Source organism: Pelmatolapia mariae, linkage group LG15, assembly GCF_036321145.2.
Source record: "Pelmatolapia mariae isolate MD_Pm_ZW linkage group LG15, Pm_UMD_F_2, whole genome shotgun sequence".
Classification (NCBI taxonomy): domain Eukaryota; kingdom Metazoa; phylum Chordata; class Actinopteri; order Cichliformes; family Cichlidae; genus Pelmatolapia; species Pelmatolapia mariae.
This window is the reverse complement of record NC_086240.1, coordinates 30,011,587-30,240,211: the sequence shown is the minus strand read 5'-3', so window position 1 is coordinate 30,240,211 and position 228,625 is coordinate 30,011,587. Positions and strand designations below refer to the sequence as shown.

Genomic DNA, 228,625 nt, shown 5'->3' with positions numbered 1-228,625 from the left:
AGTGTGTTTGAGTTGCCTTCAAACACACAATCTGTGCTGATTTCTGCTATTTGTTGTCTGTTATGGGATTATGAGGAAGTAAGTCTACTGTCTGGCCTGGAGTTCAGTTGCTTAACATGTTTGTCTGAAACTGCAGGATGGTCACTGAGTGTAGAGTCAAAATTTGCCTGCAATATTTTTCATGTTGTGGCAAAAACAATGGTAGTATGTGTTAATCGTTGTGTTTGAAGTAACATGGCTGTCTGATGTGGGCAACGGCCTAAAAAGGAGAGAAAGAAAACTAATGTGGAGTTTCAAAGGTGAGTCAGTCTTGTGAAACAACTGCTGGTGAAAAATGAAGCCAGTGTGGAAGAAACCTGCAGTTCTTCTAATGGCCACTTGAGGCTTACTCGAAAAGCGTGTCTCCTATAAATTCCCAAGTTAAAATTCCCAACTTCAGCTCTGAAAAACACATGCTTACAGCCTGTTACAGAAACAGTTTGGTCTCACTAAATAATCCCCCACTTTATAACAACTGTACTCCAACTGAAGAAACATAAACCATGATGTGCTCCAATGACAGGGCGAAGGTTGAAATACATGTTTGTCAGATATCCAGCTGACATAACAACATTAGTCCTTGTATAAATGTTAATCTACAGGGCATACAGTAGGCTAAGTGACTTTAGCAATGCCAGCTGCCTCAAACAGAATGCTAACAGAACTCTTACTGCCTGTCTGAAGGGGCGGAGCTACTAGAGTAGTAAAGTACTTGTCTCTCTGCCCTAAGAGATAATGATGCGGTACTGTTGTCACCTCACCGGGCAAGTGGGCAGGCAAGCAGGTGGCATATGCACACAAGTTTGCAAGCACGATAACTCGAGAATGAGGCGATGTAGGTGTAACTCAGGGGTCAACTTTACTAAAAATCTTGAACATAATAACTCAAGAAGGACTTTCAAACTAATACCATATGTGCGAGGAGGCTGAGGGCTAGCACTGTTGGCCACCAGTATTTTTGCTGATCTTTTGGCCATGCTTGGTCTTCTGTAGGATGTAAGGATAGACTAGAACACCCACAGCCATATGTTGCATCTGTCACTCTTGGAAAACTTGTAACCTTGGTGCGTATGTGCCTGTGTTTCCCATGATACTGGAAAAAAACCCAAATGAACCAAAACAAATATCATCATTTTTTTCAATATTATGAAATTTTGAAATCATTACCTTTCATACACAGCCAGTGAAAGTAAGCAGATACTCGCTGGCGATGTCACAATACCAGAAAAGTAGTATACTACTTTTCTGGTATTGTGACATCGCCAGCTACTGACTATAGTCAGTACCAACAGTATGATTCTCAGTGCTCAGTTTGATACCACGTGGGGTTATGTACTGTATGTACTTAAACACAAACCATGAACTCCTTTCACATGATCTTTCACATGGTGGTGACAGCGTGTATTTAAAATATTAAAATTATATTTTGATGACAGGACGGAGATTAAACTGGTTGCAGAGTAGTCTACTAACATTACTACAGGTATAATATTATATAACATAAAAAAAATGTTAATTCACATATTGAGTGATGCCAATACCCAGCATGTTCTTTTGTTACTGAAGTTGGATGCTCTAGTTGCTGTTTACAGACAAAAATGCAAAAAAAAAAACAACCCCTTTCACTGATTTAGAAGCGTGTATGTCTGCTAACGTGTTTGTGGTGTAGTACTGAGCGGACAAATCAAATATACACAAGCGATATTCCACTTTGTCAACATGAAACCCAAGGGGAGAAAATATCGCCCAATTATGATGCTGACAAAACCACAAGGTGACATCCAATCTGACCTGAGTGACACACTTTAATCTTCACAGCATCAAAACAACAATGAGAGTGACATCTGATCCTTGCACAGAGAATCTGTGTGCGCCGCTGCCCGTCAAATAAACAAAAAGGACTTTTATTCAGAGACACTGCCGTCTTCAATCAGGCACATGAGTGATCAGAAAACTGGGTCTAAACACACAGATGAGATTTTATAAGCTGTACTATTTCCACAAATAGAAACTGAGTGTCATTCACGCATGCGCTGATGAAACTGTGGCATGTTTATAATACAATTATTTCTTCATTCTTTCTTTCTGTTTTTTTAAGTAGGTAACCTGACACCACAGCTGACATAGCAGTATATAGTTCATCTGAATTGCTTTTAGTTCTAAGACCTGCTCTGGTCAAAGTGCGCACACTGTGGCGTTGCTATTTGTGCTCACACAAAGCCTACAGTCTGCTTTTCTAGCTTTACATAAAAACAGATATGTTTTCAAAGATAAGCAACAGAACGATGACTTCACGATGATGTGATGATGACAACATTAAAAGTAGGGCAGGGAAAATCGAGAACAATATGAATACAGAAGAATAATTCAGGCAATGAGGAACAGGAAAAGTCACAGTCACAATGAAACAGCATTAATGCCGCCCATGGTTTTTTTTTGGTTTTTGTTTTTTTTGTGTGCATTATCTAACCAGGATGTTGGACATGGGAAAAAAAAGAAAAGAAAAAAAAGATGAGGAAATAATAAATATAAATGTGGACTAATGTGTGTGTGTGGGAGTGAGTGAGAGATCAGAATGGAGGGGCAAGGCTACAACTACTGACTGGAATTTCTTACTCATACTTGAGTACATGTTGAAAATGAAAATTACAAGACAATCACAGTTTTCGGTCAGGAAAGTTCATGGAAAAGGTGACATGAAAGAAAAGTTGTAGTAATGGAAATGTAGCACGACACACCGCTGCCAGAAAATCTGCTTTAACGAGAATACGTTCATGCTTAGAGCTCATGATTTGGGCAAACACACAAATAAGAGTAAATAATCCATAACAATGGTGCTCATTAAACATGTGAGGAAAGTAAACAGTCATTTCTTGAAGATTATGTGTTAGAAAGAAAACAATATAATAAGGCTCTGACAGAGTCTGACCGGTTCTTTTGCTGTAAGGTGAGGATGGAGTTGACCAATACATTTTGTTTGTTTCCTCAAAAGTTTAACTCTTATCAGTTTCTACTTTTCAGGTTAGATTTCAAACTTTCCTTTTTGACTGCTGATCCTGAAGTATTCCTTAGTTATACCGCAATACGTTCAGTCTGCTAGCAGGCTTCCCATGATACCCTGAGCACTTCTCTTCCATTCTTTTCTCTCTTCGTGTGTTTATACCTTTTGTTAGCTTCTTCCTGCAATAGTTATAATATAAGTTATAATGCTGAGCTCTCACTGAGCCTGGTTCTGCCAGAGGGTGTTTTTCCCCTGTTAAAAGAGAGTTTTTCCTTCTCACGGTTACCAAGTGCTGCTCAAAGGGGTCGTCTGATTGTTGGGGATTCACTCCAGCGTTGTAAGGTCTTTACCTTTCAATATTAAGCAATTTAAGGTGGTGTTGTGAATTTGTGTTATATAAAAACAGAATTGAACTCAACTGAATTGATAGTGGGGATTTTTTTAGACAGCCGGAATCTCCAGAAATGAACGAGAAGCAATGGGAAGAGACAATGACCATACTTTATTATAAGTTTGGTTACATGACCTGTGATCACCCTTAAACACAATGTGCTACACCTTTCTTCAAACTCTGGCTTCATCTTGACCTGAGAATCAACTTTATTTCATCATTTTATGACTGTATATTTCCTGTCACAGGTTTCCTTCTCACATAACATTAAATAATTAATGCATAATTAAGTACCTCAAAGATTTTTTTGGCACAGCTTAAAAGTTTTTATGTGTCCTAATAGTCCAGTATGTTGCCACGGAGACACCCAGTGGTTACTGTTCTTTTCTGTCAAAGAAAACTCGGAAAAGGCAAAATCACAAACACAAGATGGAAAACAGAAAATAGTGTTAAGCACAGATGTGTTTTCTGTGAACAACTGAATAATTTTAAAGGTATGTTAGAACACTTTGCGTGCCTTTAGCACGTAAATCCTTTCCCAAAGAGTTAGCTGTTGCTCAACTTATTCAGCTATTTTGTTTTTAAAATGTAAAGCTTAAAGCATGCTTCATTTCTATTTTCAGCATTCCGTTTATAGTGTCACACCCACACACTCCACTGCAAAAAACTTTACCAGCACAACCAGCAGAACACCTGAGGCGTTGCTTCATCAGCACTGACAGCAGGGCAAAGAAAATTCATTAGAGAAAGTGATTAAGTACTATATTTATGTATACATTTATATCTGAGGTCCATGTACTACACGAACACACACAGATGAGATCAGGCAATTGAGGGGTCATTGATGTCACTGAAAACTCAATCCCACTTATCAATCACACAATAAAGCCCACTTGTTTGGCTCAAATAGGTAATTTAATCAAATGAATGCAATGTTGTTTTTAATAAGCTTAAAACCAGTAATTGAAATAATAGAGGGTTGAACCACTACTGCACTGCCTTCACGTTTCAGATCCTTAGGATATTTCAGTCTTTTATTTACAGTCTACAGGACTGTTAGAGGAAGCCAGAGCAGCTGGAGAGAACATGGGCAGGCACAGGAAGAACATGCCACCTCTACCAAGGCCTCAGCCAGTCAGCACATGCTAACTACAGTGGCTTGCAAAAGTATTTCCACATTTTGTCACATTACAGCCACAAACACGAATCAATTTTATTGGAATTCCACGTGAAAGACCAATACAAAGTGGTGTACACGTGAGAAGTGGAACGAAAATCATACATGATTCCAAACATTTTTTACAAATAAATAACTGAAAAGTGGGGTGTGCGTAATTATTCAGCCCCCTGAGTCAATACTTTGTAGAACCACCTTTTGCTGCAATTACAGCTGCCAGTCTTTTAGGGTATGTCTCTACCAGCTTTGCACATCTAGAGACTGAAATCCTTGCCCATTCTTCTTTGTAAAACAGCTCCAGCTCAGTCAGATTAGATGGACAGCGTTTGTGAACAGCAGTTTTCAGATCTTGCCACAGATTCTCGATTGGATTTAGATCTGGACTTTGACTGGGCCATTCTAACACATGGATATGTTTTGTTTTAAACCATTCCATTGTTGCCCTGGCTTTATGTTTAGGGTCGTGGTCCTGCTGGAAGGTGAACCTCCGCCCCAGTCTCAAGTCTTTTGCAAACCCCAAGAGGTTTTCTTCCAAGCTTGCCCTGTTTTTGTCTCCATCCATCTTCCCATCAACTCTGACCAGCTTCCCTGTCCCTGCTGAAGAGAAGCACCCCCAGAGCATGATGCTGCCACCACCATATTTGACAGTGGGGATGGTGTGTTCAGAGTGATGTGCAGTGTTAATTTTCCACCACACATAGCGTTTTGTATTTTGGTCAAAAAGCTCCATTTTGGTCTCATCTGACCAGAGCACCTTCTTCCACATGTTTGCTGTGTCCCCCACATGGCTTGTGGCAAACTGCAAACGGGACTTCTTATGGTTTTCTGTTAACAATGGCTTTCTGCTTGCCACTCTTCCATAAAGGCCAACTTTGTGCAGTGCACGACTAATAGTTGTCCTATGGACAGATTCCCCCACCTGAGCTGTAGATCTCTGCAGCTCGTCCAGAGTCACCATGGGCCTCTTGGCTGCATTTCTGATCAGCGCTCTCCTTGTTCGGCCTGTGAGTTTAGGTGGACGGCCTTGTCTTGGTAGGTTTACAGTTGTGCCATACTCCTTCCATTTCTGAATGATGGCTTGAACAGTGCTCCGTGGGATGTTCAAGGCTTGGGAAATCTTTTTGTAGCCTAAGCCTGCTTTAAATTTCTCAATAACTTTATCCCTGACCTGTCTGGTGTGTTCTTTGGACTTCATGGTGTTGTTGCTCCCCATATCCTCTTAGACAACCTCTGAGGCCGTCACAGAGCAGCTGTATTTGTACTGACATTAGATTACACACAGGTGCACTCTATTTAGTCATTAGCACTCATCAGGCAATGTCTATGGGCAACTGACTGCACTCAGACCAAAGGTTGCTGAATAATTACGCACACCCCACTTTGCAGTTATTTATTTGTAAAAAATGTTTGGAATCATGTATGATTTTCATTTCACTTCTCAAGTGTACACCACTTTGTATTGGTCTTTCACGTGGAATTCCAATAAAATTGATTCATGTTTGTGGCTGTAATGTGACAAAATGTGGGAAAGTTCAAGGGGGCCGAATACTTTTGCAAGCCACTGTATTGCACCACCTTGTTGGCTGCATAATGATCATTTAAACTTGACTTAATTAAGTTGACTTTAGTCAGCATTATGAGTGCATTGACATGTAACACAGCTAATCTGGAGTGCAGAAAATTCTGACTTAAATGCAGCATTTGAACAGCATTTTTACTAAATACTGACCACTTAAGCATCCCACAGTAGAGGTCAAAAGTCTATACGACATTTTAAAAAAGCAAGATATGCCAGAACACAAGTATGGAACAGGTTTTTTCCCCTATCACCACCACTCAATGAGCATGTGCATTTATTTCTGAAATAACATATGATGCTTTTGGTTCCCTAAAATAACATCTGAGTTTCCCCCTGTGTAGTCACACTGTATAAAATGAGGAACAAATACAGGTAACAGTGATGGATGACTTCTTCTGTGAGCAAGACTTTCCTAAAAGGGCTTGTTCTGTTTTATAGCTGCCTTGTGATCACCTTTAGTTGGCTCTGTTTCCAAGAGACGCTTGATTAATTCCTTGAAAGGCACGTGGTTGAATGTGAATGAGGGTGGCAGTGCAAACAAGGACACAGGTTTGATTATTTATTACTGTTTCTAATTTGCAATCTTAATTACTTCTTATGTGAATACAACTTATTATGACAGTAATTGTAGGTCTGTCATCCAGGGTTATTAATGTAAATGAAATAAGATATCAAAATATGCAGGGTTGAAAGGAAATTGCAGAAATATAAAAAGTGTAACATAAGAAGTTAATTAATTATAAGTGTAATTGTTAAATTATAGTATATATTATGAAACGCTCTGTGAATCACTACCTTATCATGGTGGAGGAGTTGGTGTGTCCCAGGGATCCCGGGGGCTATGTTGTTGTTGGCTTTTAGGGTCACCCATGGCAAACTGGTCCAGACAAAGAGCGATTTAAATGACCTCTATGAGTAGAACATTGAGGGAACAGTTCAGCCTGGGATAGGGTTACTGGGGCCCCTCCTGGAGCCAGGCCCGGGGAGGGTGCCCGAGGGCAAGCATCTTAGTCCATGGGGCCCATCCGGGCACAGCCTGAAAAAGGATCATAAGCCCAACCTCCTGTAGGCCCACCACCCACAATAGGCACCGTAGGGGTCGGGTGCATTGTGTGTTGGGCAGTGGCCAGGAGCAGAGGCCCTGGTGAACTGATGCCATCAACAGGAGCCAGTTGAGGTGGTTCGGGCATCTGAACCACCTCCTGGCGGAGGGCGGAGGGCATGTTCCACTGGGAGGAGGCCCCGGGGCAGACCCGGGACACGCTGGAGGGATTATGTCTCTTGGCTGGCCTGGGAATGCCTTGGTGTTCTCCTAGACAAGATGGAGGGTGGTGGCCGGGTAGAAGGAGATCAGGGCTTCTCTGCTTGGGCTGCTGCCCCTGTGACCCCGGATAAGCGGAGAAGATGGATGGATGGTTGCATATATATTATGTAATATTCACAGTACTATATTATAATTTTCCCTTTACATTAACAAGAGATGGTACATATAGGTATAGTACAAACACATTGCATGTCTCTGCTACACAGCAATATGTCAATTTCATCTTTATTGTTATTCCCTTCATCCCCTGGCCCTTTTTGGAGAATTTAATATCCACCGTCCTCTATGGGGTCTTATATGAAAAGGTGTGTGCCTTTCCACATTCTGTCCAATCAGTTGGATTCACCACAGGTGCACACTAATCAAGTTATAGAATCATCTAACAGATGATCAGGGAAAACAGGATGCATACATTTTTATTTCAAGCAAACCTTTTTTTATTTAATTTTTCTCATTTTTCTCATTTAGCACCTGTTATGTCGATCTCCACCCCATCTCGGCCCTTCATTTTGGATACTTTCTCTCCTGTTTCACTACCTGAGCTGGTAAAACTAGTGAATTCAGTGAAAGCATCCTCTTGTTCTCTTGACATTGTACCTGCATCATTATTCAAAAAATGTCTTCCAGGTTATCGGTCCATCTGTGCTCACTCTAATCAACTCTTCACTGGCGTCTGGTATAGTTCCGGTTTATTTAAAAAACGCTGCTATTTTCCCACTTTTAAAAGAACCTCAGCTAAACCCCTCTCTTTGGAGCAGCTACAGACCAATCTCCAAATTACCATTAATTGCTAAGCTGCTAGAAAAGGTTGTGGCTAAGCAACTTATAGCGGCTCTGGAAAAACATAGCATTTGCGATAAGTTTCAGTCCGGCTTTCGCAGCGCTCACTCCACGGAGACAGCCCTTCTTAGGGTCTCAAATGACATTTTCATGAGTAATGATGCAGGAAAATGCTCTGTCCTACTTATGTTGGACCTCACATTGGCTTTTGACATTGTTGACCACCACATCCTCCTTGAAAGGCTTAAACATTGGGTTGGTGTATCTGGAACTGCCTTACAGTGGTTCTCCTCATATCTACATCACCGATCCTTTTCTGTGGTGGTCTCCTATTTTAGGTCATCCTCTACCGCCCTTACTTGTGGTGTCCCTCAGGGGCCTTTATTGTTTTTAATATATCTTCTCCCCCTCCAGCATATAATGGGCTCTTTTGAGGACATTTCTTATCACTGTTATGCTGATGATATTCAGTTGTACATCTCTTTTAAGCCCCATGATTTATCTAAGCTTCAGCTTCTGAATGACTGCTTAGATTCAATCAAACGTTGGATGGCTGCAAATTTCCTCCAACTCAATGAGGGGAAAACCGAAGTCCTCATATGCGCTCCGGACAGATTTTTATCCCAGATAGTGAAAGCCCTTGGTCCTCTCTCAGTGTATGTTAAATCCTCTATCAGGAATTTAGGTGTCACTTTTGACTCGACTCTTACATTGGCTTGGCATGTGAATTCTCTGGTTTGGTCTTGTTTTTATCATTTAAGAAATGTGGCTAAGTTAAGCCCTATTTTATCTTGTTCTGAACTGGAGATTGCTATACTTGCATTTATTTCCTCACGCTTGGACTATTGTAACTCACTGTTTATGTGTCTAAGCAAAGGTTCTCTGGATCGTCTGCAGGTTGTGCAAAACGCTGCAGCAAGGCTTTTGACAAAATCTTCTAAGTATTCACATGTGACACCATTGTTATTTCAGCTACACTGGCTTCCTGTGGAATTTAGAGTCCATTTCAAGATCCTGGTCTTGACATTTAGAGCCTTGCATGGACTACCACCAGTCTACATCTCTGAACTGCTACAGCCCTATGTCCCTAGCAGGTCCCTGAGGTCATCTGATCAAGGCTTACTTGCTATATAAAAGACTAAGATGAGAACTAAAGGTGATAGAGCTTTTGCCACTGTGGCCCCTAGGTTGTGGAACTCTCTCCCCCAAACCTTAAGAACTGTGGACTCAGCAGTTGTTTTTAAAAAACAACTCAAAACTCACCTTTGTAAAACCGCTTTTGATAAATTTTTGCCTGTTTTATATTGTCTGTTTTACCTTTTATTATTTGTTATCTTATGTGCAGCACTTTGTGACTCTGTCTAGAAAGGTGCTATATAAATAAAATTGTATTATTATTATTATTATTTATTTATTTATTTATTTCATCCATATGGGCTTGTTGTGTGCACAGTTTTGAGGTGAAAAATGAATTTGATCCATTTTGGAAAAAAGCTGAAACATGTGGAGCAAGTGCTGGGAATTCTTTCTGGATGTATGCATATTTTTAACTGGCATTTTTGTGGGCCAGGCTGAGGAGTAACCAAAAATAATGTAACGATTTACTTTCTACAGGGAGTAAACAAGTAAAAAAAAATGCCCCAAATAATTATTTTTTATGAGTAAGAACACCAGTACTGAAGACAAGAAAAACTGATATCTTCTAAAACATTCTAAAAGAGGACAGGACCTCTCAGCAGTCTAATGGTCTTATCCGATCCACCTACAGCATAATACATTTTCTTGAGGCGACATATGAAGCCACTGAGAATGTGTAGGAGGAGCAGCTTCCTTTCACTGTACTTGCATTGCCTTTAGCTGCATTTAGCTGTGCATCTGCAACCCCAAACAGAGCCTGAAATAGTTTCAAATACTGAAGTACCCTTCAGTTCCCATGCCTTCTGTGTGAAATCAGAGCTGCACACAGTTAAAGTAAAACCCACAGTTTGACTTGTTTATTGCTGTAATGACCAATTACAGCAATAAGCTGAAATAATCACCTTTTCGGTTTCATACTTTACTTGAGCTCAGTTTTTAAACTAATTCAAAATGAATGCCCACATACACATACAACAGTAAACCAAACAAATTTGGACTGGCAGGACTGAATGACAGCTTCTCATTCAGCATTCACAACAGTTCATTTCTCACAGTTTTGTATCTTTTTTTAAGATGCTGCTAAAACGTGTAAGAGAGCTAAACATCAGGGAACAACGCTCAAGCCACAGGTGGAAATCTTAGGGTTGAACACCGTCATGAATCACTTCAGCGATATTTCTGCAGTAGCTGTGTTTAATTCAGTCGCAGCCTGTCCCCGTCAGGGTGTGCAGCATTATTGCTGTGATGTTTACAGGATAAAGGTGATAAGGGGGTGAGTACACAGCGTAGGCAGCTGGGGAAGTCTACCAGTGGTTCCACTCGGGGGTGTGAAGTGGTGCAACCCTTTTTTTCCACTCTCTTCTTTCAGTTCCTACGGGTTCACCCTTTAGTTCCATTACTGCTCACCGCACATCTCCTCACCACCTACAAATCAACATGTGTATTCGGGGAATTCAAAACATTGTGTGGTAACTCTTTCTTAAGAGTTACATGTCTTGATCAAGAGATTACTAATGTTGTGTTTGTGGTTAGCTTTACTTAGAATAGTCATTTCTCAGTAATTCTAGAGAAGTATAATACCCTACAAAGACGTCCCGCATAAGACTTTAAATACTTTTGTTGTCTAATTACTCATTTTATTTGATTATTACCTGTGGATCTGATGGTGATCTGATAAAAAAAAAAAGACCACTAAGAAACACAATTAATTTACCAACATTTTAAAAGGTTTACAGCTGCACTTTCATTTTGACATAAGACACATTCTTGGGTTATAATTGACACAAAATCTGTCCTTCAGATTTCTGTAACATTTCCCAAACACACAAGGGTTTACTTTGAGAACTGGTATTCTGGCATAGCTGAATCATTTTTGTGTTCATCTTTTTCATGTCATACTTTAATTGCGCTCTGTAATTATCATTAATTATATTTATCACTTTTTCACAGGCGAATCCAAACTTTGCCTCAGCTGGATTCCTGTAATATTCTCACCATCAAGCTATGGCTTGCAGCTCCATCATAACAATCGGCTCAGTCAATGTCATTTGAGAAGCAACTTTTTACCTGTAATTTAATAACACCTGAAACCTTATGGTTAGAACAGGGGACAAGAGGTTTAATTGCCTGCCTATCAACTTTGAATTACTGTCAGAGTTTGTTTTTTCAATTCTCAAGTGATACTTGGAAACATGACACGAGAAGACAAGTCTAGCAGCAGAGATACTCAGAATACATTTATCTGTCCAGGGTTTTAACCTCTTACTCATACATCCACACAAATACAAAACTGTACTAAGTGTGGTTCAGCCCACCCTCTGGATATTACAGCTTGTTTTCAGGCTGATTATGGTTAATCTGTCTAGCTGATGAAAGGTGGTTCTCCAACTGCCTCATATTGGCAACGGTTGCCTTTTTCTAGTTACGTAGTCTCCATCTCTAAGATAACCAAATCCCAGTTCTTTTGGATTTTGTGCAGCAGGGCCTGTATCCACATACCCACGTGACCAAATGTGGGTACCTCCTAACTTAGCCTAAAAAATTCCAGCATAGTTCTCTTGCACAAGTGAAAAGACTCTGAGCAGGGAAGGGGCTAAAACCCTAACCTCAGCGGCAAGGCACAATAGCCCAATCACATGCTAATAGTTATAGTTTGTTCTCTTTACTGACCTCGCCTGTACCTCACCTCTCACACTGTTGTAGATGGGATAGGCTCCGGCGCACCCTCAACCCTGATAAGGATAAGCGGACCCAGATGGATGGATGGATGACTTACCATCTTATATTAACGGGGGAATGGTTTAGTTTTTATCGATATTGGCAACACTAAGAAGATTATGTCTATACTTCACAAGGAGCAACTCGCTTTTTGGGGAAGCTTCAAGAATATAGGCCCAAATTTTTTGAGCTTATTGGAATGAAATGAATTTGAATGCTGTGAGAAAGGTAATCATTTTGAATTAAAAAAGGCAAACTTTCATATATTATATATGAATTACATCAAAAGTTAAACATTTCAAACATTTTGTTTAAATTTTACTTATAGTGGGTTCCAGGGCAACAAAATCTGCGATCTGGTAGAATATGTCTACCAGATAAGATCAATCACACACACGCAACACACTCCTTTACTACTGAATCTCTGCAGCATGACATGGCTTTAAAAATATCCTTCAGCTTATCTGTATTTTGGTGCCGTGTGTTTCTCATTTTCCACTTGACAATGTCTCATCTGTGGAGTTGGGCGGTCAACCAACAATTTGGTAGCAGCTTTGGGCAGGTCCCTAGTCCTGCTAGATTATGTGCATCTGCACTCTTTACTTTCTGAACTTTTTCACTCTATGAAAAGAGGACTTTGAACCACTGAGTAACAGTGCAGTACCTTTTCTGACACTTCTGACATCACATGTGCTTCATATCAGGAATGTGACAGTTTTCCTGAAGACACCTGTGTGTAGTTACTCGTGATGCACTGGCACCAGCCTCAGTCCATTCCTTGTAAAGTTCACCAAATTTCTTGAATCAACTTTTAACGATCTTCTCAAAGCTGCGGTCATCCGTGTTGCTTGGGCAACTTTTCCTACCACATTTTTCCCTTTCAGTCAACTTTCCGTTAAAATCCTTTGACCTTCTGTGACTTAAACTTCTTATGGAGGGTGTCAGTGATCACCAGGTAGAAATCTTCCCCATGACAGTTAACTAGACTGAGAGCACTCAGTACTCATCTCGTTTGAAGATTTTTTACTCAAACACCGTTAGCACTGTTGTCTCTGAGGTTTGAATCAACCGTCTGGCCGGGACCTTCCTGTGTGGAGCTTGCATGTTTTCCCTGTGTCTGCGTGGGTTCTCTCTGGGTTCCTCCCACAGACTTGCACTTGGATTAATTAGTGATCATCATCAAAGTAAAAACAAGAAAATATTTGAAAGATTTCATGTGTAATGAATGTAGAACATATGAATGTTTACCTTTTAAAAAATTAAATTACAATAATAATTGTACTATTCTAACTTTGTGAGATGTACTAGTAGAATGTTTTAGAATTTTATAGCCTACTTAAAGCCCCATAAAACAGATCATACATAAACCGGAGTTATAGTTTTGTATTTTTTACATTCATTTTGACTTTTAAACTTTCCTATTCAGTTTAGTTTCAGTTTTCAGAGTGGGTTTGCTTGTTTCAGTTTAGTTCTGATTGTTTGAAAATGTTTAGTTTTGGTTCAATTGTGTTAGTTTTAGTCTTTTTATTATTATACATAGGGTATATGTGGGAGCAAAAGATTCACTCACAGTCATCACAAACATCCCAAGTCTCAATAAACATGTGCATAAAAGCCTCATCAGGAAGTCATCAGTCTTTTTAAAAGTCTGGCTTTTATTGCGAACTCAAACATTTTTTCACACTAATTTTAGTTTTAGTTAACTATAATAAGCTTGCCCTACATTTTCGTGCCTTTTTGCAGGAAACCCAAACACACGTAAAAGGCTGCAGCCAGGGTTAGAAGCAGGAACCTTCTTGTGGTGCAGCGCTAACCACAGCAACGCCATGCAGCTTTGTGTGGGGTCAAATTTTAGTCTGTGGTAGCCACCTGCCACCTGTCCACAGTTACAAACAAACCTCGTGGCACATCAACAGGTCTAAAATCAGCTTACAGTCATGACGTTTTTATTTCAGCATTTGCTTTTATCCTTTCATCTTCTTTTCATTAGTAACCTATATTAACCTAAGACCACAATGATAATACCTAAAATATTCCCCTTGCGGGCTTTTAATTGATGGCAACTGAGTGGCATTTTGAGCTACGGTATGACTCCAGATCTAGGAGGTGGGTGGAGGGAGACACCAGTGAATTCCCTCAGCAGTCTGATTACACCACCCAGCAATTTTCCATGTTGACATTTTCTAAATGTAAAAGACCGCGCAGTCAGAAAGTTGAAGGTTGGATATTAATCATCTACCACTTTTGTTCTAAAAAATGTGTGGGGTTCAAGGAAAGGAAGTAAACAACACTTATTCGGTGACATCTGTCACGGCATTCAAATGAAGTGAAAGAAGTGATCAAATAAAAACCTCGTTACAGTGAACTTTTAATGCACATATAAAAAACATTTCTTAGTGCCGATCTAGACGACGTGACAAAAACCTGATAATCACCCGACTAGTTCTCTAAAAGTCAAGATAAAGTGATTTAAGAGGAAGTTTAAGATGATGAATATTCAGACATTTCATGATGACCACAGTTCAGTGGCTGTGGTCCAAATACATATCTCATTCGTCCTCTGTCCTCCCTCATCTGTATCTACTCCTCTCCTTGTCCTTGGACCTCTTGGGAGAGCGACTGCGGCTCCTGTCCCTGTGGCCTTTATCGTGCCCGTCTTTCCCATGTTTGACCCGGGACTTGCTGTGTTTGTGGTCCCTGTCTCTGGAGCGAGATCGCGAGCGTGAACGCTGGCGGCCTCCCTTTCTGTCCCGCCTGCCCTCCTCACTGTCCTGGAAAAGAAGGAGAGGCAGAGTATGTTCAGTAAAGCAGCTTGTCTTTAAGTCCATAAAGAGAAAGCTACAAAAAAATTTTCTCTTCTGTCTTTTGGTTACTAGTATTTAATATATTTTCATCAGTACACAATTGTAGGATTTGCATACGTATGGAACAATAATTATTAGCTCTATTATTACCCGGTTTCCAGTGTGTTGAACAAAGCATCCTGAGGGTGGTTTGCAGCCTTAATGCTGCTAGGCTAGCAATCAGCTCATAAACTGTTTCAGTTTCAGGAGATTCTGAAGGCGTGTGTCATGCAGGAAATAAATTTGCAGTAACTGAAAATGACGTCTGTCAACCAAGAGTTATGTTCAACTTGTAAGCCTGAGAACAAGGATCAGTCAAAAGGAATGACACAAGATGAGACCTGACAGATAACGCACAGGAACAAATTTCATGTTTCGCTTTTACAAGGTAAAAGTTGTTACGTTCCCCTCGGACCCAATGCATCTCTGGGAAATGAGTGTTTCTCAGGCACTCGGGAAAATATTTTCCAAGAATCTTATTTTGTCTTTGTTTTTCAGGTAGGGCTGGATTTATTCATGCACGAGCTGTTTTTGTTTATCCAAAGTTCAGACATAACAGGAAAATGCAGAGGCTCCTCTCAAATAAAGTAAACGACTAATTATTTACTGTCGGTGGGCAGGAAGTCCTGCAAGGACTCCTGCTGATCCAGAAAAATCCCTTTAATATGACCTTTAAGTTAACCTTTTACATACACTGAGGCTATTTATGACATGACTGAAAGATCCACATATTGTCTGACACTATTATACATTAGACACAAGTTCAAGAGCCAAAAAAATTGCAAGTCATGCTGTAAAAATGTATATTTACAACATGACTGATCAATGTCACATTACAAAAACAACAGTGTATTTCTTTTCTTTTAAAAATGACCATAAATGTTTGAGTGTTAGTATTTACTGCTATACTTAAACATGAGTAGAGCAGTTACACAAATACAATGATATAAATGATATAAATATTGCAATGAATTCTGTCCCGACTGGTTTCACTCCACATCCAAAGTTGTAAAAAATAAAAACAACCAATCTATTCCATTCTTTTCCCTGTGGAGGTGGTGATACACTAGGCTCTTTTCTAGGCAAAAGAGCCTAGAAATGAAGATCTTAGCAGAATAATTAAAGTAAATACTGACTGGGCAAATGTATAATTAACCAAAGAAACAAGGAAACACATCACATGATAAGCTGGGGCTATCTTGACATCTGATACCATCTGTGAAAAACATGCTGACTATTAAATTCCATATGATGCAGCTGAACATGTGACACATATGTTTTTGTGGAGTCATTGCAGAAATGAGAACAAACGGTTTTTAACACAATTAACAGACTGTCCACAATGTGCTGGGCTACACACTGACAGATGGTTTTAATGGAAACGAGGAAACTCCAGATATCAAAGGTCAGTGTGTAAACAATGGAGTCGATCACTTCATAACCTAATTAGGCAGCCAGCCAGGTAACTCCTCGCCTGTAAACACAGACGCTGTAAAACACACTCAGGGACGGTTCTAACTGACAGTAGCCCATCACCTAACGAGGAAGATTGAACATTTCTGTCAAATATTTATATACGACTGTGTGTGTTGTGTGTATAGACCTAGATTAAATAGGGCTCAGTGATGCACTGCGATTGCAGCTCTGTATAACAAAGGAAATAACTCAATGAACACAGTATAATTTCAGACCCTAAATCAGGGATGTCCAACTCCAGGCCTCAAGGGTTGGTGTCCTGCAGGTGTGTTGTCCCTGGGTCAACACACCTGAATCAAATGATTAGTTCATTATCAGGCCTCTGGAGAACGTCAAGACATGTTGAGGAGGTAAATTAGCCATTTAAATCAACTGTATTGGTTCAAGGACGCATTTAAAACCTACAGGACCTTGAGGCCTGGAGTTGGACACCCCTGATGTAAATAATCCATACTGGTTCAGTCTTTTGCCAAGTGAACTGTAATGATCTTTGACCTTTAACATGTTATCTGAGGCTCGTATAATGAGATGTACCTCTTGTGTTTTTTACAGTTTCTCAGAGCATTGCTGGGAGGTCTAATCTCTGAATCACTGGCAACTGTCTTTTCCACTTGTGAATAATCCATCTTATTGTCCATGGTGGAAATCAAATTGTTGGGAATGACCTTATAACCTTTCCCAGACTTGCTTCTCTAAAACCTTTACCGATATCTTTCCTCTGTGGTGCGGTGATAACACTCTCTTGAACACTTCAGCCCCACACACAACCAAAACCTCTGCTGTTACAGAGGTGCTCGAATCGTCTGATCATCAGTTAAACAAGTGCATCACATTTTCAGGACCTGACTGCTGCTTACTCTCTTACACATCTCCTGCATTGTTATTATGTTAGCTGGATGTGACATGGGCAGTAGAGCCTGTGATTACAAGCTTCTAAACTCCTTTAGAAGACTTTTCTAAATATTAATATATTTACTGTGTATAACAATATAGACTGACTATTTATAATCCATGTAGCCCACCCTTTCTATAAGTAGAAATCAACTTATTGGAGGTACTTTGGTTGAGTGAGTGGGAGATGTGCAACTATTTTCTTGAGCAATTACTTTCATCACTGATATATCAGAGTGTCTGTTTTCTTTTTGAAAAAGTCAGAACCCATACCAGGTTAAAGCAGTTATATGTGCACAAGAAATAACATGATAATAACTGTATGTTAATTAAAACGATCCAGTTAGTCTTTAATAAAGGTGAAGTGTCACCTCATGTAGAGGCACGCATCTGCCTCTGCCTCCGTTTCATGGTAATATTCTTTTACTACTCCAAGTGTTATCAGCACAAGTACTGATGATAACACTTGGAACACGTAATACCTTCATCTGCTGTGTGAAATTTATATTTCTATAATGATACAAAATACAGCAGCTAGTATGACTAACTCTCTTTACCACTGGGTTAAGATGGTTTAATCCCTAGCTAAAGAAGATATGCTTTACTTTAACATGAACCGCTCTGCTACTCTTTAAAACAAAGGAAAACAAAAAAAAGAAAAGAAACTATGACCGGGACTGTGTAGGACCGTGATCCTTCACAGATGATGATCAAAGATGCCAAAACCAGAGTTATGTAGGTTGCCACAGGACAGCATCCTGTCCCCACCCCGCAGAAAGTCAAATATTCAAAATTCAGGACTAGTGACTCACAGTTACCTCGGTTTGATTCTGAAATGAGCACCTGCCTGACTGGAAGTGATACTTTGATACTAGCATATTTTTCTCAAACAGCACGACACCTATAAGGGCACTGCACGTGGACAAACTGTGCTGTCAGTAAAGGGAACTAAATATTAGAATAGTTTAACAGTGGCAATAAAGGAGCACTCCACATACTGTTAAAAGCTTATCCTAAACACTGGCAAACCACATCTGTGACCACTTTTAACTCATTTGTCTATTCATGCTTTTTGTTTTTGCCATATATCTCTATGGTTTTTTGTTTATTATAAAGTTTAATGCAACCTGCTCCAAGACTGCAGTTGTAAATGAGCAGTTTTCCGATGATCTGACATGATTACACTTTATGTGTTTGGTATACCGATGTTCATTACCATGTGTTACCCTGTTAAATAAGTGGAAAAATGGAGTGTTGCCATTGTCTTCTGACCTTTGACACCAACAAGGCATTTTTACACAGACAACTGCATATCAGTGTATATGTCTCGATGCATGCTCAGTCATCCAGATAAGTAAATCCCAAAAGGTTACTTCTGTGATCAATGTATACTCTCTGTTTTTTGGAACATTCTCAGTAAACCCTAGAGACTATTTTGTGGAAACATCCCAGTAGACCAGCAGTTTCTGAAATATTCAGACAAGCCCATTTGCCACATTCAAAGTCACTTTAACAATTCCCATTCTAATGCTCAGTTTGAACTTCAGTAGGTCATCTTGTTAATGTCTAAATGCATTAAGTTGCTGTTGTGTGATTAGAACATAATTAAATAACACAAAGATAAATATTTGTGTTACTGGACAGTTAAAAGGCGTACCTAATGAAGTGGCTCGCATGTCTTTAGGTGCATCACTAACAGAATTAAAAACATTTCTAAAACAATTCTTACTGAACAATCAGCGAGCAAAGAAAAAAGATGTTATGTCATGTCATGGACTGACTATTACCTTGCGCTTTTTGGACTTCCTGCTGTCCTCATCATCTGAATGATGATGGTGCCTCTTCTCTTTATGTTTCTTCTCAGAGTGCCGATGACTCGGAGCCTCCTCTTCTTCCTCGATTATCAGGTTGTACTTGGAACTTTTACCTGAGTTATGGAAATCTCCAGGAAGTTGAGACAGTTCTGAAAGCTCTGCCAACTCAAACCGGGAAAAGAAAAGGAAAAAAAAAAAAAAAAAGCACACAGCAGCTGGCATGTACTGCAGAATGATATGTTGTGGCACGAAGTGGAAAAACTGGAAAACTCAATCCCAGCCTATTGACGCAAAAGGATACTCTTGTTTTGGCTTCACCTGATCCTTGAGAGCCAGTTTGGATCGATTCTCTACATCCTTCTCATAAGCTTTGAAGTCGTCTTTAGTGTATTTCCCCCCTAGGAAACGGAGAAAGCAGTGAAGGTCACAGCTAATGAAAAGGTGTGGTAACACAAAGGGAGAACAACACCACTAATGACAAAAACTTTGGTGTAACTGGTGCACTTTAAACAACATAAACTAACATGCAAACCACAAAGCCTTCAGCTTCATTACCTTTCCCTTTCCATTTGATCTTTGCAACTGATTGACTGAAGTCTACATGAATGCGTCTGTCATCAATGAGCACGTTGTCCATTTTGAAGTAAGCTTTCTCACAGTCTTCTTGCTGTGGAGAAAAAAACCCCACAGTAAATCTAAGGAGCTTGGAAAGAAAAGCGTCTGGACTTCTTTAAGTTGCTTGAAGACATTTCACCTCTCATCCGAGAAGCTTCTTCAGTTAAAAACAAAAAAAAAAACTGGTAGAAAAGCTGCTCGATAATGGTAAAAGTTGTAGTCCTGATTACTTTGCTCAACATTATAATCTAGGTTATATAACACACATTAAACTGAAGACCCCCTCCCACCAGGATGTTTGCATGTGCAGACCAAACGGCAACGTCCACCAGCACCGAAGTGACAAAAACTGTAGTTCTTCTTATGGCCTCTTGAGGCTGACTTCAAAAGCAAGTTATTCTCCACAGACTGCAGTAATGCTATTTGGTACAAAAATCATCTTGGCCTCTATAGACAGTTTTCAGTTTCATAACAGCTTTGCAGTGGGCGTTTCTGTAGAAATTAAGCCACCTCTGCTAATTCTGAACTCGTCTTCTCCAGTGTGTTTGTGCTGTTGTAGCATTATCAATGAATTTATCTGACAAAGCATCTCATTGGGTGATTCAAGTGGTATAAAAGGTTTGTGGTTCAGTTTTGGTGACTGAACTTTTAGTATTTTATATTGTGTGCACTGAATGTAAACAGACACCCTAATATATAGATGCAACTTGATAACCAAGCTAGCTAGCGTAAGCTGTTAATACGTTTTGGCCTAAATACGGACACGTCTGGCTCCAAAATACATGCAAGAGCAAACCACTAATGCTAAAGCTTCAATATGCATAGTCCAAAAACATCTGTGCATGTCGTTGACAGTCATGCAGGAATTAATGCGTCATCAATCATGTGAAACAAGAATCAAGATGGAGTTTTGATAAAACGTTAAGTTACTGGAAACTGAAACCAAAAGACAGCAGTAATCTGTAGATATTTGACTAAAAATGATAAATAATCTATTATTCTTTACAATATTTGTGATCATTTTCAGCTTTTAAAAAGCAAAAATCTGCTTTTCCAAAAATAAGAAAAGAAAAAACAGATGTTCTGAACATTAATGAACTAAGCAAACAGTAAGAAACCCTCTAAACAACAGCAAGGTTTTCCAATAAGAACCATTATCAGTGCCTACTATCAGATATCCGAGAAGAAGAAAAGACCTTGAGGAGAATTTGACATTAAGTGCCAAACTCCTTAAATAAGAATGATAGGCAAAGGTATCCTCCCTACTGACAGAGATTACATGGCACGAAACCTCTCTGCTAATCATAAGGGAAAAACCCTTGGCTGGGACTCGTATTCCATTGTCCTATACAAGAACAGCTTTTCATATTTCCTCATATTTTTTAAATCATGTTACTGCCAATGGTAAAAAGTGTGACACATTTAATCTGTAACAAACTAACCATCACCCTCTAATGGTTTAATTATTCACTGCACCTGCTTTTTTGTCCCATTTCAACACCATGTAGCACTACCAATGAATATTTAAACTTCCATTAATCAGAAATCAAGAATTAGGGAACATATAAATGGACATCAGCTGAACAACTGAAGTAAACAACACAGACCTGCATTTGTTTTTTGCTTTTATAAAAACACTTTTTGGTTCTAACCTTTAAGCCATTTTATATTTGTATAAATTAATGGTAACAGTACAGTATAAGTACATACATTAGCAATAACAGCTGGGGTGTCAAATTGAATTACAGATCACAACAGGGCCCAGATGTAGTACTGTATGTAATTTGCTAACATGCTTGAATCAAGAAGCATCCTGGATTTCTATTGCTGCATGTCCCATTATGTCTTCTTACATATAAGCTGATCCACATAAAGGTCTCAACAGCTGGTGATAAACTTCCCAGTAAATTATAAATAAAATACAATACAATTAAAGATTTGTTACTTATTAATTTTAATAATGAAGGCAAAAGAGTTTGGTGTACGTAGTGTACCTATACTATACAAACTAGCCTTCTAGCATGAAATTTGATAGTTAATGTAAATTAACCTGACCCGTGTCATTTCCTCTGCTACAATGAAACGGTTTTAAAAACCTCATCACTTTCAAATTTAGCACACAGAAAGGTATCTATGTTGTGCTGCAGCACACCTTTCATCTGTTTGGTGACTTCCTGCTCATGTCTCCAAAATCTGATTGTGTGGTATCAAAATTACATGAATTCATTTCATAGCAAAGACTCCAGATCTAATCTGACTCGTCCACGTTCAGCAGCAACCTTCCTTTGTGCCAGCTTTGTTCCTACTATGTAGGTGTAGTGCAGGTGTCCCTGTCTGTTTAATTTGGTGTTTCCCGCCTATTAAGATCCGCATACTTTTGCACGTGCCTTGAGTTTTACAGATGAGCCAAATATTTCCCTGCTGCTTAAACCTAGCAGAGGATAGATTTAGGCCTGGAATAGTTCATTAACCAGAGAAGCGGTATTAACGGCAGAGCTCACAATTCAACTCTGCTCCAGTGAGTGCAGACCTGAAGACCTGTTTGGAAATATTTTGTTGTAATGAATTTACTGGTGATAAAAAACAGGATAAAACGGTAAAAGTAAAAAAATATATATTCTACCCAAGTAGTGTGGGCTCAAGTCTCTTAATATAGTTAGATAAAGACCTAACAATATTAGAAAGAAACCTCAATAATCACACAAGCAAGCACTTGTGTGATTATCCCACTGGTGACAGTGGGAAGAAAAATATCCCTTTTAACAGGAAGAAACCATCCCACTGAGTGAACGTCAGAGGAACCCTACTGATCGCTTGATCATTATTTACACTGAGGAAGATAACTGCTGTTCCATATTTTTATAGCAGTAAGTTTTTTATAAGTTTCAAATATACATTTGATGTAATTTAACATAATTCTTTTGATTGTTTCATTTGCAATCCATATGCTTGTAGATCTTTTTAAAGACACGCTTATGTTGCAATATATGTGACTCTACAATTAGCTATGCACTGCCTTGCATTGTTTTGCCTTCTTGTGGACGAATGCTAACCCAAATAATTTGAACCTGTTTTGTTTTTTTTGTTTTTTTAAATGAAACATGATTGAAACGCCTCTGAAAGCTCCAGCGGTGTACATGCAGGTGTTGGGATGTTCTGAGGCCAAGTGCACTCAATCAATAATTCACCATAGTCAGTGAAAAAACTAATAGTCCATGATTGTGTTCCTCGTTATCTTGTGATGGTGTAGATTTACGAGTTTACCACAGGGAAGTTGCCCTTTTAATAGCTATAAGTCATTACCAGTCATAACCTGGGGCAAATTCCACAAAATCAAAGTTCTATGGTTTTTATTTTCACAATGTACAGCAGGCTGACAGCACCTTCATGATAAACACAGTATTATATCATGTGTTTAGTTCTCACTTCTCTATGATGCCGACTCCACTGAGGCACAGCATGATAACAACATGTCACTATAAGAACATGACTGATTTCCATTACTCCTGACCAGGGTTTTCCCATCTATCACTTTCACTAAATTTATTGTATTTACTCTATTGATACTGATAGATATCCTTCCCCATTCTGCACATATGTATCACACAAAGGACAGTGAAACATGGGAGACTGTTAAAGATATACTGGTTTTGTCATGCAAACTGAAATGCCAAATGTGTACACACAAACATGTCACTAGGGACATGTTAATTACTAAGCTAACCAGGCTAACCGTGCCCTGGCTCAAGCTCATGACACCAAAACAGATCATCACGATATCTCTAAAAACTATAAATACAGTAAACATAATGCACTGATTATGTAATTATTATAGAGGAAAAAAGTGTTTCCTTAAATCCTGAACTTTTTCTTTAAACTGTCATCACTGCAGTATACACACACTTACCTTTTCAAACTCTATAAAAGCATAACAGAGGGAATCTCCAGTTTTCCAGTCTCTGATGATCTCACAGCTACACAGAACAAAGGATTATTTGAAGAAGACAATATAGAACCAAGGCAAAATGTAATAAATAGAAATAACTGGAAAACAAGATACTTTGTAGTACTTGGAGTGAAGCGTCACCTTTTTATGCATCCAAAGCGAGAAAAAATGATTTCCAGGTCCTCATCTGTGGTCACTGGGTTCAGCTTGCACACAAACAGCACGTTTTCTGGAGGCTTCACATCTGCATCAGGGAGGTCGCCCACCTGGATGGATTTACAATAGAAGAGCTTGAGTATTTATTTTTTGCATCTTCTTACACGTAAACTCTCTCACACACACACTTCAACATAAAGCTGAGAGCAGGTTTCCTTATCTTACCATCTCCAACAGGATAGCCTGAGTCTTGGCCTCTTTCTCCTTCAGCTTCTCCTCCAGTTCCTCGGCTCCTTTCCCATCTGTATCATCGACCACTTCATCTGCACCAATACGGCCACTCTGCACAGCCATGGCAGAAACATTTACTTACGGTACTGTACAGAAGTCATGCTAATTTCTTTAGATTTTGCTTCCAAGGTGCCAGACCTAATTTTTAAAGTGGTTTTGAGCAATAGTTCTCCTGGCTTTCTGACGATTGTTCAAAGTGTTTTTTGCATATTGGCTGCTTCTTTTACTGCAGTGTGTACAAGTACTACTTCTACACAATTCAGAAAGCATGTGCTTACAGCCATCTGTAAAACATGGCAAAGGCTCTGTCGTGGTTTGGGGTTACGTTTCAGCCAGTGGTGATGGGGATCTTGTCAAAACTGATCGAATTATGAACGCAACAAAGTATCGTTCGATTCTGAAAAACCATCTGGAAAGGATCTGACTGGCAACAGCTTAATTTTTCAGCATTACAATGATGTCAAACTCACTGCCATTGCAGTCGAAGCATACCTAGATAGAAAAACACACAACAGAACACTATCAGTCATGGATTGGACTCCGCAGGGCAGTGTGGGGTCATCTTGACAGAGAAGGCAGCCAACATCCAAAACAGAGCACTGAATGTCCATCAAGATCAATATTCTTTTAAACAACTTTAACAAGCAAGCTGCCTAAGAGAGTTCAGGATGTGTTAAAGAAGGTGTTTGACTTTTAAGCTTGTTAAAATTAGAATCGCAAATATGAGATAGATATCTTTTTTATCTTAGCTTTATGATCTTGCTATGAACATCTATCTAATTGAAGCTGCGGCCCTATACTCACATCCAGCTGCTCCTTGGTGGGCTCAGGCGATCGGTCAGGCACCGGTAGGTCAGGAGGATCATCGAACGGGTCGTCCAGGATCACTGTGTGGTTTATCCTACAGCAAAATGTAATAATAATAATAATAATAATAATAATAATAATAATAATAATAATAATATGCCCTGAGGTTTTTTTATTAAAGTGATAATGAACGCAGCATTAACATTATTCCTCAAGTTGATAAAACAAGTGCAATACAGTTTGTCTTGACTCGCCTGATATCTTGGAATGGGACAAAATCCTTGTCAACAAAGGCCTCATTGATTTTGTTCAGGACGTCCATGCCCTCAGTCACTTCCCCAAACACTGTATGAACTCCATCCAGATAGTCTAGGTTCTCGCCAGTGGTAATTAGAAACTAGGAAGAAACATACCTCTAGATACAGCATCTCATGTTAAACAATCTTCCAAAATATTATTTAAAATGTATTTATAATATATATTACATACAGATCTATGATTTCTGTATGAATGTTGAATATGTTTATAGATCATCTAATCTGGCCTAACCAACAGGGGATGAATAATAATGTATTTTTTCTGTGGTTACTGGTTTGAAAGCGCTCAACACTGGGTGCTCATCTCATTCACCTGAGAGCCGTGCTGATCATTTCCATTGTTCACCATGGACACCGTCCCCTTCTTCTTGTGTTTAATGCGTGGCATTTTCTCCAGATCAAAAAAGCGTGCCTGGTCCCCATACAGTTTGCTAATAAGACACAATGGAGAGCATCTTCATTTTTTGGCCAACATCCTCAATCTGCTACTCTCCTAAAAGACGGATAAAACTCACCTATACACAGATTCTCCTCCACGACCTGTGCCAGTAGGATCTCCAGCCTGCATGATGAAGTCTCTCTGGAAAGAAGATGAAGAGTTATGACATGTTACACATATAACGTGAAGAAAAAGACAGAAAAAGTGCAGAATCTTCATTAGAGTCTGAAAAAATATGGAGAAGATTTCAGTAGAAACTTTTGACATCTGTAAAGTCTACATAGGATTAAATATATGAATAAAAATTGGCAGGCGACATCCAAAGGCAAACGCCCAGTGGTCCAGCAGCATTAAAACCCTGACAATGGGTTTGCTTTACGCAGTGGCAGCACAACTAAATCAAGAAGAAGATAAAATAACGGCTGTCTGAATGAAATAATCTAACTGACAAACTGCTGCATGTGTCTCTTTATAGCGGCAATACCTGGAGTACGCACAGGTGACTCTCAACGGAATGAGAAATGAAATTACTCCAGTTATTTTAAAACTTTAGCTACTACATTTTTCTCATTTAATTTTACAATATCAAATACAAATCTAATATGAAATTATATTCTGACGTTCAGGCTTCCAGTGATCCATCCATCCATCTACTGCTTATTGGGGTTGCATGGGCAGCAGAGAAACCCAGACCTCCCACTCCTCGGCCACTAACTCCAGCTCATCCAAGGGAACACTGAGGTTTTCTCAAACCTGCCAAGATATGATCTCTCTAGTGCAGGGGTGTCAAATATACGATCTGGCTTTGGAAAATGTGAAGGGGGGCATAAATTGTGGACTTTTAACTGTATTTATCCTGCTTACAAAGACCTTCCCCATGGCCATTCATGCTACACCAAAGTAACTAACTGGCAGTTAGACATTTAAATGACAGAAAAGTTCCTGTTTTATTCATTATCTGCTATAGAAAGTAATTACAGGATAGCCTCGTTAATGAGCTACCAGAACCTTGTTTTCTGTAATTTCACAGAAAAAAAAAATTCTTCAATTTACAAGAACAACATTTGCTTATCATGTAGAAAAACTGAGACGTACTTGCATGCACGACCATCCAGGTGCTAGACAAGTGTAACTAGTAAACTGTTTGGGAGTATTTAGAGACTTGTCCTGCTGATAAAGGTGAGCCAGGGAACATGGATAAAGTTCTGAGGACTATCTGTCTCAAGAAAGTTGTGGCTAACAAGCAAGGAAGTACTAAAAGGAAATTAAAATCTAGGTTAATCAACTAGTCTGAACGCATGGGAACAAACTTAGCAGTAGAAACACCAGCCTTCCTTTCTTGCACGGTAACGTCTACATGCTGGTTTGCCATTATGGCAACAGTGCAGTTTCAATTGAATTTAAATTCTGCTATATTAACTTGTTACTGGGTCCAAATGCAACACCACTTACACCAAACTTCCGCTATTACTACATACTGTACTCTGGGTCGCTTGAGGTTTCCCAAAGAAAACCAAATTTGAACCATTCACTACCACATAAAGTTTATTCAGGACATTTCGCTTTACCTGCACATTGTGGATGAGGCAGTAGTTGTAGTATTTTATCTTGCATAACTTCAGAAAGTTTAAGCAAGCTGGAAAAAGAACACAGAGTCCAAGTTAAGCCACAGTAATTATAATTAACTAAGTCTTTATTAACAGAGTAATTATAGCAACACGATGTATGGGTAACTTTGACAACACCGGCTAATGTTAACTAAAACGAATATGAAGCAAACATGCTAACGACGGTAGCTAGCAACCATCAATTTTGTAGTTTAACGTCCCAGTGAGTGACTCAACCAGCAGCCGCTTACAGAAATTAGCTACCACCAAGAGTAAGAATTTTTGTATTCTTACTTTTAGGCCTTTCGTCTGTAAACAAATCGATCACAATATCGCCCAGAGTCGTTTCAAGGAGCACCGCCATGCTGACGTTCCTCTTCTCGCGAGAAGAAAATCTGCGCCTGCGCAGTACATTTGCGTGCTTAATGTTTTCGTTTTAGCTGTCCTGCTGCTGGGAAGTAAACTCAAAATGGAAATGACGTGGTCGACAGTTTGTGTTCTATTACTTCTTTTTGTCTCAGCAACTCGCACAGAGTCGTCGAATAGACAACTGAATACGGTAAGAGTCACGGAGACAGCAAATATATGGAGCTAACTTGATCATCATAGCATTAGCTTACTAAGAGTCCAGGGCCCTATTCCGGAAATCGAGGTTTAGCCAACAACTGAGGCTAAACCTGATGAGTGGAAATTCCCAATTTTTTTTCTCCCAGAAAGAGAGTTAACGTAATCTCAGCCTCGGATACCTTGGTAACACTTTGTGAACTTACCCTGCTCACTAGCAAGTTTTAGTCAACCAAGTCGTTCTTCCACAGACTCCTCCCTTCCTGCAGCACCTGAACACATTTTTCAATTTCCTCATCCAAATAGCACATAGCAGAGCGAATTAATTTACAGAATTTTACATTTTACAAACACAGAAATCCTATTTAGATGTTAGTTTACTGTTTTATGTACCCAGCATGAGTGCTTTTATAATCAGTCGTCATTGTAACAACTGATACAGCGATTACGCGGATTTATTATCAACTCAGAATAAACTCTAAAGGCTAGTCTCCATCTTTCTAACTCTTGACTATTTCCCTGTAATAAAAAGGTTGACTTTGCGTAAGAGTCACTGTTTTAATCAAATCTTTAGACACAGAACACGCTGATCAGTCATCAACCATATTTGTGTAATCGTTCACACTGATGGAAAAATGCCTGTCATAGTTGAGATCTTGGTGATGTGAATATGTGAGTGAAGAGGAGGCTGAAATGGTTTTAGTATTTTAAGAACTAAACCGATTTTAAAGTGACTTTTTAAAACGAGGCTGTAGAAAGTCTAACTGTAATCTGATTACACATCATGTTGAAATGTGTTCACGGACTGAGATTCAGTAATTAAATGATATTAAAAAACATCCCACTGTCAACATCAGCAAACCAGGTCTGCCTTGGAGTCAACTCGCACAGTGCATAAAGATCACAGATTCAGACTGGATCAAATCTGTATCCAGTTCAGATCCAGCCATTTCCCATCTCATTCTGTCTGGCCCTGCTTTGGAGCAGTTCATAGTGGCGTATTTTGTCCCAAATCCCACAATGCAAGTAAAATGTCTAATTCAGAATACAAAGAGCTCTTTAAAAACTTTGGCATATCTTATAACATGTTTGTCTTTAATGGTTAAAGTTTACATTCATAACAGATTTGAAAATTTGTCCTGCATTTTTCAAGTTGCATTCGAAACAGGTGCAACATGAACCCTATTAACAGTAACATCTCTGCTATGGCTGCAAGAGAACCGTCACTTGTTAGTGAAGCAAATATTAGTTCACATTATAAAGGGTTAAACTGGGGAACACTAAAAGGTTTTTTTGCAAATCTCATTAAGAAATGTTTTTTCATGGGAGAAATGATAAAATCCTCCATTCAATTTTTTAAGGTGGTTACAGCCATTAAGTACATTCAAATATAAAACAGTGATTAACTCTCTGTAACTCTTTATTTACTTGTTGCCATAGTGAACCTGCTTCCTGGAATAGAGCACAGCTACATGTACTGTAAATTACAAGCATTGCAGTGTTAAACCTAATCCTTTTGTTTTTAATTACTGACCACCGTAGGAAAACATCCTAATCAATGTGACAGCGGGGACACTGGCAGACACACAGCTGCAAGACTCTAACAACTTACAGGTACTCGGTGTAAACTGCTCAGTAACCGAAGGTTCGTTTTCTGTAAGTATGAACTGCGACAATTAGTTGCCTTTTTGTTTTGTCTTTCTTTTTTTTTTTTTCAGATAAATTTAAACATATCAGTGAATGAAGAGCAGGTGCTGGTCAATGACGTCCCAGTGGAGCTGTCGGGGGTCACTAGGTTCAACTGCCAAGCGCTTCTCTGTGAGTTTTCCACACATTTATTCAAACAACTGTGGTTTTAATCAGGGGAAAGCACTTATCTCAGCTGGAAGAAAATATACTGTTCAAATGTTAGAAATGTAAATATTATCGTCAGTGTAAATTCAGTAGAGTTATATTGTTTAATCAATCATGATTTCAAATGTATATCAAATTAGAGTAGTTTTTTCTTATGCTTTTCCTTATTGTTTTTGTTAGAAAAAAGAAAAGAAAAACCACATGGTGGTTAATCACATTAAAGAAAAGTGGTCTGAAACACTTTGAGAATGAACCAAGGGGCAAGCTCTATATAAGACAAGTACAGATTATTTTAGTATTTGGTTAACTGTGAGTCATGCTGTGATAGTCTAGTTTAGTTCAATAAGAAAAATATGGATCTGGAAATGAACACAAGTCCACTTAAAAGTCAAGTAACATTACAGTGATTGGAAAAGTCAGTGATAATGGACTTTTAGACAATCATAAATCACTAATGGTTTTTTAATGGACTACCCAACAGACAAACAGGTGCCTGGGTTCCACATTATGTTTCCTAATGTGAGTTTATCATTTTAAAAACGCCAAGTGATCAATAGGAAGACATTTTCCCATTAAGTAAGCAAAGCTGAAAACCCTACTGCTAATTAAAGAAGCAATACATTTGAGCAGTTGAAGCAACAACTGAAAAAGCCTAAGTCTTCAGCTGGCAGCTTCATTAAAGTGTAACCATAAAACAGGAGATATCAGAGACTGGCCAATAAAAGATGAAGATTCAGACATACAAATGAGCACAGACAGTGGGAAATATGGCCTGTTCTGTTGAAGCTGCCACTTGGAGCCCATGAAGTAAAAATTCTTATATTCTTGCTGAGTTGTGCACAAGGTCCTCCCACCAGTCTTTTAGAGACTGGTTAGACCCAGCTCCAGTTCTTGTTTTCAAGGGAAGTCTGTGTTGTTTAGCACATTGTGCTCCACTATCCATATATTTCAGGTATTTGTTTTGTTTGGTGCCTCATTGACCCTTAGGTCAGAAATAATGGTAAAAACAGATTTTGAGGTTAAGGCATGTACATACGTGCGTGTATGTGTGTGTGTGTGTATGTATATGTATATGTATATATATATATATATATATATATATATATATATATAAATATAATTCTTTATTTTTTTTTATATATATATATTTTTTTTAAATGCATTTCTTGACAGTGACATTTCAACCTGTAATTCTGCTACATTTTGTTTGTTTTTCTTAGTGGACAGTGTCAATGGGAGCAGTGAGTTTGAGTCTGGGGACATAGTGTCCACTGTTACCCGGGTGATGGTGAGCCAGAACAGGCTGTACAGTGACTCAGAGGAGGTGGTGGCTCTTCAGGTCTTCAGTGAAGTGATAGAGATGGATGGCAAAGAGGTAAACACTAATTGTACAGCTCTCTGACAGAATCTCACAGTTTGGTTTTTTTTAATATTAAGAATAACTCTGAAGTAAATATAACTGAAATTATCATGTGGGGACAAGCCTCTGTGGCTTTAAAGAGGTGGTGATTGCTTATACTAAACATGGCCAGAGTTTAAAGCTGGTGCTCTAAAAACTTGCTTTCACATTCAAAAATCCAAAGTGAAACAGTTTATGTTCATGTAGCAACAGGAAATAGTTTTTCCTCATTTCTCCAGTACAGCCAAATTGGATGGACATAGCTTCCAGGTCTGAAATGTGAACCATATGTGGAAATCCCAAAAGTTGATTCTGTTCATGTGGCTGTAGCGTTTTCAGTGGGAGAAATGTTTCGTCACTCATCCAAGTGACTCCTTCAGTCTCAGCTGACTGCAGGTTTCCCCGACCTTATAAACAGTACATTTGCACAGTGACTGAAAGTAGCACCACTGAATGAACAATGGGCCTTGATATGGTTCTTTCTAACGGCCAGCAGGGGGCTGCAATTGTGGTGGCTAAAAGAAGTTTATAAAAGTCTCTCGAAAAATGTCCCTTGCTCTATGACCTCATTAAACACTTTGCTGACGATTATGATGCCAGTCATTAGTTTTGAGTCTTAGAGGATGCAACTTAGTGTTTATGTTGTAAATTATGGTCCCCTTTAGCATGTCATTCAAGTCAAATTCCAAATGCATTGTGGGATGCCCCTTTTGAGTCTGATGACTCATGCGTAAAATATGCATCAAAGAGGCAGCTTAAGTGTGTTTATTTTAAAAAGTTGTTGCATTTCTCTTTTTGTTTTTTGTTTTTTTTTGTGTGTGTTATTCAGGTCCAGCAGCCTGACATGTGTGAGGTGAAAATACTGATGAGCCCAGACTTCCAGAAGCTGGCCCAGTTTACCAACATCTACCCCATTGGACACAGTGATATCTTTAGGGTTCCCAGAGAAAATGATGTGGTTGTCACAGATCCACCAAATTCTAGAAAAGGTTTGCCTTTTGTGTCCTAATTGTCAGTAAACTACTCATTAGCTGTCCAGTTTAGAATATTGGCTATTAATTAATATTTAATATTTTTCCTCCTGCACTTTTCAAATCAGATGAAGAGCAGCTGATCTCTCAGACCACAAGCCAGTATCCTCTGAAGCACACAGAGACCACCCGGGAAGAGATTGCATCCCCCGGAAAACTCCCAGAGACCCCCCTGCGTATGGACCCTGACCTCCTGTATGATGTCAGATACGATGATGAACTTGATTACACTTACCCGAGCCAGCCTGATCAGAATCAAATGGAAACTCCGCCCAAGGAACTTATATCTTCTTACTCTGTAAGTGCAAGTCTGCAGTAAGATCACACTCATTCCAAACAATACAGTCTGCTCCACAAGGAGTTTCATAGGGTCGGACTGAGGATGAACCAAGGCCAGTATAAAATACTGTAAATCACACAAAGCTACTCTTTGGAGTCACAGAGTAAACACAGGGAGCCAGAGTCTCTACTATTAGGAAGCTTAAAGTGAAAGTGATCTGAAAAAATGTCAAAGTTTTTAGTTATTTCATGTTGTCAGGAGAAAATATTGAGTAATATTTCCATCACAAACTACACAAAGTCAGCTATACAAAAAGAAATCCTGCAATCCGCAGTTAAAAGCACATCATCTCCTCAATTTTGACATTTCTAGTCTTCACAAAGTGAGCACATTGTTTGAAAATTTCTTCCATAATAATTAACAATGTCTCCCCAGGCCATGTGTCAGTGGGTAGAGCAAGCCAGGGAGCGTCTGCGGCGCTTCTGTTCCGAATCCCTGCCTCTCTTCTTCCTGGTCATGTGGGTGGTCGTGATCGGCGTGGTCGGATCAGCCGTCATCGTCAAGATCTTAGATGTGTTTTTCCCAATTTGTGAACATAAGTGAGTTTGTTGCATAGATACAAGATGAATGTAGCTGTTGTCACCTATTGGTTTCTTTACTCTTTGGCTGCCGCCATATTTGTTTTCTGGAGGTGGGAGTCACCATATTTAGATGAAAGGGTGGCGTGCTGAGTTGCTAATGAAATCAAGCTTGGTTAGGAAGCATTCATATTCATGTGCAGACATGCATATTGCTAACAGGTTAATGTAATGCTAGAATTTCACTCACCAGAAGAGAATAGCAAACTTCTTGAACTGCCTCCTAACTTTAAACTTTCAAATCCAAATTATTGAGTTGCAGAAAAATTCCTGGCAGATGAGGCTGGTTCTGCTGAGTGTTTCGCGCTTGTTCATAGGGGTCATATGATTTTTGGGGTTTTCTGTTGTAGGATCTTTACCTTATAATACAAAGCGCCTTGAGGCAACTGTGATTGTGCACGCTATATAAATAAAATTCAACTGAATTTTTGGTGCTGACCTCAAGTGGTCATTAGAGGAACTACAGTTTTTTTGCATCGGCTTCATTTTTGGGACCCAGAGGTTGGGTCCCAAAAATTTTGACCCCCTCTGTGATTACTTCCAACAAACTTTTTATTTTCTGTTTTACAGGCGCATTTTTAATGTAAACTCTGTCCCTGTGATGCCAGAGGATGAGAAGCACAATCTCCTGGAGAACATAGAAGTAGAAGCAGAGGAAGAAGAGAAGAAGCCTTGAATGAGGATCATCTTGACCGGCTCCTCCAGTTTGTTCCTATTTGTTGTTTAACCTGCGGTTTGGCATGGCCCGGTTTTGTTCTGATCTGTGAATCACCACAGCTTTTCCTGTCACTTTACTCTTTCATGGTCTTCATGAATCTTTTCATCAGCCAACATAAGCTCATTTAATGTTAGCTTATGCGAGTCCCTCAGAATGGAGAGTAAAGTGAGAGATTTATGGTGCTGAATGTCATGATGCAATGAGATTAAAGTATGGAAGGCTTACGGTTACCTTACCAGCATCTGCTTTCAGCACATCATGCAGAGAATCTGCAACAGTGACCACTTTTGCTTTACCCACACCCAAAACATGTTTAGCTGTAATGCAGTTAACAAAAACAATGTCCAAGATTCAAGGGATTATCAGATGAGCTGAAGCTCTGCTTTTTGAGAAACACTTTGTATTTTTATTTATTTTTTAAAAAAAGTCATTTTAGCTGAAGGTCAAAGGAAAAGACTGATACCGCTCTCCAGCTGCTGGTCTTGTTTAGGTTTCCTTGAAGACTGAAAACGAGGGCAAATGAGCTTTCATGCTGCCAAAATCCTTCTAGAAGCAACCCTTCCTAACTGGCACCCATGTTGGCAGTGCTTTAGGAAGGTGTTTTGAAGCTCCCATCTAAATGAATGGTAAGACCCTCCCAATATTACTTATAATGTCCATCAGGACAAAAACTGGAAAAGGCCTTTTTGGTAATAACATGACATAACAGCTCTTATATAAACTCAAACCGTTCAAAGTTTACTCTCTTTCCTTTGTTTCAGTAAAACTAACTGTTAGCTGCAAGGCTAACATGATCAACCCAGTTTCCTGATGGCAGAGCTGTGCAGACACAGTGTATATGGGCATAAATACAAATGATTACATTAACATAAGTCATTGAAATTTCACCACCAGGGAGCAGTGTTTTATCAGTGGGTGTTTAGAAATGTTTTTGAATGTAAGCTTCTTTACTTTTGGTAATTCTATTTCTGCCATATCCCTGTTTCCGCAAGTAGCTTTGCTTTTCCCGGTATGATATTGTTGATAAGAATGTGCTCCTAATGACTTGCCTGGTTGGCTCACTGCACCATCTTGTGGTACAAATTGGTATTACACAAAAGTATAACCTTTAGCCTTTGTATGAGATCTGCTCCAAAGCTCAAGACCAAAGCAGTTTGATATGGTCTACATCCTCAGAACTGTTACTAAATGGACCATTTATCCTGTTTAGTTCAAGTTTACGTATCACTAAAAGTTTGCAGCGCAGAATAAAAAGCTAGATGCTGTGGGGTTAACCTATAAATATGGACAAACCTGAGAATTTTAGAACCAGATCCAAACACTTCAGAGTTCCCTTAAAAAAAACTTTGTGTACGTAGCAGTTCTTTACAGGTCACACATTTGTTTGCTTTGTGTATATATATATATTTTTTTCTCCAAAATCATTCACCTACAGCTGGAAAAAATGAAGACAGCTCTAAATGCATTAAATGTATTTAAAAGTAAACAGAGGCAAAGACACTTGCTTAAATCTGTTGAAATGTCTAAAAAGACAAAGCTAAGCAGATTACTGCGTCAGAGTTTCTGTTCTGTCTCTGTCGCTACTAAAAAACTCCTTCCTTTGACTCGATATTACTGACGTTCATCTGTTAATTGTCTTTTTTTTCACTGTGCCTCAGTTTGTTTGTTTTTTATAAGGATTCTATCATGAGAAGGATTACTATGTGGTCTACTTTAATCAGTATTGTTTGTGGCTTCCTGTTACCAATATTGTAGAATGTCAGTGAAGCTGTTCAGAATGTCTATGCACCTTCTCTATATATAAACTACGAGTGGACTGATACAGTCCAAGACTGAAACACAATTCTTGTTCAAAGAACGAATCTGCATGTCCTCACTATCACTTCAGTGGCCTGTGCTACAAAGTAGCTGTTCTTTTCTGAACTTGGGCTAAGCGACGCCACAATCTGGCTAAGCAGTCACACAAAGGTGGTTATCAACTGCAGAAGTTACCCCCAGTTTCCCATCTATCCATGTGTGCGTTCACATAACAGAGGAAGTGCTGATCTCAAACATTACCTGCTCCAGAGCAGGTTAAGTGTTCAGCATGTTACCTTATCTGATAAAAAGTCATCCAGCTTTACCAAGGTTTAGTTGACCTTGAGTAGCTTTAATCATGCTTTGCAGTACAGCCCTCTCTGATGTTTGGCAGTTCTAGCTGTGAAGGATCAAACGGCTCAACGGGCTGTCGGTGAAAAACCTGCGTTTTCATTCATCATAAATTCACAAACCACATTTTCTCTTTTTGTTGGGTTTTTTTGTTTGTTTTTTTATGTGCGAGGGTGTTATTTTACTACTGGTCATGCTTTTTCAAAGACATCCCAGAAGATCAGCTTGTGATGTCATGATTTTCTCTCCCTAGGGCTCAGTTAAACTGCAGTATGCATGATATACTGCGTACAACGAAAAGGTGCATGCATAGTGTAGCTAGTGAGTAGAGTTTGCTGCTCCATCAACAAGTTTTCCATTAAAAATAGGAAAGTGCATGATGACTTAACAGTGTTGGAATCTGCCTCAAGTTGTGCAACAGAATGCTGTACGCAACACCTAGTTGGTTCAGAGTTAAACAACAAATGTTTTAATTTGGTCTTTGATACATCAGCGTGATATCTTTTTTTGGCATCTGTGTGCATACATTGTATGAATTACAGCTGGACTGTGTATTTGGGTCAGAAATCATGCTAATTAAAAGCTTTCCTTACAGCCATCACATGGATATATTGTCTGATAATTGTCTTTGTATGTTGGGTGATCGTACTGTGTTACTGTACAGACTAATGATCAAGTGTTACACTGGCACGTAATGTCTACCTTGCGGAGTGACCATGCACCCCTATACACCAAGCATCATGGAAGAGCTCAGAGTACAACCATAAAACTAAAAGCAAACTCAGTGTAGCTCCGTTTTACAGGTGGAGGACACTGACATTTTCCCCTCATATTTTCTGACCGTTTTCCCTAATTTTGCATTAAGCTGTGGTCATTGACACTACTGGTGGTATGATGTGATACATGCACCCTACAGAGGATGCATAGGTAGTCCAGTTCCTCCAGGATGGCACATCAAGACATGCCAGTGCCAGAAGATTTGCTGTGTGATTCCAGGAGATGGGCAGTTAGTCTATGAGAGCTGGATAGGGCTGTAAAGGGTCCTGCATCCCTCAGCAGGACCGGTATCGGCTCATTTGTGCGAGGAACAGGATGAGCACTACCAGAGCTAAAAAAAACAAAACAAAAAAACCTTCAGCAGCACACTGGTGTGAAATGTGTCTGACCAAACAATCAGAAACAGACTTCATGAGGGTGGCCTGACATCCTTCAGTGGGCCCTGTGCTCACTGCCTAGCACATTGAAGCCTGTATGGCATTTACTATAGAATACCAAAAATGGCAGGTTGACCAGTGGCATGTTGTGCTTTCACAGATTAGAGCAGGCGAGCACATGTGACAGACATGAAAGGGTGTCAAAAAGCTACGGAGAACGTTATACGTCCTGTAACATCATGCAGCATGACTGTATATATATGGAATATATGGTATATGGACTATACACACACACCTCTAAAGGTTAAGCAACGGCACCCTGACTGCCATTAGGTATTAGGACGACCCAACACTAGTGCAGTGGGTCCTGGGTTCCTCCTGGTTTACAACAATGCTTCATGTGGTGAGAGTATGCAGGCAGGTCCTGGAGGATAAATTAACTGTTACTACTGAATGGCCCCCCCACACTCGTCTGACCTAAATCCAATAAAATACCCTAGGACATTGGTTTCAGTCTCTCCAACACCACCAGGCTGTACCTCAGACTGTGGAAGAGCTCAGTTCAGCAATCTGAAACACGCTGTCTTATATTAGTCTCCCTCCCCACTCCCTTTAACCCAGCTACAGCTCATGGAGGTTTGAACAGCAGGTGGAGCCATAGCTGTGTGTGAGTGACAGACTCATAGTCCAGATCAAAAGTTTAAGACAACTTGTAAAATGGCAAAAAAACAAACAAACAAACAAACAAACAACAACAACAAAAAAATCATTTTTTTTTGCCATGTTGTCCTAAACTTTTGATCAGCTGTAAAACAGCCTGTTTCAGTTTAAGCATTTTTTTCAATAAATTCCATGCTCCATGTTTTGTCTCACTCTCATTTCTTCTTGTTGGAGGGTGAAGCTCTACCTGGAACCTTGTTAAGATCCAACCATGCAAAATATGATTTTTTTATTTATTTATTTTTTTAACCATTTTTCAAGTGGTCTTAAACTTTTGATCGGGACTCTATTAAGGACACCCCCTCTCAGTAACATACAGATCCAAGCATAGAAAAACTGAAACAGAGCTTGCAGGTTACAGGGGGAACTTGGACAGGTTTGTTTTGGTTGCAATTAAATGTGTGAACTTATCTGTGTGTAGATTTTTTTAAGCAGATATAGTGAGCAATAAATAAACTTGCACGTATCGCAATATAGAAATGGCTTCTTAGTTTAATGTTTATAAGAAAAAGTGTTATAGATCCATACGGTTTAAAATAAAATCAAGTGCAAAGTGAAAAGAACAACAATAAAGGGAACAACATTTGATTGGCTGGTTCTGTATCCGACAGATACATCAGCACAAAGACAATAAAACGACACTGAGAATAAACTAATAATATAACAGGTTTGGCCTTTTACTATTAGTGTATTTCAGGAAATGCCGACTCAGTTTTGTCAGTTTTTCTAATAGCTATATCCGATTTGTCAAACATTTTGGCAACATGTTCAGGACCAGTCAACTAAAATGATTAAGTCCAAAAATGAATTGTATCAACAATCAGCTCCGAGTTACTCGTGTTCTTCTTTCGACACTCACTGAGATGAAAAGGTTTGCATAGCAACAACATGTACAAAAGGAAGAGTTACCACTTTTCAAGTGCAATTACTTTTGTAATAAACCTGCCCGCTGATTCAGAAATGTACTTGCAGCTCGATACATCAGAGCTGACACATTTCTCAGATCCAAGAAAACATTTCAGTTAGCAGGAACACAAAGCCTTACACTAAGCTGCGCACTTAAAGTTTCATCAGCAGGAGCCAAACTCTTCGATCCACTTTTCATACTTTTCCAGGTCAGCTGCAGAAACTGATTTGGACACTTTCCTCAGAGCGGACTCAAAGTCCTCCATGGTGGTGGGCATGTGCATCTCATCCCGGGAAATGTTGCGGATCTCCTCTGGAGTGAGGCCTTCGATCCTTCGCCTCATGGCCATCAGAGATGCGTCCCTACGCAACACACAACAACGGTTTGTCAGATTTCACTTAATACTGTTCATCACATACAAACCTTTAGGTGGAAAGGTTAGGTTAAATTGAAACCAAACTCGTGAATGTTTTCAGCGTGCTGAAGATCATTTTAAAACACTATGATACTGCAAAATTGCACCTAGCTGTGGAGATTATTCTTGTTGCAGAGTCCCTTGCATCAGCGTCTCTCTTAGTCCCCAAGAAAGTGTTATAAAGCAAGCAACACAGCCAAAGAGTACCGTAACAGTCCACTAATAACTAACATCAAACACATATGGCTACCAGCACAGCAGACTTTAACACAAACTCACAAAACGATGTGGTTTCACATAGGAATGTGCTAGCCAGTCTAGAACACAAGAAACCTAGAATTAGCGAGCAAGCAACAATTTGTCCACGTTAGCCGCTAATTTATTATTAGCTAACAAACAGGAGCTTCGCAAGCATCAGCAGAGTGATCACGATTCATTCTCTCTCATCTGGTTAGTGTTAGCAAATACTAGTTTTACTGCTAACACGGACAAATTGCAAGACATCTTATGTAGCAAAGTACCATATTTTTCGGACCATAAGGCGCACCGGATTATAAGGCGCACTGTCGATGAACGGGTCTGTTTTCATACATAAGGCGCACTGGATTATAAGGCACACCTCGTATCTTGGATTGATTATCTCAGTTGTTCTCCTGACTGAAGTTTAGTCCGTTTACAGAATCCTGCCATGCTATTGCATTTGTTAACTTTTATCGAGTGGAAAAAAAATAGCGTTCATCCTCCAGCTTCACTGTGTTTATGTTATGCTAACATACAGTGGCTTGCAAAAGTATTCGGCCCCCTTGAACTTTTCCACATTTTGTCACATTACAGCCACAAACATGAATCAATTTTATTGGAATTCCACGTGAAAGACCAATACAAAGTGGTGTACACGTGAGAAGTGGAACGAAAATCATACATGATTCCAAACATTTTTTACAATTAAATAACTGAAAAGTGGGGTGTGCGTAATTATTCAGCCCCCTGAGTCAATACTTTGTAGAACCACCTTTTGCTGCAATTACAGCTGCCAGTCTTTTAGGGTATGTCTCTACCAGCTTTGCACATCTGGAGACTGAAATCCTTGCCCATTCTTCTTTGCAAAACAGCTCCAGCTCAGTCAGATTAGATGGACAGCGTTTTTGAACAGCAGTTTTCAGATCTTGCCACAGATTCTCGATTGGATTTAGATCTGGACTTTGACTGGGCCATTCTAACACATGGATATGTTTTGTTTTAAACCATTCCATTGTTGCCCTGGCTTTATGTTTAGGGTTGTTGTCCTGCTGGAAGGTGAACCTCCGCCCCAGTCTCAAGTCTTTTGCAGACTCCAAGAGGTTTTCTTCCAAGATTGCCCTGTATTTGGCTCCATCCATCTTCCCATCAACTCTGACCAGCTTCCCTGTCCCTGCTGAAGAGAAGCACCCCCAGAGCATGATGCTGCCACCACCATATTTGACAGTGGGGATGGTGTGTTCAGAGTGATGTGCAGTGTTAGTTTTCCGCCACACATAGCGTTTTGCATTTTGGTCTCATCTGACCAGAGCACCTTCTTCCACATGTTTGCTGTGTCCCCCACATGGCTTGTGGCAAACTGCAAACGGGACTTCTTATGGTTTTCTGTTAACAATGGCTTTCTTCTTGCCACTCTTCCATAAAGGCCAACTTTGTGCAGTGCACCACTAATAGTTGTCCTATGGACAGATTCCCCCACCTGAGCTGTAGATCTCTGCAGCTCGTCCAGAGTCACCATGGGCCTCTTGGCTGCATTTCTGATCAGCGCTCTCCTTGTTCGGCCTGTGAGTTTAGGTGGACGGCCTTGTCTTGGTAGGTTTACAGTTGTGCCATACTCCTTCCATTTCTGAATGATCGCTTGAACAGTGCTCCGTGGGATGTTCAAGGCTTGGGAAATCTTTTTGTAGCCTAAGCCTGCTTTAAATTTCTCAATAACTTTATCCCTGACCTGTCTGGTGTGTTCTTTGGACTTCATGGTGTTGTTGCTCCCAATATTCTCTTAGACAACCTCTGAGGCCGTCACAGGGCAGTTGTGGAGCTGTTTTGCAAAGAAGAATGGGCAAGGATTTCAGTCTCTAGATGTGCAAAGCTGGTAGAGACATACCCTAAAAGGCTGGCAGCTGTAATTGCAGCAAAAGGTGGTTCTACAAAGTATTGACTCAGGGGGCTGAATAATTACGCACACCCCACTTTGCAGTTATTTATTTGTAAAAAATGTTTGGAATCATGTATGATTTTCATTCCACTTCTCACGTGTACACCACTTTGTATTGGTCTTTCACGTGGAATTCCAATAAAATTGATTCATGTTTGTGGCTGTAATGTGACAAAATGTGGAAAAGTTCAAGGGGGCCGAATACTTTTGCAAGCCACTGTAGCTGTGTCGCTAGGGATCACGTAGCACATCATTATATACCAGATAGTCCAACTTCAGTAACCCTACAAAAGTCAGTGCTGTTTAGTTTTCTGTCTTCATTTATGTTGGAAGTGATAGCAGAGCTGTACTTTTTAATTTTTTCAGAAATCTCTCAGTCATGGTATATCACGTTTAGGTGGAAACTAGCGAGCTAACTTCCTGCTAACTCCATTAAATTGACTAAATTCTATTTTCATGGATGCCTGGATGTTAAACTTAATTGTTACACCTGGTAAAGCAGCAACGCTGATCCTTTTATTAAAGATGAAAGAATTTAGACAGTTTTTAACTCTCAGTGATGCTGCAGTGTTCGTTTGACTCTGGGACCTGAAACAGACGGAGTTTAAGACCCTGGATTACTCCGCGAGGCTCCTGACTACGGTAGCCGTAATGCTCCAACAATCCATCAAGGCTTCGTAACCATCAAGGCTTCGTAACCATCAAGGCTTCGTAACTTACCAAAGTCGTACTAAAATGTTTTTTTGACAGATTTTTGAGCGCAGTGCACCACATAAAATCGGTTCAAGGTCAGTAAGCACAACCAGAATTCATACATAAGCAAACCGGATTATTAGGCGCACTGTCGATTTTTCAGAAAATTCAAGGATTTTAAGTGCACCTTACACTGCAGAAAATATGGTACTGCAAATACCAAGACTACAGTTCATTTAACCACCAGGGCCATCAGTAAATATCAGCAGTTATCTGGAAGTTATGCTTAGTGTATTCTTTAAACTTCATTTTGAAATATGCCCTGACCTGCACACGTTAGTGATGTCAGCTCCTGAGTAACCCTCCATCTGCTCAGCAATCTTGTCCAAGTCCACGTCGCTGGCCAGCTCCAGCTCCCTCAGGTTAATCTTGAGCAGCTCCACTCGCCCCTTAGCTGCAAACAGAGGGTCAACAGCAACTAGAGCATGCTTTCTGCTTGAGTAAATGGTCATTTCATCAGCAATATTTACACAAAGAAAGAAGGTCATCATTTACTCAGCATCGTTAGCAATTTAGCCCTCCTTGAGAATATTTTTGTTGGGACTGTAATTCCATGTTGTACATTTATAAATCAACATTTGTCAAGTTTAATTAACACAAAGCAGACACTGAACCAGGCAGCCTTCTGGCATGGTTATAAATGTTTCCATAGAACAGAAAGTAGCTTTAAAAAAAGCTGCATGTGCTGTCAGCTGTGTGCACTGTGCTTCAAATCAGTGGAATGTGAGGAATGTGGAGGCTGAGCAGCTGATGCTTGTCACCAAGTCAAACAGGTAAATCTGTTATGATCCCTTATTAGTTATTGAAACATGCAACACTTCAGAGTCGTTGGCAGTTTTCACTTTCAATAATTGCATTTCATTGCCTACAATGTGGAAATCAGTAAAACAACAATTGTACTTGAAGGAAGAGGAATGTAGATCCGCTTCTCCAGGCGCCTCCTCAGAGCCTCGTCAATGTCCCATGGAAAGTTGGTTGCAGCCAGGACCATCACCATCTTTGATGGGTCGTCGTTCTCTGATGCTCCACCAACACCTGCGTAAAAACAACAACAAGAGGAAAAAAAAAAACTGCCTCCATCAAAAGGTAAATATATCTAGCATGAATGGAAATAGACAAAAGTTCTATACCATCCATTTGCACAAGTAGCTCTGCCTTTACTCTCCTGCTAGCTTCATGCTCCTCTGAGGTTCCTCTGCGGCTGCACATTGAGTCAATTTCATCAATGAAAATCGTGGTGGGAGCATAAAAACGTGCCTGTACGGGGACACATGCAATGACTCAGTTCAAGGAAAAAAAAAAAAAAGTGTATTATTTTTAATACTAAGAGAAATTGTTTAACTTTAAACACAAAGATTGTTATAACTGGTTTACAAAAATGGCTTAACTTAATATGAAAGCACGTTTTATTCAGTTAATGATTATTTATTAATGAGTGATAAATTCACTCTCAGAAATAAAGGTGCGTTAGGTGATTTCCAACCACTAGAGGGCTCCAAAACTAACTTACAGTCCTGAAAAATTAAAGGAAATACTACTACAGACAACAGAAACTAAGTTCAGAACATTCAAGCACACCAACAAACACAAAACTGACAAAAACTGAACTAACCATTTCAAAGAGAAGGCGAACTAGTTTCTCAGACTCTCCTCTGTACTTAGAGGTCAGAGTTGATGAGGAGACATTGAAGAATGTGGTTCTACATTCAGTAGCGACTGCTTTAGCCAGAAGTGTTTTCCCCGTGCCAGGAGGTCCCACCATAAGCACACCCTAAAGAAGAAAATAACGTCTATGTAACAGGACGCATGTGATACAAGTGATGACACAAACTTGTGCTTGCACACTACCTTCCAGGGTCGTCTTATTCCTTTAAAAAACGCTGGCATCCACATCGGCAACACAACTGCTTCTTTCAGCAGTTTTTTTGCATCTTCCAAGTCTGCGATGTCATCCCTATAAAAACAGTTTAGACTGATGTCAGATGTGAAAACTGTCAGGGAGGCTGGTGTTCATGCCAAGAAAGATAGATAAACCTCTACAGGACAAAAAGGCTATTAAGTGAAGCCAAAGCAGACATGCCAAAGACTACAGCTTAGTCATTCAAGGCATCTGAAACGTTCACCTACCATTTAATATTTGGATTTTGAGATATAATATCCCTCTCCAGAGCTTCCACGAGGTCTTTATCATATCCTGCCCCATCAAACCTCTTTGCTTCTTTCTCCTGGACATCTGATTTATTCTGAGAGGCAGACCATAAATAAGTAAATAAAAATAAAATAACCCTTCCCACTTCCTTGAACGAAACCCTCAGGGGAAAAAAACCAAAACAAAAAAAACTGGAATGACAGGCTAGGTAGTGAGTAAACAGACCGCATGTGATACTGTTTGATCAGCAATACTTTGTGACTTTTTATTATGTGGTATTATAATAGAGAAGGCTGTGACTATGTGTGCTGCAACTTGAAACCGTCAACATATCGTTCACCTTATCGTCCTTTGTTTTGCCAGCAGCCTCCTTTGGTTCCTTCTTTTCTTTGCCCTTGGAAGGTCTGCTTCTGTCGCCGTTGGCCCCTCGGGGCAGGTGCCTCTGCTGGGCCTTCACAGCCACACTCAGGCGGTTGTTTGCAGGTTTGCTGTCTTTGTAGGGGTTGGTAGGACGTCTGACAGGACAGGGAGAATGTCTGTGAAGAAAACAGGGATAAGACTATCAACTGCAACCCCTTAATGTCAACAGGTGTTAAATCATTGAAACATTTACATTCTTTTTGAATCAGCTGTTGCCTTAGTGCTTAGACCACAAACCAGACAGAACCGTATGATTGATTGTTTTTTTTCCCCCTTGAATATTGTGCTAATATTACTGATCTGACACCACTCCGATTAGACTATCGGCCAATAGCCAACTAAAGAGCTTAATATCATAATCTTTCATTTAAAACTAGCAAGACCAGACCAAACTGCCACAGCACACAGTCAAAAAGCCAAAGGAAAAAACAGACTGAGACACTGTCCTGCATTTGAAGTTAATGCTACTCTTTTTTTTTTTTTCTCTAAACAAAAACAAACACTTATTTAACCAGGAAGTAAAACTCTTGAGATCAAGCATCTCTTGTGAGAGTGTCCTCGGTGATGATGATAATAAGCTAGCATGTTTTTTTAAGCATCATCATTTGCACTAGCAGCCTAAATTTTCCAGACTCTCAGTCCAATCTGCTTCTCGTTTTGATTCAAGGCAACCTCTGGGAATGAAAAATGAGACAAGCCCCTAAATGCCAAAAACAGTCCCATTAAACAGCCAACGTTACAGTTTTTTTGTTGTTTTTTTTTTTTTTTGACACAGACATGTTTACAGACTGTACAAAAATAGATTTGGTCTCTTTGCATAATTTTCCTCTTAAAAACTAAAATCTGTATAGTGGGTGAAATGGTTACAGGCAGCTGTAGCCAAATAAGATGAATAACACGGCGACCTTTGTGGTATCTGCTATCAAAGAAGTTTGTGCTTCAGTTTTGCTGAGTGAAATTCCAGTATTTTATAAGACAGCACTGATGTGCAGATATCTGTTACAAACATACAGTCTGCTAATTACCAGATAACTTAAAACTCACTTGAACTGGGTGGGTGGAGTGCTATTTATTCTGTATAGCATCAGTATAAATAAAATTATACAATATTAGAGAAAGAACCACAAGAATCGGTAAAGGTTCTCAGTCATCTAGGTCATGGCAATCTAAGGAGCTTGGAAAGAAAGAGTCTGGACTTCTTTAAGCTTCTTAACCAAGAAGCTGATGAGATGAGAGGTGAAACATCTTCAAGAAACTTAAAGAAGTCCAGACGCTTTTCTTTCCAAGCTTCTTAGACAACCACAAAAATCACATGATCCTCTGTGAGTAGTAGTCAGAGATGGTGTGGTAGAATAACTTCCTTTTAACAGGAAGAGACCTCTGGCAGAACCAAGCTTAAGGTGGAGTAGCTATCTGCCACAATTTGTTTGTGGCAGATAGCTGCTCTCATCCCAAAACGGAAATTTCTGGCCTTGATAAAATAAATAAATAAATATATACATTTTTTAAAAATCACTAATGTTGTTCAAAATAGAGCATGTGGCCAAAAAAAAAAATATGTTACAAGCATACAAGCAACATAATATAAACTATGTTGGGAAAGTTAAAAAAAAAAAATGAAAAGGTAAATTTTTAAAGAAGCGCATCTCTGACAGTTAAAAATACACAGTTTGAGGTTTACCAGCCATCTTTCTGGAGGGCAGAGCAGGAACAAATCAAGCTCACAGAGGCCTACAGAGGTTCACTGATCTCAATCATATGACTACATCAGGACTATTGTTCTTGGCTTATTCAACAATTGCAGTTCAGAAAACTGCAGAATTAAACCAGAAGCAGATATGTGTTCACGAAGCATCGGAATTTGTAGCATATGAAATTTCCTAAGCAACGAATAAGCAGAAAATAATACGTGTATGTAAATAGCCAGTGCAGTACCTCTGTTCCACATGCAAAGGTCTCATTTCAAAATCATCATGGTTACTGGGTTTAACAGGAGCTGTGTCCAACTGAAAGTTCCCCAGAGTTGACATTATGTCCTGAACTTGTTGATTCTCTTCGATGATTTCCTGCCACAGCTGAGAAACAACCACAGGTGCATGAATAAGAAAAATTGGGACCGGCTCCTCATATGATCAGATAAAAGATCAGCACTACATTTACCTGCTGCCACCTCTGCTGGAAACTGCTGTCTCGCAACGTGTACACATATTTTTTGATTTGTTCAAGCAGCCCATGATAGAGAACACTGGCTGAGCTGTAGTTTCCCAGCAAGGCATATTCACGGGCCAGTTTCAGATTCTCACTAATTTCCCGTAGACTCATACCGCTGTGGAAACAGACAGACAACAGGTTCACAAAAACTTATAAAGCTGACTGGTCAAAGTGGGCATGCTGCTGACAGTGAAAGAAGGAGTGTTGAATAACTACAGCGCAGACAGAGATTGAAATTTTTAAAATCTTACCAAAAAACAAAAAGCTTGCATTCACCTGGTGTAATCAGTAGAACATTTTCTCAGGACCATTTGAGGAACTAACCGTGTTCCTACCGGAAATGCAGGCAGTGTCTACATCAAGTACCATTTTTCTAACAAGGTCTAGTTTCCTGCCATTGTAATTTTTTTTTGAATATTCAATTCAATTTTGTTTATATAGTGTCAAGTCCTAACAGCAGTCACCTCAAGGTAAAGACCCTAACAAAAATACAGAGAAACCTCAAAATTCAGAGGACCACCTTAGGAGCAAGCACTTGGTGACAATGGGAGGTAAAACCTCCCTTTTAACAGGAAGAAACCTCCTGTAGGCCCAAGCAGGGGCAGTAATCTATTGAAAGTAGTTGGGGGTGATGGATAAGGAGGTAAGACAAAAGACAGTGTGAAAACGAGCCAGAGCTTAATTAAATGCAAACTAATGTATAAACAGACAGTGAAAAGAGGAGATAGGTGCCCTGTTGTGCTTCGACACAAAAACATGAAGCTACTGTAAAACTAACAAATTGTAAAGATCCACTGGTTTTAGTATTACTGCGTTCTTCTTTACTTTTTGCCTTAAATTCTTTTTTTCTGGTTATTCTTTGTTCTGATACAGATTGAGGTTTGATTTACTCCCTGACAAATACAATTTTTGTTTTTCCCAAAGGGCCAGAAATAGCAGGACACAGAATGGAATAATGTCACACAGACTTATTACCCGAACCACTGTTCATGCGGACTAAAGTGCTCATTTTGAGCCTGGAGAACACTACAGTGACCTTTTTGAAGTGGCATATTACAAGTCATAAGGTCTCTATTACGTACTAGAATCATTACACTTGTTAAACAGATATTTTATATGCATTTGCATTTTTTACTATCCAGATTATCTGGACATAGATACCTAAACTTTAATAGCTGGCCTTAAATTACCATCTTGGTGCTAGTTCCATTGTCAGATGGCCCGGGCACAACACCTCTGTTGTATACAATCTATGAAAAATACCCAAGAACATATGTAGTGCCATCTGGACACTGCTTTATATAAGAGTGATACTATATTTACAACACGTGCACAGTTTAAGACATGTTGTCACATTCAGCGAAACATACGTAGTTGACAAGTGTGACTAGCACCTCTCAGCTGAACTTGTTTCTCCACAGATTAGACGGAGCCTCGCCCAACTATAATCTGTTAAAGGCAAAATGCGACACTCAAGTCCACACGTACAAGATGCTAACGTTTCAAAGATGGGAAGAACAGCTCCTTTGTTCGTAGGAACCTAAATGTTAGGCAAGATAACTAAACTAGTTAACGCTAGTGTACGTTTGTACGCGGTAGTGGTGACGTTAACGACAACCGACGCATCCTTAAGTTTGAATTTCAAGCCGGCTGGCTGGTTTCTCTCACTCTGGTTCAAACTGTAAACGCATCGTCTTCGCAAAACTTGATGAACACAGTTGTTGAAACGACACTGAAACAGCTTTTGACACAAACCTGGTGTAAGTCGCATTTATGCTCAACTTTTCCTAAATGTGGCCGTGGTTCAGAGAAAGGCTGCTCACAGAATCCATCCAACTGGGAAAACAACTACACGATCTGGGGACATTTGTAGTCCAATTCATGACGGAAGTTTGTCACAGCGCACGTTGCGTATGCAAACCAGCTAGGGGCGAAAAGTTTTGAACTTCCGTTTTCGACCTTCAAAATAAAAATGTCAAACGTTATATGGACGTAAAAGCACAAAAAACAAAACTTAGAGCTTCCTAAAAAAACCAATAACTTCACTACGACTACTACCCACAGTGAATTACTCGCCCTAACGCGGTCATCTTAAGTAAGGCAAGGTTTGCATAATTTTTTAAAAAGTTCTTTCTGACGAAAGGCAGCCATCAGTTATCTATTAACATAAAACATTTCTGAATATTCCTGCTGTATTTTTTAAGTTCACTTTTTAGGGGAGCATGTGGTGCAGTGGTTGGCACTGTTGCCTCAGAGCAAGAAGGTCCTGGATTTGAATCTGCTTACCTGGAGTCTATCTGTGCAGATGTGAGTACCTGGGCTCTCTCTGTGCGTTCCTCTTCTTCCCAAAGGAATGTGATTCTAATTTGTGAATATGAGTGTGTATAGTTGTCTTTCTCTATGTGTCAACCTGGTGACAGACGTGCAACCTGTGCCCTGTTGTTGCCCAATGACACCTGGGTTGGACTCTTACCACCTTGAATTGAATACGCAGAAGAAAAATGGACGGACCTTTAATAAAGATCTTCATATTTTTGGCGAGCACGTGTGCTTATACTATGATAAACTTAACTTTCAGCATTTGTATTACTGATGAAAATGTTGACAGGGAAGACCCAAATACACATGTTTGTAGTTAGTTAGAAAAAAAGGCACTTTGACTACAACTGAAAATGAATGAATATTCCTGAATATTTACAAGAAGACAAATGGGATCAGCTCAAAACAGCAGGGAGCCAGCAAAGAAAAGAAAAATAGGTACAGAGATACTGAAAAATAAATTACAATCAATTCACGATTTACAGATCAAATTTGCTCTATGAAGGAACAAAACACATCAATCACATGCAGTTTGTTTTTTATGTGGAGAACGTCATCCCGCATGACTGATTTATTGGTGGCTTAGGCTGTTGGACATTTGCACCTTAGAGAGCTCAAGGAGCTCAGTGACACCCTAATCCAGATCTGGAAAAAGATCCCCAGGACACCATCCATTGTTACATTAGGAGCATTCTCCAACAACCTCATCCCCAGTGCCACTCATGGGGGAGAGCACATCATGTTTGGGACCGTTCTGCAGCTGCCATCCTACCTCAGATCCGGGGTCTGTACAAGGAAGAAGGTTCAGCATATCCATGACATCTTTCCAGCTGCTCATTTCACAAAACTATAATTTTAGAAACCAACATATTATCATATATCATTGTCTCTATTTTGTCTTTCAACAAGAGGTTAGTATATTCCTGTTTTTCTTCATGTGCAGCTTTGCTTATTCTCTTTGGACTTGCCCCCAGGCTCCTTATTTCTATTGTTTGGAAATGTACTGGTAATTTCAGCAATTAAAGGCTCACTTTGAAGTCATCCTTGCGTTTGTGTGCCTGCATTAAACACTCACTCCAGCTTTAAATATGACACAAATAGAAATTTTTATTTTTGCTTCTGTAATGCCTTTTTCATATTGATCACTATGAATGAAAAAGTAAAAACAAGAACTTGAAAAATAATTGGACCAAGAATAAAAAAGTTACATAATTCACGAAGGGTTTTTTTTCCTGGGAAAAACTTGGTTAATTAAAGCAAACATAACTTTTTCAGCTTTACTGAAATACACAGAAGGCCGCTAAATGATCCATGTCCATCTGAGGACAGGATGTTGTTGTGGTGCAGGAGTAAGAGTACCTGAGTACATGAACAACAGGAAGACCGACACACAGGTGATCGTTTAAATTAGTAAGCCCTTTTTAATTCCGTTTGCTTTGCTAGATAATATTGCTTAAATTTGTTTTGTTTTTCTAAATCAGCATTTATATTATATGTTTATTTACTTTGACTGAGATTTGTTTGGTCATGTATTATTTGACTGAGCTACATAAAACTGTACTTTTTGATTTTGTTGTATTTGAGTTATTTTAACTGCTTGGGCTAAATAAAGGACGTGTTATCTCATTAATTCAAACCCAATGTCATATAAGCTGTCTGGCATAATAACGTTGATGTATGACTGTTGAACACAATATAATCCATAACGAGATGAATAAAAGAGATATATTGCTGACTGGGGTAAACAACCATTTATTGAACATGTCAGTGTGGAAACACTGGGTTTTCTCCACACCCTTGCTGGGAAATCAGAAAGCTCTGCTTCATTCATGTGGCACAATGAGGGGGGAGAAAAATCAAAGTAAACTGGGCTTAAACTGAATCTGACATAGCTAGAAAGATGAAAAAAAAAAGACAAGTTATCTTCATTGCCCATCTTTTTCTTCCCCTTCAAAACTAAAAATTTATGGAAATGTCTTTAAAGAATTCAAGGTGCCAAAGCTGCTTACACAGCAGCTAATGTTGTCCCACCCCTACACGGATCTTACATTTAACTTACACCATTAGGGATGTGATAATGCCTGTAAAGGAAAGGTGGACAGTGAAACTTAAAAAAAAAAAAAAATCCTGAAAATATATACAGTATATATCTATAGATATAGCTTCTCTGGCAGCATTAAACCAGCGTAGGCAGCCAGATCCAGCTCCCCACATTCCCGTTTTACAGACTCGTCCCACTCTGATGTTTCTATTCTCTCAGCAGCACCACCATGTCCTCTGAACTCAGTCCGAGAGCTCCAAAACTTTAGCTCTTCAAGAGCATTTTAGTCCGTCTCCATGGCACCACTGTGCGTCTCCTTGGACACCATGAGTCTCATCAGCTTCCCATGGAGCTTTTCAATCTTCTTCACGTCCTGGGCCTGGTCTGTCTTGTATTGTAAACACTGTAAAGATGGAGAAGACACCAAATGAAGGCAGTTACAGCATGAAAACTACAGGTTTTTACTGTTTTATAGTAGTGATTAAGGAGTCACCTAAATGATAGAGTTACATTGTTGCTTTCTTTTGGTGGTGCACACCTTTTTGTAAATCAATAATTGCTTGATGCAGAGTTACATTATTTTGGCATGTGTACACGGTTCTACACTCAATGCCTTTTTAAAATAAATCTTACTATAATTATGTGACAAGAACACAATCAGCATCTTCTTATCTCATGGATGAAATCCAAACTTCACTTTCTTAGACTGTAACTGGTCACAGAAGTCATTGTTATGCTTTGTAGCCTTGTGTAGCAGCACCACAGCTCTCCACTTGAGCAAGATCCACCATCAACAACAATATTCCAACACATTGGAGCTGGGGTTGGGTTTACAACCATGAGATGTGAACCTTAAGAGAGCTCAGCAACATCCAGGAACACCACACCACCACAACTAATTAAGCCAGCACCAAGTACCCAGGGAAGACCCACACAGACACAGGGAGAACATACAATCTCCACAGAGAATGAACCTAGCCAAGATTCAAACCAGGGACCTTTTTGCTGTAAAGTTACAGTGAAAACAACCAATTCAGGTCCCTGGCTGGTCAACCGGTGCATCTCTAGAAAACATCATCAACCAAACAACACGCACTATGACACAGCTGTACTTGATGTGTTGGTTACCACACAGCCCCACTTATATTCTCATATGAATAATATATCCTTCATTTTTCAAGACCCACGTAAGCAGCATTGTCAAGAAGCAGTCTCATATTTCAGATTATGCTATCTATCTATCTATCTATCTATCTATCTATCTATCTATGCGCACACACAGAAACTTTTGCAGCGTTCATTCATACAGTCAGTATATCGAATGCCTGTGGCAGTTGTGGCAGTTGTGGCATTAAGATTAGGGCTGGGTTATACTTATACATCAGACTGCAAGTCATGCCATGTGGACATGGCAACTTGGCTTTGCAAGACTACTTATGTGGAATAACTTACTAAGCCATTTTTCGTAACTTTTAATTGTTTTGCTATATTTACTTTTCAAGATCAATTCTACCTACCTACCACTTTGAGACTTATCGCCCTGAAGAAGTCTTGTAATTAAGATTACATTTAAAACTCCTACCGGCAAGCAGGGATCAGGAAACTACAAGTTACAAAGTATTCTACGTGTTTTATTTTGTATTATTGTGAAATACAGCTAGACACCACTCACAAGCTGTTGCTCAGTGGCTTTTGCCATGTGATATTTGTATTATTAGCGCGTGCTAAAATATGGCACTTTAAGTGCTTAATTTATTCATTTTTTATATTTTTATAACCAATACACTTAAAAATAAATAAATATGTGTGTCCTAAAGTACAGAGTCTGTACTAAAAAATATCAAAATGAAAATTTCCAGCTTTTATCTTTAATAGTTTTAATAGTTTGAGATGTTCATGCTCAAACATTGCCTCAAATTTCAAAGTGCACAAACATGCTAGATGGAGATGTTGAGCAGAAGGCTCACAATGATTTGAGACTGAATAAATCATATGCCATTACCTCACTTAAAGAAAAAGTGGGCAAAGTGGCATGATAATCTACATACTGTCATTTTCTCCTGTGCCTAAGAACCATTTAAGCCTTTTTACCCTGATTTTATATGAATTTATGGATAAATGATTATAAAACGAAATTAAATCTAAGAACTTTCTTAGCATTTTGACAATGGGATCTACTCTAAGTATTAGGAAAGTTAGTGAATATAGGGCTAGATGTCAAATATTATAGACCTGTAGTCTTCTCTAAAGATGAGTTTACCCGCCAACCTTCCAAAAAAAATCATAGAAGTGAAGAATTTGGGATATCTAGAATATAATGCAGCCAGGCCATTAGACACTGGGTATCACTGTCAAGTAAGCCGAATATTTCTACCATAAAATGAACACGGAAAAAGTACAAAGTACACAAAAATCCAGCACAACACAGGAAGAAGAAAAACAGCTAAAATGGTGTATCCCCTTCCCACTGCTCACACTTTATTACACAACAAAACGTAAAATATTACAGGGGCTTTATTTAAAAAAAAAAACCCAAAAAACTCGCAGCTGCTAGCTTGCTTGTGTTACTCCGCTACACGTTACGATTTAGCCTCACACAAACTAGTACCAGCAGACTCAGAAAACAAAGAAAGAAATTTCTGGCTGCTCGTCCAAAAAACAAGTTTTAAGAGGTTTCTCAAGATAACCTCTCATATTTCACTGGCTGGTACAAACAATTCCACGTTTTTTCCTCGGTGTACTTACCACAGCATTGTCAGTCACTTTAATACACAGGTTTCCGTCGCAGTGTCTGTATTTTAGAACCACTCTGACCTGAAAATAAATAAATAACATAACAAAAATGTTCAGAATTTAACATGAAAAAATATCGAACCAACAGTCAGCACAGTCACGTCGCTAACGTGCCATCTAGCTAACAGGCTATCCAGTATGGTACTTATTAAATAAAGCGTTATTACCTTCATTGGGTCTGTCAGATACAGTTTTTCTGCTGCACGGGCGAACTCCTCCCACGTCTGATAGTAAGGCATTGTTTTCACAAAGCTACGATACTAATAAAAGCAGAAAACAAGTTTGAATCGGATGTTCGCGTTTGCTAACTTCGGAACACCACATCAGCAGCAACGTGAGTACACCCAATCAGACCGAAGAGACCACGGCGCCGAACCCATATCCGGTGTGCACATTCAAAATAAAAGCACAAGACTTGAACTTACTGAAAAATCACAAAAAACGTTAAATGAGTACCGTAAATCGAGCAGTGCTCCCTTACAAGCTATTAAAAGAGACAACGAACTGAAACACTGACTTGATAAAAATCCTAGACCTGATTAGACCTTTGATCTTTTAGGCCTGAAACTCTGGCATTTATGTTTGTTTGTTTGTTTATTTTCTTTTTTTTTTTGGGGGGGGGGGGGGGGGGGGGTCTCTGTATGTTTGTTTGAGTGTGTCATTTCATTCATCTGAAGGTGGCAAAATTCCCTCTGAATAAATAAGGGCCTTCAAAAAAAATTATCTGCTGTGAACACAGGCCATAGAAAAGAAAAATCCAACACTGAGGGAAATCAATGTCACTAATGGAGCAGAGAGAAAATAAAATAATGTAGACTAATAGAAATCATCTAACTCTTGTGTCTTGGGGTGAGTTTAGTCAGAAAGATATGATTATATATTTAAAAACAGCACCAGCAATGAAATATTACAAAGTTTTAAAACATTTACATTTAATTTAAGCTTTCAAAATTAATGTTTCATCAAGATACGACCACATGATATAGGCTGACCTGAAATGCAAGAAGAATAAATTGATATAACATACTTCCTTAATGGTGTGAAGAACCTTTTTTAAACAGTGGTTTAAAAAGATTAAGTTAAAAGCAAACACATAACAAATAGCTTAAATAAGCAGAATGGTATAAAAGGCAATAAGAGGCAAACACGTTTGTTGATAAGGCACAAACCTGAAATTTCATTAAATGCAATCAAATAAAATCAGCATACACTTAAATTTTTGAAAACTTTAGTAATAACATAACACATGACAAAGTAAATAGATATTTCGAATTCAACAAAGCAAAAGTAAGCAGTTACACAGAGTCATATAGAACAGTTTTTAATTTGTTTATTTATTTGTCTATTTATTTAAGACACTGTACACTTTATGGAATGTCATACACTAGTTCAGTAACGTAAATATTGCCTCTCGTTTTTCTGAGCAGTCGGGATGGTTTGCTTTGCTTTTGTTTTGAAATTGTACACAGGCCCAGACCCGGAAATGTTACTGTGCTGTAAAGCGTGGGAATGCCTTTATGTCGCCTCCAAGTGGTTGTGGTTAAAGACGACTAAAATAACAAAATAAGTATATCAAAATTTAAGTATTTAGAATATTGAACGGCAGCAAAGTAAAGTACTTAAGTAATAATAATACAAATAACAATAATAGTAAGAAATGAAAAAAATGAGGACATGCTATAACATGTAAATTTAAAGTAAAAAATATTATATGTTGAAAATGAGAAATTATTATTATATTTGAAACATATGTGATCATTTTAAATGTGGCTGTTAAATTAAAAGAGAACATCACAATCACAACACAAAGTTTTAAAGAAGTGAGCAATTTCATCCAGAGTGATACATATTAACTAAGAACACAAAGGACAGGAACGAGAAACGAGTACTAATGTAACACTACTCCTTTTTATCAGTTAAGTAGAGTTTCTAAATTATTTACACATGACTGCACTTTGTTCTGATTTACACATTACACATAACACATAAAAAGAGGGTTACACCTTCACACTATTATCACGTAAATGTCAAAGAGTTGGGGTGTGAAGTGAACCCAACTACATGAAATAGAATCTCTGGGTCTTTGCCACTAATTTGTTAAGATGAGTGGCAAAGAACCAGTTAGGTTTTTTTCTTAACCTAACTGGTTAAGAAAAAAAAGCATAGCAGCAGGAAAAATATCTTGTAATTGAAGCAGATCAACAAAAAAACAAAACAAAACAAAAAAACCCAAAACAAAATAAAAAACAAAACTCAGGAAACTAAACTGATGCCCAGAGAAACAAACAGGAAAAAAGAGACAACTCCACTGAGACAAAGACTGACAAGATGACAGATAAAAGAAAACAGAGGAGGGCAAAGGATATAGGAAGCAACATATATGGAAACCCCGAAGGAACTAAACACACAAGAAATAAAGTCAAAGTAGCAAATGGACCAAGAATTACAAAATAATGGTTTGCAAATTAACACAAAAAAAACAACCTTAACAGTCACTGTGAATCCTCTGAGGTCGAAGAAACCCCAGTTCTTACCCAGGGCTATCACAGTGTGTAATTTTTGTTTTTATGAAATTGTTCTCTTAAGTCTTCACAACCAGGGAGCAAAGAAAATAATCATTTTAACTGAAACACATCTAAATCTTCTCACGTTTTTTCCTAAAAACTTAGGGTTCCATTTATGACTTAATGTCTTAAAGCAGGGATGGGGAACTCCAGGCCTCAAGGGCCGGTGTCCTGGAGGTTTTAGATATCACCGTGGGTCAACACGCCTGATTTAAATGATTAGTTTATTATGAGGCCTCTGGAGAACTTCAAGACATGTTGAAGAGGTAATTTGGGCATTTAAATCAGCTATGTTGGATAAAGGACACATCTAAAAGGACTAATAAGTGCCAATGCACCTAAGGTACTAGAAAAATATTTTATTTCCACACTTACTTCAGTGTGGAAAAGAATTACAGTACCCAAAAGAATTACAGTACCCAAATACAAAGATGTTTTTTAACACTGGCAGAATGTTGGTAATGTTGTGGAGATCATTTCATGGTCTCCACACTAGATGGCAGACAGAGTTCACTGGCATATTAGTCTGGGGTGAACTTTAGAGACCTAATGAGCGCAGAAGAAAACTGATGCAACAAAACTGAGTTCAGATCAGGCTGCTTGCATCAGGATTTGGATGGTGCCCTTTTGCCTTTGAGCAGTTTGCAGTGAGAGTACGCTTCATTTGCCTCAGATCTAATGACATTCACTGCTTCATTGTGTTAGATGTCACAATAACAGAGCTGGTGAGGAGTGGGCGTTGTGCTGACGGTTCATTCATCATCGGTGAGTCAGTCACAGCTCAGTCACTCGAGTGGATGACTTGTATTGATTCCGGATTTTAGGATGGATGGTGCTAGTGTTTCAACACGTACGCACCCACGGGGACTCCATCCTCACAGAAGAACACAGCGACAGGCCCCTTCATGAACAGACTGACAAAACACAGGCTTTTAGCATGAAGAACCTGCATCTCAAAGGCAACATTGCAAACTATAGCTGCCTCTAATGTTGTGGTAAAAGTCTGTTTGTCCTTTCCACTACATACAGTTTGATAATGATATTTCTAGGAAGCTGTTAGATGTCCTAGAAGAGGATAATAGAATGTGTAATCTGTTATGTTTTGGGATTTGCCACCTTCCACTTCCAGTCTACAAGAACTATAGAGTCAGGTCTTTCCCTTCGGCTAGTTTAAAACCACAACGACACACAGGAGTGGTTTGTGCACTTATACAATTCAGGGAGGAGGAGGATCTCCTTCAGCTACATAAAGAAATAGTCCTTTCAGTTTTGTGGACTAACTGATTCAGCCTCACCTCTGATAAGCTTCTTTCAGCCTTTTTGTGTGTCAGTAGCTTACAGGACTTCACTTGATGATGGACATGTGATATATCCCACACACATATGGCTGAAATTCAAGCAACCAGTTAAAATAGAAACACTCGCTGTGGCTGCGGATCTGTAATGGTGACAACAGGATGACAATTTTGCGTCTCGCTGACTTGCACATTAATAATCGGCAGGGATCAGCAGTCAGCGTTTTTACCACACAAGCATGAACTCTCACATCAGTCCACTCACACATAAACACACACCCGCAGTAGAGAGAGTGACCAGCAGTAAATCACACAGCTTGTGTCAGGCACCACCTGTGGCAGAACATCAGCTGTCTGTGTTTCTGACACCCGTTTGTCTTTGTGGGGAGGGCTACAAGTTGTTTTTGTGTGTGTGTGTACTTGAAAGTAAAATCCTCAAATGTATTTTCTCAGTCAAAGACATTAATAAAAATTCCCATCAGAGTAGGGAGGGATTCTTTATGAGACAAAGCCTGTTAAAAGCTTGAGAACCACTGAATCACACCAAAGTCTGAATGTTTCCAGCTTTCATTTTACAGTGTGTTCAGAAAGCATTCAGATTCCCCCCACCCCCGAAATATCACATTTACATAGCCTTTGGCAAAAACACTTGTTAATTAGATCATGTGCGACACATTTCTCTTGATCATTGCTGAGATGTTTCTACACCTTGATTAGAGTCCACCCGTGCTAAACTCAATATATATATATATATGAGAGCAAAAAACAAGCCCAACAAGCACCCTTCCGAGAGCTGGTCACCCTGCCAAACTGACACTGACCTAAATTACTGGATCGGATATCGGAGAGAAATAAAAAATTAAATATCAAGAAAGCACTTCACAAAACTTGCGACATGGCGTAACTCAGCTCATAACCTTAGCACATCGGAGCAGTATGCGTCACGTGATAGAGCGGCTGTGGCGTGCCAGACCTCTGTCTGGTTGAGCATTTGGAGCCTTGCTGCCAAACCGGCATTTCATCTCCGAGAAATTTATCCCAGAGAGAAGTAAAGCAAGTGTGTAAGTTCAGCTCGGAATGTTTGTAAAGCATTCCCACATTAAGCATAACAACGGATATATGTAGCGACTGCCCCTCATTCTCTCTCTCCCTCTCCTGTTGCTACTTCAATCATGAAACTGATCAATGATCAGCTGATCGGCTTTTCTGTCGTGACTCCCGTCTCTCTCGTTTGTTTTTGGCCCACTTTGCACCAGAAAGAGGAAACCAGCGGCTGAACAACAGCAGCACGTTTAAGCTTGATAAGCTGTTGTTAGAATTTATTTAATATTAGTTTCTACACCAGGATCCTTTTCTACGTAGCTGACGGCTGGTAACTGTGCAGGGGCGGGTCTAGCAAAGTTTTGCCAGGGGGGCAGGTAGGGCATTAACAGGGAAAAGGGGGGTACTAAGAAATACTTATCTTTCTTATTCTCATTTAAAATGTCTAGCTTTTAATAAATAATTATCTGAATCTTACACCCAAAGTTTTAATCTGATGTAAAATGTATAGAAGTCCATTGCTGTATATAGTAACTATTAAGTCTAATATATACCCTAGTAAGCAATAGTACTTTTTCCTTTGGGAAGGTACCATCTGTGCAGTCTGCAATTCTGTTGAAGAAAGATGTTGAATCTATTTAATTATTGTAGAAAAAGAATTGATTTCTGTGCATTTTATTTTCCTTACACATGCATTAAATTAAAGTTTTTTTTTTTGTTTTGTTTTTTGTTTTTTGTCTGTCCCATTTGGTTCTTTAGCCGTCAGAATTGTTGTCTGAAGACCAACAAGGATACCAAATGGATTTATTTTGCCAAATGGATCATCATGGCATTGCCGTATTGGTCCATTTGATCAACCTTTGTTGTTATTATTTATTTTATTTTCAGTTGTTACAGATGGGACAGACATGACTGGGGGATAGGAAAGAGAGGAAGGAAAAGAAAAACAGAAAGGAAGAGGGACAGTGAGAAAGGGCACTTACAAAGACAAAGAGAAAAAGAAAAAAAAATCTCCTGGATCAGCTGTTGAGAGAAAAAGAAGAGAAAACAAGCAAAAAAAAAAAACAAAGCAACATACTAAACACAACACCATCCCGTTAATCTAGCTAAACTAATCTAGCTAAACTAATAAAGGTTATCTTAAGTGTGAACAGCAGTAAATACTAAATATTGAATGTTGTTGTGCAGCACACAGGACAGACAGCGCACAATGTGCTTTGAAGTAGCAGCTAAGAAAGGTGTAGTTTATGTCTACGAACAGTGAACACCCGTGTGCACACCTGTGTGGATCAGCGCGCTTGTATACAAAAGGTTTCTCCATGTAACGGTCTGCTAGAGGGTGTGGGGGGCCATAGCCCCGTCCCCCAGGGCATGAAGCAGGCATGGAGAAGATCCAGGCTTCAGACATCCAGAGGCCCCAGAGTGCGAGAGCCCAAGGTGGACCACCGGAAGGGCATCCGTGCCACCCTCCTGGGAAGGGCTGAGGAGATCCCCAGACGAGGGGTCACCCAGTAGCCACGGAGCAGAAGCCAGAGGGGGCTGCACTGGCGTGCCCGCCGGCTCTGCCGGCAGCCAGCTGTGCCAGAGTGAACCGAGCCGCAGACCCCGAGGCCGGAGGCCCGGGGGGTCCCCTTTGCCCCGGAAGAGGCCTGACCGAGCGACAGGCACCAGGCCCCGCCAAGTAGCCACCGAGAGTGAGCTGGTGCATACCTGAGCGCCCAGCCCCGGACACCAAGAACCACCAATGCACCGACCCCTGAGGGCATCAGTCACTGGCAGGGAGTGTGGTGAGGGGAGATAGACCTCCACACTTTGGAGGGCCTGGGTGTTCCCAGAGAGGTGGAGTCTAAGACCCGACCTGACATATAGACACAGACAAACAGGCACACACAGTCTTAAACATGCATTCCCACCCTCATGCACACATATACAAACACTCAGCACTCACCCAACGTAGTAATAGACATACATGGACATGTACACACAATCACACTCCCCAAACATACTCTATACCCCGGGTCCAGGTACCCTCACCCCCAGAGGGGGAAACGGCACCCAGACCCAAGAGATGTGACCCTTTCCCCCGGGGTGGAGGCAAGCAGACCGCCCCAGGCTCCGCGGCAGCAGGGAGGCCCATCGGACAGCCAACACCTCCTCCCAGCCCCTTGCCCCGATGGCTAGTAGAGAACGGGGGTGTGTGAAGACCCCATACCTTTCAAATTAAAGTTGATTACGTTGATTACGCATCACGAGGCGGAGGGTGGGGGGTGGTTCCCTATTTTTTTTTTTTTTTGCTGGGAGTTGGCAGCCCTATTAGTTAGGTTGTTTAATATTTCTGCTAAGTACTCTTTAAAATACCAGAATAGGGAGGATGGTGTAGGTTTAAGTTTATTAGATTGATCAGTACTGTTGAACAATTAAATATTTTGGGTGCAGTGTATTTTTTGCATACAGGTATAACAGAATAGCTTTAGTTTAAAAAAAAAAAACTTGACTATGAACTTATACAAAATGCAGCAAGATATTAAAAAAACTGTTTTATTGATTAAAAAATACACTATATCGGATTCATATCGGTATCGGCAGATATCCAAATTTATGATATTGGTATTGGTATTGGACATAAAAAAAGTGGTATCGTGCCATCTGTAGCTTAAACCACTCAGACTGTGACCAAACATGATTCTGTGGTTTGATTAAACTTTGTGGCCTCAGTTCTAAATATTATGTCTGAAGGAAACCAGGCAGAGCTTATGACCTACTCAATATCATCCCTACAATGAAGCATGGTGGCATCATGGTGTCTGGCTATTTTTCAGCAGAAGGGACTGGAGACTAGTTAGGGTTTAGGGAAAGCTGAAAGTAGAAAAGTACAGAGACATCCTCAGTGAAAACCTGTTCCACAGCATTCAGTACCTTACAATTACTTGAAGGTTCACTTTCCAACATGACAATGACAACACAGGAGTAGCTTAGGGACAACTCTACGGATGTCCTAGAGTAGCCCAGTTACTGACCTGAACTCTATTGAACATCTCTGTAGAAACCTGACAATGCCGACTTTCATCATCCAACCTGACTGTGGGGAACGAGAGTGCCACAGTGACTCTGTGTTTGGAAAAATCTCAGAGTCATTACATGATCTATAAAGCAGCTGTGGGAGTGGGGGGTGATTGCCAGCTGGGAGTTTTTTAGTTTTTCCCCAGGAGAGAGTTGCTCTACCTCCACCTGAGAGTAAAGACTGACAAAGCAAAACACAACAAAACAAACAATAAGAAGACAAAGAGTTGGGAAATAAATGTATAATGGTTGTTGCTTGCTTGCTTTCCTACTGGTTTCTGTTAGACTGACTAACATAATTACATAATTAAGACTTACATGTTAGTTATCAAGGGTATGAGTAAAATGTTGTGAATGTGTGTAAATCATAATGAAATCCATTTGAACTATTGTCTATAAGTCCAGAAGTGTGTAAATTAAGATAAAGAACAAGGGAGTATTATTAAAGACATAACCAACTCCTTACAGGAACCAGTCAACGCAGACACACTGAAAAAGTTATCCACCTCAGTTGTCAAGGGCAACCTGTACGTGCGACGTCTGACAAGCTGCGTAAATTGCTGCATTCAGGTACAGTGCGACATAACAAACTTATGCCGGCTCGCATGAAAAAGAAGAAGAAGCAGCAAGCCGGGTGCTGTTGCCTGAGTTATGTTTCGAACTAAATTAGCCTTCTGTTGTGTTTTCCAAAATAAGCTTCATTTTATAAAAGGTACAATACATGAAGAAACCTGGACCAGTCCTAGATTGAAATGCATTAGAGGTTTCGACGACAGCAAAGTTGGTGGTAGAACACATAACTTGCAAGTGAAGAAAGGTTATTAAAACGTTATTTTGGGGCAAACCTTTTAAACAGTTTTATTACATACGTGCTGATGCTAGACATGCCGATTTTTTGTCCATGATGTAACCATTTAAGTCAAAGTTCGTTTAGAAAAACTGCCCCAACAAGTGCCTGAAGGAGTTTCAAGACGAAAGGCAGTTAGCGAAAGGCAATACTTTTCTGTAGAAACACCTGGCGCTGGTAAAATTCATTTTTTGTTTGTTTGTTTTAGGGAAGGGGGCATATTTATTCCCGCGAAAATTCAGAGTAGGAACTTACAGCGGGTCCTTAAACGCAGCACATGTTGCGGCCAGCAGCCAGCGGCAGCAGACCGGTATCCGAGCGGCACAGCGCCGCATCACACAGAGCTGAGTGCGTCAGAAACAGCCGAGAAACGCTGCGATTCTCCGCTTTAGTTCCCAGTGACTCAGTGCCAGCAGCGGAGCGGCGATGCTCTAGAACATGTAGAAGTCGACTGTTTCTTTTTAAGCCACCATTTTCTTTTTTATTTTCCTTTTTTGTACTTTTATCGGATAGCCCGCAAACTGTGAAACCTCTTGTCACGCCGTCGTCGGGAGTCCCCATTCATCTTAGGTCGCTTGTATCGTTGAACCGAGCGGCGAACTTTGGTGAAAACTACACAGCAACTCAGCCGTCGTCGTTATTCAAAAGACTCTGTGACATATTTGGCCTGACACCACTTTCACCATGAGGTAAGAAGCCCCTGTCTTCATTCTGAAATAATGTGAGAGGAGTGAGTGGTTTGGTTTTTTTGGGAGATGAAACAATGAAAACTACAAAATAACGCCAACTTTGCTTCCATAACGGCTTGTATCGAGTCACCGGTACGCGCCTGCTTGCAGTGCCGTGTTCGCCTTATTAGAGGGTGTTTGTGGTCAGGTTTTATTAATGCCAGCAGGCGCGTTCAGCTGAATCTGAATTTGTGCTGCATTTGTGGACGTGCATGGGTTTGGAATGGCGCTCGCTTATTCCTCCTGCTGCTGCTACTCCCACTCTGCATGAGAGAGGATTATCTTTCAGCGGTGCTGCTGATGGGGTAGCATTTATTTGATGCCAGATCATGATTGTCACACACGCGCAGAGAAGCACACAGAATAGCTGGTAAATAAACGCTAGCTCCATAGACACCCAGTCTGAGCGAGTCTGGTGGCAAATGGCGAAGACATATGATAGCTGCTTAAACACATAGTGCAGTTCTGACATGTGTCATGAACTCGGGAGGACACGGGTTTGACAGTGTTCGTGCAGCAGGTTGGATGTACCACCTGACAAAACCATCATAGCTTACCATGTGTGGCTGTTATGTAGCGTGGATGAAGTCTCTGTTTTCCATTAAAACATGATATCTTCTGAAGGGAAAGCCTGTTCTTGCAGATACTTTGAACGGCTGCTTATTCTATGGAGGTCTATTTGTGTCCAAATTCTTTTCAGATATCTATTGTGCAAATTGTATTTACATCCTTTCAACTTTACTTCACTTATGGCAAAACACTTTTTGACAAGCAGGTTGTGCTTGATGGTGTCTCTTTTGACACAAACATGTGTCAGTGCTTGTTTAATGTGGAGGTAAGACCCATCCTACACTGTGGTGTTTGGTGGTGACATAACAACGTGGGCTTTTGTGTAAGGAAAAAAAGGGGAATGTTGAATGATGTGCAACATGGAAACAGATGGTAAGAAATCTTTTAACCCCATAGAGGAAAAAGGTGAATGAATTCTGTTAGTAATGCTGTGATGTGGTGACCACAGGAAGTCAGTGATATTCAGTGACAGCAAAATAATCGCTGATGAGTCTCAAGTTAAATGTTTCTCAACTCCAAGGTGAGCATCTGAAGTGACTAGAAATTACTATTACTAATGGTAGAAAATGGGCTCTAGTTTTGTCTCATTCATTTGGCAATAAAAACACTGCTTATGTTTGGAGAAGTGAGTAACTTACAACCCAACTATACCATCCCCACAGTAAAACACGGTGGTGGGACTATTATGCTGTGGGGACGCTTCAGTGCGTTTGGAACTGGGAATCTCATCTAGAAGGAAATATGAATAAAGAAGGATATGTGAAGATTTTAAAAGAGAACCTCAAGCAGTCAGGAGCAAAAGTGGGTCTAGATTATCGCTTTAGTCAGAGAAATGACCCAAAACATACGCCACTTCTTGTGAAGAACTACATCCAGAAGAGCAAAGTGAATGCTACTGACTTGAATTCCTTTGAAAAATCTGTAGAATGAACTGAAGACCACGGTCCATGCCTGAACACCATCAAAGACCAATCGCTAAAGAAGAACGGGCTGAGATCTCCGTAAACGTGTGTGAGACTTGTTGAAAACTACAACAAACAACTGCAGGCTGTTATCCAGGATAAAAGGATACACAATTGACCATTAGCATCAGAGGGACTCAGAAAAAAATAACAATAAAAAGTAATTAAAAGTAAAATAATGTAATACAAGTCATCAAAACTTTGATGTTTGGCAAAGCTGTTAAAATTCCTTACAGTTTAACAGGTTAATAATTGTGTCATCATCCGTAGTGAGTGTCCACATGAACAAAATTTCAGCCTCATATAGAGCTGAGTGTGGGAGTGAAAATGAATGCTGTGTTACTTTACTCTCTCTGGGGGTCATGATGTACAATGCATTTCTTGTGGCCTTATTTTCCACGATTCGGTGTAACATTGTTGCACAAGCCTTGAGGTTCCTGAAATGCCTCCTGCATGAGCAGCCACACTGTAATGTTACCACCAAAGTGTCAAGGTTTAGCACTGGCCTTGTTTAGATACATCATGCATGAAAGCTGTATTTTTTTGTATTTTTTAAATTTTTTTCTTCAGTTCATGTAGAGCTGCCATCTCCACAGGAATGTGTCCTGAAGAAGTGTTGGATTTACTTGATTCTGTTTGACATGGCTAACATAGCACGGCAATGTTTGTCAGACATTTCCTGTTGCATGTTTCATTTGTGATGCTCACATTCATCCAGACAAAGCTCAGTGTCAAAACTGCTTCTGTGGACATTTGAGATCTTGATTTTAGTGTGTGTGTGTGTGTGTGTTAAGAAGTGAGACATGCAGTGTGCAGGAGGCCTGCCTCCTTAAAGAAAGCCCTTAATTGAAGCCAGCTGTTGGAATCTCTCTGTAGGCCAAACTGTGGTTAACAATAGTTTTGGTTGTTTCAAAGAGCCGCATGTTGTGTCCATGTCCCAGAATGGAAACCGCTAACTTCTCATGTCTCTCATTTTCCCATCCTCTTGCTCATATTTCTTAACAACTCCCTCATTAGTTGTTTTTAGTCTCTTATGAGCCCCTGAGCATGTCTTTTAAAGTACAAGGAGGAGCGCTGAAAATGAACATCACCAAACTGCAGATAGCAACAGAGAAAAATAAAGGCTGATGTAATTTTTAACACAAGTTGTTTTCAGAGGCAGAAATCTTGTTTAGAAGGAATGTATTTGTGTGTCTGTATCATAGAACAGGTGTGTGGACGAGTGGCTGCCCCAGCTGCTCGGAGCTGACTCATGCAGGACACTTGTGTTTGGATTTGTTGTTGGGTTTTCTTTTGTTTGTCCTTTCCTTTCCTTCTCCCCCATGTGCCACATGGCTGTGACCACATGAACACCCCAAAGTTATTATCCCATTGAGTATTCAGTACATGCTCCTGGAGGTGAGTATTAGCGAGCCATTTTCAAAATTCTCCCCAGCAAAGCTCTGTTCAATTTGTGCACACAACTTGGTCATATTGCCATATTGGGGGGGGGGGAGTTTGTTCCAATCATCACAGCAAAGAAAGCAGTTTGATTATTTAACTCACAGCTGGGAGAAGGTGACGGTGGGTGGATGAGTTGACATTTATTTTTGTGCCAGCCACGTTGAAGGGTTCTCCCCCCCAATATATTTAAATTTACAATAAGATATAAACCTTTACAATATATTTTTTTAGATGACTAATTAAACTTTTTTTTTCTTTCTTTCATAAAACATTTTGGCTTTTAAAATGGTAACTGCTACTTTGCAGAGGCCAAGGAGACTTACTGAAAAACCCAAACTACTGACTGTTACTAAAGAAGTGAACACAGCCAAGTCTGGAAATGCAGTAGTGCCTTAAACCTGCATTCTTTCCAACAGCCATCCAGGGGCTGCTCTTGTGGTTGCAAAATGTAGTGAGATTGTGTAAAAGTATGAGTGTGCAGTGTTCTTGGTTTCTCAGTCACATTCATCCTTTGCTTTTGATACCAAGGTTTAAAAACGGCGAAACTCAAGTCTTCAGAACATCAGTCCACAAACTGATTATATGGCTTTAGCAGTCTTTTATGTAATGTCAATAACTCAGACATAAAAAAAAGAAGCTAATATTCTTTTTTGTTTTTTTTAAAAAAAATTACAATACAATACAATTTTATTTATATAGCACGTTTAAAACCAGTGGGTACACCAAAGTGCTTCACAGTAAAAATAACAGTAAATGATTACACTGAACAGTAAGTCATTAAAACAAGGTAAAATAGAGAAAGTAGAGAAAACAAACAAAAAGCGTTAGTAAGTAGAGATAGGGAGAGATCATGATTATCCAGAGAAATGAGTAGCGATACAGCAATTAATGAGCGGTGAGAATTAGCGAATCGGAAAAGCCAGGTTGAATAGGTATGTTTTCAAGTGTGCTTTAAAGGATTGAATGGAGTCAGAAGCACGAATGGTAGCAGGGAGACTATTCCAGAGGTTTGGTGCTACAGAGGCAAAAGCACGATCACCCCTAGTCTTCAAACGGTGCCTGGGCTGGGCCAGAAGTAACTGACCGGAAGATCGTAAAGAACGGCTGGGAGTATAGAGACTGAGGAGGTCGGTGAGATAGTCAGGGGCAAGGTTGTTTAGGCATTTGAAAGTAAGCAGCAGAACTTTAAAATCAATACGAAATTTAATAGGCAGGCAATGTAAGTCAGAGAGCACTGGAGTAATAGAGGCAAACTTTCTAAATTTGCAATAAAAAAAATTAAATACAATGAAGAGGTTATGTGAGTGGTTTGGTTTGTCTGTTTGTTAGTAGAACTTCTCAGAAAGGTAGGGAAATACAATTCCAGTTTAACCATAGGTGAGGTTAGGCCCAGTTTACAAGTGATAAACTTCAGCTGAACGGATTTCGGATTTGGATTTCGGAATTATTTGAAGGATTCTTTACTGTTGCAAAATTGGGCATTTTGTGTCAGAACTTAACAAATTGATATCAAACTGGGTAAAAAAATAAACAAAACAAAAGGATTGAGAGATGGTATTGATGACGTTAAAACGCCTATTGATTGTTTTACATCTGTGTCTTGCTAGATCCAAGAACTTAGTTTATGAGTTCTTAATGAGGTGCATGTGTGAATGCTGGAAGATGTTTAGCAACATGGCCTCGTCCTGACTCTTAAGGTAAAAGGTACCTGGTGAATGGTCATTCTTAAACCATTAGGAGGAGATTTTTTATATAATGCTCGTCAGCTTATTCTTCCATGTTCTGTCAGGGCACACATACCACCGATGCCAGCTTATCTCTGGCTGTTTGATAAGCAGCACTGTAAAGGCGATGGGGGGCTGTGAGGCGTCACAGTAATAGTTCTTGACAACTGCTGAAAGGCCACGTGCCTCTGAGGCACTACAGGTTCACGCCACAGATGAATGGCAGGAGCTGAGGTCAGACTCCATGCAGCTTGGAACATTTTAATGTAAGTGTTGCACTGGAGGAACTGTTTATGAAGAGAAAAACACCCCCAGTCCCTCATGAGTTGAAGCTGGACTGCAGCCAGCTATGGTATCTAGTCCAAATGAGATATTAATGAAGTCATCCTAAGGCTAATTTGAAATTGGAATAAATGGAATACACTTTACGTTGACTTAAAGACTGAAGACACAGTCACTGATTCTGGTCTCTTCTTTGGGTTTATCGTATCTCAGAGAGTGACATAGAGTCAGGGATCCTTTCTTCATCTTTACAGGTCAGATTAATAGATTTTCTGACAATAATATTACAAGAAGTCTAAGGAGCTTGGAAAGAAAAGCATCTGGACTTTTTTAAGTTGTCATCAGTTGTCTTAAAGAAGTCCAGACGCTTTTCTTTCCAAGCTCCTTAGACTACGATGACCTGGATGATTGAGAACCTTCACAGACAATATTACAAGAACTGTGATTTGATTACTGGGACACATAATGGCATCGCTCTCTGTTAATTTGATTGTAGCAGTCTTTGTCCACAAATCCCAGGGATTCAGCCCCCCCTGTCTGTGCCCTATTGTAGAAATAAATGTGACCTCTAAAGGAAAGTGAGGAATTGGTAGCAAGCTCTGGAGGCACATTTGGCCTTCTTCCCCTCTAATACACAAGCTGATCGCAACCTGGTTTTCAAAGTTTGAATTTTTCAAAGGCCTTGTCCAGACTGGAAGTACAATGGTGTGTCTGTGTCCTTTTTTTTTAATTTTTTATTTTTTTTATGAACTTTTTGAACAGGCCATTAACTTTATAAATCTTTGGGATTGCTATTTTTGTATTATGGTTTCCATGTAAATGCAAGGACTGGTCCAAGTCTCCCTCCAGATGCAGAGTGAGGGCTGCAGAGCTGCTGATGTGACCTTGTGTTATTGTGATACCTGAATTGTCATATAACCTTAAACATTTCCTATAAAATGTTAGAATTTATTATAAGCAGACCAATCAGCTGGAAGAGTGTCAGCTGACTATAAAGCCAAATGCATAATGTTGTCTGTTTATTGATGGGGGTGAATTGAACTATAAAATGTGAAATGGGACAGGAGAATAAAGGTATTGTGCCAGAACAATTTCCTTTTGAAGTTTTTGGGGAAGATTTTGATCTCCTGGCGGCTTGCCATCATCTGCCCCTCATGCTTTCTCTCTCCCCAATTTATTTTTTTCCCCCCTTCTCCTCTTTCTGCAGTTGCTGTCAGCCAGTCCATCCTTAATCTCACATTCTCATTTCTCTTCCAATCTGCTCCAAAAAGGCCCGCTTTGCAGTCTTCTCTGACCCAGGACCCCCCCCCCCCCCCCCCCCCCCCCCCCCCAAAGTTTCCATCCATTTGATGTTCCAGATGAGTTTCATCCCTCATGACTGAGGTCTTATGCTTCGGCCGTTTGCTGGATGGCTGTTTACTGAGGTAAAGTCAACCAGAGGAGCAAAGTAATCATACCGTGGATTTGTGGCTGACACAGGGCCAGCTCTCCCAGGATTACTGCTGATTCACTACAGTAAAAGATGTGACATGGAGCTCTTAGTATTAAGTCACCATAGGTAACATATTGCTTTACTTGGATGTATATTAGGGTATTTTTAAGGTCGCGACAGATAAAAAGACCAATTAATGTCTTTACCATAACCATGGCCTGGTGCTGCTTCTGAAAGTTAAGTGCCTTGCTCAAGGGTGTCTCAACAGTAATTTATAAAGAGAGCATTACTCATTCATTTTATACTTCGTCCTTGCTGACCTTGTGATTCACATCACTGGCCTCCTGCTTAGAAGCTCCCTTCTCTAATCTGTAAGCTACCACCAGCCATCACGTCCTTGGTGTTTTTCTTCCTGCTGAATGATACTTGTGTTTAACTCTGTGCCTTTTCCCTGTATTTTTCTGATGAGTCACTCCATGGACAGTCAGGATATTACAGACCAGACTGAGAAATGATCTCCTTTTTCTCTTCAGTGGTAGTTTGCTGCTTTTATGATTAGTATTTTCAGGGATATTTTGTTCCTTTGAGAAGTGGCAGTAGACAAATAAAGCACTTAAAATGCATTCCTACTGATAAACATTTTAGCAACGGAGACAAAAATAGCAGTCACATACTACCCAGAGCTGAGCAGGTAAGAGATCTGGAAACAAAGGCTGCTGCAGGCAACTATTAATAATTCTTCAACAGGTTCACCTACAGAGACCTTGTGACTTCTCCTACCTTTAGATTAGAGCAGTGGTTGGGGAACTCCAGGCCTCGAGGGCCAGTTTCCTGCAGGTTTTAGATGTGTCCTTGATCCAACACAGCTGATTCAAATAGCTAAATTACCTTCTCAACATGTCTTGAAGTTCTCTAGACGCTTCGTAATGAACTAATCATTTGATTCAGTCGTGTTGACCTGGGGTGATATCTAAAACCTGCAGGACACCGGCCCTTGAGTTCACCACCCCCGGATTAGAGCCTAACCGATATAGTTTTTGTAAAGACTGATGTGGATATTTGGTGATTTACAAACCCAATGTTCTACTGCATCCATCTCTCTATAGCTTAAATTTGTTATGTTTAGTTATTTATTTACTCATTTACAATGGTCTCGGATCCAGCTGGTTATTTATGATATTCCAAATGTGTTTTGCCAACAGAAGTTTTAGAGTGTCCACCGGTTGATAAACTTTGCAACATAACACTTATAACTTATAGCTTTTAGCTAATATCGGCTGATAATATACATCCTAAGGAAAGGGCAAAAGCACAGTGCTGCAAAGCAAGAGCATATGTGTTGTAAGCGGATCAAAAAATGAGAGCTATATAAGGAAAAAAAAAAAAAAGTAGGACTAGAGCTCAGTCAGCATGTTGAATGTCCAATTGATGAATTTTAAGCTAACTGATACTTGATATTATGGGGGATGGCAAAAATAAGATGCATAAAAATATATTTTTTAATTAAGGTTGACACAATACAAACAACAACATCAATGAAATAAAAAGGAAGAAGTCTAGCTCCTATATTAATGTTAATGTTTTATTCGCCATAGCTGCTCGCTGCTAGCTTATTGATAACTTTACACACAGCTATTGTTCCTAGCGGGTAATTGCTAATAGTTAAGCAGTTAACATTAAAGTGTGGGCTGGCCAGATTAACACTTTTAACTGCTTAATACGTCACTGCTGTTGAAATGTGAAGCTTTACTATGGTCTCTAGTTGCCAAGAAGCATTGAATTGGTTTTGGCATCCCATGGGGCCTCAACACTTTAGTATGATACCTGTCTGCTGCTTATCTGCTAATGTCTATCTCTCGAGGTCACTAGGTTGAAAACTATACTGGCTGGAAAAAATTGGTGAAATTGAGATTTATTAACGCTTTCCTGAAATATTATGCAAATGCTAAGTTTCTAGCTTTTGAGTGTGAAACACTGGAATTATTTGACACTTTTTTTTTTTTTTTTGTTTTTTTTTGTACAATGAGTGATACCAGCTTAGTCATAATTAAACCCTGTTTTGACATTTACCAAGAAGCGGCGTTACCCAAAGATAAATGCTGTTTGACATTTAACTGTGAAATGAGTAATGATTTGGTATAAAATACTTTTCTTCTGGTTAAATATGGAACATTTTACATCCAGAAAGTGTATTTCTTTATCTTAAATATAGCTTTTGTAGTGTTCATGTTAAACTCCATCATGTTAAACTCTGATGTCATTGCTCCTGCTGCTGTTGTGTTTTTTTGTTGTTGTTGTGTTTTTTGGGTGAAAAACAAGGGGCTGCTTGGGCCTAATGCATGCATCCATGCACCTTAACGTGTTTCTGTTGCTGGTTTATTTTTAGTTACAAATGTGAGTGCGCTTACATGGTGACAACTGAGTGCTGCAGAGTTGGAGACTAAACAAAGTGTTGATGATTCTTTTTAAAATCTTTTTTTATTTATTTAGGGTTTTTTTTTAGCGTGGAGTTATTTGAGTTGCTCGGTGAATTGTTACAGCCCGTTTGTGTTTAAATGTGCTAGTGTATGACTGTGTATGCATGTCTGTAAGCATTTAAAGGAGTAACAATGAAGAAATGCGAGCATGTCATGTAATTAGCCACCTGTAATTACTGTTGATGATGATTTGGTGTCCTGCTCAGTGGCTCAGTGATATTGGTCCAGGAATTTTTTTTTTAATGGCCTGTGGAGGAAGGACCCCCCCAAGCCTTTAGTTTTATATATTTTTTTAATATTATCATTGTATATTATTATATTATTTTTAATATTATTACACTACAATTAAGCAATATAGTTTATTGATTTATATTGATCTAAATCTGTAAAATGTTATTACAGTCTTGATCTGGTCTTGTACACCCCATACCCCCCTTTAGACTGACCCCTGCTTGCTAGAAAGCGAGATGATATCCACCAGCCTTCAGCAAGTGGACTAATTTGAACACTGAGTTTTATTTTAAATTCTGTAGCTTTACTGTAGTACTTCCTGTGTAAAACAGCGGGGGGGTGGAAGCAGATACAACGTTCTTTCTTTCTTCACGTTGGAGTTTGTTGATCAGGCGCCTTGATGAAGGACTCATTGGTAGCGTTTTTCCCAGTAAATTTCAGGTTTGCTTTTAGTTACATGACTAGTGTTGAAGTTGATTAAAGGTAGAAAACAATATTAATGCCTACTTGAAGTTATAGACCGTCAGTACTTTCCTCATGTTGTGCATTTTCCATGGTTATACCTCTCTGACCTGTCTTCCCCGTGATGTTTGTGTAATGTATGTATGGTCTGAAGGGTAAGATGGCGCTGGCAGCCTTAACCCAATTTCCCTCGGGATGAATAAAGTATTATCAATCAATCAATCAATCAATCAAAAGTGTTTGCTGAGCTCTGAAAGCTTCACTTGGGGTGTGTGTGTGTGTGTGTGTGTCAGACAAGTTGTGTGTTTACTTTACCATCCTGTGAAATTTGTGAGCTTCTGCCATGGACATCGTTGTCTGAGGGGGAAAAAGTACTGAGGAGACTTGTAAAATAGGAGTTTTGTATGATCTGTCCAAAATTCTTCAACGGTGGCATATAGTTCGATCATAGTGCAAAGGAGTATCTGGTATAAACATAGCTTTGGATCCATTACAAGGAGTCGGTGTCAAAACATCATGTTGGTAACATAGCTAATTTTTTGCAATTTATAGAACAAAGTATATTTACTAAAGAAACACTCAGGTAGCCAGAAATAATTGTTAAAATATGGACACCTGTGCACATACTTTTGGCATATGTTTCATCAGAGCATGTGAAAAGTCTTGACTGTGCAGGAGTGTTTGAGACAGTGCTAGTCAACAGTACGTGTCATTGCTCTGGCCAGCTGCATGCCCACGGTGTGCTCAACTGTGTGATTTGCCAGCAGGAGGCCACGCTAGCCTGATGATCCACGACAGCTCTTGAATGTGCTTTTCTCCGCTCTGCACTGCCGACCTTTCACTTGTCCTCTCCCTCTCCTTCTTCTGAGATTATGCTTATGCCATTTCAGCTCTGCTGGTCAGCATGCAATGAGGAGTGACAGTGATGATGGTAGATGAGGTGAAACAAATGTGATGCAGAAGCATTTTTGCCCCTGTTGGTTGCTAAGTTTAATTGCTTCACAGTGCAGGATCAGTTGGATGTTTCTGATCATTGTTTGGAGGATTAAAGGTCTTTTTGGACCTTGGAAATAAGTTATACAGGTTAAGCATAGCTGTCACTGAGATGTGATGTGTTTATTCTTTAACTATGTTGTTGCATCTATTCAAATGATGTTAATATACAGTGTTGTCAATATGATCAATCAGTCCAGTGGTCTTGAAGGTCGGAGTTATGGTGAAAACGGGACAGGACAATTTAACTTAAAGTTAACGGCTGGCCTGTTGCCTTTATTTGTAGGAACAGGTTTTCCAGCAAGCTGTGCCAGTGAGCCAACATGCACTGTCTGAGGACCTTGTGATCTGCTGATTGAAATCCAACGATCAGTCAGATTTGTACATGTGGTTATAAGCAGCACTGAGGTATAATTTGTCCTGCAGCCAACCTAACAGCTACAACAAAATGAAGTGTTATATGAGATCAAACAGTATGTCCTTAAATGGACTGATTCTTATATAGCACTTTTCTACTCTCCCGGAGTACTCAAAGCGCTCTATACAACATGCCGCATTCACCCAATCACACCCATTCACACAAGCACTTTTTCTAAGCTTGTAAGTGCTCCCTATCTAACATTCATACACATTCACACTCCGATGGATGCATCGGAGAGCAACTTGGGGTTAGTATGTTGCCCAAGGATACTTGACATGTAGACTGGAGGAGCCAGTCTGCATGTCAGCAGAGTCGAAGTGATGTAATCAGACTGTTGGTGTCTTCCAATTCCCTTCAATTGATCTTATCGCTTCTCACATCTCACACATATTTAACCCTGTTGGTTCAGTTTTGTTGTCTTTGAAGTCTTTCTGTATATCTCTCTCTCATCCATCCATCCATTATGGTTTTTCTTTTTCTTTTTCAAATGTGGGCAGGTTTTTAATCAGATATGCACAGATCTGTACAACTCTCATTCTCTCCATTTGTGTTCTTCAGAGAAATAATTTTTCCACTGTGTTCTAGTTCTGGCATGGGATCTCATCCCAGTAGGACATGCCATAAACACTTCTCCTAGGAGGTGCCCAGGAGGCACACTAGTCAGATTCCCCAACCACCTTCGTGGGCTTCTTTTGCTGCAGATCTAGTGAAATGAACAATGTTGTGTGATGTTTTTGAAATTAGTAATACAAAATGATAAAGCTTTGATTAGCAAGTAAGGATCAATCAGGTTGGAGTTGGATAGCGTTGCTTTATTTATGTGGAGTTTTTTAGGAGCGTGCAGAGACTGTGAAGAAAATAAAGTTGTGTTAGCATGTTGAATTAGTCCAGGTTCAGGACTGATGGATTTATTGTAAAGAACCAAGTGAAACCCCTACTTGCAGGGCTGATGCTGCACCCATCCCTCCAGCACAACTGTAAAGGAGCTGTGGACGTGGCTTGAGGCACCAAGCAGCAAGCTAGCTAGAAATCGATAATAAAACAGCAGTAGTGAATTTCCCTCTTCTCACATTTTCTCTCTGTGTAATTTGGCTGTCCTGACACCACGGAAATCCAGCAGAGTCAGACTGGAAAGAGATTAGAAATGAACGGATGGGTAAACTTGTAATTTTGTTCATTCTTCAGTAAGGAATAAACAAACCAAGGCACACATACTGATCATGGCTGAAGGGATTATTATTACTCCCCTGTGGTTGCTAACTCTTTGAACCCTCTGCTAGGACAGTGTATGGATTTATCTCACACACACATCTTTTGTGTGATGCTCTGGGGACCTCCTAATGCGGGAGGGAGGTGTGTGTGTGTGTGTGGGGGGGGGGGGGGGGTTCTCCTGTTTTGTGTAACCTGTCTGTGTGTTAATCCTTTTCCTACAGGCAGATTGACTATTTTCAGCAGATAATAGCATGACCTACATGCATAAAAGAACCCATACTCATTGTAGTTATGGTATTGCTTTATATTAAAGTATTAACTCCTCATCAGTCTGTCAGAATTTTTACGGAATTAAAGTTGCTGACAGACTGTTTGTCAGTAAGTCAACTTAAATACTACTCCATGAACTAAGAGCCTCTTCAGCTCCTTTTTAAAGCCAATCGCATACAGAAAAACAGGCCTGGCTTAAAGCTCAGAAAAAGCTCATCTATTGCTTTTAATTTTGAGTACTGTTGAAGTGGTTGCTCAATAAAAGTAATGAATTACTTTCCTTATTTACTTTTGTAGTTAGCACTGACACTAATAGTCTCTTGGATTAGCACACACTCAGCTTGAACATCACTGTGTGCCTGTGCACTGTGTGTGTATCATTACGTATAAAGATGTTAGCATGATGTTTTCATAGGTTTTTTTTGGCAAGGTTTGATGTGGTGGATCATTGCACAGTTTGACCTTACTGCTACTTTTTTTTTTTTATAGTAGTAATCAGCACTCTTAAAATTTGAAGATCACACTGATTGCTGTCCTGTCTCCCACATAAAATGATGTCAAGCATGTGTTGTACATAAAAAGATAAAAAATGCACACTGGAATGTGCATCCCTTTAAAATTGACTGCTGGTCACATGCAGACACTCCCGGCTCCGGTTGCCTAGGTAACCCTCTAATGTATTTACTACTACTTGGCATGCAGCTACAATCAATGATATCGCACACTCTGACTGGTGGTTTCATCAATCACTTTGGTGGCAGCGGTTATTTCACCCATCGTTTCATGGAGTCGTAGAATTCCTTTCACTTTATATCACAACTTTAATATGCTCTGTCACTGCAAATCACTTCCACTGTGGACACAGCTTTTGCTATCCGCAAATCATGCAGATAATTGAAACACTGGAGATCAATTAACTTCAAATTTATGGAGTGCAATTAGTCACTAATAACAATCCTTCCACTGGGATGATTATTAGTAACTAATGCTTTATAGCACAGTTGGAGACAAATGTAATATGATAGTAGTTCTTTACTTTGTAATTTAGTGATGCACTGGTCCAAAATTTGGACTTGATATGAGATAATCCTGACCAAAAAGCCTGACTGGTGACAGTGGACTGATTTGTTCAGTTAAACTAAATGTTATTTATATTGTGCAATCTTTGTTGATTGGTTGACACGAAGGGGAAAAAGAAGGGGAAAGAGAGACAAGACATCTCCTTATGCTCTCTCTCTTGATGAAGTGCAAGTGGTGAATTGTTGCAAAACTTTGGAATTCATTACATACTTTAGTTTTTATAAAGTTTTAGATTTTAACTCAAGTTTTAGCTCACTTGTAATTTTCTTATTGCACAATTAATTATTAACAGTAATATTTGTCAATACTTCTGTGTTAAATGTTTGTTGCCTATTATATTAGCTTTTTCAAAATATATAAACTCGCATTCCCAAGTCTTGGATTACTGCCCCCTAGCCCAAATGGTTCTGTCATTAGAAGTGGTCGTCCAGGCAACACAAGAATACCGCCAAATTGACGCTCTTTGTTTGGCCAGTTGTGGCCTCACTACATCTTGAATGAACAGAGAGGGGAAATAATAGTCACAGTTCCGCGAAGATGGAGAGAAGGCAAAAGACAGGCGAGGGAGGAGCATAAGAACGTGACTTCTGAAACAGGTCATCCACATCTCAGCTAGGCCTCATTTGGCTTCCATAATGAAACGACCCCAGACAAACCTCTCCATCTTTGTTCCCCTGCACAATGCCTGTGCAGCGGGAGAGAATCATCTGACACATGAACTCCCAGCAGTCAGCTGTGTTCAACAGGCTGTACTGACACACACACAGGGATAGTTTATCTGTCTACTGTGCTTCCAAGCAGTGCAATATTAGCCAGCATTATGACCTAATGGAGATTTATTTGATCTATTTGGCTAGACGTCTGTTGCACCTTCCAGAAAGTCTTAGTGCTACTTTTAAGGACACGTTCTTGGACATGGTCAGGGCTACACTTCTTAGAAAGCAAAGAGATACAAACAGCATGTACAAAGGAACTTTTGGAGAGTAATGGGGCTTTATTACATGTGTACAACACGCATGCATATTTCAAGTAAATAAATGTCCTCAAAGATGAGCATATTAAATTTTGGGCATTTGGGTTGCAGATTGTTCCTCATGAATTCTTTTCTTTTGTTTTGAAAATCACTACAAAGATGACACAACCTGACTGATTTCATGTACGTCCTGCCACATGACCCACTAAACGTATTAGTAGCTTATGGTTGAACTGACTGGCTCAGGTATAAGTGCGTAGCGTTGTATATGTACTTTAATTCACTTTGGGTCCTTTTTGTGTGGTTGTGGTGACAAGCTAATAAAGCTTCTGAATCAGGCTGGGCGATTAATTCAAAATTAATCAAAACTGCCACTCAGAATCTCTAACTGACCTAATCTTGTTCATGTAGGTTATTTTATTATTCGTTTTAAAAGGCTGTTAACACTCCCTGAAGTTTGTGTTTAAATGGGAGACGGTACAATGTACTGAGGGGATTGTCATTTTACTCTGCGCCTTCCACTCTGACATGGAAGCATCATGGAGGAAAAACATAACACTAAGCCGACTGCACAAGTGAGAAGCACATTGACTGTGGCTTTGGCAGATTTATGTGCCATCTGCTGGCAGATTGAACAAAGTCAACATTAGTATAATAAGTGAAAATTATTATGAATAACCATGGTCGCGTGCCTTATATTAAATGGAGTTTTTTGCTTGCAATCTTTAAAAGTCATTAATCTGTCAAAGGGTGTTCATTCTTCCACCAATCAGCTGGTGTTGCTCTCAAAGGAGACCCATGTGGTTATAGAGAACATTGTGTGCAGCACAGAGCAATCAACCTGCTGAGATCTTCAAATTCTCCTCCTTGTAGCAGCTACACCTCATCTCTTAAATGAAGCTCTTATTAAAATTTCAGAGGCCTCTGATGTAACTCATTTTCTGCTCGCTGACAGCTCAGTCGCACAGCTGCTGTTTGAAAGCAGCCTGCTTATCACCTGTTGACATTTGAGAACACACACACAAAGAGTTGGGGTTGTACTTTAACTATTCTAATTACTTTGCATAGTTCAAGACCTTGAGGTTCTATTTTTTTTCTTCCTTTTTTGTATAGCTGCTTTTTGGGAGGAAGCTGGAACTGGTTATTTTCCTGCACGCTGGTCAGTGTGTCTGGGGCAATGGCTCGAGGATTTCGGATAATGATCTTCACGGTTGACATTAGTCAGATGATACCAGATTACTGCTTTCTCCACTGTTAGAAGTAAGAATTCAGTCACAGGATTTGGTTGGAATGATTTGTTTTGCTGACTTATGGCTGGATTTTATGCTCCAGTTTCTGCATTTTAATACGTGCATGCTCTTAGTATCAGTGTGTTTGTTGTTTCTACACACCTTGGCTATTGGCCTATTATGTGACAAATCAGCAGGAGGCATGGCTAAGATGACAGTCAGGGGGGATTAGAGGCGTGACACTTGGACTAGACCTCAGTCTGTTTTACCACAGCCGTGTCAGGGGCTCTCTGGCCTGTTCTTCTCTGCAAATCCTGACCTGTGCTGTATTTCAAGAAAAACTGTCATTTGATGTCCAACTATCACATGTTTTTTACATTTTCACCCTCAAGTGAACGCAGTGGTCCCTGCATGTGTGGGTTTTTTTGTTTTCTGGGTGACTGCGTGGACTTGTCCATGGACCATCGATGCACCAACTACGCATGTTCCTCGGGCAGTGGACTTGAAGTGGACTGCAAAGTATTATAACAGGAACAGCTACTCTACCGTCAACACCTGATACTTCTGTTGAGCTCAGAGTTAGCTACAGGGTGTTCAGTTTCAGGGGCACTTCAGTGGGCATGGCCCATCATTTCTTCTTTTGTAAGAATTCAGCATCAGCTGAAGGTTGATCTCACCCAAGTTCTCCTCCAGCGGCACTGTACACACTGAAATTAGTGAGGTAAATCCAATTTAAATAAGATATGCTCAGCAGTTAAATACCATTAACAAAGTACAACTTGAATGACAGCTTTCCTTTAACAGTACACTCTGCTAATTGCACATGTCAAAGTGGATTTATTAGCCAGACAGTACTGTTGAGACTGAAACAGTTTATTAATGTCAGGCGGTAGAGGATCTTAGTACAAAAAAAGACCTCTTAAGTGACATCACCAGCATTTTGAGAGTACAAATGTGTAAGACACAGAGTGAAATACAAACAGTGGAACGTAAATATGGGTGTTTACAGGCAAGGCAGTGATCTAGTGAAAGTACATTAGAGTAACATTCTGAGCTGCTGAGGGACTTTTCTTTTGCCTGGCACAGCCAATGGTATTTTTACATAGGCTCTTATCACAGAAAATGTGATAAGAGCATGTTGGAAATAAGATTATGATCCTGACACAGACGGCTATATGCTCGGCCTTACCTTCATTAACTGGAATCATTGAAGTAAACCTCTTCACCATGTTTGTGCAGTTTGGAGTATTTTTATTGGAATTTTCTGACAAAATGGAGCTTGCTCTGTGGTTTTTTGTTTTTTTTTTCTTTTAGGGTTACTTGGCGCCACCACCACCACCACCATCACTGCTGCTACTACTAATACTGCAGTAACACGGAAACACTAATGTTGAGGCTTTGAAAGAGTCCAGAACATAAGTACATAAAATAATTGGAAAACAAATGAAATAAAATGCTGCATCGTGCTGATGGCTGCCAGCATTTTTACATACATGTGGAAGAGCTGCCAGAGCCCCACCTATAGTAATAGTCGAGTATCTCTAGGAGCAGACGGCTCCTCTACTGGTCACAAATTATTTTGGAGCATGTCGTTTTTTTGTTTGTTTTTTATTTTTGTTTTTTTTTTAAATTTCATTTATCCTTCCTAGCTGTTAAGGCACTGCTATGCTGGTTAACATTTAGAGTTAGCATTCTTGGTATTACCCAGTATGTCATTAGGTTCTGTATTTTTATAAAAATTGAAGTAATTAGTGCAACAATTGTCTGTTTCTGTGTCATGTTTGCCCCCTTAAATAGATGAGAAAAATACCAAAACAGCTGGAACTGCACAGAATCCTAGTTCCATGTATTGTTTTCCTCTTGTCTGTGATGACATTAACAGATAAATTGCTGCTAAGCTGCTGGTTAATAATGCTTTTTAAAACATCTCAAATGTTTACTTTTATTACTGGATTTTATACCCAAGGAACCAAATGACCTTAATTAGATGAATGCAGTGGAGTTTTTTTTCAGCTTGTTTGCTGGGTCATGCCTGTGCAGATCACATTTCCGCTGCTGCTGTATTATCAGTGTAAGTACTATATCCACACATGTAACCTCAGGCAGCAGATGTCACTGGTAGTAAAAACTGGAAGAGGCTTATGTGGCAGCCTGTAATGCCCCAGCCGTTCTAATGCCCAATACCATACCCTGCCAGCCATCATGTGGGCGTGTGTGTGTTTCTGACTCTGTGTGTATTAGGTGTGGAGGCTGTTTGCTGACCCAGTCCAGGCTAGATGCTCTGTTTCCTCTCACACTCACTGTGGGCCCTTTCTGTGTGTGAAAGTCCGCCAACTGTTAAAACATGTTGCCTTTGTGTGTGGACAACAGCACACGCAAAAAGCTGAAGCACTCGGAGACATCGGGGGAGCCTGTATGGTGGGATGCTGTGGGTGAAGAAAGCTGAGCGTCTTGATAGAAATGTGTGTGAGATGAGTAAAAACAGGTGGCTGCTCTGTTTGTCCATCTGCACCCTCTTCCATAGCAGCTGTCTGTCCTTCCTCACCCACTCTGTGTGCATGTGATTTCTACTAGGGTCAGGGGTCACAAACTACAGTCTGTACAAGTCAGCCAGTCTACACTAGTAACACTAATAAATATACTTTATCTTTGTTTGCGAGGCTGCTTGTATGAAGTGATGTGGTTTTGTGTTTTAGTGTATATGTGGGGATTTTGAAATGGAGAACATATTTGACGTAGAGCTGTAGGATTGTAGGGTTTTCATCTTGGTATGTTAGTCAGTTGAAATAAAAAGTTCTAGAGAAATGCTAGAGTCTGAAGAAGATGATCTTCTGTGTGAAGTTAGACAGGGTAACAGAGTTCAAAGTCCAAAAGATGTGGGGAACAAGTGCCGGAAGGAATCGGGTCCGGCAGAAGTGTGATTTCACATAAACACAAAGCGCAGTCAAATGGGTTAAAGATTATGTTGAACCCCTGTTAATATGATTGAAAAAGGGCCCCAGATTTGGACAAATTTAAAGTGAGTGTCAGCCAGACGAAAACGAACCTCTTCAACATACGAACATGCAATCACCTCACATAGCCAAACCCTAAACAAGGGATGGTGATTTCCAGGCTCTAAGAAGAAGTCTTAGCCACAATCATGCCAAACTTTAAGGCTTTCTGAAGATGATGTCGAAGTGCCAGTGAGTTTAGGGAGCAGCTTATCACTGCAAGTATACTATGTGGCTTTAATTTTAAGTCATAAATATAGATAGATAGATATAGATCGCTCGCTCTCTTGCTTCCCAGAAACTCCTGAGTGTTGGGCATGATCAAAAAAGGTGGCCAAGGGTTCCTTCCACCTCTTTGCATTTATCACACAATGAGGAAATGGATGGAAAAATACTGGCTCCATTTCAGAGAAATGCAAACGATGAAGGACTTTGAACTGGCATTAACAGAGCACTCTTTAATCTTCTTCAACACATTGGCCCATAAAGCATCTGATATCTCTACTTCTATGTCAGGTTAATGGAGATGCACAACTTTTTTTTTTTTTTTTTTTTTTTTTTTAAACAAGCTGATTGACGTAAACCTTTTCACTGGGTAAACCGTTGTTGTTCAGTGTAGGGATAGTTCAGTGTTTGGGTCAGGACACAAGGACAACAAATATGTTGTCCTTGTGTCCTGACAACAATAATAAATAAATAATAATAATTTCTTGTTAAATCAATTAAAATACTTTGGGAATACTACCAATGAGTGCTCGTCTAATCTCAGATATAATGATTAAATGTGACTTTATGTATGTAAACAGCAACATAGGAGATTGTCTATGATTTATCACAATTAATATTTGTGTTATGAGAAACAGGTTTTCATGTAATTGCCAGTTTGACCCATCTGTGACCGTGGCAGACTTTAGCAGCAGGTTTTAGTAGCAGTGTTGATACTAAATTCTTGACGATCTCCTTTTGCAGTAATAAAGAAATGACAGAAGTAAGATAATTTTAACTTTATTGGAATAAAATGGATGTGTACAAAGTGTAATTCAACTTGCAGTTGAGAAGGTGATAGGTCACATCCCGTGTTACTGGAATACTCAATATTCATTAATCACAACACTGTTGTATTCTGTATTTTTTATTTTTTTTTTAATTTGAATGTCATCTCACTAATGGAGTTATTCTCAAGAGTAAAACGGTATTTATTGTTTAAAAACCACATTTACTCTTTAAATAAATCTGTTTACATGTTTGTGAATGTCCTTAAACTTCCACAAAGTCAGTCTGATAATCTGTGTGTGCATATGAGAGAGAGAGAGGGAGACCTAAAGCAGTGTCTGTCCTACATCCTACACTGTGTGAGCCAAGTCTGCTCTTATCAGCTCAAGATAAAGAGACGCTTCATTCTGACCGCTCATCTTAGCCAGCCTCTATTCTCTTTTCTCCTTCCGTCTTTTCCCTTTGGAAGCATTCTTTCCCTCCTTAACCTCTTGATTTTTATCATTTCATTTCATGTTCTTTCTGTTTGTTTGTTTGTTTGTTTTTGTTCAAATGTGAAGGACTTCTCAGAAACTCAGTTTTTTGGGTGTACAAATTCACACAATTTCTATGTTTCTGGTGTTACAGGGGCACAGAGTGATGCAAAGCTTCCATCTAGCTTTCTGTTTGACGCTTTTTGTGGTTTAAGTATGCTACGTCTGCTTTTTACATGGTGAAAATCATCGTTATCAGAGTTCTTAAATCTGATAAATGTTTTTCTTTCCTACTGTTATTTCTTTCTCATTGTAACTGTTGGAGTGCATGTTACAGAGTGGAATGTGTGTGTGGGTTTTTTGGGCTACAATTTTACAGAGATCCCTTAAAGTGTCATGGCCCAGCCTTCTTGTAATATGGCAGTAAGACATGGTATTTACGTCCACAGCTGTCTTTATAAGCATTGCAGTCCACCTTTTGTAAAAGTTATAACATGTTAGCTAGGTGGAATTGTTATCATGCTTCTTGAAAACCCTGTTTTAGGGTTACTCCTTGCTTTTAGGATTAGGTCTGTTTGGCCTTGATGCTTGTTGGTGGTTTATGGGAACTCGATGCCTGTCTACCTTCAGCGTTTTGCGTTTGTGTTTTTGGTTTTGCACTTCATCCACTCTGAGTGAACTCCCTTCACATTTCTGGCCCACTTGAAAAACAATCAGCGTTTGACCGAGTTTGGGGTGAGTGAAAGCTTCTCTCCGTCTGCTCTCTGTGTATTTATGCCCCTCCCCCTGCACGCACTGAACTAACACAGCAACTTTTAACCAAAATCTGAGAACTACGTGGCACCAGGGTCCCCTGCAATCCAGCCACCAAGTTTGAAGTGAATCAAATGAATGGTGAAGAACAGACAGTGACGTACATCCAGGGTTTTCAGATGAGTAACGTGCACACACTCTGAGCACCAACAGGAGGAAGCATTATCAGCGCTTTAGCAGATCTTTGACAAATAAACAGTTTCCAGCTTGTAAAACGCATCAGCTGTTCTGTCTCTCACTTTTTTCCCTCTCTCATTCTTATTTTCCTCTTCATTTCTGTGTTGTTCCTCTACCACGTCTTCTTGCTCTTGATCACTTTTCTCAGTTTTCTCTTCATTTCTCACGCCCACACTAACAGATGGGTTGCAGCCATTGTTTCACACGGCAAACATGGCCAATTTTTCAGGGTTTTGACAGCAGTTACAGTGCGCTCAAATCTGTGAGTTTAGCTGAAAGAAGTTTACAACTTCCTCGGCCTGGTGTTGGGAGTTATCACAGTGCAGTTCCAACAAACATACAGTCTGCATTGGAGAATTGGGCCTCTCTGGTATTGAGTGAAATCGCTGCAGAGTAAAGAGCACACACTCAGAGACAGACGCGTAGCAGTGCTGTCTGAATATTAACACGGTTGTCTCACTGTCTTGTCTTTGCATACATTTTGAAAATGATAAACCCAACTGTACAGTTTTCACTGTTTGCGTAGAGAAAGCAGCGAGTCTGGGTCCAGTAGAACCAGTGTGCTGAATAGCTGTGGTGGGGAGGACTGACTATAACAAGTGTAGTCACAGACCTGTGTCATATGCTGGTTTTAAAATAAGCAGTTCACAGGAGGCTGCGATCGGGACTTCCATAAATATTTTCACTAACTGAGAAAATGCAGAGCAAAGGGAAAGTCAGGTGAGAGGAGGGGAGCTGGCAGCTTCATAAGAGCTTGTTTCTTTTGCTGACGTATTGGTGGCGCTCCTGTTGTCTTTGTCAAATTCCTTGCTGAGAGTAAAAACCTCCTGTGCAAACAGCCAGTGGTATGCTCAAAGGCACTCTTATCTGCTTTTTGCAAAGACTTCCAAGCATAAGCTGTGAAGTTTGAATATTAATCACTTTAATGAAGCACCATAACACCGTGCGATGTACAGATCGAGCCTTTTACTCGGGGCAAGGGTTTGTGCAAAAAATAGTGTCTGCCACTGCTGCCGCTGTAATATGTAATGGTGCACGGCAGAGATTACCAATTTGTTTTCACTGTTTGCCGTTACCTAACACAGAGGATTCGGCCTATAAAAGGGCTTTTATTTTGTCCACCAAGTACTTATGTAACCTGCTATTCACTCTAATCCCATCCTGTAAAAAAGCAAACAAAAAAACAGTTTCTATACGTTTTCTCTCATCATTCATTCAACAGGAGAAGGTGGCAACTAAATGATTTAATATATTGACTTTCTTTTCCATCTTGCACTGATGTTACCACAGGCCGAGACTTGGCCAGCATGTCTTCCTTTGTACAGCCACACACACTGAAAAATACTATGATACCTTTACTTCACTCCGTTTGTCAGATTTGGTGGTGATCTGGTTTTCAGTTTTGGTTCAGCTTGTTGTTTGTAACTTCACCTGGGGAATACTCTGTGTAGGGGTGGGCGGTAGAAACAATATGAATTTGGCCAATGGTAGAGATTTTGACTCTACCGCAATAGCGCATATTGATGGTGTCATCTGCGCTTGTTTTGGTCGAAAGCATCGCAGTGGCTGCAAGCAATATCCTCTGCAAATTGTGCCGGTAATAGCGAAGAGACCAAGCACGTTTTGCAATATGAGGACAGCCAAAAACTGCACTTCCTCCACTTCCGTACCATTGATTCATTAATGTTGAATTTTTTCGCAGCTGCTCTTTTCCCATGCTGTTGCAGTATATTAGTGACTAACCTCGTATCGTGGATGGAATATCTCAGTTGTTCTCCTGACTGAAGTTTAGTCCATTTACAGCATCCTGCCATGCGATTGCATTTGATCCTAACCATCGGGAAACCTCCTGTTAACTTTTATCGAGTGGAAAAAAGTTAGCGTTCATCCTCTAGCGTCACTGTTTATGTTATGCTAACATAGCTGTGTCGCTAGCGATCACGTAGCACATCATTATATACCAGCTAGTCCAACTTCAGTAACCCTAAAAAAGTCAGTGCTGTTTAGTTTTCTGTCTTCATTTATGTTGAAAGTGATAGCAGAGCTGTACTTTTTAATTTTTTCAGAAATCTCGCAGTCAGAACATGGTATATCATGTTTAGGTGGAAACTAGCGAGCTAACTTCCTGCTAACTCCATTAAATTTACTAAATTCTGTTTTCATGCATGCCTGGATGTTAAACTTAATTGTTACACCTGGTAAAGCAGCAATGCTGATCATTTTATTAAAGATGAAATAATTTAGACAGTTTTTAACTCTCAGTGATGCTGCAGTGTTCGTTTGACTTTGGAACCTGAAGCGGACTGAGTTTTGGACCCAGATTACTCCGCGAGGCTCCTGACTACGATAGCCGTAATGCTCCAACAATCCATCAAGCGGTGCAGCTTCGTAGCATTTTTGGACAGGTTTTTGAGTGCTGTGTACCACATAAAATTGGTTAGAGGTCAGTAAACACAACCAGAATTCATACATAAGGTGCACTGGACTATAAGGCGCACTGTCGATATATTTAATTTTCTCAAAAAAAAAAAAAAAAAAAAAGGATTTTAAGTGTGCCTTACAGTGCGGAAAATGCGGTATACAGAAGAAAAGAATATATTGCGATATATATCGTTACTGCAAATGCTTCAAATTATACCACAATATGGATTTTAGGCTATATCGCCCAGCCCTAACTGTGTTGTTTCTGGCTCTGATGTAGCTGCTGGAGCTGATTGTGATTCCACCCGACATATCATCATGTTGTTGTTGTTGTTGGGGTTTTTTTTGTTTTGTTTTGTTTTGTTTTTTGTTGTGTTTTTTTTTTATTTCTTTTATAGCACTCCAGAAGTGATAAGAAGAGCACAGGGCATCCAGCCAATAAGGGGGGTAAATTTGCCATTTTCCATAAGGCTTTAGTTGATTTTTTTTCTTTCTTATATTATTATAATATCTGCATCTTAGTGCTTCATAACGATGTCTTGCTCCCCTGGTTGATGAACAGTGCTTTCTGAATCCTGTATTCACTGGATGGACGGGCAGTGATCTCTCAGAGCACAGCCGTGCATTGTGTGTGCTGAACTCATAGCACAAGACTGAAAAATGTGTATGGTGATTGTTTGAGTCTGTGATTACTACCAAAGCCCCAAAACCAAATAAGTGGCACTTGGAGCAGCACTGAAAGCTTGTGGTCCAGTTGATTAGGATTCTTGTGGTGGACTGCATCTGAGACTTCTGCCAAAAGAAGGTACTGAGGTTTCCTTCATTTTCTTTCACAGCAAGTCCTTACTGACTGTTCTGTTATTTATTACTGCTTCCTTCAATAAGGATTATGTGACAGTGAGTCATGGGATTTGCCCAAGTTTTTTTTTTTTTTTTTTTTTTGGTGTAATCTGTGGCTAGGTGCTATATCACGTTGCACTTAGTCACCATTGTGCTTTTGCATCCTGGGATTCACTGGCTCTCTAAAGGGTAGCAGAGGGAAATATAATGTGTGTCTCATGAATCTTTAGATGAGCTGCTTAAGGCTTCATGAAGGAACATGGAAGTTTTTTTTTTTCTTGTTTTTATTTTTTCCTGATTTCCAGAGCTGATAAAATTGCTTATCAGCTCTGGAAAACCTGCCCAGAGAGAAGTGTGGCATTGAGCTAGGCTGCAGAAATGGTTTAATTTAAAGAATTATTTCTATAGAATTATGGCTATTTCCCTGAGGGCTTTTCACAGCAGCCAAGCACCTTGTTAATAAAACCAAGAACACATCGACCCCCTGTTAAAAGTGCACAGTGTAATTCTTTTGAACTGTTGCATTAATTAATAATTGCTGTTGCTGTAGTTTTTAAAGTTGCAAAGTGAGGATGAAATGAAAGCCAACTCTAATAAAAGGACGAACACAATAATTAATGGAAGCCTGCATTGCAGTCTTAAACACTGCTAGCAGCTAAAAGCATTAATGTGTAAGTGGTGACACAGCTTCTCTTCCTCTCTGCAGGATGGATTCCTCTTTGCCTCTCCACCATCATTCAGCTTATTAAAAACCTCTCTGCTTTCCATATCAGTCTCTCCATCTTTGTCCCTATATTTCAGCACAAGTCTGGATCCAAAGTTCTGGACTGTGATCAGCATTGGTTCTTTCATAACATATAGTTGGTGACCTGTGAAGGCCCTGATTGGGATGGATCTTTATGCAGTCCTTTTCACATCAGTAGAGCTTTAACAGTTCTGCTTTGTCTCGTAATCCTCAGGAAATTGTAAGTAATGATGTGACTACATTGGTACCCATTTTTTGTGGATCTTCACTAGGAATGGGGAAATTCAACCAATGAGGATACTTTGGAGATGTACTAAGAATGATGGTAGAATGCTTAGTAGTAGTTGGACAGTTTAAAAAAAAAAATGAAGTTAATGTAAATAACTCTCTTACTTCAGCAAAATTCTTTGTATATTAGTACATTATGACTACTTCTTTGTCTTCTTCAGGGCATCAAATAACCTAAAGAACCCACAACAGAGCAAGCATGAATAAGATGGGGTTTCCCCACAGATTCTGTTTATTGTGGAGACTGAAGTCACTGTAGGCTTGGCTTGTTGGCACGTGAACCAGTTTTTGCTGCAAGTTCTGGCTAAAGTGGCCCACCAGTTCAGAAGGACCGCAGCCACCAGCTGCAGTTAGAAATGGTGGACTTTGAGTATATTTGAGTACACTGGGTACAAGATCATTGAGAAGCAGCTGAATGATATAAAGAATCGCCACAACAGCAACGTGACGGAGCCAGACGCTAGTGAAAGAACTCGACAGAAGGATGATGAGCAGTAACTGAACTTTCAAAGTAAGAGCATGAAATGAAAAGATTAAAGTTGGTGTGAGGGGGGGAATGAAAAACTAAAGAGAAACAGTCTACCACTTTGCTCCAAACTACTATATCGGTAACTGTGAGGTGAAATTTAGCAGAGACATCAGCAATAGATTGTATATGTAAAAACATACATGGCCTCTGAGAATACACCTACTGCTTTATGACATGAAGGCTTGAGGTTGTCACATTCATCCTCCATTGAGGTAATGTTTTCAAGAAGTGGATCTGACCCAGAAGCTGTGACAAAGCTAGCATGGCCTATAGCATACCATGCTTTGTCTGTTGTACTATAAGCGAAACTGTAATTAATTAAATGAGCACCATGCTGTATTAAACAAGACGTGAAACTTGCAGTAGAGTTTGTTGACATTGAACTTATAAACCAAGATTGGTTTGGCTATTTTTCTCCTCCATTTTCATACAGCTGGACTCCACCTCTGCCACCAGCAGACTAGCCCATTGTTGACCATTAGAAAGAATACAGGTTTGAAGAAAATGTGGCTTTTTTTCCCTTTTATGTTCAGTTTTAGTGCTCACAACATTATGTTGTTAGAATCTGACCATCGAGTTGCTGCAAACCCATCAAAGATGTCTCCACTTCCATGTTTAGGAGCTTACAATTGTATGTTTAGAATTTCTGTTTCTCATTATCCTACATGTCTGCAGATGCCATCTGCCTGTCACGGGCTTGTAATGCCAGCAGGCTGTGTAACAAAACACAGACGGCACGCACACTGGCACAGCAAGGAAACGCTCCATGAAAGTCCTAAATACACCAGTAGGGCTCACAAACAGACTCCTGTGCAAGTGGAATTCCACAGGCTCGGCACAAACTGGAGGCTGAGTTTGAACAAAAACTTTTTCTCTGCTTTTTAACTGGCGAAGAAGAAAGCTTTGAACACTGGACACTTATTTAGGTAAAGGATGCTTGAGGGGAGATTTCAGAGAGTGTGTGTGTGTGTGTGTGTGTGTGTGTGTGTGTGTGTGTGTGTGTGTCTGTGGGTGCATCCCTGCAGTACATCCCCCTCCTTCGGTGAAGCTGAAACTCAGGCTGTGGTGTATCTATTTTTTGAGCAATGTGACATAAGTGTCTGTTCTTACTGTGTGGTGTTGAATTTGCTCTGAGAGGATAAAGAGGTCATTCCTGAATGCAAATAAGATAAAGACAGAATGCTTCTGTGCAGCCTGTCATATGCATACTGCCCTCAGCTGATGAATTCAGCACCCCTGAGCCACGGGGTGGCTGAGGTAAAACAGGTTGACTACTGGAAGGTTGCTGGTTTGAATCCCTGCCTGCTCCAGTCTGCATGCTGACATTGTGTTAACATTTTTCGTTTTCTCGGCTCTTGTGAAATGGGAGAGTTCATGCTGTGGATTACTTCAGGTAGAAAATAACAAAGGCTCGTTTTATCTTGAAGTTTATTTGTGAGTGCAGCCTGAGATGACTTTGTTTCAGACTCTAATGAGCATGACTGAGAAGAGGAAGATGGTGCGTGTAATATGCAAATAATGGTTTTTTTTAGAAGCACTAATGCAGTTTGATTAGTAAAACTGCTTAATGTCATCAGCACAACAAGATTTAAGCATGCAGTTAGTTTACCTTTTACTGTAGGTGCAAAATTCACTCCCTCCAACTATTTTCTTGTTCTCCACCAGCTCCTGAGGGAGATATCTCGCTCTGTAGCTGCTAAGAGCTTCACTGTGTTCGGCAGCCTGCTTCCTAACTATGCTGGGTTGGCAGAATCCAGTGGTCTGTTTAAAATGTCTTACTGAAACAGTTTGCTGCGAATGGGGGGCAAAAGAGTTGAAACCCGCAGAAAGAGCTGAAAGAGGCTAAAATGCACATTTTGCATTCACTTTTTTTTTGATTCACTGTTAAATACAAAAATCGAAACAGCTTAAAATTGATATTATGAATGGATTTGGTAATTTTTCTTCCCCCCCTTTTTTTTTTTTTTTTTTTTTTATTTTATTTTTTTTTTAAGTCTTAAACTTTACTGCCTAAAACCTTGGTGAGCAAAACATTAACTTACTAACTGACTGTATATTAATGCAATTACAACATTACCACTTTTCCTCTGGTTAAAATCTGTAGCTTGATGGTTGTGAGTGAACAAAGCACACGTGCTCAAAAAAGTGGTAAAGGATGATCATAGAAGGCTGAGGAAATGAAGGCTGGCTTTCTGCACATTTCTTACTCCTTGCCAGACTAACGCAGCCTTTTCCTTTGTCTCTACACCAGTTCTATCATTGAGTGTTGTTGTGTCAACAGCTGTGGACCCGTTGGGTCAGACTCGGGTTTCTGCAGCTCTGTCTGCAAGGATCCACTTTGGGTCATAAAGTTTGTGCCAAACCCTCTAAGTAATATGATTTAGCATTTCTTTCATGTTTAGCTTCCAGATGGAATCGGAGTCCTTTCACATCATGGAAAAATTAATTATTGCCCCTGTTGTGGAGAGGAAATGTTTGTCTCTTACCATTAGTCTTTTACCCACTCTGTGTTCTTTTGTGTCCACATGTAAGCACACTTACAGTTTGATAGATGGGACTCATGGTGCTTACAGTAGCAACAGAGTGTTGCTACCAAACACAGCAAACATTTGCTGCTTTGCCAAGTCAGCAGTGTGATGCTGTGATGATCAAGATTTTTGCTTTTTCATGTACACACTCACCCACATGCATGCTTACACTTTGGTTGTCAGTGTGCTCACACCTTATTATTCTGAATTGGGTGTAATAACTACTGTGTGTGTGTGTGTGTGTGTGTGTGTGTGTTGTACTTCATAGTAGTTGTAACAATTATATCTATACCAAAAGTTAAACGGTGACAAATGTTTAATAACCAGATTTTTTTTTTTTTTTAAACTAGCTTGATCAATCGGCATTAACAAAGTTTAATAATGCTGTTGCTTTCTTATTGCTTTTACAAGCCTTAGTTTCCAACAAGCTAACCCAGCTAAACTGAACAGTCGTTTAGCTTCTTTAGTTCTTGAGTATTGCACAAATTTCAACACAGTGTCCAGTCGATCATGGCAAGTTTTACCCTTATTTGAAATGTGTTGATGTATGCTTAATCATCCAGATAAGGAAATCCCAAAATTTCTAGCGTTACATCCAGATGAAGGAAATCAACTTTTTTGGACTTATTCGAAAGGGTGACTGCAAAATTTGTCTGTGATTGTTAGCTACCTCATTTTGTGCTCATTTTGTGAAAGCACAAACACTGAACAAAGCCAAAACACAAGTAGCATTGATTTGAAAAAATGTCGCAATGTCTAGGCAGTTTGTAAACGCAGAAAGGCTAGGACTATGTATCCATCTGCTACTAGCTGAAAATTTGTTGGGGGCCACCGATGTACTCACAAAACAGTTCATTAATGATGTGAAGGCACTTGTGCACAAAAAGTGTCGAAATATGCAATTTTGAGATGTATCATTACTCTTCAGTTTGGATGACTGAACATCTTATCCTCATCCTGTCTGTAAGGCTGAACCCAGGCATGCTCATTTCCGCTAATTGTAGCTGTATCCTTATTCTCTGATCACTACGCAAGCTTAGCTTTCTGTTCAGCACAACAGACTGCTACATCATTCACAGCAGATGCTGCACCGATCCATATGTCAATCTCTTGCTCTACTCTCCCCTCTTTGTTGATCTAAGACCCCGAGATACTTACTGCCTTAAGTAGAGGAGTTTAACTCCTCCTTAACCTGGAACTATGTTCTTAAAAGCTAAAAACAAAATGACTTGCAAAGGGCAGCCACTGTAATCAATGATCTTGTGGCTGGGGGACAGTAAAAATTAATTAGCCAGCTGCTGATGGATTGGACTGGTGATGATGGAACCATCAAACGCAGTTGGTGTCTATTTTCAACAAAAGCGATAAAGATGCTGTTGTAGTTAAAATGTAGCCACAGCAAAGAGGGGTCCCATTACAGAGTTGTAGAGCTCAGGTGAAGTGAAAGAAACTTTTTCTTTAGCATTCACAACAACAGTTTACATTATTGTAACCATGATTTAAAACCTTTACTAGTAAAAATCCTGGTCTTTGTCTTCTCACATCCACCACCATTTGATACAATACAGCTTAGTTTGCTGCAATCCTCACAGTTGCATAGGCTGACAGCAGGACTCCTTGGGGTGTACACAACCAGATGTATTTCAAAGCAAAATGTACAAAGGGCTAGTAAAACTGATTCACTGGCATAAGTGGGCAGTGAGAGAAATGTGTTGGACACTTGATTGCCCCATGCTATCCCTCTGGCTGTATAGGTACCAAATTGCCCTAGCAACAGGCCTGATACCCAATACTAAAGCACCCCCACCACCTAACCCCAGGAGGATGTGGTCAAATGATCTGTCAAAGTCCACAAACATGTAAACTAGTTGGGCAAACCCCATGCACCCTATAGTATTCATAGTGTGCCCCATACCCCTTCCTCTTTTGGGATAGATGGTGATAGTATAATTATTTTTGTTGTGTCCCGAGTTAATAGAATTTTATTAAATTCATACCTAAAGAGCAAGCAGTTTGGGATTAGTTCCTGTTGTCAAGCCAGCAAGTCAAATAAATGCTCTGAAGTTTCAGCATAACGCTACCTCTGACCAGTGTAACCATTTGAGCTATATTTAATTGAGGTTTGCTTGTGTTTAAGATGATGACCAAAGCATTGCGTGCTATTGATTGTTAAAAATAGCCAGTATTTATAAAAAATGAGTCAAAGGGATGTAAGACTTCAATTATATACACTTGCATTTAGATAAACATAAGTGGAAATGAAAGGTGTCTCTTGTACACGCAGCTTTAAATGGAAACAGCTGTAATTTCTCCTACACGACCTTGTGCTCACACACTCAGACGCTGACCGGTTGCTTAGTTGGCTCTAATCCTCTAGTTCATCGGCCCTTTCCTCTCCAAGGGAATGAAAAGTACATCACCATAGAGACCACATCAATGGCCCATTAGCATGAGAGGTGAAGAGAGGAGAGACTGAATGGAGAGGGGAGCGAGAGAGTTTAGACTGGGAAAAGAGATACTGAAGGAGAAATGGAGCAAAGGAATGAACAAAAGGAGAGTGTGTTTAAAAGAGAGGATGGGAAAATGTGGCAGTGGGAAACTTTAAAAGAAATAATACATTGGCTCTGTTCAGTCAAGGAGGTTTATTGCTATGGCTAATTCTATGGATAATTCTGCTTTCCTAACTATGTCTGCTCTGTCTTTGCTTTGTTTAACTATGTTTTTTTTAAATATTCAAAAGTTACTGGCAGTTTGGATCTCTACTCATAAAATGCGCTTCTAAGTAAACTTCATTTGGAGTACCTTTGCATCTGATTGCCAAAACACTATTAAAGGTACCTGTTGTTGTTGGTGGTGGTGGTTTGTTTGTTTGTTTTTTTGTTTTTTTGTTTTGACTAGACATGAATTAGTCTTATAATATAGCTACATACATTTCATGTGTCACTACTCTAAAGTGATACTTTATCACAGCAGTTTATATTATAACTGCCTGGGAAATATTTTTCAAGGTTTTTACAATGAACAGCCCAGGTATTGTATACAAACTTCAAAGTTTTTTTCGACTGAACATGTATGCGCTTTTTATGCACTTGAGACCCTTTTGTGTTGAGATGAGCGAGGCATCTTTACACACACATTGGTTTGGATTGAGTTGCTGCTACTGACGCTGGAACTGGTGAAACTGTGGCCGGTGAGTGTGCTTTTTATAAAACCTAGTATTAGACAAAACACATTTATAGATAAAAACTGAAAGTATCACACTTCTAACACACATTAGCTTACTATTTTTACATGTTAATTCATGTTAGATTGTAGGGCTGCAAACTGCTGCAGTTTTACAGTTGACTTTTTGGCAGATTGCATTTGACATATTGCTAATTAGTTTGAAGCCAAATCTCAGTAAAAGCAGTCACAGTTGGGACTGAGTCTGCAGGGTACAAAAGTGTAATGTTTTTACAGGTAGTCTGTACCTCCTGCTCCCAGAAATAACATTACAGATGACTTACAACATCATACGGACCAAACAATGGACCAGTGGATCCTGAGACTACTGCTCTAGAAAACAATAGGGAAAGCTGTTAACGACACTGATGACTAAAGATTTAAACACTGGAATTCCATAAAATGACACTTTCTTTTGGAGGCCAAACTATTACATTTATTTTACGATTTTGTGTATCAGTTGACAAAAGCAGCACTGGCAGTGATTAAGAAGGATTATTTCTTTTAAACTTTCGTTCAACTACATCACAATGAAAAGATATGCTATTTCTATTTGGGTTGTGTGAGATGGACCCCCACCCACCCCTCCTCCTCCTCCTCCTCTTAGCAGACAGCTAAGCTATTTAACAGCTGTCTTAAAGTACTGTATCAGGGGGTCGCAGCAGCAAATATAACTGACTTGCAAGAGCATGGAAGAGACACTGGATTTAATTGATTTTTGAAGTGTGCGTGTTCTCCATAAGTTTTCTGACCTACATAGCCCCATTAGGGTCATGGCCATCAGTCACTGATAGACTGATCTCACTCATCCTTGTGTTTGTCTTCCTAAGGTTAGTATATCCACTATACGTTGATGATAAACAGAATGTTACTGGAGACGAACACAAAGACTCACAGCTCCTGCATGCTCCCTCTCCCTATTACATCCATGCTATGTACTTGTGATTCACTTAAATTTGCTCTGTGCTCTATATTAGATGCCATTTGCCAGAACAGATTGTAACAATTCAATACACCGTATTTTTCGGACCATAAGGCTCACTGGATTATAAGGCACACTGTCGATGAATGGGTCTGTTTTCATACATAAGGTGCACCGGATTATAAGGCGCATTAAGCAAAACAAAACAGGCAGATAAGTCAAACTTTACTCAACTCATTCTTCTTGCTTCCTCCACTTCCGTACCATTGATTCATTAATGTTGAATTCTCTCGTAGCTGCTCTATTCCCATGTTGTTGCAGTATATTAATGACTAACTAGAGCTATGATATGACCAAAATCTCATATCCCGATATAAGACATTTATCGTCCCGACAACGATATGTATCACAATAATTTTACATTTTCTGTAAATTCTGTGAATCTTGGGCAACTCAACTTGCGTGAAGTTTTCAGCTGGGCGTCGTGTACCTGGAGTCGAGTGTTTTGACCAATGCGTGAAACTATACATATTTAGACATAAGTTGTAACGACCGCCATTTTCTTTGAGTGTTTATTACACTGCCTGCTGCAGGGGAAAGCCTGTTCTAACGTTTGAGTCTAAGGTTTATTTTGAGCACCTGATGGCTTTATTTATTTTATTTATTTATTTTTTTTTTGCGCTTCTCATCCGTAAACTCTCTCCATACTCTTTTAAGTGATTCTTGCCTAGGTGGTAGAAGAGGTTTGTCATGTTCGAGTCTGAGGTGGGGACCGGTTTCCTGCATAATTTGCATAGTACAGTTTTCTGGTCCGTGTCAGACTTTTCATAACCACACCATGTCCATGCTACAGAGGTAGCCCCTCGTTTCGAAATAAGGTCCTCGATTTCTTTTGACTGGTCCTTCTGTTTGTCATCATTTCAGTTTATTTTGAAAATCTCAACAGGATCTTCAGCTTTATTGTGAAAGGTTTATGTGGAAAATAAACAAGCAGACGGAGGAGCCACACACTGGGTTTACCGTCGTTGTTGCTAACGACAATGCATAAAAACAGTCGCTTGTCCATCTGTAGTGTGGTTATTTTAAATAAAAGAGAAAGAGAACTTTAAGAAATTAATATAGCCACTACAGTGACCATCAAAATGATGAAAAACTATTGCCATAAACAGTTTATTTTGCGACACCACGAATCAAATGAGAGTGTAATATGAAACGATAGACATTTTCATATCGTCATCTGATATATATGGTTATATTGAACAGCCCTATGACTAACCTCGTATTGTGGATGGATTATCTCAGTTGTTCTCCTGACTGAAGTTTGGTCCATTTACAGCATCCTGCCATGCGATTGCATTTGTCAATAACCATCGGGAAACCTTCCGTTAACTTTCATCCAGTGAAAAAAGTTAGCGTTCATGCCCCAGCTTCACTGTGTTTATGTTATGCTAACATAGCTGTGTCGCTAGCGATCATGCAGCACATCATTATATACCAGCTAGTCCAACTACAGTAACCCTAAAAAATTCAGTGCTGTTTAGTTTTCTGTCTTCATTTATGTTGGAAGTGATGGCAGAGCTATACTTTTAAATTTTTTCAGAGATCTCTCAGTCGAAACATGCTATATCATGTTTAGGTGGAAACTAGTGAGCTAACTTCCTGGATGGAACTGGATGTTAAACTTAATTTTTACACCTGGTAAAGCAGCAACGCTGATCATTTTATTAAAGATAAAAGAATTTAGACAGTTTTTAACTTTCACTGATGCCGCAGTGTTCGTTTGGCTTTGGGATCTGAGGCAGACCGAGTTTTGGACCCAGATTACTCCACGAGGCTCTTGACTACGGTAGCCGTAATGCTCCGACAATCCATTAAGCGGTGCAACTTCGTAGCTCACCAAAGTCGTACTAAAACATTTTTTGACAGATTTTTGAGCGCCTATACCACATAAAATTGGTTCGAGGTCAGTAAGCACAACCAGAATTCATACATAAGGCGCACTCCCAACTTTTGTAAAAATTAAAGGATTTTAAGTGCACCTTATAGTGCGGAAAATACGGTATCATAAAAACATAATCTTTGTCAACTCTTACTTCAGCTCGTAGTGTCAACAATAATGAACGCTATCTGACGATAGCAGAGTGGTAGGAGTTCACAAATGTCAGCAAATGACAAAAAGCGGGGTTTCAGATTGAATCCGAAACAGCCTAAGGTTATCTGCCTAGCTGCACTGTTGGATATTAAGCCTCTTGTCCTTAGCAAGCCATTTTAAAAGACTCGTTTAGCTAATTTTACAAAACAATAATTGCCAGCCAACAATAACTACATGATCTGTTGTTGTCTTAAACCAGTATAGTGTGACATTATACACAGGTTAATATAATGGGTCATGCTAGCTTGAATTTGGGAAGCTAGATGACTAATTTCCACTCATGTGTTTATGGTTGCTGTGTCACATCCAAGTCAAATTATACTGTCATTTTGATATTCCGATATACAACATGTAGCTGGTCTCTAAGTTGTTGCACAAAATAGATGCAATGTAGTACACAGTGCAGAATCCAGTTGTCGATGCTAGCTCCAAAATAGTACAAAAATGATCTGCGTGCTAAAACTAACAATTGAATGCCAACTGCAGCTCACTTGGTATCTGTGGGTGTCACTAATATCAATAGTTTTGCAAAACTCTTTGAAAAATGGGTTCAATATTGACCTGATGCACCTTTGAGAATTGTCCATAGAACCTTTCCTTTGAGGACTATAGAGTGAAACATTCTGACTGTATGCTTTGTCAGGCAGTGGGAGGTCAAACACAGGACTTCTATTCCTGCAGTTTCATTGATCTAGTAGCTTTCAGATCATTCCTGTACTTAAGTGCAATCAGGCCCCCTACATAGCAGAGTACAGTAATTCAAGGCTGAGAATGTTCACATACTTTCATGCAAATGGCCTTTGAAGGCCTTTACTTTTTAATTTAGGCAACTCTGAGATTTTCGCATTGAGTTTCAAATGTGTATTGTTGAATCGATGAAAGGTTCCAATTCAATCCTTCAGACTTCCTTCAAACGATCTAGGTTATACAACAATGTCAAATCCTATTGATCTGCCCCTCTGATCCCTGTACAAGAACTCTCTTTGTACATAGAAAAGTTTGAAATATGGGAAAAGTGAAACTTCTGTATACTTTCACATTTGTGCACTTGAGGCAAGTCACAGTCTTTAGTGGTCTGATTGTTAGAGGGGGCTTTAGATGCTCTAGAGATGATCTAAGATGTATGATCTAAGGCATTAAATCTACTGTGTGATGACTGCTGCAGTGTTTACTTGTGAGTTTACCTGGGGAAAAGACAGTTGACTGTTTTTAATTTAGAAATGCTTTATGAGCGTATTGCCCCGAGTTCAGTGTTGTGCCAGTGAAAAATGATTAAGGGGGGGGGGAGGGGAGGGAAAAAAACCCTTTAGTTTCAGCAACCTGAGTAGGAACCTGAGCATGCTGGCTCTGTCATGGCTTAATGAAACGCAGGAAGGGGAGAAAACTACTATTAACAGTCGCAGCTGTGCTTTCCCTAATGTGCAATGTCAGTGTGCTGAATGGAGACATAACTGCTGCATTGTTTCACTCTGAGGGGAAGGAAGAACTAGTTTCTTGTCGTGTGTTTCTGTGATGCAGCAGAGGCAGAATGTCAGCAGCACCTCTGTAGACCTGAAGTGTGATTTTTGTGATTTTGTGTAATTATAAAGCCGTTAAAACATAAGCTGCTCTGTGACTGGAATGTCCTTTTTCATAGCAGATGGTTTAACTTGTTGAGAGATGTAGAAGGGCATAAATGTCTCTGTTTTGTTTTCACTTTCCCGTCAGACTGTTTAAACTGTAAGCAGAGTGGGAAAACTCCCAAAGACTCAGATATCGGCACATAATTGTGGATTGTGTCCTTCTGTTTGCAGAACGTCTACCTGACTGGATATCCTAAGAATATAAATAAAAAGTCTAATCCAATGGATTAATTTCTTTTGACATTTAAAAAACATTTTATTTTCTTTTGTCTGGGTTTTTAAAAACCTATATAAGGATTTTAACGCTCGTTTTCAGGCTCCTTCTTTGGTAATAGATGGTAAAACATGTCTTGGAGTTGAACCTTGAATTGGGAGACCATTGACAGTCCCCCACATGAGCTAAGCTGATGTGTGCAGGTCACAGTATCTATTTTTGGACTGTAGAAAAAGATTCTTTAACCCCTGACTCATTACACTCCCTACATGCCCCCACCCAGCTGCTCCACTTTTAGCCCAGGCTCCAGTGAGGTGAGTGAGTCCGGGTGGGTGTATGGGCTGAAATGGGGAGGGGGTTGCTTCCAGCAGGCCTTGTGGTTGGGTGGATGCCCGTACACTCTCACTTTCTCCCTTGTGGACTCAAGTCAGTCGTGCAGCCAGGCCAAAGCAGCTGCTCAGTCAGCTAGCCTGTGGAGAAAGTGGACACTAGACCAAACTTTCCCAGCGACCGATTTTCTTGTACAGTTGGTGGAAGTGCCAGATTGAGCGGTTACCAACGCCAGGATGACTCGTGATTCGTAAGTTTCAGCCGGCCATAGCAATGGAGCCGATGTAGGATTTCGGGGTTAACCATATTAACCATTTTCTATGTCTTTACCTACAGTATTATCACCTCCAAAGCAGGGTTGGCAAGTATTTGTAGGTTTGTATTCAGTATAGGCTCAGGGATCTTAAAGTGTGATTATTGTGGAGCTCAGTCTCTCTGCCCGTCTACCTGTCTGTCTGAACCATTGCCATTTACCATGGACACTCAAAGTTCAGCTGAAACGCTCACTTCAGCTGTTATGAGCATCCACAAATTCATTCATTATTCGCAGTCCCCCCCATCTAAGAAAGCTGCTCTCACCAGTTGAGGAGCTTTCCTTTTTATAGAACTGCAGTGGCTGCTAAACTCGGAGTCCAATCAGAGGGAGTTTGGAGCTCTGTTACAGGATAGGATTCATCTCTTCGTGTGGTGACAGGGTACTTTTCTCCTTTGCTGCTTCTAGAGCTGCCGTTGTATTTCCTAAAGGACTCTAAAAACCTCTTTGCAGGCTTGTCCTTCTTGGGTTGTTGTTAAAAATGTATGGATGTGATGGTGACTCGGGGTATTTTATCTCTGTGATCATAGTTCACCTCCTGTTGGCAAATATCTGCTGTCTCATTAGTGTGAGGACTGCTGATTTGTGCCCTGTGAATCTGCTCACCACATCGTTTTATACCCTTTGTTCCACTGAGCACGTCTCCCTTCATTTTCATTTGGATGCTTGGCAGCATCAAAGTGATTTCCAAAATGTGTTTCACTGTAATAAGTGGAGGTAATGTAACTAAATGAGTGATTTTAAACTGGTATTTTGTTCAATGTCCCCACATTCATAACCCTGCAAATTTGACTTGGCATCCATCTGCAGATCACCTGCTGCCCCATTTTTTTCCAGAATGGTTCACCCAGCAACAATGACATCATTGTCCAGGCTGGACATCAGAAGCATTGCAGGTCAAATGACAGCAACACAGAGTTATGCTCCCACCCCACACAGCACCGTGCTGTCCTGTTATGTCTGTACTTCAAACATCAGACCTAAATCACCACTGAAGGCAACAAAAGCAAACTGCTTTATCTTGGAATTTTCACAGACCATTAACAGTTTTGCTGTTAAACTCCAGATATTCATGTTGAATATATTTGCTACTTGATTATAGCCAAAAAATCATAGTCATTATAATTTTGTTCAGTAGTGTAACCTTGATTATTCAGTAACTTGACAAATGGCATTTATTTATCTTAAAAATGTCTTTTGATATTTACTTTTTCCTTTGATGTTGATACCTTTTAACTCTTATGCCTAAAATCCGACGTGTGTGCCTGGTGCATTCTTACTTATGCGTCTAAGTTTGCAGTGACTCTCTTTATCCTTTGCTATTGCTAAACAGCTTGTAATATGCTTGAATGTCATATAGCCATTAGCTGGAGAAGGCTTGGGTCCAATATGTCAGAGTAGATGACAGCAGAATTCAAACAGAGGACTTTTACATGATACAAAACTGCTGAATGCTGAATCTCTCGAGTAAAACACTCAGTCGAGTAGTGTTTTCTTTGTGAGGCACTTTGATCCTTTTTTTTTCTAAAACTGGGGTTTGTGCCACAGGTTGGTGCAGAAGGTCAAGGTGCAGATGAGAATACCAAAATAATGAAAAAGAAAGTCCCCATCCAGCACACTGTCGGTTTCAGGTTTTTCTCCTCGGTCCACTCTCATGTAAAATGATCCATGTGCCTTTCAGTGTACCTGAAAACATCCTGGGAGAGGTATGCAAGGACAAAGGCTGGTTTTTCTTCAGCTGTATTCCACTCGGTTTTGCCGTTTGTGCAGTAATGCGAAGCTATCTGTGTACTGCAGGCAGTGTTCTCACACCCTGTGTGCTGTGAGAACAGTGACTATACTCGTATATTGTCTGGGATTAAATGGACCACTGATATCACTAGTTTGTCTTGTGGACAGACCTCCTTAGTAGTCTTAGCGTACCTGCCTGCCACTTGATCTGCAGCTTATTAGCCATTCATATCCCCTGAGAGACATGAATGTCTGTGTTTCAGCAGCAGGGTGTGTGGGTTTTTTTTTTTTTTTTTTTGTTTGTTTGCTTGTTTTTGTTTTGGGTCCTTTTCCCAAATTACACAAAACTGCTTGATTGGGAGGCACTTGCTTTGGCTCGGCACAAAAGGTTTCCACCATGATCCAGCTTTCTTGTCTTTTCTCTTGCTATATTTCTGCCCCTCTCGTCTGTCATCCTCCCTGATGTTCCTGGGAAACTGTTTGGTACCACAATAATTCATCTTCCTCTTTACTAATCACTAGTCTTTACAAAGCTGACTCAGTCACACATGGCAATATTGTTTGTAACTTTTTGTTTCTGTATTATGACAGACAGACTGTTGGCCAAGCAGAGAGTAGCAGCCATGTAATTTTTAATTTTCTTTGACAGTGTGTACTCAGAGTTACCGTGACACTTTGATTGTCCCACACACCAAGTCAACTATACTTACTAGTTCATGTTAGAGATTTTCTTGGAAAAACAACAGTAGTAAAATATTTGATCAACTTCATGTAATCGTCAAAGTTTAAAGTTTGTTGCTTTCAGCTAAAGTTCTTAACGTCAGTGGTTTGTTTCCAAGCCATACCAAATGCTCCTTTTATTTAAACTTTTTCATGAAGTATAACGGGGATGTCTGTCCCTCAAGCCATCCCTGCCTCTCTCACTTTGTTTCCAAAGCGTTCAGCCTTAGCTGTCACTATGATACACTCATTTCAAATCTATTTTCTAATTTTCCATCCTGCTCTCTCTTAAAGAAAATCTTCCACTCTGTCACCTTCAGCTTCTCTTGTCTTTTTGTTAGTGCCATCTTTTCCACATAATACGAGGTCTCACTACCATAAACTAACTCTACTTCTGTTTTGTCGCTGTTGCACCGGTCTCCCTCTCATTTACATATATGTATTCTGTCGTGCTTCCACTGACTTTCATTCCTCTTCTCTCCAGAGCATACCTCCACCTCTCCAGGCTCTCTTCCACCTGCTCCCTACTCTGTCTACAGATCAGCGTTGTCGTGAACATAATATTCCATGTAGACTCCTGTCTGACTTTATCTGTTTTGCTGTCCATCACCATTGTAAGAAGAAGCTGTTGATTCCTGATGTAATCTCACCCCCACCTTGAAACCATCTGCCACTCCTGCTGTAGACATCGTCTTCTGTCATCATACATGCCCTGCACCACCTGCACATAGTTTTCTGCCACTTCTGACTCATCCACAGTTCCTCTCTTTACTCCCTTTCATTGTGTAGTAAATCACTTTTATCCATCTGTAATTACTACAGCTCTGCTGATACAACACACTATAGAGAAGGCCATGCATCTTCCCACTCTCCAGGACTGTGTTAAACAATCTATTGCCCTCTCTCATACACACCTCTGTACCTCCACAGGTATGTTGTCTGTACCACCTGCTTCCACTCATCATCCTCATCACCACTTCTTTTTTTTTTTTCGCCGACTTTCCTTTTCTTATGTGCTTCTCAGCACCCTGTCTTCACTTGTTAGTACATTTCCATCACTAACCTTAATCTGCTGTACATCCTTTCTAGCTCGATCTCTCTCCCTATCCCCTTACTCCAAATCCTTTTCTCCTTAGTGTTCAGCCTCACATACAACTCACTGTAAGCCTTGTCCTGTGCACTATAACAAGTCCCATTCAGACTACACATACAGCGAATCATACAAATGTGGGTATTAGGCTCAGAAGGCCAGTCATACCTCACTAAAAGCATTTGGAGTATTCCTTTAGGTGCGACTCCATTAAGTTAAAGCAAGTGTTCATGACTTCATAAGAAAATTCCTGATGTGAACTGGGAGACTGGGACTGTAGAATGATCCATAAAATATTGTTGTGTTATGGTTAATTTGAAGCTTTGAGACTGAAAATTTTGGACAGTAAATGTCCTGCCTTGATCCCTCTGTAATCCCAAAACCGACTTCTTCTAGGAGCTTTAGTCACCAATTGAACTATTCTGACCTTGGCAGTCTGCTATGAATGAAATCTCTCCAATACTCCTATAATACTCCCACATATGACAGTTTCAGAAAATTCAATTCAATTTTATTTATACAGCACCAAATCCCAACAACGGTCGCCTCAAGGTGCTTTATCTTGTAAGGACCCTACAATAATACATACAGAGAAAAACCCAACAATCATATGACGCCCCTTTGGCGACAGTGGGAAGGAAAAACTCCCTTTTAACAGGAAGAAACCTCTAGCAGAACCAGGATCAGTGAGGGGCAGTCATCTGCAGCAACCGACTGGGGAGAGAAAACGAAGATGGGACAAAAGACATCCTGTGGAAGAGAGCCGGAGATTAATAACAAAATATGTTTCAGTGCAGAGGTCTATTAACACGTAGTGAGCGAAGAAGAAACACTTAGTGCATCATGGGAATCCCCCATCAGCCTATACCTATTGCAGTATAACTAAGGGAGGATTTTTTTTTTATAAAATAAAAGCTCCCTTTCTTCCTCACTCTCCTCTCCTCTTAGTCAGCTATAGTTTTTTTCCCTCTCTTGCCTGCTGAGGCAAAAAGTACTGCTGACCAGCCTGATGATGTCATCCTTGTCCCTCAGTAACACACGGACACACACCCACATTAGGAAGAGGAGGCTGTTTGTTGAGTGTAATTAAAGAGGAGGGCTGTTTCAGCACCAACAGGAGAACTGCTACGATTGATACTTTACTTTTGATCATGTAATCTCCAGATTGGATTCATTTAAATTACAAGTAGAAAGTAAATACTCATATTTGATTAAAACCCTGCTTTATTTGTCCATATTGAAGAATCGGGCTTAATTCATGTTACTTTCAACAAATACATTTTCTGGAATGATTGCTGGATCATGTCACAACTTCTAAATATTAATTACTAACATCAAAGGGAGGAGGACTTCCCTCCAGAGTATAGCTAATGGTTAGAAATAAGTACAAGTACCATCTAATTCTGTGATTTGACTGATTTTATACTTTTTTTTTTCTTTTTTTTTTTTTTTTGTAAAAGCAAAGGTGAATCATGCAGCTTTGGGGGATTTAATACTGGACATTAGCAAACAATAGAGGTCTTAATTCTTAATTTCATTTTCTACTGCCATTTATCCACCCCTGACTCTTTGTTACTCTGCTCTGAGGAAACACTAGCACTAGCTGCTCTGTTAAAATGTGTCACTGTGACCTGTGCCTCGACTCACAGGTGTCTCTACAATGTGTAAAGCTGGTGTGACTGAAACTTGACTTGTACTCTGTTGTGGACACAGACAGCTTAGTAGTCATTCTGGTTATACTGCTTGTGCATGAATTACGTTGCCTTGCACACATATAGTTGATGCATTGTAATGTAAGCTCTCCAGGAACAAACCCGCACGGTCATAAAAAAACACCCTGGTATTAATGCTTATGACGGAAAATTTAAAAAGCAAAATGAGACGGGGCAAAAGCAGTTCAACGATCTTGTCGTAGTTAATGTTGAATAGTTTATCCACTAGAGGGCATTCGGTGGTATTTCAAACATCGCTACAACAACCAGCTGATCCGAGCAGTAAATGAGTAATCCACGACTTGTTGTATCAGTAACACAAGTTTATTTTTAAACATTGAAATTCTCATATTATCCCGGACGAACTACAGCTAACAAATGTTGGGCAAATCTCTTTGTGTTGTGTGCCTGGTACATCAGCTGGTATAACTGGTATTTTGATATCTCCAAATACTGGTATCTCTATCAGCCTTAGAAATCCTGCATCAGCTGGGCTCTGTTGATGACTGCTAAATATTTGTCTTCATTACTCACTCTTTTTGTATTAAATGTAAGACTTTGTGAAACTGACACTGTAGAAGCCGTTGTGGTGTAGCTATATTTTGGGAGTTTTGTGGTATACAATCTGTTAACGTTGTACTGTATACACTGAGAAGAACAATGTGTGCACGTCGCTGTTTTATTTAGCTTTTGAAATAACTGTGTGGGACGTAGCTTGCGGTTTATGAGCTGTGTGTATGTTTGTCTGTGGCATTTGAGCCACCTGTACTCGGCAGCCTCCTGCGGTGACACAACCTGAAATGGCATCAGGCCTCAGGGGAGACGAGACGTGCTGCTCACTTCCATCTCTTTCTTCTCCTTCTCTCTTTCTATTAGTAGAGCTATTTGCAGCGTTTCTTTCTTTTTCAGAGCTTACACTGCTCCTCTTTTCACCTTTTCCCGTTTCCCTGGATCCCAGTATTACTAAAGGTTCTATACAAATAAAGTCTTAAAAGGCACATTATGCTTTTCCATAATTTCTGTCCATTGTTGGCATGGTGGATGCTCATATTAAGATGGCCAAAGTTTCAGCATGTGTACAGGTTATCCATGTGAGTCAAAAGCTCGGGCTTCAGAGTTGTTGTTTTTAAAAAAAAAATTTATTTATGTCTTCTCTACTTCTGGCTGTGATATTATAGAGAGGGATGTCCCTACTATGGTCATCTCAGGCATGTAGCCACAGCTTTGAGAACAGCAGTCCCACCCACCTGCTGCTTAATCTTTCAATTTGTGAAACAGTGAATCAGAATCGGGTAATGTAAAGGCAGAGGTACTGCACCAAGACACAGTTTAAGATAAATACACTGGAAAAAGCTAATTAACTGGAGTCCAAATATAAAACTGCGGCGATGGAAATGAACAGAACAGGTGCCCTAAACAAGGTTTCCACATTTGCTGCACATCTATAAGCCTCTTGGCAACCCACCTCCACCCCTCCTCCTCCTTTATGCTGATATGACTGTTGTTTAAAGACGTATCTGTTGTTGTTGCCTACGCTGTTCAGTGCTGGGTTTTGCTGCTGTTTTCTGTTCTCTGGAAGTTTTTGTAAACACACAGTTTGGAGTGTTTCTGAACAAAATAACCTGGCCTCTTTTGTAATTCTGAGGGTGTTGTTAATTGCCAAATTACAACCCTGGATGTTTTTCAAAGTCACTACTGGCTGTAGTGATCAGCCAAAGTCACTTAAGCATTTCTAACAGGTGTTCAGATAGAAATAACTGATAGCTTATTACAGGTGCCTCACACTGCCCTCTTCCTCCACCTCACCCCTCCCAAATTGATTGTAATAGCTTGTGATGTGTGAGCGTTGTTTCGGCAGCTTTTGACTCTGTGCTTAAGTGGAGTGTGACAAACTGCTCTCTTTCATTCGTCAAGCCCCGTTTTCCAGGGCACATGCTACCTCTCCCTTTAATAGTTCTGTCTTACACTGGCAGCTGTACTTTATGGACGAACCAGAAATTTTATGTAATTATATACATCTTCATATTTTTTTTTTTAAATCTAAAGCTGTATATCGGACTTTATAAATGAGACAATGACAGCGTATGTTTGTATGCCTGTGTTGTGTTGAAGTGCTCAGTTTTTCAGTGTTGCCTCAGTGTCTGATTTCATGTGCTGAACCAAAGCACATATATGCATCTCCTCCAGCTCTTGTTGTTCCGACCTCCAAAAGTACATTCTGCCCTTGGAACCCTGTGTATTTTGTGTTTGTGTGTCTGTCTCAGTGTATTTTCTATGCATTCTGTGTCCTGCCCTGAAAGCACATGTCAGCCCTTCTGCGCTGATAGAAATTCGCTGCTTTATTGAGGCTGATTTAGTGCCTGTCAATCCAGCTGTCCAATGGGAAATAATTTTAAAAAAGTCCTTTATTTTCAGCTCTTGTAGTATTTACATCCACTTTTGAATTAGTTTGCAGCCTTCAGGGTGAAGCACGACTCTAATTTTAACCCTGAAAAAAAGGAAAATGTGTTAAAGTCGATCGTTTATCACGACGGCTGCACAGGAAGCCACATCTTCAGGACTGGAAAAGGCACTGTCAATCATGTATAGTAGAAATACATTGATACATTTGTTTAAAATGGAAAAAAGGCAGTGGTTGTTTTTTTTTGTTTATATTCATTTACAGTCTGTTCCTAGGGAAAATAAAGAATTTTTCCAAAAAAGATATGTGTGATGACAGGCACATAACTATCTTTAAATGAGCATGAAATCGGCCCTGCAAATTTATGAAACTCAATTCTAGACATAAATGCCCCAAACTGATTGGACACTGAAGGTGGTGAAAGGTTCAGTTTCCAGCTGTAAACTACTTGATAAGTTAATTTGGTTGGCATGTTTGTCCGATGGTTAGCACTGTCACTTCACTGCAAAATGATTCCTAGTTCAAAGCTGGGGCTTTTCTGGCAGGAGGTTGCGTGCTGTCTGTGTCCCTAATTTGTTTCCTCCGGGTACTTTGTAATCCCCCCACAGTCCAAAGATGTGTACGTTAGGCTAGTAGGGGTGTCTAAAATTGGTCGTGGATGTGAAGTAGATAAAATGCTAAAGGTGCTGTGTGAATGTGTGGTTATAATGTGGCTCGTAGTTTAAAGCACTTTGACTATATGCTAAGAATAGAAAATCATTATATAAATGAGTACATTGAATTATGGTTTAGTGATGGGTGCACTTCTGTAAAGATAAAAATGAGCTATAGCATAAGGCAAAACAATAGCTTCAGAACAAAAATGAATGTAAACAAGTAATTATTTTATCCCAGTCATTCTGTTTTTCTTAATTGCTGAAAGTCGGAAACATAACTGAAATGAAAATCTAGCCTGATGTTTAATTTGGAGGAGGTGGGGCATGGTGATCTGCAAGTTTTCCTCTATGTATGTCTCAGGTGATCAGGGGGCATCTATCCAGAGGGCAGTGCCATCTCTCTTAGTCACATCAGTAATTAATACGGCTCACCTTCATGTCAGCTGGGCGCCACGTGACCACAGAAGGACACCAGTTTCCAGACAGATACACTGTCCCCTGTTAGTTCTGTTTTATCAGACATAAAACTGATAAGAAAAGCTTTAAAATGTGAATCTCCTCTTCTACTCCTTTTCATACTCGTAACAAAACGGGGGAAAAAAAGACTCCCAAATTCCCAATTTAACATAAAAGTTGGCATAGCAACCAATACAACCTAGTACAGGCTGCAGAACAGCGAATCGCAGCGCAGCAGGAAAGCCCAAATGTTGGCCGAACCCCCCCCCCCCCCCCCCAGTATATACAGATTCTACTTCACATGAGCCTTTATAGAAAGCTGTCGCATGTTCCATCCAATATTAGGTTTGATTAGGAGCGCCAATGCGGGCCATTTTGACTTGTTAGGTAGATTGATAATGTATGTATGTTGATGTTACATTGTTCGGCACAATGCCAGCTGATGATAGCTTAAAGTGAAAGAAAGGATTTTAGCTGTGCCGAAGCAGGCCAGGACACTGAATAAAGAAATGAAGAGCTTTGCGTGGTCGCTGCGAATGTCTGCCTCCTGTGACAACAGAGATGGAAATATTCGACTAATCCTTATTCCACTTCCACCATACATCACTACATCTGGCTGCTCACTCTCTTTAGCCTATTTATTTAGGAGAGAGTGAGAGAGCAGAGTTGGGTGGGTGGGTATATGGTAAGAGAGGGAATGTGTGGATGGTCACAGCGATATAGTAGAGAGGGAGGGGAGGGGTAGATGAAAGAAGGGGTGATCAAGTGAGAGACAAAAGGTATGAGATAGATGTAGCAGAAGCGGCGAGGGGAAGGAGAGCGACAGATGTAAAGGATACCTCCCTTCATGCCCCAGCCCCCGCTTGCAACCTCCTGAGTTGAGCTGCTGTGAACTGCTGGATCCCGCCGTGTGGATTTCTCCACAGCAGCCTCTTCCACAGGAGCGCAGGAGTGGGCTGTGCAGGAGCAGGAGCCTGTTGCCTGGATACCCCTGCTGTCGCCACGGCGGCGAAAAGCCAAGACCGAAGCGTGCGCATATTTGCTGGCTGGTGCCGCTGCCATGGGAAAAACACAGCTGGCTGACTGTTTAGACGGTTCCCTCGCTTGCCGACTTGCTGGCTGACTTGCTGTCGTCGCATGTACGCATAAGGAAAGAATCGCCCTGAGAAGGGGGCTTTAAAGAGAAGGTGGAGGGGGGTGGCTGGCACCCTGCTTTGCATGATGAAGAGAGCTGTTTGGTAGCAGGGATATTACTTTGGCAAAATTGAAGCAACTGCAACAAGAGCCGGAAAGGGCTGGTAGGGGAGAAGTCACGCGTGGGGCTGGCTGAGTTACTTAAGCAGGAAGGCTGTGTGCAGCTATGCAGATCCAGTCTTCTGGTCCACAGTCCAAAGCCTCCAGCTTCATCCTCAGTCAGAGATGTGTACTGGCCTCCAGAATGGAAATCCACCGGTACGTATCTGTTGTCACAGACTTAGTCCTGCTGCTTTTGTGCTCTTTCTATAGGAACCTTAAACGGAAACTGCTGCTCACTTTTGATCGATGGGAAGAGAAGGCCTCATGCTTCACCATCGACAATTGTTGTTGATTTGGAGTGCTCTTATCAAGTTATCTAGTCAATTTCAGAATTAGGATCATGAACCAAAATCTGACATACTGAACACTTCAGCATGATTACAAATGATCAAATGAAACTTTTAACCCAGATTTATGTCTGTTGTAAAACTAGGTGTAGGTAAAGGGGGGCAGTAGTGCTCATTTCCAACTCTATATTTCTGACTCTACTCTCTTTGCATGATTCACAGTACAGCGTAGAGCTGGGCGATATAAGATTTTTTCATATCACGATATGTTTTTTTCATTTCAGGCGATAACGATATATATCACGATATAAGCCAAATAACTATATTTGTAAGATTTAAATGTGCCGTTGCTCACAAGTAAAATGTGAAATAATCTGCAGCTTGTTTTGATTTAAATATTTATTTCCCATAATAAGTTCAACAGGGTAGATGTACTTAAAGAACATGAGACTTTTTCAGATAAATAAAGGCAAATATTTCAAACTACACAAAACGCAGCCGCTAAAGCGTTTAAGTTTCAAAATAAAACAAACAAAACAGACTACTAAATTGTCAATTCCACTTAGAAACAAAATTTTAATTCTAAAAATAAATCTTAGTTTGTTTTACAGAAGAACAGACAAAATTGACTAACTTTTGTCAATATCAAATAAACTGAGAACTAAAAGGAAATTCTCAATCTCTCCTTGTTGTATAGCTTAGCTTTTCAAACAGCTTTAACAGTTACTTTAGTCTGACAAAAGCCGAATGACGAATTAGCGCTTTCAGTCAGAGATTGAGCATGCACCGGTTTATTGTATTTCCAGACTTGCTTTCGGCACAATTTACAGTGCGCTACTCTGTTTTTTGTCAGACTTGAAATAGCCGAAATACCTTCACACTACGGAACTTCTATGGCCCTTCCGTTCGATAAGCTCTCCGGCATTGGAACCATCATCTGTTTTTTCTTCGGTAACCTTCGCTCACGCTCTCGGTTGATTTTTCTCTAGTCGGCAAACTCATTTCCTTCATTACCCGGGCAGCCCGGCTGCAAAAACAACTGCACATGTGCGCCTTGGCACTTGTGCTGTACGTAACAAGTCACGTGACGTGACGCTGCGGCTGTGATTGGTTCGCCTCTGCGCTACTTAATTTGGATTGGCTGTTCTTTTTTTTTTTTAAGAGGACAAGAGAGATGAGGTCTATCGCAATAGTTTAATTTTTCTATCGAGAAAAAGTTATTTCGCAATACATATCGTTATCGTTCTATCGCCCAGCTCTAGTACAGCGTAATCATTTTTAACTTACACTGGCCCTTGCAGCCTCTCACTTCATCCATAAGCCGCCATCTGTTATTGTGTGCCCCTCACTTCCACAAACAGAAACTGAAACTGTTCAGGAATTGATCCTTTGTGCAGACTTCTTTAAAGTTTTAAGAAATGGTTGGCACAGACTGAAGGCATGACAAGGACTTTAATTTACATGTCATGTAGAGCATAAAGCTACGGTTCTGGTTTTCTGTAACTATCAAGAGAAGATAATTGATTAGTATTAGCTTCATTGTGGATGTATTGTACTAATGGATGCTAGTGTTGCACGTGCTTGTCCCCCTAAATAATCGTGATCATTTGTTTTTGCTGCATTCATAATAAATGTGATGCATAGAGTTTTAAACCCTGAATTGGTGAATAATGGCGACCTGTGTAAAGTCTGATGCCCTTCTTTTTTAAAACCAGCTGTTTAAATCCACATGCAGAAGGTCTGGTTTTGTTTTTTTGGGCAGTTTGTTTTCGAATCTGTTTGTCGGAGTATGTTCGAGTCAACTCTGAGTTGACTGAAGGATTTTCTGTTCTCATGCCTGTGTGCCTTCCTCCCCAAGGGCTTGGTTGGATCCAAGTAGCTACATTGGTGATTTAGCAGTTGTAACGTGATGTTAAACATGAAGACTCTGTTTATTTATTGATGATGGTTTGCTAAAATGTCAGACAACATTTGAGTTTGGCTCAGTAGCACGAATGTTATGTTCACTTGGAGTTGTTTTTGTTTGTTTGTTTGTTTTCAAGGAATGAAATTAAGATTTATTTATTTTAAAGTTGGGAAAACAAAATGAATGAATTAAACCGAATGTATCCAAATCACCTAATGGACCAAGGGATCCAGATGTGGACCATATAACTCAACAAACAGGGCTGGGATAATAACCTATAGTTGACTTTTGACTTTACAAGCCTTCAAATCAGAACAAAGGTCATTTTGACCAGCCATAGTGAGCTTGTGAGTAGCTGATTGGGAGGAGAGCTGATTGAAACCTGGCTCTGTATGTTAATGTTAAAACTAAGCCTGTTTAGAGAGCTTAGCATGATTACTGCAGATGCTGAATTTCTTTAAGTTTCTGTGTTATTTCATGGTCCTCATGAGCATCTTCTGCATTCACATGCCATGTTATTAAGAAATTAATAGTGATCTTTTAGTCAGGATCATTTTGCAAAAAATAAGATTATTACATTTGAAATAATTTACACTCTGAACTATGGCTCTGTTCTGGGACTTCCAAGTACATGCAGAATATGCATGAACAGCAGGAGCCTGTGTAGAGGTGACCTGCAGAGTTGCTTTGTAATTTTGGAACCTGCTGAGATTTGCCAATAGGTTTTCTGGAAAGGGATCATATGAGGCACTAAGTCTTGGCAGTGAGATCGGATAATCTGCTGGGATTGAGTTTGACCCTAACTCTGAATTAGACAGATTATACTTGGTTTTGTTTGCTTTGTCACTTCAAAGGAGTCAGACTTTCTTGTATGTTTTCAAGTTGTCTTGAGCATTAGATCTCCAGACTCTGTCAGTCTTTCAAAGTTTCCAAGGCATAGTGCATAACTGCCTTATGTCCAGCTTCACCTAAACAAAGGGTGCTCTGTGGCTTTTAAACCAGTCCTGTGGGAGTATTTAGCAAAGAAACAGAAGTTTGGAGGTATTTTATGAACTTTGTGGACATTAAACCAGAATTGTGATGTGACTGTTGCTGAACCAGACCTTTGCAGTTTTGCACCTGAAGGCTGCAGTTGTTTATTTCAGTGGTTTAAGAGGAGTTAAAGCTGAGTTCAGTGCAGACCTGCTCTGCCATCAATGTGTCCCCTGTCCGTGTGTGAATAGAACTGTGATTGGACCCTTGTAAAATGTGCCAGGCACCCAGTTAGGCCGCAGTCTGAACCCTGGAAACTACCTGTAAAAACCACTAGATATAAGTGATATACAGCGACTTGAACAAACACCTTGGAGAACTCGATATCTGGATTGGGTTATGTTCAATAGTGCATGCTTGAAACAGCCTGTTTTCTGCCAAGTGTAAAATTTCTGTCTCTGTCTCTTTGCTGTGTCCTTACTAATAGGTCAGCCAAATGTATCTGAGCGTTGTTCTTTGACTGTAATGTAGCCCATTTGAAAAAGTGTGCGGTTTAATTTAAGGAAAGGTCAAAATGGGCTTGTTGAGGGGATGACACTGAAAAGGATGAGCCACTAATAAAAGATGTGCGTGTTTGTGTGGTGGGATGAGGATTGGTGCCACCTGTGGCTGAAGCCTCTGAGGATCGCGCTCTTCAGTCAGCTAATGGTTTCTGTGAGTGACTTACACAAAGCCTAATTGAATCCAAAAGGATTCAGTGGACCTGACCCTAGAACTCATTAAACAAGACTGGAACTTGAATAGTCCAGTCAGGGGTTCAGGTAATTAGCAGACGATAATGTTTTACATCTTTAGGTGACTTTGAAATAATGAAGGTAGTGACGACACTAGTTCTATTGTAACATAGCTTTAAAATGGAATAAAAGAAGCATGAAGGTTTTGTTTTAACAGTCATTAACGGTAATAACATTTTCTGTGATTAGCTGTGTAATGACCATGAGATAAAATGCGTAGGCCTGGTTCTGGCAGCCAGTGCGGGGTGGAACATCTGATAGGTCTTGTGACTTTAAACTGTGTTGGCTAGAAATAAATTTGGATGTTGGAGTTGGATTACTGACATGTTTTGTTATTTAGCCTAGTTGGACATCTTAAACTACTTAAAACAAAGTGTAGCTGCATCAACCTTTTCGAGTCTTCTTTGAGCGTGTTTAGGTGAATTGTTATGAGTTGAAACTGTTGGAAAAGTTTGTACAAGATACTGAACCCTGCATCGAAGTGTGTGTCTGCAAATGTTAAAAAGCACTTAGGCATAGATAAAAGCACTGTTTGATTAGATGACTGAGACATACTCAAAATAGAAAAGTAGTAGCAGAAAGCACTTTATATGTTGCAGTCCATTTACCATTATACCAAGAAAGCTAAAAATGGAGTTCTAAGAACTACAATAGTACCCAGATGCTGCAGTTTACTCCCAGAAAGGGGCTGGCGCTTGTAACAGCTACTAGAACTATGGAAATATTCTCGTGGCCCAAAACCACCTTGCATTAACCATGGGATATTAAAGCTCTGGCTCATTTGTAGATATTTAAAAATAAGGGTTATGTTGCCTTCCTGGGGTATTTTTCAGTCTTGTTGTTCCTTGAGGAGCTTTTTCTCCAGTTTCTCATTGCTAATTTAGAGTAGTAAGCCTGTCATTTTAGTCAGTTTTTCAGCAGTGGGTTTATAAACCCTTTCCAGGATTTACAACATCTATAAATGACGAGTGTAACTCTTTATTGATTCCTGCTTAAATTACTGGCCAGACGCTGACCTTTGCTTGCTCATGCTGTGGTTGTTCATATCTGGCTGCAGGGCTAGTGCAGTCTAGCTGACACACACACACACACACACACACACACACACACACACACACACACACACACACACCATCATTGTGGGCTGTACTGGGTTATATATAGCCAATAGTAGTGATGGCTCCTTTGTCACACACCAGGTGTTTTTACAGCTATCATGCCACATGGTGGTCCTCTCCTAATCCATCTCTTTCTTTCCTCATCTGGTAGAGTGGATGACTCACACTTAAGAGCAGAGGGTATTTTCTCATTGCTCTATGATACTCTGTGTGTGTGTGTGTGTGTGTGTGTGTGTGTGTGTGTGTGTGTGTGTGTGTGGACCCATGCTTACTTTACAAATATCAAATCTGTGGGTATTGATTATTCTAATTGATTAACAAGGTTTCACCAGTCGATTTTGGTTTTTCCTCTGAACGCTGACTGATATGATAAAGATAAGATAATTCTTTATTGTCATTGCACAGTCATACATAGTACAATAGTACAATGAAATTGGAAAACTGTCCTACGTCGGCACTACATATAACAACACGACACGATACGACACATCACAACGCAACACAAACAACACAACACAGTATAATAACTTAGTAATAAAAAAGAAGAATAAGTGTATTTGTATTGCACACTGTTATTATTGCACATTAATTATTATTGTACCTTGTTATAAATATAAATATTATTGTTACTGTTTTTACCGTTGTTACCTCCCCTCCCAAAAAGTCCAGGTAGGTAGCCAGTCAGGTCAGCTATTTGCATTGATTAGGGCTATTGCCCTGTTGTAAAAGCTGTCCTTGAGTCTATTTGTTCGGGACCTCAGCAGCCTGAACCTCCTGCCAGACGGCAGCAGCTTAAACACCCAGTGTCCTGGGTGTGTACCGTCCCGTAGGATGCTGCGTGCCCTCTTGAGACAGCGAGTGCTGTACAGGTCCTTCAGGGAGGGAAGAGGATGTCCAATGATTTTTTTGGGCCATATTGATGACCCTCTGGAGTGCCTTTCTCTGTGCTGTGGTGCAGCTGGAGAACCACACACTGATGCAATATGACAGCACGCTTTCAATGGAGCAGCGGTAGAAGACGGTCAGTAGCTCCTTCTTCAGGTCCATTTTTCTGAGGATTCTCAGAAAGTGGAGACGCTGTTGGGCCTTCTTTAAAACCGCAGAGGTGTTAGAGCTCCATTGGAGGTCTGTGTCTATGTGCACACCCAGAAACTTGAAACTGGAGACCCTCTCCACGCACTCCCCGTTGATGCTGATAGGCTGCAGCTCAGACTTCCTCCTTCTGAAATCAAGGGGGCTTCCATGTTGCCATTAAATTTGATGTATTGATTCAAGTTTCAATCTCATTTATGAAACATGCTGAATGGTTTCAGATCACAAGAAAAATGTCATGACGTCATAATATCAGGTAGCTGACGTTCTCCTGTTTGGTGTTTCCTGTTTAAAAGGTCGGTGTAATACAAAGTACATCTGATGGATCACCTTTATTGTCTGATATAAGGACAGTTGTTTAGGAGAAGTGAGGTGGACTGAATGTGTGTGAACATCGTCAGTTCCTGCTCTTGTTTGTTTGCAGCTTCATGTCAAATTCCATAATTTTAAGTCTTTGGTGCAAATATGATGTGGAGCAAATCCATTCTGAAAATTATTTGACTTCTTGTCTAGATCAAGTGATTTAGGTTTTTGGACATATTCATATACCCCCGAGAGTCTAGAGTCCACTGGAATCTCTTAATTTTCTCTTCCTCTAAACACTGGTACTGTAACTGCGCCCAGTGGTTGAACAGGATCTTTCTCTTGTCTGCGGGCCTCCGTCTTCCCTCCCTGTCTGCTCCTGATCACTTCCATATGAGCTAGGAGCTCTCTGCTCCACACTGTAGTCGATGGCTGACTAATAAAATAGAAAAGAGAATGAGAGGGAGAGAGATGGATGAGGAAAGAGGGTTTAGAGGAGGGCAGCGAGAGATTGAGTTAGTGGGAGAGAAAGAAAGCGAGTTTAAAAAGAGAGAGAAAAAAAAAAAAAAACACGGAGTGAGCTAAAAGTTAGTCCAGGCTGCTGAGTGAAAAGGAAGGATGCAGATGTGGCTGGGATGCTCCCTAGAGCCCCTCTATACTGAACTCCTTCCTTCTGTCTATAGCCAGCTGCACTTCTGCCTTAACAAACCTTCATGGCTTTCCCAATCCCAGTATACCTCTGTCTTTTATTCTTCCCCTCATGTGCATTTTCACAGCGGGGACTCCCGCTAGATTCCACACCCGAGCTTGGAAAAGCTTTCCCTAACATTCATTTTGGTTCAGCTTGCAAGTTTTGTTTCAGCTTCACAGGATTTATCATCCTCCCCCAGCTTGGAAACGGCTGACTCTGGCTTTTCAGAGCAGAGCCTCAGTTTATTGTCAGCCAAATGGGGCAAACTGTAGACAGCAAGTCAGTTTAAAGAGAGAGGAGGAGGCAGAATGAAGAAATGCCTCTGTTGTGAGTCATGTTAATGAATCTATTCTGAGAAGTGTGTGTGTGTGTGTGTGTGTGTGTGTGTGTTTGTGTTTGTCAAGGGCACCCTTTTGTTAATTTGTCTCTTGAAGGCTGATTGAGTCTGAGCAGCTAAGTGTAGTCTCAATGATTATACATCTGTTCAGGCCAAAAAATACCACTGAGAGTTTAATGAAATTAACCTCACTGGTGTAACTCGGAAATTAATGAACACTGCAAACAAACAGTCATTGTATATCAGCAAGGTATCATTAATGAGGAAATCTGAATTTTATATCAGACCAGTGAAGTGGAATGTTCGATAAGAGCAGCTGTATAAAAACTGCAGCCACTGCAAACTTCCACTCTCCATCTCTCACACTGATCAACCATAACACTATGAACATTGATAGGATAGGTGAAGTGAATAACACTAATCGTCTCTTCATCATGGGACCTGTTAGTGGGTGGGATGTATCAGGGAGCATTTTGTTCTCAAAGTTGATGTGTTAAGTGGAGGAAACATGGACAAACGTAAGGATTGAGTGAATCTGACAACGGCCAGAATGTGATCGGTTGTTGTCTCCTAAACTGCAGCTCTTCTGGGGTGTTCCTAGTCTGCAGGAAACGGTACTCCTGGATGGCTGTGGCCTCTTTCAGCAAGACATTGGCTTTGAGGTGTTGACTTGGCCTACAGATTTCCCGGCTCTCAATCCAATCGAGCATCTGTGGGATGATGAACTACAGCTCCACTGTGTTGGACTTGGTGATAGTGATAGTTGCTGTTCTTTGGTGAGCCTGGTGTGGCACTACATAATTAGTTCTCCACTTACTGCTGGGAGATGACCAGAACAAGAGTCCCTGTGGACAGCTGCAGTCCAGTATGAAAGAATTCTGCATGATGAAAGATTCTATGGAGGCAATTGAACTTTTGAAAATATGATGTTAATATTTACATTCCATCACACTGTAACTAGGATGTACCCATCATTACAAGAGAGATGCATACAGCATTTAGCACTTCCATGAAGTAATCTGGTTTAAATGTTATCAGAGAGGAAACCCCTGTAGTGGCTTATGATATGTACTGTGACGTAGAGCAGGGCTATATGACCAAAAATATTTATCACGATATACATTTGAAAATTTGCGATAACGATATAACTGACGATATAATTGACACTAGACAAAATACTTTACAACTCCACAACTTTATTAGTGCAAAAAACAAACCCCACCCCATCAATGTGTTTACACTTAAACAAGCAGCTGTTTTTTATGTGCATTAAAGTTGTATAAAAATTTAACAGTGCAAATGCAAATTCCTTGCTGACAGTTTAACCAAAAGGCATTTCCAGTGAAAATTGGCCGACATATCCTCAGCATAACCATGTATAATAGCCGCAAAACTTAAAAAGAGGTTATACACACACAATACGGTAATATTATGTTGAAGCACAGTACGTATCACTCCGCGAGGCTCCTGCCTACGATAGCCGTAATGCTCCGACAATCCATCAAGCGGTGCGGCTTCGTAGCTTAGCAAAGTCGTACTAAAACATTTGACAGATTTTCGAGCGCCGTGTGCCACATAAAATTGTTTCGAGGTCAGTAAACACAACCAGAATTCATACATAAGCCCCACGGGATTATAAGGGGCACTGTCGATTTTCAGAAAAATCAAAGGATTGATTTTAAGTGTTCCGTATTTTCCAAAACACACGGTAATAATGACGGCCCGCTAGCATGCTCTACCAAAAATAGTGCTTTGTTGTGTATCTGACAGACGAAAGCTAAACCAGTTCCACACCACTGAAGTTGCAGCATTTTTACAAACCAATTCTGGTTCATCCGTTTCATTCAACGATCCGCTTTCACCCTTCTAATTCTCCGTCGCCGCCATGCTTTTTCCGCCATGTGCGTATGAAAACAAGGCACTGCGCATGCGCATTTTACCCATATTCTATCGCGATATTTCATTTTCTTATCATTGCCCAACATTATACCGGTATTAACGTGAACGGTATGATACGGCCCAGCCCTACTGTGAAGAGATCACCACACTGATACCACAGTAATACTCCACATATGGTGAATCAGAAGGCTCTGTATAGCTGGCACAATGACACAAATGAATTCATCACTCAGCTCCTGGCTTTGTCAGACTGGCAGACGCACTAAATGAGATTTTTAGTTTGGCCATTTTTGGTTTTTTTCTATATTTAGATTAGTCACTCGGCTGCTTACATAACGCTGGCCCATCAGCTGTGGAAAAAGTCGCAGTTTCCAGCCATAGTAGTGATGGACTGAGTCAGTAATTTTCAGGTAATCAGAAATTTGACTTGCTCCAGTCTTCAGTATCTTAGTTCAACAAGCATGGGTTAGAAGAAGCCAAATCAGTGATTCCCTTTTGCTTTTGTCTTCTACTTCTCTCCTCTGCACTCCTTTGCTCTCTGTAAACCCACAGTACCTCACCCACCCCAATCCTGGCAGGATGTGACATCATGGCAGTGAATACCCTGGAGCTGTTCTGTTCCTCTTTGAAGTCAGAACTGCTCCAAACTCAGAGCTTCATTAACATTAATGAAGGAGATGAAAATATTCTCATTTCATTTCCCATTCTCTCCATTTCTATTTTTGTCAGATCTGCACATTTGTCCTCGGTGTGTGTGTGTGTGTGTGTGTGTGTGTGTGTGTGTGTGTGTGTGTGTGTGTGTGTGTGTGTGACCATTCGCTTTTCCTTTTAACAGGGAAATGGTATCCACATATATGTAAAACTGTTGTTTGTCTGTAAAAGCACCCCAAACACCCCACCCCACACACCTTACACCACCCCTGCCCACACATCTTACCAATCTGAGCCATGGTCTGAGTAACCCCCATCACTGAGGCCACTCACAGATGCTATTCAGACAAGTGCTTTTCTTTGCACTACTTCCAAGCACTTTGCAACTACTTTGCTCTCCAATGTGTGCCTTTCCCTTATTTATTTATTTTTTAATTTATCCCTCTTGTGTATATATTTTTCCCGTTTGCTATTTATTCTTGCTGTCTACTATTTATATTTTATTCTGGCACAGTTGGTGTTTAGCACCCATAATTTCATTGTACATGTACAATGACAGTACACGGCTATTCTATTTTATTCTATTCTAGTGTGACGTCTGGGGCTTCTTTGCTGCTTCAGGACCTGGACGACTTCCTGTAATTGAATCATGAGCTCTGCTCTCTATCCTGAAGTGGTCAGCACTCCTGGAGGCTAGACATCATGAATGTCCAGCCGTCAGTAAACTGTTGATTTTAGCCAGTCGGTAGGTGGCTGCTGGGTAGCAAGGTGACATTATAATATGCGATATAGATGGGAACCAGTGGATCCAACCATTGGACTTAAATGTATCCATGTGCCAAAGTTTGGTTGCTATTCAGACAAGAAGAAAATTTTGTAAAGCACATTTAACTTAATATAAATCTCAGAAATCTAATCTGTAGCTGCATTTAAGAATTCCTTTTTAGGAAAAAGCATGGCTCTTTCTGCAGTTATGTTGACACAGAGGCACAGAGTGTAGCAGTGTTGTCTCAGTAGAGAGGCAGGCAGAGGGTAGCTGATACATTTAGTGGAAGGGTTAACAAGGAGACAAGGAGGGTCAACAGGACTAGATTACAACGGTCAAGTACTTAACCATCAAAGCTTACATTTCACTGTGACTGTCTGAGACATATCACTGAATTGGCTGCAAAGACAAAAGACAATTCACCACTACATAATGTACATACTCATGTACAATCTCAGTTAGGATTGCTATTAATGTAAATAAGGGTGCATTTTACAGGTTCTTCCTCTGATGACTGTCTGCTTTAAAAGAACCATAACTGTCAAAGTAATTATCCTACGGAGATTGGACCAATTAGGAAAAAGCAACTGTGTCATGTCTGCTCATCTGTTCTCCACATTTTCTTTCTTTTGGTTCCACATATTCCTTGTCTTTGCTCACATTGGTTGAAAAGAGCACTTGGACCTTCAACACAAAATCTCTTCTAATCGCACACATGCAAGCTGTACTACATTCACCACACAAAAATGTAATGTCGAGAAATTGCATAGACATGCGCACCCAGTGTGGTTGGAGTTTATGACTTAAAGCGCTGCAGGCTGTGGTCTGCAGTGGTCCTGAGCTTGAATTTATTCCATGCTATGATAATATGTGACATCCTATCTGGCCAAACAAAGTGACCACAGTAACCAAAATATGCACCAGTGCTCTCATTATTTTTTTACTGCTCAGATGTGAGGTTCAGAGTGCCTCTTTTGAATGGCTGCATTCAGTCACTCTCCCAATTCCAAATCCATTGGTACAATTCCAGGAGGTCCTGGGATATGAAGTCATAGCATTTGGGGGGACCTAATCACTCCTAACTTCCCGTATATGAGTGAGTCTGAAATGGTTTTATATGTAAAGATGATGAAATGCTATAATCATAAGGTAAATTAAAGCTAAAGCCAAACAGTAAGGCTGACTAAAACTTGCCTGTTAAATAAAAGCAAGAAGAAAACTGACACAAAATAACAAAATCTCACTTTGTCACTTGCTGGTACTAGATTGGACCCCCTTTGCCTTCCGAACTGCCTTAATTTTTCATGGCAAAGATTCAACAAGCTGCTGGACACATACCTCAGAGTTTTTGGTCCATGCTGACACAATACCGTCAAAAGGCTGTGGACTGCACATCTGTGAATTTCCCATTCCACTGCATCCCAAAGTGGCTCTATTGGATTGCGATCTGGTGACTGTGGAGGCAATTAGAGTCCAGTGCACTCATTGTCATGTTCAAGAAACCAGTCTGAGATGATTTGAGCTTTGTGACATGGTGCATTATCCTGCTTGAAGCAGCCATGAGAAGATGGGTACACAGTGATCATTGGACATGGTTGGCTAAAACGCTCAGGTAGGCCGTGGTGTTTAAACGATGTTTGTTTGGTACTAAGGTGTGCCAAGAAAATCGCCTCCACACCAGCAGCATCCTCAACCATTGATACACGTCAGGATGCATCCATGCTTTCATATTATTTACTCAAACTTCTGACTCTACTATCTAAATGTCACAACTTTTTTTTTTGACTAGTCTGACCCAGCTACCAGAACAACACAACTATGCTATCTGTTAGCATAAAGGACTGAAGGTCTAAAGGAAAACTGTTAATTTATCATCTGAACAATTACAATACTGAATACTTGGTAACAGTACAGTGCTGCTTCTTTAAAACAAATCTTTGTTTTTAAGAGGAAGTAAATTAGCACATGAGACTGAAAACTTGGTGTTTTCAGAAATGTATCATCCCTCTTTATACATCAGTTTTGCAGTTTTTAGTATGCAACTTGAAATTTAAAGGCGTGTGTGCGGTCTGAATACTTGTATGCACATAAACCAGTGACTAGGGGTGGGTTTATCTTCCAATCCCAGCTAAAATCACTGTAGCTGCTGCTGCTCTGAGCCTCAGAGTTAATCGTTCTTACTCCATTTGGCCAGTATAATAGAGATGTAAGGTTGGAGTAATTTGCCCGTAGAATATTGAAAAATCTGCAGTGATCGTGAATGAATGGTTCTGTCTTTATTTCCAGCTCCAGTGTGTTTGAGCTCAGAGCTTTTACCAGTTTGATGTAAGGTGAGGGCTGAGGTGTGAAGTCTCGGTGCATCTTCAGAGAGGTTTGACATTAAATCATATTGTAAGTTCATCAGCTGCTGTGGGGTGTTACCACAGCTCGACCATAATGAAGCACATTTGAGCAGAGGCGTGAAAGTGTTTGTTTGTGAGAGCTGGAAATGCGGGGAGCTGTGCATATGGATGCCTGAACCTCGTGCATGTGTCTTTGTGTGTACTCTGGAGAGGCATGGGTGTATGAACAAGCCCACAATACACACTGGCGATAAATGCTTTGCAGCAGTCTCAGGAAGTTTCTTTTTTTAAAATTTCACAGAATATTCTTTGAAACCTGGAGTGAGATGCATGTTAAGTAGCTCTGGCATATGCAGGAGACTGCTTGGACTCCTGTGTGTCTGTGTGTGAACCTCGTTCATGTTCTACATTCCGAGATGTGTTTTTCTTCTCACTGTAAAGCCTCTATTTTCATGCATTTCTAACACTGACGCAGACTCTCTGAGGATGTGTATATGGCCTGTTCTCATCACTTCCTCCCTGACTCTTTTCACTCCTCTTTCACCCTTCCCCAAGCAATTTATGTCATTTTTACACTTCCTGTCTCTCAAGCTCTCCCTCTGTTTCCTGTCTTAACCTCTGTGTTTTTGTCTGCTTGTATTCAAAGTGTAAATTGTCACACAGGTTCATGATATCATAGGCCACCATATTTGGCTGTAGGTGAGAAAACAATGATGATGTCATTATGAGTGTCAGATTGGGTTTGAGACTACAGATATATATAACAAACCACTGAGATGGTGTTTTATAGACATAGACATTTATAAGGCAGGGTAGTTAACGTGAAGGCTGCAGGCTTGTGCTGCTTTTAAATTTGACCTTTAAAAGAAAAAAGCATGATATAACAGCTTGTGTGTTTCCGAACTGCATGGATGCAAAATAATCTATAGCAAACCTTGAAAAATAGCAGATACAAAACTACGTCCTAGGTTATTAATTACCAGGACATGTCACCACGCTATATGGAAGCTTGTATAACAGATTTCTTTTTGATGTGCTAAAGGAAAATCATTTTTCCATCTCACTCCAGCATGTGTGTTTTGCAAGCAGCCAAGTTTCAGCTGATGTTAGCAAGCCTGGTTGGCAAGTTGCATTTAAAATCTGTCCAATCGCAATGCACCTACACTTAGCAGTGCTGAGGCCTGAATGACCGCTGTCTCTACATCTGACTGTGCTGACACACTTGTCAGTAGAAGCCTCCACAGCTCTTAACTTTAAGCCTCAAGTAAAACCAGATTGATGAGATGTAAAACAAAACCACAGTACCATTATTATGTAGGTGGAAACTGTCCATAGAGGCAAAAACAGGTTTTTATATCAGGCTGAAAAAAGGCACATTTCATAGCCGAATTTGGGCATTTTAACATGATGGCCTCTGGAGTGATTTTGGAGGCAGGTTCATGTGTCCACTACAGGAAGTGCAATTCCAAAGCTGCATAGCTACAATGAAAAGTGAAAAGTGAGTACAGCAGAGTTTCCAGGCCTTAAATCAGCTGTGTGGCAGCAGATGTAGCCATCGCAGCAGAAAATACTGGAGGCAGTCTTTTCAATGTGCAGTCTTCCCTCGCTGTCAGTCTTTAACTCTTTCCCCTGTAAAGAGGACATTTGATCTCCTCCCCTGTACCCTTAATGACGAGTTTTGACACCTCAGTATATAATAAAGACATAGTTTGACAACCAGTAGGATACTGTCTGGGTTTGCTGTTTGCTGGTTTAAGAGAATCTCTAGATGGATGATTACTAATGTGTCACTGAGGAGCTTGGAGGCATCTGAAGGGCTGTGGATTTTTAGTCTGTGCACTGCAGACCAAGTTCATGGGAATTAGTTAATACTGATCAGAAACACTAATGAAGGCATTTGCTTGCTGCCTTTGAGAATTGGTATGTTTGATTAAACTGATATTAGACTGCTATGTTTGATTACGGAGGAGTATGAACCATGTTAAACACCGATTTAAAAAAATAAGGATACGGATAAGCTTTATTTGTCGGTTGCAGTTGTCTGCAGCTGAAATGACAGACCTAGTCGACCATACATACAATACATACAATATACAAACTTACATTGGGGAGACAAGTCAGGCTAGGCAGCAAAAAAGGGATAGACGGTGAGATATGTAACACATAGGGGCAATTAAGGAGAAAATGATTACTGAGAAGACACATGCACAAACACACACCCCCACACACCAAACTATTAATACAACAAAGTTAGTTTAGTTAGGACTGCAAGCAACAATGACAGCAGATATGACACTGATTAGGTCCATCACCCTATAAAAGTCAGAGCTGAGGTGGGAGCGGGTTGCCAGGCAGCTTGCAGAGGCAGAATCAGTTGTGCACAGACTAAAACTGAAATGACATTCACAATATGAGATGTTGTGTGGAAGTGTACTAGCTGAGCCATCAGCTGATCTGCTGGGATTGCAGCTAGGCTTGAAGTTGTGGCCTGCCTTAGGGATGTTGTTTTTGGAATGATGCATGTATGAGATCAATAATATGTTTAAAAATTAAATTTAAAAAAAAATAATTTATTGGTGGGCTGTGGAGCCAATGAAACATTCACTAGTTAATTTCATTTTACAGTCTGTTTTTGGTGTTGTGTGCTCTGCTCTCAGTTTCTTGCTGTTATACCTGTGGGGTCATCTTTGTATTTGCAGTCCCAAGCACTTGGTCACTTCACAAAGCTTGCTTTAAAGAAGAAAGGAAGATTGAAAAAGATTGGATTTCTAAAATGGTAGAATAAACTTTTCTATGTCTCTTGTCTCTGCAGTGAACAGAGCATCTGCCAGGCGCGAGCTGCTGTCATGGTGTATGACGATGCCAATAAGAAGTGGGTCCCAGCCGGTGGCTCTACAGGCTTCAGCAGAGTCCACATTTACCACCACACGGGCAACAATGCCTTCCGTGTAGTGGGACGCAAGATCCAAGATCATCAGGTCAGTGGATGAGACGGGGCTGTTACTATCACAGTGTATATATAGATTTGAAAAGGAGAAATGGTCTGTGACCATAAGCATACAAAAACAATGACACAATTGTCACATTTGCGTTAGTGATACAGTGCTGATATTACATTTTTTGACCTCTGACTGTGTACTCTGGCAGCAGATCCTTATCAAGACAGAACTGTCCATCCGCTGGACCTGTCCTGCCCTGGGACATTCCGGCGTTAGTAGTATTCATGTTGATTTGTGTGCCAGTAGTTGTTCGCAGCCCTTTTACAAATATACCTTTTAGTTTTGAAGATTGTAGTGCTGTATCGTATCATCTGCAATGATACTAGTATAAATATTTATATATATTAAAAAAGAATCACGTTGTGATGTAATTTCTGCAGCAGACTACCAAAAAACAAGATCCTAGCAGGGAAGGTGTGACGTACAATGTGCAAATGAATGACTCCATCAAGTGTCACTAGAACACTTGATAGTTTGAATCAGTGTGTCACAAAGAGCAAACAATGGTAGAAGAATGGTACAGGGGGCCGGGTTGGCAAGATGGCGCCTGTGTTTGGCTGTGCCGCTGCCTTCGTCCGTGTGTTTGTTTACTTTATATGTTATGCAAGTGTTCTTGCTACAGTTTTGTCCGGTGTCATCTCCCTTCGGATTTATGATCGCCATGCGTTACTGGCGATCAAATCTGCTATGGATAACTTTCAGAGTCAACGATACGACGTTGTTTTCCCACCGCCGCTTGAGCGCGACGCAGCACCCGGTTTACCTCCACTCTTGCCGGTCAGCTCAATTTTGCTTCAGAGGCCTCGTCGGAGGAAGCGGGGGAAGAGAGTCGGCTTTCTTGTCCTGCTCCGTCGTCTTCGGAAAGAGGCAGATCTTCGGGGGCTTCATTCCTGGGCTGCTAGCGGGAAGATCCGCCTGAGACTTGTCGGAGCTGGATTAATCCCCACAACCCACTGTGTTTACCACCCAGGCTTCCACCTAAAAGCATGGAAAGCAATGCCTCATCGCGGCAGAAACCCTGTTTTGCTGCGCAGCTTACCGCATAGTACGAACTCTGTTTCTGGAAACTCTACCCCTGTCCCGGTGAGTCGCAGCTTTAAATGGATGTTAATTAATGCTCGCTCAATTGCCAACAAGTCTTATATCTTAAATGACTTGTTCTGTACGGAGAAGCTTGATTTTATGTTTATCTCTGAGACGTGGCAGCGTGAGAATGATTTCTCACATCTTTTAGAGCTGTGTCCCGCTGACTGTTCATTTCTCTGTGCACCTCGGATATCTGGACAAGGAGGTGGAACAGCGGTAATTTTTAAAAAGACATTTTTATGCCAGATGATCTCCTCAAGCTGTTACAACTCTTTTGAGATGATTATGATAAAAATTGGACGAGAACAGCCCATAATACGGCATTTTAATTTATCGTCCACCTGGGTCTGCTGCATCTTTTCTGTCAGACCTACAAGAATTTTTAACTTCCACGATTAAACTGGGCAAGGTTATCATTGTTGGTGACTTCAACATTCATGCAGAGGACTCATCAAATAGTACCACTAAGGAGTTCCTGAGCATTATGGACTCTTTCAATTTTGTTCAACATGTATCAGGTCCTACTCACACAGCTGGGCATACTCTGGACTTGGTCTTCACCTGTGGTGTTTCCCTTGACCACATGAACTTAAATGATGTTTCTTTTAGCGACGATAAGTCAGTCTCTTTTAATGTATCGTTCAATTCAGAGTCTCTTCCCCAAAGTTTTATTAGGCACAGGCGCTTTATTGATGACTCTGTCATTTTTAAGTTTTCTTCTCTTTTTAATTTTAAACCTTCTTCTGACGATGTAGACATCCTTATTAATTCTTTTAATGAACACTGTCTTGCCATTCTTAATCAGGTGGCTCCTTTCAAAACTAGTCATTGCACTGTTAGTTCCCGCACACCATGGTTAAATAATCAAACCCGTGGTCTTCGACGCTCCTGTCGAAAAGCAGAGCGTCTCTGGAAGTCCACTGGGCTGTCTGTCCATTGGGAACACTTCAAAGAACTTCTTCACTTATATAATGAGTCAGTTAAAGAGGCCAGAGCCTCTTACTTCAATAATCTCATTAATCGTCATAAAAATAACCCAAGAATTCTATTTGATACTATCAACAGTATTGTTCCTCCTCCAACTCAGCATGCTGTGTTACTTTCTGACGAAGACTGTAGCACTTTCCTCAATTACTTTGTAAATAAGGTGATGGACTTGAGATCCAAAATCTCCTCAAGTGCCTCCCCTTATGTAGATGCCCCTTGTTGTCCCGGGTCATTTACTTCTCTTTCTCCAATCACACTCAATGACTTAATTGCAGTAATAGGTAAAATGAAATCCTCATCATGCTCCTTAGATATATTACCTCCCTCCGTCCTGTCTGGGACTCTCACCAGCATTGGTCCCACACTACTATCCATCATCAACAATTCACTGAGGCAAGGCTGTGTTCCGTCCTATTTTAAACATGCTGAGGTAACTCCTCTGTTAAAAAAACAGAATCTAGATCCTACCTCCCCTAGTAGTTATCGTCCTATTTCAAGATTGCCATTTATAAGTAAATTACTAGAAAAAATTGTAGAAAATCAGTTCAGGTCCTTACTATGCCGATTGCAGATTTTTGACCCTTTTCAGTCTGGCTTTCAAAAGCAGCACTCTACGGAGACCGCTCTCTTAAGGGTCTATAATGATCTACTAATGGCATCCGATGCAGGAAATTGTTCCGTGATCATTTTGCTTGATCTTAGCGCAGCCTTCGATACCATCGACCACAAAATCCTACTCAACAGGCTGAAGGTTGTGGCTGGTATATCTGGCACCGCCTTAGACTGGTTTTCTTCCTACTTATCAGACAGGACCTTTTCTGTTAGGACTGATAGGTTCTCCTCTAACACTGCTGCCCTAACCTGTGGGGCTCCACAGGGTTCAGTTTTGGGTCCATTATTATTTTCTTTTTATATGCTTCCTTTAGCTGGCATTATTCAGTCTTTTAGTGACCTGTCTTATCATTTCTATGCCGATGACATTCAGCTGTATATGTCCTTTAAGCCTCATCAGCTGGATAGGCTGTCCACCCTAGTCCAGGCTTTAACTCAAATCTCTGATTGGCTTTCTAACAATTACCTTGTTTTAAACATGAACAAGACAGAGACCATGATCGTAGCTCCTCCTGATCTATATTCTAAAATCAGTCAGGTTCTTGCCCCTTTCTGTTCTTCTGCTAAGCCAAATATTCGAAATCTTGGAGTAATATTTGACTCTTCTTTGGGCCTTGACTCACACGTAAAATCTCTGTCTCGTTCCTGTTTCTTTCATTTAAGGAATATTTCTAAACTGCGACATATGGTCTCCTTAGCTGAACTGGAAAAAATTGTCCATGCATTTGTGTCATCGCGTTTAGATTATTGTAATTCCCTGTTTATCAGCTTGGATAAATCATCTCTTTCTCACCTCCAAGCTATACAAAACGCAGCAGCCAGACTACTAACTCGCTCTAGCAAGCGAGCTCACATCACTCCTATTTTATGTTCTTTACATTGGCTCCCAATAGATTTTAGAATTCGTTTTAAAATTATTGTTTTAACGTACAGAGCACTACATGGCCAAGCCCCAGATTATTTATCCAAGCTTCTCACAAAATACACTACTGCTCGCCATCTCGGCTCACAGAGTCAGAGTTTGTTGGTTGCTCCCCGAACACGTCTGAAGACGAAAGGGGACAGAGCCTTTCAGTCTGTGGCACCAAGGCTGTGGAACAGTCTACCTCTACAACTACGTTTGGTTGACTCTGTGGAATCCTTTAAAAAGCAGTTAAAAACTTTACTGTTTAAACAAGCTTTCTGTTGACCATTGCTTTTTTTTTTTTTTTTTTTTTTTTTTTTTTTTTTTTTTACATTTTTATATTTTTAATTTACATTTAAACTCTATATTGTGTATATTGTGCATTTTGCTATTTATTGTACTGTTTATTTTAATCTCTGTGTGCAGCGCTTTGTGACTACCTGTCTATGAAAAGCGCTTAATAAATAAACTTTACTAACTTTACTTACTATATGAATTACTGATGTGCTTACATGGTGGAAAAATGTGGCTGGTTTAAAAATCTCAACTCAAGATGCAACGCCACATGTAGAAATAATTTAAGTTTTATTATGTGATAGTATTTTACAATTACTTATTATTAATCAAAAGTGTTAAGCAGTTATTTTGTAGTTTTACTTAAATTTTCTCAGTGGAAAAAACTGCATCAGTTACTTGTGTGCTCAAATTTGAGTTATACTTTATAATGCTGTCTTTACTGGTCTGTTCAGTTTAATTTTATTTATACAGTGCCAAATCTCAACAACTGCTGCCTGAAGTTGCCTTTTATTTTATTGTATGTTGTAGGTAAAGACTAAATAATACAGAGAAAATCCCAACAATTACATGAGCCGTATGAATAAGCACATGGGGACAGTAGGAAGGAAAAACTGTCTTTTAACAGGAAGAAACCTCCTGCAGAACCAGGTTCTGAAACACCCCGTAACCCACTGGGTGTTTCAGTAGATTCACACTTGAATGACATGGTTTCTTTATTCAGTGACAACAACAGAAAAGGATGGAAATGACCTTGAGTTACTTGCACTTTGCCATAATATTTTTCGACTTTCCACTGAACCTGTATTCTGAGTCTTCAACTGTTTTCTTCTTGACCCTCTTGTTCCTCTTTTTTTCTGTGCATGTCAGCACATCGTGCTGCCTGGTAAGCTTTTATTTGTAAGAATAAGTAACCATCATATATTTATTACAGCAAGCCATGCATGTATGAACACATAATGATTTAGTCCTACACAGAGTCCTGGTGAGGACATTTGAGCAGAAAGAAGCTCAGATTAGCTCAAATGGCTCATAGCTTCAGAGCAATAATCCCGAAGCTGACAATAATCCTCAGTTTAGATGAAAGCATCCCAATCAGAGCTGAGGCACCATGGGTACAGTTATATGCAAAAGTTGGGGCAAATCTGTGGAATTGTGAAAAGGCAAACATTCCTGCAGGAAATGCAATGTGTGAGATGGATGAGCTGAATTTATGAGTTCAGACTTCTGTTTATTGCGCAAACCTTTGCAAACAGCTGTCCGAGTGTGCTCTGCATGTGCATTCATTGCACATTCGCACTAAATTGCACTAAACCTTTGGTGTTGGTTATCTTTCTTCTGGAATGCCACAAAATCTGTGTATAAAAACTCGGGCTAGTGAAGAATGCTTATGGCAGCTTCCCATTCCTCCATCCTCCGATATGGTAATCATTTGGAATTTTAACATATCTAATAAAGCAAATTGGAGCGTTTAGACAGTGGATTTTCATTAATATCATGGAACACATGTTTCATATTCATAATACAGACGTACTAAAAATGACTGGCTGGAGTGTGCGCATCCTCAATTATAGGTCTGTAAAAACATGGACGAGTCAGAGGCTGGACTGGCTGTGTTTGTGTTGGCGCTTCACACTTGGGCTTCAGCCTGATTTCTCACTGTGTGGCACTGCCTATCTTACCATTTCCTCTATTTGTTTCACTGCCATCCACAACAAAAAATTTGCAGTTACACAGTTCCTCCTCACATTTGCTGCTTGTCATCTTACCCAGTCCATCAACAATACAAAGCAAATATGGGAATCCTTTCCTGCCTACCAGAGACACATTAGCAAAAACTCAGAAATCAACAACAGACCATTTCCATAGTCAAATAAACGTCTGCTCTGGTGCTACACCTTGTTTCTTTATAAATGAGCAGATTGGTTACAGGTATTAGCACTCATAGAGCTGTTTTTTGACCAGAGCAGTATTGTCTTCTGAAGTATTTTGCAATATTACCTTTAAGCCTAGTGTCAGTACAGTAATCCTTGATTTAAATCAGGAAGCCGCAGAAATCAAAACACACCACCAAACCTTGTGTGATAAGCTGCTGGGTCCCTGTTGGGAAATGTTTTGAATTTATTCTCCTTATTAGTTTGGACGAGAGATGGCACAGCGATTATGAGATTAAACCGCATTACACATCTTTTCAGGGTATATCCGCTATATCAGATGAACTGTAACAAAATGAAGCGTGTGTGCGTGAATTCACTGATAATGCTGATTATGATGCTTAAAATATGAATGCTTTCATTGTTGGGGAAAAAGAGGTTGGACTTTAACAGCAGAGAAGGCAAGTTAGCATGCTAACAATCCAATAAATCTACTGCTCCTCATGGTGGCAAGACGGGGAGAGGGGACAGAGAGAGAAAGCAAAGAAGAAGATCTGAGACACCGAGATGGGATGGTGATCTGAACCAGATCAGAGAGATATGGAGGGGAGAGATGATGAATAGCCTTAAATGTGTACAAGAGTATTTTGAAATTGATGCGATATTTGACCGGGAGCCAGTGAAGCTGCTGCAGGACAGGAGTGATGTGATGGATAGGAGTCCTGGTGATAATACGGGCAGCAGAGTTCTGGATGCGTTGGAGCTTGTGGATGGCCACAGAAGCATAGCTGTTAGGGGGAAAACAGTATTGTAATGTTATTTTAGGATGAAGTTGGAATCGTATTGGACTCATGACTCTTTCTCCTCGTGATGACTGAAATTAAAGGTAACTTGGAGAATGCTGCCACCCATTGTGACATCACCACTTGTTTCTCAACTGTGCAAACTGAAGCCATGATATTAAAGTTTTGGCTGCTTTTGAGCCACAAAAGGTCATATTTGGACACTGTTGTATCTATAGACCATATGGTTTATGGTTCATTTATCTGAAAGAATGATCAGTCACCATATGTGGTTTTTAAAATTGCCAAGTGTCTGTCTTAATGCCAGTATCTGATGGTCAGGCTCCAGTGAATGAAATATTGCTAAAATAATGATAAATAATATTAATAATGATAAATAATATTTTTTTTTAAAAAAACTTAACGAATAAAATAGAATCACTCACTGAAGTCATATCCCTGACTTCAAGCCTAAACAGAATCCTAACTAGAATGTTTTAAAAATACACACACTATCCATATGGACCACATGGATACTTTAGGTTTCAGCTGTATAGGCACTCTGATGATGGAACTGAATATGTTTGTACTGTGATATGAGCCAATAAACAAGTCAAATGTGAGTAATTTGCCCTTGTTGCTTCAAAAGTTTGTGATTTTTCAAAAAATACTTTTTGACTTTGCATGTGAGTAGAAAAAGGAAAATGTTCAGACAGTTCCTTTAGGTTCTAGGGAAAATGGTTTGGGACCCCTCCCTATTGGTCTTATTTAACTGGGAGTACCTTGAGGCATCCCTGTTTGGCTGTGTGCCCCAAACAGTAAAAACCTCAGATGTGAACACTTAAAGTGCCTTAAATTAGACACAGAGTGAGGGGATCATAAAGTCTACTTACGAGGAAGTAAAAGTGACCTTAAACAACATAACAGGCGACAGTGTTACAAGGTTGACATATTGTGTTTTAATTAGAGATATTTTATTTTATTATTATTATTATGATCCTTCAGACTTGAAGTCATAAACATCTCCTGTCTTGTCTCTGTTTCCTCTCTCTTCTGATTCACGGATGTCTGCAGGTGGTGATAAACTGTGCCATTCCCAAGGGGCTGAAGTACAACCAGGCCACACAGACCTTCCACCAGTGGCGTGATGCCCGACAAGTGTACGGCCTCAACTTTGGCAGCAAGGAGGATGCAAACGTATTTGCCAGTGCCATGATGCACGCACTGGAGGTGCTTAATTCGCAGGACACAGGTGAGACCTCCTGAGCATGCATGCTTTCTAGCTCCACCACATAACTGAATATCTAAATTATGCATGCACAAACTATATAGTTTATTCTGATACAGGATTCACCTATAGCTTTTATTTAGATCAGATCTGCATTTACACTTGCTGCTGTTATTCCTGAAGATGGGCAAACATGAAGATATATTGGCGTCTGCATGCTGTCGCGATTTGGAGAAATGGCTAAGTCATATTTCTTGTCGTGTTCTCTCTGTACTGAGAGCTATGCTTCTGTAGATTTTTTTATATTGCATTTCACATTGTGGATTTCCCTTTCTTAAAGAAATCAAAACAAAGAATAGTAACAGATGTGATGGCATCAGAGCGTCACATGGTCATTAGCAGTCTGCTAAATTAGCTGCTAGCATACCTTTTCTCTTTTGCAGGCTGCATAGGTTTAGCCACCATGATCCTTTTTTTTTTTTTTTTTTCATGATTTCAAAATAACACCAGTGATTTGAAATGTTCTGAATATCAGCCCCTCTAATCAGGCTGACCAATAACTGACCTGTCTCTATACTGTATATAAAAGATGGACATTTCCAATTTAGCATTTTGACTGTCGTCCTTAGAGGATATAGGCAGACACTTGTTTTTGAATTACTGTTTTGAAGCCTCAGATGACTTTTTACTTCATCTTATTGTTTTGAATCCATGTGTAAAGAAGGAATGATGATCTAACTGGAACTGCACATTCTATTGACTTTCAGTTAATAATTATTACCCAAAGGCCCATAAACCCATTAAAATTTTGACTGAGCTCGTGGCCCAGTAGAGGACTCACAGACTGCTATCGGACTGAAACCACAGATTTTGTGTCTTGGTGGCCATTAAAAACAATGCAGATTTAAGGCACATTGACTTGGCTTCACCTTTTAGACCGGGAAACTATACCCATACATTATACAGCCTGTGCATGTCTGTGTCAGCCAACATGAGCAAGCAGCTTTCAACTCCCCACACTGGGGTTCAATATTTCTGTAACATAACAAACATAACAAATATAACATGTCAAGAGCCCACTCATTTACACTGCCAGTAGTTTCTGTTCATATTAATTCAGTTTCAGAGGTAGCATCCTCTGATTGTATTCATAACATATGTTGAGCCTCCACTAAAACCGAGGCCGCTGATGAATTTTATTTCTTTTAAGCGTCCCTGTACAGAGCACTGAGAGATTTCCACATATCTAATAATGTAGCATTAAACTCCAGCTCCTGCTGCATTTTTGGACCTGTGTTTACTGGAAGTAGAACCACTAACTTGTGCTTCTGCTCAACTCTGCAGGCGAGAGCAATTTGTGGATATGAAATGCTAAGAGACACGAAGGTGTAGCACATGGGATTAATGCTTTTAGGGGTAAAAAAAAAAAAGAGAGATTAAAAAACGTGTCAACAATAAAAATGTTTTTTGAGTTAACAAAACATTTTTTTCCAGAAGCAATGATTAGAGTAAAACATCTTAATTTGTTGCGGGAAGTCAACATTTGAAACGTGATTTTCATTTCGAGTTGAAAGCACAGCCAGGAGGTAATGCTAATGAGGTGGTTTATTTATTTATTTTTTAGCATCGCTGAGCTTGGTTAGCAGTTACTTCTCACAAGAAATTCATTTATCAAACATTTAATATCGACCTCAGATCTGATCAAAACACAGACGGCCTCGTTCACTTCAAGAAACGCCCCATATTCACAGCACGCACATTCACACTGAATCCAATTTCCAGCAAATAGTTGCAGGCTCAAACTTCCATGACCTTGGCTTTCTAAACACACACTCGCTCCATTGACTTCCTGCGTGTCTACATTCGCCCATATGTAGGAAGGGATGGATGTTTCCCTACTTTAGAAACATCCGTTGTATTAAAACACCTCATTTTAAGACAAAAAAGATGGTTTTAATTGCAGCTTGTTTGTATTTTTGCAATCCCAGCATCCAGATGCTACTCCATGCTCCCTCCCCTCTCCCTAAGCCATGCCTCTCATCACACTCTAATCCCATCCACTAATTAACCTGATAGAGATGCGCCTCATCAAGCTAATGGGGCTAAGACATGTGTGGTGTGTTTGCGTGAGAGAGACAGAACAGACTTTAGAGTGAGAGTGGAGTGACATGAGGACACATTTTAACAGAGCTGAAGGGAATTGCCAGGATTTTGTCATCCCAAATACGACCAGAGAAAGGCTAAATGTAACACTGTGGACAGTTGTGTAGAACTGTGAGGGTCGTGTTTTGTTTTTCCTACAATATGTGCTGGCATCCAAGCGTTTTAGGATAATAAAGTAGTGGATGTTTCTTGATGTCTTTTTTTTTGTTTTGTTTTTTTTGTTTGTTTTTTTTTTTTAGCTCTTCAATTTTACATTAACTGTTACATTAAAAAAGTACTAACGCAGTGTCTCTGAGAATTTAACCATGTTTTTTTTAATCTGTAGTTTGCAGTCATATAGTGATTGTGTATATTCAGTGTGGTTGCTGCTTCCTTGAGAAATGCTCATTCAAACTATGAGTGACAGAAGTCATTTATCACAAGAAAGAAAATTAAAGACAAACACAGCTGGACGAGTATATACTATAGTTATCTTGGGGATTACCATTTTGAGTTTTAGAGTGAAACGACTACAGAGGTGCAGAAATGTTGCTGTGATTTGTTTGTATAAGAAGCAGCTGGTGATGGTGTATAACGGTGATACTATTGAGAGGCTTCTGCTAGAATTTTCTGCTCCTGCTCGCTTCAAATACTGGCATTTTTGATCCCCTAAAGTGTCTTATGGTGCTGTAGTATGTCTAAAGCTTATAGAGATCTGTTTCAATGCAGTTTAGAAAAAAAAACTGTGATTAAAATCATAATACTGTGTTACACCGGATCAAAAAGCTTTAAGTTGGATGTGCAAGCATGCTAATTTACAGTATCACCATAATGAAGCTCAGACCAAACTGTGGACTATAAAAATATAATCTTTGTTTTCTTGTCAGGTTGTATCCACATTAGTTTTAAATGCACTTGAATTACCTTAAATCGTATCACAAAGCTGGAATGTTAGCCGGACCATTTAAGTGAAGCAAGATGGCTGAAATTAACTAGACTTCTCTGCTGTGTATTTTACCCCCACAAGAGCCTTACGAGAAAACGGCACAGCCAAAGACTTCAGCCTCCAGCGTTTTCCTTTGCTGCTTGCTTTATTCTCTAACATTTTCATTTTCCTTCCCTCGCCTGACTTCCTCTCTGCTCCCTCTCTCTTTCTCATTCTTCTCACATTGCCCCCCCCCCCTCTGTGGTGCAGTCAGCTCCGTACAGAAGCCAGAGGGTTTCCTCTTTCACCCCACTGTTTTGCTACTGTATTTCTGTCGTGACAGCTGCAGTCAGTGGCGCCTATTCCAGCCACATTTGCCCGTGGACCTGACAGCCCCCTGCGACACATGGGGTTTGCCCTCCGTCACTCACTCAGTGGGTGGATGGGCCCTGCCCTCAGAGTGGGATCACTGATATTACCATGTGCATGGGAGTCATACAGTGGAAGCTTTTAATAATTTTTAATAATTGTTCTAAATTGCTTTTCTTTGATGTGGCGTACAGTATGTGACATACCATGACCACTTTAATAAACAAAGACAAAAAGAACATTTAAAGAATTTAAACTTTTGACTTGCTTTGCAGCCCAAATATAAAGTTGAGATTTACCGTTCAGCAGAATTATAACTAGCTGTCTAAGCTTTTACCTGAAGTGCTTCACAGTATGGTGGAAACAAGTGACCTGATCCTCTACAGGAACTGCTGAGTAATCAGTGGAGACGTAAATCGTATGGCGCGGCCTTGGCCAGTGAGCACACTTAATTGGAACAAGACAACAGCAGGATGAGCATAGTCACTGAAGCTAGCTTTTCCTGTCAGACTAATTTGCGCAGCTGCTTTTGCACTCGTGGTTTAGTCAGGACCCGTTCAGTCAAAAGAAGGCTGTTATTTCCATCTGCAGTAGTGACGCTGCAGCAGAGATGTCTCTGGTTTAGTTAGGTTGCAAAGTGGCTTGCAGAAGCTGTAACTGCGGGCAGGCTGTGTGGGGTTAAAGAACCTAACACTCTATTTGAGGTGTAGAAGGGTATCAGCTGAGTCGCCAGGTAAACTCTGGTGATCTCAACTGCCGTTTAGCCAAACAAATTATCGCTGTGCTAGTTTGGATACTTTTTTTTTTTTTTAGATGTACTGAATAAAAGATGGGTTCATAACCTGAGAGTACTTCTAAAGAAAATGTATCTAAGTGTACAAAAATTTTAGCAAGAAGCCAGACATATAGAACAAATGAATTGATGATGGGAAAACATCATATTACAAGTGCCTCGATTTAGCTATAGCAAGGATTCATGCATTAAACCCTAGATAAATCAGCCCTGACAGCGGATTAAAGTATCTTGGCACATGTGGAAACCATGTGAGGATGACCTCTGCCCTCCATGACTTCACTGATTTATTTCCTTTCCCCTGAGAACCCTCCACAGTGTTTCTAATGTAGAGATGCTCTACAATTGCAGCCCATGCTCAATATTATCAGAGATAAAACTGATTTCCTCCTCCCATAAATGCTTCTCGGGATCAGGACACGCTTTGATGTATGTCTTTGAAGTCGAGCTTGACCCGCATAGCCAGAGAAGATTATGATTTCAGCTGTTTCAGAGGATTAAGAGAGAGGAAAGAAATCAGTTTATACGTTGTTGCTGTTTGCCCAACAAAGCTGCCCAATAGCATCACACTTTTAGTTATTTAAGGATTCCCACACATGCAGGTGAGTGAATTATGTGATGTGTGTTTTTATCTGAGGCTAGGAATGTGTGAGTGAGCGATTGAACAAAGCACAGAATAGTTTCCGAGTGAGGGAAGAGAATGGATATGGTTCACTGCTGCCATGTGGAAAATGTGCGTGTGTCTACAAGCACTTAAAATAAAGGCAAACACTCATCACTTTGATGATGGGTTGTATACAGTAGGCGTGTGCATTTACTGCGGGTGACCTCTGCAAACACCGCACACTCGACTCTGTCGCCGTCTTACGTCACTGAAACCAGCTCGTCACCTCACTGCTGGATGTTGACTTGGACCAGCTTCTGTTCTAAAAGTGAGCTCACATGTGGATAAGTGAGGGCGCAGACAGCCCACACATAGTTTATCTGTTATTCCTTTTCTCCTAAAAAGGCCAAAGCAGAGTGGAAAGGAAGGCCAGGATCAGGAGAGGGAGGGATGGGTCACAGACTTGCCAGCCGTGTGTTGTGGTCTGGCTGGTAATCCGTTTCTGTCAGGTCTGAGCAGAGAATTGCAGACTTAAAGGTGGACCTGAGGTCATAGGTTGATGCATGCATACATTTTTTTTTCTTTTTTAAATATAGCCTTGTTGAATAAAGGGTCAGAAAAACAGCATTGTCACGTCCTGACCTGTGTGTCACCAACTCACTGCTTCGAAAAGTGACCAGCATTAGACCTGTCTGCTAGGATTTTCCTGCACAAACGGATGTTGATGCCAGAGGTCAGAGGAGAATGGCCAGACTGTTTTGAGCTGATAGGAGGGCAACAACAACTCAAATAGCCATTGTTAAACCCCAAAATAGTATCTCTGAATGCCCAGCATGTTGAACCTGATGGGTGACAGCAGCAGAAGACCACACTGCATGCCATGCTTGTCAGCTAACAGGGAGGGAGGCGACTATTCGCCCAAATCACTTGCCATAATCCACCTTTGGGGTGTGATGGATCAGGAGATGATGACATAGATGTGCAGCTGACAAACAATTGTAAGAACCTTGGAGTCATTTTTGACCAGGATATGTCCTTCAAGGCACATATTAAACAAATATGTAAGACTGCTTTCTTCCATTTGCGCAACATCTCTAAAATTAGAAATATCCTGTCTCAGAGTGATGCTGAAAAACTAGTTCATGCCTTCATTACTTCCAGGCTGGACTACTGTAATTCTTTATTATCAGAATGTCCTAAAAATTCGCTGAAAAATCTTCAGCTAATCCAAAATGCTGCAGCAAGAGTACTGACAGGGACTAGGAAGAGAGAGCATATTTCTCCTGTTTTGGCTTCCCTTCATTGGCTTCCTGTTAAATCCAGAATTGAATTCAAAATCCTGCTCCTCACATACAAGGTCTTAAATAATCAGGCCCCATCTTATCTTAATGACCTTGTAGTACCATATCACCCTATTAGAGCACTTCGCTCTCGCTCTGCAGGCCTACTTGTTGTCCCTAGGGTATTTAAAAGTAGAATGGGAGGGAGAGCCTTCAGTTTTCAGGCCCCTCTTCTGTGGAACCAGCTTCCAGTTTGGATTCGGGAGACAGACACTATCTCTACTTTCAAGATTAGGCTTAAAACTTTCCTTTTTGCTAAAGCATATAGTTAGGGCTGGACCAGGTGACCCTGAATCCTCCCTTAGTTATGCTGCAATAGACGTAGACTGCCGGGGATTCCCATGATGCATCGAGTTTTTCCTTTCCAGTCACCTTCTCACTCAGTATGTGTTAATAGACCTCTCTGCATCGAATCATATCTGTTATTAATCTCTGTCTCTCTTCCACAGCATGTCTTTATCCTGTTTTCCTTCTTTCACCCCAACCGGTCGCAGCAGATGGCCGCCCCTCCCTGAGCCTGGTTCTGCCGGAGGTTTCTTCCTGTTAAAAGGGAGTTTTTCCTTCCCACTGTCGCCGAAGTGCTTGCTCATAGGGGGTCATATGATATGATAGTTGGGTTTTTCTCTGTATTTAATATTGTGCTATCTACTGTACAATATAAAGCGCCTTGAGGCGACTTTTGTTGTGATTTGGCGCTATATAAATAAAATTGAATTGAATTGTGACTCTGTCATGTCAGTATGGACCAGTCTGACACTCCAAGCCAGGTTTTTACAGTTGTAATATTTTTAGTTGGTCAGTCATATCTCCTGAAAATACCAACATGTATAAAAACCCCATCTATATCTGTATAAGTGTCTCAGGGTCTTGTTCACGAGTGACGGGAGAAGGGAGCAGGAGATCAACAGACTGATCGGTGCTGTGGCTGCAGTGATGCAGACGTTGTACCGGTCCGTCGTAGTGAAGAGAGGGGTGAGTGTAAAAGCGAAGCTCTCAATTTACTGGGCAATCTACGTCCCTACCATCACTACCGTCACCTATGGTCACGAGCTGTGGGTAGTGACCAAAAGAACGAGATCATACAAGTGGTGGAAATGGGTGGCTGGCCTGTCCCTTAGACATAGGGTGAAGAGTTCAGCTATCTGGGAGGGGCTCAGGGTAGAGCCGCTGCTCCTCTACATTGACAGTAGTCATTTGAGGTGGTTCGGGCATCTGACAAGGATGCCTCCTCGGCACCTCCAGGTCAGGTGTTCCGTGCATGTCTCACCAGGAGGAGGCCACAAGGCAGACCCAGGAATGCCTTGGTGTTCCCCTGGACAAGCTGGAGGAGGTGGCTGGGGAGAGGGAGGTGTGGGTTTCTCTGCTTAGGCCTCCACAACCTGGCCCCGGATAAGCTGAAGGAGATGGATGGACGGATCAAATATAAATCCTTTCTTTTGAAGGTCTTCTCTGTGTCGCTAGTTTCACCTGTGGTGTTTCTCAGGTTAATCTGTGTGTGTACTTCGTCTTCCTGTCAGTCATCAGTTCATTTGCATTTTTCTTTCTTCCCAAAGCCTGGTGTTGCCTTCTTCTGTGGATCCTGGAAATCTGTACGATAAAGCACTACTTACTGGTTTGAATTTCAATTTTGTAGTTGTTCTGTTTGCTGTCAGTCCATTCAATACTGACTGGTATGCAGCTGATTAAATATGACAGAAACTGACACATCATTTTTCAGCTGTCCTTCCTGCCTTCAAAAGGACTTGTTTTTAATTCTTTTATTTAGGATTATTGACCACTCAAAGCACTTGGCACACAGACATTATTACAACACTCTGTTGTCATTTATATATATTTTTGACTCTTTGACTCTTTGTCAGCTGCCAGTTGACCTCTGACCTTGTGACTAGTTATATGCTTCCAACATTGCCTCTTTTAATGGAAGCATGTTTACACCTTAAGTGGGGAAAACCCTAAGTTGACACATCCAGTTGCTAACACCTCTGTGTGACTTTGCAGCTTGATTGCTGATGTTAGTTTAGTTTAGTGTCAGGTTTAGTGAAGCCAGATAAAGAAAACATATCTTGGATATGTTCATGGTACAGACGCTGTTCTTCCCCTTTTTGTTTATCCTCTGACTTCTTTTCCTCTATTTTCTAAGCTTAAGGCTTAACTTTGAACTCTGTGCATATCTTCTTTTTGTATTAAAGCATGGATTTTACTTCTACCTTCCTAAAGCTTCTGCCCCTGGCTTGTTCTTTTAATGAAGCATTACCTAAATGTACGTTCACCAAATGGAGGAGAGAAAAGCTAGCAGTTGGGCAATGAAAGCATTCATGCAGGCTCGCCAGTAGAGTTGTCTAATTCTTTGCTCTTTTTGTCTGGGTAGCCACAGTTGGAGTTGGCAAAAGCTTGTCTCCACAGAGATGTGTGAAAAGTTGCTAAGTGCGGCTCATCAATTTATTTTGAGTCCTCACTGTTCCTGCCAGCAGTATAGAGCATGTGGCTCTGGATGTTGTGAAACCTTTGTTGCAGAGGAGGGGGTGAAACCTGAGAGCTGGAGGTGAAAAGAGAGGCACATTTCATCCCTCATCCCATAGAAACAGCCTGTATGTCTCTGGACCACCAGGAGTAGTGGGGGGGGGGGGGGGTGTTTTTGCAGGTCACGGATGAGAGCAATGTGTAAACATTTTGGGGTCCGGCACTCCCCCCAGCAACTGTCCACCACACCAGTCTGGCATGTGTTTTTCTTGTTTTAACATGACAGCGTGTGATCACGCTTGCATCAGAAGCCCCCCCCCCCCTTTCTATTTCTCAATGAGCTTATGGTCTCTGGCATCAAACACGAGTTTGCAGACGACTGCACAGCTGGACTAGAGAGACCGAGGCAAGAGGCAAAAGGAAAGTTGTGTGCAACAGGACAGAGTAAGCGACAGAGTTTAAAAAGAGAAATACATTGCAGAAGTATCCGCAGACATGCCGGCCGCAGCAAGAGTTCACAGATTCCCCCAGGAGCAGCAGAAGATCAGCCGCGCTCAAATCATCCTCAGGAGTGAGTAGTCAGCCTGGCAGGAGTGTTGAACCGGAGCACCGATCTGCTTGGCTGTTTTATGTTGTCTTGCGTGCCTCTGTTTTGTCTTTAGATTATGCATGATGGAGCATAAAAATACAAACGATTTTTTTTTTTATTAATAAAAGAAATTTAAGAAATAAATTTTGAGCTGTTTATCAAGATTAAAAAACAACAACAGACAAACACTGTTTGCTGTTGTTTTAAAGAAGCTGCAAATACTGCTTATATTTCATATGCTTTTTAATAGAACACCTGTTATGGGCACAAAGATTTATCCATCAGTAAACCATCATGTCATTACTGTCGTCTAGTTAAATGAGCAATCATACGAATATATTCCACTACCGCCTTCTCAGCGTGTCTAAGCATTTTGTCCCACGAGTCTCAGACACATGTCAGTCGGAAGTGAGGACTCTGCAGAAACCTGATTGGCTGCAGAGCTCTCCTGTAATTTCATTGGTTAAGCTGTGCTCTAGTTGTCGTGTAGCAACAGTGTCAAAAGGCTGGAGGGAAGATTGACCATAGTTGCCATGGTCTCATGATCTTTGAAAGAGAAACAAGTTTAATTGTACATGTGAGCCACAGCACAAGTCCTCCTTTGTGTTTGCCAGCTGGGTGTGATATATGTAATGATTTGTTTGACAGGCCGTCCAAGCATAAAAACGCAGCTATGAGTACGGAAATACCAAAAAGCCAGTCCACTGACCGGCTTCCAGAGTACAGAGTGGGAAGCCAACTAACCTAAGACGACTCTGAACAAATGTTACACAGGATATTTCATGCTCCTCTTCAGCTCCATATTTTCATTTTTTTCACTTTGTTATAGCAGCTTCGCATTTGCAACCCCCTTAATCATCCACTGTCTGAAATGAGCTATTTTAGTTCCCTTCCTGTTCCCTCACTCAAGTTGGTGGTACTTGAGTGCTCACAGCCCTTTTCCCCATTTTTCCTAGTTTTCTATAAAACTGGACTTCTTTTTTCAACAGTACTTGCGTCTTCATTTTTCACTTTTAGAAGCTACAGCCATTTTTTTTTTAATTCTAAGTTTGGGAAATCTGGTAAAAAAAATTACCATAAACGGAGGCATCCTAATATGGAATCCTTACAATTTTACCATACTGAGATAGGCTGAATATTACTGTGTAAAACTTTGTAATAGTTTCTAATTATCACTACAATCAATATTATGATAGTTTGGGAAACCAGTTAGTATTGGCCTTTAAACAAGAAGAAACATTGCTTACTTTATCTAGAATATAGACCAGTACTTAGAATATGCAGCTTTAAGGCATGTATTCTTTGGGGTACAGGCCCAACTCAGTGGAAACATCATAATGAATCTAGAAAACCCTCACCGAAACCAAACCTTGCTCAACTTTGCCAAAACTCACGAGGAAGTAAACAAAACACTTGAGTTAAAAAGCCAAACAACCACGCTGTAATTATGGATGTCATCATCTTTCAGCTCAGATGGTCAAAACATCCTCAGACACCACAAGACTTGAGTCACACTAATAAGTTTCCATCTTTTGGTCTCTGGTTAATGGCCAGTTATATGGTGTGTGCCAAATCTCCTGCTCATCATTGCATTCCCACAAAGTCATATGTGCTTTAATCTTATAGCATGGAATGTAAAGATTCCTTGCGTCAAGCGAATCTGTGTCATTCAACTGTTACTCATTAATCATGTGCTAAATAAAATTTGTGTGAATCTGTAGGAGCTGGGAGGGTATCAGCAGAGTGGCAGTATAATTAAAGCATCTCCACTGCTGTCTTGTCTTTAAACCTTTCTTAGATTCAAATAGCAAAAATTAGACCAAAAAATGCAAACTTTGTTGCGGTGTCCCAACTCCAAGTCATGGAAAACAAACCCAACGCTCCTGCACACATAAGATGTCGCAGACTGGAAGAATGCTCTGACATGATGAAATATCGAATTAAAAAAAGAAAAGAGATAGATAATAGGTCTGATTTTGAATTATTTACCCACAGAATGCTCTCTTCTCTCAGTCTAAAATAATCTGCTGCCATTTCTCGTCATTTAATGCTGACAAAATGAGCCTTTCGGCACTTTTTGAGCACTCACTGCCAGTTCTGAATGATCGGAGACTCATTTCACCGGAGAAGCTGATGAAGCAGTTTTATGTACAGCTGCCCCCTCTTGTGCTGCATTCCTCATCCCCACTTAGGCTTATCTCTAATTTCTGTTTGTTTGTTTTTTTTCTTCGTTCTCTAATTCAGGTTTTCACAGTGAAGACTGTAGGGGGGAAAAAAGGTGACTGAACACTCCATGTGACTACAGCTACTACTACTTTGTTGCTGTCTGGTAGTGTTTTCCTCTCACATTCTTGTCCAAACTCATCCATCCTTATTGTTGTTGCTGCTGCTGCTACCATTAGCCTGTCGAGCTATAATGAGTCATTCAGTAATATATAATTCATGGCAGTATTGGTTTTGTGTGTGTGAAAGATTCTCGTGGGTAAGGCAGAGGTAGCAGCTTTACAGGAACACCCAAGCCAGCCCTGTTTTCTGCCTTTATCTGTGTGTGTGGAACTCATTCTGTCCTTGGATCAGGACCATTGGGTTCCATCCTGCTGTAGATGGGCCATTGCTTTACATCCAAACAGGTTGGCACAAACAGTTTGCCTCTACATGCGAGTCTGCAACCAACAAATTAGTTGCATTTAATTAACATTTAGAGGGCAGTGATTGACCAGTTAATAATTTCCTATGTGATCCAGTTGTTGTTGAATTCATCATCTGGTCCCCTCTAAGTCAAACCCCCTGCTTTCCCCTAGTTCCAAGTGTTTACCATAACCCTTCATTCTGCAGGTTGCTGGGCAGATCTGAAACTATATTAAGTACATGTTTGTAGGTTGTGTCACACTGACAGATGATCCCTGTCGTTTGACATGGATTCAGAATCATCCCTGCCCTGTCACTCAGATATTCTGACAGGGCACTGGGTTGGAATTGGATTTCCAGCAGTCATTCAAGGGGTGGTGATGGAAATGTGTAGCTGAGCAGAGGTATAGATATCATTACCCTACTGCCCCTCTAGACATCGTGACTCCCACGAGCCCCAAAATAATCCTTTGACACACTGAGTGAGTCGGAGATACAGAAACAGATGGAGACGGCTCAGCTCAGCCTGGACCCGCAGCTACTTAAATCTCCTGCACGTCTGTCTGTAACAGGATTTGTCGCTAATTAACATAATAATTAATGTACTCTCTCTGATTGAGTCAGAGGTCCTGTAATGATGCAAATTCTGTGTGAATCTAAATCTGGGTAGTTGGGCTAACACCTGTCTTTTTAAGTTGTTTTTCTGATTTAAAGAGTAACAGCTTTTAAGCTTGACCTTGAACAGCATGGTAAAAAATGAAATCAAGAAGAAATTCACAAATTCAGTTTTTAATTTGTCAATGATTTAACAGGGGTTACCAGAGGCCCAAGTTCTTTCAAATTTGGACACATAAAAAGAACACATGTTAAGTCTTTAAAATCTTTTAAAACAGCAGCAACGGAACATCTCGATCAGCCACTTTCAAAAGAGAAGGCTTTTGAATCCCAGTAACCAATAGCTTGAAAGTCACTGCTTTTGATGGTGGAGTGCACCTATGAGCTTTTAAGTTCCTGCTTAGTGTAATGTCAGCCATCCAATCAGGTTAATCATGGCAAGGTTGCTTTAAAGTAATGAAGTAATGGATGAGGTTAACAGAGGTAAGGGGTTGGACAGGCAGCGGCAGAGCAATTGATGGCGAGAGCTGGAAGCCACGCAGAGAATTTAAGGGGTTATGTGCCAGATGACCCATTTACTTGGCTATCTAATATAAAGGTTATTGATGGAGAACCATTTCACCTTCCTTTCCCGAAGACACAGACTTCAGCAGGAAGCATGAGATCGAGGCGGACGGCACATTCCCGGCTCTGTCACAAATACTTAGTGATTTTTCTAGTAACTCTCTCAATCCTGCCTGCATTTGGCCAGTAGGAGAACTGCAGACACCCGCAGAACAAACTGGAGATAAAAAAAAAATGGATGTAATGACTCTGAAGATATTGTTGAAGCACCTTACACCTGCATCCTTTCATGATGGCCAGAAGTTGGTGAATTGGGGCTCCAGCAGACACAATGCTTCACTCAGCATACGTATTTGGCTACACAGTTGGACTCAAACGCAGTTCAGTGAACTGTTATTGTCCTATGGGTGGTAAACAGAATTAAGCAAATACAATGGAAGCGATTTTATGAAGGAGTTAGTTCAATGCTCTGAGCTTGACTGGTAAATATGACCAAAATCTGATTTGATTAGAATAATGTACTTCTGTAGATCGGCTGTGTTCTCTCTTACTGCATGGGCTATAGATGCGGCCACTTTACCCGACAACAGACCTTGGAGGATGACATCATGATCTATATGACGCTGTGAGCTTTCGGTGTGTAAAAAGTTGTCCCTGTAATCCTGCTGTCTGAGCTTTGTGCCAGATGGTCTAAATCAAGCTGGCTGTGGACATTTGTCTTACGTGTTACCTTTGACTGTGTGAAGGCAGTTTCAATTTCAAATTTCATTCGGTTTTCCAGGGCAGCGTGTCTCTGACTGTATCTTAACACGCTGTTGGCTTTGGTTCTCCCTGTAGCCATGTGTGCTAAAAAATGTAGGGCCTCGTGACACCGTAAGGCTCTGTGGATCAAAGTGTGTACCAAAGCAGAAACTCGGAGCTTCATAGATTATTTATAACCCCCGTGTGCTTTTTAGCACGTTGGTGCCTAAGGGTTTGACGGATGGACATGTTTATAGAGAAATGAAGTGAATAAATGCTCCTCCACTGCAGACACATACACTACAGAAATACCTTGACCTGTTGGCAGTTGACAGTGTCAGCTCCTCACTTGTATAAACGGGATGGTTGCGAGGTTTGATGACGGCTTGTTTTTCTGCCAGTTTAAAAAAAAAAAAAAATGGCTCAGAGGGTAAAACAAAGTAGAATGAGGCCGTCTACTCATTTCATTCATCCTGACAGACAATCTGCCTCTTTTGTTTCATGTCACCTTTTTTTTTCCCCCTTTACTTTTGTGTTTTGTGTCCAGATCATATTAGATAGCTCCGATAACTAATGCTAAGGTTTTTTGTTTTTTTTTTAAAGGTAATCACCATAGTCATTTTTGATGAGACGTGGAGGATAGAACCAAAAAAGTTTAAGCTTGCTCAACCTGACTTTTTTAAAAAAAACATTATTATACATCACCTTGGTTTAGTACCAGCTTAATTGTAGACTTGTAGTCCATGCTGCACCCCCGTCCTGTGCAGACCCTGACATCCTCAGGTCAGACTTGGTCAGACTAGAGTTGCATTTCCAGCAAGCAAAAAAGCTGTTTTAATCTTGTTTGCACAATTTCTCATCCATCATTCTGAGACTTCTGCCTCCAACACAATGGAAGAAAATAGCGGACTTACCTGTCTTTCAGTTACCTTGGTTCATAGCAGGGATGCAGCCGTACTGATGCTTGGCTGATACTGTCGTTGGTAAATGATCATTAAATGGCATTCACCAATAGAACTGAAAACAGTATCTTTATTTTCCTCAGACACAAAGTGTGTGAATAAATAGCAACAAAACATCATAAACAAGTGCTTGGGGGGGAAATATTAATATCACTACTGACTACAAGCCAAACTACTTTTAAACAGCGATGTTTCTGTCTGCCCAGAACTTCAATATGTACATTTCTAATTATTATTTTTATTTTTATTATGGGCTAACAAAAAATCTTCTAGTATATTGAAAGTTGTGTTTGGACTGTATTCAGACTGATGTCTGGGAGAACTGAGACTGATGTTTATTCTACTCCAGGCTCAGACAACAGGCTATAAATACTGTTGTTTATCAATTATAAATATTATTTGGATGGTTTTTAGGGCTTGAGTGTGAGCTCAGTGTGCAGGAATTACATGGAGTCACCCTCCCTAAACAGTCGCGGCAGATGGCTGCCCTTCCCTGAGCCTGGTTTCTTCCTGTTAAAAGGGAGTTTTTCCTTCCCACTGTCGCCAGGTGCTTGCTCAAAGGGGGCTTTCTAATTGTTACGCTTTTTTCTGTGGCGAGTCCGTTTGAGAATTTCACAGAAGAATAACACAGTAAGTCTCAGGATAATAAAACCCACTCTGTCTGTAGGTCTAAACATTATGTGGTGTTCTAACTTGGGTGAACTAAGCCTTTCTGTTTGATGCCATTTCTTGTCATCTGAATGAATAATTTAGGTATTCTACATTTATGTGAAACAACAAACCATGGAGTTTCAGTCCCTCTATCTCCCCATGCACATGCTGGTAATGATATTGAGAGCAGCAGCATGTGTCCTTCTCTGTATCCAGTGCATAAATAATAGATTAGATCCAGGAAGTACCAACCGGTGGACCAACCCATCAGGTAGGGAATCCATCCTACCACATTACGTACACAACGCCCGGTCTATTTCTTTTCCTTTGGCCTCTTTATCTTCCTTTTATGTCCCATCAGTTTCTTTCTACTCACTCTGAATCTCCAGCAGTTTTGCTCTCTCTCACTCCCTCTTATGCTCATCCCTCCCTCCTACTTTCTATCCCTCCCTCCCCTCTTCCTTTTGTTTCCATCAATTCTAATCTGTTGGAGAACTGGCACAAAGAGAAACCACACCCAGCATTCCAGCATCATTTTTAAAGGTGCACCGTCCAGATATTGGGATATCAGGACATCAGACTGCAGAGAATAAAGAACTTGTGCCACTGCTATTTTATTAAAAGGAGTCTTCTTTTGATGGAACTTTTGCTCGTAAGCATCAGTCTGCGTTAGAAACCTCCCGCACTGTGGGCACTGCACAGCTAAGGCACAAGGATTTGACAGAGGAAACTCTGGAGAGCCCGAGCTATGGTTTTATATGTGACGTCCCAGGACTGTACAAGAGGAGCTGGCAGCAGGGTGGTAGTGACTCTGAGGCCTGGCAACGGTTCAGACAGGGCCTCACACGGACTGTGGCGCTACGTTTGCTGCCAGAGGAGGCCCACACTGACGCTGCCCTCATGTAGGTATACAGGAGTGATGGCCGTCAGTGGCTACTGTACTTGTTGTGTGTATCTGCGGGACATTTCAAGGTTGCTCAAGAAAAGTTACTTATCAGATGTGTGAGTGGATGGCAATTATAGATTTTCTGTTATCTCCTATAAACTATTATCACCCTTGTAATCCTGCTGAGATGACACATTGCAAACACTCTCGTTTCCAAAAAAGTGTTTTAGGCCTTGATGGTGATGGTGATCTGATGATATACTGCTTTTTTTTTCTTTTTCTTTTTTTTTTTGTTAAACCTCCTACTTGTCTTTGGCTTTACTCTTTGCTCTGCCTGTTTTCCCAACCTTGTGTCAGATAGTGTTTTTGGAAGCAGGCCAAGTCTAAGTGCTGTTGTCTGGGGTCATTGGATCACTTCAGCTCTCTGGAGACGATTCATTTGACAAGAAGGGAGGCTGGCTGTGTTTTGAGAAAGCATTCCGAGCACCGGCAGGTTTGGCGTTGTGATCCTTCCTTGTGCTAAATAGTTAAATACTAAGATACAGTAATAAAAAGCTTGGTCTAATGAGAAAACGAGGCCTAAATGAGCGTCTGACCCGGTGATTTGATTTAAAGTCATCCCTCCTGAGCAGCTTTCGGGGCTGGTGCCCTGCTAGGCTGCTGTCTGAGTCTTGTCATTAGCACATAAGCTCTATTAGAGCAGACAGTAACACAATTACACCCACAGGCACTGGAAGATGGAGACAAGGGACCATGTCAGCAGTTGCAGTTGCAGATATAGACTGCCTTAATTTGATAATATTTCAAGACTGGACTAGAAGGAAATCATCAAGATGGTAATAAGATGAGATGATTTGGATGATCACAGTAGATGGATAGCTACATGCAGAGGTGGTTACAAAAAAGTGCTTTGTATCAGTCTTGTTCAGATTTACTTTGTGCTGGGGATAATCAGAACACAATGTTGACTTTCAGGGATTAAAGTGTCTCTGAAGTGTTGTCTTTTTTCTTTTTCTTTTTTTAAGGCACTGTAGCTTTAAGAGCAGTGTGTTTGTTATTTAAGTGCTAAGCTGCATCTATTTTCTGTGTTAGTTTTTGATATTCAGTTTTGGGATTCTGATGGTAACACACACAAACCATGTTAGCTTGTGCTAATCCTTTCCCCCCTCTGTGATATTTATCAACAATCTAAGGACGCTCTCTGCTTTGTGCTTTTTACATAAATCAGTATCTGAAGTCACAGCTTAGACACTCTTTCTAACTCCTGTAGTTATTTTCTCAATTGTAAAATCAGGTGTCTTCTAGTTTTAGAATCAACATTAGGTATTTATTATCATGCCAGTTTTCAGCTGAGCCTATCCAGGCATGTTACCTCTGAACAAATGACTTCCTGTAGTAACCTCTTTCATTCAGTACACGGCTGCCAGCTCTCAGACTATTGCATTTATTACACATATAAACAGGAGGAAAAGTAAAAATTGCCTGCTTTGTTTTCCAACTGAAGCGCTCAAGTTCCCACAGTAGCCCCGATGTATCTTGTTACCTGGAGAGGGGCATATTCTTGCTTCTTTTTTCTTTTTCTTCTTTTTACTACAGCATCCACCATCAAAGAGTGGATTACAGTTTTTAGCTAGTTTATGGTAAATGGATGTATAAAGCTTGGTTAAAAAGTCCTTGTGTTTGCAGGTTTGCTAGCAGTCCTTCAGCTGTCTGTCTCTGCTCTGCATCTGTAAGGTTCTTGTATTTCTGTGTGTTTAGTCTTGTAATGGCGATTCTAAGTAATCCTCACAGCAACCTGCTCTCGAAAAAATAAGCACATGTTTTCGTTTTCATGTGTGACTTCAACAAATAAATATTTAGGAGTTGATCTGCATTTCTTGCTCAGGACTAGCAAACTCACATCTCTCATAAATATAGTGGTCCCTCTCTTTGATGCGGTTCACCTTTCGCGGCCTTGCTGTTTTGTGGATTTTTGTTTTGTGCAATTTTCCATGGTTTGTTTTTGTTTGTTTGTTTTTTACAGCACATTGTGTTCTGCGTCCTGATTGGCTGTAGACCATTGCCAATCAATCTCGAGCCGTGTCTCCTGTATAGTACAGATTGCATTCAGCTTTACACAAATTTACATAAATCTTCGATCGCTAGCAGTGTGACTGAAGTGCTGTGCTGTACTGTATGTTTGTAAGTTTTCTCCCCAACAAACACAACAATGTCGACGAAACGTTTTGCACCGTCAAAGGCACCTCTGGGTGCCTTTGATTTCATTCTATTTTTCTATTTCTATTTTTCTATTCTATTTTTGCTTTGGTTTCATTCTATAATGCTGGACTACGAAGGTTTGAGCTTTGAGAGTGTTTAAACAAGTGTGAAAATGTTCATGCCTGTCTGAGAAAAGTGTATAAAGTGTGTAGTGAGGGGTTTTACAGCCTTAAAACATCTATAATAATTGTAAAAAAATAAAGTTGGTTACTTCGTGGATTTCACCTATCGCGAGTTATTATTGGAACGTAAACGAGGGACCACTGTATAACACTAGGATCCGATGCATTTACAGTGAAGTTGCATGCACTTACAGAATAAAAGCACAAAGTTGTACTGTAGTTTCATACAAAAAAACATGAAGCCATCCTTGTGAGGCGTTAGAAAAGATAAGATCCAGTCCTTAAACGTCTTTATCTAGGGATTATTTTTACGTTTACAGGTATGCGTTTAGCTGTTTAAAAAAAGAGGGTTTTTTTTATTGTTAATAATTGTATTTATTTTTGGGTGCTCTGTTAATGTCCCTGGAAAATATAAATATTTGATAAAAAGTGTATTTTGTAGACCTGATATGTGCTGTCAGTGAGTAACTCCCTCATCTGTGGTTTACAGTCAGCACACATCACAGATGTGTGCTGACAGAGGGACCGCACCTTTTTTTTTTTAACAGTCCGCTGATTCACAGCTTCCCTCTGAGGGTTTTTGCTACCCCAGGGTTTCAAAAAAGTAGCTTATATAAATATTGAAACCACGTCTACACATCTAGTTCACCAAAAACACCGACAGACATGCTCTGTTCAGCTGCAAAACTAAGAAGATGTTCAGAGAACTTGAAATTTTAAAGCCAAAACCTTTGTCACTTTGAATTCTGCATTTAAACTTTATTCCTCAAAGACTTTGAAATCTAACGTGATTCTTCTTTTTCTTCTTCTCCCTATGTAAATATGCAGGAACTCGCATCCGTATAACTTCATTTTATTTCTGTAACTTATTAAACATTTACTGAGTTTTAAGTTGCTAACATTGTAAACAGCTTCAAATTTGGAGTGAGCAAACTTGAAATGAATAATTAAATTGATATAGATTATAGATGTTGTGGTCCAAGTCATGGGCAGCATAGTTGCCTGGACTTCCCTCTCCCCAGCCTCTATCTCATGCTCCTTTGGAGGGGGGGCGGTGCACCAAAGCGTTCCCGGGCCAGCTGAGACACAAACTCCCTAGTGTGTCCTGGATTGTGGGTTTTATTTGTGTGTGTGTGTGTGTGTGTGTGTGTGTGTTTGTTTGTTTGTTTGTTTGAATTCACTTATTTATTTGGGAATAACTCGGTGAGATCAGCCTTAGGGATAAGTCAGCTATGCCCCACTTCCACTGGAGATCCTCAAAGTATTCTTTCTGTGGCCTGACTCAAATCAACATCAGTAGCACTTCATATCCACTGTATATGTTTGGGAAAGAAACCTGCTTCCTCCTCCTGAGAAAAGCACATTGCCATGTCGTCTTCAGGGCCAGCTGTAGCCCTTTGGACAAGGTACTGTAGCCCCAGTGCATCCATCTGGGTCTGCGTGAATACAGATCCATTTACCAGGGACTAAACTAGCAGAACATACCTGACCAATAAACTTGATAGTGAAGTTACTAATATAACTTCAGTTAGCCAATATAACAAATGGCTGCTCTTGTGATGGTGAATGGTTATGTGTCACTCTGTGTTAGCCTGTTTTAAATTCATGAATAAAAATAAGAGGTTCAAAAATTGGGGTGGCAGGGCGGTTAGCACTGTTGCCTCACAGCAAGAAAGTCCTGAGTTCAATTCCATCATCAGGCCAGGGCCTTTCTGTGTGGAGTTCGCATGTTCTCTCTGTGTTAGCGTGAATTCTCTCCAGGTACTCCGGCTTCCTCCCACAGTCCAAAGACATGCAGTTAGTGGAGTTAGGTTAATTGGTAACTCTAAATTGCCCATAAGTGTAAATATGAGAGCGTATGATTGTCTGTGTCTATGTGTAGATAACAGGGTTTCTTCTTTTACTTTGGTAATAAACTGGCACCAGATGAATGCTAAAAACCTTGCATGTGTCACCATGCCATTCTTTCAAACAAATAATTTTTAAATTGGAATTAACATATCTCATTTCTAAGTGCCTATAATTTATCCATTTATCGCTATAATTTATCCAGCTATTGAAATCCTGTAGTAAAACCAGCATTTCCTCACAAATATGAAAGCTAAATTGGAAAATTTAGAAATTTAAAAAATTCAAATGCCTAATGGAATTTAATGAAAAATAAAACTTTATTTGCTTTATATAATTAACTTACAAAAATGTAACAAAAACAGTGTCGTAAATATCAGATCACTTGGATGTAGGTGAATATATCAGTGTTACATGTTGTGACAGTGCAGGGTTCAAACGAATAACTGAATACATTTGTACTTCCATAGCAAAGGGGTTCCCTGAAGGCAGCAGTTTTCCCCAGATAGACGCGGCTCTCCATCACAACACACAAACTGCACAGGAGCATCTCATGATAATTTGAACCAGAGCCCAAGGCACTGGCACATCCTGCACATTTCCCAGATTCCATCCAGTTGAGCACCCCAAAGGATTTTGTCCATGCCCACAGTCTTCCACTTGGGTGTTAGTGGCAATCCAAGCTTCTACTGCAACACCCTGAGGTGTCTTTGGGAGAACACTCACATAAAATTATGTGAATGATCTGAACTGCATTCCGGGCCATCTCTTGCAGACAGCTTTTTTTTTTTTTTGCCTCCATTGTGTTTTTTGTTTTCTGGAAAATGGAAACAATGAATCAAGCTGAAGGGTCACAGTTTTGATTTAACATCTTAAAATGGTCCAGAAGTGTTTAGTAGATGACCTTGAAGGGGAGATCAGTCATATTTTAATCAAGTAGGTTTTTTGTTTTTTATGTTATGGACCTGTCCTCAAAACTCACAGCTAGTATTTACGACTGATAAATGAAGGCCTTAATGGCACCACGCTGACTCGTACCTCCCCTTTTAACTCGATAATCTGTATTCCAAGTATTTGGCTATTTCCGCTTGGATACTCTTTTGTCAAGTGGCCTTTTATGGTGATAGAAAACCCTTCACCATTTCTTGCAGATGACCTAAAAGTCTGAAATTGAACAAAAAAGCTGAGATAAGGCAAGTGGAAGAAAAGGAAGTAACATAAAGAGAGCTGTTGTTCCTGTGCTCTGATTGCTTTGACACAGACGTGGCAAACCTCGTATTCTCCCCTTGTGGGAAAAGTAGCTGCTGTCAATACCAATAGCAGTGTTAAGTAGAGGCAATGTGTGTGAGCACGTTGGTATTCAGATGCAGTCATGAGCCTGGCTGCAGCCCAGATTCAGCCTGTTTTATCTTTCTGTCTCGGTCTGTTGATACGGTCAGGACTTGGCTGAATACTAATTACACTCAAATCTGCTCCCTGCTCGGCTCCGTGCAGATCCAGAAGCTTCTCATTGCTCTGTGTGTGTTTTATGTGCACAGCACCACTTTGGTCCTTCTGACTAATGCTCATCTTTAGGTAAAAGTTAGCTCATTAGTGAGTGTAAAGTACACAGAGCTGTCAGTGTTTCACTCATGCAGGATTTGTTTTACTTTTTTTTTTTTTTTTTTTAACAACAATTAAAAAATGTTCTACTTTCTACTCTCAGATATGTATGAAGTCACAGAGAGGCTATCATTTGGCCATTTCAGGCACACAGCTATGGCTCTGGGCACAGAAGACCCACCTACTTCCCATTTATAAGGGGCAGCCAATCAGACAAAACCTGCTTGCAATTGCAGATGCTGCATATTGTGTTCACAGCTCCCTGCCTGTGGGGGATGCTGTTCATTTTCTTCTGCATTTTATTAATATTGAAGTTTTCGGTGGCAGACGGCCATTGGTGTTAGACTGGAGATGGGATCTAACAAGACCGGCTTGCCTATTCCAATCAGACCTTTTTCTGTGTTGTGGTTGTGTGAACAGATGTTTACTGTCTAGAAGAGCTAGATTACTCATTTTGTACAAATCATAAATATCTTCTTTAAAAAAAGCAGCCCTCGTAGTTATAAAGATTTAGCCTTTTTGGTTAATAGCTTTCTTTTCTCCTGTTTAGGTGCTGGTGTTACCCCTCAAAAGATGAATAACAATCAAACTGGTCCTTCCTTGCAGGAATCACATTTTGATGCTCTACGTTTTCCCCCCAGCCGCGTCGTAATACGGTTGACCCATGGTGCTGCACTGATATTGAGTCATTTTAAAATTACCGCAGATCATTTCAAACTGTATTTGTAATGTAGCACTACTTCCAAGAATAAAAGCATAATAGGTCACCGTCAGACAGACTTGGCAGATTCTCAGATTCTTCAATTCGGCCCGCATGATTCTGACTAGTTCCTATTGCTTTGTCTGTATACAAAACACACAAAGACACACTCTCACACACACCTGCTGTACCTGCTTGGTTACAAAAATGGCTGATAAAAGAGAAAAGTAGGTAATATGGTGGCGATTGTTCTCTGAATGACTGGAAACTTGTAGTATTTGTGGTACACACTAATATGGATACATGATGGTTTCTGTTCAGAAGGTTTTGAGCTTTTATAAAAATGACTGGATGTTCTAAATTCAGCGTTTCAAATGAAACAGGGCTAATTCTGTGATTTCCACCGTCTACACTTTGAATTTACTTCATTGCAGAGACTCACATCATTGTTTATTACTTTTATTTTAAGCTTAAAGTACCTGTTATTTTTCACACTGCGTCTTTATTGTGATGATGTTTCCTTTGGAAAAACAAAAAACAAAATCTAACTGGACACACTGAAAGCTCAAAGCCCCCCTGGGAGTCTGAGACGCATCTCAGTTAACAAGAGAAGAAAGGGAGAACTGCTCTGCATCCAGATGTTCCTACAGGAAGAGGGTGGGGTGGTGGAATGACTTGAACCTGGAGTGTAGCAGATGTATGTGGAAGCACTGAGTGTTTGCGTGTTTGGATCGAATATGAAACGTGAGCGCGTTAAAGATTCCACAAAGCCTTTTGGTGCTAGTTTTGTTTTTTCCTCCTGGTGCTGCTTTTTCTTTTTCTTCTCTCAGACCTGGCGCTTCAGTCCAGCTCCGAGTATTTACCTCCCTTTCTTAGCAAATAACAAGTGTCTGCCAGAAATGGCTTTACAGGACATGAAGCCACCAGAGAGCTACAGAAGCCAGATAAACTGCAGATATTTTGCCAGATAATTTGGTTACTATGGCAACCAGGAGAATCTCCCTGTTTTCACTCTGAACTGTTCTGAGCAGCTCTTTGCACAGGTTACCTTAAAAACCTTGTATTTTGATAGGTCAGATGCTTTGACTGGAACAATGATCATGTGAGCTGAATGTCTAACAGTTGCCGTGTGTGTGTGTGTGTGTGTGTGTGTTGCCCTCTACAGGTCCTACGTTGCCCAGACAGGGCCCCCAGGTTCAGAATGGTCCCACGCCAGAGGAGATGGACCTGCAGAGGAGGTAAGGACTACTTTTCATGCTTAAAGTCTGTCATAATGCAGGGTCCAACACTAAGTAATGCGTTACATATCATGTATTAAAATAAGTAATACATGATATTAATCGCTACCTGGCGAGTACTTCTTCACACTACTTGTTACATTACTTTTGTGTTACACTGTAGCATGGCATGGAATATAATGGCACATAATTACCAGTAATGATATAAACCAGCGGTCCCCAACCCCGGTCCGTGAATCGTTTGGTACCAGGCCACGAGAGGTTCACCCAAGCCTCAACCTGGGTGTGAAATTTATGATTTTTAGGGTTTTTATCATGATTTTTTTTTTTTCGTTAACTCCCTTTTCCTGGGTCTTTTCCCTTGTGTTATGAGTAAATCTTTTTTGTTTTTTTGGTACTGGTACTGATTTTATTTTGTTGTATTTATCCGTGACACCTTCAAGCCCAGTTCGTGAAAATATTGCCGGACATAAACCGGTACGTGGCGCAAAAAAGGTCGGGGACTGCTGATATAAACCTAAAGCTTATATTCCCACATGCTGACACAAGCCCCTGTCCTAATGAGGATGCACACAGGATCTTTGTCAACAAAGTTGTAAACCAGGTCCTATTCCTGCTGTAGGAACAGGACAGGTAGAAATGGGTGCTACAACACTAACCACTGCTTTTGTTACCTGTTGAAGATCAGGCTTTGGCTGCTTTGCTGTGTCTAGCTTTGTTTTAGCATGTTAGCATGCTGTCTGTGCAGATGCTTGTAAAGAGAATTAATGTTGTGTTAGCAGAAGACAGTTGTTTCTGGTCTGACCACACTTTACTGCACCAAACATAATTTCCCTTTCTCGACTCATCGCTTTACTGCGTTCCTCCTCCCTGCTCTCTAAATCCAGTAATCAGATTAGTTACTGCTACGTCTTCATTGTTGTTGGCTTTCGGCTGCTCCCTTCAGAGGGAGCCACAGCAGATAATCTGCCTCCATCTCACCGTATCCCAGCAACCCTCTACATGTCCTCCTTCACTACATCCATCCTGTGGTCTTCCTGTTTTCCTCCTGATTGGCAGCTCCATCTGCGCCATCCTTTTGCCTATATTATCCAGACTCCCTCCTCCTGCACATGTCCAAACTATCTCACCTAGCCTCTCTAACAGTAGCTCCAAGTTTCTGAACCCGATCTGTCCCTCTGACATGCTCATTTCTAATTGTGTCCATCTTGTTCACACTCAGTGAAAATCCTAACATTTACACTTTGCCACTTTTAGTTTTCCTTCTTTCTCTTTGGTGAGGTCTCACTACCATCTGTCACAGATCACCTTTGACACCAATGTCCACTCTGCCTGCACTCTCTTCTTCTCCTCATACTGATCAAGCCGTTATGTCGTTACTTTGTTACAGAAGTTATTGAATAATCTGTATGATTGATATTGAAGGACATACCATGCATTTCTATGCACACAGTGGTGATTATTTCGTAAGTTAATTTTGTAAGGCCCCGGTTAATGCCTAGAACAATGATAAAGCAAGGTGAGAATTAGAACGGATCTTCTTGTGATTGAGTCACTTCTGTTTGAGCGTGCAATGTGATGGCAAATCAAGAAAATAAAATAAGATTATTCATCAGTGGGTAAGGTCCATCTTTTAGATACAGTCTGTGGGAACAGTTTAAAGCCGTGGGCCAAATTTAAGTATAAACAAATGGTAAAATAGTAGCTATGCTCAGAGATTGGGCTGTATTATTGTTTCAAAATGAGTAACGGCAGAGAATAACAAACAATTGTCATCTTTATGTGCTTAGTGACACCAGCAAAGCTCAGCTGTAACATAAGGCCTCTGAATGCTGTGGATATAGTCTTATGCGCGCATACACTCAAACAAAACCTTGTTTTTCTTCTCCATACAAGGCCACTTGTTCTTGAGGTAATATAGAAACCATGGAACAGCTACACACACAGTTACATGGATACACACAGGGCTGCATTAATGGAGCACAGCTGTTGGCTAAGGTTCAGATCCTGTTCAGCGCTCTCACAGGCAGAGCAATTCTTGAGACGCCTTGGCTGTCTTAATAGTTTTGTCTTAATGTGCCACATGAGTCAACCAACAACACCTTATTACAACAACTTGGAGTTAACAGTGAAGTGAGAAATAAATAGGGGCATCAAAGTGAAATGTGTAACACTTGAAACATGATCAATCCAGGTGTTCAAGCACATTGCGAATGTGATGATTCTCCAAATCACCAAACTCCAATCCTGCTGAACACGTCAGCATTTTAAAGTATTATGTGCTGTGAGACAGTGAAGGCATTGAATAAATGTGAAGGTTTCGGCTGAACTGGGGTTTTGTTTTGGGTTTTTTTGGGGGTTTTTGGGGGGGGTGGGCATTTTGTAATTTGACTAGAACTGTGTTGCATTTGTGCTTCTGGCATAGACTAGTTAGACTGTTTACATGCACCTTTTTAACCGGCTGCCACAGCAAGTCCAGTAATGCTTAAGACAGATTTTTCCAACATACTGCAAAATCATCTGTGCATTCCTGCAAAATTCAATGGGCACTTAGACTTGCAGACACATGCAAAATGCAATAATCTATATGGTGTTTTTGGCATGGCCACCCATCAAACTTTTTCCCATAGTGGAAGGAAGCATATTAGATAATTTTTTTTAACTGGTTTTATTAGCTGTGGTTCCATTTACTTGTTTTAGTTTATCTCATTATTAGAAATAAATGGAAAAGTGCAGTGATTTCTGTGAAAGTGGGCCTCAATACTTCTAATTGTGTTGGAGGGGAACTTGAATCTGGTTGCTGGTGTCCCCTCCATTTCTTCTTGCTGTTTTTTCCTCTTCGTTTTTGCTTTTTCTCTTTTACAGCTTTGTCTCTGCCTGCTGTCATCGATCTCTTCCTTCTTCCCTTCCCTTCCATGCTCTTGTTCCCAGTTCCAGTCACGTTCCACACTTAGCAGCAGATGACAGACAGGCAGCAAGTGAAGATGTGACGGAGGTCATCTGATGATACATAGGCTACTGTCAAGCCCGTGGAAGAGTGTGCAAAGGATGTGTGGATCAAAGAGAACATAGGTTGAGAAAAGTGAGGGGGTCGGTGACGGGAGAACAGGCGATGTGAGGAGAGTAGTGTAAAAATGAAATGCACATTAGTACTAACATTTCTGCTTTATTAAAAGAAACACAAACTCACTGCAAGCTTTGGACTCTTGGGTTCACAAATATTACTTTTTGAACAACAGATGGCTGTCATTACACCACTGTCTGTGATCCAGCTGGTTTTGTTGACTGTTTATTGGAACATCTGTGAAACAGTCATCATGGGATTTTAATTTGTAGGATCAGTTTTGTAGTGTTTGCTGATCTGACCAAACTGTCCAACACATGAATTCAGTCTTGGCTCTGTTTACCTCCACTGTACATCCTGCCTACTTCAGCTAATCACTCGAAAGGTTTGTGGTTTTCACCTGACTGTAGACACACCCGTAGTTAATCCACGGCAATCTAAAAGCCATTTTTGAGACTTTTAATTCTAAATTTTCTGAACTTCAGCAGGTAGCTTGTGTTGCTGTGGGATCAACTATGGCTTATATTCATAGCCAAGGCTCTACATCAGATAGACTGATGTGGTTTCAGACAGTATTTTAGCAATGTTAGAGAGCTAAGGCCACCTAAAATTAGGTAAAATTAGGGACGGGTGGTGTCATGGTGGTGTAGTGGTTGGCACTGTCACCTGACATTAATGCCAGAGGATGTTTGACTGATAAACTGTAGTTATCAAGTTGCAGCGCACTGATGACTCTTGCAATACTTGCAACCACTAGGGCTGCCACAAACGACTATTTTGATAGTCGACTAGTCACAAATTTTTTTTGCGATTAGTCGACTAATCAGATCATGCATCCATTGGACGTAAAACTATAGCTTATTGCATCAGCATGCGTCTCGGCTTATATAACTATCATTAGCCTACAGCTTGAAGTTTTTAAGGTATGTGCTAACTAAAAATAAAGACAAGATGATAGTTTATTAAACTTTTAATGAATTTTGCAGATTGTCTCAGTGGAGTTTAATAAACTCAGCTGTCTGCTTCTTGCTATCTAAAATATAACAGGACACTGGAGTAAATTCTCTACCATCTCACACTGCTGTTTAATCAGTTTTCTGTTTGACGTTTATTCAGCTGTGTGAAAACTGTGACTTTAATCTCAGCCAAACTGATTTACTCAGGAACAAATAAAACACTAAAAATAAGCCAAACAACAACAGTTTTAAGTTATCTAAGTTATCTCACCGGCTCTAGTGAGCCTTGAACCCCGGCTAGCTATCGAGCTGGTGGGTAACAGATGTCTCCAAAAACGTCGCAGCACTTCTACAAATATGTGATGTCTTGATAAACTGAGCAGATATTTGAAGTTTACACACCTACATTCTCACCTGAAAATATGTTAAAAGTTTATTTTGTGACCCAGAAAGAGTAATAAGATTAATATTAAAACTAAGTAGCTGCTGCCATTGTTGGAAACTGGAATTGGCTGAGCCGTGCTATGGATTCTGAGATAGGTTGGGCCACAAAGGATATGCCCGACCCATCCTTCAAATCTGGGGAAAAGTAGGACGCATTTGTCGGCTGCATTTGCAGAAGTCTTCGAATTTGGAAAGCCTTCGTCGCGTCACTGTAACGTAATCGGCCTTCAAATGCGGCCTCCGAAGGATGCGGCCCCTGAATTTGGATACAGCTATGATACCGGAGTTGCTTCTTCTTCTTTGGGGTTTAACGGCAGCTGGCATCCTTGTACATGCAGTGCTGCCACCTTCTGTTTCAATCCGTTATTACACTCTTAAATCCTACTACTTATTCCTGCGTCTTTCAGGATCTTACAAGGCTTTAAACGACCGTCGACTATTAAATTTGTCATTGACGTAATCGTGACTAGTCGACTAATCGTGGCAGCCCTAGCGACCACGCTCTAACTTTATAACTTTGGTCTGTGGTCAGGAGATGCTGTGTTTCTTAAACACAGCATCTCCTGGATTAATCACAGAGGTTCTGTCTCTTATTCTACTGGTAGACTAACTTGATAGGCCAGCATCTTACAGCATTATTAAGGAAACACTTCTGGGTCTAGTTCGGGGTCAGGTTATGACAAAGAAGAGCTAGCATAGCATCAGACTATGGCTAAAGTAGCTGAAGAGAGAGCTAGAGTGTTTCACCACCTTCAATCTTTCATCTTTCACTCCCTGTTCGTAATTTATCTTATTTTTAATCTTTATTGGGAAGCACTCAAACAAAAAATAATAACCTGGAGAAATAAATCCACTCATAAGTTTCACTGACGTTTATTTTATGTTGTCTTATAAGTTGTCTTTGACACCTTTGTCTCATCCAGCCTGTTTCATGTCTGTTATGAATAATTGCAGACACTATCATCAAAGGAGATAATATTTAATTTCAGCTTGCTCTCTGCTGTTCATCAGGAATCATTCAGCCTTGTGCTGTGTGAATGATGGAGAGAGGGAGTGAATAAAGAAATTGAGAGTGTGGATATACTAAGATTGTCTTTCCCCCTCTCCAAATTCCTCTCTGCCTCGTTTTGAGATCCACCTCGTTCCTCAGTTAACCACACACGTTCATTCAGACTCATTCCACACTCATCAGTGTGGCTTCGTCTTGCTCACTTGTGGGTCTCTGCTCTGTGTGAGAAGCAAACACTGAGATCCTTCTACTGTGGAAAGGCCAGAATATCCAAACATCTCTGTGATGGGATTTTCCACTGAGTCACATGATAGGAGGGGAAAATGATGCACGTTTCCCTGTTTGTTGGTTTTTTCCCCCCTCTTAGTATTCCTCCTTTTCATGAATACATAGATGAAGGAAAGCAAGCAGACAATGCCACTTCAGGAGTGAGTGATTTGTTGCATGTATTCATTCTGCAGCTAAGGGAAAAAGTGAAGCTGAACCACCTGTTCAGAAATGCAGGGTACTACCCTCAGATTAAAAAGACACGAGCTGGAAATAATAGGCTGTGTTATAAATAGCCGTGTGCTGTGTGGGAGCGATCGAGTGTGTCGGGGGAGAGAGCGAAAGAGGAAATGTGTTGCATCGCCTTGAATGAAAGCGAGGATGGAGGTATGGAAGAGGATAAAGATGCATGTGTGTTTCTGCTCAGGTTCTGTTAGCTGTTAGCGAAGGAGCTCGAAGGTAAGAGCACAGCAGCTGCTGGTGGAAACGAGCGCTCTCACAAACCTGTGCTGATATCCGCAGAAATTCTCAAATGACAGTGCTGGATATTAATCCACACTCTTTCCATGCAAGCACACACTCAAAACTCTAAGACCGATTGCTTTGATAGCAGGGTTGGGGTCTTTTGTCAGTGGGTCACATGACACATGGAGTGGTGTATGTGTATATTGCACATTTGGACTAGATTCTTCATAGAGTAGGTCCATATGGTCCATCTGGGCTCCTGTCCATTCAGACAACACTTCCTTGTCCTGTGAGCCAATCAAGCAAGCCGCTGACTCCAGCTGGCCAGCAGATTTTGCCAGACTTGAGTGTCCCAGGAGTTTCAGTGCAGTTGTCACTTGTGGCAAAATGGCAAAGCCAGATTGTGACATCATTTTCAGCTCGATGTTTAAACACCCGAATGTCTTAAAGCCACAGATTGAAATATTCATACAATATTTCAGTATGAAGGACTGTACAGATAAATATTTCCAGGGTCAGTGAGTGTTACAGCCAGTGGATAAAATCACTCGTCATTCAGGATGAAGTAAAACAAAAATAAATCGGCTGAAACGGGCAGTGTTCTTCTGCTCGGACAGATTGCGCTGACGTTACGCAGATGTGGTTAAGGTTCTCTTTACAGATAACTGCGTTATACATAATACATATAATACAGTGTTAAATGAACACTGACATTTTTCTGTTAATTCGCTCTCAGTTTAGCTTTATTTAGTTATTCTGTATCTGATTAAAGCTGACAGAATGTGAGCTTCTTTGTTTTCCAGTATTCTGGGACATAATGAAACGTCTCCCTCTCTGGATAACCACTATAGTCAATAATAAAAACATGACATGGTTTAACAAGAATATAGAAGTGGCAGGAGAAGCCCTCATTCTGTTGGCTTCTTCTCCTCACATTGTTAAAGTGGACCTATTATGCTGTAAAAATGGGAGCTTGTGACGGCCCTAAATGCTGCTTCAGAAAGTGTCGCTCTCAGCGAGCTTTTGTCATGCTGTGTCGCAGACTGCTGTCATTAATTACTAAGGTATTCAGTTAATAGTCACTCAGTTTCTGTCTGTTAGAGCTTGCTGGAAATACAGAAACGGTGTGTAATGATTGTGTGATGGGTTGGCGTAGAAGAGCCTCCACGCTGCGACTGCTATAGGGACTCCTGTCCAAAACTGATGAAGCTGAACATGATGGTGACTCAAACTTTTTCTTTCACTTTAGACTGATTTGTTTTTGACCTATACTACTTTTCCACCATATACACTTCTTTATTTATTTAGTTTTAGTTCATTAGGAGTAGTTTTTATAATTTTTTTAATACTTCTTGCCTAACTAAAAATATTAACTCCTATTGAAAACATTTGCAGTTCTTTGATCCTTACAGCCTGACTGCAGATCCTGTTCTATAGCTGTTTGCATTGTGCCTGTGCAGCTCTCTCCCTCTGTTTCGTGCCTCTCAGTTTTGACTGTAAGCCTTTTGATGTTTTCAATATCATCCCAAATCCTTCCCGACTTCCTGAGTATCTCAAAGTTTTTGCAAAGACGAAAGGAACGTGTGTGCATATGCATGTACGTGCATGCCGAGATTCAGGCCGCGCCACCGCCCACACTTGCATAGCAACGGTTTCCCAGCAACGCTTGTCACGAGGCGAGTGAGACGCCAGTTAAACGGTGCACGAGGCTTTTCACAGCTTTGAATCCTGTGACGTTTCCCTGCGAGGCATAGAGGGATGCGGAGGGAAGGGGAGCTCGTTTTTTGATTCACCCACTGGAGACAGGAAATAAGACAGGAATGTATAGAAAGGGGAATTTAATGTGGTAGTTGTCACATCGGTTTCCTGGAAGTGACGACATACTCTGCTTTATTAAACACTGTCAGTTCCAGAATGGAATTCCATAAAAGATTTCTGGAAAAGACAAAAGATACTGAACTCTGTCTCCTAGACAGAAAACTGTAAAAACCTTGTGTGGTTCAAAAAAAATCTTTCCAAAGTATGCAAACTGCTATTCCCCAACGGTCACTTGAAGCTTGCTCCAAAATCACATTAGTCCGGATAGACTCCATGTTTAAAAATGCCCAACTTCAGTCATGACCATAACTTGTTTAGTCTGGTAAATAAAAGAGTTAAAGTTATTTGGGGTGTAAATCACCCATTTAAATTTCATTAGAACTGTGTGTGGCTGTTTTGACTGGCAGGTAATGCCTGTTATCCTCATCACAGCCAATCAGAGGCACTGAACTGAACTGTGTTTGTGCTGTTTGGATGGTTTTAATGGAATTCCAACCATCAATCTATTCTCTTCTGCTTATGAGGAGGAAATTTCACACATTAGAATATGAGCTGAATGGATAGATGTGCTTTTTGATACATTTTGTGAAACTATTTATTTGAATATAGTTGAGTGGAGCAATTAAAGATTTTATGGAATGACAACTAAACCGGAAACAGAAGTTATTAGTTTCTAAAGTAAAATTTTACATTTGCAAATGTGAAATGAAAACTGACTCAGATTCACAGGCTGCTTTATATTATGGATTTATTTCCATTAACAGACACTGACTGTGCCTCAACAGTAAAAGGAATTTCACTAGGCTCATTTCTCCGTCCATAAAAGCGTGTGTGATGAAGCCGTTTCCTCATCTGTTGTTATTAATGAAAGAGGGTGAGTGTGCTTGAAGTTCCGGCTGTGGGAGAAGCTGCTCTCACTGAACAGGAATGTGCTTATTATTATCACATGACATCAGCTGAAAGGCTACACTGTGTCATAACCTCAAAGGTGTCCCCCTGACAGACTACAGGCGCTCTGCTCCCTCCCGTACACAGATACAAGAAAACACATTTAACCACATTCACACTCTTCACGACCACGTCTCTCCAGATGGGATATTTTAAGTTGGTGTGCTCACTGTGTAGGAATGTCATGATCTCCCTCTTAGAAGAATGCTGTGTGCGTGTGTTACGTTCATAAATTTTAGCATTTGTGTATACGGTTGTCCAGCTGCTGGCACACTACTACTTACCGCACTTAGACAAAAGGATGGCCCTGCACTGAAACCTGTATGTTCAGGCTGGAAACCTGAAACATCCAAGTCATGATTCCCATGTCCTTTTCTGGGCAAAAAGTTGCACCAGTCAAGAGCGTGAATATCCTCTGAGCCTAAAGACATTCATCAACACCAGCAGAGCCATTTAACTACAACAAAACAAACTCCAACCCCGACAGCAGAGCTGAGGTTGCCTCTTTGCTCTAATTAGAACTGATTCAGCAAGTACACCTCTGTCACCAGAGGGAGAGCACACAAGACAAATTACACTATCTCTAGGAGTTCATGTTTCTTTGTCAGAATGTACCCCTACAACAAAAGTCCCTGTGGGAACACAGTTCTGTAGCATAGATGCTACTAGTCTGCTTTTATTTTCTGTCGTATATACAGCACTGTGCAAAGGTCTTGAGCCACCCTTCAGTGGGAAAATTTTGTTAAAAATGTGCAAAAATACAACTGTAAGCACAGCAGCCCCACCCACCTGCAGTTCAAACCTTCTGTTTGTAGGGTCAGTTAATCAGAATTTCAGAGAGGGATCTGAAATTCAACCAGCTAAATCGGGATTTGTCTAGACTGTGATTTATGCCAAGCTATTCTCTACTATCCCAGAATAAAAATATAGAGCTCGAAATGAGTTTAAGAAGTTTTAAAAGAGGCTGAAAGGTAAAAAGTTGGCTATGAATATTCTTACTTCTAATCTGGAACTTGTCACTTGATAAAGATAACCTTTATTATGCTGCACATTGTCCCGACAGTTGGCGTACTCTCCAGTGAATCACCTAGTCTCTTTAGCTTACAGCCTTGGGAGAGGCTAGCAGTGTGGAAACTTGCTGCACTGGATCACCTCCAGTATTGGGAAAAGTTCAAGACATGTTTTTTGTTTTTTAACCACTGTGCTTGGATTCAGTGATTGGTTGGTGTAAATGTTTTAACACTCCATTTGCTGTAACTTAACTAATATCTAATATAAAACATGTAGATTTTGAGGTATAGTTCTGTATGATGTAATTTACAATTTTAGATGTAATTCTGACAGAAATGGAGTGAAATAATACACAAAACAACTTCATCTTAAATAACTTGTGGTTGTTAGTAATAACACGTGATGTGAGCAGTGTTTTTGGGAGAACCATTGTAAATCTAATTCTTAGCAGTTGAACACAGTAGTTACCAGTGGATAAGGGCTCCAAGGACCCACTACAGAAGGTCTTTGAACTGTTATAATCAGTCCTGCTAGTGGGTTGCATCACTGCCAGGCTGTTCATGTTCTGACCATCAGGCAGTGTTTTGGTTTAATCTCTAGGACCAGATGGAATTAAATCTTGCAAACTATTAAATTGTCATGAAGCTTTAGGAGTGACCTGTAGGTGTTTTCATGTGTACCCAGGGTCTGCCACAAACATCTCAACAGCAGCTGACTGGAGCAGTCATCCTTTTCACAGAGGATTATTTCTACACTTTCCCTGTCTGAGTAATAAAGCACATATGGATTTAGAACACAGAAAGGCTTTAGGACTTCCAACATTGCTGGTTGACAAATTGCACCAGGTGCCTACTTCCCTGCTAACATTTTGCTGCTAGCACTTTGACCATCATCACACAGAAAATTGCAAAATGAATGAAAAACGTGGACCTCTTCCTGATGAAACTTCTTTTACTGCCGTCAACCATGACATCATGAGTTATTTTTAATCCCGAAGATATTCTGATGCTGTTGCAGCGCTGAGGATCCCACAGGGACTAATTTGCCATCAGAGTGTAGATTATTGTAGATCTGGAAAGCCTCCAGAGAAGACTGTGAAATCCTCAGAGACATGGCTCTGCTGCACTTCCATTGGCCATGAATCCAGGTTTGCTCCGTTTTTCTGTAATTACATCAATGCACAACTGAGACACCGTGAGAACTGGGACGGTTTAAGTGTGTGAGTGACAGGCAGACAGTGAGTTAAGGAGGGAGCAGCCTTCCATGGGCTCGCTTTCTTCCACCTTTTCCTTCTATCATTCTTTTCTCTCCATCTTTCCATCCTTTGGTGTTTTCTGTCTCTCTGCTAGTGGAAAATGGGAGAAACCCATGTTTCATTCATACCACTGCTGAAGGAAGAGATTTTTCTTTGATCTTTTCACCTCTTTGCTCTTTTACTGGTCAGGCTAATCCCAGTAAGCTGCTGAAGAGCTCTGCAGGCACATCACAGCCAAACTGAGACTGAGTACTACTTGAGGTCTGAATCAGTCATAATGAAGCCAAACACTGAAATCATTCACGTGTTAACTCTTCTCTGTATCATAGATCAAGCTTCTAAATTACCAGCAGCAAAACTGAGCGTGCAGCATTAGTTCATGCAGGCTGCAAAGTTGAGCTCAGTTGACTTTGCAGCTCTTAATGCAGTCAGTTGCCTCATATAGGTTGGTGGTGGTTCGGGATGTAGAGCAGGTTATGTAAGGGTCGAGTCCTTAAGTTTGCATGTCTGTGTTACCAGGAGAGATACTAATTGTTCCCAATGCATCTGGGTGTGTGTGGGCGTGCCTGTGAGTACATAAGATGTGGTGAAAGTACATAACATAAAGCTCTGCATCACCATATTTGGGAGAATGTAACTTCTACTTTAAAAGCTATTTAACATCTGCAAGCTGCTTTGCAACCCACCTTCACCCCAGCGCCTGACTTCATTCATTGCTGACATACATATCTGTTGTCATTGACTGCTGCTCTCTGGATCTTATGCTTTCCACATACACTCATTGTCCGCTTGTGTAAGTACCTCTTGCTGGTACTGGGATGGAAGCCCTTGTGACTTCAAAATTGATTCAGTATTTGATGCCATAGATTCAACAAGGCGATGGGACCAGGGATCTTGGTCCACACTGACGTTATGGCATCACACAATTGCTGCTAATTTGTCAGCTGCACATCAGAGAATATTGAGTGTGAGACATGCTTCTACATACCTTGGATGGGGAAAAAAAAAGTGGTTATTTCAGTTACTGTTGCTTTCTTATTAGCTAAGGGTACTCTGGCTTTTCTCCTCTGACATCAACAAGGCGTTTTTACCCACAGAACCTTTAAATCACAGTTCTCCCACATTCAGATGCTCACATTGAACTTCAGATGGTTGTCTTAACCATCTCGGCATGCCTAAATGAGTTGCTGCCAGTTGATTGGCTAATTTGATATTTGCATTAATGAACAGTTGAACAGATATATTTAACAAAGTGACGAGTGAGTGTGTAAGCACAGAAGAGTGGGTAAGTCCCAGAAGAGAGCTGTGCTGTCACATTTAAATTACTTTCAGTTGCCTTTTGACTGTAGTGATCCCAGGTAAGCTTACACTGTGAACAGTTCTTAATTCTGTCTATCATATTATGTAGAAGGTGAATCTGGTCTCATTTTATACCTTACCTGGGAAGCTGTGCAGAATTCAAAATCTGCAGTTTAAAAATAAAAGGGTAAATGTAGGATTTGAAACAGGTGTTAGGTCTGTCACCCTTTTCTTGTTATAGTAACTGAAGTCACCTGCTTGCCTTGGCTTAGAAGTGAACAATCAAAATATATGCTACTGTGTGAGAACACAAATCCAAACCTTCCTCCGTGTGTGTGTGTGTGTGTGTGTGTGTGTGTGTGTTAGTGCATTAGGCCGAGTGCAGTTTGTGTGTATCCCTCCGGCAGATGGAAGCAAAGGGAGTTTGCATTAAGCAGCATTTGTGCTGATGATTGACTTTTAGCTGTGAGTCAGCTTTCAGAAGAACAGGATGAGTGAGGGCAAGCGACCTGACAGCATCTCATTTGGTGTGTGGGTGTGTGTGTGTGTGTGTGTGCGTGTGTGAGAAAGGGAGAGGGGAGTGCCTTTTGGCATTTAACTTAATTTCCCACCATCTCTCTTCTTGGTTGTGTAATTTATGAATGTAACGCTCACTTATTTGCAACAAGTATAATTTATGACCCCGTAAATCAGGCTATGACAACACAGTTGAGGCTTTCCAATGAAATTAAAGATTTCTGTGTGTGTGTGTGTGTGTGTGAACCTGACAGATTACACCTTCCCGCTGTTTGCACCTGCTCTCTGCCTCACATTTTATCTCTTGTACTTTCCCCCAGTTCACACCCTACACAGACACACGTTATTTATTTGTACCCAAAAGTCTATCAGAGTGCTGCATGCTCTGGTAGATGATTTCATATGCATTCAATGGAGCAGGGATCTGTCCTATGAAGCTAGTTCAACATGGCCATTATCTGGCTTCACTCATCCTAAGAAAAACTATAATCTGAAAAAGCTGAGCACATGATACAGACTGAACGTGTGCGCAGTGTGTGTGTGTGTGTGTGTGTGTGTGTGTGTGTGTGTGTGTGTGTGTGTGTTGGTAAAAGCACACTATAGAGTGTAAAAACTGCTGTATGATTGTTTGGTCAGTAAGACTGGAAAAGCACTGTATAGCTTGCAGAATTGTATTTATTTAAAATTCACTTTTTAAAGTCTATTTAAAGGGAGAAAAGCATGCCGTGTATGGTTGCAGAATTCTCCTCGCTCTTATTTGTCAGTAATTACAATGAAATTAGATGTTAAGGGGCTTTTAGCGTGTAGCTGTGTTCTTTCAGCTGCAGTCTCATTGGTGTGAAGCAGTGTTGAGACAGTCTCTTTTTACTTGCTGAGCTCCACAGGCTTTTCCTGGAGTGGACATTATGTTTCAGAGAAGTGCGCTGGGGGGTGGGGCTGTGTGTTGATCTCTTATCTTGAGCATAACCTGCTCTAGAGAAGAGCAAGTCTTCAAATACGCAATCCATATGGCTTAATGGTGACCGCGAGGCAGTCCACTAACACCTGTAGCATCGGCCCAAAAAGGGCATTACAAATAAAAATATGTAGCACCACAGAGCGCTGAGGGGCAGACTGTTTTTGTAGACCAAACTGGTCTACAAATATGGGCTTTTTCCATAGGGTTCTGGATACGCTCCCCTCGATTTAACAGTTTGGTGTTCGTCTTTTAGTTGTCACTTTTCTAACCTGTAACTATTGTGCTTTTTAAAACCTTTTAATGCAATATCAGCTTACTCCCCCAGTAAGCTCTGCTACACAGCATACTGAGTCTGTGCTCACATCCTCATGGAGTCATTGCTACAATCTGCATAGTAGCCCAGTGCACAAAGTAGAAAATCTGATGGTTGAAATCAGAGAAAAGGTCTCAAAATGTCTTCTTTTTCTTATCAGTTCACTGTGTTTTTGTTTTTTTGTTTAATTATAGTGCACCATTTAAATATTGTTTGGTCTTACCTTCTAGTTAAGGTTCTAAAAATGTGTTAAAGTATTAGTTTTTATTTTTCAAACTAGGTCATGATAGTTTTTCCTATTGTGTTCTTTTTTATGTTCTTGTAAACTGAATGGTTTACCTGCAGCGATCTTTGCAGAGAATCTCAGCTATAGCAATGAAAAATGGCCTCCTTTACGTTGCACTTGATTTCATTTCCACATGCAGGCACACAGAAGTGCTCACACTGGCGCACATGGCTTAAACGGTTCATTTCTTGTTTCCCTGTTCTTCTGCTGCTGCCTTCTGCTGACACCTAGTGGCTAAACATGAGTCTGCAACCACTGTCTGTGCTGAACACATTATTAAGGTCACATTTTAAGATTTTAGGTGAGGGGAAAAAAGCCACAGTGAGAGTTTTGATATTTCTGTGTCTCTGACAGGCACACCTGGCTCTGTGCAGCAGGCTTTCACATCAGGCAGTCAGTGTGTATGTGTTTTTAATGCGCACAGATTTTAACGAAGTTGGCTGAAGTTGAGTAACAGCATGGTTATTGCACCGAGGAAAATTTGTTATCATATGACATGTGTTATGTAATGATGTGAGTAATTGCCCGCTGGTCACCATGGTCAATATGTGCATCAAATTCATTCATAGCATTTACACTTATTACTCTTTTATCCTGTTTTTTTTGTTTGTTTATTTTTTAACCCATCTCCGCAGTTAACTGTTCATTGTAAAAATAACAGCACACATTATTTGATTGTAGACTCAAAGAGGCTCAAATAAATTTTGAAAGATGATTTTCTTTTTTTTTTTCTTTTTTCTTTTTTTTTTAAATTGCATCATTTTCCTGCATCTCTTTTGCTCCTCCAGGCAGCTTCAGGAGGCACAGAAACAGAAGGAGATGGAGAGGGAGCACCAGGAGCGAGAACGTCAGGAGAGAGAGCGTCAGGAGCGGGAGCGCCAAGAGAGGGAGCGCCTGGAGCGAGAAATGCTGGAGCGTCAGGAGCGCGAACGTCAGGAACGGGAGCGTCAGGAGAGGGAGGCGCAGGCAGAGAAAGAGCGACTGGAGCGGGAGCGCCAGGAGCAGCAGGAGCGTGCCGAGCGTGAACTGATGGAGAGGGAGAAGGCGGAGAGAGAGCGGCTGGAGAAGGAGCAGCAGGAGCAGTTGGACAGAGAGCAGCAGGACTGGGAGAGAGGGAGACGCATCTCCAACGCTGGTGAGTAATCCACTTTGTGTTTTCTGCTGCTGCGCACACTTGTTTCATTTTACTAATTTTACTACTACAATATTACTAATGTGACTGTTTTCTGTCCAAGGAGCAGTTTGTCTCAGGCTCACAGTAAATATAGACTAGTCGATGACAAGCGTTATCTTTCAGTAATCTCTCCAAAGTACATTTTAAAATGGTCATTTTTGTTATTTGAACATTTAGTGAAGTTTTTGTCAGTTTCATACAGTGTTATTATTGTGTTAATATTTAACAGTTTATTTATACGCGTGGTGGTTTTCAGTTGGTATAAAACAAAATTCACTAAAAATGGTACGTGATCTGAATGATGATGTGATATTTAGACTTGTTATACTTTAACCACAATGCATATTTTTGTTTTGTTTTGGGGGGGGGGGGTTGTTTTTGGGTTTTTTTTTTGTTTTTTTTGTTTTTTAATCCATCCATCCCAATTCAAAAAAACTCAGTTTTCCAGCAGCAAGCAGTGCCTGCTTTTGCATTGCACTGTGGGTGAATCAAGTCCATTAGCAGTGCACTCAAATATCCAAGTCTTCTTTGTATTCATGGTGACTTTTTGAATGAACTTCATTAATGAAGCCTCATTCGGAGGGAAAGGAGTTAATCCCTTTTAACTCCTTTCCCTCCGTTTAAGAGAGTCTCCTTCTGATTGGCTGCAGCTTGCAAACAAAATTTGAGCCAGTTGGGAGGGGCCTCTGTGCTCACAGGAAGCATTGTGTGTTTGAGATGACCATGTTGGGATGCCTACTCGCATTGATGTCATAAAGCGTCAAGGCTAGAAACATCAGTCTGAAGCCTGAGCACTTGGCTCACAAGGAATTTGCACACATATGCTGACCTCATTACTGGACCCTTTTGCTATGTTTAATATGAACATCCACTTCTGGAACAGTACACATATGACTGAAAGTAAGGAAAAGCAGAATTGGTCCATTTCTTGGAAGTAGCAGTTGATAATTTTCCAGTAGAAACGCTCTGATGGTCCAAAACAGGTTACTAGATGCAGTACTTGAAATACAGGAAATGTATTGAAGAATGAAGAGAAGCGTTCTGTTTTAACATTTTCATCTAGTCTCATTGGTGCTGAGTTACAGTAATCTCATCTGCCAGGCGCTGTGAACAGATTGCTGAGGCATCGGGGAGACAGAGTCCATCCACTTGAATGCAACAGTTAGCGTGTTATGTTAGAAAGTGTGCTGCCAGCTCATACACAAATTAAAATTCTACAGTTTATAAACTCTGAGACTTATCTTCATCAGCGAAGCAGGAAAATAATTTTGAACAAACACATCACCTCAGTCAAGCATAGAAAATGAGTGCAAATATTTGCAGTCAAGTGTAATTACTGCTTAAATTGAGCAGCAGGGTAGAGGTGTAGGTAGACGCCACCCTAGTGTTGTATGTGTTCTAAACTGGAGCTGCTTGGTTGTTAGATAAGAATGAAATTTCCTATAATCCAACTCTGGGTCAGTGGGGAAGGCTGTGTTGGATGGCATGCTTCAGTGCCACGCTTGGCCAATTACCATATGCATGCATAAGCACACACACAGAGGCAGGCAGAGTTCAGTGGCCTGACTCAGAGCCTAAAAATACATCATCATGTAGAATGCTGGTGAAACCCTCCTGGGGTTTGATGTTTGTGTTGGTGTGTGCGTATGTGCATGTAAAAGCCCTACATGTCATGCAGAATAACACTAAGAAACAGGGTGCAGTGATTGCTGTTTACAAAATCTGAAGTACCACTGCAGTGACTGTGAGGGAGCTGCTAGGATGCTATCTCACAATCAAATCAGAATCTAACAGGAACTTTGTGTGATTGTAGCTGTAACTTGTGTGATTGCTGTGCTGTATGATTTTTTTTTTTTCTAAATTCTTCTTTTTAGAAACAAGTTTGCCAATTTATGAGATGGTGGTAGAACCATATTTTTTCAGCAAAAAAAGTTGTTTTTTTTAAACTGGTGATTTCATACATGAAACTATGTCCCATTAAGAAATTAAATTAAACTTAATATAGAAAATATATAGTATTTACAGTAACTCTCTATAAAAAATAGTCCTGTGAAAATGGGCTCACAGAACTTTTAGGCAGTGGACCTGGGTGCCTTGTGAGAGGCAATGACAGATTTAATTAGGTGTCCCTTCACGTTTTGAAAGATGAATTCTGTTTCAGTAGAGCCCTTCATCTCACAGTCACACCACTCCTTGCTCCAACTCTACATGCACATATACCTCTTTGCAGAATTGAAGATTCTGCAACCCTGACCCCACTGAGACTTAGAAGTGTTGGGCTTTGTGGCCCTCCCCGTATTCGAACCTCTGCAGGAGGTCGATTTAAAACATCTGTTTGAAAGCAGTGTTGCTGCTAGCCTTAGCCTCTGCTAAACATGTCAGTAACATTCATGCACTTTCAATGTACTATTCGTGGACTCTGGTTTTCCCAAGGGCAGACCAGGGTATTGCTGAAACCCAACGGATGTCGCATTTGATTGTGGAGGCAGTTGCTCTTGGTTATATAAATTGGGGGTTGCAGGCGCCAGTCTACTATACTAGTAATCTGGCAACCAGTGCACTCATGGCCTTGGAAAATGTAGCAAAAGCAACACTGAACTACAAGCTCGGGGTCCTCACTTGGATAGATGGGCTATTTGCGAATTGGTAGTGATGAGCATTTCTGGCAATACAAGAGTCTGAGAATTTGAGGTTACTTGTGTAATCCAGGTTCTCAGAGTAGCATGAGTGAGAATTCTCACCAGGTAGCTGTCCTCATTGAAGCGAAGCAAGATGAGGGGCTTATCTTGAATAATAACTCTAGCACAACTCTAGGTGGGCTATTCTGCCCAACGTGGTCGTTGCAATCACCGGCCAATGAGGAAGGCCCTTCCCATTAGGGCTGGGCTATATCATACCGTTCACGGTAATACCGGTGTAATTTTGGGCAACGATAGGAAAATGAAATATTGCGATAGAATATGGGTAAAACGCGCATGCGCAGTGCCTATGTTTACATACGCACATGGCGGTGACGCAGAATGAGAAGAGCGAAAGTGGATCGTTAAATGAAACAGATGAACCAGAATTGGTTTGTAAGAATGCTGCAACTTCAGTGGTGTGGAACTGGTTTAGCTTTCTTCCGTCAGATACACAACAAAGCACTATTTTTGGTAGAGCATGCTAGCGGGCCGTCGTTATTACCGTGTGTTTTGGAAAATACGGCACACTTAAAATCAATCCTTTGATTTTTCTGAAAATCGACAGTGCCCCTTATAATCCCGTGTGCCTTATGTATGAATTCTGGTTGTGTTTACTGACTTCAAAACGATTTTATGTACATGGTGCTCGAAAATCTGTCAAATGTTTTAGTACGACTTTGCTAAGCTACGGACCCGCACCGCTTGATGGATTGTCGGAGCGTTACGGCTATCGTAGGCAGAAGCCTCGCGGAGTGATACGTACTGTGCTTCAACGTAATATTACCGTATTGTGTGTGTATAACCTCTTTTTAAGTTTTGTGGATATTATACATGGTTATGCTGAGGATATGTCGGCCAATTTCCACTGGAAATGCTTTTTGGTTAAACTGTCAGCAAGGAATTTGCACTTACATTTTTATATAACTTTGATGCACATAAAAAAAACAGCTGCTTGTTTAAGTGAAAATACATTGATGGGGTTTTTTGCACTAATAAAGTTGAGGAGTTGTAAAGTATTTTGTCTAGTGTCAATTATATCGTCAGTTACATCGTTATCGCAAATTTTCAAATGTATATCGTGATAAATATTTTTGGTCATATCGCCCTGCTCTACTTCCCATGATACTTTCACTCATACTACTCTGAGAAACGAGGTTACGCAAGTAATGGTGCTAATATGAACATCTAACATCCGCAATAAAAACAATCACAAAATTATCTTTTGTCAATATTCCCTTCCACAGTATTACTCTGAGCAAAAACCTAAAATCCACTCGCAAGACTTAGGAAAAAAGGTGTGGAATTGCAGCACGTGTAAAGTGAAGTAGAACAGAAGGTGATCTAAGGATTACACCATCCACACACATTGAAAACATATGGCAGGCACAGAGAACACCGTCTAGGCTATGCTAAGCACTAGAGGTGCAAAATCAAAGTAATTAGACAGGGCGGGACCAAGCTAAGATGCATAATGAACAAGAGAGGGAATTTAATGTGAATTCATTGCATACTGTTCCTTTTAGACGTGAAGATGTGCTTCTACACCCCATTAAAACAATATGAGGTGTGATCAAAAAGTTGAAAATATTTAAAAACATTTAAAAATCAAAAACCTTACTTGATTTAAATGTGCCTGATGTTCCATTCATAATAGTTTTTTGTATTGCTGCAATTTTTAGATCAGTCTATAGTAGGCCCATTGAGTCCAGTCATACTTCTGCCTTGTTTTTTGTTTTTGTTTTTTGTTTTTTTGTTTTTTTTTGGGGGGGGGGGGGTGCTTGTTCTCTGAACAACACAAATGAATGTTGGTGAGAAAAAATAAACTAAGCATACTTGTTGTCTGGTTCTTCATCAAAATGTTATATTTTCTTAACTTTCTAAAGCAAAAGAAGTAAAAGCGGCCTCAGGCTCAATTTGACTCGTTTTCTTTACATTTTAATGTATTATCCCTTTCTTGTTCTTAAAACATCAGTTTAAAAAAATATTGGACACCAATTACAATATGGGCATCCCGTCTACTAGTAAAGACTCTGATTTGGACATATAAGCTATGCATCTGTATACTACAAACTGGAAGATCTCCAGGCCGAGGAATTGGGTTCAGAATGTTGTCTTTCAAATGAGAAAGATGGGCCTGTTATTATGTAGGTATGACGATACTGCATACTCATTACAATCATTAAACTATCAACAGCGCAGCCTGACTCTTACTAAAATGTGAAAGGTGCATGTGTGAAGGCAGCTTTACAGATTGGAGTATCATGCTTTACAGAATCATTCTTCATGCAACTATCACACTGCTCCAAAGTACGATTATCCATATAACTTTCATCACCTTATCCTGGACAAGCCCCCAGTTTTGTTAATCTTATTAATGTTGTTGTATTCATGCATGATTATTGCAATTACATTTGAGGAAATTTTCATTGTTTAATGTCTAGAATTAATTTATCTGGACCTGTTTGTGCTGCTGTTGAATAGTCTTTATGACATTGGTATGTTCGTCTATACTTTGGATTTGTTATGTGAGATATCAGAGTGAGATGAGTGGTAAGTTGTCATTTGATTGTCGTCCTCAGTACGTTCATTCTTTCCCTCTCCTTTCAGTGAGCAGAAGTCTGAAAGCTTTCTATCTCTGCCTGTGTCCTCAGTGCTAACACCTGTTTACTAACACAGTAGCATCACCTCAGCCTAAGAACGTACACACAAGCTGGAGGAAAACTTTAGTTTAGCTCTGTGCTGGTTTTTTCTGCTTCATCTGCCCCCTTCTCTTTTTCCCTCCCTCCCTTCTTCCGTCTATCTTTCCTCACCTGCTGTCTTTCCCTTCTGTGTGCACGACGGCTGCTTCCTTCCTGCCTTCTTTCCTTCCTTCTGTCCGCTTCTGTCCTGTCTTGTCCTCAACCTCGGTTTTGTCCAATTCGCACGTCCAGCTTTCGAAAGCACGTTGTGCACCCCCACACCTCAGGAGTACGGCAGGACGCCCTCCACGCCCATATCTCCATCCACGCCCACTTACCCATCTCCTGGGACCCAGTCGCCATCCTCCACTACAACACCCCCAACCCCCCCGCTCAGGCACTCGGCCTCCCGGTTTGCCACCTCACTCGGTTCTGCCTTCCATCCTGTCCTGCCTCACTACGCCACAGTTCCACGGCGACAGCAGGCATTTCCCCAAGCCCCACCACCTGCCCCTGCTCCTGCCCCTGCTCCAACTCCTCCTCCACCCAAATCTGTGGTGTGGTCAGCGTGCAATTTTACTCCATTGCCCCCCTCACCTCCGGTCATGATAAGCAGCCCCCCGGGGAAGGCCACCGGTCCAAGGCCACTGATCCCGATTGCCGCACCATCCCCTCTCACCCAAAAGCCTCCCTCGCCATCCCCCAATGGGCCACCCATGTTTCCCGCACCTTCTCCTGTGACCATCCCACACGGCCACACCCCCCTCAGCATTACCTGCCCAACACCACCTCCCCCGCCTACCCCACCCCCTCTCCCCTCGCCCATAGCTCCCCCTCCGTCTTCCTCCTCCGTCTCGTCTCCCCCCTCCTCATCCCAGGCTCCTGGTGTGCCCTCTCCCTCCACAGCGCCCCCTGCTGCTGCAGCTGCTGCTGCCACCTCTGCCTCTGCTGAACACCTCTCCCTCCCTGTGGGCCTGGGTCTGTCGGGGCCAGGGGAGCTGGACACAGCCGCAGGCTCAGAGCCCCAATCGGCTCAGGGGGATTCCTCCTGTCAGCCCCAGCCCCAGGGTAAGGCCTCCAGTCTGGATTCTGCTCTCTCTTTCTCACTGCTTTTCTCCCCTCTGTCTTTCACTGCTTGCAACTCACACTCTAACAGGGGTTGGTTGTTACATTGTCACTGATCTGGCCACAACACAAAGTAAGTCCTGTGACACAGACTGATCTAGGAGTTTTCTTTAGAAAAATTGTGCCTTTCCTGGTTGCTGTAACTCAACTCAGTCTGGTTACAATTTCTAATATTAAAATATTCACTATGGTAACTTTTTGTGGGATCTCAATGTGTAACAGCTATTGTTTTCCAACTTGTCTAGCTTCTTTGTTAGTCTCACAAAGCCTGTGTATGTCCTCGTGTTGGCTGGCTGTTCATTGGATATGAAATGTGTTGTCGTTCAGCATGGCATGTCTGTGTCTTTGACAGACCTGCGTAAAACTCTTGCTTTCTTCATCTCTTGCCTGATTTGTTTTTCTTCATTCTCAGACAAGCTTCACACACATTTGACCTTTCACTCTCCATAATTTGATTTTTTTACTTTGGGTCTGGAAGCCAATTTCTAAGCAGGCACAGCTGGAAGCTCACTCAAGACTTGATCAGTGGAACATCGACTGTGCTGTTCAGATCTTATCCACATGAACTTGTTCTGTAATATTAGGAATGCACCAAACATTAAGAGAGAAGCTAATAGGAAAACTGTCATTGATTTAGAGGGTAATGTCAAAAAGTCTAAAGAAAAGAAAAACTGGTGTCACTTTGAAATGCAACTGTTAGCTTCCTCTTAACTATGTTAATTGTCCCACTAGTGATGGGCGTGCTCCTTCTGACAGAAGGTGCAGCAAACACAGAACCTTTGATATACCTGATCTAATTTTTTTGAGACAGGCTCTGATTGGTGCACCTGTAGGGAATATGCTTAAAAGTAAAGATGGGCAAAGGAGCTGATTTGTACTCAGAGTAAAGTAACAACAAATATTTCACAGAGTTCATCACAATGATTGGCCGAAAGAGGCTGGATTACTTGTATCATACCATAGGTTCCGCACAAACTATCCCACATGAAGCAAACATCTGGTTGTTTGAGACTCATTTATGAATTAATGCTTCTTCCCAAGTTCCTTTTCATAATTGTCTTTTGGTTATTATGCATTGGTGTGTACATGCATGCTTGTATGTGTATGTGTGTCATTGCACCAAAATGTTTGTTTAATTGAATGTTTAGTGTGGCTTGCATGTCTTAGTTCTGTTTATTGGAATAATAAATGGTCCAAATTGGGTTTTCAGTAAACCATGAAAAGCAATTGTGATGTCTGACTTACCCCTTTGGCACGCTGCCTTCCTTTAAACGCAAATCCACTCATTAATTCCACATTTTAATAAAACAAATTTGCTCTAGTATGATGTGGCATGCCATCATTCCTTTTATATGTTGTGTTGAATTTGAAAATTAAATCCACCTTTACTGCACAGCAGATTCAATGGCAGTATGTGGCTGAACGAAGATTTATTTTGGCTGAAACATTTAGTGCTGGCAGAGTTTGACGGATAAAGCCAAGGGAGGGAATAATGAAAAGTAGGGACACACTGGCAACAAATCCTGCAGTTTGGTTCCAGTAATGCAGTTCAAATTAATAATTGATCTGAAAACCTGTGGCTAACACGTAGCCAGCAGGGTCAAAATGAAATATGACAGTTAAATGTCAGCCACAGATAAACAAACATAAGTCAGTATCATGTTTAAGAAAATAGAACTACTTTGCCTATTTGGGGGTTTTTTTCCCCTCAAAAGTGATAGTTCAGTCTGCATGGATTAATCCTAATCCATTTTCAATACATTTTCTCATCATTTAACAGTCAACTTAACTATCCAGTGTCAGATTAAAGACAGCATGAAAATAGGGTTTTTCCTCCTGTCTTTTCGTGCCCTTCCCCAAAGAGCTTTTGCCCTTCCCCCTTTCCAAAAAAAAAAAGGAATTTGATTTGCTTAAGCATAAAACAGAATCAACAGGAAAAGTAAGACTTCTGTTGAGGTAACACAGAATCATTGCTTTAACAATATGGAATGTAATCATGCTATTTTGTGTGGTCCCACCCCAGAGATCCATCTAATCGCTGGAGTGTGATCAGTTTTAATGCAAACATCCTGCCGTCCGCAGGTTTGTGTCTGGAATTGTTCTGAAAAATGTCTTTCTGTTTTCACCCATCCCCCACTGCTCCTTATTCCACCCCTCTCCCTAACAGACGTGGGACAGACTCCAGGGCTGACCACCCCCACCCCTCCCCCACCTCCACCCCTGCCACCCGGCTCCACTGTGACCTCTGCGGCTGCTACCCCGGCCGTCACCCCCACCACCCCCGGCGGCCACCCTCCACCCCCGCCACCTCCTCCACTCCCTCCGACACTGACTCCAGGCGGGACGCCACCTCCTCCGCCGGGTCCCCCTCCCCCTCCCGGAGCTCCACCACCACCCCCAGCACCACCTCTTCCCACCGGACTGTTCTCTCCTGCAGAGGACCGCCCTCTCTCAGGCCTGGCTGCTGCCCTCGCTGGAGCCAAGCTGCGCAAAGTGCCAAGGGTGAGCGCTTGATTTGTTAATGGACCAATGGAAAGCTCGACTAACACGTCTTCATAAGTGAACCATTTAGGATACAGTGTATAAGTATTAGGAAGGCAACTGGTTGCATATGCATACACTTCTGTCACCCCCAATCATCATATCATCATACACGATCTCACAGTCACTAAAACATTATCCAAACACACCATGTTCACACATGATTTCTCTCTCTCTCTCTCTCTCACTCACACACACACACACACACACACACACACACACACACACACACACACACACACACACACACACACACACAGTCACCATCTGTCACATCTCATTAGGGCTCACAGGAGGATTTCATGTAATGCTCACTGTCTGCCAATGACTACATGGTTACTTGTGTTTTAAGTAAAATATGAATTGTACTTCTTTAAAAAAAACATAGCTTTTCTGATATAAAATGAGTATGAAAAACATCAATTCTTTTTCATTTATTCTATTTATTTCCCAAACACTGTAAATATCTTCTCTGTTTATGAAGAACACAAATGTGTTTTTGCTTGTGGCCCTTCAGAGTGATGATGCAGGGGCAGCTCTGGCAGCAGCCATGATGGGGGCCACAGGGGCTAAATCAGAGGCCAGAGGTAACGGGCCCCTTCCTGGAGGAGGAGGGCTTATGGAGGAGATGAGCGCCCTATTAGCCAGGAGGTACACTCGCATGATATTATCATCCAAAACCAGATTTGTCTGTTCATCATGCAAATTTTGTCCTAATTTCTGAAAATAGGCAATTAGTGGTTTTAAATTTGGAAATGAGACTTGATATCGATCAGTGTTTAAGCCCTCCTCGCTGTGCCTGGGCTTTTTACATCTTACAGGAGAAGAATTGCGGAGAAGGGCTCGTCACCTGAACCTGACCAGAGATCAGTAAGTAACATCAGAACCATCGTCTAAGCCCCTGTCATGCTATGCTCCTGTGTTTGACTTTGTTTCAAAATGTCATTATTGCTATCGTCAGACGATAGCTCCTCAGTGTGCTTTGGTTATTTCAGAGTCATTTCACTCCTTGATCACTGAGTACTTTCGATATGAAAGTCTGTATGCCTTTAGAGGATGTCATGTTCTACATACCTGTCTGTTACTATTGACATATGTCATAAAGTTTCTAGTACTTACCTAAATTGCAGAAAATAAAGTGTTTTGAGTTGTGGATATATTAATAAAGATATAAACCAATCACTATTTAAATAGCACTTAACATGGTTGAATTCTATCTGTTGAACATTTTCCATACTATTTTCTATTCTTAGAGTATTATATTAATTACTTATACATCATTCTATGGAGAAAATCTAGCCTTTTAGGTTTTTTTTGTTTGTTTGATTTAGTTTCCTGGTTTTTTTTTTTTGTTTGTTTGTTTTTGTAAGCTTTGGTCATGGTTCTGCCAGGCTTAATAAGGGCAGTGGAAGTAGGGAGGCCAATATGAATGTTTTGCACACAGGTATTTAAAGGCATTTAAGAGTCAACTTCTTGCTTATAATTACAAATCATCTAGTGCTTTCTACCTGCATATAGCAACAGCCACGTTCCATCTTTCCCAACTTGTGCCTCTAGATATGTGGTCAGTTTTTAAGGGAGCGTTTTTTTGTCAGTTGACAACATTTAATTTCTGCACACTGTTATTTTGTCTTGATCTCAAATGTTTTTGGTTTAATATAAAAGGAATAATTCAATTCAGTTTTATTTATACAGCACCAAATCACAACAACAGTTGCCTCAATGCGCTTTATATTGTAAGGTAGACCCTACAATAATACACAGAGAGAAAAACCCAACAATCATGTGACCCCCTATGAACAAGCACTTTGGCAACAGTGGGAAGGAATAACTCCCTTTCAACAGGAAGAAATCTCCAGCAGAACCAGTGCTCAGGGAGGGGCGGCTATCTGCCGCGACTGGTTGGGGTGAGAGAAGGAAGACAGGATAAAATTCTGAGTCTCTGTGTTGGTGTTACAGATGAAACTTGTTTAAAAGATGTCTGTGATTCTGTGTAGACACTCCATCACAAGACCTGTTCTTGATCCTTATTGTGACTCATTAAATCTTGTTTCTGTGTGCCCAATAGGAGGAGGGTGAGATAAATACGACCCCTAAAGTGTCAGCTTGTAGCACACCAGGTGAGTGTTAAATGAAGACAACAGCATTAGCAGCTAACAAGCATCTTCCTGAAACTGGTGACAAGGTTTACAGCTAGTTTTAATCTAGTTAGGTTATAGACATACTGATCTTAATGTCGGTTCATGTTTGGTTTCAGTATTTCTTATATTTTGTTTTCTGTTTTCCAGACATGCCCAGGAAGCCATGGGAAAGAACAAACACCATGAATGGTAGCAAATCTCCAGTTATTGGAAGGTACAGTGTCTTCCTGCGTCTCCATTTGAAATGTTTGTTTATTACAAGTACATTTATGTTCTAAATTAAATTTTTGTTTATTAAGTTCACCCAGGTTATGAATGCCGATCATTTCCTAACTGAATGGCAGTGTGACACAGCTAAACATGATTTCCTAGCATCTGAAACTATACGAGGATATATTGAAGCATTAGCATCAACTAGCTTTAGCATGATGCGCTGCTGGGGCCGTTTAGTGCTGGCTAACACCACTAAAGCTTATCCTGGCCTTTATGTGCAGATTCATAAGACCACCAGCGTGTGTGTGAGAATGAACGGGTGAGAATGTAATGGCATCCTTACCACATATTTTCATATATAGTAGTGACCCAAATAATAAAACTGGTGTACATCCATAACCAGATGAAGGTGTGTGGTGGACGAATTAGTCAACCTTAACCATGCAAGACCATATTTTATGTATCAAAAAATATACTTCCTCTATGTTAGCAGGCATGCTAGCATTAACTAATATTAGCCTGAACAACAACAGCTATGAATCAGATTCGATCCAAAAAAGGATCAAACTCAGAACTTTTCACCCAAAGGCGGTCCCACATGTTTCTGGGGTTTTTTGGGGGGTTTTTTGTTTGTTTTGAGGGTTTTTTTTTTTTGTTGTTGTTGTTGTTTTAAATATACTTTATCACTGAATTATAGTACATTTTAATTTCCTTTACACAGAAATGAGAAGCTGTTTCAGACTTTTTCCACAGCAGCAGAAAGTAATTGAAATGAGTGACATCACCACACATGTAACATATAAGATATCATCTATATAGTATAAACAGTTTGGGGGCCGAGTATTGAACCTTGTGGAACTCCACAAGAAACTTTAAGTAAACATAACCTATATCAGGATTTTACCAGGTATTTTCTTACATCTACACAACCACTTATTAACAGAAGCCTTCCCATTAGGCTGGCGTTTTGCAGTACATATATAGATTTTACACTGTAATTTGTAAAGTCAGTGTTTCTGCTGCTCACACAGACGAGAGTCTCCGTGGAGAAATCCCATGGGAGCAGATTCCTCCAACAGGTAGAGCGAAAAAGCCCTGAAAAGTTTGAGAGAACCTTTTTTCTTCAAATCAAATTTCCTTTAAAGTTGAGGTTTGCTGTGACGATTTGGTTGGAGAGGAGATCTTTCGAAGTGCTTGGATGTTTGGACTGAATCGTGTGCCGTCTTTGTGTTCTTTATTACATTTATCAGGCTTGTAGGGGGCCGGGCCTGCTCATCTGTTGTTTGATACGTGCCATTTGGTCCAATTTGGTGTGTTCTAAATCAGTGTGTGTCTGGATGATGGGTTTCTAATATAATCTAGTCATTGTGTTTGCATGCTGTGTGCCCGCTGCACTCAGAACTTAATTTATTTTAAATGGGGAAATCCATATGTGTGCGTCACATACTGTACACCCACCCTATCATACAGACCAACACAAAAATGTGTGTCCACCCAGTGTAGAGTAGACTTGGCAGAGTATTATCTTTGAAGAGCCAGAACAGTTCCAGCAGGCTCTGACAGATAAGACTGCGTGCGTGTGTGTGTACACAAGAGAGAAGACCAGATGGGTGTTTTTGATTCCAGCTCAATAAAATTGACTTTCATATGCAGCCCACAGAGAGCTGAGCTGAGCAGACTGTCACTTGTCAGACCCTGTAGTGTTGCACGCATCGGAGCTTTTTGTTGATCTGACCAGAAAAACGTTGACTTTTACTGTAATGGTAAATGGTAAATGGACTGGTTCTTATATATTGCTTTTCTACTCTGAGCACTCAAAGCGCTTTATACAACTCGTTCATTCACCCAATCACACCCATTCACACAAGCACTTTTTCTAAACTGTTAAGTGCTCCCTATCTAACATTCATACACATTCACATCGGGATGTGAATGTGTATCTGTAGCTCAGGTAGTGGTGTCTATTACCTGAGCTACAGCCACCCCTGTACTACTTTTTATATTTTGTATTACTGTGCAATGGGCAGCATTTGGGCAGGTAAATCACAATATACACATACACCAAATCATCCGCAAAACACTAATTTGTTTGCTTTAAAATTTTTTTAAATTATTGTGTAAATGTTGTATAATGTGTGCGCACTGATTTATCTTCCTCAGTCTGTTTCTTACCTTCACCGTTTCTTTTGTTCTGAGACCAGCATGAAAAGGAACACAAACACACCACAAACTCAGTTTCCGAATTTTTCCCAGTCCCATAAGTACCTAATGACCTGCTGTTTAGGTCACTTCCTTTTCCTTCACTTCTCATTCCTGTCACGTGTCCTATCTTGAAAGTAACTGGCTGCTCTGAATGTTTTTTGTCCCTCACATGGTGTATGGGGCAATACCAGCCTTCTCTTAATTACTGGTATCCTCCTCCTTCCTTTAAGTGTGCGTGAGTGGCGGGGGGGGGGGGGGGGGGGGGGGTGTCCAGGGAAGTTGTGCCACACCTCAGGTTTCCTCCTTAAAAAGACAGGGGTAGTAAAGTGTATTTGCACTGTTAGGAATGTGGTCTGATCTCTGTCTAGACAAACAGAGGTTGCTTCATTTAATAACGGACACATTCAATATTTCCAGAGCTGTGGGAAAAGTAAGGGAACATCTTCTGGAAGCAATAACCTTTTTATAAGTTTTTCAGTTCTCCACAGTGAATTTTATACTATTATTCTTTCCAGAGAAGCTTCAGCTCAACCACATTCTTGGGATATCTGGTATGAGTGACTATGTCACGCCCTTAACTCTCCTAGACATCAGCTGACAGAGGAACATGTGAGAAGACAAATATCCAGTGCACCCAGTATTTAACCTGCCAGCTTCTTAATGCTGAGTCTGTGTCATATCAGAACGTGCCAGTGCATTAATAAGGAATTTAATATTTTGGTGTGTTCACAGTATGGATATTGGACTATCCATACTGCATAGTCTAATATTTAGTTTCCATATAATTATAGTATATTTCATGAACTGGACCTGCCCCCTCTTTATTTCAGTTTGATAGGTGGCTGAGAACTGTGTGTTTGCTTTTCTGTGTATTCCCTTGCATGTCTCTGTGTACAGTATCCAATGTTTGTGCATGCATCAACCAGGATTTGGCTGCTAATTGTGTTTATGTGCATTTTATATCGGACTAACACAAAAGAGAAAATGCTCAGTGTGCAGTTCAGCATACTAATAAATCTCCTGCCTGTGGTGACAGACACGTTTGATTGGAGAGTTTATTATCATGTAAATGATGTCAAATATTACATCAGATTTGTTTTTATTTGTTATCATCTCAACTATTTATGGTTCCTCCTCTATAAAAGAGATTCAAATACAGTTTGAGACGTATTTATTCGACTGCTGTTTTCTCTCATGGTGTAATTTACTCAAGTTGCTTTATAAGCATCTAAACAAAAGTCAGCATTCTTGCAGGAGGGCAGATTGTGTGGTTTAAATAATTTTACTGAGCTCAAAACCTCCATTTATTACTCATAAATCACATAGTAGCTGGTGTTGCTTTATGATCTTACAAGTAGTTTCTATGCTCTTTGTCTTTTCTCATAGACCTAAATCCACTCCTACACCTACTGCATCCTTAAGTGCCAATGGTGTGCCAACAGAAGCTGTTGACTATGATAGATTGAAACAGGTAAGTAGACATTTTTAGACACAGATTTTATTTCTGTATATTCCCTTTGATACTGTGATTGTGGTTTTCAGGTTGTTGCAGTATATGGTGACTGAATTTCTTTTCCTTGTGGCCCAAAAGTCGCCCGACAATATCAATATTGCTCCACAAAGTTTTCATATTAAAGCAAGTCAGCTGTATAGTGCTGTTGTTGTAAAATAAAAGTAAAATGGAACTTGGAACTGGAGCGTCTATTGACCTTGGTCTGTGTTTCTTCATTATTTATGCAGCCCTGTTAGTAGTTCAGTGCGTGGTAGTGTGGGTGTGTGCAGTCCTGTTAGAAGGCAGCTCCTCCCTCTGACCTTGTGAATGAGCCTCTTAGATAAGTAAAGAGTCTGTCAGAGTTCTGCATATCTGTCACTACAACTGGCCACAGACGTGACAGCCCACAGACCCACTCACCACACTCACTGTCTCACTGAGTAAGCCTGGGTTGAAGTTATAGGTCAAACTTGAGGCTCATCATTTTAGTACGCCTTCCATACTCTGTATGTCACTTTGTTTGCATCTTGGTGTCATTAAGTAAGTCTTTAGCCCTAATCCCACAGAGATTACCTAAGAAGGGATTAGCTACTTTGTAAAGTTGAGATGGGAGCTTCTTTTACCAGTTGCCAGGATGCGTACCCACAGTAAAAGAAGGAAAAGGGGGGGCCAAAATTAACAATTGCACAAGACGAGCTCGTCTCTGAGGTCTAATGACATTTATCATGTTTATATGAAAATGTGACTTCTTTTTTTTTTTTAGGACATTCTTGATGAGATGAGGAAGGAGCTGTCAAAACTAAAAGAAGAGCTCATTGATGGTAATTATCACCACTTTAGCCATCCTACAGAAAGACCAGCAAGGCTTTGTAGTGAGTCCATACTAAACACAACAGTGCAGTAATCCATCCTTCTACTGGCCATTGTATGAATTACTTCATTTATTCAAGGCTAGCCTGTTTTATGTTTAAATGCTGGTTGAAAACAGGAAGTGAAAAACCTACCTACAAACCCTGTTCTTAGAAACGTGCAGTCACATCTTTAAATGTGAGATTGTGCTTTATGTTTGTAAGTTGAAGCCATAATCTAATTGTTCACATGCAGTTTGTTGTTTTGCAGCAGTAGGAAGGATTTCTAGGTGCCTGCCACACAACAAGAACATGCTTTATGACATATGCAGCGTAGAAGCCCTAAACTAACCAAACTCCAAGGGTTCCTTTAGAAATTGTCCAAAAAGTCTGTTTTTAAAAATGCATCTGTCATGTAACGAAAGGATTCTAGTCAGACTGTTATGAAGCATACTTGCAAAAGGATAAAGATGATTTCTGATACTGACATTTCATTGATATTGCCATCAACAAGTTTTATATTTGTAAAATTCCCATGCGGTCTACATTAGTCACTCCCAGAACCATTACGACCATAGGTGCATATAAAAGGTGGATGCTAACCCCAAGAGGTTTAACCCCCTGGTTTCTGGACACTTTTTTTTTTATTTTATTTTTTTATTTTTATTTTGTGAGAGCCAGAAGTGATCATATTTTGACAAGAAGGTCTAACTTGTCCATTAAGCAAGTTAGCAAGCTAGCAAGTTTGGTTAGCAGTGTTTTGCAGTGCATCTAGTGTGAGGTAAGGATACAGATATCTGCTTGTTAGTTCTAATTGACTGACAACTAAAATACTATAATTTCATTCACCACGACTGGAGCATCATCTTCTTGGGTGTGTACCTTCAAAGGAGCTCATACTTTTTAAATTCTGTTGGCATTGCTATAATAGGTGCCAACAGCACAAACCCGCTGGAGAAGTGTGGTGGTTCATAACTCTTTGCTCCAATTCTTTCACTTCTACAAAGATTCACCCAAAGTTGGGTATTTTAACATGGGGAAACTGACTCACCCTTGAAGCCAGCCTTGAGTGAGTGTTACAGGAACTGCAGTTGTTGGCTTCGTTTATTGTGATCCACGTTAAGAATGTGGCCGTGTCTTTGTTCTGTGTTTCAGCAATCCGGGAGGAGCTGGGTAGGTCCAGCACAGCATAGAGGAATCGGACTTCCCCGTTCAGAAACACCCACGAGAACCGACACACAACCACGGTCGACTTAAAGACATGACAATATAACAACAGAAAACAACAAAAAACGGTGGCGATTACGACAAAAATCATTTTACCACACAGAGAGGACATTATCTGGTGCGGAGCAGTGTCAGACAGGCTGGTGTTGGTAGGAGATTTGTAGCCTTTGATAGCTGTGACTCACAGAATCCATTCTGCAAAGCCTCGTATTCCCACTGCCCCATCTCACAACCCCCTCTCTCCCCTCGCCTTCCTGCTGAGGGCATCCTGGAGGACAGAGGAGCGAAAGTCTTTATGCAAAGATGGCTCCTCTCTGTTTGTCCTCCTATAAGAAGAAAATAAATCAAATAGTGAACTCTTCTGTGATACTGTAATAACCACAAGTTGCTCACTATCAAAAGTTTTATCAAGAGTGTGCAGAGAGCCGAAGGATGGAAACTTAAAAACTTTTCTCCCATAATGCCATAGGGGTAGCGTGTGTTTGCGTATGAAGGACTGACAGTCTCTGGTGGAGGCTAACACTGCAGGACACTGTAAAGCTCGTCTTCCTCAAATACTATTTTAACCTGAACATATACAAAAGAGAGAAAAAGTTAGACAAAAAAAATAAAATCTCTCCACCAACGTCTGTTTCAGTGTGGATCTACGGCCATATGAGTAGCTCAATAATCCAGTCTTTATACAGGATGCTCCCTGGCCCGTCTCTTCATCTGTGAAGTCATCATCAGAGGCGTCGTTTCCCTCCCAAAGCGAGCGTTTTTGTCATTTTTCTGTCGTCGAGCGGCAGGTGGATGAGACACTGAGGGGTGTAGCTGCCTGTAGCTCTCTACCAAACTTTACCTGTTGAACAGAAGTGCTGATTCACCTGCCATGCGCCTCGACCAGACGTATAGATAGGTGTTCCCCTTCCCTTGATTTAACGAGTCTCTATCATCCATCCTTCTCAGTCTGTTGTGGGTTTTTTTTGTTTTAGCATGTTTGTTTTCTTAGTATGGCGAAGGTCACAGGTCTGCCACGAATTTGCATTACCCGTCACAAGTTTTAATACAAGCAATAAGTGTAGCATCTCTTTTTACAGCCCTGCTCCTAAACACCACCAAACATTTCAGTGTCTCTTTTTTTTTCTTTTTTTTCTTTTTTTTGTTTTGCGGGGGGCCCCTTCTGGGCCCCTGTTGGATGTTACTGTGTCACCACCACCTTTCTGTAAAGCTGAAAGCTGATGTGATTGAATAACAGCGCAACACTGTAAGACATCATTTCATGGAATTCATTTCTATATCACAGCACACTCAGAATTTTTCTTCTATAAATCCTAGGATACTGTATCTGTAGCCACATTGGAGGTGAACTTTATTATTAGTTTTGTTTTTTTGTTGGGTTTTTTTGGAGGGGGGATGTTCTGTTTTCATTTTAAAACATTTATAAAATTAAACTTTTTTTTTTTCAAAAGGTGCACCGGACAACCCAAAAATCTAAGAGATGGTGTCCATGCAAGGACATGAATGTGCCATTCATTCTTTCACCAGTGCTTACCGTGTCATTTTTTTTCTTTGCCTTTTTCTCCTGCTGCTGTCAAATCCTTAAAATGACAAACTGTATTTACCCCTATCATGCTATGATATAAGATAGGAGAACTGTCACTTTCAGCATGTCTTTAACTTCAGTGCTTAAAGTACAATCAGTATAAGAGAGAGATGTTTGGAGCTGAGAGACTGATGTCCCAACAAAGCTTCAAGATACAACACAACAGGTTGAGGCAATGGATGAAAGTCTGTGGTATGGTTCTGTACTCTTGTTGTCTGAATGAGATCCTGAAGAGTGGCCATTTCCAAAACGTAATAGAGTTTCTTGGCTAGCTAACAGCCACAGTGTGCTCTGCAGGAGCCGATTGAAGCATTCAAGAGGGGGTGACGTTTTAACGTGAGCGTCTGTAGTGTATATTGCAAGCATCTCCACAGGTCACTCCTAGGCAGCAATCCCACACACGTTTCAGGTTTCGTCTCTCTGGACTCCAACTCTCACTTGTGACATTTTGTGTTGCCCACACGATCTTGGATGCAGTGTGTTGCTTGCGATGTTTCGATTACATTCTAAAAACGCCTGAGCAAACAAGCTTGTTCAGCCTGTAATTTAACATCAAATGGAAAAGCTGATAATTGCACTGAGTAATCACTATTTTACTTAAAAGTTAGTGACAGCTAATGCTAGCTCCCTTGGGCACCTGTCAACATTTCCAACATTCTCACCCGTATTTCACTTTGAATAGGGGTAACATCAAGTGCTCATCTGGCTTGGTGATTCTTTGCTAGTTGTGTGCTGTTGAGAGGGCTGCTAAAACTTGTTAGCACCTGCCAGCCATATTGTGCACATGTTTCTGTGCTGCTGGTAGCAAGCAAAATGATGTAAATATCCCAAAAGAGCAGCAGACCAGTGAAACATGCTGTTTGGGATCAAAGTGAAGCAATTGATCATTTCTGTAGAAGTTGGTGACAGGCGGCTAACTTGGATAACGCTAACTGCTAACTCCATTAGCCTCAGTGAGGCAGTATTCGTATGTGGAGAGGTTGCTTTAGTGCCAGACAGTGGCTGTTCGTGTCCTTTGGGGGCATATCTTTGCAGACACTACCGTCATATTGACAACAACTAGTCACTCACAAGGCAGGCTAACGCAGCTTAACTAAACTAGCTATCTGTGTGCAACTTTGCAAATATGCAGATTGCACAAGCAACTCTTTTTTTCATGACGGTTTCATTGCCTAGCAGGTGATGTCATTAGCTGGCACTTGAAAAATTAAGTGCGAGTGAAGCCTTAAGTTTCGATGAACCAGCTACCTGCATGATGAATCTAAAGAGCACACTTCCAACATTGTAATGCCAGATTTGCTTTGTAGTGCAGGCTGAGGTGACCATGAGGACCTGATTATGAATTCATGAGGAAGAATTTTGAAATTCCTACCAGACCAAAGAAACCATTACACCATCGTCAAAATTCTAATGGTACGTCTATAAACTGTGTGTAAAATATGTGGCCATGCCCCCTTTAGAAGAATCTTTGGGTTAACTGGCTAATTTGTTGTTGTTGTTGTTGTTATCACCACAGTTTTTATACTACTTAACCCAACAGATGGCTTGATAATCATGTCTTTCAGTGGCTGTTGGCGCCTCTGGTGGATCTCATTCTACACAACTGTTTAAGGGCTTTGATGTTATAGCTTTGCTACATAAGATCAGCCATCACACATTGAGAAATGTAATTTTCCTCTTCAGTTACAGTCATCAGTTTGAGATTGGTTCGAAAATACTGTGAACACAATATGAAAGCAGTTTCAGTTCATGTGTGGACATGGTGTGATCCATGGAGGAATGTTTTTTTGGAGACAGTTTAGGTTTATCCACTTAAAAAAAGGCTGTTTCATCAACTCATTCACCAAGAGTGTTTACACAGCATCGATTGCACTTTAAGACAAAAAAACCCACACACACAAACAAAGCAATCCACCGTGACAGCTGTCGCTCAGAGCCTCTGTCACCAACATTGTGGCTCTCTCGCCAAAGGATTTTAACCCTGACGGTCTCCTGCTAAACATTATCAATCTCAGAAAAGTCGCCTTTTTATTTTAGGTTTTAATGATTTTGTCAAAAGCAGAAAGATGTCACAATGGAAGTGGAAATGTTTTGATCAAGAAAAGTTTCTCTTTTGTGGAGCTGTGTAGTTTGTGCCTTGTTCCGAAGTTGCATTTAATATGTCAAAGATTTAAAGTTGACTAGTAATAATATCTATGGGACTGTCATTATGATCATCTGCAGTTTCTTTCTTTGTTCATCATGGTCAAGTTGATTTTAAAGGGAGAGTTTCAATCACTTTGGTACTGTTCCCTCCAAGAAAACATCTTTGCACCAAGTGTTTTTCTGTTTGCTTTCAACATAACTCATGACTTCTTTCCATGCAGCTGTGAAGCTGCTTCTCTTACAGCTCAGAAGTACAATCAAACTTTGATACACAAGGCCTACGAGGGTTCAAAGATGATCTTCAGTGTGTGTGATTTAGTTTTTTGTAAGCCTGAAGCCCTGTTTGGAAGTCCCAGTGAGTCTGGCTGCAGTGTTCTGTGTTCCCTCATGCCATTTTAAATGTCACAGAAACTCTTTGTGTTCAGCAGCTTAGCTTTCTTTACATGCTAGGAAATCTCTGATTGGAAAAAAAACGTTTTGGTTTTGGCTGTGAGGTCTGCTCAATGATGGAAATACTTTGTAAATCCAGCTGAGGGAATGGAAGTTGTGAATTTGCGGGAATAATGGCAGAGATGACTGGCTGAAGTAAGTTTTGTAGAGGGGTTTCCAGACGTATTCTTTTATCATCTGAAATGTACCATACTGTTCTCATGTCTAGTCTTTTCTTACATGCTAACATATTGTTTTTGTTTGAGCAAATGAAATAAAAATTGCAATACAATACTAGAACTGGTTTCTTTTTAAATGATCACTGATTTCAACTATTTTTCACTGTTTAATGAGAACATTTAAGTTAATGCTCTAATGGGTCAACTTCAAGTCAAGATTACTTTTCCATAATGGTCAGTATAAACTGCTGGTGATGCCAGAAACTCCCTGGCAAATTATCATTATAACCCATGATACCAGGACCGGTATCTGCTCCTTTTTGCATGGAGGAACAGGGTGAGCACTGCCACAGCTACAAAATGACCTTCAGCAGGACACTGTGAATGTGTCCCACCAAACAATCCGAAACAGATTTAATCAGGGTGTCCTGAGTCAGCACACCTTTGAAAGCAGTTTTTATCAGTTTGGCCTCGTGATCCTGTACATGCACTGAAATAAAAGTTACTTGAAATAAATTTTAGAATAATCGCCCCAATAAATGCTTCTTATTCTACAAAGACTTTGGCTGAAACGGCTTGAGAGGAATAAAGTACCAAAGCCCAGTTTATGATAAAACAACAACTTATACAAAACTAATCTTAATGCAGTTCAACAATGGAAACATGGAAGTGGAAATGAGCAGATTCCAACTACTTGGTCAGAAATCAGCATTCGATCTCCTTGTAGGACTTTTTCTCCTCCCAGATCTGTTGCTGCACGCCATTTCACAGCCTGTCAAGTGACATAATGTCTGACTGCTCCACGTCGTCTCACGTGCACACTGAGCAGATGTGAACAGGAAGAGGGGAAACTAACTAAAAATGAGCTCACTTATCGAAAGCTTGCATGTTGTGCACATTTTCTTCCTTGTAGTGCCACTGACATCTGTGAGCTCAGTCAAACTGCTGCTGCGTGAAAGGATGGCCACAGGAATCTCAAGACTAAAAGTTTAACCTAACACTGCAAGTTGTGGTTTTTCTCGTGTCAAAGGAAAATGTTTACAATGAAACTCTTTGCAAGATGTGGCTCCTTCACATCTTTTTTAAGTTTTTTAAGTGCGAAATCACGTTTTTGGGATTGTTGTTAGTTACTTGCAGAGGCGTCTAGTTATCAGAGTTCATCTTGATTATGGTATTTGTTGTGAGTTTAATAACTTCATACATTTTCTGGGTTACACCATGAGTCCTGGTTTAGAGAATAAACCTCTCTTATATTGGTTCCTGTGCAGCTTCACCTTACAACATACACAGCCATGCTTCCTGTGGGTGGAGCGTACAGAGCTCTGTGCCAGTGCATCTGCAGTTCATTTGAGGTTTGCTTTGACTTGCAGCCACAGAGGAGCCGTGCTGTGGCAAAAGCTGCACTAAGACAGGAAAACACCCCGAGCTGCAGAGATGAGGACGAGGAAGATGAGACGACACCGATGCTGTGACTCGATTGGCGAATTTGAATTTTCGAAATCAAGCCCTCTTCCTCTTATTGTCTTAATGAGCTTTAGCTTTGAGCGGCAGGTGCCAATAATGTGTCAACTGTCAGGTTCCCCCATGCAAATAAGTCACGCTCTTCTGCTGTCAGACGCCATTTCTGCTTCACTTCACTACCATTGTTTGGGGCAATCTTCCTCAGCACACATACATACAACGGTGAAATACTCAGTCCAGCATACTGTAATCAACTCTCTTTAATCTGGCAGATATTCAAACAGGTGCAAGAAATTCACTTTAAACTGGACAGGCTGTTTTAAATGTCTGAAACCATTTTTTAAAAGAGAGGCATACATGAAATTGTACATAAAAACAGTTTTCACTCCAGTTTTGTCAGCTGGTTCAGTAAGACCTATCAGGGGGTTTATTCCCCCTGATGTTAAAATAGGTCTTTAGTGAGTGACTACACATTTGATAAGCATGACTTTTTACTTATGCTTGACTTAAATAAACCTTACTTATTATAATCCTAGTCATTTTCCATTGGAGACAGGCCCAGACCTTTTTGAAGGGGTACTAAAATTAATTGGTATCTTTATGATGAGAAAGCAAATGCATTATGACTCACAGATTTAAGGATTTCCTGTTGCTGCATCATTACAGCAAAAAAGAAGTTGATGACTGAAAACTGTTAACACTGCTAAATAGTGATGCAATTTTCGTGTAAATTTAAATGCAGACATTTTGTAATGCATCATGATAAACTCTGCATTAAAATCAATGTCACACAGGTGACTTATGTGAAAGCATGTGTCTCCAGAGCCTTTGCCTTGTCCAGGCAAAGTAAGAATTAAGTGAATGATTCCGATTCACTTTTACTGCATTTTTTTGTTACTGCAATCAGTTAAAGCAGGCTGTATTAACAAAAATAGCAACTGTTAAGTATTAACAGTTTGAAAAATACGTTTATATTATTACTATTTTTATTCCAACATTGTTAGTCTCATAATAATAATTTTCATTATGCCCTCCAGAATGTTCGCGTTTATGAAGCAAAAAAGTATTCCTATTATACATACAGTTTAATTTGGGATATTGTTGTCAATACCGCTGTTTTGTCTGACAGTAATTTGATACCGGTAAACAAAGTAGTCGTGACTCTCTCAAAGCCAATCCCAACACAGTTAAAATCCACCGTTAGCCAATGAAATCGCAGAGTCGTTTGAAATGAACGCTGGACTAACCAATCGAAAGCCTTCGCGCCTTCGAAGTCACTGGTGGGTTTTGCCCGAAGAGGGAGGGAGAACGAGTTCTACGTCAAACGTTAGCAAAGTTCGTTTTTAAAAATATTAAGCTTGATTTATTAATTCGTCGTCGTGATCGGGATATTTTAGCAGTTGTACTTACTGGAATTATTCGCGCAATATTAAGGTAAGTCCGCCTTCCAATTGCATGTGTTGGCAATGCAAAAAGCAACTACTCTTTACGTTTCTCTTTGTTGGGAAACTGGGGCTTAGCCGAAGCTAACTCAAGCTGGTCGTATAACGGCGTTGTAGGCTTTGGCTAATTTCTGAAAGGTTATCTTGTTTCTGTTGGTTGAAGTGAAAAAAAAAAAACGACAACAAAAAAATTAGTTGGACGAATTTGTTTTAACGTGTGGTGGTAACCTTGCTCTTCGATAGGTCAAGTTTTTATTAGAGTCTGTCGGTTTTGGTAAGCGGAACTGCGAGTGTAACTACCCACCTCTGTTCGGGCTACTCGCCAACAAGCAGATTAACGATAGGCAGTTCAGAATTTAGACGGTGCCCGCTAGTGAAACAGAGTCTTTAAGCGATCGCAACGTGAACGTTTAACTCAGTCGTAATTTCAGCTGCCTGTGTGTCCTTTTTTTAAAGGGTTTGTTGCGTTATCGTCAGCGAGTTTAGCTTTGCCGAACTTATTCATACGTGCCCACGTATTGTTTCTATGGCGGGTGCTTTTGCTTTCTTCGCCAACAGTATTTGAATGCATGACGTTTTCCCTCCTTTCCTTTTCTGTCGCTTGTAGTTGCATCCGCGCTATCTCGAAGCTAACTAAGCTAGCGTATTTCGTTAAAGAAACAGCTCCTGCACTTTGGCAATAACCATTATGTTATCCGAGGGTACGTGAAAAGTGTCGCTTACCCCACTAGCCGAAGCGCAAAAACTGCAGTTAAAGCGGTCAGTAAAAGCGCCGCTTTGACAAGTACTTCCAGTTATTCACATGTATGTCATATCTCACATACACATATGTATATAATTGTATAATGCATATATTTGAACGCAGTGAAAAAGGAGGAAAATGCATACAAAAGTGCGCCTTTTTTAACAGTGTGGTCGTGATACGGTTTATACTTAGTATTCTTTTTACCAGTATAGGACTGTGTGAACTACAGTATGTCTAAACACTGCAGTAACCTGACATTTGATGGCGCCTTAATAGTCCGAGTGAAGTTTGTGCTGCTGTGGGTTATCTGCCTTTCCTTTTATGTGGACCAAAATAAAACAGTTCGGTTTGTCCTACTCCAGAGATGCTCGAGTACATACCCTTTGTCCTTTTAGATGACTTATCTAACTTTTTGGTGTGAGTTTACAACTTGACTCGCATGTTACATTTCAAATGGACTGCGTACCAGGTGGGGCAGTTTTCAGCACAAAGCTGAGGGGTGGATAGGGTGGCTGCCTGTCTTCTATTTTAAACCCCACCCACGTTATAGCCATATCCTTTCATCAGCCCAAAGGGGGCATCTGAGGGGGAACTCTCCTCAGTCAGGAGACACCACATATCCCATATGGAAGCCTGCACGCGAGCCAGGAAAGCAGCATTGGGACATACTTTGGGTGTGTCGTGTTGTGAGATGGGGTGTTTGCGCAGATGCTGTGGGTTTTTGTGTTTTTCCAAGATTGGATGAGTTAGCAGTGGAAATTTATCACTTTTCCTGCTTTTTTTGTTATAACGGTGGTGACAGTTGGAGCCTTTGTAAGTTAGTCGAGTTACTGTGTGATTATAAAGGCAAACAAGAGATTGATTGTCAAGTTGAAGAAAAAGTCTTTCATTGATGGGTACACCATGCTTAATTTCTGACGTTTGATGGTAGAAAGTACAACTTTCAAAGAGTTATTATATTTAGATATTTTAATTTTCGTTTCACTATAGTTTGACTTTTTGCTTTCAGTTAGATTCCTGGTGAATGTACTTGTTTCAATTTAATTTGTAATATTTACAAAGGTTTTAATTCAGTTTTTATTAGTTTCACTTTTTAGTTTCAGATTGTAAGATCTAGGACATTCAGAACAATACAATAATATACCAATAGAGACAGTCACATCTCAGTAAATGTTGTGTAAAGTTAAAAAAACAAACAAACAAAAATAACTCAAAGCACATCCTACCTGCCATTTACCTGCCATGGAATTTTAATTAGCGTCACTGCTGACATTGGCTGTCATTGGGGTATGTGGTTTGAAACTGTTATCAGAACAGATCGGGATTAAAGCTTGAAACCATTCTTGAATGCTGTAAAGTCTGGCATTCCTTTCATGCGGTTATTAAAGTACTGATCTATCATTCTGTTGTAGAAATATATGCAATTTTCAACATTTCAGTACTAGACTAGCAAATGGTTAATGAGAAAGGGAAACCAGGATTTAAAAAAAATGTTTTTATTTATTTATTTGCAATTGTAAAATATCTTGACTTCTACCAAAGTAAAATAAACAGGACTTTTTTCCCTCCTTCCCTGAAGGGGTTTAATCGACCATTAAAATGCAGAGACTTCTGTTAATTAAGGTTATACTGGTGTTTTTTTGCTTACCTACATGAGTGGGCGAATGACACGCAGTAAGTGGCCCAGGGTAGGCTAGGATTTACCAGCCTAACCAGGTGAACTATAGTTGTGCCTAGAGCAGGGTGATATGGCCAAAAATATTTATCACGATATATATTTGAAAATTTGCGATAACGATATAAGTGACGATATAATTGATGCGAGACAAAATACAACTCCACAACTTTACTAGAGCAAAAAAACCCCATCCATTTATTTTCACTTAAACAAGCAGCTGTTTTTTATGTGCATTAAAGCTATATAAAAATTTAACAGTGCAAATGCAAATTTCGTGCTGAAAGTTTAACCAAAAGGCATTTCCAGTAGAAATGGGCTGACATATCCTGAGCATAACCATGTATAATATCCACTGAACCTAAAAAGAGGTGCTTTGCAACATTAAACTGCAGTGTGCCAAATAAAAAAGTCAAATACGTATTTTTCGGACCATAAGGTCCACAGGATTATAAGGCACATTAAGCGAAACAAAGCAGTCAGATAAATCAAACTTTATTCAACTCATTCTTCTTGCTTCCTCCACTTCTGTACCATTGATTCATTAATGCTGTATTCTATCACAGCTGCTCTATTCCCATGTTGTTGCTGTATATTAATGACTAACCTCGTATTGTGGATGGATTATCTCAGTTGTTCTCCTGACTGAAGTTTGGTCCGTTTACAGCATCCTGCCATGCGATTGCATTTGTCTCTAACCATCAGGAATCTTCACGTTAACTTTTATCGAGTGGAAAAGTGTTAGCGTTCATCCTGCAGCTTCACTGTTTATGCTATGCTAACATAGCTGTGTCGCTAGCGATCACGTAGCACATCGTTATATACCACCTAGCCCAACTTCAGTAACCCTACAAACGTCACTGCTGTTTAGTTTCCTGTCTTCATTTATGCTTGAAGTGACAGCAGAGCAGTACGTTTAAATTTTTTCAGAAGCTTAGGTAACTAGCGAGCTAACTTCCTGCTAACTTCTAACTCCGTTAAATGTAATGAATTCTGTTTTCATGGATGCCTGGATGTTAAACTTCATAGTTACACCTGGTAAAGCAGCAATGCTGATCGTTTTATTAAAGATGAAAGAATTTAGACAGTTTTTAACTCTCAGTGATGCTGCAGTGCTTGTTTGAGTTTGGGACCTGAACCGGACGGAGTTTAGGACCCAGATTACTCCCAGATTTATGAGCGCCTTAGTCCGACAAATACGGCAATAACAACTGCCGGCTTGCATGTTCTACAAAAAAAATCTGCTTTGTTGTGTATCTGACGGACAAACACCAAACCAGTTCCACATCACTGAAGTTGCACCATTTTTACAAACCAATTCTGGTTCATCCGTTTAACTCAACAATCGGCCATGTGCGTATGAAAACAAAGGCACTGCGCATGCGCGTTTTTCATTTTCTTATCGTTGCCTAACATTGTACCGGTATTACCGTGAACGGTATAATATGGCCCAGCCCTAGTTGTGCCTCACTGAATGCCGTTTAAATTATAAATATAGCTGGAAATTTAAAACACTTTATTTCCACAAAATAAGTATTTAAATATTAGAAGTCACAGAGTTAAACTGCATTCTGATAATTTGCTGCCCAAAGAGGTTATCAGCAAAGGTAAACCAGTGAATATGTGTTCAGGTCAAAAGTAGTAAATTCACTCATGAATACAGAGACAGTTTGTGTAAAATTCCTTGCCTGTTGCTGTGACTTGAATGGAGCGACTCACTGGGACAGACAGCTCTGGATAAACCTCGCAGGGACAGACTTGTCAGCAATTCTGCAGTAGTGTGTTGGTTTTCTAGACACTGAGCCTCCCAGGTCACTGATGTTCTATAATGCTGACTTTGCCTGGCCCTCCTCTTTGTGTCCAGTGATGAGCACTCCTGTAGGATTTTGCCGTTCCGTAGTGTTAGTTAATACACGTTGTCAATTGTGAAATTGTAAACTGAATATCTATAACATCACTGGGTGGATAAATAGAGACACAGCTTAAATTCAAATAAAAATAAAAAAGACAGAAATTGACTTTAATCATCATTTAAATTTACAGTACAGTTTATAACTTCTCATCTCTTTATAGGATAGGGTTGCATTATGTAGCCGAGGAATCGCGTTCACAGGAAACAAGCTTGACAGTTGGTTGCCAAAAATGGCATTTAACCTCTGTATATGAGGATGACCTCAGAAAGCTGCTGCACCACCCCTGTTCTGCCAAGATGGTTTCACACATTTGCCAAAAAAACAAAAACAAAAAAAAAAATCAGAAGTGAAGACAGAGTGGACTTTTTGTATTCCTGTGTAGTTTGGGGTTTTAGCCTTAACTGTGGATGTAGCCTTGTATTATGATGTCCTCAGGTTAGATATGTTTTGCCTTAATTCTTTTGAAGCATAAATCTTAGGTGAGTGGCCACAGCAGGCTAGTTATCTCTGGTCAGGTTGTAGTTATAGTGGAATTTTATTTTTCCTCCTCTAATTAAGTTCCTGTTTAGACTCACAGCTCTAAGCAACATCTTCTCCATGTTTGGTTTAAATATTTTCTCAATACAATTGCACTGTGCAGTTACATTATGAATTATATTTCCTGCAGTACTTTTCAAACATAGGCTGTATATAAAAGATGGTCTAAGCTTCTGGTGCAGAAAAGCCTCAAACCTGGATTCTTTGTAAATCCAGCAGGGGGCAGTGACTCTGTCTGGGGGAGAGAAATCAGTGGTTTTATGGAAGTTTGCTGTCACTTCAGTAGACACTTTAGTGCTGGGTTTCTGGTTTTAAATGCTAGTTACAGGATTAATTGAATATATCACCCTGTTAATGTTGTAAATTCTGTTCTAGTGTCCAGAAAGATGATAAAGCCGGTTACACTCTGTGTCCACAGGCTGTGTTTTTTACACTGGAAGAGCTCGTATTCTCATTTTAAGAGCACATTTTAAGAAGTTTTTATTACTAGGTTATAAAATCCACATTCTTCATTGTTTTTCCATGTGACAGTGTTTTCATTATTCTCACATCTGCTTGATATTTGGTCATGAGAAATATAAGACTGATAAGTGCAGTAATGATCGAAAAGTCTTCTTTTCAGCTGAGAGCTCCTTGAGCACAACTGGTAATAATGCTGTATTTTAGGTGTGTTTTTCTGCTGAGCATTTAGTGTGGTTTATAGAATTTGGATAAAAAATAAACACAGAGGGAGCAAAAAACACTGCATATAGATGGATGACAGGTTGCTTACCGGTCATGTGCAATGTCTGATTTGTTGGTTGGATCCAGCAAATCGGCTTGTCATTCTTGGCTTCAGAATGTTAAGATGGTTATGTGAAAATATTCTCCTTCATAACAGGACCTCACTAACATGATGCTGCTGCTGCTTCATTCTGTGTTTGCAAAGTACATTCTGCGAGAATGTTCAAGTTTTGAGACCGTTGTCATACTGTGGTGCATCAGAGCAACTTAAGATGACTAACGATATTTAAGATCAGTCACTACAGATTTATTGCCCGACCACCGTTGCACTTTATCAAAAGTTCAAAGTTACTGCCAAAGCTGTCAAGTGAAAGTGAAAACACTGAGATGTTGAGATGCTGCTATTGTTGTCTTTCAAGCTTCGTTGTCTTTCACATGCTGTGCTTCAGTGGTACGAAAGGAGACAGAAGGGGCCGCCTGCAGTGACGAGGCCATTGTTTCAAATGATTGAGCCTTACTGTAAATACCAGTGGCAGGTTTAAATTGATCATTATTTAACAAGTTAGTCCTGCTCTGCTTTTCCTGATATCTCCTGTCAGTCTGGTCGAGTCTCTTTGCTCCTCTCTCTTGTCCTCTCTGTTTCACTTTCAGCCACTTTCTCCCCTGCTTGTTGTACTTCCTTCTGTACTGAGCTCTTGCTCTGTTTTGATTAACTCCTTGTCAGGTCAATGAAGATGCCTACTTTGAAGTACCAGAAAGGGGACACTGTGATGGGCCGCTGGCCCGGCAGCAGCCTGTACTATCAGGTCAAGGTGCTGGGCTTTGATTCCAAAAGCCAGCTCTACACTGTCATCTACAAAGATGGTACAGAGCTGGAGCTCAAGGAGCAAGACATTAAGGTAGGACCAGAGTCACATGCTCTTGTGAACTGCAGCTGACTCTTCACTCGGTTTCACTGAGTGCTTTATTGTGAATTTTTTTTTTCTTTTTTTCTTTTTTCTCAACATTGAAGTCAGATCTGCACATTAACCACTGTGGGTGTAGGTTCAAACCATGAAGCGCTGATGCTTTAAATTAGTTATATTTTTGTTCTAAAGGAAAGATAAAAGAGAAAACTCAGACTGGATTGTTAATCAGTGATGATACTGGTATGTAGTTATTAAGTCATGTAAAAGGGATCACTGTAGCTGTAATGTCTATAGCATTCTACTAATAGTTAAGGTGTAGAACTGTCATGGGTATGGTCAGGAATATATTTCAACTGTAAGATGATGCTCTGTGAAAATTCAGCCTCAGTTTTTAATCTTTATCATTTAAAAAATGTTGCAAACGTATAGCAGTCCCCTTTCAGTTTTTTTCTCCCCCCGATTGTTATTTTCCCTCAGAGCGTCACTGGTTTCCAGACCCGCTCCCGTTCTCGCTCTCGTTCCCGCTCACCAGGCCGCCGTCGCAGCCGTTCACGCTCCCCGGCAAGGACCACACGTCGTTCGTCATCTCGTACAGCGGCAGCCGTCGCTGCAACAGCAATCACAGAGAGTACACCGTCTTCTCGCAGGGATACCAGGCTGAAGGATACAGTGGAAGTGAGGCTCAGCCCTGTGGTAAGTGCTTATGCTGCCTTGTCATTGTCTGATTATAGAATATTGGTGATTGTCAAAAACATGATAAGGAGAAGCTGAAGAATGCCAGCAGAAAGCGTATAAATGCAGGTAACTGTTATAATGAAGACATTATACTACATATAGAGAGTCTCTTCTTTAGTTACCTGACTATATCAGTGTTATATAGTCCCTTCTGTCTGTTCCACCTGTTCGCCTGACTACCATGGGACTCAGAGCCTTTAGTTGTTCTGCCGTGAGACTTTAGAACACATCCACCAGATTTCTGGACTACAAACTCCCTCTCTGTACTTTTAAATCACATCTTAAAACCCATCTATTCAGAATTGCATACACTTCATCATGCCTCAGTCTTAGTCTGTTTTTTACTTTAATTAGCTTTTATAGTTGTTTTTTTGTTGTCTTTACCTTATGTTTTTAATTATTTTGTATTAATGTAAGGTGACCTTGAAGGTCTTGAAAGGTGCCTATAAATAAAATGTATTATCATTATTATTATTATTATTATTATTATTATCATTATATCAGTCATTTCACTGCAATGCCGTTTGCCAATGGGTTGCTTAGACAGACATAGTCTTGTCAAAGTCACCCTTCATAAAACTTGACACCCATCAAACGATGTAATCAGTCAGAAATGTGTCCAGATAATATTTGGAGTTGGAAGTTGAAGAATTAAGAAGCAGAAAGCTAAGGACGCACTAAGTACTTCATGAGACGCTCGCAACGATAAAAGTGAACTGTGACTAGATGACAGTCCTCTCCACCCTCAGAGCAGCACTTGTCTTCATTGCTTTCTGTTTCAGTTATAGTAATCTTTCATAAGGTCCTGGACCAATGGGTTCTTTTTTTTTTTTTTTTTTTTAAATTCTTTTTTTTTTGTTGATAGTGGTTGTGTGCTTAATGAAGTCCTGCTATTTCACCTTGCCACATGAGTATATTATTTCACTTGTAGTGATTTATTTATTTATATATTTCTTTTTTGTGGAGAGTGCTCCTTAGTGTGCCATAGCATGAGATTGTAATGTGTACTGTGGATTCTTCTTGTGCATACAAAGGATGTGCAAAACTAGATATGTAAACATTGCTGCCATTGCTAATGCCAGACAGATAAACATATTTTTAGTTTATTAATGTACAACACAAGTTACCGGTTCAAAGACGTTGTAGTGCCCACAGATTTGGCCAAATTATGCACCAGGGTGTGAAATACTAGAATGGAAATTCAGGTGCCACACATTTCAGTTACACTTAAAACATGATTTGGTTAACAAGGAACGTGATGACTGGACTAATGCAAATGTTTGTGTTTTTTCCCCTCGTTTAAACAACTGTAGATTTGTTGCCAGGAACATCCCTACCCAAAATACGTTTTAAAAAAAGTGTGTGCAGTACAGAAGTTGTCCCATTAACTGTGAAATAGCCCACAGATTTCTGGCAAGATCCAGTCCATTATCAAATGTCTTAATTCATCAGTACCTTGTCCTTGTGGGGAAATTGTGAGTCATTCATTCTGGTGTTTGACCATAACACAATCACAGTCCCTCTGTATGTTCCTCACATTGTTTTTTATTTTTTTTGTTTTTGTCTCTGTCATTTCCATCAATCACCCTCCATTGTTTGCTGAGCAGGAACAGACAAAGGCAGCAGAGAACAGTAGCAACAATAAGCATGAAAAGAAAGAGGAGAATAACACTGCTAGCAAAGTGATTGAGGTGAGTTTTGTCTTGCAATTTAAAAAAAAAAAGTGTCAAAACTTTTATTTAAAAAGGTTCAAGTGTCTCAAAATAATTGGCTCATAGAAGAACATTTGTGCAGACCACTCCAAGTGAAAAGGTTTTAAACAGAACTAAAAGGCTCTGAGGTAAGTTGCAGCTGATGGAATGTCATGATGCATGCACGTCGGGGGCCCATGTGTGTTTTCTAACTGAGGGGGGCTCCTCTCACAAGACTGTACTTCATTTAACTAGTCACATGTTGCACTAGCATGTGCTGCCTCTTTACTGTGCCTGTTTCTGACAGTCTAAAGTCCTGTGTGCAGTAATCTGTGCTGCATTTAAGTTAAGATATAAAACTTTTCCTTCTTTGACTTTAATGTTTATTTACTGCAGATTTCTGACAGTTTATTTGTTGTTTTTTGCTGAAAAAAGATGTTCTTTTCATAGCAGCAAACGGCAATGATCTTTATTGGGCTAAGACACTTAATCTCCTAATTATTTCATTCATGTATTTTGTCAGTGTAGGTAGTAGTGTAGGCTTGTAGGTGTAGGTAGTTTTGTGTTGTGATATTTCGATATTAGTAACTTTGTTTCTTGTTCTATCGGTTTCCTCTGTATGAGATGCAAATAGTTGGATTGCATTATCCTACTGATTGGCTGAAATTGTTATGCTTTTGAGTTGTATTAATATGAATTGTTGACTTGTGTCCAATTCTAAATAACCCAAAATCTTATTCCAGAAGTCTGAAGCTAAGGTGGAGGCAGAGTCTGAGAAAAACCAAGGCCCTTATAATCTACGCCGTAGGAAGGCTGACGGAGATGCCAAGCCAGCTGAAGCCAAACCAGATCAGCCAGAAAAAAAGGCTAAGGAGGCTGCAGCCCCGTCCACCATCCCCTCCGCCCCACTCGACTTTGGAGGGAAGATAGGTAGGAGGATAGGAAAAATGCATTTTCATGCCACAGCCTCACTGCTGTGAGCTTGTACGGAACTCGGTGTATTTGTAATCAGTCAGTTAATTTTTTGTGTGTCTATCTATCGGAGCATGGTGGTAGAGATGCCGAGGGAAAGCTGAACCTGACCAAACTGATATTGTTAATATTCCTGCTGTTTCTTGTCTTGCCTACAGGAGCGTACTTCTGGCTGCTCTTCTTGCCAGCCTGGGTTCTCTTTGTAATACTTCAAGGCAACCTAACGGACCCCAGTCTGATCAACGCCCCCCCTCCTCTGCCTCCACTTGACACCTTCTGGGATGCCCAGGCTCTTGGCTTTGTCATCCTCTGGATCTTATTTCAGGCACTGCTTTACATCCTGCCAGTTGGAAAAGTGAGTGAGAAGATCTGAAATTTTTAAATACAAAGACAAATTTGTGAGAAGTGTAGTCATGCACAAATGCAGTGTGGGTTCCCTCTTCCTGTGTAATACCAGCACAGGCAGACTAATAAGATGCTGGCTAACTCTCTTTATGAACAAGAATGGGAAACATCCACCTGTGCTGGATTGATTGTTTGTTTGTTTGTTTGTTTGTTCTGGCATTAGGCAGAAATTGGATTAAGGGTCAGGAGTGACCCTTCACAGAACAAAGGGAAGCTCTTGTTTTTTTTGTTTGTGTGTTGTTGTTTTTTTTTAAGATCCTGAGCCTTGTGTACTGCTTTGCATCCTACACTAACTGTGCTTACTCTCTCCTCACTGAGTGGCTAAATCACATCCACGTGATGTATTTCTTTAAACAGCTTTTCAGTCTAAAAAGCACTTTGTCAGAATCTACATCCTAAGTTGATGTTTGGCTTTCAGCTTCAATCTCTCTTTTTCCAAGTCGCTCCACTAAAGTGCTGCCGGTGTTTGTCTCTTTTTCTCTAGCTGAGTGAGGGCATGCCACTGAGGTCTGGAGTGAGGCTGAAGTACAGAACCAATGGTGAGTCTGTGTGAAGCAACTCCCAATAAGAACATACTACTAAGTCACGTCACTGACGATCACTCATTTGTAACTGTAGCTTTATCTGAACCGATAAATGTCTCTGTCCTTTTTTTCTTTTTTTTTTTTTGTGCTACACTGTTTACAGCAAAGAACTATAGTCATTTATTTGTGTCATGATATTTATTATTATTATTCTAGTTGTGGTGTTCAGTATATTTTTTTCAGCCTCTGTGTGTACCTCCAGGTTTCTTTGCCATAATGGTGAGTGCTATAGTGGTGGCAGTAGCAGTGCACCAGGGTGCTGATCTTACCTACATCCACAGCCACTTCCTCCAGCTGGCGACTGCCACCTTCATCATCTCCATCCTGCTCAGCATCTACCTGTATGTCCGCTCTCGCTATGCCGCCTCAGAAGAGCTGGCACTGGGGGGAAACTCAGGTAAGAAGCTTGCGTACATTCTGTTGTGCCCCTTCATCTGTTTAATTTGCCAGTTTATGTAAATCAGCAGACCTTGAGTTTGCTTCTGTCTTTTCTCCAGGCAATGTGGTTTATGACTTTTTCAAAGGACGTGAACTTAATCCCCGCATCAAAAACTTTGATCTGAAATTCTTCTGTGAGATGCGCCCTGGACTCATTGGCTGGGTGGGTTGTCTTTGTTTCATTAGTTCTGCTTCATCTGTTTAAAATTAGTCTGAAGCACACATTGTGCTCTCTGCTGGCCATCCAGGGAAATACCTTTTAAATTTAAGTCATCTGATATAACTAAACGAGTTCCTTGTGTCTGTCTGCTGCTGTAGGGTTAAATTAGACCATCAGTTTAGATTTGATTTAAAGAAGAAAGACGTTCCTTCTATATTGAGCTGAATATCTTTGAATCTTTTAAATTTATTTATTTATTTTTTTTTTTAAGTTTAGGTTAGGGAAAGTGATAGAAATGTACTACTGACTAAGTAAAGTGTGTTAAGAAGATGGAATGAGTCCTTTGAGGAGTTCATGAATAAAGAAAATGAGACATAAGAGACCGATAAACGACAGTTAGTGAATGAGGAAGTGAGGGCAGCTATAAAGAGTACGAGGAGTGGAAAGATTGTTAATCTTGATGACACTTATGGAGATATGAGGTGAGATGGGTAGGGAGAGATAGAGCAGTGGACTTTTGAGTCACGTGCGAAACCACAAAAGTTGTTGGGCGTATTGGATGTGTAGCAACCACTGGTTGGTAGGAAAACTGGTATAAGGGGTATCCCTGACTGGTCACACCTGCGTGAATAGGGCCTTATTCATGTCATCCTTTGTTGTTACATGTCCAAAATGGCAGCCAAAGTTAATATCACTTGGTTGGTGGTCATGTGTCTACAAAACCTCAATAGTTTAAAGTATGCTGCTTTGATGCTGCCTCAGCATTAGGTTTTCCCACACATTTTAACATTTTTTGCGTTCTCCACAAATGGCAGTTCTGCGTTACGGGTGATCAGGAATCTTTCCTAATAATTTTAGTTCTGTGTGTTTTATGCGTGCAGTGTTTGATCAACTTTGCCATGGCGTTGGCTGAGATGAAGAAGCACAATCTTGATGCTCCATCATATGCCATGATCCTAGTGAACCTGTTCCAGCTGCTCTACGTGGTGGACGGCCTCTGGAATGAGGTAAGCTCAGCAGAGTATTTTTCTATGCCAATTTTACACGAAGTAACTGGTTGTAAACTTGCCAGTTTATCTGTTGTTCAGACCAAATGAATGATGGATGAATGTGTTTGTTTCGAAGGAGGCTATCCTGACCACCATGGACTTGATGCATGATGGTTTTGGCTTCATGTTGGCTTTTGGTGATCTGGTGTGGGTTCCTTTTACGTACACCTTGCAAGCGTATTACCTGGTCCTCCATCCCAACGCCCTGAGCCTGCCAGCAGTCATAGCCATCGTCACACTCAAATGTGAGGGAGAGCATGAAACTGAATTCACTCACCCTCTTCATATGTTTTTAATATTTTGCTGAGTCATTCTGGTGTTTGATGTGTCCTTTCTCTCTGTATTTCAGTGATTGGCTTCTATATCTTCAGAAAATCCAACTCTGAGAAGAATGCATTCAGGAGAAACCCATCCGACCCTAAACTGTCCTGTAAGTTCTCCTGTGGGCTTATCCCAAATTAAGTCTCGGTTATGCAACAGGCTCATGTTTCTTTTCCTGATGAACATTCTTTATTGCCCTCTGAGGTAATAGTACTGAGATGAAATAGTCCACTAAATACACTCTTTCTTTTTCTTTTTTTCTGATTCTGATTTTTTTTTTTTTTTTTTAATTAACCCCTCAGCTGTTGAAGGCTGATGGGGTTCTATTGCCCACATGGTACCCAGTCCTTTTTTTTCATTCAGTTTATAATACTCATCAGTCTAAACAGCAATCTGATGCAGTGTTAGAATGGCCTAAATCTTAATTATCAACATTACATAAAGAGAAAATGAAATGAAACACAAATGAGTTATTGCATGTTTCTCAGTACATGTTGGTGCTCTTCAGTCATCTTTTTATTCTTGTCTCTCCAGATTTGAAAACGATCCCTACAGCTACAGGGAAAAGTCTGCTGGTCTCTGGATGGTGGGGAGTGGTTCGCCACCCTAACTATTTGGGAGACCTCATCATGGCTCTGGCCTGGTCCCTACCCTGTGGTGAGTTTGCTTGGCATTTACAGTTAATGTAATAAAGAATGTAGGATGCTAAATACAAAACAAGTCGAGAGCAGGACAGGCAGAGGAGTTTGTAGCAGCACAGAAGCACCCTATTATTTTTAAGTTCATGTCATTTTTATATAGCACCAAATCAAAACAAGTCGCCTTAAGGTGCTTTATATTGTAAGGTAAAGACCCAACAATAAAACAGAAAACGCCAACAATCAGACAGCCCCCCTGTGAGCCAGCACTTTTGTTACAATAGGAAGGAAGCAGTCCCTTTTAACAGGAAGAAACCTCCTGCAGAACCAAGCCCAGAGAGGGGCGACCATTGTGTGGGGGTGATCGGTAAACTAATGGTAAACTGCAGCTCCTTCACATAGTGGGCTGTCAGTAAATTTGAAGTCGTAGTTAATCTGTGAATGTTTCCATTTGTCTTGAGTGTCTCTCTGATGTTTCTGATATTAACTTGGAAAAAAAATGTTCTGGAGTACCGTCAGGCTAAAGCGATGTGGGCCTTGTTTTGTCCCTGCAGGTTTCAGCCACCTCCTGCCGTGGTACTACATGATCTACTTCATCATCCTGCTCGTACACCGAGACTCACGTGACATGAGCGAGTGCAGGAGGAAGTACGGCTCGGCGTGGGACGAGTACTGCAGAACTGTCCGCTACCGGATCATCCCCCGCGTCTACTGAGGAAATCGACCCTGGACACTCAGAGCTGAGGACATTTATTTGTTTGTTTTAAACCCAGTATAAACAGCTGTGTGAAGGCTCCCAAAATATGAATGGATTGACCGATTTGACCTTTTGTACTTTTTATTTTTTTGATTGCTTAATTCTGAACTGAAGGAGCACTGAATTTTTGATGATCATGATATTATGGACTTTTTGAAAATTGCCTTTTTTATAATTAAAAAAAAAAAATTAAAATGTATACATAAAAGTTTACAAAATGAGGGGGAAAATGAAACACCTCTGCTAGGAATGTCTTGTTAGGATGTATATTTTTGTATATACATATTTTGTTTTTATACTTAAAGAATAACACACCACACGCTTATGTTTTTGGTACATGTTACCGTGCCCCAATTCTAAAAATTTTACAGCATCAGCTTGGCTAATACAGATGATTTTGTAAGTATGGCTTCCTGTTAGGAATTCTGTGGCTTGTGCATATTGTGAAGGATGGGATGGAAAAATGCTACCCTCTCTGATAAGCTGTACAGTGGAACTAGGACTCGTGTTTCTTCTCAGGACCAGGGATGTTGTCAGAAAGTCAGATTAGAAAAGTTTTGTCTTAATTTTGATGTGAATACTTTTATAGAGAGATCTAGTTTTGATTTGAAATTGTAAAAATTATATTAGAGGCTTTGAGAAAAATGCACTAATGCGTCAAAGCATTTTTTTTTCTTTCTTTCTTTTTGCGTGATCACTTCCAAAGTGTTTAAATTTGGCTTTGCTACCTCAGATTCACTCACTGTCCACTTCTTCCTCCTTGGTGCTCTCTGGGAGGCAGTGTGTGTAATTATGAGTGTAATGTCACAGCTACATGACATAAACTTGTGAATATGTAATTTTCTAATATGAACATGTGGCAAGTCTCCACATCACAGGTGATGGAACTTTGTTTGTTTTGTTTTTTTTCACCTCCCCACATTTCCCACAGTTGTTTCTAGATGTTTGCCTCATCGTGTTCTGGGTGATGATTTCTCTGCAGTGTCACATCAATTTGGCGTTTTTATCTTTTCAAGCTTTAACTTGCCAGGTCAGCTGACACTTAGTGAAGTTTATACTGTGACAACATGAGGAGCAGTCGACTGTGTAAGCATTTGTAACCTGTGCATTTTCAAATCCAAATTAAGTATTTTTATGCCCGTGCAACTGTAGGCGATAATACAAGTAGCAATAGATAACTCCATTAGGTAGCATTTTTTTTTTATGCTGTTCTGACTGAATACCATGTAAATATTTTTTTTTAATCATGTTTTAATTAAAGTAAGTAAAAGTAGTAATGCCAGTAATGTTTCTCATTAGATATTTAATGTTGCTTTTTAATTTTGACCACTGTAGATGTTTCCACACTTAGATCTGCCATGGTTCTAGACAAAATTCAGAATTGATTAAAGCGTTTTAGAAAGGTGTATATACTCTTCACCTGATTAGAGGGGGGAAAACAATTAAGTCTGATCCTTGAGACGTTGACCATTCTCTTTGCTCCAGGACCCATTGTGGTAATACAAAACTTGTTTGCTTTGACTGTGACTGGTGAGCAATACTTTGGATGTATTTTGATATATGACAGCAATAAATAAGGATATTAACTAGTCCAGGAGGCTGCCTATCAGTTCTGTGACAGCAACTGGACAAAGCTAATCTGTACAAATGTTGCGGCATGAAATAAAGAATTACAGTATTTCATTTTCTTGTCTGTATTTATTTACTTCATTTGAAAAGGGAGAATCTGGAATATTAACAGAAATGTTGGTGGCTGGCTTTAATGAGACATGAGTGAGTGTCTCTCTCCCAGAGCAGACTGGACAGGAAGGTGTTTCAGCCTTGCTCCACATCTGGAGGTTTGTATGGCTGGGTGAGATGTCACATACAGCTTGGATTAGACATTTGATGTCCTAGGGCTCTGCATCAGATATCTGTCCAAGTGAGCCTTCATTTTTTTTTTTTTTTTTTTTTTCTTTGCCTGTCCCGTTTGGTTCTTTTGCCATCAGAATTATTGTCTAAAGGCAAAGAAAGATGCCCAACGGATTTACTTTACCAAATGGACCATCCCGGCCTTGCCGTATTGGTCTATTTGATTCACCTTTGTTTTTATTGTTTATTTTATTTTATTTTCACTTGCTACACACAGGACAGACATGACTGGGGGAAAGAAAAGGGAGAAAGAAACAGGTAGGGAAAGAAAAACAGCAGGGAAGAGGAAAGGTGAGAAAGGGCAAAAAACCAAAAACCAACAAAACAAACAGTGAGCCTTCATTTTATTGGATTCTCCCATTTAATCCAAGCTCCCTGCTCCCTCATGCATGCCATCTTCTGGGGAAGAGATGAGAGCCCTAGAACTAGGGCTGGGCGATAGAACGATAACGATATGTATTGCGAAATAACTTTTTCTCGATAGAAAAATTAAACTATTGCGATAGACCTCATCTCTCTTGCTCTCTTAAAAAAAAAAAAGAACAGCCAATCCAAATTAAGTAGCGCAGAGCCGAACCAATCACAGCCGCAGCGTCACGTCACGTGACTTGTTACGTACAGCACAAGTGCCAAGCCGCACATGTGTATTTGTTTGGGAAGCAGCCAGCCGCTGTGCCGCCTGGGTAATGGAGGAAATGAGTGCGCCAACTAGAGAAAAATCAACCGAGAGCGTGACCGAAGGTTACCGAAGAGAAAACAGATGATGGTTCCAATTCCGGAGAGATTGTCCAACGGAAGGGCCATAGAAGTTCCGTAGTGTGAAGGTATTTCGGCTATTTCAAGTCTGACAAAAAACAGAGTAGCGCGCACTGTAAATTGTGCCGAAAGCAAGTCTGGAAATACAATAAACCGGTGCATGCTCAATCTCTGACTGAAAGCGCTAATTCGTCATTCGGCTTTTGTCAGACTAAAGTTTATTTATTTTTATATATATATATATATATATATATATATATATATATATATATATATATATGAAGAATGTTCAGTTAGCATCTTTATTTTAAAACAGTTTGAAAAGCTAAGCTATACAACAAGGAGAGAGTGAGAATTTCCTTTTAGTTCTCAGTTTATTTGATACTGACAAAAGTTTGTCTGTTCTTCTGTAAAACAAACTAAGATTTATTTTTAGAATTAATATTTTGTTTCTAAGTGGAATTGACAATTTAGTAGTCTGTTTTGTTTGTTCTATTTTGAAACTTAAATGCTTTAGCGGCTGCCTTTTGTGTAGTTTGCAATATTTGCCTATTTATCTGAAAAAGTCTCATGTTCCTTAAGTACATCTACCCTGTTGAACTTATTATGGGAAATAAATATTTAAATCAAAACAAGCTGCTGATTATTTCACAAATATAGTTATTTGGCTTATATCGTGATATATATCGTTATCGCCTGAAATGAAAAAAACAAATCGTGATATGAAAAAATCTTATATCGCCCAGCTCTACCTAGAACTTGTTGTATTGAGGCTCCACAGTCCTGATCACAGACAAGTGTTGTCTTGAATGGAATTAAAATGTCATTTAATTTCAGTTTTGAAAGCACAGATTATTCCTGTTGTGCAGCAAAGTGTGCACATTGTTTCAGTTGACTATCATAACCCCGGATTCCATTTCCCCCTGCTTTTTATTTCCCAACCAATTTAAAAACATTTTCCCCATAAAATACTACAACCCCCATGATCCCTTTCTGATATCCCCACATGCATTTGGTTTCCAGGACAAAAGTCAGTTCTTGCCTGTGCTGTTGCTGCGCTCAGCTCTGGTTCAGTTCAGGGACACAAGGGCGGGAAGAAAAACGCTGGTTTCGCAGTGGAGCAGAAAAGCGCCGCCAGCAGCGAGCAGCCTTCTGGACCGGACCTTTAATAGTAAAACTGTGAAGAGCTATGTTACTTTTCCTGACTGCTGAATTGTTTTGATTTTATGAGCAGAAGAAGAAGCGACCAACAATCTAAAAGGTACGGCCACCTCGCATACCTCCAGTAAAGAGCTCGACGCAGTTAACTTTGACATAAATAGTGCGTAGGAAATCTCCCACTGTGTCGTCGTCAGTTTTTGTTAGTGACTTATAGCTTTATGATAATACCTGTGAGCAAAATATCAAATATCATATATAAACAAGTTCTATCATTTATTTTGTTTATCTATTTTTTAAAAATATTAATAATAGTCATTAATCTGTGTTCGTAGCTTGACCACACTGCAGCGTTTTTGGACGGATCCAGAGCGGCAGATGCATTTCTGGCTGCAGTGTTCGTGTGAATGGGGCAGTTTGTTCGAGAAAACAGACCTATTTTATTTGACTAAAGGGGCTAACAGCCACCGTGGCGCCGAACTTTATACAGTGTATCCTCTTTGAATAAATACACACGCAAATACGGTCTCAGTCCAGACTTTTCCACCGGTGGATTGCAGGCTGACCCGTGTTAGCTGCCTCTGTTTTGTTCGCTGCTCGGTTATCGTGGATTAATACACTGTGTGAGTATGCACATGCACGCTACTGATCGTGAACAGCTTTGCCATACTGCTCTGTGACTGAGGTGCTGCTCGGTCTTGCTGTCTAATCCTATTAGCTAACCCCAAAACACAACCATACAATTATTATACTCATTATTATGAGTAAAAGCCCCGCACAAGATCTAGCATAAAATATTATATCAGCATAATCCATTTAACTTGACTTGTTGCTCTTTTCCTTTAGTTTCTAGAGATCACCCCCTCATTTCGCCAGACTTTAGAGCAATAGCTGTTCAGGCTTTCTGAAGATCTTTCAAAGTTCTGTGGACATTTTCTGCTGTTTTGTGTTAAACCACTGTAAATGGAGTTAATTGCCAAAATAGACACCTTATTTGGCAAAGAGCAATTTTAAATGGCATCATTAGCACATTGTTCCCAGCATCTTGTTCCAAAGACACATAATTTATTCCCATTTCTTCAGTTAAATCTATAAAAATTGTCAAAGATGCCACAGTTGACAGACATAGTATTTTTCCACCAACGAGGTGATTCCTAAAGAGCTACAAGTCTTGGCAAGTGTGCACTTAGTCCTTTAAAAAATCTGAGGAAACTGGATAAGTATACAATAAAATAAGAAGTCACAAGACACTCTACAGTAGGTAAAAGGTATCTGAAAATCATGCTCATAGGAAGTAAATCTAGCAAAGACCTGAGACAGGACCTGAGAGATGAGAGATGCATCTGGGCCTTCAGTTGATCCATCTATTGTTTACTGAAGCCTCATCAGAACTGGTCTCATTAGAAGGGCAGCTGTCATGCAGCCATTCTTAAGGAAAGGAAAAGGGGAGAAAAGGCTGAGGTATGCTAATTTGCACAAGAATAAATCAACGCACCCATTTCCAATTTTCCTAGAAAAATATAAGGATCCAAGGAGTGGCACAATGCTGTATTCTGTTAGAGTATAATGAACCCGGCCAAAGTTTTCAATAATGGGGTCAGCATTGGTGCAGGTAATCCTTATGAACCAAAGTTCAGGATTCAGACTAATTCAGCAGTGACTGAACTTTCAAAATAAGAGTAAGGGGATTGTGCAGAAGTAAATTGATCACATTTTTAACGTGGATGGATGCAAACTACTTATTTTTAAAAAAAAAAAATCTATTTTTGAAATCTATTTTGAAGTGACAAAATACAGGCACAGCATAGCACAGTCTATAGATGACACATTCATGGCTACTACCTTAAATGATGCCTGGGTGTAGATGTTGTTTCATTTTTTTCCTCTGTCCTGTCTGTCATTCATTCTTGCAGACTCTCATCATGTTCACAGAGGTCCTACTTGCTCTGGTGATTGGCGGACTGATCTACTTCCTGGTTCAGAGGAGTAAGACTCAGGTCCTAACAACAGAGGATGGCTGGTGGGGTTCTGGAGCACCCCGTGATGCTGGGGAGGATGACACTATCCGCTCCTTCAGGGTAACCACCAGCAATCAAGAGCTGGAGGTTAGTTTTCCTCTGTTGGTCACACAGGATAGATGGTGCATTTGCTGCTGAGAAATTCCACCTTGCACAAATAGACTTGTACATCTTCTCTTATTTCCTGTCAGGACCTCTACAGGAGGATTGATCTGACTCGTCCTTTTCCCTCACTGGAGGACAGCCAGTTTAATTATGGCTTCAACTCGCAGTACCTGCAGAAGGTGGTCTCTTACTGGAGAAATGAGTTTGACTGGAGGAAGCAGGTTGACAAGCTCAACCAGTACCCTCACTTCAAAACCAAGATTGAGGGTGAGACTAAGCTGGCACATTCATGAAGAAGAATGCTGTTGGTTGTCTCTAACCTGTTAAAAATCTGTCCAGGCATTGATATCCATTACCTGCATGTGAAACCCAAAAAGGTGCCAGAAGGGACGAGTGCTGTTCCACTGATTATGGTCCATGGCTGGCCTGGCTCCTTCTATGAGTTCTATGGATTGATCCCTCTGCTCACAGACCTGTCAAACCCACACGACCTCGTGTTTGAGGTGGTGTGTCCCTCCATTCCAGGGTATGGCTTCTCTGAAGCACCACATAAGAAAGGTGAGCCTGGGATTTCTTTACTTTGGCCACATTATCCCATCATCACTGTTGTAACAGTATCACTAGACTCTTTTATCATGGTCAAAGACTTTAAAATAACCATATTTGTTGAAGGGGAAATAAAAAACTACCCTGCACCCAACTTGTATCAACAAGTTGGGTGCAGGGTAGTTTTTTTGTTAATTGGTAAACCCTAAGCAGTCACAAAGTGTACAAAGGACATTAAATACACAAAACGGCGTAAATCCAGGTTGACCCTAATAAGCTAAGTAAGAAAGAAGGGGACCTTCCTCATCTTCCTATCCCAGACCCTGGAGAGGTCGCAGAGCGAAAAAATAAGAAATCAGAAATCAGGCACTTTTTCATATGTGCACACATCCACTTTTTATAAATGAGCAACATAATTAGCTGCTTCTCCACTGTGTCTCTCAACTGTAGTGGTTGGACTGCAGATGGTGGCAGCAGTACTCGCCAATTTTAGTGTAGTGCCTCATGAACCTCTTGCAAAGCTAGATCGGAGTTGCCCTTCAGCTCACAGCTGAGCTCCAGATGTTAAAAGTTGCAGCTGGTCTGACTGTAAGGATGAGATCCTCTCTGGAGACGCAGCTGATTTATATCAGTTATCACGATTAGATCAGAGAGACCTGGCCAGTGAGCCAGCTGGTAGAGAAAACATAGGATGGTCAGTGGTTAGCAGCACTAAAATAAATGTTGGAATTTACCGTTAGTAAAGTCAGTGTGAAGGAAATGCAAGAATGCTGCGTTTTCTAACTCTGTCTCCATGTGAACAGGTTTTGATTCGGTCTGCGCGGCTCGTATCTTCCACAAACTGATGAAGCGTCTGGGTTTCCAGCAGTACTACGCTCACGGTGGAGACTGGGGCTGGCTGGTCACCACCAACATGGCTCAGCTGGAACCCAAGTATGTGACACAAGAGCTGCACCAAATGTACTGGGTATAAATGACGTCTTATTGAGAAATATTACACCAAATTCTGAGCATGGCGATAGTTTTCTGTAGTATACTTGTTCAAAGAACAGTAGACCTCTGTGAGGCATGCAAACATTTTTGTATTTCTGGACATCTTTTTTGTAAGCAGTTTTTTTTTTTTTTTTTTTTTTTTTTTTTTCTCTTCTCCCCCAGAACTGTCAAAGGCTTGCATTTGAACTTTGCCCCGCCCTCCAAGCCAGGGCTGTCCATGGCTTTGTCCATGATGCTTGGCCGGCACTTCCCTAAGCTGTTTGGCTTCACTGACTTTGATATTCAGCGATTATTTCCCTGCATGGAGAAACTGGTGGTAGAATCCATCAAAGAGACTGGCTACATGCATATCCAGGCCACCAAGCCTGACACTGTGGGTAAGAACTTGGAGAAGATGGTTTCAAGCAGCATAACCCAGTTCAAGTCTGACTGGGGACCTTGGTTGCATTTTCCTGTACTTAATATACTTGTAATCTCCCTTCAAATTATTTTATTTGCTCAAGATTCCTAAAAATATTTTGTGTACATTGAATTATATTTTACTTTCTGACCCTTGAGGTCGAGGGCTGAATGACTCTCCAGTGGGACTAGCTGCCTACATTCTGGAGAAGTTCTCCACATGGACGAGCCATGACTTCAGGAACCTGGATGATGGAGGACTCACACGGTGAATACAGCAGAATATTAGAATATGTCCCACTAATATTAGTGGAACCCCACCCCAACCAGTGGGAGCAGATAGTTGCCCCTCACCTGAGCCTGGTTGTGCTGGAGTTTTCTTCCTGTTAAAAGGGAGCTTTTCCTTCCCACTGTTGCCAAAGTGCTTGCTCATAGGGGGTCATCTGATTGTTGGGGTTTTCTCTGTATGTATTATTGTAGGGTCTACCTTACAAAATAAAGCACCTTGAGGCGACTGGTGTTGTGATTTGGTGCTGTATAAATAAAATTGAATTGAAGGTTATAAGAAGTTGTGAACTTGAGTAGTAGCATGTGTATTAGCAGTGCTGTCTATTCTGAAATAGGCTTGTTTACTTAGTTTTTCAGTCGTCAGTAGTCTTATATCAGTGGGGTCATGTGTTGCAGGAAGTTCTCTCTGGATGACCTGCTGACAAACGTCATGATCTATTGGACCTCTGGCTGCATTATCTCCTCCATGAGGTTCTACAAGGAAAACTTTAGCCAAGGTCTTGATGCTCCACATGCAAAGTAAGTGAGAACAAATACCAAATTCCCATAAAGCACATCAGCAACGTCTTATTGGTTGAAAGGTGTTTGTTGTTAACAGTCTTCAACAGCTCTGTGCCACCCAACTTTGTCATTTAAAAACCTAATTTTGAAATATTCAGAATGACTTGTTTAGTAAAATCTAATGCTGATTTACAACTGTCACCGTCTCCTCCCAGGATACCAGTCTATGTCCCCACGGGTTTCGCCTGCTTCCCTAACGAGTTGATGCACACGCCCAAGCTGTGGGTCAAACAGAAATACCGTAAACTTGTGACCTTTACTCCCATGGACCGCGGTGGTCATTTTGCTGCTATGGAAGAGCCCCAGCTGATGGCAGATGACATCCAGAAGTTCACAAAGATTGTGGAAGGGAAGGTGAAAGAGTAGAGGGTGGACTGACAAATACAGAAGTATGAATAGACATCAGCTGGGACAAAGTTCTGAGCAGTAAGTGGACATAGACTCTGATTCTAGATGAAGTAAGCTTTGTATTTCTTATCTGAAGTGGATTCTGTAAGATAGGATAGCTCTCTAAGTGACACTATGATAAAGTCATATGCCGTGTTAATGGTGAAATAAAGAGTGGTGGCTGAAATTGAAAGTTTGTTGAGAGGTTGGGTTACTATGAAAATCACAGCTTGTTTTCAATCTACTGTTTAGAATTTAAGGCTACACCTTTCATTCTTAAACTTGCAGTTTATTTTTATGAAATTTATGGAAAAGTTGGACGTAGCCTCTGGTGAAAACTAGAGCTTAAACCTGCATTCTTGCTAAAGGCCAGCAGGGGGTGGCAAATCTGATTAAAGAAATGATCCTGGTTGTATAGAAGTCTATGGAAAAACCGCACAGCTTCTCACTTGATACATGCACTCAGTAAAAACTTTACTGATAGGCTTTTGGTGTCAACTGAAGGTTTCATGTCTTGTTAAATATAAAATGATACCATCTTTGCATTCTCTTTGATCTACTTGGAGTAAAGTAGGTAACAAAACAAGGTAAAATCGCACAGCTGCAATGATGATTGTGCAGAGTCTCTCAGTTTCTCAGTCAGATTTACCCTGCCCCATGATGTCTGGTTTCAAAACATCAAGATGGCAATAGTTGCGAGGTTGAAGTCAAGGTTTAAAATAGCTACAAAGTAGTGGGTGATGTGACAGTGGTTGGATCCATCTTTTATGTCTGTGATGTCTCAGTCGTCCAGGTCATCGTAGTCTAAGGAGCTTGGAAAGAAAAGCGTCTTTCTGCAAGTTCCCACTCCATGAATCCAGGGGTCCGTTCACTAGTTTCTAACTTCCTTACAGCATCTCTCAGCCTCGTAGTTGTGAGAACAGTTTCTAAGCAGCTGCAGATGGGAGGTTAGGGGGCACATGGTGGGATTGTGTTGACAGCATAAACAAGGTGCCAGGCATTCCTCTGACTGATAGCACGAAACCTCTGCACTTAAGCCACAACAATAATAACACTTGATTGCCTTAAAGCTTCAGGTTATGTTTTAATTTTTTTTTTCAGAGTCATTTAAAACTAACTTGGAAGTTGAAAACCTTTGAAGTCAGACGTCTGTTGAGACATTCCACAACTTCTTACGCAGATGATACTTTACTGCCTTGGAGTTAGTTGCCAGGGTCTGTAACGTGCATCAGATTTACATCTTGTGTCAGTTGGCTTTTGATTGGCGGCAGTTTACCCCACCTTGATGTTGGTGCAAGTTAGTACAATATATATTTTAAATTATCATGATAGAAATTCCTCATTCAAGGCCTAACAATATAGTGACAGTGCTGCAAAACGAGTTAAATCACAATCAGAGCTCCTGGTGTCTCTTTAAGAGTTTACTTGTATATCTGCTGTTGCCTTTAAAAGTCAATAAAGATGTCAAATTCAGAACTGTAAGCTGCAATTTTGTGTATGTTGCCTTTCCAAAATCACCAGACTGACCTCTGGCTCCATTTTAAACCCAATAAAACTGACGCTGCTTTAAATTTCTGTATTTCACTTTCAGTTTTTGACTCTCTGACACAGCTCCACTGCTAAAGACTCATTCTGAGAAGTATGTGTAAACTTTACTGTGTGTTTGCACGTTTCTGAAGTTTCTTCTGTGTAGAAATGTAAGAAAGCCACAGACCCAAACTGGCTCCCAGTCTGCAGCTCATTTTGCAGTTCTAGGATTCTGTAATTCAGACAATGTTTAAAATGTCCCACATGTCTACACAGTCTGGACGTGTGATAATTCAAGTTGTGGTTTAAAATGGTAGCTAATGGGAGTGTTGGTTACATTACCACTTTGTCCAAAATTAACTTTATTGTATTTGTGCATAAGATTTTATTATTTAACAAGATGGAGTGCCTTTAAAAAGCTGTTATTCAAGGTGGTCTTTGGTTAAGATGTGAAGCCTGAAAACTGCAACCTGGGATTAAATATTTAACAGTTTGCAAACAAACTCAAAAGGTATGACTCCAGATATCAGACTAAATTATTTATTTAGTTGTCAACAATGGGAAAACAAGTAGCCCAGATTGTTTTGTTTTATTACAAATCTGTGCTTTTTGGCTAAAACTGAGCTTCATTGTTTGTTGTAATTATAATTGTGTTCTTCAGTAAGCAACCCAAGTCCAAATGTCTTTGGCTCTAGTGGAATGTTTTTTTTCACAAGTCACTCTGACCTCTTCAGAAAATATTTTAATCTTTCTGTGCTGCCAAAAGGTGTTCCTCCAGCCTCTGTGCATGAGTTTGTGTGTTCAGTATATTTCTTTGTATTGAAACGTTTTATCGTAGTTATAGTGTGAGCGTGTTTGTCTGAGGCCTGTATTCACCAGCTTGAGTGAGTTTCAGCAGAAAGCGTTCTAACTTTTCATTTCCATTCACATCAATTTCTAATGTAAAATGATCAGATTAAGTAATTCTTATGTAATCCGCTTTCTTAAACAGTCTTTTGTGTTTGTGGGATCTAATAAGTGAATTATGCGGATGTGCTTGTCCAGCTTTGCGTTATTAAAAAGCTTATCCGGTTCTGAGTTTCAGTAATCCAGACGAGGGCTAAAATGCTCCACATGCCTGGTGTGTCTGTTCTTGCTAACCAGCTTGGGTGACCTTTGCTGCGTGTCACGTGCTTCTCTGTGAGAATAAAACCTTTGAGTAAAAAGCCTCCGAGGCAGATTTTGATTTCAGGCTCAGTTCCACTTACATGGAATAGGAAGCTGAGCCTCACTGCTAGGGTTGCCCAAGATTTTGGATTTGACAGCTCTGACTACCTTGCTAATCCTAAACACTTGCTGGTGTGATGTACAGCATTAGCTTGCCACAAAATCAGATTCATGACTGTTCAAGTCAAAAGTGCTCCAAGGCCATAAATGTCTTCAGACTGTCCAAAATGTATTTCTCACTGCTCCGTTACATCCCATGTCGCGCTGCCCCAGAATTCTGTTTCCACTGCGGTCCAGCTGTTAGCACAGCTTTGAGGTTCCCAAGGCCCCCACAGTGCCCTGGCTCAGGACACCCTCCCAGAGCAATACTCCCCCAGGCCTGACTGCCTGCCTGCCTGGAACTCTTGGCAACCAAGCAGCCAGGGGAGGATCAGGATGACCGGGCGGCTGAGATAAGGACCACATGAAGTTCCCCACATTACCTCACCCGATAAGGAAACGAGCAGAGATTCACGGAAAGCCAGAGCGAGAGAGGGATAGAGACAGAGACGGTCAGACTTGGGAGGATGTCTCTGGGTGGATGGTGATTCGCAGAGAAGCAGCCATTGTTTAAGGGTCTGGGTGGAACTGGTGTCCCACAGAAGTCTCATGAACTCTCCAGAGAAGCTTGGAGCTGCCCGCAGCAGGAAATCATCTCATTAATAACTTCATAAGATCAGATGAGCATTTCTGCTGTTCTTCACTCAACTAGTCACATCTCATATCCAGATTTGACTTCAAAAATGTGCTCACACTAGATGAAGGGATGACCTCAGATTCTGTTTTCTTTTGGGTCCAGCAAAGTACCTAGGAAAAGAAAGTATCTCTCACAGCAATCTCCAGCACTGGAAAATAAAGCTTCATCCGTCCAATGAAAACACACTGACTGTAATTTAATTTCTCGAGACTTGAAGGGAATCTACTGCAGCACTTTGGCGGCACTCATGGCAGCGAATCCTCTGGAAGGTCTCATGTCGGTTGCAGAAAACCACCGGCTGGTTTCTGGTTGCGCAGCCGAGCCGCAGAGCCGGCAGCCTCTTTCGTCCCAGAGCCCAGCCTCCCGGCACGGACACAAGCTGAGCGTACGCAGCAGTCGGGAGTCCAAGAAGTGGGTGAGTTTGAAATAATGCTCCAGGTTTTTTTCCTCTTCTCAAACTCAAATATGACCCTGATTTTGCAGACAAATTATGCAATGCAGTGATTGATCACTTCCAGCAGCTGGTGGGAGACTGCAAAACCTTTCTTGCATGATATGAAGAATTTCATGAGAACATCTAAAATATTTGTGTTTATTTAAAGTCGCCAAATATAGTCAGTATTTTTCTCAGCTGTGGCACAGCCTCATACAATGTGTGGAGGATCTTCCCTCTTCCGAGGTCTGGTTCAATCAGTTTGTATTAACCGTAGTGACATGGAAACGTCGAGAAACCCAGACAATTAGAGAAGGGCGCTTGGAGAACAAACAAAGTAGTCGCTGTGTCACCTTGTTGACTTGCATGCGAGCGGCAGCGATCATGTGTGGATGTGTGCTGATGAAATATTTGTGAGCAGACTGCTTGGGTCTGTCCTGCAGGTTGACCTGTTTTCTTCTCCATTAATGCAGAACTTAAAGAGAGAGCAGCAGTGTTTTGTACACTGTCAGAGCAGCTTCATGAATATTCTCTTTATTTTCTCTACTACCTGAAAGCAGCAATAATGCAGTCACAAAATCGGAACGCTTTTGTTTCTTTTGGTAATATTTGATAATAAGTCTGCAGAAATGTCAGGTTCTCGGCATGCTCTTTGCAGCAGGTACAATCAGTGTGCGGGTCCAGGTCAAACCCCGGTTCTGGTTGTGGGTCCACGGTCCTGAACAGGGCGCTGAGGGCTCAGCACTCCCCGGAAAACGCAGCCCGAGAGAGGAGCAGAGTACGCAACCTGCGGCAGGCCTTTCACACTCTGCAGGTACAAAACACACACACTTGCCTCAGAGCTGTTACGTTACACTGCACTCTCAGTAGTTCTGCTGTACGCCCGTCTTTGGTGACGGCTGAAAAAGAGGCCGTCACAGCTGCTTCTCCCTTCTTTGCAGGCAGCTCTACCTTCAGTCCCACCTGACACCAAGCTCTCAAAGTTGGATGTTCTGGTTCTGGCTACTAACTACATAGCTCACCTGACAGAGACCCTAGACCAAGGAGGGATGCTAACGGAGCACACGGCCTCAAGGCCGGGTGGATACCTGCATCCTGTTAAGGTTAGAAAGTGACGGCTCACTGCCTTCCATGCTATGCGCATTATTGTCTTACATATATTATACAACTTGAAAAGACTACTTGATAATTGGCCATCACTAGTCAATAATCTGTTCACTGTGCCTGCGCAAAATACTTTTAGCTACAGTCAAGTAAAAGAGGTTTTCACAGGATTCTCTGCAGTTCCTAGATGCACCTTTAGCGCTTGATAAAAAATTCAGGTGTTTGTTAACACAGTACCACGAAGTAAGAGCTATACCTCAGAATCTCCAGGCATCAGTTAGCATGTTAAATGTTAACGTTTGTCTCCGTAAGACTGAACAAGTGTGGCTTGTTCACACGTTGATTGTAATGAGCTGGTTCAAATACAGAATTGCAGAATGTGTAGCTGTTCTTACATTTATCCAGAGTCATGCTGGACGTCTGATCACAGGCTTAATCTGTGTCTCTTCTCAGAAATGGCCCATGCGTTCTCTGCTCTACTGTGGGAGTGTGGGAGAGCTGCTGTCAGCCAGTCAGATGACTCCACCTGGACAGGACAGGACACACCCACTGAGTCCTACCTTAGAAGGAGACGATGAGTGAAAGCCTGTTTTATGCTGTTTTATATCTTTAATCGTAACCAGCTATTGGTAGCAAAGGAGACATCAAAAGACACTCGTGCAGAGATGGGCAAATTTCAAAGGATGTGGTGCACCGCTGCTGACGTGTGCTTAAAGACGAGCAAGGCAGACATTTTTATGTTACATATAAACAATGATGTTTTTGTCAAATTACTTTTTTTAATCTAAATGCGGAAGTTAAATGAACTTTAATGAACCTGCAGCTAAGTTTTTACTTTCTGGTGTTGGATTTCTTTCTTTTAAATTAAATGTGGTCATGTGTCTTAAACAGAAAATAAAATGTGTTTGTGGAAAAAAATCATATTTTCCCTGTAAGGAAGAGTCACCTGTTTGCTTTTTTTCTTTTTAAAAAAATAAAGTCTAAGTTTGTGAGGTTTTCCTACTTTATTATTAGAATGTGTGTGTGTGTGGGGGGGGGGGGGGGGGGGGGGGGTGTCTGATCACTGAGTGTTCATTACAGCAGTGCCACAGAATGTAACCGTTTACTTTCACTAGGACAGCAGCGACTCTAACGGCTCACGCAG

The 228,625-nt window shown here is 40.5% G+C and overlaps 8 protein-coding genes across 12 annotated transcripts; 5 read left to right on the top strand and 3 right to left on the bottom strand.

Moving 5' to 3' along the window:
* Nucleotides 1-14,498: 14,498 nt before the first annotated feature.
* On the bottom strand, nt 14,499-27,737 carry ppil4 (peptidylprolyl isomerase (cyclophilin)-like 4). Its single transcript, XM_063496447.1, has 13 exons — nt 27,643-27,737; nt 27,310-27,377; nt 25,818-25,882; nt 25,616-25,733; nt 25,240-25,382; nt 24,983-25,079; nt 24,113-24,229; nt 23,873-23,997; nt 23,693-23,759; nt 19,726-19,837; nt 19,472-19,568; nt 19,144-19,276; nt 14,499-14,917 (listed from the first exon to the last, which is right to left on the bottom strand). Exons 1-13 carry the CDS (start codon nt 27,710-27,712, stop codon nt 14,717-14,719), a joined length of 1,413 nt encoding a protein of 470 aa, XP_063352517.1. The 5' UTR covers nt 27,713-27,737; the 3' UTR covers nt 14,499-14,716.
* Nucleotides 27,738-27,760: 23 nt separating this feature from the next.
* On the top strand, nt 27,761-34,241 carry ginm1 (glycoprotein integral membrane 1). The gene is made up of 8 exons (XM_063496446.1): nt 27,761-27,907; nt 29,455-29,526; nt 29,631-29,730; nt 30,987-31,141; nt 31,995-32,154; nt 32,265-32,494; nt 32,912-33,075; nt 33,685-34,241. Exons 1-8 carry the CDS (start codon nt 27,818-27,820, stop codon nt 33,788-33,790), a joined length of 1,077 nt encoding a protein of 358 aa, XP_063352516.1. The 5' UTR covers nt 27,761-27,817; the 3' UTR covers nt 33,791-34,241.
* A 517-nt stretch (nt 34,242-34,758) lies between these two features.
* On the bottom strand, nt 34,759-48,767 carry katna1 (katanin p60 (ATPase containing) subunit A 1). The gene is made up of 11 exons (XM_063496445.1): nt 48,638-48,767; nt 46,832-46,997; nt 46,607-46,746; nt 44,592-44,787; nt 44,230-44,345; nt 43,951-44,056; nt 43,715-43,873; nt 43,233-43,359; nt 43,003-43,137; nt 42,370-42,496; nt 34,759-39,123 (listed from the first exon to the last, which is right to left on the bottom strand). The coding sequence occupies exons 2-11, from the start codon at nt 46,991-46,993 to the stop codon at nt 38,925-38,927; spliced, it is 1,467 nt and encodes a 488-aa protein (XP_063352515.1). The 5' UTR covers nt 46,994-46,997; nt 48,638-48,767; the 3' UTR covers nt 34,759-38,924.
* A 2,170-nt stretch (nt 48,768-50,937) lies between these two features.
* On the bottom strand, nt 50,938-54,394 carry srp9 (signal recognition particle 9). Its single transcript, XM_063495530.1, has 3 exons — nt 54,203-54,394; nt 53,988-54,056; nt 50,938-51,645 (listed from the first exon to the last, which is right to left on the bottom strand). Exons 1-3 carry the CDS (start codon nt 54,272-54,274, stop codon nt 51,526-51,528), a joined length of 261 nt encoding a protein of 86 aa, XP_063351600.1. The 5' UTR covers nt 54,275-54,394; the 3' UTR covers nt 50,938-51,525.
* Nucleotides 54,395-63,155: 8,761 nt separating this feature from the next.
* On the top strand, nt 63,156-196,306 carry enah (ENAH actin regulator). Of its 5 annotated transcripts, none has more exons than XM_063494884.1 (15): nt 63,156-63,531; nt 126,939-127,104; nt 134,739-134,916; nt 158,858-158,930; nt 174,328-174,674; nt 180,325-181,140; nt 183,365-183,699; nt 184,256-184,389; nt 184,560-184,608; nt 185,807-185,858; nt 186,027-186,093; nt 187,124-187,171; nt 189,681-189,765; nt 190,550-190,607; nt 191,790-196,306. In XM_063494884.1, exons 1-15 carry the CDS (start codon nt 63,527-63,529, stop codon nt 191,825-191,827), a joined length of 2,451 nt encoding a protein of 816 aa, XP_063350954.1. In that variant the 5' UTR covers nt 63,156-63,526; the 3' UTR covers nt 191,828-196,306. The 5 variants fall into 5 exon arrangements, with proteins under 5 accessions (XP_063350954.1, XP_063350952.1, XP_063350956.1 ...); XM_063494882.1 differs by lacking the exon at nt 63,156-63,531 and adding an exon at nt 111,033-111,124; XM_063494886.1 differs by lacking the exons at nt 63,156-63,531; nt 180,325-181,140 and adding an exon at nt 111,055-111,124.
* Nucleotides 196,307-198,958: 2,652 nt separating this feature from the next.
* lbr (lamin B receptor) lies at nt 198,959-215,036 on the top strand. The gene is made up of 14 exons (XM_063495635.1): nt 198,959-199,094; nt 205,420-205,594; nt 206,081-206,296; nt 207,946-208,029; nt 208,773-208,959; nt 209,160-209,356; nt 209,891-209,945; nt 210,193-210,387; nt 210,488-210,591; nt 211,470-211,595; nt 211,714-211,882; nt 211,987-212,067; nt 212,493-212,615; nt 213,151-215,036. The coding sequence occupies exons 2-14, from the start codon at nt 205,424-205,426 to the stop codon at nt 213,309-213,311; spliced, it is 1,869 nt and encodes a 622-aa protein (XP_063351705.1). The 5' UTR covers nt 198,959-199,094; nt 205,420-205,423; the 3' UTR covers nt 213,312-215,036.
* Nucleotides 215,037-217,071: 2,035 nt separating this feature from the next.
* ephx1 (epoxide hydrolase 1, microsomal (xenobiotic)) lies at nt 217,072-222,668 on the top strand. Its single transcript, XM_063495351.1, has 9 exons — nt 217,072-217,281; nt 219,092-219,283; nt 219,388-219,568; nt 219,641-219,859; nt 220,651-220,780; nt 221,003-221,217; nt 221,399-221,507; nt 221,924-222,046; nt 222,244-222,668. The coding sequence occupies exons 2-9, from the start codon at nt 219,101-219,103 to the stop codon at nt 222,452-222,454; spliced, it is 1,371 nt and encodes a 456-aa protein (XP_063351421.1). The 5' UTR covers nt 217,072-217,281; nt 219,092-219,100; the 3' UTR covers nt 222,455-222,668.
* A 1,471-nt stretch (nt 222,669-224,139) lies between these two features.
* Nucleotides 224,140-228,413, top strand: LOC134643119 (transcription factor 24-like). The gene is made up of 4 exons (XM_063495352.1): nt 224,140-226,359; nt 227,036-227,191; nt 227,319-227,480; nt 227,935-228,413. The coding sequence occupies exons 1-4, from the start codon at nt 226,192-226,194 to the stop codon at nt 228,061-228,063; spliced, it is 615 nt and encodes a 204-aa protein (XP_063351422.1). The 5' UTR covers nt 224,140-226,191; the 3' UTR covers nt 228,064-228,413.
* The last annotated feature ends 212 nt before the right edge of the window (nt 228,414-228,625 follow it).

Bases quoted from the DNA above. Each gene is read 5' to 3' on its own strand.
- ephx1 (XM_063495351.1), top strand. From the start codon at position 219,101: ATGTTCACAGAGGTCCTACTTGCTCTGGTGATTGGCGGACTGATCTAC. The intron at 219,284-219,387 runs GTTAGTTTTCCT...ATTTCCTGTCAG, and splicing joins CCAGCAATCAAGAGCTGGAG to GACCTCTACAGGAGGATTGA. The intron at 222,047-222,243 runs GTAAGTGAGAAC...GTCTCCTCCCAG, and splicing joins CTTGATGCTCCACATGCAAA to GATACCAGTCTATGTCCCCA.
- srp9 (XM_063495530.1), bottom strand. From the start codon at position 54,274: ATGCCTTACTATCAGACGTGGGAGGAGTTCGCCCGTGCAGCAGAAAAA. The intron at 54,057-54,202 runs GTAATAACGCTT...ATTTATTTTCAG, and splicing joins ATCTGACAGACCCAATGAAG to GTCAGAGTGGTTCTAAAATA. The intron at 51,646-53,987 runs GTAAGTACACCG...CCATCTTTACAG, and splicing joins AAGTGACTGACAATGCTGTG to TGTTTACAATACAAGACAGA.
- ppil4 (XM_063496447.1), bottom strand. From the start codon at position 27,712: ATGGCGGTGCTCCTTGAAACGACTCTGGGCGATATTGTGATCGATTTG. The intron at 23,998-24,112 runs GTAAGATAAGGA...AAATCCATCCAG, and splicing joins AGGCTATCCTGTTGGAGATG to GTGGGCGACCTCCCTGATGC. The intron at 19,277-19,471 runs GTATCCTTTTGC...CTCAGGTAAAAG, and splicing joins CAGGTGAAGCCAAAACAAGA to TTCCAAGTACAACCTGATAA.
- katna1 (XM_063496445.1), bottom strand. From the start codon at position 46,993: ATGAGTCTACGGGAAATTAGTGAGAATCTGAAACTGGCCCGTGAATAT. The intron at 44,057-44,229 runs GTAGGTGAACGT...CTGTTTTTATAG, and splicing joins CAAAATCCAAATATTAAATG to GGATGACATCGCAGACTTGG. The intron at 43,874-43,950 runs GTAGTGTGCAAG...TTTCTTCTTTAG, and splicing joins GAATAAGACGACCCTGGAAG to GGTGTGCTTATGGTGGGACC.
- lbr (XM_063495635.1), top strand. From the start codon at position 205,424: ATGAAGATGCCTACTTTGAAGTACCAGAAAGGGGACACTGTGATGGGC. The intron at 210,592-211,469 runs GTGGGTTGTCTT...TTATGCGTGCAG, and splicing joins GCCCTGGACTCATTGGCTGG to TGTTTGATCAACTTTGCCAT. The intron at 212,068-212,492 runs GTAAGTTCTCCT...TTGTCTCTCCAG, and splicing joins ATCCGACCCTAAACTGTCCT to ATTTGAAAACGATCCCTACA.
- enah (XM_063494882.1), top strand. From the start codon at position 111,033: ATGCAGATCCAGTCTTCTGGTCCACAGTCCAAAGCCTCCAGCTTCATC. The intron at 187,172-189,680 runs GTAGAGCGAAAA...CTTTTCTCATAG, and splicing joins GGAGCAGATTCCTCCAACAG to ACCTAAATCCACTCCTACAC. The intron at 190,608-191,789 runs GTAATTATCACC...TCTGTGTTTCAG, and splicing joins AAAAGAAGAGCTCATTGATG to CAATCCGGGAGGAGCTGGGT.
- ginm1 (XM_063496446.1), top strand. From the start codon at position 27,818: ATGGAAATGACGTGGTCGACAGTTTGTGTTCTATTACTTCTTTTTGTC. The intron at 29,731-30,986 runs GTGAGTTTTCCA...TGTTTTTCTTAG, and splicing joins CAACTGCCAAGCGCTTCTCT to TGGACAGTGTCAATGGGAGC. The intron at 31,142-31,994 runs GTAAACACTAAT...TGTGTTATTCAG, and splicing joins TAGAGATGGATGGCAAAGAG to GTCCAGCAGCCTGACATGTG.
- LOC134643119 (XM_063495352.1), top strand. From the start codon at position 226,192: ATGGCAGCGAATCCTCTGGAAGGTCTCATGTCGGTTGCAGAAAACCAC. The intron at 227,192-227,318 runs GTACAAAACACA...CCTTCTTTGCAG, and splicing joins AGGCCTTTCACACTCTGCAG to GCAGCTCTACCTTCAGTCCC. The intron at 227,481-227,934 runs GTTAGAAAGTGA...GTCTCTTCTCAG, and splicing joins GATACCTGCATCCTGTTAAG to AAATGGCCCATGCGTTCTCT.